Here is a 285,921-nt window from a genome sequence, read left to right on the forward strand (position 1 = left end):
TGGTTTATTTTGCAGATGCAGTTTAATAAACTTCTCCACAAGGGCTCACATCAATTCATAATCCTTCTGGGGTGGGAGACATGGCTCAGTTGGTAGAGCATTAGCCAATGAGCTAAAGCATCATGTACTAAGTTTAAGTTCCATTCTCAGATTTCAAACAATGTTTAATTTTCCTGAAATCCACCTGCTGAGTATCGAGCTTCCAGTCCTGGATCCCCTTCCTCATCAGTCTACTGCCTTCTTCGTACATCAAGAAGATTCTCCAGCACCACCCACAGCCTGCTATAACATCTTGAGCGTCTGTCTCAGCACTAGCCCAAATCCTGTACAGTCATCATCTGAATGTGAAGAAATACGGTGAAGCACCATCCTCCCTACTGCGTTCCCACCACCCACAGCTGCTGTGGACCCCAAGGGGCCATCAAGTCCCCAACCTGAGGACACCGGGCATGTCTGCTTCCTGCTTCAGGTCCTTGACCCATGGCTTCCTCCAGCTCTGGGATCACAGCCTGGCCCAGAGCAGGTCCTGTTCTTCCCAGCTCTTCCCACATTCTAAAGTTGTGTTTGGTACTGATTTCTGGGGAGAGAACCTGGTCATCCGGGAATACGATGGTGCCCAGGGTGGGTGGAGCCAGGGATTCCCATGTCCTCTAGATGGAAGTGGAACTGTGGCTCCACTTATTTTTTGCTCAAGACTAGTGCTCAACCACTTGGAGCCACAGTTCCACTTCCAATAGTTAAGTGGTTAATTGGAGATAAGAGTCTCACAAGGACTTTTCTATCTGGGGTGACTTTGAACCACAATCCTCAGACCTCAGCCTCCTAGATAGCTAGGATTATAGATGTGAGCACCAGGACCAGTCCCAGATACTTATATTCTTCTTGTCTTACTTCTCAAAGGTGAGCCATGCCCCCAATTTGGAGCCTTCGTGGTTAATTGGAGATGGAGTCTGTCAGGTGCTCTATGCAGGCTGGCTTTTGAACTCCGTCATTGAGTTCTCAGCTATTTCAGTTGCTAGGTTTACAGGCTTGAGACTCTAGGGCCTGATCATAGCTAAAGCTCGGTCATGGAGCCCTGGGGCTGTGGAACGGTGCCTGGCCCTTCTCACCTCTGCATTCAAGAAGTGACCTCAGCACTTTGTGTAGGGGAAGGTCTGAAAGAAAAGGACTCCTCTGATCTCAGGCCCCTCACAGACTCCAAAAGCTAGGAGACCATGTGTCCTGGTTTTCCAGCCACCCATTCCATCCTTGCTACCAGTGGAGCTGGCAGCACAGGGCTGGAGTCTGGGCCTCCTGCAGTGTCCTTGTTATGTCTGTGTCCTCTGGACATGAGTCCGAAGCCCTCAGCTACAGGGACAGCTTGTCTGTGACCTCCCGTGGCCTTGGAGTCTGCCACAGTGCTGGCCCTCACTTGGGTTACAGGGTCCCTTCTGCCTATGGAAGAGTCTAGAAAAGAGAACTAAAAATCTCAAATGATCTGCAGATTCCTCAGTCAGTGCAAAAGACCTGGCTGCACAGCTTCTAGAATCTGCCACGTGGTTGGAGTTGGCCTTGCTGTGTTGTCTTAATGATGGCGCAAATGGGAAGCCTGGTGACCGTGGGGACAGTCCACATGCTGCTGCTGACCTGTCTGGTCCTCAGTGGCCATTTTCCTGTCTGGGCTGCCACACGTGATTCTCTCTCTGATCCATCTCGTTTCACTTGGGAATATTTAAACTTCATGCTCCCCCCAGTGGACAAATCTCTTGATTCTTTGATTCAATGCAATGCTGAGCAGAAACTACAGGCTCTGGACTGGCCACACTTTTCTACATCTACCAAAAGGACAGCCCTTCTCAGGGTATCTGTATTTCAGAGATTTCCGGTGTCTTAGCTCTTGAATACCTCCCTCATTTCCGGTTAAACTGATACCTAACAAACAGGTTCAAATCAGATTACTGTGTGGCTGTCGGCGCTGAGGACAACGACATGTTAAGGAAAGCTCCCGGCTATAATGGCCGAAGCCTTGTGGCCTCCTGCGTTCACTGCAACAGCTCCAGCTGTCCTGGGCTGAGGCGGCCCTGCAAATGTGGCTGGCTCCCTATCAGCACTGATCCTACCAAGAGCCTCAAGCTGCAGATATACCCATTTGTTGGAGTGGAATGGTGGGATGTGGATGACACAAAGTCAAATCATAACGAAAAGACCCAGCCATTGGGGATGGAGGGACAGCCTAGTGGTAGGGAGTCTGTCCAAGACACAAAGTCCTGAGTTTGCACTTCAGAACACTCAGTCCCCAACAGAAAAGAGTAGAGAATAATGTCTGACATCTCTAGGAACAAATTCTCCCTTCAGGCAGCCTACCTTGCTAGAGCCCATACCAGGAATGTGTTCATTGTGATTGTGAAAGTGATTGTAACCTGAACCTGTAGGGGGCGCTCGCTGGCTGACGGAGGCTCCCAGGCCTTGGTGCCTAGTCCCTGATGCAAAATAAACGAGTCCTTTAGCCTTGCAGAGTTGTGGTTGTTCTTGTCCATAAGTAGCTCAGCAATTCTGAGCAGGGAAAGTGAGCAGAGGCCAGCAGAGTCCGGAGACCTGGAGGGCACCGTGCGAGGCCTCTGCAGACCTCCTGGGTCTGCACCTGTAACTTGTTCTTTTCTAACATGGCTCCCAGCAAGCGTGCCCTCGTGCTGCAGGTGCTTGCTCCTGGTTCTCTGTCTCTATCTCAGTATCTTTCTCTCTGATTGTATTTGGGTTTGAAATGAAGATTACTCACTCACTTGGTATGTAGGCCCTCTATCAATTGATTCTTGCACCAAGCTTTTTTGATTTTGGTTTGGGTTTTGGTTTTTGTCGGTCATGGGCCTTGAACTCTGGGCCTGGACAATGTACCTGAGCTCTTCAGCTTAAGGTGAGTGCTCTACCACTTGAGCCAGAGGCACTTCCGGTTTTCTGGTGGTTTATTGGAAATAAAAATCATGAACCTTCCTGCTGGGACTGGCTTTGATCTTCATATCTCAGCTTCCTGAATAGCTAGGATTACAGACATGAGCCAAGCTTTTTTGTCTAGCACATTCATTGATTCATCCAATCATCCATCTATCCACCCACCCACCCATCTATGTATTTGCCTATCTATCTATCATCCCTCAGGTATCTATCATCTATCTCTATCTAACCAAACACCCACCTGTTCATTTATTCATTCATTCAATCATTTTTTCTGCCATTAGCACAGCTTGAACTCAGGCCATTCTACAGCTCATCTCTTTGCTCACAGCTGCTTCACTCCAGCCTCGTCTCTCCCCCAGCATCTTGCTGGCTACTTGCAAGAACCAAGAGGCACAAAGGGCACAGAGGTCATCCATAGCCAAAAGCATGATCAAAACATGGTCTGGCCACTCAAGAGTGATGCTCGGCCCTAGAGGAAGCACTGAAGCTTTAAGTACCATACCACACCACCATCGACACCACATGACACCACAGGAAGTTCATGCGACACCCCAGACAAGAGGTTGCCAGGCACTGGAGACTCAGAACAGGGCTCAAGGGTTCCCTTTAGGCCTCACCCCTGAATCCTCCCCGGGCTTGCTCAGTTGTTTTTAATCTAGCAGACGTTCTACCCCTAGAATGAGCCACCCAGCCTTGTTTTTGCTGGTTTGTTTGGAGATGGAGGAATAGAACCAACATGTCTGCCAGGATGGCTTTGAAACACAATCCTTCAGACCTCAGCACCCAGAATTGCAAGTGAGAAACCACCTGTACTCTGTAGGCCCCAGCCTTCTACATAAAGAAGTTTCTAGACAAGATCTTCAGGCAAATAGCCATAATGTTCCCATAAATACTCAGCTTCTGTCTCAGCACTAGCTCCAATCCTCTACAGTCATCATTTGAGTGTGAGGAAACATAGTGAAGCACCATCCTCCCCTCACTGCGTTCCCACCACCCACAGCTGCTGTGGACCCCAAATGGCCCATCAAGTCCCCACCCTGAGGACACTTAGACTGTTTCCTTCCTGCTGCTCCAAGTCAGGTCCCACTGCTTTCCTCCAGGGGGCGCTCTGGGATCACGGCCTGGCCCAGAGCTGATCCTGATCCTCCAAGTACTTCCCACCTTCTGAAGTTATGTGTGGTATTGATTTCCAGGAAGGGAGCCTGGTCATGCCTGACAGTGATAGAACCCAGGGTTGGGGGAACACTCAGGAGTCTCCATGTCCTTTAAGAGAGAGAATTTATGTTCCTGATGTATTTTGCCTTTCCCTGGGGAAATGCTGGGGTTGGCGCTCAGGTCAGGCCTTACATTTCCAGGTAGCCTCCATACCTATACAGCCATGTCTCCAGGGTAGCACCTTGCTGTGTCTTGGGCACACGAGTATGCAGGGGGATTGGGGTGCCCTGGCCCACTTGGAACTGAAGTTCTGCATCTCGGGGTCCTGAGGAGCTAGGACGCAGTGGGGCCACCTGTTCAGGGCTGGCTTTACTGCTTGGGCATCACAGGCAGTGGCCGGTCTCGCTCCCACTCTTCTTTCCGTCTTTCCCTGAGATGGGGGCTCCCTATGCAGCCCACCGAGCCTCAGACTCACATTCTCCTGCCTCAGCCTCCTCACTGCTTGGATTACAGGCGTGAACCACCAGAGCCGCCTGGCCAGCACCGCTGTGACCAGTTTATGGACGAGCTCCTCCCAGCATCCTCCCATGGTGATGCAGGAGCAGACGCTGAGTCGCATGTGGAGAAGACAGCCAGGGCCCAGTGCAGGACAAGCCCTCCACATCTGGAACTGCGGGAGCCCAGCACCGAGAGACAGAGAAGCAAGGTGGACGGGGGCACTGGAGACAATCGGGAGCCAACTTCGCATCAAGCTCAGGAAAGACACAGCAGCAGGGAGATGGAGAATAAGTTCATAAGTTCATCACAACGCAACTTCACTCTTGGGCCCCTGCCTCAAACGTGTGTGTGTGTGTGTGTGTGTGTGTGTGTGTGTGTGTGTGTGTGTGTGTGTGTGTGTGTGTGTGACTTGAACTCTGGGCCTGGCTGCTATCCCTCAGCTCTTCAGCTCCAGGCTAGCACTCTACCACTTGAGCCACAGCATCATTTCCAGTCTTCTCGTGGTTAATTGGAGATAAGAGTCTCATGGACATTCCTGCCCCAGCTGGCTTTGAACCTTGATCTTTAGATCTCGGCCTCCTGAGTAGCTAGGATTATAAGCATGAGCCACCAGCACCTGGCTTCACACTTTCTTAAAGTAGTTTCTACCCATCAAATTTTGTACCCAAACCCAGACCTCCCTCCTCACGCCACACAAGGCCTATGGACTATTGGGGGAGGGGGTTGTTTTTGTTTTTGTTTTTGTTTTTCCTTTTTCCGGTCATGGAGTTTTGACTCCGGGCCTGGGCGCTGTCCCGGAGCCTTTTTTTGCTCAAGGCTAGCACTCTACCACTTTGACCCACAGCTCCACTTCTGGTTTTGTCTAGTGGTTAATTGGAGATAAGAGTCTTTCTGACTTTCCTACCCAGGCTGTCTTTGAACTAGGAATCCTTACATCTCAGTCTACTGGGTATCTGGGATTACAGGGTGGGGGTGGGGGGTGCGGGGAAGAGACACCAGCACCTGGGTACTATGGACTTCCTTTGCAAGCCTTTCTTTGTGATTTCAGCACAGTTTCCCTGCCTTGGTCAGGACTGTAGTCTGCCCACAGCACAATTCTCCAGCTATCTCTCTGCCAGGGAACAGCCCCAGGCACCTTCTCTACCACCTGCAGACACAGGATCTGTGGAAATTTGTTTGTTCCATAGGCCTTTCCCAAGTCAGAGTCCTGCCCCATTCTCCAAAGCCCTTTAAAAGTGTCTCCAGGTCTCAGGTCCAGTGTCCCATTCTTAGAGGACCACAGGAGGCTGCGGAATTCCCGTGTCCAGCCTCAGCCCCAGCCAGCAGGGAAGGCTGCTGTGAAGCAGGACTGCCACACTTCCATCCTGACTCTGCCATCACCTGCTCAGGTAAGCACCTCAGCTCTGTGGGCCTGGGATTCAGGAGGAGAGCACTTCCCACTGTGGGCAGATGCAGTGAGCTCTCGCAGTCAGAGTGGGTGCTTAGCACTGGGTCTGGAAGCAGAGAGCGACTGCTGCTGTGCTTGTCAGCTTTCAATTCCTATTCCTCCTTCAGAACCCTTCTTTCCAGGCTACCATTACCAGGTCTGGATTTCAAACCCACAGATTCTCCAGTCTTGGCCCCAGTTATTATATTATATTATATTATATTATTATAATAATATAATACTTTATGATTTTTTTTGGTCGGTCGTGGGGCTTGAACTCTGGGCCTGGGCGCTGTCCCTCAGCTCTTCAACTCAAGGTGAGCACTCTACCACTTGAGCTACAGCGCCACTTCCGGTTTTCTGGTGGTTTATTGGAGATAGGAGTCTCACAGTCTTTCCTGCCCCGGCTGGCTTTGAACCGTGATCCTCAGATCTCAGCCTCCTGAGTAGCTAGGATTACAGGCGTGAGCCACCAGCGCCCGGCTGTGATTTTTTTTTTTTTTTTTTTGAGGGCATCTCCCATGCAGGTGTGCTAGAATTGAAGGACTTACATTCTCACTGTCTTGTTTTTTGAAATGTGGTGCTCTACCACTTGCTTCACACCTCCGATCTGGTGTTCTCATAATTCAATGGAGACGGAGTCTCCCAGACTTTCTATTCAGGCTGCTTCTGGCTTTTCAACTCCATCCTGGAGCTCTCAGCCATTTCTGTAGCTTGGTTTACAGGCCTGAGTCTCTGGGGCCTGCACATATCTAAAGCTCTGCCATGGAGCTCTGAATGTGCAGTACAGTATCTAGCCCATCACCTCTGCATTCAAGAAGTGCCCCCAGCCACTTACTTTGGGGACAGCCTCAAAGAAAAGGACTCCCCTGAGATCTCAGACCTGCCCTCACCCACAGACTCCAAAAAGATCAAGGAGACCATGGATCCTGGTTTTCCTGCTCCTGCTCCATTCTCTGTAGGAGGTCACAGCCTTCTATCAGTGGAGCTGGCAGCACACGGCTGGAGTCTGGGTCTCCTGCAGTGTCCTTGTTATGTCTGTGTCCTCTGGACATGGCCCGGACGCCCTCAGCCACAGGCACAGCTTGTCTGTGACCTCCCCGTGGCCTCAGAGCCTGCCTCAGTGCTGGACCTCACTTAACTGACAGGGAACCTTCTGCCTGTGGAAGAGTCTGGAAAGGGGAACTGAAAATCCCAAATTGTCTGCAGATTCCGCTCGCAGCAAGTGGAGGTGATCGTGTGGACAGGAAGAGAAGCCATCTCAAATCCCTCTGCTTCAGGGACCAGGACCTTGTCACCTGCTTCTCAGTCCACAGGCCACACAGCTGTAAGGGTGCATTCAGCTGCTCACCCCAACCTGCCCGCCAGGGGTTGCATCCACGTGGACTTACGGACACCAGGGACCATCCCTGTGAGCTGGCATTGACCCCCTGAGCCCTCAGTGTCCTGCTCCCTCCTCGGGACCTGCAGAAAACCTAGCTGCACAGCTTCTGGAATCTGCCACGTGGTTGGAGTTGGCCTTGCTGTGTTGTCCTAATAATGGTGGGAACAGGCCGCCTGGTGACCGTGGGGATGGCCCACGTGCTGCTGCTGCTGTCCTGTCTGGACACCAGTGGCTGTGTTAGTAACAAGGTTGCCACCCGTGATGTTCTCTTTTATCCATCTCATTTTACTTGGCAAGAATCACACTTCACACTCTCCTCAGTGAACACATCTTTCATTCTTAGGTTCAATGAGACCGAGCAGAAATTTCAGGCTCTCAACTGGCCGCAGTCTGTCTTACGCCTGCCAAAAGGAAAGCCCTTCTCGGGGTATCTGTATTTCAGAGATAAAAGTCCCGCAAACGCAGCTGTACAAGTCTTCCCCCATTCGCGGCAAATTCAACACAATGTGATTCTAAAGGACAGTAAGTTAGACTACTGTGTTGCTATCAACATTGACCATACTATGCTAAAGAACGTCCCTGGCTATCAGGATGAAAACCTTGTGAGCCCCTGCATTGAGTGCCACAACTCCAGCTGTCCTGACCTGAAGCAGCACTGCAGCTGTGGCTGGGTCCCCATTGACATCCATCCTACCCAGAGCCGTATACGTAACTACCGCCCATTTGTTGGAGTGGAGTGGTGGAGTGAGGATGACCCGAAGTTAAATCTTATTAAAAAGTCCCAGAAATCATCAGTCGGAAGGCAGATTAAGTATACTGAGTCTTCTGGACAAACACAAAGTCCCGAGTATGAATTTCAGTACCCAGAGCCACTCAAATCCTAACAGAAAGAATAGACATTAATAGCTGACATCTCCACAAAGTACTTCCCCTTTCCTCCAGCCTGCCTTCCTAGTGCCCACACCCCACTGTATCTGGGCCCTGTAGTCATTGATCTTTGTTCTTAGCTGTGAAAGTGATTGTAATCTGGACCTTCCATGAAGGCTCCCAAGCCTTCATGGTGCCTGGTCCTGGTGAAGAATAAATGGATCCTTTGGCCTTACAAGCAGCATTGTGGTGGTTCTTGTCCATGGGTACCTCAGCAATTCTGAGCAGAGAGAGTAAGCAGAGCCCAGTGGTATCCCAAGGCCTGGAGGGCACGGCACCAGGCCTCTGCCCTCCTGTCCCAGGTCTGAACTGGAACTTGCTCTGCCCTAACACGGCTCCCAGCAAGCGCACCCTCATACTGTAGGTGCTCACTCCTGACCACTCCCCCCCTCTTTCTCTGATTGTATTTGGGTGTGAAATAAAGACTATTCGTTGGTATGCAAGCCCTCTACGAATTGATCTCCTGCTCCAAACATTTTTTATGCCACACATTCATTGATTCATCCAGCCATCCACCCATCTACCCATCCATCTATCTACCCACCCCCATCTGCCTATCTATCTATCATCTGTCATCTATCTATCTATCTATCCTCTGTCTATCTCTCTATCCAAATACCCACCCATTTGTTTATGCAATCATGTTTCTGCCATTAGCACAGCTTGAACTCAGGCCATTCTACAGCTCATCATTTTGTTTACAGCTGCCTCACCCCAGCCTCACCTCTCCCCCAGCAGCTTGCTGGCTACTTGCAAGAACCAAGAGGTCATCTACAGCCAAAACCATGAGCAAAACATGGCCTGGCAGGGTGCGGGTGGCTCACACCTGTCATCCTAGCTACTCAGGAGACAGATCTGAGACTCACAGTTCAAAGCCAGCCTGGGCAGGAAAGTCCCTGAGACTCTTATCTCCAATTAACTACCAGAAAACCAGAAGTGGCGCTGTGGCTCAAATGGAAGAGTGCTCGACTTGAGCTGAAGAACCTCAGGGACAGCGCCTAGGCCGAGTTCAAGCCATACAACCAACAACAACAATAAAATAATAATAATAATATGGCCTGGCCACTCAAGAGCAATGCATGGCGCTAAAGGAAGCACTGGGACTCTAAACATGGCACCACACCACCACTGACACCACATGATACCACAGGGAAGCTCTCGAGACACAGCACACGGGAAGTCACCAGGCACTGGAGACTCAGAACAGGGCTCAAAGGGTTTCCTTTAGGCCTCACCCCTGAATCCTCCCCGGGCTTGCTCAGTTGTTTTTAATCTAGCAGACGTTCTACCCCTAGAATGAGCCACCCAGCCTTGTTTTGGCTGGTTTGTTTGGAGATGGAGGAGTAGAACCAACATGTCTGCCAGGATGGCTTTGAACCACAATCCTTCAGACCTCAGCACCCAGAATTGCAATTGAGAAACCACCTGTACTCTGTAGGCTCCAGCCTTCTTACATAAAGAAGTTTCCAGACAAGCTCTTCAGGCAAATAGCCATAATGCTCCCAGAAATACTCAGCTTCTGTCTCAGCACTAGCTCACATCCTGTACAGTCATCATTTGAATGTGAAGAAACGCAGTGAAGCACCATCCTCCCCTGACTGCGTTCCCACCACCCACAGCTGCTGCGGACCCCCAGTGGGCCATCAAGTCCCCACCCTGAGGACATGGTGCTTCAGATTTTTGGCCCATGCTTCCTCCAGAGTCACTCTGTCCTAGAGGTGGCCCTGCCCTTCTCACTTCTAAAGTTATGTGTGGTATTGGTTTCCAGGGAAGGAGCCTGCATACCTGACAGTAATGGAGGCTAGGGGTGGGGGAAGACTCACTCAGGAGTCCTCGAGTCCTTTAATAGGGACTTTATGTTCCTGATGTATTTTGCCTTTCCCTGGGGAAATGCTGGGGTTGGCACTCAGGCCTTACATTTCCAGGTAGCCCATACCTATACAGCCATGTCTCCAGGGTAGCACCTTGCTGTGTCTTGGGCACACGAGTGTGCAGGGGGATTGGGGTGCCCTGGCCCACTTGGAACTGAAGTTCTGCATCTCGGGGTCCTGAGGAGCTAGGACGCAGTGGGGCCACCTGTTCAGGGCTGGCTTTACTGCTTGGGCATCACAGGCAGTGGCCGGTCTCGCTCCCACTCTTCTTTCCGTCTTTCCCTGAGATGGGGGCGCCCTGTGCAGCCCACCGAGCCTCAGACTCACATTCTCCTGCCTCAGCCTCCTCACTGCTTGGATTACAGGCGTGAACCACCAGAGCTGCCTGGCCAGCACCGCTGTGACCAGTTTATGGACGAGCTCCTCCCAGCATCCTCCCATGGTGATGCAGGAGCAGACGCTGAGTCGCATGTGGAGAAGACAGCCAGGGCCCAGTGCAGGACAAGCCCTCCACATCTGGAATTGCGGGAGCCCAGCACCGAGAGACAGAGAAGCAAGGTGGACGGGGGCACTGGAGACAATCGGGAGCCAACTTCGCATCAAGCTCAGGAAAGACACAGCAGCAGGGAGATGGAGAATAAGTTCATCCCAGCTGCACTTCACCATGGCCCCTCACACTTGCTTGAAGTGGATTCCACTCACCCAGTTCTGCACCCGAACTCTGACTTCCATTCACAGCCTCACCCCAGCCCTATGGACTTCTTCCCTTTGCCTGCCTTTCTCTGTGATTCCAGCACAGTTTCCCTGCCCCAGTCAGGACTGCCTTCAGCACAATTCCACAGCTATCTCTCTGCTAGGGAACAGCCTCAGGCCACCTTCTCCACCACCTGTAGACACACATCTGTGCAAGTGTCTGTTTGTCCCACACATCCTCCCCAGTCACTGTCACATCCATGTCTTCCAAGCCCTTTAAAAGTGTCCCCCATTCTCAGGCCCAGTGTCCAATTCTTAGCGGACCACAGGAGGCTGCGGAATTCCCGTGTCCAGCCTCAGACCCAGCCAGCGGGGAAGGCTGTGAAGCAGGACTGCCACGCTCCCATCCTGACTCTGCCATCACCTGCTCAGGTAAGCACCTCAGCTCTGTGGGCCTGGGATTCATGAGGAGAGCACTTCCCACTGTGGGCAGATGCAATGAGCTCTCGCAGTCAGAGTGGGTGCTGAGCACTGGGTCTGGAAGCAGAGAGAGACTGCTGCTGTGCTTTCCAGCTTTCGACTCATAGTCATCTGTTAAAACCCTTCCATGCTAGCACCGCCGTAGTGAGTTTCCAAAACCACGGATTATTCTGCCTTGGCTCTAATGACAATAATAATCTAATGCTCATTTCCTAGGGAATCTGGCAGGTGTGCCAGAGCTTGAGTACTTATATTCTCACTACCTTGCTTTTTGAAATGTGGTGCTTTACTATTGGAGCCATGTCCCTGTCTGGCATAGTCATGGTTCATTTGAGATGGAGTCTCCCCGATCTTCTATTCTGGTTGGCTTCTGGCTTTTCAACTCCATCCTGAGCTCTCAGTCATTTCATTAGCTAGGTTCACAGGCCTGAGACTCTGGAGCATGCTCATGGCTAAAGCTCTGCATGGAGCCCTGGGTCTTCATGACAGTGCCTGGCCCTGTCACCTTTGCATTCTAGAAGTGACCCAGCAAATAGTGTGGAGGAAGACCTCAAAGAAAAGGACTCTCCTTAACTCATCCCCCCCCGCCCCCCCCCGCCCACCACATAGACTCCAACAAGAGCCAGAAGACCATGTGTCCTGGTTTACCTGGCCTGCCCGCCCCTGAACTCCATCCTCTAGGGGAGGAAACAGCCTTCTATCAGTTGAGCCGGCAGCACAGGGCTGGAGTCTGTGCAGTGTCCTTGTTATGTCTGTGTCCTCTGCACATGGGTGGGAAGCCCTCAGTGCAGGAACAGATTGTCTGTGACCTCCCCCATGGCCTTGGAGCCTGATACAGTGCTGGCCCTCACTTGGGTGTCAGGGAACCTTCTGCCTATGGAAATGTTGGGAATGGAAAACTAAAACTCTAACACTGATCCAGGCTCCAGTGGCTCAGATCTATAATCTACTTTCAAGGCTGAGAGCTAAGGATCTCAGTTCAAAGCCAGCCCAGGCATGAAAGTTCATGAAACTCTTATTGTCTCTTAATCACAAGAGAAAAAAAAAAAAGCCAGATGTGGCACTATGGCTCAACTGGTAGAGGGCTGATTTCCAGCTGAAAAGGCTCAGTGACAGCGCCCAAATCTTGTGATCAAGCCTAGGACCAGCGAAAAGATAAAGTAAAAACAAAAATAAAAATCCCACGTTCTCTGCAGATTCCTCTCGCAGCAAGTGGAGGTGATCGTGTGGACAGGAGGAGACCCCACCTCAAACCCCTCCACCTCAGGGACCAGGACCTTATCATCTGCTTCTCACTCCACAGGCCACACAGCTGCAGGGCTGCACTGGAACCCACATTCCTCCCTCTCCCCGCAAACTCCTCTCCTGGGCCCACATCCCAGTGGACTTGAGGACTCCAGGGGACAGCCCTGTTAGCCGGCCCCCTGAGCCCCAGGGCACCGACCCCAATCCCCAGTGTCCTGCTCCCTCCTCAGGATCTGCAGGAGACCTGGCTGCACAGCTTCTAGAATCTGCCACGTGGTTGGAGTTGGCCTTGCCGTGTTGTCCTAATGATGGTACGAACGGGGAGCCTGGTGACCGTGGGGACGGTCCACGTGCTGCTGCTGCTGTTCTGTCTGGACACCAGTGGCTGTGTTAGTATGAACATTGTCAGACGTGAATCTCTCTTTAATCCGTCTCGTTTTATTTGGAAAGACTCAAACATCACACTCCCCCCAGTGAACAAATCTCTCATTCTTTGGTTCAATGAGGCTGAACAGAAATTACTGGCTCTTGACTGGCCACACTCTCTCATACGTCTTCCAAAAGGAGAGCCCTTCTCGGGGTATCTGTATTTCAGAGATACCAACCCAGCAGTCTTAGCTCTTAAATATCTCCCTCATTTACCACTAAAACCAGATACTGTATTTCTAAAGGGCAATAAGTCAGATTACTGCATTGCAATCGATATTGATCTTACTATGCTGAAGAACCTTTCTGGATATAATGATGAAAACCTCATCAGCCCCTGCATTCAGTGCCACAGCAGGAACTGCTCGGCGTGGAATTGGCCCTGCAGGTGCAGCTGGGTCCCCATCGCCATTGATCCCACCAAGATCCATCAGCTGTACAAACGCCCATCTGTTGGCGTCCATTGGTGGGAAGTGGGTGACAGGAAGTCAAATCTTGTCAAAATACCCAAGGTATTTAGGATCCGGAAGCAGCTTGATGGTATGGATTCTGCAAAAGAAGCACAGCGTCCCCAACATCCTAATCGTTCAAACCCCAACAGAAAGAATAGACATTAACAGGTGACATCTCCACTAATTACTAATTACTCCCCCTTTCCTCCAAACTGACTTTATCCTCTGCTGTGAAAGTGATTGTAACCTAGACCTTCCCTGTAGGGGGCGCTCACTCGCTGATTGAGGCTCCCAGCCTTGGTGCCCCGTCCCTGGTGCAGAATAAAAAAGTCCTTTGGCCTTGCAAGCAGAGTTGTGGTTGTTCTTGTCCGTGGGTAGTTCAGCAATTCTGAGCAGAGAGTGAGCAGAGCCCCATGGTGCCCCAAGGCCTTGAGGGCACAGCACCAGGCCCTCCTCGGCCTGGGTCTGCACCTGGAACTTGTTCTGTTCTTCTAACGCAGCTCCCAGCAAGGGTGCCCTCATGCTGTAGGTGTTCACTCCTTGGCATCTGACAGCACTAGTTTACATTCCCAGCAACAGTGTAACAGGATTCACCACCATACCACAGGGATGGGTGGTGTTTGTGTCTTGATGCTGGCCATTCGTACCGGGGGTGAGTCAGAATCTCAGCGTTGTTTTGATTTACATTCCCTTCATGGCTAGGGACATTGAGCATTTCATCCTGCCTCTATTGGCCAGTTTTCTTCTGAGAAGTTTCTCTTAGTTCCTTTGCCCTGCACATGTTAAAATCAAACCCTTGTGTACAACTATTTAAAGATAATAACAACCAAAAACTCACACTTATAATCCTAGCTATTCAGATCTAAGCTATTTGAGATCTGAAGATCCTGGTTCAAAACCAGTCTGGGCAGAAAAATCCCTGAGACTCTTTATTGCCAACAAACCAGCAAAAGCCAGAAGTAGAGGTATGACTCAGATGGTAAAGTACCTGCCTTGGGCAGAAAAAGCCTAGTGTGCATACAATGCCCTGAGTTTAAGCCCCAAGTACTGGCACAGACACACAAAAAGACTCCTGTTTTCCTCTGAATGAGATGGTGTGTCCCTGGAGGGCTTTCCACAGAGTGGAAAGAGAAGTTATAAAGGGTAGTTCTGTGGGAAGTAAGGGTACGGGCTGAATGGACACTACAGAAGACCAAGCTGCACAGATGTACAGAGTCCATGGGAGCTGCTGGAACATTCCAGCTGCAGAAGCCATGCAGGGGATCAGAAAGATCTGGATCTGATGAAAAATTCAGCTGGCAGGGTATGTGCTAGGGCCTGCATAGAATGGCTTTGAGATTCTCTGCCCTGGCTTTGGGGGAGACTGAGCCTGGTGCCAGCCGAGATGGGGCAGGGAGAGGGGCCCTGGAGGAGGAGGGACTATTCGTCATCCAAGAGGAGATGGCATGCCATTGGAGGGGGCAGGGTGGTAGGGGTGGCAGGATGGTGGGGGCGAGGTTTCGTTTGGGGTTCAAATGGCGGCATCATTAGCATCCAGCCATGTGGAAGCTCAGATCAGGGATGAGATCACCCAGGAACTAGCAGTTCAATTCCCAGACAACAAGGTGACAGGAAGGGAAGAAAAGAAAGCCAGAGGCGATTCCAGCACCACCCACCCAATCATCGCTCTGGCAAGATCAAGTTAGCCACCATCAGCCAAGTGCCAGTAGCTCACGCCTGTAATCCTAGCTACTCAGGGGGCTGAAATTTGAAGAACACAGTTCAAAGCCAGCCCAGGCAGGAAAGTCCAGGAAACCTCACGTCCAACTAACCAGCAAAAAGACAGGAGGGGTCTTGTGGCTCAAGTGGTGGAGTGCCAGCATTGCATGAAGATAGCTGTGTCCTCACTGCCCGGCCTGTAGCCCCGTCAGGAGCTTGAATTCCCTCAAGGACCAGGGCTGCAAGGGCTGACTGAGTACTGGGGACAAACCAGGTCTCACATGTGTCTGACCTGGCTGGGGACAGAGCAGATGGAAAAGCCCCAGGCTTCCCAGGGTTGGGCACTTGCGTGCCACTTCCTGCAAAGAACCAAGGCCTGGGGTGGGTTCCTTTGGGGGGAAAAAAAAAAGCCTTTTTCAATAGGAAATGCAAGCACATGGTCAGGGGCGTGACTCAGTGATCTAGTGACTGGCCCAAGCCCAGGTTCCACCCATAGTACTGAACAAAAACAAACAATCAAACAAACAAGTAACCCAATTAGTCTCTTGCCCTCTCCCCACCCCTCATGACCTTCCCGGTACAACAGCTGAACCAATTACAGTTGCCAGAAAGCAAGGTCTGTGTACCCACCCACAACCTAGTAACTTCCTCTCTGTTTTCTGGCATGAAATGCTACACACACACACACACACACACTCTTCCTGGGTATGCATCAGAGAAGACACAAGCAGGAAAACTTTGTTTGGGGAAGGGGACAGGCTTGAGGTGATGCCTGAGGAAGTCTGGGGTGTAGTCTCTAGTCTGGAATGGTCACTCTTAGGATCTGCTGCTCTGGTGATAAAGCTGGCCTGTGCCCCTGGTTGGAAAGCCCAGGAGAGGGACAGGGTGTGGTCATTCACTAGAGAACCAATTTATTAAACCCAAACCCATCAGTCCTTCCACACTCAAAGAGATTCCTCAAAAATCCTGTAGCCATCACAGGATGCTAGTGGCTCATGCCTGTCATCCTAGCTACTCAGGAGGCTGAGATCTGAGGATCACAGTTCAAAGTCAGCCTGGGCAGGAAAGTCCATGAGACTCATTCCTATTAACCACCAGAAAACCAGAAGTGGCACTGTGGCTCAAGTGGTAGAGCACTGTCCTTGAGCTGAAGAGCGCAGGGACAGGCCCCACAACCCACAGAAGAAAAAAAAAAAAAAACTGGGTGTAGTAACATCCATCTGCCATCCTAGCAGGATAGGAAGCATAAATAGGAAGACTGGTCCAGGTTCACCTGGGGAAAAGCCCTGAGTTCTAATCAGCAGCACTAGGAAGAAAGGGAGGGAGAAAAGGAAGGAAGAATGGAGGAAGGAGGACAGATCATAAAACATAAGGAGATCACTCTAGGAAAGGGGACCAGCATGACACCCCCAGGAAGTGGAACTAGCTATTTCCTGACCAAGCACCTGAAAGTCTTTGTGTTCAGACCCAGACAAACCTCAGACACGAGACTCTGCAAAATCAGGGATATACAGGAGGAGTCCAGAACAGAGCTCTGGCGTAGTTCAGTGGTGAGCACAGCCCGGGATTCCATCCCCAGCACCCCTCGCTCCCTCCCCACACCAACCCACCCCTCCAGACAATCCCAAGTACCTGCCTTCTCAGCAAACTCCTACCTGCTCACGTGACTGTCCCATCTCCTTCCTGGGTCCACTTCCTCCCCTAGTCCCGCCCAGCTCTGCTCTTGGCACCTCTGATAAAATGACATCAGATCAGATTCATCCCACCCAGAGGGAAGTGAGAGCTGACTTTGGAAGGGTGGAAATGTTTACAACTCCAGGCAGTCAATCATTTCATTGACAATGGGTGCTTTTGCCAGGTGCTGGTGGCTCCCGCCTGTAATCCTGGCTACCAAGGAGATTGAGATCTGAGGGTAGTAGTTAGGAACCAGCTTGGGAGGGAGTAGGGTAGGGGAGACGGTGAGACTCATCTCTAATTACTATTTTAAAAGCTGGAAGTGTGGGGCTGGGAAGACGGCTCCGTGGTAGAGTGCTTGCCTTGCATACATGAGGCCCTGAGTTCGATTCCTCAGCACCACATAAGCAGAAAAAGTCAGAAGTGGTGCTATGATTCAAGTGGTAGAGCACTAGCCTTCAACCGAAAAGCTCAGGGACAGCACCCAGGCCCTGAGTTCAAGCCCCAGTACCTGCACAAACAAAAAGAAAGGTTAATTTCATGTTACAGGACTTTCATCTCAACACACTTTGTTTTTTAGTGCCAGGGATCACTCCCAAGGCTTTGTATAAGTGGTCTACCACTGATCTACAGCCCCAGTCAATAAACAATAATTAAGAATAACATATTGAGCCAAGCACTGGTGGCTCATGCTTATCAGCCTAGCTACACAGGAGGCTGAGATCTGAGAATTGTGGTTCTAAGCCAGCCCAGGCAGGAAAGTCTGTGAGACTCTTATCTCCAATTAATCACAGAAAAAGTTGGAAATGGAGCTATGACTCAAGCATTAGAGTACTAGCCTTGAGCCAAAGGTGCTCAGAGATAGCAGAGCCCAGGCCCAGAATTCAAGAACATGGACCAGCAGGACAAAAAAAAAAAGATAAGTGTTATTATGATTATTTTTCAGTACTTGTGTTGAACTCAGATCCTGTACTTGTTAGGCCTGCACTCTATCACCCACTCAACTCCCACAGTCATTTTTTGCATTTTGAAGACAGGGTCTTGAGCTGGTGGCTCACGCCTGTAATCCTAGCTACTCAGGAGGCTGAGATCTTAGGATCATGGTTCAAAGCCAGCTTGAGCAAGAAAGTCTGTGAGACTCCAATTGATTATCTCCAATTAATCACCAAAAAGCCAGAAGTGGGGCTGTGGCTCAAATAGTAGAGAACCAGCTTTGAGCACAAAAGCTCAAGGACAGTGCCTGGGCCCTGAACTCAAACTCTCCCACCCCCCCCCCCAAAAAAAAGGAGAGAAAAGAAATGGAAAAATAATTTTATGAACAGAAACCAAAGAACCTCCTTTCCATGAGATGCCTTTCTTTTTTGTCATTGGTGCCTGGTACAATGTGCTTTCTGGCCCCATTCCTTTCTGCCCTGCTCTGTCTCTCCTCATTCCCCAGTGGGAAACCTCTGTTCTTCATTCTGAAACCTCAGGACCCTTGCACTTACCACCCACTCTCCCTGGAATGTCCTTTCCCAGGCCCTCTGTCGCTTCTCTCCTCCCTGCATTCCTAGCCTCCCCTCAAGGGTCACATCTCAACCTCTGTGTTAAATGGTCTGTCCAGGTCTGAGTCACCCTACCTCTGCCCTCTATGCGTTTAAGAGTTTGCTTCCTTTTCTTTTTGTTTTTAGAATTTTAATATATATAATCATTTAAATGTTATTATTATTAAGGTGTCGTACAGAGGGTTAGCATTCCATATGTCCGGTAATGAGTACATTTCTTCTAAGTACCGCGCGTTAACCAATTGTGCAACTGGAGCTCCGAGTACATTTCTTTTTTTGCGCCCTTCCTTCATTTTCCCTCAGTTTCCCCTTCTTATCCCCACACACAGTTGCACAATTCATTTTCCACACAGTGTCTACAGAGTACTGTGGCTGCATTTGTTCACCCTTCCTCTCTCACTTTAGATTTCTTTTTATTATTTCCTGTTGGTCCTGGGGCTTTAACTCAAGGCCTAGGTGCGGTCTCTGAGCTTTTGCACTCAATACTAATGCTCTACCACTTTGAGCACTTCTGGTTTCCTAGTTAATTGGAGATAAGAACTGCTGGGAGGGTGGCTTAGTGGTAGAGTGCTTGCCGCACATGCGTGAAACCCTGGGTTCGATTCCTCAGTACCACATACCCAGAAAAAAACCTGGAAATGGTGCTGTGGCTCAAATGCTAGAGCAAAAGCAGCTCAGGAACAGTGTTCAGGCCCTGACTGTAAGCTCCAGAACTAGAAGGAAAAAAAAAACTGCAATCCGTAGATCTCCTCCTGAGTAGCTAGGATTACAGGCATGAACCCCTGGTACCTGGCTAGATTTAAAAAAAAAAAAAAAAAAACACACAGTAACAAAGTCTGCACAAACACTGTATCATGCAGGCTGTCCTTGAACTCATGGGTCCTCCTGTCTCCGCTTTCCAAATGCTGGGATTACAGGCATGTACCACTGTACTGTCTACTTACCGCTGTTATATATTGGTTGGCTTGTTGACCTTCTACAATTCCTGTATAGTCAGAAGCCCCAGCCCCATCCTCCATACCCACCTATAGCCCCTTGCTTATGTTCCCAGGGAGGGATGCATTTCAACCCATCCAAAATCCTGTCCAAAACTTCTCATGTGGTAGACTACCAGCCTCCAGCAAAAAAAGCCAAGCAAGAACTCAAGGACTTGAGTTCTTGAGTTCAAGCTCTAGTACCACCCCAGACACAACAAACAAACCCAGCTTCTCATTGAACTCTTCATGTTTTCCAAAGTTCTTCACAAAGCTCATAAAACCCGGTGTCAGAGTCAAGAATCAAAGGCAGCCAAACACAGTAGCACAGGCCTGTAATCATGATTACTTGAAAGGCTAACCTGGGCTATGTAGCCTACCGGAGGCCAGTCTGGTCCACTAGTGAGACTGTTTCAAATCAAAGTTAAAACAAGGGCTGGGGAGTCAACAATGGGGGCTCATGTCTATAATCCCAGCTACTCAGGAGGCTGGGATCTGAGTATCATGGTTTTAAGCCAGCCCAGGCAAGAAAGCCCATGAGACTATTATCTCCACTTAACCCCCAGAAAACTGGAAGTAGAGTTGTGGCTCAAAGTGGTAGAGTGCTAGCCTTGAGCAGAAAAGCTCAGGGACAGTGCCCAGGCCCTGAGTTCAAGCCCCATAACTGACAAAGAAGGGGGGGAAAAGGCTAATGATGTAATTCAGTGGTAGAATACTTGCCTAGCAAGAATAAAGCCCAAGGTTCAATTCCCAATACCAAAAAAAAAGTAAAAAGAATTCTACCGGGCACTGGTGGCTCATGCCTGTTAGCCTAGCTACACAAAAGGCTAATATCTAAAGATCACAGTTCCAAGCCAGACTGGACAGGAATGTCTATGAGACTTTTATCTCCAATTAACTAGCAAAAAAAAAAAAAAGCAAAGGCTAGACTGGAGGTATGGCCCAAGTGGTAAGGTGCTGGTCTAGCAAGCAGGAAATCCTGAGTTGGAATCCTGGTACCATCAATATAATAATACACATGTAACGCAGCAAGATGCAAGTGCTGCGCAGAGAACTGAAGCAGGTCTAGGCCGTGGCAGCGCAAGAGCAGCAGCTTTCAGTCCAGCTGTGTCTGCTTGGATACTGTGAGCCCTCCCGGGCTGCCCCGAGGAATTCTGGGACTTCCTGCTGTGTCTGCTTGGATACCATGAGCCCTCCGGGCTGCCCCGAGGAATTCTGGGACTTCCTGCGGAAAGGCGACTGTCTCAGCATCGCGTGGCCCTTCTGTCACGGTTCCTCCTCCACATGAAGAACATTCCTGATAGCACACGCCCAAGGTCCTGGCCCAGGGAGGGAGGCCCAGGCAGGAGGCAGGGTCACTTGAGAAGAGTTTAAGCCCAGAGTAAGTCTGGACAACATAGCCAGACCCCATCTCCTGAAGATCAACAAAAACAGCATGGCCAGGTACGGTGACACACACCTGCCATCCAAACACTGGAGGTGTTTCAGCCAACCAGGACTGCACGGAGGGTAACTGTTCACAGCTGTCATCCCAGCTGCTCAGGAAGCTGAGATCTGAGGACTGTGGTTCAAAGCCAGCCCAGACAAGAAAGTCTGTGAGACTCTTATCTCCAATTAACCACCAGAAAACTGGAAATGAATCTGTGGCTCAAAGGGGTAGAGTGCTAGGCTGGATCGGAAATGCTCAGGGATAGCTCCATTGCTCTGAGTTCAGACCCCCATGACCAAGAAAACAAAAAGAAAATAAAAGAATAAAAAAGATCCCTATCTTAGCTGGGAGCTAGAACAGGCTCATGACTGTCATGTTTGAAGTTAGCAGGGGCTGAAAAGTCCAGGAGACTCAAAAGCCTGAAGTGGAGCTGTGGCTCAAGTGGGAGAGGGCTAGCCTTGAGCACAAAAGATCAGAGACAGTGCTCAGGTCCTGATTTCAGTCTGCAGTGTTGACACAAAAGTCAAGGAAGGAAAAGGAAGGAAACCACTTACACCAGGAAGGAAAAGGAAGGAAACCACCTACACCGAACAATGAAACCATTCCTCGTGCAGGCCTTGTGCTCGGCCCTTCAGCCCCAAAGGGTTTTCTGTCAGTCCAGAGGGCATAACCGTAAGGTTGCCTGACCCTTTGCCCTGCCCGCAGTGCGATGACAGGCCTTCTCTGGCAGAATGAAATCACTGCTCCTCTAAGCTCTGCTGGAAGCAGCTGGTTTAGAGGGAAGTGAGAGGAAGGGTGAATCTTCATGCCTCACTACTGCTGCTCCATGGGGCTGAAAATCCCTCCTCTGTCCTCCCAGAAGAGAATCCCACTGGTGCCAAGGCTGGCCAGGGGACCCTAAGGGACCAGCATACCTCTCCTTAGTGCCCCAAGCTCAAGAAATGGGAACAGCTGGGCACCTGTGGCTCACAGCTGTCATCCCAGCTACTCAGGAGGCTGAGATCTGAGGATCGAGGTTCAAAGCCAGCCTGGGCAGGAAAGTCTGTGAGACTCTTATCTCCAATAAACCACTAGAAAACTGGAAGTGGTACTGTGGCTCAAGCGGTATAGTGCTCGCCTTTAGCTGAAGAGCGCAGGGACAGCGCCCGGGCCCTGAGTTCAAGCCCCACGACCTACCAAAACAAAAAAGAAAAGAAAAAGAAATGTGAACAATGAATAATCCTGGCACTGGTAGCTCACCCCTGAAATCCTATCTATGACTCAGGAGGCTGAGATCAGAGGATCACGGTTCAGCCAGTCCATGTAGGAAACTCTGTGCGATTCTTAGTTCTAATAAACCACCAGAAAAGCCAGAAGTAGAGCTGTGGCTCAAGTGGTAGAGCACAAGCCTTGAGGAAAAAACAGTTCAGGAACAGAGTCCAGGTCCTGAGTTCAAGCCCCACAACCACCACCACCTCCCTCCCCCCCCCCCCCCCACCTCCACCCTCACCCAAGCAGGAACAGAGTCAGCTACAAAAGTACATTGGTACGATGAGGCAGGGCAGGCGGACTCAGTGGTGGCTCAGCGGTGGGCACGTGCCTGGCACACCAGGGCCTAGGCAGAGCAACCCTGCTGGAAGTCAGGGCTCCCTCTGGGGGCACAGGCCAGTGCTGGATTCCTTCCTGGGCAGGGTTCCTACGATTTTTTTTGCCAGTCCTGGGGTTTGAACTCTGGGCCTAGGCGCTGTCCCTCAGCTCTTCAGCTCTACCATTGAGCCACAGCACCACTTCCAGCTTTGTCTGCATATGTGATGCTGAGGAATCGAACCCAGGGCCTCAAGCCTGCAAGGCAAGCGCTCTACCACTGAGCCACCTTCCCAGCCCCCGAAAAAGAAAATCTTATTCAATGTACTGAGGCTCCTCTCTTATCTTCTTTCTGTTCCTTTCTTTTCTCTTCTGTCCTTTATCTTAGTTTTTTCTTTTTCTTTTCTTTTGAGGTCCCCAGGGTTAAAGTGAGAGCTTTGGGTTTTGCTAGGGCTTTTTGACTTCGTGTGTATAAGGGATCTCCCACTTCAACAGTGCTAGATTATTAGACTTTGCCAGAGAACCACGCAGACATCCAGCTACAGAGAACAAAGAAAGTTTGTTGCCAGAGCGGGGCACTGGTGGCTCATGCCTGTAATCCTAGCTACTCAGGAGGCTGAGATCTGAGGATCTCAGATCAAAGCCAGCCCAGGCAGGAAAGTCCATGAAGCTCTTATCTCCAATAAACCACCAGAAAACCGGAAGTGGTGCTGTAGCTCAAGTGGTAGAGCACTAGCCTTCAGCTGAAGAGCTGAGGGACACAACACCCAGGCCCAGAGTTCAAGCACCCCCACCGACAACAACAACAACAAAAAAGTTTATTGCCAGGAAAGGGGGCTGGCAAGACTCCTTCTCACAAGGGAGAAGGAGAAGAAGCACCGGCTATTGTCTGAGGTGACCTATATAACCTAGGAGGCTTAGGAGGGGCTAGAAGGGGCTAGGAGGCGGAGACCCCTGTGTGGACGTGAGGGCCAGGGGCTTCATCATGGCGCACTAGGATTGATGGCTGCTGCCCTAGTAGTAGATCAGGGTCCTGCAGCTGCCCAGACCTGAAGGCCACTCTGGGGCTCCTGTTGCCTTATATGGTGGTAGCTGCCCCAGAGGAGTGCCATCCCAAGGTAGAGGGGGCTGGAGGCTGATTATTTACTATGTGGGCCTGGTGTTGCCTAGGAAGGGAGCATGCTACGCTGTGCAGAGGGGAAGGAGTGGACTAAGCTAAGGGAAGGGAGCTCATTTCACTAAGTCTTCACTTCTGTTTATTCTTTTAGATAAGATCTACAGTTTTTATTTACTTATGCATTTTGTCCTCCTCAGGCTCTAACCACAAACCATGATCCACACACATAGCATTACAGAGTTAAACCACGTGGCTGTTGAGATGGGGTGTTGCTAACTTTTTTCCCAGTCTGGCCTCAAATGGCAATCCTCCTATCACTGCCTCTTGAGCAGCAAGGACTACGTATGCACACGGCCGTGTGTGGCTTCTAAACTGTCTTTTTTCTTTTTCTTTTTTTTTTTTAAGGAAAAGTGATAGGAAAGTTGATTAGGAAAGAGAAAAATAGACTGAAAAGAGGTTGTCTTTAGGGTAAGAATGGCCATACATTTCCTTTTTCTCTTTTTTTTTTTTCTTTTTGCTTATGTGGTGCTGAGGAATCGAACCCAGGGCCTCAGGCATGCAAGGCAAGCGCTCTACCACTGAGCCACCTTCCCAGCCCCTATCACTATATCTTTTTTTTTTTTTGTCGATCGTGGGGCTTGAACTCTGGGCTTGGGCGCTGTCCCTCAGCTCTTCAGCTCAAGGCGAGCGCTCTACCATTTGAGCTACAGCGCCACTTCTGGTTTTCTGGTGGTTTATTGGAGATAGGAGTCTCATGGTCTCTCCTGCCCGGGCTGGCTTTGAACCACGATCCTCAGATCTCAGCCTCCTGAGTAGCTAGGATTACAGGCATGAGCCACCAGCGCCCGGCGGCCATACATTTCTTAAATGTGAAGTCAGCTATGGGTTTCTTTGTTTCTCCATGGTACTTTTGCTGTTCATTGTTCATTTGTTTGTTCATTTGCACATCTATTCATTCATTCACTCATTCATTGCAGGAGTCAGGATGTGCACGCTGAGGATTTGTCTTGCCAGGAACCAGTGGTTTATACCTGTAATCCCAGCTACACAGGAGGCTAAGATCTGAGGATCATGGTTCAAAGCCAGCCTGGGCAGGAAAGTCTGTAAGACTCTTATCTCTAATGAACCACCAAATCACTAGAGCTGGAAGTGGCTGAAGTAGTAGAGTTTCAACTTTGAGTGAAAAAATAAGAGTGCCCAGGGGCTAGGAAGGTGGTTTAGTAGTAGAATGCCTGCCTAGCATGCATGAAGTCCTGGGTTCGGTTCCTCAGAACCACATACACAGAAAAAGCCAGAAGTGGCAATGTGGCTCAAGTGGTAGAGAGCTAGCCTTGAGCAAAAGAAGCCCAGGGAGGGCTGGGAAGGTGGCTCAGTGGTAGAGCGCTTGCCTTGCATGCCTGAGGCCTTGGGTTCGATTCCTCAGCACCATATAAGCAAAAAGAAAAAAGCCAGAAGTGGTGCTGTGGCTCAAGTGGTAGAGCGCTAGCTTTGAGCTGAAGAGCTGAGGGACAGTGCCCAGGCCCAGAGTTCAGGCCCCAGGACAAGACCCAAAAAAAAAAAAAAAAGAAGCCCAGGGATTGTGCCCATACCCTGAGTTCTGAGTTCAAGCCCCAGGACTAACAAGAAAAAAAAAAAAAAGAGTGTCCAGGTCCTGGGTTCAAGACCTAGTACCCACACAAAAGAAAACCAAGAACATTTGTTTGGAAGACCCAGAACCGAACCCTCTTTCAGTGCCTCTCCTCCAGGACTCCTGAAATGGTTATTTAATCATTACTCACAAGAACGCATTTCCTTCCATATGTTGATCTATATTTTCTATTTCTTCTCTGCTGGACCACAAGGAAGCTTTATAAAAGGTGGGTCTGGGCCCACAATTAACTCTAAGCAGAAGAAAAGCTTGGAATCTCTCTCCCTTCTTTTTTTCCTTTCTTTACTTTCTTTTTGTGTGTGTGTGCTGGTCTTGGGGCTTGAACTCAGGGCCTGGGCAGTGTCCCTAAGCAATTTGCTCAAGGCTAGTGTTTTAACACTTGAGTCACAACTCCATTTCCACCTTTTTCAGTGGTTAGTTGGAGATAAGAATCTCATGGACTTTTCTGACCAGTTAGCTTCAAACATTACAGTCATGAGCCTTGCTAGCTCCTCATGAGGCTTGAAGTCAGGGCCTGGGCGCTGTCCCTGATCTTTTCTGCTCAAGGCTAGCACTCAACCACTTGAACCACAACTCCACTTCCAGCTGTTCTGGTAGTTAATTGGAGATGAGTGTCAAAGAGCCAGGAGCCAATAGATAGCTCACACCTGTAACACTAGTTACTTAGGGGGCTGAGATCTGAGGATTGTGGTTCAAAGCCAGCCAGGGCAAGAAAGTCTATGAGACTCTCATCTTCAATAAAACACTCTGAAAAAGCCGGAAGTAGTACTGTGGCTCAAGTGATAGAATGCTAGCCTTGAGTAAAAGAAGCTCAGGTACAGTGCACAGGCCCAGAGCTCAAGCCCCAGGACCACAGCAAGAACAACAACAAAGTCTCATGGCCTTTTCTACCTGGGCTGGCTTGGAACCTCGATCCTCAGATCTCAGCCTCCTGATTAGCTAGGGTTACAGGAGTGAGCCACCAGCGCCTACTGCTGGCTGCCCTTTCATTCCATGTGTCTCAGCTCTCAGCCATCCTCTCTTCAAGTGCTCTAGAGTCCCGGAAGGATGGGGTGGAAAACAGGGCAGCTGGGGAACTCGTTGGTGACTGAAGCCACCACTAAGGAAGGACAAAGCATTCTCAGGAGGGGCTGGGAAGTTGGCTCAGTGGTAGAGCGCTTGCCTTGCATGCCTGAGGCCCTGGGTTCAATTCCTCAGCACCACATAAGCAAAAAGAAAAAAGCCGGAAGTGGCGCTGTGGCTCAAGTGGTAGAGCGCTAGCCTTGAGCTGAAGAGCTGAGGGACAGTGCTCAGGCCCAGAGTTCAGGCCCCACAACCGGACCAAAAAAAAAAAAAAAAAAAAAAGCATTCTCAGGACACACCATCTGCCAAGTTTTCTTATCCTCACCAGAAGGGACAGGTGGCAACTTCTCCAGAACCCCGCCCAAGACAGGGACTGAAATATGGCTCACCAGGCCCTGTGTGACCAGGACTGTGGAGTAACTCTGCATTGCTCCCTGTGCTCTGAAGGCAGCTGGAGACGGGCCTGGGGGCCACTTCCCCTGCGCAGGCCAGGGGATACACCTCCCTTCTAAAAAGCCACAGGGCACAAGGGGGCAGACATGACATGGGGAGCCCTAGGAGGTTGTGGTGAAGAAAATAAAAAAACTTGGGGCTGGGAAGGTGGCTCAGTGGTAGAGTGCTTGCCTTGCATGCATGAGGCTGTGAGTTCGATTCCTTAGTACCACATAAGCAGAAAAAGCTGGAAGTTGGGCTGGGAAGGTTGGTCAGTAGTAGAGCACTTGCCTTGCATGCCTGAGGCCCTGGGTTCGATTCCTCAGCACCACAAAGAAAAAAGCCAGAAGTAGTGCTGTGGCTCAAGGGGTAGAGCACTAGCCTTGAGCTGAAGAGCTGAGGGACAGCGCCCAGGCCCAGATTTCAAGCCCCATGACCAGACCCCCCCCCCCAAAAAAAAAAAAAGAAAGGAAGAAAGAAAGAAGGAAAGAAGGAAGGAAGGAAGGGAAGGAAAGAAAGAAAATGGAAAACTTTTTTTTGTGTGTCAGTCATGGGGCTTGAACTCAGGGCCTGGGCACTGTTCCTCAGCTTTTTCACTCAAGACTAGCATTCTACAACTTTGAGGCATAGTAGCACTTCTGGTTTTCTGGTGGTTCATTGGAGATAAGAATCTCACAGACGTTCCTGGGCAGGCTGGCTTGGAACTGCAATCCTCAGATCTCAGCCTCCTGAGTAGCTAGGATTACAGGCATGAGCCACCGGTTCCCAGCTGGCAATGGAAAGCTTTGGGGTTTTTTGTTTGGTTTTTTTTGTGGTATGTTTTGTTTTGTTGGCCAGTCCTGGGACTTGAACTCAGAGCCTCAGGGACAGTGGTCCCTGAGCTTCTTTTGCTCAAGGCTAGCCCTCTACCACTTTGAGCCACAGCACCACCTCTAGCTTTTTCTGTGTATGTGGTAGTGAGGAATCCAACCCAGGGCTTCATGCATGCTATGCAGGCCTCTACCACTAAGCCACATTCCCAGCCCCTGAACATGGAAAGTTTTAAAGTTGCTCTTCAGAGACTAAGCACAAGCACTCAACACGCCATGGGCCACACCTTTCAGGGAGGAAAGAGAAAAAGGTTTTAATTCCACCTCACTTGACATCAGCTATGATTTGCCCTCACTCATTGCAAGAATGTATGACTGAGTCCCCAGACACAGGACCAACCAACACTCAAGGAGAAAAGAGCACATTGAGCTAATTGCACCAAGTGCTTAATGACACTGGTACCTTCAGAAAGGAGGAGCAAAGGCTCTGGGGCAGCTGTGGTTTTGTGCCAAGAAGTGATGAGGACAAAAGTCACCACAAGGGGTTGGAAATGTGGCTTCACGGTAGAGTGCTTGTCTAGAATGCCTGAAGCCCTGGGTTCGACTCCTCAGAAAAAGCTGGAAGTGGTGCTGTGGCTCAAGCTGTAGAGGGCTAGCCTTGAGCAAAAAGAAGCTCGGGGACAGTGCCTAGGCCCTGAGTTCAAGTCCCAGGACTAGCAAAAAGAAAAATAAAAAGTCACCATGAAGTGGTATGTGTTTACCTGGGGGTTGCAGGCCAGTCAGGTGCTGGCTCTCCTCGGCTTCTGGGTAAAGGCCTGGAATGTTCTGGAATGAGGTCTTACGGCTGCTTCAGAGGAGGAAGGCATGTGTGGAAGGGCATCCCACGTGCCAGGAAATCTATGCCAACATCAGCAGCCAGTCCAGGGCTGGTGCGAAAGCCGTCTGCAGTGGCTGAGAGTTTGCTTTCTGCTGGCACTCCGCGGGGGCTTGTTGGCAGGGGGAACCCACTTTGAGAATCACTGTGCCAAGGTGGGTACCATGAGGATTTGTTTTTCTTCTTCAGGACTGGGGTTTGAAATCAAGACCTCACACTTGCTAGGCAGGTGCTCTACCACTTGAGCCATACTCTAGTCCTTTTTTTGGGGGGGTGTCCGGTCGTGGGGCCTGAACTCTGGGCCTGGGCGCTGTCCCTCAGCTCTTCAGCTCAAGGCTAGCGCTCTACCACTTGAGCCACAGCGCCACTTCCGGCTTTTTTTTCTTTTTGCTTATGTGGTGCTGAGGAATGGAACCCAGGGCCTCAGGCATGCGAGGCAAGCGTTGTACCTCTGAGCCACCTTCCCAGCCCCTCTAGTCCTTTCTTACACTGGTTCTTTTATTGTTCTTTTTTCAGTCTGAGACTGGGACTGGAACTCCGGACCTGATCCTTCCGCTTACTGAATGGCACTCACCCACCCCTGCACTGATTACTTTCAAAGCTGGGCATTGCTTTATGCCAGGCCTGCCTGGGTGGCCATCCCATGCAGCTGAGATCACAAGCGTGGTCTACAGTGCCCAGCCTTTGTGCTTTCTTGTCTCCAGGATGACAGGCGCTCACTAAGATGTCGGCCCTTGGTTGAGATGGAATCTGGTGAAGTTTTCAGCCACCTGGTCTGGATTCCCTGGCCAGAGATTCCCTAATCTCTGTCCCTCAAGTAGCTACGATTACAGGCATGAGCCACAGTGCCCAGGGACAACTGACAATGTGTGATATGGCCACCAGCTCCATTTCCATCCAATCCCTGCTTTGCACAAGCTTGCTTCTCACAGCCTCCCTGCTGCGCCCCAGCTGGGCCCTGATTAGGAGATAACCAAGGCTGGCACAGCAGCTAAGCAGCCAGGGTCCTGGCCGGACCACTCGGTCTTAACTGGAAGCAGGAGGAAACCTGATGTGCAACCGATTTCTTTCCCCCAGGAAACTCCCTGAACAAAAAAACAGTGGGGACATGGCGCCCTCTGGTGGCAGTAGGGGAGCAGTGTCTATCCTGGCCAGGCTCTGAATTCTTGGCTCTCATCAGGAACATGGAAAAATATTACTTAGACCATTCCATCCCCACAGGAAGCCAGGGTGCCGAAAGAAGGTGGGGACCTCAGAGTGGAAGAATGCATCGGAAGGGTGTGGCAGGCCCCCGGGGACCTGAGGCTGGGGTGGCAGAAAGCTCTGCAGAGAGCAATCCTGGCTGTCACCTTTGACCTTGACCATCCTGTGCTGAACTCAGGAGGAACAGGGTTTGGCCAGGTAGTTTTCAGGGCTGGGTGCTGTATGAGTCCTGGGCCGGCTTTGCCAGCTGGGGCATTTGGTCATCTAGCTGCAGGTGTTAAGGGCTTATCATGTGCCAGCCCTGTTCTAGCTGCAGGGGACCTAGAAACAGGACAGTCTGATACTTCTAGAACCTTCCTACTCTATCATGATCCATGAGTGGACAAACGCCTGGAGAAAATAAAGAAGGGGTTGGGTCCTCACTGAGAAGGTGACATTTAGGAAAGCCTGATGGCATAAGTGTAAAGGCCCTGGGGTCAAGACCAAGCGTGCCGGTTTCTTATTGACTGAGGATGGTCCCAGAGTTAGTCCTTGGTCCTCCCCCTCCGTCTTGGCAGTCTGGTTCTGTCAAGTTTTTTATTTGCATGTGGTGCTGGGGATAAAACCCAGAGTCTCCTTCTGCAAGACAAGCAAGTGCTTAACCAATGAGCCTCATATCCCAGCCTCCCCGGGCTCTCTCTCTCCCTCTCCATCCTTCTCCCCCTCCCCCACTTTGTGACAAAGTCTATGGATCCTACACTGGTCTTGAACTTGAGATTTTCCCACCTCTACCTCCCAGATGCTGAGATTACACCTGGCTTGCATGAGGAGCCTGAGAGTAAGGAGTGGTCCAGGCTGTGAGCGGCTTAGGTGGGCTCACACCCCACCCCTCCACCACGCACCCCTGCCACCTCTGCCTCTGCTTCCCCCAGCCCAACAAGCTCCTCCACGCCACTGTCAGAAGGCAGAAAGCCAATCAAGTCCCAAGTCCTCTTCTTAAAACTGACCGTTCTCACTGGGCCCTAGCAGCGCATGCCCATAATCCCAGCTACGAAGGAAGCTGAGCTCTGAAGATCCTGGGTCAAAGCCAACCTGGGGAGGAAAGTCCCTGAGACGCTTACTTCCAATTAAGCATCAAAAGTGGAAGTGGAGCTGTAGCTCAAGGGGTAGAATGCTAGCCTTGGGCAAAAAATACTCAAAGACAGTACCCAGGCCCCGAGTTCAAGCTCAAGGACCCGCACAAAAAATAACAAAAACCCACCTCGCCGTTCCCCTTAGGAGCCACACAGACACCCCTGCTCCCTGCCGGCCCCTGGGCTCCTCCAGACCCTCCCCCTGGCCTCCCACGTCCTCGGCTTTTTCTACCTCCTTTCTGCTCTGAGCCCAAGTCTTGTTTCTGCAAGTTTTCTTCCCAGGCCCCCATGATGGGGTCTCTCTCCCAACATCCGCCGTTGCTTCCCTCTGCCCTGGTTCTCAGCCCGGGGCCTGGGGGCCAGGACATGCCTTGGCCTGTGTGCCCCAGTTGTCCTCAACCCTCCAGGCCTAACAGCAACTTCCTGTACCACCTGGAGCCCACTTCCTCCCCCTGGACAGGCAGCCCGGCTCTTCCCACTTGCCAGGATTCGCCAGAGCTGGTCCAAGCCCTGGAATGAAGACCTGGGGCCGGACGCTGCCACTAGGCCTTGGGAATCTACCTGGCACTGGAATGCTTCTTGCAAGATCACAGACGTGGAGTTGAACTGGACTCTATGCTGCCAGGTTAGGGTAGAGTTCCCCTCCACAGAGAACGGGGTCCCCAGGCCTCAAGAACTCCAGACCCCATCTAGACTGTGTTGTTCTAGGTGTAGTGTTTAGGAATCAGGATAGGAAGCCATGGTCTGGGATGGGGTCACCTAAACTGACCAGGAAAGAGCCAGGTGTGGCCCAGTGGTAGAGCACTTGCCTAGCATGTGAGGCCTGGGTCTGACCTCCAGCACTGTAGGGGAGAGAAGGGGAGCGGGGGAGGAGAGAGGAGTGGTAGAGCAGTAACTAGAGAGATGGCAGCCCACCTTCCCACACAAGCCCATTCCAGAGGTGAGGCGTCAGGGCTACGTGGCAGCTGTTACCTGGCTAGGACCCCGGCACCTTCCATCTCTGGCTCAGCACACTTCCTCCTCAGGGCCCAAGATGGCTGCTGCAGCTCCTGCAGGAAACAAAGACGAAAGGGAAGGTACACTCCTTTCCCGCTAAGGTCGACTTCTGGAGCTGGGGTTTCCTTTCCCGCTAGGGTCGACTTCTGGAGCTGGGGTTGGAATCCAGGGGTCTTGCCCAAGCTAAGCTTCCGTGGTGCAGAAGCTGTACCCCTGCACTTCTACACCTCCATTTAAGGTTTTAGGGTTTTCTGTTTGTTCTGGAAGGAGTGGGGGCAGCGCTGGGGTTTAAACTTGAGACCTCTAGCCTCCTAGGCAGGTGCTATACTCCTTGATCCCTGCCCCCGAGTCCTTTGGGATTTGGTTATTTTTTCAGATAGGGCCTTGTGATTTTTTTGGTGGTGGTGGGATGATGTTCTGGAGCTGGCCTCTAACTTTGATCCTCCCAATCTCTGCCTCCTGAGTAGCTGGGTTCACTGTTCATGGGCTTGACTCAGGAAGTTGCAAGGAAAGCTGGGAAATGCAATCTTTTGTTGGGGGTCCAAGTGCTGCCTTTTGGGGCCAAATCCGAACCGATTTAGGACTTCAAATGGGAATGTTGGGGGGTAGGGGGAGCAGGGGAACTCCCTTTCTCTGGAGGCCTAAGCTGGTGACATTCCCAGGGGGACTCCAGCCCCAACCACTAACAGCACAGGCATGCATTTTCCTACACATGACCTGGGTCACAGAGTTCATTCACATTCTCTCCATTCTGAGGGAGACAGCTTAATCCAGGCTGGCCTGACACTCACTCCTCCTGAGTCATCCTCCTGAGAGCTGGGATTACAGGCATGCACCACCACTCCCGGCTTCGTTCTGTTTGTTTGTTTTAATATCCACTCCCATTTCTTTGGTGGATCTGGGGATTGAGCTCAGAACCTCTTGCTGGCTAGGCAGGCACTTTACCTGTTGAGCCACTCAACCACCCTCTAATCCATTTCTTCTAAGACTTCTTGTATCCAGGCATCACATTTTACCAGCAGCTGTTTCTTATACACAGCCCCTCATCTGTCCCTCTCCCCCAGGGAGGATGAGGCTGGGGCTCAGCATCTATGGGCTCTGAGTACTACAAGGTCACCATCTTCATGGCACTACATGCCCAGCAGGTACACAGGGTGGGAGGGGTGGACCTGGGGGGTCTACAGCCCAAAGGAAGGCATTTCCAGTTTTGTTTTGTTTTTTTTGTCAAGGGGTTTGAACTCGGTCTGGGTGCTATCCCTAATCTCTTCTCCTCAAGGCAAGCACTCTACCACTGGAGCTACAGCGCCACTTCTGGTTTTCTAGTGGTTAGTTGGAGGTAGGAATCTCAAAGACTTTCCTGCCCAGGCTGGCTTTGAACCATGATCCTCAGATCTCAGCCTCTTGAATAGCTAAGATTACAGGCGTGAGCCACCAGCTCCCAGCAGGAAGGCATTTCTTTATTTTTCTCTCTCTCTCTTTTCTTTTTCCTTCCTTCCTTCCTTCCTTCCTCTTTTTTTTGCCAGTCCTGAGCTTGAACTCCAGGCCTGGGCTCCTTTAATTGTTCCAGGCTAGTATTCTACCACTTGAACCACAGCACTACATCTGGCTTTTTCTGTAATCAATTGGAAATGAGAGTCTCATGGACTTTCCTGTCCAGGCTGGCTTAGAACCATGATCCTCAGATCTCAGTCTCTTGAGTAGCTAGCATTCCAGGCGTGAGCCACTGGTGCTCAGCTCTCTGGAGGATTATATTGTGATTGCTTAAAGCTAAACTTCGGTAAACAGCTCCTAGGACAGGGTGATTATGTAAGAGTTTTCCACTGCAGAAGCCTTTTCTGGACCAACAGGGAAGGAAAAGGACCTTCCATGTGACCCGGGTCCCAGCCCTGCAACATCTCTCCTGCTGCCCCACAGTGAGGGCGTGCCGGGCTAGCCAGTCCAGCTTCCCAGAAACCAGCTACTTCGTGACACCATGGCGGTGGCTTGGCCCTGGCCCTAGCTGGAATATTTACACCCAAATTTGGCAAACAACCAATCATGACTTCTTTCCAAGAGCCAGTTGGCAATTACTAGTACACCACTGTTTCCTGCTTTTCCGATCTCTGCTTGCCTCTTGGTCCTCTGTTGGGGACCAGTTCCTGGCGTTTCATCCATCCCCCAGGTCAAAAGTATTTCGTGGTGTCTTCACTCACAGCTCACTGAACCTGTTGACAGAAAAGACCTTATTTCTAGAACATCAAGGCTTTGAAGACAATTTGCTTCGTGTTGGCACTAGTGCCTCATGCCTATAATCACAGCTACTCAGGAGGCAGTGAATGGGAGCTGGCTTAAGGCTAGCCATGAAAATGTTTGCAATCCCCTCCAACTCAACAAATTACAAAGCTGAGCACGGTGGTGAATGCCTGTCACTTGTAAACAAGAGGATTAAAGTCCAGACTGGCCTAGGCCAAAAAAATTTTTTTAATAAAAGACTATATTAAAATAGAGCCCGTGGCGCACGCCTGTCATCCTAGCTACTCAGGAGGCTGAGCTCTAAGGATCGCAGTTCAAAGCCAGCCCAGGCAGGAAAGTCCATGAGACTCTTATCTCTAATTAATCACCAGAAAACCAGAAGTGATGCTGTGGCTCAAGTGGTAGTGTGCTTGCCTTGAGCTGAAGAGCTAAGGGACAGCGCCCAGGACCAGAGTTCAAGCTCTACAAAATAAATAAGCCAACAAAATAAATAACCAGGGGCTAGGAATGTGTCTTAGTGGTAGGGTGCTTGCCTTGCATGCATAAAGCCCTGGGTTCGATTTCTCAGTACCACATAATCATAAAATGCCAGGAGTGGTGCTGTGGCTCAAGTGGTAGAGTGCTAGCCTTGAGCAAAGATAGCAGCTCAGGGACAGTGTCCAGGCCCTGAGTTCAAGCACCAGAACTGGCAAAAAAAAAAAAATTAATTAATTAAGTTAAACTAAAAAATAACCAGAGTATGGGGTGGGGGTGGGGGGTGGGAAGAGATGGGAAGAAAAAAAAATAACCAGAGTAAAAAGTGCTAGAGACATGTCTCAAGTGGCTCAAGTGGTAGAGGGTCCTAAGTACAAACCACCTTCGTCATGACTTGCTCGTTGCTTGCTTTTTTCCCTTTGTTTTTATTGTGTTGTTTTTCAAACAATATCTTACTATGTAGCCTAGGTTGGCCTGAAATTCCTGATCTTCCTGGATCACCTCCCCAGCTCTAGGATTACAAGTGTATTCCACTGTGTCCACCCTATTCATGACATCTGCCTAGGACCTATTGACGTCCTGTTCCAACTCCCTGTTCTCTGTCTTCCTGGGCCTGCTGCCCAGGTCACACATTCTTACATTAGCTCCACATCTCGTATGTAGCCTGTTTTTGTCTTATTTTGGTTTCATTTTGCATTTGTCTGGCATACATCTTGAATCTAGTTTTGTTAAAGGGGTTCTGCTTGTTTGGTATGGGAGTGTAAGTCTAAGGCACTTTTTTTGTGTGATGCTCAGCACATCAGAGCTTTACAAACTAGGCAAATGTCCCACCACTGAGCTAAATCTCCAAAGTCTAAAGTACTTTTACATCTCTGTTTTTAGCACAGGGCCTTGCCATGTATCCTCTGCTGGCCTCAAACTCTTCATCCTCCTGCTTCCAGATTGCTGGGATTACAGGTATGTGCTATCACATCAAGTCTCCATAAAATAGTTTTTCTGAGTGCTTGATGACATTTCTCAAGTTCATATGGCTGGAGAGTAGTGGAGTAGTTATTGGAACTTAGTAATCTCTGATTCCAGGCCTGAGTCCAAGCTATTAATGACTAACAATCACAAAACGATTGGGAGATCTAGGTAGACTGATCATCTCTTAGAAGCATAGTTGGTACAGCTGGTCACCAGTGGCTCACGTCTGAAATCCTAGCTAAGCAGGAGGCTGAGATGTGAGGATTGTGGTTTGAAGGCATGAGACTCTTAGCACCAATTAACCACCAAAAAATTGGAAGTGGAGCTGTGGCTCAAGTGGCAGAGTACAAATGCACAGGCCTCGGGCTGGGAAGGTGGCTCAGTGGTAGAGTGCTTGCCTTGCATGCATGAGGCCCTGGGTTCGATTCCTCAGCACCACATAAGCAAAAAGAAAAAAGCCGGAAGTGGCACTGTGGCTCAAATGGTAGAGTGCTAGCCTTGAGCTGAAGAGCTGAGGGACAGCGCCCAGGCCCAGAGTTCAGGCCCACGACTGGACCCAAAAAAAAAAAAACAAAAACAAAAACAAATGCACAGGCCTGACTTCAAGACCTTGGACAAGAGAGAGAGAGAGAGAGAGTAAAACAAAAGGAAGCATAGTTTGTGAGAGCACTTCCCAAGAATGTTTTGAGCTTTGTATTAGGAAGTTCATTTGGAAGAAATGTAAGTGCAACCTAAACAAACTTAAACAAAACTGTCATGGATTTTGGGCATAGTTGAAACCAGGGGCTCTTCCCTACTCCAAGCTATTGTCCCGCTTAGCAGCACAGCAACCAATGAAAAGAGGGATTACTTTGGACCACAGTACAGGAAAATATCTAAGAAGGGCTCTTATTGGCTCAGTCTCAGTCACCACTAGCCAATCACTGTAGCCAAGGAGATATGATTGGTCAGACTTGGGTCACATGTTCAACTATGGAATCCTGGGCATAGAATCCCTCCAAACACCTGGATTTACGAGCTGGGCAAGGGCTGGAAAACTGGGTAAACATGGTGTGTGTCTGTGCACCTGAAGACAAAGGGCCTGGGGTGGCAATCCCAGCTCTGCCTGGGCACAGTGCAATCCCAGAACTCAAGGGGATGAGGCAGGAAGATGCAGAGTTCCAGATCAGCCTGGGCTGCTTAGTAAGACCCTGTCCTCAAAGCACACAGACAAAAACAACAAACACATCCTCACTGTGGCCGCTGGTAGCCTTGAGCCTGAGTGGCTTGGTTCCAGGTGAGGGTATGGGAGATGTACTTTCAAGTCAGGGTGAGGGCAGAGGAAGTTGGAAACCATGAAGAAGTTAAACAAGATCTGCCCATACCTGGGTACTGTGGCTCAGGCCTGTAATGCTAGATACTCGGGGGGGCTGAGATTGTGGTTCAAAAGCAACCCAGAGAAGTCAGTGAGACTCTTTGGCCCAGAGAAAACTCAGTGAGACTCTTATCTCTAATCACCATAAAAATCTAGAAGTGAAGGAATGTCTCAAGTGGTAAAACACCAGGCTTGAGCCAAAAAAAAAAAAAGCCAAATGAAGCTTTGAGTTCAAGTCCTAGTACCCAATCAGGCCAAGCCAGGGTACACAGTAGTACTCAGAGGTTGCTGGTCCTGCCCACCCTGTCTTTGACCCAGACCAGATCTACACTGTGTCCTTCCTATTCTCCTTGGCTGGGCTGAACTGGAGCTGTTTCCTTCCCCTAAATATCCTTTTCTCTGGACAGGATGTTCCCAGCAGAGGCCACGAGAGCTCGGCTAACTTGACTTCGCTATTTTCAGCCTGAGTTCATTCCTGGGCCAATCAATCCTCTCCAGGTGGGAGATGTCTTGTTAGAGGCACAATGTAATAGGACAGAGAGAATCAGTTTTTCACGAAGCTCTGAGCCTCAAATCCTGAGTACATGTGGGTTAGGAAGCCTTAGCAATCTAGAAAAATCCCTGAGCCACAGGAGGTAAAACCTCCTTTTTTCTTCTTTTTTCTTTCTGACTTTGTGCTGGTCCTGAGACTTGATCTCAGAGCCTAGACTCTGTCCCTAGGCTTTTTTCAGCTCAAAGATAGTACTTTGCTTCCTGCTTTTTGGTGGCTAATTGTTAAGAGTCACAGAGACTTTTCATAGCTAGGATTATAGGCATGAGCCACTGGTGCCTAACCTTTTTCTTTTTATTCAATTTTAGCAAGGATTTATTTTAGTATAGAATTGAGAAAAAGAGAAACACTTCCTGCTTCCTATGCAGGGAATGAGAATTAAAGATATCTCTCTGTGTGTGTCTCTCTCTGTCTGTCTTTCTGTCTCTCTCTCTCTCTCTCTCTCTCTCTCTCTCTCTCTCTCTCTCTCTCTCTCTCTCTCTCTTGTTGGTGGTGGGACTTGAACTCTGGGGATGAGAATTAAAGATCTGTCTGCCTGTCTCTCTGTCTCTGTCTCTGTCTGTCTGTCTCTCTCTCTCTCCCCCTCCCCTCTCTCACTCCCCCCCCTCTCTCTTTCTCTCTCTCTCTGTTGGTGGTGGTGGAGCTTGAACTCTGGGCTTGGGTGCTGTCCCTCAGCTCTTCAGCTCAAGGCTAGCACTCTACGACTTGGTCCTCAGTGCCACTTCCTGTTTTCTGGTGGTTAATTGGAGATAAGAGTCTTACAGACTGGGGCTGGGAAGGTAGCTCAGTGGTAGAACACTTGCCTTGCATGCCTGAGGCCCTGGGTGTGATTCCTCAGCACCACATAAGCAAAAAGAAAAAGACAGAAGTGATGCTATGGCTCAAGTGGTAGAGCGCTAGCCTTGAGCTGAAGAGCTGAGGGACAGCGCCCAGGCCCAGAGTTCAAGCCCCACGACCAGACACCCTCCCCCCACCAAAAAAGAGTCTTACAGACTTTCTGGCCCAGGCTGGCTTTGAACCTCAATCCTCAGATCTCAGACTCCTGAATAGCTAGGATTACAGGCGTGAGCCACTGATACTTGGCTCTTTATTTTTTCTTTCTTTTTCATTTTTTAATGCCAGTCCTGGGGCTTGAACTCAGGGCCTATTCATTGTCCCTGAGATTTCTTTGTTCAAGGCTAATGCTCTACCACCTGGGCCACAGTTCTGCTGCCAAGCTTTTATTTGGTAGTTAATTGAAAATAGGAGTCCCATGGACTTTCAAACTTCCCCGGGGCTGACTTTGAACCTAAATCAAAAACAGACCAAGGATGGAAATGTGGCTTTGTGGTACAGTGCTTGCCTACCATGCATGAAGCCCAGGGTTCAATTCCTCAGTACCACTTAAAAGAAAAAGCCAGAAGTGGTGCTGTGGCTGAAGTGGTAGAATGCTAGCCTTGAACAAAAGAAGCTCAGGGATAGTGCCCAGGCACTGAGATCAAGCCCCAGGACTGGCTTAAAAAAGGTGGCTCAGTGGTAGAGCGCCTGCCTTGCATGCATAAGGCCCTGGGTTCAATTCCTCAGCACCACATAAGCAGAAGAAAAAAAAAAGCCAGAAGTGGCACTGAGGCTCAAGTGGTAGAGCACTAGCCTTGAGCTGAAGAGCTGAGGGACAGCGCCCAGGCCCAGAGTTCAGGCCCACCACCGGACCCAAAAAACAAAAAGCAAAAAAAAAAAAAAACCCCAAAGGGTCTCATGGACTTCCTTACCCATTCTGACTTCCAACCTTGATCCTTAGATCTCAGCTAGGATTATAGGCAGGAGCCACCATCCCCCAGCTTTATTTAATTAGCATACACTAGTAGTCCCAGGGGCCTTCCATTGTGCCATTTCCACACCTGTGTACAACGTGTCCCCATCAGCCTCCCCACCCCTCATCCCTCTCATCTCACTCCTGCTCCAACACCCACCAATCCCAATGCCCCAGCTGTTTCTCCTGAGGCTCACCCCCACCCCTGTCCCAACTCTGCCACTCACCTTATCCCACCCCTGCCCCAGATGTCACCTAAACAACTTCCAGGGCCCCAATCGGCGTTATAAAAATTATCTTTAAAGGCTGGGAAGGTGGCTCAGTGGTAGAGTGCTTGCCTTGCATGCATGAGACCCTGGGTTCAATTCCTCAGGACCACATAAGCAGAAAAAGCCAGAAGTGGTGCTGTGGCTTAAGTGGTAGAGCGCTAGTCTTGAGCTGAAGAGCTGGGGGACAGCGCCCAGACCCAGAGTTCAGGCCCCACGAAGAACCAAAAAAAAAAAAAAATTATCTTTAAGTTGGACTCTGGTGGCTCACAGCTATAATCCTAACTATTCAGGAGGCTGATATCTGAGGATTCCAGTCCAAACCAGCTCTGGTAGACAAATCCAAGAGACTCTTATCTCCAGTTAACCAGCAAAAAGCTAGAAGAGAAGTTGTAGGTTGAGTGGTAGATTAACATCCTTGAGCAAAAGAAGGTGAGCCAGAGCAGAGGGACCCTGAGTTCAAATCCTAGTACCAACAAAAGCCAGCAAATCTCTAGTAACACAAAAGCACTTGTTCAATGTTCCATCCTGGGCTGGGAATATGGCTTAGTGGTAGAGTGCTTGCCTAGCATGCATGAAGACCTGGGTTCAATTCCTCAGTACCACATAAACAGAAAAGACCGGAAGTGGTGCTGAGGCTCAAATGGTATTATGATAGCCTTAAGCAAAAGAAGCTCAGGGACAGTGCCCAGGCCCCGAGTTCAGGCCCCAGACAAAACCCAGGCAAAAGACAAAAACCCAACCAAACGACAGTCCATCCTTCCAGGTCAGGTTTTCAGGCACTGGGCCCTGTCACTTTCACACCACCTTCATACCAGGTGGTCTGCCTGGGGCAGGGGCAGCTGTAGATGGGGGACTTGGGTGGTCACCACTCAGCTCCACAGAGCAACCGTGACCTGGGCTTTGCCTTTGTCTTTGCCTCAGGCTGACAGCAGGATAGGACTAGGTGGGACTTCCTGTAGGAAGGCTATTTCTGGCCTCTTCGTCTTCCTCATCTGCCACCACTGCTTGGTTTAAAGTTACACAACTGAGGAAGTGGAACACAGAAAAAAAGTAAGAGGAGAAAAAAAATAAGGGGAAAAGGTCATGGTGATAAGTGGAAGAAAGTATTTCAGACAAGTAGCTGAGATGTCAAATGATCATTATTACTATTATTATTATTATTATTATACTTAAAAGTGTAAAAGGGGAGAAAATCACCTTAGTTCTAAGAGCAAAAAACTCTCTGTTCTTGAGGTTTGAGGTGGATCACCTGGACCCATCCTGCTCTCGTTCTTTTCTTTTCTTCCTTTCTTGCCTTCTTGTGTGTATGAGTCTGTACAGGGGCTTGAACTCAGGGCCTGTTGTTCTTGCTTAGCTTTTTCAGCTCAAGGCTGGTACTGTGGCACCCCTTAAGCCACAGCTCCCCTTCTGGCTTTTTAGTGGTTAATTGGAGATAAGAGTCTCATGGACTTTCCTGCCCTGGGCTGACTTCAAACTGTGATCCTCAGATCTCAGCCTCCTGAGTAGCTAGGAGTACAGGTGAAAGCCACTGATACTAGCCAGAAAACTAAGTTGTAATCAAAGCATGAAAAGGCGACCAAATTTCTTTCACTGTCATGAACTTCTTATGGTGAGTCATCTGAGTGGTGTACGTGGATGTTAGAGTTCTAACCAGTGTCTTTGGCATATTATGCAAAGGTCCTACCATTGAGCTACACCCCCAGCTATATAGTAATTGTTTTGTTTTGTTTTTGTCACTTGTGGATTGTGGGGCTTGAACTCTGAGCCTGAGCGCTGTCCTTGAGCTCTTCAGCTCAAGGCAAGTGCTCTACCACTTGAGCCACAGCACCACTTCCAGTTTTCTGGAGATCAGAGTCTCACAAGCCAGGCACTGGTGGCACACCCCTGTAATCCTAGCTACTGAGGAGGCTGAGATCTGAGGATCGAGGTTCAAACCCAGCCCAGGCAGAAAAGACCTTGAGACTCTTATCTCCAATTAACCACCAGAAAACGGGAAGTGGCGCTGTAGCTCAAGTGGTAGTACGCTAGCCTTGAGCTGAAGAGCTGAGGGACAGAGCCCAGGCCTAGAGTTCAAGCCCCACAACCTACAAAAAAAAAAAAAAAAAAAAAAGAGTCTCAGACTTTCCTGTCCAGGCTAGTTTTGAACAGTGATCCTCAAATCTCAGCCTCCTGAGTAGCTAGGATTATAGACATGAACCACCAGTACTCAGCTTAACAACACATATCTGAAGGGAAGGAATGCCAGGAAAGCTTTCACCTCACATATTCTGAAGGTAGATGTGATGGTGAACCTTAGGAGGTTGAGGCAGGTAGATCTTCAATTTGAGGCCAACTTGTGTCAAAAAGAAAGGAAGAGCTACAATGAAGAAACTTGTGGGCAGAGATGGCAGGGGGAAACTGGAGGAAAGCAAAGGAAGAGGTAATGCTGTCTAAAAAGAAAAATAGTTATTACCGGGCTTATGAAATGGTAATCCCTCCGTGCAACACCTTAATAATAACAATAGGGGTTTTTGTTGTTGTTGTTTTTTCTGTCAATCGTGGGACCTGAACTCTGGGCCTGGGCACTGTCGCTGACCTCTTCAGCTCAAGGCTAGCGCTCTACCACTTGAGCCACAGTGCCACTTACAACTTTTTCTGCTTATGTGGTGCTGAGGAATTGAACCCAGGGCCTCATGCAAGCCCTCTACCACTGAGCCATCTTCCCAGCCCATAATATATATATATATATATATATATATATATATATATATAATTTTTTTGTCAGTCGTGGGGCTTGAACTGAGCCTGGACACTATCCCTTGTAAGATCCGCTCCTGGATGGCGAGCAGACTCCACCCTCCTCGCAGCGAAGTCTCCACCCAGTACCTGTGTTACCTAGGCAACTGGGACACTGGAAGAGGTCACATCTGAATTTGATGTGGCCACACCTTTCTCCGCCCATACCCTAGATAAGGCCTAACCCAGGCCCAGACGTTCTCTCTCTGCTCTTTTCTAGCTCTTTCTCAGCTTTCCTTCTCTTCTCTTTCCCAGCTCCTTTCTCTTTCCTAGCTCTCTCTTTCCCACCTTTTCCAGATGCTCTCTTTTCTAGCTCTTTTCTAGCTATTTTCTCTCTCTTTCCCAGCTCTCTCTCTCTTTCCCAGTTCTCCCAGCTCTCTTTCCCCACCTCGTGGAGGACCAAGATGGCCTGGTGCTAGCCGGAATGATGAATAAGCCTACCCCTTACCTGGATACCATGAGCATGGTGGTGTTCTGACTCGGCTACCTCTTTTTAAAAACCTAACATCCCTCAGCTCTTCAGCTCAAGGCAAGTGCTCTACCACTTGAGCCACAGCACTACTTTCAGTTTTCTAGTGGTTAATTGGAGATAAGAGTCTCAGGGACATTCCTGCCCAGGCTGGCTTTGAACCTTGATCCTCAGATCTCAGCCTCCTGAGTAGCTAGGATTACAGGTATGAGCCACTGGCATCTGGCTCATAAAATATATGTATGTATATATATATATATATATAAAATAATATATATATGTATATTTTTTAAGAAAAAGAAATAGCTTGGGGCTGGGAAGGTGGCTCAGTGGTAGAGCGCTTGCCTTGCATGCATGAGGCCCTGGGTTCAATTCCTCAGCACCACATAAACAAAAAGAAAAAAGCCAGAAGTGGCACTGTGGCTCAAGTGGTAGAGCGCTAGCCTTGAGCTGAAATGCTGAGGGACAGCACCCAGACCCAGAGTTCAGGCCCCACAACCAGACCCCCCCAAAAAAAAAAGTCGGAAGTGGTGCTGTGGCTCAAGTGGTAGAGCATTCACCTTGAGCTGAAGAGCTGAGGGACAGCGCCCAGGTCCAGAGTTCAGGCCCTGCGACCAGACCCAAAAAAAAAAAAAGGAATAGCCACGAGCCAGTGGCTTATGCCTATAATCCTACTCAGGAATCTGAGGATCACATTTAGAAGCCAACCTGGTCATAAAAGTTGACAGTTAAGTAACCAGCAAAAATCCAGAAGTGAGGCTGTGACTCAAAGTGGTAGAATGTCAGCCTTGAGTGATAAAACCGAGCAAGAGGCCTAGAGTTCATGTCCCAATACCAGGGGAAAATAAAGAAAAAGGAAGGGAGGAGGGGCAGGCTAAGCTTCATTGTCATTTATGGGTTTTAACCCTCATGAGAAACTGCATGCTTTACCTGGTGCAGCCCACATGCGCACTGTGTGCTTGGACTGCATGAGGTCCAGAGTGCGAGCCCCAGCACAGCATAACCCCCACGCCCCTAACCGAAGCACCTGCATTACACTAACATTCACAAGGAATAATCAAATTGTAGGCACTTTTAACAGGGACTTATGAGTTTTATAGCTTATATCACACAGCAATTAAAAAGAAAAGAAAAGAGGAAGAGAAGCAGGAGAAAGAGGAAGAAGAGGAGGAGAAAGAAGAAGAGGAAGTAGTAGGAGGAAGATAGGAACGGAGTGGAGCCACCCTGTTGAGTCAATCAGCCTGCAAGATTTGGGATCACCTTTTAAAAATGGTGTCCGTTTGTCCACTCCAAGCTCCCATTATCCAACATCTAAAGATCATAAAGTTCAAGGACAACCTGGACTACAGAGTGTGATTCTTCCTTAAGAAACAAAACAGTGGGTGGCAGTGACCCACGCCTGTAATCCCAGCTACTCAGCAGGCTGAGATCTGAGGATAAAGGTTCAAAGCTAACCTGGACAGGAAAGTCCATGAGATTCTCTTTTTTTTTTTTTGGGGGGGGGGGGGGGAGGTCCAGTCGTGGGGCCTGAACTCTGGGCCTGGGAGCTGTCCCTCAGCTCTTCAGCTCAAGTATAGCACTCTACCACTTGAGCCACAGCGCCACTTCCAGCTTTTTTCTTTTTGCTTATGTGGTGCTGAGGAATCGAACCCAGGGCCTCATGCATGCAAGGCAAGCACTCTACCACTGAGCCACCTTCCCAGCCCATCCATGAGATTCTTTTTTTTTGGGGGGGGGGTCTGGTCGTGGGGCCTGAACTCTGGGCCTGAGCGCTGTCCCTCAGCTCTTCAGCTCAAGGCTAGCACTCTACCACTTGAGCCACAATGCCACTTCTGTTTTTTTCTTATGTGGTGCTGAGGAATCGAACCCAGGGCCTCGAGCATGCAAGGCAAGTGCTCTACCACTGAGCTACCTTCCCAGCCCATCCATAAGATTCTTTATCTTCAGTAAACTACTTAGAAAAAGCTGGAAGTAGTGGGGTGCCAGTGGCTCATGCCTATAATCCTACTTACTCAGGAGGCTGAGATCTGAGGATCATGGTTCAAAGCCAGCCTGGGGAAGGAAAGTTCGTGAGACTCTTAGAAAACCAGAAGGGTGGCTGTGGCTCAAGTACTAGAGGGCAAAAGAGCTGAGGGACAGCACCCAGGCCCAGCATTGGAGAAGGAAGGAAGGAAGCAAGAAAGGAAGGGAGGAAGGGAGGAATGGAGGGAGGGAGGGAGGGCAAGAAAACAATCTCAGCAAACCAGATTGACCCTAATGAAGAGTTGAAGAGGGATGCCATGGTGTCCTGAGGAGTTAGGAGGCAGCAGGCATGGCGCAATGGTGGCAGGGGTGGAGGGGCCTAAATAAGGTCATGGTTAGGCAGGGAGGGTCACGGGGAGAGTTCAAAGAGTCTGGAGAGTTGCAGGTACAGGTCGGGCAGGTCGGGGAACCTATTGTCTAAGTCCCCGCCCCATCTGCCCGTCACCTGCGGGTGGGGTGTGGGGAAGTGAGTGGCTTCCAAGTGGATTTCACCTCTAGAACTTTCGGAAAGTCCCCGGCCAAAATGTCGAGGTGGACCCAGTATCCATATTTCAACCCAGCAGCCTGCGCAGCTTTTTGACAAGGCGGGGTGACCGTGGCGACCACGTCAAATACAGAGAGCTTCCCAGCCTTCCGAGCGGCCCCCTTGGCGGGCTGTCCCCTCCCGGCGTGTCCTGTGGCCCGTGTCCACGCTGGGTGATTCCTCTGACCTTGGTGAGCTCCCAGGCAACCCCCAGCACCGCATCCTCGTGGGGCCCTGGGAAGCTGTGGGGCCCGTGTAGCCCCGCCCTATCACAGCCAGGCCCCGCCCCGCCCAGCCACGCCCACCATAGCCACGCCCCCGTCTACAGACACGCCCCTGTGGCCTCACCCACCACGGCGGTCACGTCCCCGCCTCAGTCTATCTGGAACCCCTTCTGCCCCAGGGTTCCCTGGGGAAGGGGGAGTCCCCACCGCCACAGCTGCTGTGGTCTCCGGGCTCCTGGGGAGGTTGACTCCCACTTCCAGGTCCAGGAAAAAGCAAATGACTCAGGTCAGTCCCCGAAATTCACCTGTGGCCCTGGGGATTGGCTCAAACACGGACACGTGACCCAAGGTAGTCTGGAGAGGGTTGGTTCTGATGTTTTCTAGAATTACCAAAGAATGGAGCGTGGGATGTAGCTCAGGGGGCAAGTCCTGGGTTCAATCCAGTACCAAAAAAAGAGAGAAAGAAAGGAATCGGGCACTGGTGGCTCATACCTGTAATCCTGGCCACTCAGGAGGCTGAGATCTGAGGATCACAGTTCACAGCCAGCCTGAGCAGGAAAGTCCGTGAGACTCTGATCTCCAATAAACCACTCAGAAAAGCTGAAGTGGTTCTGTGGCTCAAGTGTAGAGCCCTCTCCTTGAGCTGAAGAGCTGAGGGACAGTGCCCAGCCCCAGAGTTCAAGCCCCACAACTGACAAAAAGAGAGAAAGAGAGGAAAGGAAAGGAAGGAAAGGAATCGGGCTCCCGTAGCTCATGCCATAATCCTAGCTACTCAGGGGGCTGAGATCTGAGGATCGCAGTTCAAAAACTCTTATTTCCAATTAACCACCAGAGAATTGGAAGTGGTACTGTGGTTCAAGTGATAGAATGCTAGCCTTGAGCTGAAGAGCTCAGGGACAGCACCCAGGCCCAGAGTTCAGGCCCCACGAGTGACAGAAAAGAAAAGAAAAGGGGCTGGGAAGGTGGCTCAGTGGTAGAACACTTGCCTTGCATGCATGAGACCCTGGGTTCGATTCCTCAGCACCACATAAGAAAAAAGAAGCCAGAAGCGCTGTGGCTCAAGTGGTAGAGCGCTAGCCTTGAGCTGAAGAGCTGAGGGACAGCGCCTAGGCCCAGAGTTCAGGCCCCATGACTGGACCCCCCCCCCAAAAAAAAAAGAAAAAAAGAAAGAAAGAGAGAAAGGAAGGAAGGAAGGAAGGAAGGAAGAGAAAAGACACCCCCCCCCAAAAAAAAAGTAAAGAAAGAAAAAGTGGGCTAGGAGGGTGGCTCAGTGGTAGAGTGCTTGCCTAGCATGCATGAAGCCCTGGGTTCAATTCTCAGTACCACATACACAGAAAAAGCTGGAAGTGGCACTGTGGCTCCAGTGGTAGAGTGCTAGCTTCGAGCAAAAGAAGCTCAGGGACAGTGCTCAGATCCTGGATTCAAGCCCCAGGATTAGCAAAAAAAAAAAAAAAAAGTGTCCTTGCTGTACCTGCTGCTGGCCTCATGAGCTACCTAGTTTAGGTAGAAGAAGCTTTTACTGGTGTGACTTGTACCTGGAATCCCAGCCCTCAGGAGGCAAGGCAGGAGGATCTTCTCTTAAAGCCTGGGCTACCTAAGGAGATGCTAATACAGAACACAGCTAATACAGAAGTCTAAGAGGCAGGAAGAGCACACTGACCTCCCTGAGAGTTTCTGGAGACATCCACACCTGAAGCTGGTACCACACTTACTCTGCAATCATGTGCTTCTGTGAACTCTCTTGATTTTAGTTTCTGCTGCTTGTAGTCAAATGCTGATGGCTCACACCTGTAATCCTAGCTACTCAGGAGGCTGAGATCTAAGAATGGGGGTTCAAAGCAGGAAAAGTCTGTGAGACTCTTATCTCCAATAAACCACTAGAAAACTAGAAGTGGCACTGTGGCTCAAGTGGTAAAACACTAGCCATGAGCACTAAAGCTCAGGGACAATGCCTAGGCTCAGAGTTCAGGCCTCAGGATTGATGCACACGCACGCATGCACACACAGACACACACACAAATAGTCTATCTGCAGGGCAGGTGGTGGAAGGCAGATCAACCCTGACTTTCAGCTTGGTTCACGCATTTCTCTCTGAACTAATGAATGTGTCCAGGGAGTGTAGCAATTGGTCAAATCCAAATTCATACCCATCTCTGGGACCAGGAATGAAATTAGCCTCCAAGCTGGGTGTCAATGGCTCACGCCTGTAAGCCTAGCTATTCAGGGGAATCAGAGGATTGTGGTTCAAAGGCAGCCTGGTCAGAAAAGTCCCCAGGAGGCTCTTATCTCCAATTAACTACTCAAAAACTGGAAGTGACCCTGTGGCTCAAAGTGGTAGAGTGCTCGTCTTGAGCAAAAGAGCTTAGGGACAGTGCCCAGGCCCTGAGTTCAAGCCCCACAACCAACAAGAAAAGAAAAGAAATTAGCCCTCCAAAACACATGGAACTGGGGCAGGAAGGGTAGAATCTATAAGGAAAATAAGCATTTGTTTCCAGAGAAGGAGGAGAATGAGTACTGTCAGGGAAACTCAGTAGACACAGCTATCCTAGGATTTCCCCTGGATTCAGGCACAGCAGAGTCCTGAGATGATAAAACAGATTTGGGGGAACTACTAAAGGATCCGTTCTCTGGTAGGATTAACTGTTCAAGTCAACAACTGTTTTAATTTACTGAGCACCTAATACATCCCAGACCCTATGCTTAATGCTAGAGAGTAATAACTCAGTAGAAAAGTCTATTAATCTTCAAAAGCTTAATGTTTATTCCATGAAAGATCATTCAAGTCCCACAGCTCTGAGATTAAATTACACACCACTAATTAGAATATCCATGATCTTTCTAAATCACTTGTCATTTCAGAGAATTGGTGAATTGCAGGCCAAGCAAAAACAGTCACATGAGTCACATGACTCACCTCCCACCCCACCACCACCACCAGGCTACTGGGATATTTGGCTGAGACTTTGACCTTGACTGGCTCAAGTCAGTACTCCAAGGAAAGAAAGAGCTGGGTGGTTTGCTGCCCAGGGCTGCTTGAGGAGCTGCACCCCGAACTGTCTGCGTCACTCTAAGAGTGTGTCATTGTTCAAAAGGGTAAACATCAACCACAAATTAATGACTTTTACGTAGGATTTTAAAACCAACAAAACCAGCTTTTTAACAGAACACATAAAATGAAATATAAGCCTTTTTCTGTAGGAAATTTTAATCTCTGGGCACTTTTTAAAGTGGTGTTGTTAAATGTTGTTGTTTCTTGTTGAGATAAGGTCTTTCTTTCTTTTTTTTTTTTTTCTTGGGTCTGGTCGTGGGGCCTGAACTCTGGGCCTGGGCGCTGTTCCTCAGCTCTTCAGTTCAAGGCTAGTGCTCTACCACTTGAGCCACAGCGCCGCTTCCGGCTTTTTTCTTTTTTCTTTTTTTATTTGGGGGGGGGGGTCCAGTCATGGGGCTTGAACTCTGGGCTTGGGCACTGTCCCTCAGCTCTTCAGCCTATGGCTAGTGCTCTACCACTTGAGCCACAGCACCACTTCCGGCTTTTTTCTTTTTTCTTATGTGGTGCTGAGGAATGGAACCCAGGGCCTCGAGCATGCAAGGCAAGTGCTCTACCACTGAGCCACCTTCCCAGCCCGAGAGAGATAAGGTCTTTCTAGGCTGCCCAATCTGGCCTCAAATTCCAGATCCTCCTGCCTCAGCCTCCTCCAGAGTGCCGAGATTACAGCATCTACAACCACATCTGGCTTTAAACATTTTTTGTTGTTTCATCAAAAAATACTAGGATTACTCAATACTGTTTGTAAGAGAAGGAGCCACATCATTTTTCTCATACTTCTACTCTGCCACTGTTTCCCTTCCTATATTAGAATTATTGGATATCGGGGCTAGGAAGGAGGCTTAGCGGTAGAGCGCTTGCCTTACATGCATGAGGCCCTGGGTTCGATTCCTCAGCACCACATAAGCAAAAAAGAAAAAAAGCTGGAAGTGGCTCTGTGGCTCAAATGGTAGAGCGCTAGCCTTGAGCTGAAGAGCTGAGGGACAGCACCAACGACCAGAGTTCAGGCACCACGACCGGACCAAAAAAAAAAAAAAAAAGAAAAGAAAGAAAAAAAAAGAAAGAAAGGAAGGAAGGAAGAAAGAAAGAAAAAAGGATTATTTGATATCAACTAGATAAAGACGAGTGAGGTTAACACTTCAGCCAATCTCTGTGCATTAGTGGGCTTGGTACCATGGAAAACATACTATTTTGCAGGATAGTTCAGGATTTAGAACCATTTTCCTTCCTTCCTTCCTTTCTTTCTAGCACTTGAGCTACAGCTCTACTTATGACTTTTTCTTTCTTTTTTCTTTTTCTTTTTCTTTTTTTTTTTTTTTTTTTGGTCAGTCATGAGGCCTGAACTCTGGGCCTGGGTGGTGTCCTTCAGCTCTTCAGCTCAAGGCTAGTGCTCTACCACTTGAGCCACAGTGCCACTTCTGGCTTTTTCTGCTTATGTGGTCTGAGGAATTGAACCCAGGGCCTCATGCATGCAAGGCAAGCACTCTACCACTGAGTCACCTTCCCAGCCCTTACTTCTGATTTTTTTTTGGTAATTAGAGATAAGAATCTCAGAAAATTTCCTGCCCAGGCTGGCTTTGAACCAGGATCCTCAGATCTCAACCTGCTGAGGATTACAGGCTTGACCAGCACTCAGCAGCATTTGTGTTTTAAAATCATATAAATGTCAGGTTCCTCAAAACCTGGATCCAAGGCTGGGAAGGTGGCTCAGTGGTAGAGTGCTTGCCTTGGATGCATGAAGCCCTAGGTTGGATTCCTCAGTACCACATAAACAGAAAAAGCCAGAAGTGGTGTGGTGGCTTAAGTGGTAGAATGCTGGCCTTGAGCAAAAGAAGCTCAAGGACAGTGTCCAAATCTTGAGTTCAAGCCCCAGGACTGGCAAAATAAAATAAAATAAAACAAACCTGGATCCACCCCTCTCTGATGGGAGCGGGTCTAGTGGAGGCCACTGGTGTGCTGAGGACCTGTCCTGCCATGAGGAAATATCTTTTTGTCTTTATCCACTGTTCCTGTGAAAGCCTACACTGCTGAATGTCAAGCTGGTTTTTTGTTTGTTTGTCAGTCATGGGCTTGAACTCTGGGCCTGGGCGCTGTCCCTCAGCTCTTCAGCTCAAGGCTAGCACTCTACCACTTGAGCCACAGCGCCACTTTCAGTTTTCTGGTGGTTGATTGGAGATAAGAGTCTCAGACTTTCCTGCCTGGGCTGGCTTTGAACCACAATCCTCAGATCTCAGCCTCCTGAGTTACTAGGATTACAGGTGTGAGCCACCAGTGCCTGGCAGAGCTGTGGTTTTAATGCTCAGGGAGGGAGGGCTGCACTGGCACACTGTACTGTTGTGTTGAAACGCTGGCAGAGATCAGGTGGACTCATTGCTGGTACCCAGGACAGCTCTTCTCTGGGAGTAACCAGGATCGCTGGAGCGCCCTCAGCTGTGGCCCTGGGGCCACACTTACAAACTAACAGACTTGTTTGGTTCTTTTTTTTCTTAAACCACAGGAGTACAAGTTTTTGCTTCTTCTTTTTGTTCTTTCAAAACATGCCAAGAAAAACAGAGCTGCCTTTAAAACCACCTTGCATCTATCAACCTTTGAAGCACTATGACTTAGCAAAAATAAATAGATAAATAAATAAAAACAACAAAACAAACAGTAAAACAATTTAAAAAAACTCTGCTTTGTGATAAACCAGATCCCCTCTGCTTGTCCAGTGCCGCCCTTTGCCCTTTACCACAAAAGGTGACTGAATGAGGCAATGGGCCTTATTTAATGGTAGAGCCATGCTATCTAATGCCCATGTGTTATCTCATTAGTGGTTCACTGAACCTCTCCCAGGAAGGTGAATGTACCCCGGTCCTCATTATGAAGATGAGGTTTGGAGAGGCTATGTGATTTTTTTCAAGGTCACAAAGCATATACGTGGTGAAATTGAGCTAGAATGAAAATGTGCCTGATTTGGGCTGGGAATGTGGCTCAGTGGTACAGTGCTTGCCTTGCCTGCATGAAGCCCTGGGTTCGATTCCTCAGTACCACATACACAAAAAAAGGTGGAAGTAACACTGTGGCTCAAGTGGTAGAGTGCTAGCCTTGAGCAAAAGAAGCTCAGGGACAGTGCCCAGGCCCTGAGTTCACACCCCAGGACTGCCAAAAATGGGGTGGGGGGGCTGGTTTAGGAGCCCATGCTGCTTCTGTTTCTGTGTGGCTTTCATCTTCTCCAGATTAGGTCAGACTCATTTATTATATGATTTTTTTTTTGATTGGTCATGGGGCTTGAACTCTGGGCCTGGGCGCTGTCCCTCAGTTCTTCAGCTCAAGGCTAGCGCTCTACCACTTGAGCCAGAGTGCCACTTCGGTTTTCTGGTGGTTAATTGGAGGTAAGAATCTCAAAGACTTTCCTGCCTGGGCTGGCTTTGAACTTCTATCCTCAGATCTCAGCCTCCTGAGTAGCTAGGATGACAGGCCTGAGCCACGGGTGCCCGGCTTGTTTCTTTTTGTTTTTGAGATGGAATCTGGCTTGTTCAGGTTGTCCTGAAACTCACTATATAGCTCACTATATAGGCCTTTAACTCCCTATCTTCATGCCTCAGCCTCCCAAGTGCCCAGGTTTGTTTATTTTGTTTTGTTTTGTTTGTTTTTTTGAGGGGAGGGATTAATAAACAGAAAAGGGGGCTGGGAAGTGGCTCAGTGGTAGAGTGCTTGCCTTGCATGCCTGAGGTCCTGGGTTCGATTCCTCAGCACCACATAAGCAGAAAAAGCCGGAAGTGGCACTATGGCTCAAGTGTAGAGCCTTAAGCTGAAGAGCTGAGGGACAGTACCCAAGCCCAGAGTTCAGCCTCATGACTGACAAAAATAAAAATAAACAGGCTGAAGAAAACAGAAACAAAGAACAAAAAGCAGTTGGCCACATCCAGCTTGCTTGCCCATAGGCAGGGTGGGGAGACAGCAGAGTAAGTGGCTGCCCACTATAGTCTGCCATCTTCCTTTGCTGCAGTGGTGGAGGGAGCTGGTGAGCAGGTTAAAACGGGTCTGTGGGGGAAATTCCACTGTTATCTTTTTCCTGACTTCTCAGGAAGTCAGATAAACAATTTAACTTTCAGGTTGCTGACTAGAGTGACTCCATTTTTATTTTTAGCCTGGCCTGTTGTGACCTGGTGCAAGAACTTAAGTCTGAAACCATGACCTTTTTTATTTGTTTCTTTTTGTTTTTGGAGGTACTGGGCTTTGAACTCAGGGCTACATACTTGCTAGGCAGGACCTCTACCACTCAAGCCATGCCCCCAGCTCTTTTGCTTTAGATATTTTCCAAATAGGGTCTCATGGTTTTGCCCAGGCTGACCTTGTACCTGGATCCTCCTACTTTTGTCTCTGTACAATTGGGATTACCCCCTGTAAGCTACCATGTCTAGTCTTTATGTATGTATGTATGTATGTATGTATGTATGTATGTATGTATGTATGTATGTATGAATATATATATTTATATAGTGCCAGTCCTGGAGATTGAACTCAAGGCCTCGCCTGTTCACTGTGCCTTAGCTTGTTCACTTAAAAGTAGTAGTTCTAATGCTTGAGCCACAATTCTACTTCCAGGTTTTTTGTGGTTGATTGGAAGTAACAGTCTTATGGTTTTCCTGCCCAGGCTGGCTTTGAACCATGATCCTCAGATCTCAGCTTTCTTGAATAGGTAGCTATACAGGTAAGAGCCATCAGTGCCTGGCTAGTCTGATTTTTTTGTTTTGTTTTGTTTTGTTTTTTGGGTCCAGTCGTGGGGCCTGAACTCTGGGCCTGGACACTGTCCCTCAGCTCTACAGCTCAAGGCTAGCGCTCTACCACTTGAGCCACAGCACCACTTCCAGCTTTTTTCTTTTTGCTTATGTGGTGCTGAGGAATTGAACTCATGGCCTCAGGCATACAAGGCAAGCGCTCTACCACTGAGCCACCTTCCCAGTCCCTAGTCTGATTTTTTTAAATTGCTTATAACTTAAAATATACTTTCCATGCTCAAATGTCCACAATAATTTGTGTATAACATTGTGCTTTTAAAAAACTCAGGGAGCTGTCAGGGTAGCTCAGTGGTAGAGTGCTTACCTAGCATGCATGAAGCCCTGGGTTCAATTCTTCAGTACCACGTACACAGCAAAAGCTCAAAGTGACTCTGTGGCTCCAGTGGTAGAGTGCTAGCTTCAAGCAAAAGAAGCCCAGGGACTGTGCTCAGGCCCTGAGTTCAAGCCCCAGGACTGGCAAAAAAAAAAAAAAAAATTCAGCACCTGAAATGTGGCTTAGTGCTAGAGTGCTTGCCTTGCATGCATGAAGCCCTGGGTTTGATTCCTCAGTGCCACATAAACAGAAAAAGCGGGAGGTGGTGCTATGAGTTAAGTGGTAGAGTGCTAGCCTTGAGCAAAAGGAGCTCAGGGACAGTGCCCAAGCTCTGAGTTCAAGCTCCAGACTGGCAGAAAAAAAAATCCGTTGTGTCAGACATTAGTGGAACATGTCTCTATTCATAAGTTCTCAGGAAGCTAAAATCAGGAGGACCACAGTTGGAGGCCAGTCCAAGCAAAAAGCTTTCCAGGCTCCATCTCAACAGAAAACTCTGGGTGTGGTGGCACGTACCATCATTGCAACTCTACTGGAAAAAGTAAATAGGAGGATCAGAGTCCAAGCCAGCCTGGATAAAAAGCAAGAGCCTCAAAAATAACTAGAGCAATCCGGGCACTGGTGGCTCACACCTGTAATCCTAGCTACTCAGGAGGCTGAGATCTGAAGATCAAAGCCAGGACTGACAAAAAAAATAAATAACCAGAGCAAAAAGGAGCTGGAGACATAGCTCAAGTGGCAAAGGGCCTGCTTAAAAATCAAAGAAGCATGAGTTCAAATGCTCCCCACATACTTTACTTTGTTGTTGTTGTTGTTATTGGTCATGGGGCTTGAACTCTGGGCCTGAGCTCTTCAGCTCAAGGCTAGCACTCTACAACTTGAGCAACAGTGCCACTTCCAGAATTTCACAGACTTTCCTGCCCGGGCTTGCTTTGAACCAAGATCCTCAGATCTCAGCCTCCTAAGTAGCTAGGGTTACAGGCGTGAGCCACTGGCACCCAGTTACTTTACTTTTGATATAAGCATTGCATACTTGTGCTGGGAAGGAGGCTCAGTGGTAGAGCGCTTGCCTTGCATGCATGAGGCCCTGGGTTCGATTCCTCAGCAGCACATAAGCAAAAAGAAAAAAGCCGGAAGTGGCAGTGTGGCTCAAGTGGTAGAGTGCTCGCCTTGAGCTGAAGAGCTGAGGGACAGTGCCCAGGCCCAGAGTTCAGGCCCCACGACCGGACCGCCAAAAATAAAACAAAAAATAAAGAATTGCATACTCTTCTTAATTGTCATGTTTTCTTGTGTCCATTTAATTTTTATCTAAACCAATTCCTGGCTTTAATCTTTCCTGACAGTGAGTCTTTGTTTTGTTTTGTTTTCCAGTTTATACCAATTCTATCTTGCACTTTGAATTTTCCTGCTTATTTCTACAAGTTTAGGCTTAGTTGAATAGTTTGGGGAAAATAATGCAAAGATAATATGTATGTGTGAATGATTGTTTTCAGAGTCAGGGTCTTTCTGGATAGCATAGGCTGGACTTGAACTTGAAAGCCTTCTGCTTCAGCCTCCTAAGTGCTGGCAGAAAAATGAGTTTGAAGCTTTTACCAGTGGATGGTCTGAAGGAGAGAGTTGACACCACTAAGAGGAACATGACTTTGCCCAAGGTCACATGGCTTTTTAGCTGATGACTCCAGAAACCACTTCTGCCCTCAGCATCCTTCTGTGCCAATGCATCTCTCTGTCACCCCTTTGGTATGCCACTTTTAATTTTGTTTTTGCTGGTGTGTATGTGTGTGTGTGTGTGTGTGTGTGTGTGTGTGTGTGTGTGTGTGTGCGCGCGCCAGTCCTGCGGCTTGAACTCAAGGCCTGGCTGGCACTGTTCCCGAGCTTCTTTTGTTCAAGGCTGGTGCTCTACCACTAGAACCATAGCTCTACTTCTAGCTTTTTCATGGTTAGTTGGAGAGAAGAGACTTTCTTGCCTATGATCCTCAGATCTCAGCCTCCTCAGTAGCTAAGATTAGAAACATGAGCCACCAGGGTCCAGCCCCTTTAACTTTTCTTGGTTTTCTCTTTTTGCTGGGTGGTGAAGGCTGGAAGCGGCTCTTAGAATGGAGAAGATGAGAGACCTCAGCCAGCATTTCCAGGCTTTTGTTGCCAAGAAAGCGTTCAAGCCCACAACACAGGAAAGAACTGGAAGTTTTATCACAGAGCGTAAGTATACACTCCAGTGGCTTTACAAGAGTCCCACTGAAGAATTTTGAGTACTGGTTTACAGGCTTTTTTTTTTTTTTTTTTTTTGCCAGTCCTGGTGCTTGAACTCAGGGCCTGGGCATTGCCCCTGAGCTCCTTTTGCTCAAGGCTAGCACTCTACCACTTGAGCCACAGCACCACTTCCAACTTTTTCTGTTTATGTGGTACTGAGGAATCAAACTCAGGGCTTCATGCAAGCTAGGCAAGCACTCTACCAATAAGCCACATCTCCAGCCCTTACAGGCAAATTTTAATGGAGAGGAGGATTAGTCAAGAAGAAGGGTAAAGCCAGGTACCAGTGTCTCAAGCCTGGAATCCTAGTTACTCTGAGAATCTTACTTCAAAGCCAGCCTGGGGAAGGAAAGTCCATGAGACTCTTACCTCCAGTAAACCACCAGAAAACTGGAAATGGTGCTGTGGCTTAATGGTAGAGTGTTTGCCTTAATCTGAAGAGCTCAGTGACAGGGCCCAGGCCCAGAGTTCAAGCCTCACCACTGGCCAAAACAAAAAAAGGGAGAGGGGGATGGGTCAGAGGTCAATGGCTCACTCCTGTAATCCTAGCCACTCAAAAGGCGGAGATCTGAGGATTGAGGTTCAAGGCCAGTTGGGACAGGAAAGTCCATGAGATTCTTATCCCCAAATACCTCCCCCTTTCAAGCCCCTCCCCCAAGCAAAAAAGCCAGAAGTAGAGCTGTGGCACAAGTGGTAGAACTCTAGCCTTGAGCAAAATAGTTTAGGGACAGGGCCCCAAGCCCCAGGTTTGGTACAAAAATAAATAAATAAATAAATAAATAAATAAATAAATAAATTACAGAGAATAGGTAAGTTTTTTTCCTTGTATGAAGTTATAATCTCTCCAAGAGGACACATATGGAAACCCTGCTAGTCTATAGGAAGAAGTGGTATGCAGAGAGAGTATGGAAAGAAGACTTTCACCCCCAACCATTTGCCCCACAGGAATCTTGACACTCCCTATTACCTAGTCTCAGTAAACAAACAGGGTCCAGTCAGATTTAGTAGATAAACACAGACATTGTGACCTATCGGAAGAGCTACTGATTCCTTTTGTAGCTTTGATCACAAATCTGTAACTCTGGTTGCTTTTGTCTATCAGAGAACTTTTATTATCTGTCTTGCTGCCCAGGAGCAGGTGTGGTTTACCATTCCTTGCCTGGGGATTAATAGAGAGACCCAGCTTGATAAGTGTAACGAATCCTTATTTGTTGAAAGGACTGAGGTAGGGAGGAGTTTTGGATAAAATTACCTGGGAGGGGCTGAGAATGTAGATTAGTGGTAGAGTCCTTGCCTACCATGCGTTAAGCCCTGGTGGGTTCCATTTCTCAGCACCACAGAAAAAGCCAGAAATGGTGCTGTGGTTCAAGTGGTAGAGCACTAGCCTTGAGCAAAACAGAAGCTCAGGGACAGTACCCAGGACTGGCAAAAAATAAATAAAATACAAAATTACCTGGGGTTTTGGAGCTGCACACTGGAGTTCCAGACCTGCTTGCTACTGGAATCTCCGGGTCATCTGGGTCTAAGTACTCTCCAAGTCTGGGCACACTCTGCATCCACCTCCTTTCCTTTGCTTGTGACTACTTGACCTTGAGCCAGTGGGGTGCTGCTGAGTGCCCTGTGAAGAGAGCAAATTGGATCTGGGCTTGGCCAGCTTCAGCCATTCCTGTCCTATCTGCATTCTTTTTTGTCTTTTTTTTTTTTTTTTTTTTTTTGTCTGTCCTGGGGCCTGAACTCTGGGCCTGGGCGCTGAGCCTCGGTTCAAGGCTCAAGGCTAATGCTGTATTACTTGAGCCGCAGTGCCACTTCTGGCACTGTGCTTATGTGATGCTGAGACATCAAACCCAGGGCCTCCTGCATGCAAAGCAAGCGCTCTACCACTGAGACACCTTCCTAGCTCCTGGAATTTTAAAAAAATTGTCCTGAGGTATATACACAATGAAATTCTATGTCTCTATCAGAAAGAATGACATTGCCCCATTTGTTAGGAAATGGAAAGACTTGGAAAAAATTATATTAAGTGAAATAAGCCAGGCCCAAAGAAACATAGGTCCCATGGTTTCCCTTATTTGCAATAACTAGTATATGTCTGAGTCAAGCAGAAAAGGTCAGATAAGTTGATGTTAGAGGAATGAACCCCAAGATAAGTATCCAAATGTTTTTTTTTCTTTCATGCAATTGTTTCTAACATATTTATAAGATGATTTCTATGTTGCTTTGTATGTCCCTCCCTCACGGTATAACCCCTGCTTTCACTGTATTTGATGTTGGTATAATTTGTGGAGGGGAAGGGCAAAAACAAATCATTTAACTAGGGATACAGGTGGACCCATTGCAACAATGAGATGTACAAGTTGTTATGTCGAAAAATGAACTTTACAACTTTGGTGGGGTGGGGGGAGGATGGGAAGGGATGGGAAGGGGAAACAAAGAAGAGGCAACAATGCTTGATAAGAAATATACTCATTATCTTGCCCATGTAACTGTAACTCCTCTGTAAGGTATTCTCACAATTAAAAAAAAATTGTTCTGAGGATGGAGCCCAGACAAGTGTCTACCATTGAGCTCATACTAGGGCTTGAACTCAGGGCCTGGATGCTGTCCCTTAGCTTTTCTGCTCAAGGCTGGTGCTCTACCACCTGAGCCACAGCTTTACTTCTGCTTTTGTTTCCAGTTCCCTTGGTTATATACCAGAAGTGTAATGGCTGGGTCATGCGGGTCTTCCACCGTTTGCTTTTGTCACAGCTAGATTGTTTTCCAAAGCAGCTGCATTGTACTGAGGCTCTTGGGGTTATGGTGGGCCCTATGCTAGTGGGGAGCTTCCAGTGACCAGAGTTGATAACTCACTCAGGGCTTAGGGAAGAGTGGTTCATGCTGGAGGTGTGGAGGATTTCTACCTGTCGCTGAGTCCCTTCTGGGAAGGCAGCAGCAGCTAATCAGCAGCCTCCAAGAAGGAGGAGCTTCACAGGGTGACCTCCTGTCACCTCTATCAGCTTGGCCTTTCTCGAATACTCTTGAGTGTGGTCTTACCTTTAGGCCTTTGCGCATGCTCTGACCACGTTGTTACTGCCTCTCAGGAGTCTGGTGTACTAAGGTATGTCAGCCTCCATTCTGTTGTGTCATCTTGTGTTCCCTCCCCTTCCTCTTCTTCTGCCCTGCTTTCCCCTCCCTTTTTCATCTCTCCTTCCCTTGCTTTCACCTCCCCTGTTCCCTGTCCCTGTCCTTGTCCCTCTCATTTCCAGCTTTGTTTTGCTATGTTAGCCCAGGCTGACCTCAAACTCACAATCCTCCTGCCTCAGCCTCCACACGGCAAGAACTACAGGCTTGTGCCATACCATACCTGGCTTGTAGCATTTCTTTAAAAGCAGTTACCACTTTCTGATAGGATTTATTTATTTGTGCCCTTTGGATTATCTGTCTCCCTTTCCAGTCCCTCCATCTATTAGAATCTGCGAGTGCCAGCTGTCTTGCCACCCATCCATCTCTACCCTAGCATCCATGTCAGGGATTATGCCATGGTTATAAAGGAAATGAAGGTGTTACTGAGGACGTTTGCTGTTTGGTGCTGGGGATAGAACAGGGCCTTGTGCATGCTAGGCAAGAGCCCTCCACCCCATCTGAGAGGATGGTTTTCATGTAAACAGTCCATGGTCTGAGAGTTCAGGGTCCCCCTACCCTTTTTTAGCCTGCTGACCCTCTCCTCCTGTAGGCGGTTCTGTGCTGTGGTTTTAGATAGGATGAACCAAGGCTCCATTTCCTGTCCTTGTGTCTGTCAGCATTTCTACTCAAGTCTCTGGTATCAGTTCATACTTGCTTCCTTGGGTTTTTAGTTTTTGTTTTGTTTTTGGCATATGGGACTGTCCCTTACTTTCTTGTGAACTCTGTTATTCATGCGAAAGGCTTTGTTCTCTTTTCCCCAGAATTTAGATGATTTGGGAGTAGGGACAGGATATTTTAGGTGAACTACTGGGCTGTGTTTGCTGGAAATGGATTGCATTCAGTTTGCTTTTTCTCTACTTTTATTTTTATTGTGAGATACACAGTCTGGCTCTTGCTCCAGAGTTCAGGCTGGCCTGGAGCTTGGATTCTTCTGCCTCAACCTTCTAGGTGCTGGGATTACAAGCACATACCACCACACTGGACATCTGTCTTTTTCTCTATGTGAGTCTAGCTGCTCCTATTCCCTCAGCTTCAAATCCTTTTATGACCCAGCTGACTCATCCCAAATGGACATGAGACAGGTTATGCGAGGTTCCCCTTTGGTCAAATTGTGTGTGTGTGTGTGTGTGTGTGTGTGTGTGTGTGTGGTGTGAAGGGGCTTTAACTCAGGGCCTGGGTACTGCCCATGAGGTTCTTGAGGATTTTTTTTGGGGGGGGGTCTAGTCATGGGGCTTGAACTCTGGGCCTGGGCGCTGTCCCTCAGCTCTTCAGCTCAAGGCTAACACTCTACCACTGAGCCACAGCGCCACTTCCGGCTTTTTTCATTTTGCTTATGTGGTGCTGAGGAATCGAACTCAGGGCCCCATGCAGGCAAGGCAAACACTCTACCACTGAGCCACCTTCCTAGCCCCTTGAGTTTTTTTTTGCTCAAGGCTAGTGCTCTACCACTTAAGTCACAACTCCACTTCCAGCTTTTTGCTGGTTCATTGGAGATAAGAATCTCATAGACTTTCCTGCTTGGGTTGGCTCAGAGCTATGATCCTAAGATCTCAGCCTCCTGAGTAGCTAGGATGACAGGCCTGAGCCACCAGTGCCCCAGCCTTGGTCAGATATTCAGGTATTTTTGTGACAGCTGTCTCACAGAACACGGACCATCTTGCATTGGCTGCCTTTGAGAGACTGCCACCTGTGACCCAACCAGCTGTAGCCTGAGCAGAAGCTGACAAGCACCGGTGGACAGGGGGTATGATTGAGGTGCAGATGTGTAGAGAGGCATGTCAAAAGAAGCTGTCTGAACAATTAATGAATGCTTAAAAATACAATACAATAAAAGTTCGTTAAAACTTCAAGAAGGAAGGAGGCCGGTGGCTCACTCCGTCATCCTAACTACTCAGGAGATTAAGATCTGAGGTTCGTGGTTGGAAGCTAGCCCAGGCAGAAAAGTCTATGAGACTCTTATCTCCAATGAACCAGCAAAAAGCTGGAAGTAGAGCTGTGCCTTAAGTGGTAGAGAAACATTAGATTTGAATAGAAAAATCTAAGGGACAAGGCCCAGACCCTGAGTTCAAGCCCCAGTATGCCACAGAAGAAAAAGGGGAGGAAGAGGAGGAATGGAGGAAGAGGGGAAGGCTGAAGCTCAGGGGGCATGACAGCGACTTCTGCCCTTTTACCTTTTGCCAAAGGCCTGAGGGTAGGGCCGACTCCATGTCTAAAGTACTTGCACTGAGCAGGCTCTGCCAGGCAGCTGATGGGTAGCAGCCAGAGGGCTGTGGGGTTTCTAAGCCGGTCTCAGCGTGGCTCAGGCATTCATCTGGGCATGGACATTTTTTCGTGCCTCCACACGTCCAATCCTCCAAGGCTCCAACTCTGTAATTACTCAATAATTGGAAAAGAGTTTATGCCTTTAAATAAGATCACTGTCATTACTTTAAAAATGCAACTTCATGTTTTTTGGTGTGTGTGTGTGTGTGTGTTTAAAGAAACTCTGTAATTCTAGGACTGGAGTCAGCCAACCTTTAAAAGCCTTGAGACACTCCATGATGGGGAGTCATGTAGTCAGCCAATAGAACATAAGCAAATGGCTCAATAGGGACCAGGATAAAGAGCTGTCTGAAAACTGTGAATGAAAGGGAAAGTAGTATGTGTAGCATGCACATATATGCATAGAGAGAGAGAGAGAGACAGACAGACAGACAGACAAAGACAGAGACTAAGACAGAGAAAAAGAGCTACTAACAGTACCACGATTTGAACTAAGGGTTTCATGTTTTCTTTCTTTTTTTTTTTTTTTTGTCGGTCATGGGGCTTGAACTCTGGGCCTGGGCGCTGTCCCTCAGCTCTTCAGCTCAAGGCAAGCGCTCTACCACTTGAGCTACAGTGCCATTTCCGGTTTTCTGGTGGTTTATTGGAGATAGGAGTCTCAAGGTCTCTCCTGCCCGGGCTGGCTTGAACTGAGATCCTCAGATCTCAGCCTCCTGAGTAGCTAGGATTACAGGCGTGAGCCACCAGCGCCCGGCGAAGGGTTTCATGTTTTCTAAGCAGGTACTCTATACCATCTCAGCAGGCCAATATATATATATATATATATATATGTATGTATGTATATATATATATATATATATGCACACATATATATATATTTATATTTACATTGCCAGTCCTGGGACTTGAACTCAGGGCCTAGGCACTGTCCCTGAGCTTCTTTTGCTCAAAGCTAGCACTCTACCACTTGAGCCACAGTGCCACTCCCAGCTTTTTCTGTTTATGTGGCACTGAGGAATTGAACCCAAGACTTCATGCACGCTAGGCAAGCACTCTCCCACTAAGCCACATTCCCAACCCAGTCAGTGGTTGTGTTCTTAATGTCTGATGTGCTATGGATTAGGTGTATACAACCTATTTTGACTTGAGATAATATTTTTGATAGGTTTATCAGAACATGATTCCATTGTAAGTTGAGAAACTCCTTGTATCTTTTACATACATACTGAAAAATAAAAGGTTATCATTGACACTGGGCATGGTAGTTCATGCCTGTAATCCCAGCATTCCACGAAGCTGAGGCAGGAACATCTTGTAGCAAAAAAGATCCAGAATTGTTTTAAGAGAGCCAGCCCAGGCTCCTTAGCAAAACCTGCCTCAAACAACAACAACAATGGCAATAGATACTGCTTCTGAGAGAGGAAGTGGGTTAGTGAGAACTTTTCTGGCTTTTCTTTGTATAATCTGAAAAGGAATAAAGAGGAAGGGAAGGAAAATCTAAGTATCTCCAAGCCAACCTGGGAAGAATTGCCTGCTCAAGTTGCTCTCCAGAGTGGGGTAAAGATTCTTCTGGTCCTGGTCCTGCCCAGTTGCCACCTGGGCCATCATAAGTCATGGTCTTCCCACAGGTGTGTCTCTTTTTCCACTTGAATTTGCCGTTGAGAGGTAGTAGTTTCTTAGTTCTGGGCTGGCTTGTAGCTCAGTGGTGCATAAAGTGCTTAGATTGTGTGAAACCCTAGGTTTAGTCTTAGAAAATATCATATACAAATAGACATGTAAATACACATATAAATACCAAGGATGAGGGTGTCCAGTATGGTGTTGAACTCCTGTAATCCCAGGCACTCTAGAAGCAGAGTGTTTGCCTACCTACTGCACAGTCCTACGTTCAGACCTCAGTACTGCCAGTATAAATAAATTAAGTAAATAAAATAAGCAAATACCAAGCTTGTCAGGGCCGAGGGCAGGGCTCCGTGAAAAGCACTTGCCTAGCATGCGCAAGGCCCTGGATTTGACACCTCTCAATACTACACACACACAAAAATAAATAAAACAAAATAGTAATTTAAAAAAAGAATGTGGAGGCTGAATGTGTTGCCTTCTTAGCTATGTTGTTAAACCTGTGGCTGTAAATCACAGTGACAAGTAAATTTAACATAGAGATTCTATGTTTACACTTGTAACTCTTTCTATATTTGAGATAAAAATTTTGAGAGGCAATACAAGGACTCTGCAATCCTTGTGAAACAATTATATTATTAAGACAGGAGAAAAAATATATATAACATTATATATACTCTTGTTTGCCTAAGAAGCCACCCACGCACATGTGCATGCACACACACACACACACACACACACACACACACACGGTTGTGTAATGAGATGGTGACAGTGGTTTCCCTGGAAACAGAAGGCTGTGGAATGGTATGGGGAGAGATTGATGTTTCACTGTTTACCTCTCTATACTTTTTGGGTATTTATGTATTTACACTGCTGAGGTTGAACCCAGGGACCCATACACAGTAGGTAAGTGCTCTACTGAGCCACAACCTTTTCTCCCCTTTAAACCTTAACATTTTTGGGTTTCAAGTCTGTTATAGTTCAGATCTTAAAGATGTCCACTGCCAGGTGCTGGTGGCTCACACCTGTAATCCTAGCTACTCAGGAGGCTGAGATCTGAGGATCATGGTTCAAAGCCAGCTCTGGCAGGAAAGTCCGTGAGACTCTTATCTCCAATCAACCACCAGAAAACCAAAAGTAGCACTGTGACTCAAGTGGTAGAGTGCTCACCTTGAGCTGAAGAGCTGATGGAGAGTGCCAGGTCCAGAGTTCAAGCCCCAACAAAAAAAGAAAAAAAAAAAAAGGTGTCCACATTCTACATTCTTGGTTGTGTGCCAGCTGGCCGGTGGGGCCTAATGGTAGGAAGTTGCTGGGGGAGGAGGGGCGCGAGACCTCAGAGTGGTCACATGGAGGGTCATGTCCTCAAAAAGGGGGGAGGGGTCCAAGGAGTGGTTGCTTTTCCTGCTCTGAGATGAAGTTTCTTCTGCCACATGCTTCTTTCCATGATATGCTGCCTGGCCACAGGCCCCAAAGCAATGGTGGTGGTAGTGGTGGAGAGGGTAGAAGTGACCAGCAAGGCTCTGAAACTGGCCCAAAATAAACCTCCTCTCCTTTTTAAGATTTGTTGTTGTTGTTTTCTTTTTGACAGGCAGGGCCTCCCTCTGTGGCTCAGGCTGGCCTGGAAATTGCAATTCTGCTACAGCTTCCTAAATGCTGGAATTACAGATTTACAATGCCATGCCAGTAAAACCCACCCTTTTAAAGTATACACTTCAGTGTTTTTTTGAGGGGGCAGGATTACCCTCACTATTTAAGTTAAAATCATTTCACCACCTCAAACAGTAAACTTCCCCATCCCCCTGTCATTTGGCAATCACTACATCACTAACTTATTTTCTGGTCTTTTTTTTTTTTTTTTTTTTTGCCAGTCCTAGGGCTTGAACTCAGGGCCTATGCTCTGTCTCTGAGCCTCTTTGTGCTCGAGGCTGGCACTGTACCACTTGGGCCACAGAGCCACTTCCAGCATTTTTTAATAGTTTATTGGAGATAAGAGTCTTGGGCTGGGAATGTGGCTTAGTGGTAAAGTGCTTGCCTCGCATGCATAAAACCTAGGTTCAGTTCCTCAGTACCACATACAGAAAAGGCTGGAAGTGGCATTGTGCCTCAAGTGGTAGAGTGCTAGCCTTGAGCAAATAGAAGCTCAGGGACAGTGCCCAGGCCCTGAGTTCAAGCCCTAGAACGGGCAAAAAAAAAAGTCTCTGGTACTTTTCTGCTTGAGCTGGCTTCAAACCACGATCCTCAGATCTCAGCCTCCTGAGTTGCTAGGACTATAGACGTGAGCCACCAGTGCTTGGTCTATTTCTAGCTTTCTTTTTTTTCTTTCTTTCTTTTTTTTTTTTTTGCCAGTCTTGGGGCTTGAAAAAAGGGCCTGGGCACTGTCCCTGAGCTTCTTTTGCTCAAGGATAGCACTCTATTACTTGAACAACAGCACCACTTCTGGACTTTCTGTTTATGTGGTACTGAGGAACTGAACCCAGGGTTTCATGCATGCTACGCAAGCACTCTACCACTAAGCCACATTCCTGCCTGGCCTATTTCTTATGCTGGTTCTTTTTGTTTGTTTTGTTGTCAGTCCTAAGGCTTGAACTCTGGGCCTGGCTGCTGTCACTGATCTCTTCAGCCTGAAGATAGAGTTCTGCCACTTGAGCCACAGCTCCACTTTCAGTTTTCTGGTGGTTTATTGGAGATAAGAGTCTCATGGACTTTCCTGCTGGTGCTAGCTTTGAATCACTATCGTCAGATCTCAGCCTCCTGAGTAGCTAGGATTATAGGCGTGAGCCATAGGCGCCCAGCTTCTGGTTCTTATTTGTGTATTTGATTTTGGTGCTGGGAACTCAGGGCCTCATACAGGTTCTATGGCTAATCTGCCTCCCCGCCCCAAGCAAATTGTCTATTCTGATTATTTGTATAAATCAAGTCATGTAATGTGTGACTGGCTTCTTCTACTTAGCATAATGCTTTGCATTGTGATGCTGTGTATCAGAATTTCTTTCCTTTTTCTGGCCAACTAATATTCCATGGTGTGGAACAGGTAAACCACTGTGTGCAATGGCTCACCAGTTGGGGTTTATTGGGATAATACTTCTGGGCTGTTATGAATGATGATTCTGTGAACATTTCTGCTGGTATTTGTGTAGGCGGTCTTCAGTCCTCCTGGACAATTGCCTGGATCTTAAGGCATCTCTGCATCCAGCTCTTCTCCCAGCTGGCTGTGCTATTTTCCAGTCTCACCCACAATGTATGGAAGTTCTGATTTTTTTCCCCACATCATGCCAACACTTCCCTCCCTCCCCCCATTTATGTGGTACTGAGGAACTGAACCCAGGGCCTCGTGCATGCTAGACAAGCACTGTACCGCTAAGCCACATTCTCAGCCTGTGCCAACACTTTTTATTTGAGCCATCCCACAATGGGTACTCTTGAATTCGGGGCCTGGGTGTTGTCCCTCAGCTCAAGGCGAGTGCTCTACCACTTGATCCACAGTGCCAATTCCGGTTTTCTGAGTGGTTTACTGGAGATAAGAGTCTCACGGCTCAGGCTGGCTTTGGACCTCGATCCACAGATCTCAGCCTCCTGAGTAGCTAGGATTACAGGCATGAGCCACCGGCGCTTGGCTTCACAATGGGTACTTTTTTTTTTTTTTTTTAATACATTTGATAGTAAGCTAATTCCCCTCCCCCATTAGTACATTGAATGTCTCAGAAAACAAACTGGGCACTGGTGCTCATACCTGTAATCCCAGCTACTCAGGAGGCTGAGATCTGAGGATACTGTGTTGAAGCCATCTGGGTCAGGGAAGTCCATGAGACTGTAATTTCTCTCTCTCTCTCTCTCTCTCTCTCTCTCTCTCTCTCTCTCTCTCTGTCTGCCAGTCCTGGGGCTTGAATTCAGGGCATGGGCACTGTCCCTGAGCTTCTTTTGCTCAAAGCTAGCACCACAGCACCACTTCTGACTTTTTCTGTGTATGTCATGCTGAGGAATCGAACCCAGGGCTTTATGCATGCAAGGCAAGCACTGTACCACTGAGCCACCTTCCCAGCACAAGACTGTAATTTCTAATCACCAAAGAGTCAGAAGTGGAGCTATGGTTCAAGTGGTAGAGCACCAGCCTTGAGTGGAAAAAGCAAAGGGGCAATGCCCAGGTCCTGGGTTCAAGGCCCCCCCCCCATTCACACACATACACCCATAGCAAATAAACCAATCAACTAGCAAGGAGTTGGGCTTCAAATTCTTCCATCCATGGAGAGACACTTACAGGTCATAGGGCAGGACAATTCCCCTGCAGCCAATACAAGGGCCAATTCCAGTTGGCTCTGGGAGATCCCTGGCACACACACAAAAAATCCCAGGTTGGCCCAACCCTCATCTGGGTTGAATGAAAGAAGCATGAATAAGGTTACTCTAGGTCAGAAAGGCTGAAAGATGAGCTGTTAATAGGATTCTTCTCAGAGATGTCTTCCTTTTAAGCAAGACAACAAATAAAAAAAGTATTCCTTGACCCCCAATCCCATCCTTCTGCCTGCTACCTGTCTGTCTGTCTGCCTGCCTGCCTGCCTGCCTATCTGTCTGTCTGTTTGTCTGTCTGTCTGTCTGCCTGTCTGTCTGTCTGCCTGCCTGCCTGTCTGTCTGTCTGTCTGTCTGTCTGTCTGTCTACCTGTCTACCTGTCTGTCAGGAGAAGCCTGGACAGAGCCTGAGTGTGGTGTCTTACCTTCAGATTAGGTATCCATTACTAATGGCCACAGGTCACAGGCGTTTGCAGTGTCCAATTTCTACTTTGCAGGGAAACTTCAGACTGAAAGAACCATGTTAAGGCAAAAAATAGGAGGAAAGAGCACACGGACACTGCCTCTTCCTGATTAACCCCGGTATGTCCCATGTTTGGATCTGCTGTATGTTGTCACTATGAACATTGTAGAGCAGGCTCTGAGCCCTGGACAGGGTTCCTCAGGTTTTCAGGACTGGTTTTACTCAGTCCTCGTGATATCCCCATGATTCAGAGGGTGCTGCTGTTGCTGGTTTTATTGCTGTTTTTATTTTAGAAGATGGAGGCACAGAAAGTTCACAAAACTAGCGATTATCACACAGCTTTGTAAGTAGCAGAACAGGCTTAGCAGGTAAAGCACCCAAGTCGTATGCTTTTTTTTTTTTTTTTTTTTTTTTGCATTGTGGGGATTGAACTTAGGGCCTCAGGCACGTTAGGCAGGTTTTCTACAATTTAATTCATGTCCTCAGCCCTTTCTTGCTTTTGAGTTATTTTCTGAATTCTTCTAGGCACCATAGATAAATGCTGCTATACCCAGTTTCTTGATTAAAACAGGGTCTTAATGCCTGGTCTGGCATTGAGATCTTCCTGATGTCCCTTTTTCTCTCCAAGTAGCTGGGGTTCCAGGCAAGAACCACCTCACTTGGCAAAGCTTACATGTATGTGCATGTGGCATGTGTGTGTGTATGTCTATGTGGATGGGGGCTTGAACTCAGGACCTGGATGGTGACTCTTAGCTCAAGGCGGGTCCTCTATCACTTGAGCTGTAGCTTCACTTCTGCCTTTTTTAAAAATTCTGGTTAATTGGAGAGAAGAGTTTCATGGACTCTCCCTGGGCTAGCTTCAAAATATAATCATCATGGTGGGAATGTCGCTCAGAGTGCTTGACTAGCATGCATGAAGCCCTGGGTTCAATTCCTCAGTACCACCTATACAGAAAAGGCTGGACGTAGTGCTGCTGCTAGCCTTGATCTAGCCTTGAGCAAAAGAAGCTCAGGGACAGTGCCCAGGCCCTGAGTTCAAGCCCCAGGACTGGAAAACAAAAATAACTGTGATAACCAAATCTCAGCTTCCTGAATAGCCAGGATAATAGGCATGAACCACCAGCACCTAGCATACCATATGCTCTTTTTGTTTATTGGGTTTTTGTTTTTTTTTTGTCAGTCATGGGGCCTGAACTCTGGGCCTGGGCACTGTCCCTCAGCTCTTCAGCTCAAGGCTAGTGCTCTACCACTTGAGCCACAGTGCCACTTCTGGTTTTTTCTGCTTTATGTGGTGTTGAGGAATCAAACCCAGGGCCTCATGCATGCAAGACAAGTGCTCTACCACTGAGCCACCTTCCCAGCCCCAATCATATACTCTTAACTGCTACTCTGTGCTGTCACATAATAATGAAGCTATGCATGGTACACAGAATGCATGTAATATCAGTTCTCAGGAGACTGAGGCAGAAGAGGATGGAATCTGAGGTCAGCCTGAGCTATATAGCAAGACTCTGACTCAGAAAAGGAAGGTCTGGGGATGTAGCTCAGTGGTAGAACAGCCTGGCACACACAGCTTTCAGTTCAAACCTCAAGGCATAATGTAGGGGGCTGTGAGAACAGCAGAGACTGTAGCAGGGCCCTCAGGCTAGATGAGACACCTGAGAGGCATTCACTGTTCATGTAGTCCAAGGCTGAGCCAGCATGCCTTTATACCCTCCATGTTCCATTGCACCTAGAGATGGTCATGTGGTCCAGTTGCTCCTGTAATGAGAGGTAGGGACATGTGTTGGAGCAGGGAAGAGGATACTTCTGGAAAGGGTTCTACATCTGAAAAATGGTTTGGGGAAGATAAAATAACTTTCTGTATCCATTCATTCTTCTGCTGCCTGCATTTGGACTGGATTGTGATGTAATGTTTCGGCTGCAGCAGCCACTTGGTGGCCATGAAGCTCTCAGTTAACAGAAAGACAGTAGGCTGAAGCTGGCCCTTGAGGAACACACCATGGAATGCTCTCATTTACTCCTTTGTAAAAGGCACAACAGAAGCCCCAGTACCTATGCTGTTGTGAATAAAAGATGTAAAGAATTTGAAAAATGGCCTAGAAAGTATAAGGTTTCTATGATTTCTGGCTAGTATCATATTTTAAAAATTTCTTTCAGCCAGGCGCTGGTGGCTAACATTTGTCATCCTAGCTACTCAGGAGGCTGAGATCTGAGGATTTTGGTTCAAAGCCAGCTGGGGCATGAAAGTCCGTGACTCTTTTTTTTTTGGGGGGGGGTCCAATCATGGGGCCTGAACTCTGGGTCTGGGCGCTGTCCCTCAGCTCTTCAGCTCAAGCCTAGCACTCTACCACTTGAGCCACAGTGCCACTTCTGGCTTTTTTCTTTTTGCATATATGGTGCTGAGGAATCGAACCCAGGGCCTCAGGCATGCAAGGCCAGTGCTCTACCACTGAGCCATCTTCCCAGCTCCAGTCCTGACGCTTATCTCCGGTTAACCACCAGAAAACCAGAAGTGATGCTGTGTTTAAAGTGGTAGAGTGCTAGCTTTGAGCTGAGCTGAAGAGCTGAGGGACAGAGTTCAGGCCCCCTGACTGACCCCCCCCCCTAAAAAAATTCTTTCAGTCTTTTTTTTTTTTTGCCAGTCCTGGGGCTTGAACTCAGGGCTTGGGCATTGTCCCTGAGCTTCTTTTGCTCAAGGCTAGCACTCTATCACTTGAGCCATGGCATCACTTCTGACATTCTCTGTATTTGTGGTACTAAGGAATTGAACCCAGGGCTTCATGCATGCTAGGCAAGCACTCTACCACTACCAGCTACATTACCAGCCCCCAGGTTCTTTTATTTTACTCACACAGAAGGCTTTGCCTGCTGGTTCAATATTATTATCTAATATACTCCACTTAAAATTTACTCCTTGAGTTCCTCTTACTCATCATAGCTCTACCTAAGAGGCTGAGATCTGAAGGTCAAGGTTCTGAGCCAGCCAGGACAGACAAATCCCAGAGACTTATACCTAATTAACTAGTAAAAAAAATCAGAAGTGGAGGTGTGGCTCAAGTTGTAGAGTGCTACCAGGAACAAAAAGGAGAGTGAACAAGAGGCCTTGAGTTAAAGCGCCACCCCCCTCTCCCCCCTACACACCTGAATCCAACTAACCAAAGGAAAAAACGGGGGCAAAAAAGGAAAAAAAAAATATCCTCAACCAAACCTCCGTATTTCACTTGGTTTTCACCTCTTCTCTGTGCGCTGCTATTTGAGTCCAGGCTAGTTGCTGGGAGAAGTCTCACTTCCTGGGTTGGTCTGGTTATTTTTTGTCACGGCTGGACTTGGGTTAGCTATTTTTATGTATTTATTTATTTTTGGCCAGCGCGCAGCAGAGGTGGTGGAGGTAGCGATGTGCTTTCCGCATTGCATCACATCAGCAGACATGTAATGACAGTCTGACCCTCGAAGAGGGGGGTGACACCAAGTCGATCGCTCACTCGACTCGGTTCACGTCGCGTCTGCCAGCTCTCTCCCTGGTAAAGCCTGCTATTCCCGGCAGCACATCAGAAACACCGGGAGAAACCTGAATATTCCCTGGCCGGGTAACCTTCCACCCGCTGACTTAAGGAGGCAGGTTTGGAGGGTCCGTCCCGGGCGTACAATAAATGCTCCCTTAGAAATTGCTAGATGGAGGCGAGCACGGGAGGAGACGGCACCCCGCCTCTGCGGGCCTGCCCAGGGCCGCGGATGCCCGGGGGCGAGGCGGGTCCCGCGTGGCCACGCCCTCGGCCTCCGCTGCCGGTGGGGCGGGGGCGCTGAGACCCAGGGCCAGCCGCGCACGGGCCCCTGGGACCGGTAGTGCTGGGCGTGGCCCGAGGACTACAAATCCCAGCGGTCCCCGCGCCTCGCCTCTGGCGGCTGCCGCCTCAGCCCCCTCACAGCGCCGGCGGCGGCCGCGGCGTACTCAGCGGCGGCGGTGGCGGCTGCGGGCAGAGCGGCGAGTTTCCGATTTAAAGCTGAGCTGCGAGGAAAATGGCGGCTGGCGGTGAGTGGAGATAAAGGAGGAGGCGGCGGCGACGGCGAGCGAGGGGTGGGGTGCAAGGCAGACGGCGGGGAGAGGGCGCGGCGCCCGGGCTGCCCGCCGCGAGCGGCGGCGGCGGCGGCTCCCGCGAGGCGCTGAGGGGCGCGCCGGGAGGGCGGGCGGCGCCGGGATGGAGTTTGGGGTGTCGGGGCCACCGCTTCTCTTCCGTCCCCGGGCAGCCCGCGGGCGGGGAGAGGAGCCCAGGCGGGGCGGCGGCGGGCTTGGGGGCTCGAGCGGAGTCCCGGATAGCAGGGGTTGCCCGGGAGTTCGGGGTGCCCCGGGGCCCCCACTTCCCCCTGCGGCCCCCGAAGTTGCGTCTCCCCCGGCCGCGCTCGGCCCTGGGGTTACCCGGAAGGGCATGGGCGTGCGGCGGAGCCCCCCGCCCGGCCCCGCGGACCCCCGCCCGGCCTCGGGGCCGCGCTGGCACCAGGCTGGCGTTTGTGGCTTTCTTCCCTCCCGCACTGGGGCATTTAACCAACAAACAGCTCCGGACCCGGGTTTCCCGCAGGATTCGCGTGTCGGGTCCCGGAGGCTCTGGGCAGTTCGTCTTGTCGGTGAAAAGGGGGTCGATTGGTCGGGGAGCCCACGGGTCTGGAAGTTTCGGGGTGCCCCGTTCCCACCACCACCGGCGCTTCTCTTCCTCCGTCCGGTCGCCCGTCTACCGCCAGTAGATCGGATCCAGAGTCGCCCGCCGGCGGGGACCGCAGCCCCGGGGTCCGTGCGGGGCGCGGGCAGCTCGAGGGCGTCTGGGGCCGGAAAGTTCAGCCAGAGAGCAGTTCGCGGGGCGGAGCACGGCGAACCCTCCCGAGCCCCGGGTTCACGGGTGCAGCGCTGGGAAGAGGGACGCGCTTCTCCCCGAGACGAAACTTCTTTTTTTTTTCTTTTTCCTCCTCCCCCCCCCCCCCCCATGCAAAGAGTTCCTTTTAGTAGTTTCAGAGCAGCGCTTCAAAGGCAACCTGTTTTGTGATTAAGGGTGAAGAAACCGGGAAGGCGAGGGGCGAGCTGTGTCGCTCCCGCGTGGACGGCAGTGGAGAGAGCGAGCGGAGTGCAGCGGTAGTGGGTTAGTAGCGTTATTCCGTCTCCCCCATCTTGCTCCGGCTGCCGCGTAGCGGCAGGTTGTTTGAGAAATGATGGAAAATCATAGATCCTCAGTGACTGCTGTTTGCACGAAAATGTTCGTGGAAACCGGTATGTTCGGGAACCGTCTTTCTCCACCCCTCCTCCCCCCCCTTAAAATCTATTCTTATACCTGTACTGGGCTTGAACTCAGAGCCTGGGTGCTGTGCTTTTTCCCCTCAAGGCTGCTGCTACTCTACCACCTGAGCCATATATCTCCACTTCTGGCTCTTCGGTGATTAGAGACCACAGTCTCATGGACTTTCTTAACCAGGCTGAAGGATCCTCAGATTTCAGCCTCCTGAGTAGCTAGATTACAGGCATGAGCCACTGGCGATTGGTGAACTGTTTGTTCTTTAAGACATGATTCTTTCGTATAGGATGCCCAATTGAAAAGGTATAAAAGCACTCAAAAATGAATCCACACCCTCCAGTTTCCCCATTGGGGCGATGACAGTTAGTATCTTGTAGAGTATCTCCGACTTTCATTCTAATTGTTTTAATATTTTCTTTGGAAACACACTCCTGTTGGATATACAAAGCAGGGAGAGAAAATGGACAAAAAAGGGGAGATGTGGTGGAAATACCGTTTTTTTTTTTCTGTCTTAAAAAAAGAATAATGATACTCTTAGAAAGGCCCTTTGGAACTTAGCTGCGATTGTTGGTTTAGGCACTAACACTCGTGAAGAAATAACTATCACCAGGCTTCAGGGAGAAGAGCCCTGCGGGGTTCATCGCATGCATGTAAGATGAAGCCTCTGTTTGTAAAATGTAAAATGATATTGAACACCATAGCTCCTGTCACTAGAGGATGCTTTGGGTTTTAAATGTAAATACACAGTAATCTAAATTGCCAGTGATCCTAAATTGCAGGGTATGTTAGATATTGGTAGAAATGACTTAATTGTCCAATCACCACTAAAAAAGAGTGTCAAATGCCAGCTATGGGCGTGTAGTAGATGGGATTTGTGGACTGAGTGCAGGCTGCGTGTTTCTACCGCAGTTGTAGGAAATGTTTCTACCTGAAAATCTCCTTTTAACTACAGAGGCTTTGAAAATACAACATTCATCATCATAAACAAGATTTGCAAAGTAAGTTTAGAATTTTTAGAAACTAGACAGGAAGAGTCTCGATTTGTAGCTCAGGCTGGCCTTGATTGAAATGGAGATCTTAGGTCAGCCTCCCAAGTGCTGGGATTATGGGTGTGGTGGCTAGAATGGTTTAAAAAATTTACTTAAAACAGATCACTAAACCACTTCAGTAGTAGTGCAGGTAGACTATTAGGGATTAGAGATATTTTTCTGTCTGAATATATTTTGAGTGCTGGGGGTTGAATCTAACTAATATGGGCTGTACACTTGAGTCCCCCACACCTCCAGTTTCACTGTATTTTGAAAGTGGTTTGTGCATTTCCCTTTGTGTGAAAATTTTATTGTGCCCGTGACCCCCTAAGTAAATGAGCCTACATATTGTATTGGACCCCGGACCCTGGGAAATGTATTAAAAAATGTTCTTGGCATGACTGCTTACTAATGGCTTGGGGGGGGGGGTGGCGGTGCTGGGGATCTAACTAAGGGTCTCATGCATGCCAAGCAAGCATTTTAATCACTGAGCTATATAAACGTAAGTCAGCTAAAATCTTGTTGACTAGTACTTTGAGAAAGCCTCACTATGTCAGGGCCATCACTCTAAAGAAAAATAATTTATTTAATAATTAAAAAAAAGATTTAGGTTTTGTATATATTACCTGTGTAAGTCTAGAATAGTTCCTTTTAAGCCCAATACTACCATACTTTTGAGAATTTTCTAATATTTTGTAGCCTGGACACTAGGGATAAAAAGCCCACTTTTGTCCTGTTCCTAAATTGATTATTACATAAATGGCTTTAAGGTTTCTTTTTTCTTTTTTCTTTTTTTAGGCTGTATAATTTCAAATCTTGGCCAGAGGATGTAGAATACTTTTTTTTTTTTTTTTTGCTGTCAGTCCTGGGGCTTGAATTCAGGGCCTGCACACTGTCCCTGAGCTTCTTTTGCTCAAGGCTAGCACTGTACCACTTGAGCCACAGCACCACTTCTGGCTTTTCTTCTGTTTATGTTGTACTGAGGAATCGAACCCAGGCAGGGCTTTATGAATGCTTGGCAAGCACTCTACCCCTAAGCCACATTCCCAGCCCCATGAAAACTTTTAATTTGTTGCAAATTTAGGATAAGTATAGCCTCTAGTAGCTACTTGCCTATGTGGCAAATTTGCCACAATTTAATACAGTTACTGTCAGTGCTTTTCTGCTACTAGAAAAACTAGTTGTCTATCATGATTTAAAAGATATTCTAGTTTCTCATACATTGAACTAGAGATTAGTCATACCAGTTTGGTTTGAATTTACTGTACTGAATGGTATAGTCTTTTTCTTGCACCCCCACCCCCCATTATTGAGTAGCTAAAGCTCTAGCAGCAGAAGGTCAGCACTGAACTTTCATATTAGCTTTTTTCTTCTTTTTCATAGTTCTGTAAATTGAAAGGAAAAGGCTGACTGTACATTTAGATTCCAGGGATAGTTTGGGAACTAAGTGTTACAGTAAAATGTTGGCATTGTCTCATTTTTATGAGCGTTTTTTGATTGGGGAGGGAATTACAAAATAGATTTAAGGAGGGAGGAGTGGCTCTTGGAGTTAGGCACATCCACTAGTTTTGTTTTTGTTTTTGTTGTTGTTGTTGCTGTTGTTGGTTGTGGGGCTTGAACTTTGGGCGTGGGCGCTGTCCCTCAGCTCTTTAGCTCAAGTCTAGTACCCTACCACTTGAGCCACAGAGCTATTTCTGGTTTTCTGGTGGTTAATTGGAGATAAGAGTCTTACGAACTTTTCCTGCCTGGGCTGAATTTGAACTATGATCCTCAGATCTCACCCTCCTGAGTAGCTAGGATTACAGGCCTGAGCCACCAGCGCCAGGCTTCATCTACCAGTTAATTTGTTAGGTAAATAAATTTGATTCATAGTTTTTGAGAGGTTTCTATGAGATTATTTTGAGTTATCCACAGCTTAACCTTCCAAATGTAGCATATACCACTCAAATTGACTTGAGTTTAAATGCTTTTCCAACCTTTTTTTTTTTCCACTTTTTTTTTGTCTTTTCTTTTTTGATACTGGGGATCGAATCCAGGATGTTGCACTTGCTAGGCAAACGCTTTGCTACATCCCTGCCCTTTCCAACCTTCTTGTAGAAAGTTGTCAAATGAACAGGAAAGTGATTGGGATACACACAGCATGACTAGAAGAGAAGACCTGGAGAGATTAGGAGGCCAGCCAGGTTAGTCACTAACGAGATAACCTTAGACTACATACTGTCAGTTCCCAATTTTGTCAGGGTTAATCTTGTTTGGTGGGTATTGCTGTCTAGGTGAATTTATAGTGGGGACAGTAATAAAAGTCTATTTAACTATCTATGTAGTAAACTTTGTGGCCTAGAGGACAGGAAGGGAGTTGGATCTGACTGGCAAACAGGTTTTGCTTGTGTGTGCATGTGTGTGTCCGCACCTGGGCGCGCGCGGGCACGTGTGTGTGTGTGTGTGTGTGTGTGTGTGTGTGTGTGTGTGTGTGTGTGTGTGTGTGTGTGTGTGTGTGTGTGTGTGTGTGTGTGTGTGTGTGTGTGTGTGTGTGTGTGTGTGTGTGTTGGTCCTAGGACTTGAACTCAGGTCCTGGGTGCTTTCCTTGAGCTTGTTTTCTTTTTCTTTTTCTTTTTTTCCCAGTCCTAGGGCTTGAACTCAGAACCTGAACTTCTTTTGCTTAAGGTCAGCACTCTACCACTTGAACCACAGGGCCACTTCTGGCTTTTTCTGTTTATGTGTTACTGAGGTATCGAATCCAGGGCTTCAAGCATGCTAGAAAGACTAAGCCACATTCCCAGCCCTCCCTGAACTTTCTTGTTGAAGGGAAAACTATCATTTGAGCCATAGCTCCATTTCTGGCTCTTTGGTGGTTAATTGGAGAAAAAGAGTCGCACAGACTTTTCTTGCTGGGGCTGGCTTTGAACCATGGCCCTCAGATTGAGCCTCCTGAGTAGCTAGTATTGTAAGCATGAACCCCAAGTCCTGGGTGGGTTTTGCTTATTTAAAAAGAATTTTCTGAGAGCAAATGGACCAGTGTCTTTTCTGGTTGGCTCCCTCCCATTTCCTGGCCTGTTTTTATTTTTTGGTTAAGAACATCTCTGCTGTGTCATGCTTTTTTCTTCTTCATTAATTAAAAAAAAAATAGATCTATTTAAGGTATGGCTTTTTTTGTTTCCTGTTCTATAGAGATAATTTTGTTGATAAAATTTTTGTCTACATTTTTTTGTCTATTCTGTGAATTTTGTTTGGTAACCTCCTTGGTTAGAGCTGTTAGCGAAAGTTATAAAAACTCACGTTCTAATTAGAATTCTAAATTTAACTCTTTTATTACCCACATGATGGTGAGAATGAAGTATTGGCCTGGGTACTACAGAGTAATGGATAATCTGCTCCCTGGGGCTTTGCTTTTGGTAGCTATGGCAGCTGAATTGGAGTGCTGGATGGCTAGATGGAGAAGGACTGCAGAAGTCAGTGTAATCCTCAATTAGGATAAGCCTTATGGTTAATTGAATGTTGAGTGTGTAGTTTAAATCCCATTATAATAAACTCCAGGGGACTAGTTAAATTATTTTATTGTATTGGATTATTAGGCTTTATTAAATTTATTTAAAATAAATTAGGTGTTTTTGTTCCAAGTGTTAGAAGTTTTAGAAAATTTCTATTACAGAATTTGAGGCTGGGAATGTTAGTGGTAGAGTGCTTACCTAGCATGCATAAAGCCTTGGGTTCGATTCCTTAGTACCACATAGAAAAAGCCAGAAGTGGACCTGTGGCTCAAGTGTAGAATGTTATCTTTGAGCAAAAGAAGCTCAGGAACAGTGTGCAAGCCCTGAGTTCAAGCCCCGGACTTAGGGCCTCATGCTTCCTAAGCTAGTACTCTGTTACTTGAGCCATACTTTCAGCCTGAACTTTACCATTTTAAATGCTTTTGCCAAAATTCAAGAATCTGTGTGAAGTAGGCAGATAATTTATTCCCTCTTGGGTCTTGAGTAGCTTCATTGGCTTATCTCAACAACCTACCTAATAAGTTCATTAATTATCACATGTGAGAGGAAGAGAGGGAATCTTCAAACCCTCAGGTAACTTAATGCTTAAAATTTCCTGGCAGCAGTGGGGTAGGGAGCTGGGGTCCTGTCATGGGGCCTGAACTCTGGGCCTGGGCACTGTCCCTCAGCTCTTCAGCTCAAGGCTAGTGCTCTACCACTTGAGCCACAGCGCCACTTCCGGCTTTTTTCTTTTTGCTTATGTGGTGCTGAGGAATCGAACCCAGGGCCTCATGCATGCAAGGCAAGCGCTCTACCACTGAGCCACCTTCCCAGCTTGGCAGCTTCTTAATATGCATTTTAGTATAAAATTTTCATTTCATTTTGTGTAAATTACCTGTAGGTAATCTAGTAATAATAGCTCTTTTCAGTTCAATGTACAGGTCAATTCAGTGGCACAGTTTTTTAAAGAAAAGTAATGGTAAAAAAAAAAAAAGACAAGTAATGGTAATAATTTATTTTTTAGAAAGATTTTATTTACACTTATGGAAAAATCAGTATTTTTTGCAATTAAGTTTCCTTTGTGATCTATGTTTTTGATTGGTATTTATCAAACTTCAGGTATTTAAATACCATCTTTATATCTAAGGCTTGCCGTTTTTTAGTTTGTTCAGAGAATTTTGATTGGGTGCAGCAAGACATTTTTGAAGTCATTCTTTTAAATAGATGTTCCATGAAGGAGGGAAAATCTGAAAGAGGGAATTTCAAAGCAGCCCAAGCCAGTGTTTTGAAAGTTCTGTCTTAAGAATGACTGCCTGGTAGGCAGGAAGCCTGCAGTTGTATTGTGGTATTGTTCTCTCTTGCATTTGAGAACTAAAGTACAAAAGAGGAGAAAGAAAGCACGAGGAGAGAAAAGAAAGGGGTTAACAATGAAAAGGGGAGAACGTTTAGAGTAAATATTCTTAGCTCTTCTGCTTAAATAAATCTAAGGCCAAATTATTTTAACTTTGAGAGCAGATGTTTATCATAATCTAAATGTTCTTAACTGATGTTTTTGTTGAAAAGTTAATTGCTATTGGAGAGAGCACGGTCATCTACTCAGTTTCAAAACAACTTAAAATTTACTTATGAAAAATTTTAAATATTTTTTTCCCATTTGGTACTTGATGAAAATAATTTGTTAGTTACTTTGAAAAGAATTTTTAGCAGTGAAGAGTTTACAATACTGTGTAAGCACGGATTGTTAAGTTTGTGCAGATCCATCTTGCCAGGGGAATTTTTAAATTTATAAAATAAAGGAGTGTACTTTAAGTTCTTCAGGTTTTCTTTTCTTTTTTTTTTTTTTTGTCTGTTTTGGGGCTTGAACTCTGGCCTACGTGCTGTCGCTCAGCTCTTCAGCTCAAGGCTAGGGCTCTCTCTACCACTTGAGCCACAGCTCCACTTCCAGTTTTCTGGTGGCTTATTGGTGATAAGAGTCTCATGGACTTTCCTGCCTTTGCTGGCTTTGAACCGTGATCCTCAGATCTCAGCCTCCTGAGTAGCTAGGATTACAGGTGTGAGCTACTGGTGCCCAGTGAATGATTTATTTTTTAAAGTTTTTTTTTGTATGTGTGTGTGTGTTTGGTATTGAGGATTGAACACAGTGCCTCTTTGGTAAGCAAGTGCTCTACCATTTGAACCATGCCTCCAGTGCCATTTTGCATTGGTTATTTTTTTTTTTTTTTTGGGTCCGGTCATGGGGCCTAACTCTGGGCCTGGGCGCTGTCCCTCAGCTCTTCAGCTCAAGGCTAGCGCTCTACCACTTGAGCCACAGCGCCACTTCCAGCTTTTTTCTTTTTGCTTATGTGGTGCTGAGGAATCAAACCCAGGGCCTCATGCATGCAAGGCAAGCACTCTACCACTGAGCCACCTTCCCAGCACTGCATTGGTTATTTTTGAGGTAGGGTCTTGCTTTATTATTCCCAGGGCAGGCATGAGCTGTGATTCTCATACCTGTGTGTCCCTGTGTGACTGAGGATGACAGGCTCATGCCACTGTAGGGGCTCCCTTGCCTATATCCACCTCCCAGGTAGCTAGGATTATAGACTTGAGTTACCATGCCCAGCTTATATTTCAGTTTTGTTGTACGTGAGATTAAATCTGCTAGGCAAACTATAGTTGAGCTTGATCTTACCTTTTGTTTTTGGAGACAGCTATGTTGCTGTATTGACTAGGCTTGCTTAGACTAGTGTTGAACTACCAGTCTTCCTGCTTTGACTTCCTTAGTACTGGAATTACTTGACTATACCATTGTGGCTGGCTTTCTATTACAATTTTATTGATCAAACATCAAGTGAACTAAAGCTCTTTACATTTGATAATGATGTGAAGTCAGATGCAGAATTTAGTGGTGATTCATCGTTAACATTTGAGGAACAGGATGATTTTAAATTGTTGCCTTCACCATTGCATATGCTGTAAGCAGGTTAGATTTGTGCAAGTGAGCAAGAAAAGAGCATTTTCAGGTCCTCCCTCTGATGTAAAAATAGTGATATTCTGTCTACTCTCAGTAAAGCTGTCATCAGTGAAATGGATTCTTTTTTATTTTTTATTCGTTTTTTGCCAGTCCTGGGGCTTAATCTCAGTGCCTGGGCACTATCCCTGAGCTTCTTTTGATCAAGGCTTAGTTCTCTACCACTTGAGTCACAGTGCTACTTCCAGCTTTTTCTGTGTATGTGGTACTGAGGAATCAAACCTAGGACTTCATGCATGTTAGGCAAACATTCTACCAATAAGCTACATTGCCAGCCCTTAAATGGATTATTGAATTTTAAGTCATCCTGGAGAGTAGCTGTATTAGTTTGATTTTTGTTTGCACATTGAAATTTGACAAATATTGAAAATATTTTAATTACCCAGTATTCAAGGATGACCTAGTATTCTCTTCACCAGTTTTTTTTTCCCCTAGACACCTTCTGCTATAAGTTTATCTCTTAACTTTTTTACTTGACTGATTTGTGATTTTTTATTTTTATATTTTTGGGCTGGTCCTAAAGCTTGAATTCAGGGTGTGTGGGTGCTATTACTGAGCCTCCTTGTGCTCAAGGCTAGTGCTCTACCACTTGAGCCATGGCACCACGTCTGGCTTTTTCTGAGTAGTTTATTGGAGATAGAGTCTCATGGACTTTTCTGCCCAGGCAGGCTGGCTTTAAACCATCCTCAGCTCTTAGCCTCCTGAGTAGCTAGGATTACAGGCATGAGCCACCAGCATTTGGTGAAATATATCTTGCTTTCTTCTTTTCTTCTTCCTCCCTCCTCCCCGCTTTTTCTTGGTGCTAGTACTGGAACTTGAGTTCAGGGCCCTGAGATCTCACTTGCTTTTTCACTCAGGGCTGATCTCTGATACATCTCCAATTCAGAGGTTTCCTTCCTTCCTTCCTTCCTTCCTTCCTTCCTTCCTTCCTTCCTTCCTTCCTTCCTTCCTTCCTTCCTTCCTTCCTTCCTTCCTTCCTTCCTTCCTTCCCTCTCTCCCTCCCTTCCCTCCTTTTTTTTTTTTTTTGGGCCCGGTCATGGGGCTTGAACTCTGGGCCTAGGCGCTGTCCCTCAGCTCTTCAGCTCAAGGCTAGTGCTATACCACTTGAGCCACAGCGCCACTTCCGGCTTTTTTCTTTTTGCTTATGTGGTGCTGAGGAATCGAACCCAGGGCCTCATGCATGCAAGGCAAGCACTCTACCACTGAGCCACCTTCCCAGCCCCCTTCCCTCCATTTTTGGGTCCGGTCGTGGGGCCTGAACTCTGGGCCTGGGCACTATCCCTCAGCTCTTTAGCTCAAGGCTAGCGCTCTACCACTTGAGCCACAGCGCCACTTCCGGCTTTTTTCTTTTTTGCTTATGTGGTGCTGAGGAATCGAACCCAGGGCCTCAGACATGCAAGGCAAGCGCTCTTACCACTGAGCCACCTTCCCAGCCCCCCTTCCTTCCTTCCTTCCTTCCTTCCTTCCTTCCTTCCTTCCTTCCTTCCTTCCTTCCCTCTCTCTCTCTTTCTCTCTTTCTCTCTTTCTCTCTTTTTCTCTTTTTCTCTTTCTCTCTTTCTTTCTTGGTCTGGGCCTGAGCACTGTCCCTGTGCTCTACAGCTCAAGGCGAGCGCTCTACCACTTGAACCACAGTGCCACTTCCAATTTTCTGGTGGTTATTGGAGATAAGAGTCTTACAGACTTTCCTGCCTAGGCTGACTTTGAACCTTGATCCTCAGATCTCAGCTTCCTGAGTAGCTAGGATTACAGCCATGAGCCACTAGCACCTGGCTCAGAGGTATGTTTCTTATAGGAAACATATGGTTGGATTGTGTGTGTGCGTGTGTGGGCACACACGTGCGTGAGTGCGTGCGTGTGCATGCATGTGTGCATACTCAGTGCATGCTTGTGCACGTGTGCATTTGTGCTCTGGTACTGGGGCTTGGACTCAAGTCATGATCATAGCCACTTCTTTCTTACTCAAGGCTAGTACTCTACCACTTTAACCATACCTCCTTTGCTGGCTTTTTTGGCTCCATTGCTGGCTTTAACCATAGCTCCATTGCTGGCTTATTTTGGAAATAAGAGTTTCATACACTTTGCTGCCCAGGCTGACTTTTTACCATGATCCTCAGATTTCAGCTTCCTGAATAGAATGTAGATAGGAGGCATTGGTGCCAAGCAGATTTTTTTCTTTTTTTTTTTTTGGGGGGGGGTCCAAGTTTGTCATTCTACTTTTTAAATTAGAGAGTTAACATTTTCAGTTAGTATCCAAAGGTATGCTTTATTTACTGTCATTACTTCTTTCCTCTTCCTGCTTTGCTAATCTAGTCTTCTAGTAGGGTTTATTCTTTACTGTAGTTTTCTGTTCTTAACTTCTTCTTTCTCTGGATAGTATTCCCTTAGGTATCTTTTTTTCTTTTTTGGTAAGTTGTGGGCTTGAACTCTGGGCCTGGGCACTGTCCCTGCGCTCTTTAGCTCAAGGTGAGCGCTCTATCGCTTGAGCCACAGCACCACTTCTGGTTTTCAAGTGGTTTACTGGAGATAAGAGTCTCACGGACTTCCTGCCCGGGCTGGCTTTGACCCGCAATCCTTATATCTCACCTCCTGAGTAGCTAGGATTACAGGCGTGAGCCACCAGCGCCCAGCTTCCCCTAGGTATCTTTTGCAGAGTTGGGTTAGTAGTTGGAAATTCCTTCAGGTTTTGTTTATCCTGGAAGGTTTTTATTTCTCCTTCAATTATGAAGGACAGCTTCACTGGATATAGTAGATTGATAATTGCCTTTCCAGGCTTAATTTATGCCTTTCCATGCTTTTCTTGCCTTTAGTAGCTGTGTTAAGAAATTTTTTTTTTAATGGGCTTGTGATTATATATTGATTGCTGCTCTTCTTTTGTAGCCTCCAACATTCTTACTTTGTGTATTTAGTATTCAGTATAATATGACTCCTAGTTTTTGTTCTCTGATCCTTCTGTTTGGAGTTCTATAGTGTCTCTATCACATGGTTGACACTCTTAAATTTGGGGAAGAAGTTTTTTTTTTTGCTATTTCATTGAATAGGTTAGCTATACCTCTATTTGCTACAGTATTGCTTTTCTTTTGTACCAGGGGTGTGGAACCTCTGGCCAGAAGGCTATATATAAGGTCATCTAAATGAGTTGGTGCATTATGAGATAGACAGTCTTTTTTTTTTTTGTCAGTTGTGTGCTTCTTGCTAGGTGCCTAAGGTTGTCTACTTATATTGATAGTTTTGCGTGGTCTACAAATGATATTCTAAATATCCAAATGGCACTTGACAGAAAAAAGGTTCCATACCTATGATTTGTAGTTTTGCTCTTGTCCCAGAGGTCTTGCAAATCCCATGTGTACTTTCTTGGGTTTGAGAAGTATCTTTGATTGATTGACCTAATTATTATTATTATTATTATTTAAGTTGGTCCTGGGGCTTGAACTCTGGGCCTGGGTGTTGTCCCTCAGCTCTTGAGCTTAAGGTGAGCTCTCTACCACTTGAACCACAGAGCTACTTCCAGTTTTCTGGTGGTTTATTGGAGATAAGGGTCTCATGGACTTTCCTGCTGGGTCTGGCTTTGAACCATGATCCTCAGATCTCAGCCTCCTGAGTCCCTAGGATTACAGGCATGAGCCACCAGTGCCATAGTTGAGCTCTTCATTTCTAAGTTCAAGTTGATGTTAAAGAGGAGATTTTTATCTCCTCTTTAAAAAAAAAAAAATGGTACTGGTCCTGGGGCTTGAACTCAGTCCCTAAGGTTTTTTGTTTCATGCTGGTACTGTACCACTTAAACAACAGCTCTGATTCTAGCTTTTTGGTGTTTAGGAGATAAAAGTCTCATGGACTTTCTTGCCTGTGCTGGACTTGAACTGTGATCTTCAGATATCAGACTCATGAGTAGCTAGGATTACAGGAATAAGCCACCGTTGCTGGCTTATTGCCTGATCTTGGTAATATAGTGTCTCCCTGCTTCCCAAGACCTCAGGATAGTTGGGACTCCTTTTTACTTTTCTTCTGTTGGCTTGATTGCTCTGGTTTTGTGCCTTCCTGCCACTTACCTTAGTTATTATCTTGGTTCTAAAGAACTTATCTTAAAGGAACTCATCTTAGTTCTTTTTTCTTTCTGTCTTCAGGATATCAGAATATAGTCTTTTCTGTGTCACTAGTCTCCTTCTGGGGTATGATTCTTCTAATCTGCTTCCTTTTTATTTTTTGGAGACTGGGTTTCCATAAAGTCCAGAATGGCCTTGAACTGGAAATTCTCTTGCCTCTGAAGAACTAGGATTATAGATGTATGCCACTATTCCTGCTTAGTATATTTAACTACTAAAAGTCATTTTTGAGGTTAAACTGTCTGAAAGTTAATTTTATCTTTTTTTTGTTCGTCATGGGGCTTGAACTCTGGGCCTGAACACTGTCCCTCAGCTCTTCAGCTCTACCACTTCAGCCACTGAGACACTTTGGGTTTTCTGAGTGATTTATTGGAGATAAGAGTCTCACAGACTTTCCTGCCCGGGCTGGCTTTGAACCTCGATCCTCAAGTCTCAACCTCCTGAGTAGCAAGGATTACAGTCATGAGCCACCGGTGCCTAGCTAATTTTACCATTTTTAATAAAATGAATCAGTAAATCATTGTCTGTTTCCTCATTTATTAGAACAAATTAAAATGAAAGTATCCAATATGTTGGTCTGATGTCATCCTAATGAAAAAGTGATAAAAAAAAAAAAACCTACCTAAAAACACTGGGTATGAGGGCTGGGAAGGTGGCTCAGTGGTAGAGCGCTTGCCTTGCATGCCTGAGGCCCTGGGTTCGATTCCTCAGCACCACATAAGCAAAAAGAAAAAAGCTGGAAGTGGGGCTCTGGCTCAAGTGGTAGAGCGCTAGCCTTGAGCTGAGGAGCTGAGGGACAGTGCCCAGGCCCAGAGTTCAGGCCCCACAACCGGGCCCCCCCAAAAAAACAAAACAAAACAACAACAACAGGTATGAGTATATATAGCTCAGTGTGTTAGAGTGCTTGTCTAGCATGTGCTAAGGCATGGTTTGATTCTCTAGCACCCTAAAAAGAGTAAGAACATAGATTCATGCCTTTGAGGTTTTGTTATTACTTTTTTTCTAACCATCACTAAAATTTTTTTTTCCCCCTTCAATACTTGGGATCAAACCCAGGGTCTTACACATGCTAGGAAATTGATCTGAAAATCTCAGTCTATATGAATTAACCCACTGGTATGGAATGCATTAAAAGACAGACAGACAGATGCACACATACTCTCTTCCTTATTCAGATAATCAGCATCACAACATGCTATGTTAAGTTATTGTAACTTTAAATCTCTTAAGTGTTTCCCTAGATACACTGTTCAAAAGGCATTACATGCATCTTAATTAACCAGTTCCTTAATTTAAAGATAAATTTTAATTCTTTTCTATCTGAATTATTTCTGTTACAGTGAAATTTTGAAAGGTTTAAAAAGATAGTTTTTAAAGAAAAGAGTGGAAATTTCCAGCTTAAAAAAAGTCAGACTACTGGTCTAATAGCTGCTTTGCAGGAAAAAAGAAATATGAAAAAGAACCGCAGACGTTCTGGATGTCAGCCTGTGAAATTTTCCACTATTTCCCATAATGACATGCAGTCTTGCTTATACTCTTGTACTTGGTACAACTGCATTTGCACTCAGCCTGGAATTTGAAGTTACCATGTCAGTGATAAGATGACATCTGGCTAGCTTATAGTGGATAGTGGATAAATTCACACACACAAGGTACTGTTTATTTGCTTTATCTTTTCCTTAATGTAGTTGTAAGCACTGAACTTGGAAAATTACTTAAAACTCTTCTAATTTCAAAGTTCCTACTTGTTGTAAAAGATTTTTTATAATAGATTTATCATGCATCTAAACAGCTAATGTAATCATTCCTTTGCTGTGCAAATAAAAATTTTCTAGGATTTTATACTCTGTAGAATACTCAAAAGTAAAACAAAATTTTACAATTATTTTTAATAAAGATTTTTATAAGCTCAATATTCATTAGGTGTGATTCAAGAAATATTTAACATTTTATATATGATTTTAGGTTCCTCAAAATATTGGAAGTCTGTGTATTAAAACTGTATTGTACCTTTTGCTTGGTTCTTCAGAAGTTTAAAAACAATATTATCCCATATTCTCAGCAGTGGAAGTGCAGGTTGCCAGCTCTATAAGTTGGCAGATTAGAACATTGAGTACATCACAACCACACTGTAAAATACCTGCCTTATTTGTCTCTTAGGTGGCAGATAGCTTATCAGTGGTATTAAGGAATGAGAGGGAAATTCAGGTTTTGAGTTAACTTGTGTGTGTGTGTGTGTGTGTGTGTGTGTGTGTGTGTGTGTGTGTGTGTGTGTGTGTGTGTGTGTGTGTGTCTGTCTGTCTGTGTGTGTGTCTGTGTGTGTGTCTGTGTGTCTGTCTGTGTGTCTGTGAGTCTGTGTGTGTCTGTGTCCTGGGGCTTGAACTCAGGGTCTGAGCATGGTTTCTGAGCTTCTTTTGCTCAGGGTTAGCATTCTGTCACTTTGGCCACAGCTCTGTTTCTAGCATTTTTATAGTTTATTGTAGATAAGAGTTTCATGGACTTTTCTGCTTGGGATGGCTTTGAACCACAATCCTCAGGTCTCAGCCTCCTGAGTAGCTAGAATTAAGGGCATGAGCTACTGGTGTTCAGCTAACCTTTTTTTTTTTTTTTTTTTTTTTTGTCAGTCTTGGGGCATGAACTCAGAAGGTTGGGCACTGTTCCTGAGCTTCTTTTGCTCAAGACTAGCTCTCTACCACTTGAGCCACAGTGCCACTTCTGGCTTTTTTTCTTTTTGCTTATGTGGTGCTGAGGAATCGAACCCAGGGCCTCAGGCATGCAAGGCAAGCACTCTACCACTGAGCCACCTTCCCAGCCCTGTTTTTTTTTTTTTGTCACATGGTTTTTTTTTTTTTTTTTTTTTTTGGGTCCGGTTGTGGGGCCTGAACTCTGGGCCTGGGCGCTGTCCCTGAGCTCTTCAGCTCAAGGCTAGCGCTCTACCACTTGAGCCACAGCGCCACTTCCGGCTTTTTTCTTTTTGCTTATGTGGTGCTGAGGAATCGAACCCAGGGCCTCATGCATGCAAGGCAAGCACTCTACCACTGGGCCACCTTCCCAGCCCCATTGTCACATGGTTTTGCACAAACTCTTGCTTCAGCCACATGAATGCTGGGATTACAGGTGTTCATTTTTTTGTTTGTTTGTTTTTGGGTCCAGTCGTGGGGCCTAAACTCTGGGCCTGGACGCTGTCCCTCAGCTCTTTAGCTCAAGGCTAGTGCTCTAGCACTTGAGCCACAGAGCCACTTCCAGCTTTTTTCTTTTTGCTTATGTGGTGCTGAGGAATCGAACCTAGGGCCTCAGGCATGCAAGGCAAGTGTTCTACCACTGAGCCACCTTCCCAGCCCCATGTTGTTCTATTTTAAACAAGAGTTACCAGATGCTGTCTGGATATCTGGATTTTTTCCCATTTTTCTGTGGGCTGGGATTGAGCGTTGTACACAAATGCACATTGTTACTGAATTACATCCCTAGGCCCAATTAACTACTCCATTAAAAAAAAAAAATCAAAAAACAACCCTGGAGTTTGAACGTGGGGTTCTGTGCTTGTTTGATAAGCCCTTAACCACTGGACCTTGACCTCTAGCCTTCCCATTTAACTTCTTTACTTGAATTGTGGCCATCAACTTAGTTTTGTATGGACCATCATTTTTCCTTGGTAATGGATCATCATCATCATCATCATTATTATTTTGGTAGTTTGGGGGCTTGAACTCAAGACGTGGGCACTGTCCTTGAGCTTTCTGTTTATGTGGTACTGAGGAATTGAACCCAGGACTTCAATACATGCTAAGCAAACACTCTACCACTAAGCCACACTCCTAGCTGGTAATGGCTTATTTTTCTTTAAAAAGGTTACAGAATGTAATTTGTGCTATATTTTCATGATAGTCAAGCTAGTTCAACAAGTGACTATATATGAAAAACAAGAGGATTTAAATATTCTATTTAGGTGACCTCTAGTTGATTTGACACAAGTCTTTGGGTCTGAGAATGAAATAGTAATTCATGATGTGATTTTTAGGCATGCTTTTAGAAATAAAATATGTAATATTAATTTGTTTGAGTTGGAGGGCAGTAGTAAACCTGAGCTCTACCAATGTTCTTTCCAGGAGAGCTTGATGTTCAACTCTTTAACTACAATTATAAGACCTTTGTAAAAATGATTTGTGCACACATATTGTAAGATGATTTAAAAATATAACTATAATTTGCTCTGCCTCTTGAGAGTTTGTATTTCATAAATAACCCAAATTATTCTTCTCTTGAAATGAGAATGTATGTTTTGTTTTTAGAAACTAAAGGTAACTTTCCACTTATTTGTGCCCCCCCTTTTGCCTTTTTTCAGCATTTATTGCCTTTTTCCTTAAACTATTTTCCTCTTCTCCTCCTCCTCCTCCTCCTCCTCCTCCTCCTCCTCCTCCTCCTCCTCCTCCTCCTCCTCCTCCTCCTCCTCTTCTTCTTCTTCTTCTTCTTCTTCTTCTTCTTCTTCTCCTTCTTCCTCTCTTTCTTCCTCTCCTTCTTCTCCTTCTCCTTCCTTCTTCCTCCTTTTTTTTTAAGCACCCATCCTGAGGGTTGGACTAAGGTCTTGGGCATGTCTCTGAGCTTTTGTGCTCTAGGTGAACGCTCTCCTATTTGAGCCACAACTTTACTTCCAGCTTTTTACTGGTTAATTGGAAATAAGAGTTTCTTGCCTGGGGTGGTGTTGAACTGTGATCTTTGAATCTCAGCCTTTCCCTACACTTTTTTTTTTTGTGGGGGGGCTGTCCTGGGGCTTGAACTCAGGGCCTGGGCACTGTCCCTGAGCTGCTTCTGCTCTAGGCTAGCACTCTATCACTTGAGCCTTAGTGCCGCTTCTGGCTTTTTTGTTTATGTGGTACTGAGGAATGGAGCCCAGGGCTGTTCATGCTGGGCAAGCACTCTACACTAAGCCACATTCCTAGCCCTCCCTAAACTTTTATTGTTAAAAGAAAGCTTGGGTAGAGCTGGGAAGGTGGCTCAGTGGTAGAGCGCTTGCCTTGCATGCCTGAGGCCCTGGGTTCGATTCCTCAGCGCCACATAAGCAAAAAGAAAAAAGCCGGAAGTGGCGCTGTGGCTCAAGTGGTATAGCACTAGCCTTGAGCTGAAGAGCTGAGGGACAGTGCCCAGGCCCAGAGTTCAGGCCTCACGACTGGACCCCAAAAAAAAAAAAAAAAGAAAGCTTGGGTGCCCAGCTTTGACTTTGCTGTTTCATAAGGTTTTCCCTAATGGCATGCCTAGATTGCTATTTTTTTGGGGGGGGGGGTCTGGTCGTGGGGTCTGAACTCTGGGCCTGGACACTGTCCCTCAGCTCTTCAGCTCAAGGCTAGCGCTCTACCATTTGAGCCACCGTGCCACTTCCGGCTTTTTTCATTTAGCTTATGTGGTGCTGAGGAATCGAATCCAGGGCCTCATGCATGCAAGGCAAGGGCACTACCACTGAGCCACCTTCCCAGCCCCCTAGATTGCTATTTATTTTTATTTATTTATTTTTCTGGTCCTGAGGCTTGAACTCTGGGCCTGTGTAGTGTCCTAGGCTTGAACTATGGGCCTGAGCTCCTTTTACTCAAGGCTAGCACTCTACCACTTGAGCCACAGTGCTACTTCTGGCTTTTTCTGTGATTTAATTGTAGACAAGTGTCTCATGGACTTTCTTGCCCAGGCTGGCTTCAACCAAGATCTTCAGATCTCAGCCTCCTTAGTAGCTTAGATTACAGGCATGAGTCACTGGCACCTGGCTAGATTGTTATATTTTAATCTTTCTTGGATTGCTTAATTTTTTTTATTAGCACACATTAGTTATTCATGGGGAGTTTAAAATTTCCATGTATACAGTGTATCCCAACCAATTTTACTTCCTATCACCTTTCTTCTCCCCTTCCTAAAACAATTTTGGCAGGTTTCATTGTTCTATTTTCATATATGCAACAGAGTGGCTTTTTTGTTAAACTGTTTCTTCTCCTACTTCCTCCTCCCCCTTCTCCTCTCCCTCCCCCTCTCCCTCCCCCTCCCCCTCCTCCTCCTCCTCCTCCTCCTCCTCCTCCTCCTCCTCCTCTTCCTCCTCCTCCTCTTTTTTTTGGTACCCATCCTGGTCAAACAGACTACTTTGACCATATTCATCATCCTTCACCTCCTTGTCAGCCCAACCCCCTCCCAACAGCTCCTTCGTGGGCTGCTTAGTTTTTATAATGTTTGAGACAATCTGCTGACTCACCTTTGATCTTTCTTCTGCTGTAGAAGTTGTATGGCTAAGAGAACAAGAACTCCTGAGTGCTGTTAGTTTGTATACTGCTGTGCCTTTGGTATTTAGGATGGTGTAAGGTGCTGAATGAGTTGTCAGATATTTGTTGAATAAATTCAGAGTAACTGTATCAACAGTTGCTATTTATTGAGCATGTACATATAGGGCAAAATGCTAAGCACTTTGGATGTGAAGTGAATTACAGCGAATGAGTTGTTTCCTGACCATATGCCAGGACTTATTTAAGGTTGGAAGATTTGTTGAGATGCTGCTAGCTACTACTAAATTCCATTGTAAGAGAAGCCATCAGTTATCAAATGCATAACTGTTGTATGTACTACTAGGAAAGCAAGTGTAAAATGGCCAGTTAAACTATTAGATATTGTCTAATAGCTTGTGTATTAATTCTGGTTTCAAGGACATGAAAAAAACCCCAAGAATCTCTAAAATAAAGAATGCTAATAATTTTAGATTGTCTCATTTGTCAACCATGAACTTTCTAAAGGTAGATAGTCTCATTTTAGAGTTGAATAAATTGAAACTCAATTTGGGCACCAGTGGTTCACACCTGTCATCCTACTATACAGGAGGCTGAGATCTGAAGAGCAGGGTTCAAAGCCAGCCCAGGCAGGAAAGTCTGTGTTATCTCCAATTAATCACCAGAAAACTGGGAATGGTGCTGTGACTTGAAGAGGTAGAGCACTAACCTTAAGTGAAAAAGCTCAGGGGCAGTGCCCCAGGCTCTGAGTTCAAGCCCCAGGACTGACAAAAGCCAAAAAAAAAAAATTAAACTCATCGATTAAATGTACAAGCTGTCAAGGTGGGAGATCCAAATGGAGTTCTCAAGTTTTCAATGCCAGGTTCTTGTTATTATCTACCCCCACAGCCTTAGTGATTAAAAATAGGTTAAAATATGCATGTGCCTGTCAACTCTGACTTGAAAATTATTAATTATTGTGGCTTTAAACATTTCTTTTTTGTTATTTAAATTAACCCATTTGTTGTAGGTTAAGGATATCTGAAGTGGTAAAGTCCCTACTGGTCTCTCAAATCTTTCCCTCTTGTGAGGTAGACTTGATTGTTGAGACAGAAGTGGTGTTGAAGGTCCAGCACAACTAGCCACTGTTATGTGCAGGAAAACTGTGCCAGATTCCAATAGCCCGATTACTCACCTTGATTTTGCCACAGAAGGAACCAGGTGTACTTGATGTGCTGGCTGATTTCAATTTTCTTTGCCAACTTCTGGAGGAAGGCACCATCATAGGTATCATATTTATGGGCAATTTAGACTTCCTTGGCCATATCACTATGACCTAAGCTGTGCTCAGACAAAAACATTTTCCTAATTTATTTTTCCTTTTTAAAATCTAAATAAATATTTCCTTTACTGTGTACTAGCTACTTTATATATCTGCATAAATATAGCCTTAGCACACAATTTAGGGGAGATTAGAAATATGAAAATAATGTCAATTAGAGATTTCAATAACATCTCATGAGCTAATGAAAGAAATTTAACAAGTCAATGAAGGATTAATTGCCAAATAAATTGAACAAAAATTGCTTTTGGAGTTCAGAGGAAGTAAATATCACTTGAGGCTAGTCTAGAGAAAGATATAAGTGAATTCCTTGGAGATGTGTACAGTTAGTGATACTATTTACTCTACTTTTAAATCAGATTACTGTTAGACAAGAAACAGTGAACTGAACACAAAGAATTTTTGTATCTTAATATTTTTATATCTGGGAACACTTGAACTAAAATAATAGAAAAGTAGAAATCATTGTACATTTACATCAATTAGATGGAGAGATAATGTACTTTTAGAAGAAAGTACATTTCACATTGGGTGAAAGAAAGGATTCTCTTTGATGCCTCCAGGGCCTTGCCACATTAATTGCCAGTTGTAGGTTTTGTGCCATTGCCAACGGTAATGGTATTCATGATAAACTACTAAAGTTGGAAAGAAGCACTAGCCCTTTTTATATTATGAATGTACAGGAAAAGATGCACAGCAAAGAATGGGTCCAGTGTTTCACACTACAGTTCTGAAACAGACTTATAACAGTGAACATTAGGATTTAAAGTAGGTTACATGTTTCACAGACCAGTAAGTACTAAAAGCTGGGCAAGTGGGAGAAATGCACTTTGGGTTTAGGGCTAATTTGAGGCATTTTAGTTAACCATGTGGAGATAATCTGAGTGAGGCACAACTTAGGGTTTTTTTTTTTTTCCTTTTTCTTCTTTTTTTTCCTCCCTGTGCATTGCTGAGAATTGAATCATGGGGTCCTACACATGCTAGGCAACTGCCCTACATCTAATATTATTTTTGAGACAGGATCTTGCTACATGTCAGGCTGGCCTTGAACTCAAGATCTACCTTGTCATTTCCTCAAGTTTGATTCTCTGTTTCCTCCGGAAATGTGTTTTGCATTTTTGTGGTTGTGTTTTGCGATTTTACTGTGTTTGAGAAGTTGGTATGCACTTTTCATGTTTCGGAGCTGGTTTGTCAAACTTAAAAATTAATTAATCGGTTGTGGGTCTGGAACTCTGGGTCTGGATGCTGTCCCTCAGCTCTTCAGCTCACGGCTAGCACTCTACCACTTGAGCCACAGCACCACTTCTGGTTTTCTGGTGGTTAATTGGAGGTAAAGTCTCATAGGGTTTCTTGCCCGGGCTGGCTTTAAAGGAACCATGATCCTCAGATCTCAGCCTCTTGAGTAGCTAGGATTACAGGTGTGAACCAAGAGCGCTCGGCATGCATCTATTTTTCTGAAAGAGTGATTTAGCCTTTTTTTTTTTTTTTTTTTGGTAGGTGGTGGGGCTTGAACTCTGGGCTTGGGCACTGTCCCTGCGCTCTTCAGCTCAAGGCGAGCACGCTACTGCTTGAGCCACAGCCCCACTTCTGGTTTTCTAGTGGTTTATTGGAGATAAGAGTCTCACAGACTTTTCTGCCTGGGCTGGCTTTGAACCTCGGTCCTCAGATCTTAGCCTCCTGAGTAGCTAGGATTATAGGCGTGAGCCACCGGTGCCCGGTGACTTAGCCTTTTTGTCTTTGGCTAGATACAGAAAAGTTTTGGGTTTTTTTTTTTTTTTTTTTTGGTCTTAAATCGATTTAGGCATTTGTGTGTTTAGCTGATTTTTCCGTAGGCATGCATTGAGTCCTTACAGTGTGTGCTTTCAAGGTTATTGGTTTTTGGGTGCTTGCTTTTTCTCTTTTTTTCATTGCCTTGATTCTCTTCCCCTCTCCCCCTTTTTGGGACTCCTGCAGTATATCTGTTAGATCTTCTTTGCATATTGTGTGTGTGAAATAAACTTCCCAATGATTCCCTGTCTACATAGCCAACTCTCTTCTCAACCTTGCCATTTGGAGTTAGAATTTGACATCTCATACTCACCATTTCTAAAACTGAGCTCCTGGTCTTTTCCCCTGTTCTTTACCAGAAACTTCCTTTTTATTTGTTGGTAACTTTGGCTTCTACGTGCTCAGGTAAAAATCCTGATTCCTTTCCTCCACATCTGTATATTGCATGTATCTAGAATCCAGTTATGTCTCAACTTTTCCACTGAGCCACCGTGGTCTGTGAGTTACTCTAATCACTGGGCTAGATCTCCTTGTGTTTTTTTGTTTTTGTTTTTTGTTTGTCAGTCCTAGGGCTTGAACTCAGGGCCTGGGCACTGTCCTTGAGGCAAGTACTCTACCACTTGAGCCACAGCGCCACTTCTGGCTTACTCTGTTTACGTAGTACTGAGGAATCAAATCCAGAGCTTCATGTATGCTAGGCAAACACTTTACTACTAAGCCACGTTCCCAGCCTGATGCTCCCTGTGTTTTACCCTTGGCTCTGCATAGTCTCAGTAACAACTGTTGGAGGGATCTTGCTTGTTTGCTTCCCCTAACGATTCTGCTGGGGTTCCCCATTTCACTCTCTGAAAACCAGAATCCATATTACAGTCCTGTGTGGTTTGCTCCTGAAACCTTTGCTTGCTTCTTTCATTCTGCTCACTTATTTTTTGAGAGAAAGTTCTCACTATAGTAGTAGACTACAGTATGCTATCATGATCCTCATGATCATCCTGCCTCAGTCTTCCCAGTGCTGGGATTTGGGGCATCTGCCACCATGCCTGGCTTTCTTGTTTTACTGTTTTTTTTTTTTTTTTCACATCCTGGGGCCTAAATCCAGAGCCTGGGTGCTGTTCTTGAATTTTATTTTTTTAATTTATTTATTTATTTTTGGGTCTGGTCGTGGGGCCTGCTCTGGGCCTGGGCGCTGTCCCTCAGCTTTTCAGCTCAAGGCTAGCGCTCTACCACTTGAGCCACAGCACCACTTCTGGCTTTTTTCTTTTTGCTTATGTGGTGCTGAGGAATCAAACCCAGGGCCTCATGCATGCAAGGCAAGCGCTCTACCACTGAGCCATCTTCCCAGCCCCCATTTTTTTTTTTTTTTTGCTCAAGGTTAGCACTTTGCCCACCTGAGTCACAGCCCCACTTCTGGCTTTTGGTAGTTAGTTGGAGATAAAGAGTTGCAGGGATTTTTCTGCCCTGGGCTGGGTTTGAACCAGTGATTCTCAGATCTTAGTCCTGAATAGCTAGGATTACAGGTGTGAGCCATCGGCATCTGGCTCTTGCTCCACTTTTGATCCAGTGTTCTTCATTCACTATAGGCATACCCCTGCATTTGGGTGTGCCCTTTCAGGGGTTGCTCTTTCTGTCTTATATAGGACTAATTTTACCTCAAATCTTACCTTCTCAGTCAAGCCCACTCATAATCTTACTACTGGAAACCTCTGGTTGGCTTCTAGTAGGCCAGTAATTTACTTACTGTATTATTGAAGGATAGGAGGAGTCTTAGTTCCTTTGGTTTGATGATATACAATACTTAAATAGGTCTGGCACATGGTAGATGTTGTTGTTGTTGTTCTTCTTCTCTTCCTCCTCCTCCTCCTCCTCCTCCTCCTCCTCCTCCTCCTCCTCCTCCTCCTCCTCCTCCTCCTCCTCCTCCTCCTCCTCCTCCTCCTTCTTCCTTCTTCCTTCTTCCTTCTTCTTTCTTCCTTCTTTTTTCTTTTTTCTTTTCTTCTTGTGCTGGGGCTTCAATTCAGGGCCTGTGTACTGTTCCTGAGCTTCTTTTGCTCAAGACTAGCACTTTACCACTTGAGCCACAGCGCCACTTCCAGCTTTTTCTGTTTATGTGGTACTGAGGAATTGAACCCAGGGCTTCACATGCTAGGCAAGCACTCTACTACTGAGCCACATTCCCAGTCCTTACAGGCCCTTACTTCCTTGGCAGAGCCATTTCTACCCTGATCTATGGCATTAAGGTGTTTTTAAGCATACAAGTCCTTAAGTCCTTGTGTTCAATCCCCAGTTACCCCATCTTCCATACATCTTTTTCTGTGTTGCAAAATATCTTTCATCATCAAATAATGTAGAGGATATATTAAGTTCCTGGACTTCATTGGTTTTATATTGGCTCCTGATCTTTTTTTTTCCCCTACCTCGGTCATGAGCCTTGAACTCTGGGCCTGTGCTCTGTCCCTCAGCTCTTCAGCACTTGGCAAGTGCTCTACTTCGTGAGCCACAGCAATACTTCTGGTTTTCTGGTGGTTTATTGGAGATAAGAATCTCATGGATGGGCTGAGAAGGTGGCTCAGTGGTACAGTGCTTGCCTTGCATGCCTGAGGCCCTGGGTTCGATTCCTCAGCACCACATAAGCAAAAAAGAAAAAAGCCGGAAGTGGCACTGCGGCTCAAGTGGTAGAGCGCTAGCCTTGAGCTGAAGAGCTGAGGGACAGCGCCCAGGCCCAGAGTTCAGGCCCCATGACCGGACGCGCCCCCCCCCCCCCCCCAAAAGAAAAGAAGAATCTCATGGACTTTCTGCCTGGGCTGGCTTTGCACCGTGATCCTCAGATCTCAGCCTCCTGAGTAACTAGGATTACAGGTGTGAGCCACGAGCACCTGGCTTACCTCCTGATCTTTTTAGACTGGAATTGTTTGTAGAAATCCAGTTAAAAAGAAAAGCACGGTGCTAGGTGAGTCTGGCTTGTAAACCTAGCAACTCAGGAGGCCGAGACCTGAAGATCACAATTCAAAGCCAGCCCAGACAGTAAAGTCCACGAGACTCTCATCTCCAATTAACCATCAAAAAGCCGAAGGTAGGGTTGTTGCTCAAATAGTAAGTAGAGCACCAGCTTTGAGTGAAAAAGCTAAGGGGTAGTGTCTAAATTCTGCAGTCAAACACCAGTATCAGTACAACAAAAAGAAAAGAGAAAGGAAATAACAGCGAAGATGGACGTGTACCTAAAATTGGTTAAAGATAGGGAGGAATTTAGAGTAGTATTATATCTATTACACGCAAGGGAAATCCTTTTCTATTTTCTTGTTATGAAAAGCCAGTCATAATAGTTTTTTTTTAATGCATTTGTTTTTATTGCATTTTCAATGGCAGTTTGAGAAGGAGGGCGGAATTATGAGTCATCTTCCTCAGATACAGGCTGGAAAATAAATGTTATTTACCAACATAAATGTTTGCTTGAAAATAGGGTCTCAATATGTAGGCTGGCCTTAACTCACCATCTTCTTGTCTCACAGTACTGAAATTACAGCCACGCTTCGCCACACCCAGCCAGTGTTTGTTTCATTTTTACAGTTATTAAAAGATTACAACAATGCTGATTCTATTGAAACATTTTATATGTACATTTTTTTATAAGTAAAAAATTATTATTTGTTTGTATTTTAGCAATTTAGTTTGCCTATTTAGGAAACACAAAGGAAAATAATTTTTGCACAGCTTGATTTTTTTTTTTTACCATGAAGATAATGATTATGTCCCTGTCCATCTAGAATAAATAGGAAGGTTAAAATAGAAGGGCAGAATGAACATTGTTAACACTTTTTCTTGATGGGTTGTGGGAATCTTGAAGGGAGGTCTGTTTCTCTTGGTTTTAAAAATTCTGATGCACTAGGTTGGTCCTTTCCTGAGGATGAGGCACTTTTGTGGTAGTGTTGCCATGGCGACTGTCTTCCCAGTGCTGCCTCAAGGTCACTCATCACTCATAGTACGGAATACTTGGATTTCTTTAAAGAAAAATGTCAACACTCAGTAGATAAAATGAAGTTATTACATTGTATCACTCAAGCAGTGCTAAAAATTATGAACAATATATTGTTAACAGTATTGATAAATTATATTTTAATATTAAAATTTAACCTGCAAGATTAGAAAAAGAATGGTAAATTCATAAAATAACTAAGCCATGTATTCTAATACTTGGATTTTAAAAGTCACAAAATAAAATCAAGCTACTTTTTTTTGTATTCAGGATGTCTACACATAGCTCCCTTAGTATTTATTTTTTCATAGGAAAACAGGAGCAAAGATTCCTCAGCATTTCTTTTTTTTTTTTTTTTTTGTAAACTTAGCTTGAAGTTGCCAGTTGTTTCAGCAGTTGTTCATGAGAGCAGATCTTTATATTGCAAACTTCATTTTAGAAGTCTATTGTCTATCTGGCTTTCATGTACTCATTGCATACTGGTATTAATTTTTTATTGCCCTTATTTGCTGAATTTTTATCTGTATAAATATAGGTGTTATGCCAGCAAAGCTGTTCTCAAAGGATTGTATGTACGTTTGTTATCAAGTGGCTTGCCAGAGAAGTAAAATGTGAAAAGAAATGCCTCATTGCCTTAGTTTTTATTCTGTCTTGTTCTATGGAGAGAAAAGTCAGAGCTACATGCTTCCATTAGGTTGGAAGGTGACTTTGAAATTGGAGATGGGAAAGCATTATTGTAAAAAGGAAAGTACTACTGAAACAAACAAGCAAAAAAGCTGTTAAAACATACCTGGCTGGAAAATGTGATCTTTTAGCTAATGAGAACCTGACTAGTTGGCTGCACTTTCAGGAGAGGTGGATAATTGGTTCCCGTAAAGCATTTCATCTCTGCTCCTGCAGAGCATACCTTTGCAGTGTCTCATCAAGATATTTTTACATGCTTGAAATTTCATTGAAGGAAGATCTATAGATAGTATTGTAAATATGCCAGGTAGTATAGTATAGTTTCATGTGTGCAGATTTGTGGAGTAAAGTGTTATCTGAGAGTGTTTTTTTTACTGATTTATTTGGTAAATGGAGCTAATTTAAAACTATGTGAGCTATGCTATAAAGCAACAGGATCTAAAACATTATTAGCCTGAGAGACCAGTGTCCTGTACTGATCCTATCTGTATTTTACTCTCTGAATGTATTCATAGAGTTCTGTGTTGCTTTTTTTGGGGGGGGGGTTGTGGGGCCTGAACTCTGGGCCTTGGCACTGTCCCTCAGCTCTTCAGCTCAAGGCTAGTGCCATACCATTTGAGCCACAGTGCCACTTCTGGCTTTTTTCTGCTTATGTGGTATTGAGGAATCAAACCAAGGGCCTCATGCATGCGAGGCAAGCACTCTACAACTGAATCAACTTCCCAGCTCCTTCCTTCCTTCTGTTTGTCTGTCGTGGGCTTGAACTCTTGGCCAGGGTGCTGTCCCTCAAGCTCTTCAGCTCGAGGCTAGTGCTCTACCACTTGAGCCATGGGGTCACTTCGGTTTTTTTTTTTTTTTTTTCCTTGGTGGTTTATTGGAGATAAGAGTCTCAGGGCCTTTCCTGCCTGAGCTGGCTTTGAACCATGATCCTCAGATCTCAGCCTCCTGAGTAGCTAGGATTATAGGTGTAAGCCACCAATGTCTGGCTTGTGTTGCATTTTGTCTATAAACCAAGGTGAAGTGCTTTAGTTCAAGTGGTAGAGCACAAGGGAGGCCCTATTCAATTCCCAGTACTGCTAAACAAACAAGGGAGAGCAAGCAAGCCAGCCAGCAACAAAACCTCATAAAATAAGGTGGTTCCATTCCCGTTGTGGCCTTCAGGGTCACTATTTCTTAGTGTAGTAAAATTTGGATTATTATTATTATTGCCATTCATACGAATCTATAATGCTGAATCTTTCAAACTGATTTGTTTGACTTGGATTCCAATTAATTTTACTTTTCCCCAGGTAGTTATGGAGCGATTTTTGTATTCCAGGCACATATTTAACTCTGATGCTTTGAGAGGAGAGGAGGAAGAGTGAGAGTGGTTGGTTATGTGGCAATAATTATCAATTAAAAAACATTTTGTGATTAACTCTGGCAGGTTAGAATTGACTACAGAAATAGAAATTGAAGGTTTTTGTAATGTTCTTTTTTTCTTTCTTTGTCAGTCATGGGGCTTGAACTCTGGGCCCTAACACTGTCCTTCAGCTCTTCAGCTCAAGACGAGTGCTCTACCACTTCAGCCACTGTGCCACTTCCAGTTTTCTGAATGGTTTATTATTTCTGTCTGGGCTGGCTTTGAACCATGAGCCTCAGATCTCAGCCTCCTGAGTAGCTAGGATCACCGGGGTGAGCCACCAGCACCCAGCTGAAGGTTATTTTTGGTGGGGGGGGCAAGGGGGGGTTCGGTCGTGGGGCTTGAACTCTGGGCCTGGGCACTGTCCCTGAGCTCTTCAGCTCAAGGCTAGCACTCTACCACTTGAGCCACAGTGCCACTTCCGGCTTTTTTCTTTTTTCTTATGTGGTGCTGAGGAATCAAACCCAGGGCCTCATACATGCAAGGCAAGCGCTCTACCACTGAGCCACCTTCCCAGCCCTCAGCTGAAGGTTTCTTTAACTGTAGTGTATGAAATCCTTGGCTTCAAAAGCTGGTGCTTTGCACAAGTGTTTTTTTGGTTAAGAATGTCATTTTTTTGTTAAAAGTATTTACAAAATTTTATTCCTTCCCTTCTGCCCTTTCCCATTTCTTCCCTTCTTCCCTCCTCTCCTCTCTTTCTTTCTTTCTTTTTCTCTCTTTTTCTCTCTTCTTTCTCTCTCTTTCTTTCTTTTCTTTCTTTCTTTCTTTCTTTCTTTCTTTCTTTCTTTCTTTTCTTTCTTTCTTTCTTTCTTTCTTTCTTTCTTTCTTTCTTTCTTTCTTTCTTTCTTTCTTTCTTTCTTTCTTTCTTTCTTTCTTCTTGTTTCAGTACTGGTGCTTGAACTCAGGGCCTCTTGCTCTTCCTTGACTTTTTTTTTTTTTTTTTGGTCAGTCATAGGGCTTGAACTCTAGGCTTGGGATCTATCCCTCAGCTCTTCAGCTCAAGACTAGCACTCTACCACTTGAGCCACAGCACCACTTCCGGTTTTCTAGTCGTTTATTGGAGATAAGAGTCTCACAGACTTTCCTGTCTGGGCTGGCTTTGAACCACGATCTTCAGATCTCAGTCTCCTGAGTAGCTAGGATTACAGATGTGAGCCACCAGTGCCCAGCTTCCTTGACTTTTTTTGCTCAAGGCTTTTTTGCAGAAGGCTGGCATTCTACCACTTCAGCCACATGTCAACTTCTGGCTTTTTGCTGGTTAATTGAATATATGAGACCTTGTAGACTTTTCTGCGGAGCTGGCTTTAAACCACAAGCCTCAGATCCTGAGTAACTAGGATTATAGTTGTGAGCTATGGTTACCCAACTATTAAAACATTATTTTCTTTTGTCCATTGTGGGGCTTGAACTTAGGGCCTGAATGTTGTTCCTGAGCTCTTGTTGTTCAAGATTGTGCTCTACCACAGTGCTACTTCTGTTTTGCTGGTGGTTAATTGAAGATAAGAGTCTCAGAAACTTTCCTGCCAGGACTGGCTGGGATTATAGGCATGAACCACAGGTGCCTGGCTACTATTAAAATTTTTATTGAAAAAATTTGAAGTTTTCACAAGAGAAATATAAGGGAAATGTGAAAGCTATTTTTGTAGAATTGCCCTTGTTTACCCATTTCTGTGTATACGTTTATACCATTGATTTTGTTGGGTTGATCTTTTGTGCTTATTCTGTGAATAAATATTTGATAGAACATAATAAATATAGTGACAAATATGGATTTGCTATAGCCTAATGAAAAGAAACTCCTGGTTGAAGCAATGCTCAAAGAGTTTTCTCTCATCTCTACCTACTTGTGAAAATATTTCCATAGAACAGATTCAGTCAAATTTCTAGATCTGTGAATGTCTAAAGGATATCTTTTATGTTTGGATAAATATTTAGAAATTGCCTTCCTGAAAGCTTTAAAAGTTCATATGATACTTTATTGTACGTTTTCTTTGGATGATGGTCTTATTATACTTTTTTTTTTTTTTGATAGGTCGTGGGACTTGAACTCTGGGCCTGGGTGCTGTCTCTGAGCTCTTCAGCTGAAGGTGAGCACTCTACCACTTGAGCCACAGCGGCACGTCTGGTTTTCTGGTAATTAATTTTCCTGCCCAGGCTGGGGCTGGCTTTGAACTGGGATCCTCAGATCTCAGTCTCCTGAGTAGCTAGGATTATAGGGGTGAGCCATCAGCACCCCTGCTACTTTTTTTGTTTTGTTTTTTTTTTTGTTTATTTTGGTCCTCTTGGGACAACTCAGGGCCTGGGTGCTATCCCTGAACTCTTTTTGCTCAAGGCTAATTCTCTACCATATTGAGCCTCACTCCACTTCTGGTTTTCTGGTGAGTAATTGGAGATAAGAGTTCTCACAGACTTTCCTGCCCAAGCTGGCTTTGCACTGCGATCCTCAGATCTCAGCCTCCTGAATAGCTAGGATTACAGGTGTGAGCCACCGCCGCCCAGCTTCCCCATTGTCATTTTATGAGAGTTCTCTACCATATTGTACATGGTTTCTTCTTTGTTGGACTGGGTGGTTCCTGTACTGCAAACATGGAGAAGTCAGTTTTTTCTTTTCCTCTGCATTTGGCAGAAATCCAAGTACCATTCCTGGAAGAGAGCTGAAGACATTTGGTGTTTTATAGCATGACATTAATTCATAAGTATGTGTGTGTGTATTTTAAATTCCAGAAAACTGTAGTAGCAATGTTGACATCTTTTAACTATATTTTAACCTCTGGTGTCTAGAGATTTATATTGCCATTACAAATTGTTATTGTTGTTGTTATTATTTCTTGTAGTGCTAGAGATTGAACCTAAGGTCTTGCACATACCTAGGTAAATTAAGCCACATCCCTAGCCCTCTACAAATTATTTGATGGCACTTACTCCTTTCAAGGCTAGCACTCTGCAGTTCAAGCACCACATTTCCACTTCTGGATTTGTGTTGATCAAATAGAAATGAGAGTCTCATTGACTTTCTTGCCTGAATGAGCCTCATTCTTCAATCCTCAGATCTCAGCCTCTTGAGTAGGTAGGATTATAGACCTGAACTACATGTGTCCAGCCTTAATGCTTAATTCTGTGCTTTGTTCTGTGTTGCCTTTGGAATAATTAACATGGTCAAGAGAAATTGAGAAAAAAATCCATTTCCCCTTCACTGCCCTACAGCTGTCTTGAGAAATGTATGAATGTCTTTCCCTATCTTTTGCAGTGTCCCATTTCAAAGGCATGTGTATTAGCCAGCTTTTGGTTACTTTAACAGTTACTTGAGCTGGGCACTGATGGTTCACAACTATAATCCTAGCTACTTAGGAGGCTGAGATTTGAGGATCTTGATTCAAAACCAGCCCAAGCAGGAAAGACCTATAAGACTCTTTTATCTCTAGTGAACCACTAGAGTACCCACAGTGGTAGTGCTACCTTAAGCAAAAGAGCTCAGGGACAGCGCCTAGGCCCTGAGTTCAAGTCCTACGACTGACCAAAAACCATCAACAATAACAACCAACCAACCAACCAACAACAAACCAGTTTCCTGATCTAATCTTTTCTTTCTTTTTTTTTTTTTCTGGTAGTGGGGCTTGAACTCTGGGCCTGGGCGCTGTCCCTGAGCTCTTCAGCTCAAGGCTAGCACTCTGCCACTTGAACACAGTGCCACTTCCGGTTTTCTAGTGGTTTATTGGAGATAAGAGTCTCAGGGCCTTTCCTGCCTGGGCTGGCTTTGAACCATGATCCTCAGATCTCAGCCTCCTGAGTAGCTAGGATTACAGGTGTGAGCCACCAGCGCCTGGCTCATAATCAGCTTTTAAAGCGAATAGATTTATTTTTCTTCACAGTTTTTAGAGTCTTCGTCCATCTTCATTGGTTTAGTCTAGCCAGTATATCATAATGGGAGCATACAGTAGAATAACCTAAATCATGCTTAGAAAGGAGACAAGGAGGAGGTCCCTTACCCCCAATGACTTTAAGACCTTCCTTTAGGACCCACTCACATCTTTCAAAGTTTCATCACCTTCCAAAAGTGGGCCACTGAAGACCAAGGCTTTATTATACATACTTTGGGGGGCACTTATGATACAGAAATTTCATTAGCTATGCACTAGGTTCACTGAATTTGAGATATTCCCACAGTATGTTTGAGGTCAGCTTCCATTATGGCTCGGTTCCAGGCTGATCTAGAACTCCTTGCAATGTAGCTCAGGATGGCCTTTGATTAATTAATGATCTTCCTGCCTCTCCTAAGTGCTGGGACTATAGACACATATCAGCATGCCTAGCTTCCTAACAGGATTTTAAAAACTCTGTTAGCTTTGTACAACAGCTTACCTTAGCTACCTAGGAGACTGAGATCAGGAGGATTCTAGTTCAAAGCCAGCTCAAGCAGGAAAGTCATTGAGAGACTCCCATCTTTAAACAGCAAAAAGCTGGACTGGGGATGTGACTCAACTAGTAGAGCACCAACTGAGCAGGCTTAGAGCTATGAGTTCTAACCTTTATCCAACCCCCTTTCCCCTTTGTTGAAGTTATTGGAGTAAGTTTCACTTCCAGAAAAGGTTAGGAAGCACAGGAGTAAACAACTCTAAACTTACATAAAAAATAAAAATAATGTCAATGAATATATCAATCATTTAAAAAGAGGTATATATGTCTATATATTCATTAAAAAGCACAAGATGGGCATGGTGGCACACATACCTGCAATCCTAAAACAAAGAAGAATGAACAAAGCAAAATAAACTATGGTGGCATTGGGGATGTACCTCTGTGGTAGGACTTTGTTTGTTTGTTTTAATGTAGTGTGTCTTGCTGTATAGCCCAGGCAGACTACATACTTCTGCCAAGTGTTGAGATTACAGTGTGCACTGCCCTGACTACATTGTGGTAGGCATTTACTTAGTTGTTTTGGAAGTGTTTTCCACAGGATGGAAAAAACTTAAAACAAAAGCCACAGTGAATTATTTGTTAAATGTCCCTGGAATATCATGGTTTGAGTGTAATTCTCACTTGGTAGCTAGGACACCAAAATCAATTCATTTGTTCAAGGCTATATGCAAAAATATTATAAGCAGTATATAGATTTCCTGACTAGTAGTTTATCCAGTTTGTTCAGAGGTGTATAGGACTTTGCTTTAGCAAAGCTATCAAGTTTTGAACCTTGATACTCCTGCTTCTATCATCTTAGTAGCTGGCATTATAAAGCACGTACTACCATGTGTGGCTTTAATTTTTTAGGGAGAAGATTTTTTTCTGTGTGTGTGTGTGTGTGTGTGTGTGTGTGTGTGTGTGTGTGTGTGTGTGTGTGTGTGTGTGTGTGTGTGTGTGTGTGTGTGTGTGTTTGAATACAGAAGCAAAATGGCATTTGTATTAATGTTGGTAAGATAATTCAACTGAATTTCAGGACAAATCTTTACCACGTATTTCCAATAATAGTTTAGATTTCTGCCTTCATGACTTTAAGGTCACACGTGGTTTTAGATACAGGAAATCTGAATATGACTCTTTTCTTTAAGGGCTTTATATCTTTGTTGGTGCTTTGCATAGTAAGTACAGGTCTTACTGTGTTGAATGTTAAGTGTACTTCAGTGTCTGGCTTTGTAGTTTTTAAGTAAAATGTTTTGCACATTCTATCAGGATATTTCTGAATCAAAGCTTATATATGTACATCATGTACATTTTTAAATATTAAGGAACGGAAATATCTTAATCTTAATATGCCAGGAACTCTGGGATCTTCCTTGCTAACCCCTCCCCCAATATAGCTGTCTGTGGAAATGGAATCCTGAGTGCTAATAGATGGCATTGCCTATTCCCTTCCCCCAGCTCTAGGGCCTTGTTTGCCTGCAGCTGCAGTGGTAGGCATCTTTCAGGAAGTGACCTTGGTTTGTATTAATCAAATTCAGAACACAAAAAAGCTGCTTGCTAACATGCTGACTTGATGTAAAATTTTATCACATCCATTTTCTTTCAAAATGAGGCCATCTTGTAAAAAGATATAGGAGACTCCTGATTTAATGTATCTATATACATCTTCTGCAAGCCATGTTAAAATAACAACCAGTTCTATTTTAAAATTAAAGACTTTTTATTGCCAAATATGCATAAACTTAAATTATGAGTGTTGGAAAGTTTTTACTAGAAAATTACTTGTTTAATGCAAAGAAATGTAATATCAGCATTAATTTATTTTCTATCTAAACAATTGACATTTTATTGCTATACAAACTTTACACTAGAAAGAATAGTGTATACTATACTTAAAACCCTTTAGGAGTTAGTCAGTAAGGTACTTTTTTTTTTTTTTTTTTTGGGTCCAGTCATGGGGCCTGAACTCTGGGCCTGGGCGTTGTCCCTCAGCTCTTCAGCTCAAGGCTAGTGCTCTACCACTTGAGCCACAGCACCATTTCCGGCTTTTTACTTTTTGCTTATGTGGTGCTGAGGAATCGAACTCAGGGCCTCAGGCATGCAAGGCAAGCGCTCTACCACTGAGCCACCTTCCCAGCCCCACAGTAAGTGTACTTTTATATTTTGCCTTCTGGTTTTCAGAAATAACTATCATATCTTAATTTGCTTATTTGGATAAGAACTAATATCCTTCATGCAATCATTTTCTTAGGGATTTCTGAATATAAGCCTAAATTTTAGTAAGACTGCTAAAACTCAGCTATTATGTCAATAAGAGAAATATAATGTTGACCACACATGCACTGTATGCTAAATTAAGATTTAATTAATTGATTATTTTGACAGGACAGGTATATTTTACTGTAGTATTTTTGTAGTGCTTTGAAGGAATCTAATTTTTAGATGTACTATAAGTTTATGTGGCAGTGTCTTTATTTTTATTTATTTTGTGTTGACTCTGGGGCTTGAACTGAAGGTCTGAGCACTATCCCTGAGCTTCTTTTGCTCAAGGCTGGTGCTCTACTACTTCAGCTACAGCTCTGCTTCTTCTGGCTTTTTGGTGCTTAATTGGAGATAAGAGTCTCATGGACTTTTCTGCCCGGGCTGGCTTCCAACCACAATCCTCAGATCTTAGCCTCCTGAGTATTTAGGATTACAGGCATGAGCCACCTGTGTCCTACTTTATTTTTGAGTTGAGGTCTTCCTGTGTTATACTGCCTGGCCTGTTTCTGGGTTCAAACATCTTTCTTCTCACCCTTCCCAACTGCTGCTCAATGTAAAGTTCAGAATGTGGACAACTGTGTTTAGTGGATTAGTATATTGATTTCTGCATTTGAAGAGATTTACATAAAACATTAATTAGGGGAGCAGTTGTATCTTGCCAAAAAGGCTTCATTCCTGTTTGTTTAGAGGATTCTCCTATGTACTGAAGTGTGTGGAAAGCAGGAGTACAGAAGGACATTTAAGCCTAAGGAGTTTTATCTATACTTCTGTAGGTTCAGCCCGTGTAAAGGTTAGGCACATTTCACACTTAAATTAATGACAGGATTATACAATAAAATTTCAGTGTAAGTAATTCAATGTCTTCATTAGCTGAGTTACTTTGAAGTATTTACTTTAAATGCATGCAGCATTATTCTTAGAACAGAGGTAAATCTGTCTCCTTAACCACTTAAATTCATTCTTTGTCTTGATACTGGTATAATAATTGGCTTATTAGATACTCCAGGATAAAGTAATTTCAAGGAGGAGGATAATTACTTGATCATTTCTTCCCTTAAACACTTGTTTAAAATAAAAATTGTCACCTTGAACTTAAAATGTTCTTTGCCTTCTCCACTTTTTTCCTGCTCTTATAAAAGGAAAAAGAAACACGACTAGAAATATGTGCAATCCTGGTAGCCAATGAGTTAATGTTCATTTGCTGCCTGAGGGGTCAGCGGTGCAGCCTCTATTTCCTGATTGGCTGCTAAAAGGTGAAATTGAAACCACTGTAAACTTTTGACCCTGTAGCAATTCTTGTGGAACGCCTTCCACTGGTGGAGCCCAGTGCTTTGCTCACCTCCCCACCCAGCCCTCCCACCCTTTTTCCTGTATTTATTTTGTGTGATCTTGCAGCACTGCAGGCAGCTTTTTCAAGATTGGGGAGAAGGAGGATGAGCAAGCACCAGCAAGCTGTTTGCTGGTGTGTCTGTTTGAAAGACGTGGGGTCTTTAGTAAATTGGTGTGACGATGGGCGATTTTAGTTTTCCCCTTAATTACAAGATAATTTTTAAGACTATTTTAATACCATTGTTTATTATCTGTTGTGTGAGCAAAATGTATAGTTTAAGCTTCTGGATATGTTAAATTAAGAATATTTTTAAGTTTCAGCTTCCTGTATCCCGTATACTGTTTTACATAGAAGGTCAGTAGTTTACAAAGTGGTTCTTCCCCTCCCCCCCCCCCCCCACCGCCCCCTTTATCTTTTTTCTTTTTCCTTCTGTTTTTGAGACCAAATTTTGATCTGTAGCCCACACTGGTCTTGCACTTACCATCCTCAACTCCCCAAGTGCTGGAATTACAGATGAGTGCTCCTGTGCCTGGCTCTTCTTTTTCTTTTGTTATAAAGAAACTCATATAGTTTCTGTTACAATCCTGGGTAGTCCTTGCACAAATTACAAATTCTTACTTCATTAATAGGCCCCTCCCCCCAGTAGTTTTTGGGGTTGTCTTGATTTCACATCTGCTCTATAGTTACCACAACAATCCTATGAAAAAGGCTGGTTAGCTTCCTCTTTCATTAGTATACTTAGGGTGGGGTTCTTTGTGACAGCTCACAAGTAAACAGTATATAAAACTCCCCACACTCCTCCATCTCTTTCCAGACAATTTCAACAGGTTTCATTATTCTATTCTTATATAGGCTTATAAACCATTTCTGCCATGTTCATCCTCCTTTACTTTCTTGCTTATCTATCCTCCCCACTCTTGCTTGGTGACCCCTGGGCCTGTCATCTCTTTCTTCTCTTTTGTAATACTGTTATAGGAATTTGCTTTCTACCTTTGGTTTTCTGACCCAGGACTATAGCTCACTGTAGCCTGTTGGTGTTCAATAAGTGCTTACTGGCTGGATGTTTTCATTTCAGGAACTTGATTCATTTCATTTGCCATATTCTCTTTTCCTACTTAATTAATGGCAGGCACCATGATTTGTTTATGTTTCTAAGTTCCAGTGCAGAGCCTGGCATGTAATAGACACACAATAAGCATTAAATTAAATTAAATGTGTTACCCAAGGTCATTCCAAGGAGCTGGATTTTACAAAACCTAGGTTTCCTAAAGGCAAGTCTTCTGTTTTAATGACTCCCCTACAACTAAACATGTATTATAATTTATTAATGAATGTGCAGAATAAATTATTGCTATTATTATTACTTTATTATTATTGCTAGTTCTGGGACTTGAATTCAGGACCTGGTTGTTGTCACTGACTTTTTTTTCCTCTAGGCTAGCATTCTACTTCTTGAGCCTACAGTTCTACTTCCAGTGTTTTGGTGGTTAATTGGAGATGTCTCACAGACTTTCCTGCCTGGGCTGGCTTTGAACCGTGATTCTCAGATCTCAGCCTACTGAGTAGCTAGGATTATGACATGAATCACTGGCACTGTGCTTAAAATAAATTATTTTAAGTAAGCTTGATCCTTTTTAGTATATCATAGGATAAGTAAATTGTAATACATAACAACTTTTTGAACATTATTCTTAATTTACTATATAATAACAATTCATTCTCTTCTGCCCTTAACAAAGTGGTAATAGTATTTTTAAAAGTTGTGGTCAGTATCTCACCAGTTTTCTCCTGCGTACTAAAAGCATTTTAACTGATTTGAGCATAGTAGTGGCTAAGAGATAGTTTTAAAAAGGTTTTACTAGCCCAGATAGCTCACACCTGTAATCCTAGCTACTCAGGAGGCTAAGATCTGAGGGGATCACAGTTTTAGGCCAGCCCAGGCAGGAAAGTCTGTGAGACTTTTTTTTTTTTTGTCAGTCTGGGGCTTGAACTCTGGGCTTGGGTGCTAACCCTGTGCTCTTCAGCTCAAGGCAAGCACTCTACTGCTTGAGCCACAGCACCACTTCTGTGTGAGACTCTTATCTCCAGTTAACCACCAGAAAATCAGAAGTGGTGCTGTGGCTCCAAGTGATAGAATGTTATCCTAAAGTGAAAAAGCTCAAGGATAGCACCTAAGCCCTGAAGGTTCAAGCCTCATGACTGACACCCCCCCCCATTTTTTTAAAATGAGTATGTCTTTACCTCAGAAACATCCATCTTATATAATTTTAAACTGTCACATGAGTTCAATGCATTCTATTTTCCCCCGTAGTACAGCTACAGATCAGTTGATTGCTAGAAATGAAATCAGTTGTTATAGTTATAGCAAAGGATTTATTTGTCACTTGGTTAATAATTCCAACTACAAAAGAATATTAAATTTAACAGTGATGTGACACAACTTTCAAAAAACCTAAAAACTGGCAAACCAGTTTATCCTGTAATGATTTGAAAATCAGCAATAGTTGATTGTCCTCTGGAGGTTGAAGCTGCCATTTCTAGGATTTAAGAAGTGAGGAGTCTGTTGGGCTGGGAAGGTGGCTCAGTGGTAGAGCACTTGCCTTGCATGCATGAGGCCCTGGGTTCGATTCCTCAGCACCACATAAGCAGAAAAAAAAAGCCGGAAGTGGCACTGTGGCTCAAGTGGTAGAGTACTAGCCTTGAGCTGAAGAGCTGAGGGACAGCGCTCAGGCCCAGAGTTCAGGCCCCACGACTGGACCAAAAAAAAAGAAGTGAGGAGTCTGAGTAATGACAGCGGTAGCCAATAGTTTGTAGGTTAATAGCAGAGTCCTTGCCTCTTCCATGTTTAGCAACCCTCCCTCCGCCTCCTTTTTTTTTTGGGTTGTTGTTGTGGTTGGTTGAACTGTGGGCCTGGGTGTTGTCCCTGAGCCTCTCTGTGCTCAAGATTACCGACCTATCACTTGAACTACAGAGACACTTCTGGTTTTTGAGTAGTTAATTGGAGATAAGAGTCTCACAGGGACTTTTTCTGCCCAGGCTGGCTTTGAACTGTGGTCCTTAGATCTCAGCCTCCTAAGTAGCTAGAATTACAGGTGTGAGCCACCAGCCTCTGCTCCCTACCACATGTTTATTATATTTGATGGCCACTTTTTGTCTTGTTGGTGTTCTCAAGTAGCACTGTAGAGTGGATTTCCTTTTCTCTTTTCCAGTTTGATTCTTTGTTCTGTCCTTCAGGCATGTCTTCACAGGCTAGCTATTAACCGAGCTTGGTTTGATTTCTTTTTTTTCCCTTCTCCATTAGCTTCTGGTGAAACAGGTTTGTTGTTGTTTTTTTTTTTTTTTGGGGTCCGGTCGTGGGGCCTGAACTCTGGGCCTGGGCGCTGTCCCTCAGCTCTTCAGCTCAAGGCTAGCACTCTACCACTTGAGCTACAGTGCCACTTCCGGTTTTCTAGTGGTTTATTGGAGATAGGAGTCTCACAGTCTTTCCTGGTCTTTCCTGCCCGGGCTGGCTTTGAACCGTGATTCTCAGATCTCAGCCTCCTGAGTAGCTAGGATTACAGGCGTGAGCCACTGGTGCCCGGCTTAAACTTATTTTTTGATAAAGCCAATATATCCAACAAATCTTGGCTCCAGACAGTTTTTAACTCACCAACATTTTTTAAAACAGCTTTAGAGGACTGTTGAATATAGTACTTTTCAAGACTATTTACCCCCAAGTTCCCAGGAAACAAGCCAGTCATTGATCTTTGACTATCCAGGAATCTCTGGAGGTTAGCTATTTGCTTTCCAGGATTTTGTATTTTGTAGACAGTGTGTCTTTATCCTGAGTGTACAGATTGGTAGGGGTTAACATTCCTTCCAGAGTGTGAAAACCAGCTTTACAGTAGTTGAATATTAGCTTAGGTAGTTTGTTACCAACTTTCCACACTAGGTAGTGGTACTTAGATATTTTCTGACTTGAGTTCCTTCTCATACCCCACTATACTTACTTCTTAGATGTACTCATCCCATAGTCCACCATAAAAAAGGAACAGTAACAGCCAAAGAACCTGAGGCAAAGTCCTGAAGTGAAACCTGATTTAAAACAAGGGCCAAGAAAACCTGAATTTTTCTGCCTACCTTTCTCCTCTCCATTTTTATCTAATTGAATAAGACCACAAGATTAACATTAAAAAATACTGAAATCATTTAAAAATAAAAACAAGTATGTTTACTATTTTTAGTTTAGTGTGCTTGGAAATTCTTTTTTTTTGGGAGGGGGGCGAGTCTTGAGATTTGAACTCAGGACCCAGACACTCTCCCTGTGCTTTTTTTTTGCTCAAGGCTAGCACTCTACCACTTGAGCCACATCGCCACTTCCGGCTTTTTCTGTTCATGTGGTACTGAGGAATGGAACCCAGGGCTTCATGCATGTTAGGCAAGCACTCTACCAGTAAGCCACATTTCCAGCCCTGGAACTTCTTCAGTTATATTATTTGTTAAATAGTCTTGGGTTAGCCGGGCGCTGGTGGCTCACGCCTGTAATCCTAGCTACTCAGGAGGCTGAGATCTGAGGATCGCGGTTCAAAGCCAGCCAGGGCAGGAGAGACCGTGAGACTCCTATCTCCAATAAACCACCAGAAAACCGGAAGTGGCGCTGTAGCTCAAGTGGTAGAGCGCTCGCCTTGAGCTGAAGAGCTGAGGGACAGCGCCCAGGCCCAGAGTTCAAGCCCCACGACCGACAAAAAAAAATAGTCTTGGGTTGTAAAAGTTTAATTTTTGAGCTTTATATGCTAGTTACCAATAAATATTGATAAATTTTCATTTAATGCTCACAAAAGCCTTATGATATATCTGTATATGTGTGCACATATGTATGTATGTATCCACTTCTATCTTTATATATTAATTTCTATATGTATATGTATGTATATATATATATGTCTATGTACCTATATAGCTCTAAAGAGTCTTAGTCTGAACCAGGTGCCTACCAAGTAAGGGAAAAAACTGGCAATCTACATCTAACCTACTGTATCCGTTTAATGCTAACAACTAGTTGTATTATTAATTATAGATGCATTTCAAGTTAAAAATACAAAAGCTTCTTTTTGGTACCTATCTCAGTTATAACCCTGTAACTGTACTCTGATTATATGTAGACATGTAATTACGCAGCATTGTTACTATTACCTGGATTTTCTCCTTTTCTTTTGCTAACTATATATGCTGTGCCTCTCCCTCCATTTTCTCCCCTTTTGTATTCAAAGTGTAGTGCCATTCATACAAGGTGGATAGATGATGGTTTGCTTTCCCTATGTGCTTTATCAGTTGGCTATAGCTATAATATGCTTGGTTCTCGGAATTTATGAATGTATTTTCTTACCCCTTTCCAAAGGCCTGTCAATGCCAGCATGAATGTTATTAACTTTAGGGCATATTGTAGTTATGGTTGTTGTCTTGATAAAGATGCCACTAGAATCATTGACAGATTGTTGTTTCATTGTACATTTGGAAATTCATAGGGGAGGTGAATGTTTTTACTTGCTCCTCATTTCTACTTGTGCAAAAGTCTGTTTCTTTGTTCATATTTGTTATTGCATATTATTGTAATTATTGTCTCTAGATTCCCCATTTATAATATTTCTCTATTGGTGATTCAAACACATCCTTTATAGCGAGTGAGAAAACATCCCCCTCCTTTCCCTGTATGCTGCTTGTTGTAGTCCTTCATCTGTTCCTTTATGTGGGTATTGATCTTGTTTGAACTGCGAGTATTTAAGAATTAGCTTCTACCAGGGTCTTAATGTAATTCATTTCTGTTGAGCTTTCATTTTGGACATATGAGGGGGATCTACAAATTCAGAGCATCCATCTGTTCAGATTACTTATTAGTATTTACAGCTGGTCTCCTTCATTCCCACTTTACTTATCCATATTTACAAACAGTGACAGAGTATATTGTGTATACCATACATTAAAAAAAGGGAAAAGGCAGAAGTATTGATACATGGGAAAATAAGGCATTTACTCAAATTCCTAGGAAGAGGCATTGTACTTGATAGCTTTTATTTGTTTTTGTTTTAAGTTGAAGGAAGGAAGAGAATGGAACAATGAATTTATGTTTGACTGATACTAATGTTTATTTGAAGAAAGGGCAATAAAATTCAACCCTTCCTCCTTTTTTTGTTCTCAGGCTCAAAATACTTGCTGAACAGTGGACTCAGAGACCATTAAATATAAACTCGTACTTGACCAGCATTTGATTAGCCAGGTAATTTATTCATTTTATTTTAACTTGATCCATTGTAATTTTATTTCAACTTTTTAATTACTACCCTTTCCTTTCATTTATGGTTTAATTTATACTTATTTTATACGTGATGCTTTTCTCTTTAATGTTAATTCTAGTTGAAAGAATGGGCATGGGATATTCACTCTAATATATACTCATTTATGTTCATTTACATGTATGTGAATGGGTAAACAAACATAACCTTGGGAAGGGAGAAAACATCCCTCTGCCTCCCATGACTAAACATTTTAAGGACACTTAATCTGAATGAACCCTAGCCCATGTTTACCATTTTACCTGGTGAAGATGCATTTTCCCAGATTGTGCTGGCAAATAGAATTTCAAATAGCCGGGCTGGGAAGTTGGCTCAGTGGTAGAGCGCTTGCCTTGCAAGCATGAGGCCCTGGGTTCGATTCCTCAGCACCACATAAGCAAAAAGAAAAAAGCCGGAAGTGGCGCTGTGGCTCAAGTGGTAGGGCACTAGCCTTGAGTTGAAGAGCTGAGGGAAAGTGCTCAGGCCCAGAGTTCAGGCCCCACAACCGGACCAAAAAAATAAAAAAAAAAAAAAAAAAAAGAATTTCAAATTGCCTCATTCTTAACCTTGAATGTTGCACCAGAATAAGAAAAAACAAGAATAGAGAGTTGTCTAATATCCAAGAAAGCAGTTATGCTTTGCCTAGTTACATGTCTTTTGTTAGTAAAACCATCATTCTCTTAGACTTCTGCAGTTTTGAATCCCATTTCCTTTGATGTGTTTAGCAAACAGGCTTTATCTAGTTTGCTCTTTTTCCCTTTCTCTTGTTGTGTTTGTTCTACTTTCTGTTTCTAATTTTAGCTTCCTTTAGACCAAGACTCCATAATTTCATGCTTCTATTTCTACTTCTTTATCCATTTGTAATTTTATTCATTTGTAATTTTGCTAGAATTTTCAAAAAAAAATACAACTTTTTTTCTTTTTTGTCGGTAATGGGGCTTGAACTCTGGGCTTGGGTGCTGTCCCTGCGCTCTTCAGCTCAAGGCAAGTGCTAACTTTTTTTCTTAAATATTTTTCCTTGGCTTTCAAGAAAAGGTACAAGAGCGGGGTGCCTGTGGCTCATGCCTGTAATCCTAGCTACTCAGGAGGCTGAGATCTGAGGATCATGATTCAAAGCCAGCCTGGCAGGAAAGTCCATGAGACTCTTCTCCAGTTAACCACCAGAAAACTGGAAGTGGTGCTGTGGTAGAGTGCTAATCTTGAGCTGAAGAACTCAGGTACAGCACTCAGGCCCAGAGTTCAAGACCTAATGGGGAGTGGGGAATGAAAAAGGCTGAGGTAGATAGAGTACCTGCTCTACAGCAGTGTGTGTGTGGGAGGAAGTGGGGAGGGAAAGAAAGAGGGAGGAAAGGAGATAGAGAAAGATTTGAAATAGCTTTTTTTTTTTCCCCTGGAAATTTAAGTTACCAGCCTTTAGCTTTTGTACTTTGCCTAACTTGCATTGATTTTTCTTCTCTTCCTTCTCTCCTCCTCCTCCTCCTGCTCCTCCTCATCCTCCTGCTGCTGGGAACAAAAGATTTTTATTAATCTTCATGGCTATTTTTAGCATTAGACTTAAATGTTACCCTTTCAAAAAAGCACTAAGACCATAATAGTTGAAAAACAAGTCCTTGCTGAAGATGTATTCTGTGAGTTTGATCACAAATGCCTTGGAGAAGGATACAAACTGTAGATGGTAGAAATTTAGAATAGCCATGTTTACAGCTTTGCAGAAATAATGTAGTAATTATTTCCATTGCACATGACATTTTAAGGATAATAATTATGATTAGCAGCATTACACTGGCACCATCAAGCTCTTGTATAGGAGCAAAGGTATACAAAACTGTTAAAAATAGGCTAGAATCACTAACAGGTTTTATTTACAGGTCACTAGCTTGATAAAGTGTCTTGCTATGCTTGGCATTTAGATGGCTTACTTGGGGAACTCATTTAATATACAATAACTACCATTGGCATCATAGTTACAGATTGCACAAATATCTATTAATATATAGTTTATAATCTGGGGCTTGAACCTCAGGGCCTGGAAGATGTCACTGAGCACTTTTGTTCAGGGCTAGTGGTCTACCACTTTTTTTTTTGCTGGTCCTGAGACTTGAACTCTGGGCCTGGGTGCTGTCCCTGAGCTTCTTTCACTCAAGGTAAGCATTCTACCACTTGAGCTATGGTGCCATTTCTGGCTCTTTTGAGTTTATTGGAGATAAGAGTCTCATGGACTTTCCTGCCCCGGCTGGCTTCGAACCACAGTCCTCAGATCTCAGACAACTGAGTAGCTAGGATTACACTGAGCCATCTCTTTCTCACTTTTTTTACACACACACACACACACACACACACACACACACACACATTTTTTTCAGTCCTCAGATCTCAGACAACTGAGTAGCTAGGATTACACTGAGCCATCTCTTTCTCACTTTTTTTACACACACACACACACACACACACACTTTTTTTTGTTTTTGCTTTTGTTTTGGTCAGTTGTTAGGCTTGAACTCAAGCCCTGGGCTTTGAACTTGCCCTGGACCTAGGTACTGTCTTTGAGATTTTTCACTCAGGGCTAGCACTCTACCACTTTGAGCCACAGAGTACCGCTTCTAGTTTTCTGGGGATTAATATGAGATAAGAGTCTTATGAACTTTCCTGCCAATCTAGTTTCAAATCCTGAGTAGCTAGAATTACAAGTGTAAGCCACTGGCACCTGGCCCTTTAACCTTTTTTCCCCCCAAATTATAGCCTTACAACTTTTTATATCTTTCTAACTTGAGAAAAGATCTCTTGTATGAGATGATTTTTAAAAAATAGTTCTCCATCCTTTGTGGTTTAATTTGAAATGATTAAAAAATTTAATTTAAACAAAAATTTTAACATGAAATACTTCTAGTTCATCTTATTATTCTAGTGAAGTTAAAGAAGAAAACAATCCCAGGTTACCTTCTTACATAACAATTCACACAATTTTTAATTTATTCCCAAAGTAATCAAAATATTTCTGCCCAAGAGTATAGTGGGACATTTTTGAAAAGCAAGAAATCTTTAAGAGGAAATAAAAATTCATCCCGCAGATCCATCAACATCAGTTACTATGCAGTTCTGTTCAGAAAGAGATCAGGGAGCCGGGCGCTGGTGGCTCACGCCTGTAATCCTAGCTACTCAGGAGGCTGAGATCTGAGGATCACGGTTCAAAGCCAGCCCGGGCAAGAAAGACCGTGAGACTCCTATCTCCAATAAACCACCAGAAAACCGGAAGTGGCGCTGTAGCTCAAGTGGTAGAGCGCTCACCTTGAGCTGAAGAGCTGAGGGACAACGCCCAGGCCCAGAGTTCAAGCCCCACGACCAACCCAAAAAAAAAAAAAAAAAAAGAAAGAGATCAGGGAATCCAATTAAGGCAGAATACTGATCCCTATTATCTATTAAAAATCTTCTAACTAACTCAAGAGATACCTGGGGTTCCCAAGGATATTGAAGAGTTGACTTGTTGGGCTCGAATAGTGGGAACCTTTAATTCTCAAAAACTGCCAGTTTGGAGATGGGAAACCCTTTCTCCAGTCCTTTTTCTAGTGTTAACTCTCACAGCAGAGGGGGTGCTGGATATAGTGGCCCCTTCTTAGGACATTTGGCTTTCCAGTGTTCTTTTTTCCACATTTATGACATTTCCCCTTTAAGTTGCTTGCATCAGCATGCTATTTAGAGTTGCCCTGAGTTATTCCTTGGGGAGGCATTCCTTTAGAGGGAAATTTTCTGTTGATAATCATAGGTAGTATTTGACCTTGCATTTCAGCATATAATTGGGCTTGCCTCTCTTGCTGGTAATTTACCTCTCTTAATACTTCTTTGTTATACCATTAAATCCTAATTGTTGAAACCTGTTAAAAAGGCTCGTTTACTAATGTTTGTCCTATTGAATCTGGGCTGGTATTAGTACAGATTCCAGGTGTCTCTGTTAACAATCCTTTTCCTGAGTTATACTTTGTCATAATTAATCATGCAGTTAAAAAGTTCTACATTGGTATTCCCAATTCAGTAGCTCCAGTTGGCTTCATCATTGGGAATGATGAGATTTCCCATTGATTTTACTTTATCCCTGACATGGACCTCATTATCATAACCTTGAGCTGCTGCTGTCCAATGGTATTCTTCTCTCCCTGAGTGCAACAGACTGAGAATAGAACATCAAAGTCCTTCTAGTTTAGTCACCAGTAGTAGTTATAATCTTAAATTGATCTAAGATTTTTTCAGTGTTCTTAGAAACGTGTGTGTGTGTGTGTGTGTGTGTGTGTGTGTGTGTGTGTGTGTGTGTGTGTGTGTGTGTGTGTGTGTACACGTGTACGTATAGTGAGATATTTCTGCCATCCAAAAAAACTGTACGTAAAGAGAATTTCAGACAATTTACTCTTGTCGTTTCTCAAAATGAAAATAAGCAGGAATATTGTATTAAAGTAAGTGTGTCCATTTACAGGGCAAGATTTTCCATTATCTAATTAATTAGGTAGGGCTTGAATTCAAGACCTGGGCGCTATCCCTGAGCTCTTTTGCTCAAGGCTCTACCACTTTGAGCCACAGCTCTACTTCTGGTTTTTGAGTGGTTAATTGGAGTCATGGGGACTTTTCTCTGAGCTGGCTTTGAACCATGCTCCTCAGAGCTCAGCCTCCTGAGTAGCTAGGATTACAGGTGTGAGCCACTGGCACCTGGCCCATTATCTAATTTATAATGAGGATGGATAGATAGATAGATAGATATACCACACATACACACATTATAATAATAAAGCTTTTTTTTCCTTCTGGCTGTGAGGCACTTGAATTCAGGACCTGGGCACTGTCCCTGAGCTAAAGTTTTGCTCAAGTGTAGCACTCTACCATTTGAGCCACAACTCCACTTCCAGTCCAGTCTTTTGGTGGTTAATTGGAGATAAGAGTATTGGACTTTCTTGGCTGGGCTGGCTTTGAACCGCAATCCCCAGATCTGAGCCTACTGAGTAGGATTACAGGTATGAGACACCAATTCCTGGCTAATCTCTCTTCTTTAAAGTCATAGTTCTTTAGAATACACACCAATTGATAATTGCTAGAAATGTTAGCTATTGTTCCCATTTTTGTTTTCTGTGTCTTATGGGAATTAACTTCTGGCTGGCTCGCCAATTTCTGTCACAACATACATGATGGGTGGATGGGTGGAGTGCGTGGATGGATGGATGGATGGATGGATGGATGGATGGATGGATGGATGGATGGATGAGGGGGTTCCATCAGCTTTAGAATTTTCACAAAATTGCAGGTCCTTAAGTCTTTCATGGTGTCTTACAAAAAGGAGAGTCCCACAAGGTGAAAATTACAGAAAGGGCCTATTTTTTAATGTAACAAGAGGAATAGGAAAAAGAAACTTCCTTTGCTCCTCATGCAGGAAATGAGTGTTAAGGATTTGAAACTGATGGGACTCAGAAGGTGGCTCAGTGGTAGAGTGCTTGCCTTGCATGCTTGAGGCCCTGGGTTCGATTCCTCAGCACCACATAAGCAAAAAGAAAAAAAGCCAGAAGTGGTGCTGTGGCTCAAGTGGTAGAGTGCTAGCCTTAAGCTGAAGAGCTAAGACCCCTGCCCCCCCCAAAAAAAAAAATATTTGAAACTGATTTGATTCTTGGGTTCCTGCTTTTTCCTCTTCTTTCTCTTTTCCTTGTTTCTCACTTTCCCTTCTTTCTCTTTCAGTTCCTCCTTTCTACACTCCCATTTCCCAACCTCCTTGAGGGTAAGTTACATTTGTTGTATATCTTTTCTCTAACATTTCATGGTATTTATGAAGAATAGGATAATTCTCTTATATAACCATAGTAAACTAACAACTTCATAAATAGGCATTCATATAAACATATTGTCCAATTCCAATCTTAACCAAATGCCTTAATGAAATCTCTTAGAACATTTTTCCTACTACCAGTATAGAATTTATTCTGGCATCAGATACTATACTTAATTACTATACTTAACCCTCCTTTTTCCCACAGTTGTGGGCCACTACATTTAGCATTTTAAAAAATTGGTTGAGATAGGGTGTTGTTTAGTTGTTTTTTGTTGTTGTTGTTTATAAAAATATAATGAAGGTAGTGTGCTGGCCTTTTAAGCTTAATGATTGCAAGATTGGACTGTTACTATAAAATTTTTTTTACTACATTGTATTCTTTTGTCTGGCTTTATTAGAATTCATTTTTCAGGGAGTAAGTGTGCTGTTACTACACATCTGTGAGCCTAGAACTTGGAAGGCGGAGATCAAGAGCATTGTGGTTTGAGTCCAACCCAGGCAAAAATTGGGTTAGCTATGTTGCATGCTTGCATTCCAGTTATGGGGGAAAGATACGGAGATTTCAGTCCAAAGTAGGCCCAGCAAAATCAATAAACCCTATCCAAAATGGGTGAAAGGTGTATCTCAAATCCCACAACTCTCCCCACCCCCCAAAAAAGAAATGCATTTTCTAAATGTAGGACTGATCAATAGTTCCTTCTGGCCTTTGATCAATGTTACAAACACCCTCCCTCCTTCTTGTGAAACAGGGTCTTGCTATATTGCTTAGGAAGGTTTGGAATTCAGCTGTGTAGCTCAGGCTACCCTCAAACTTGTGAACCTTCTGCCTCAGCCTCCCACTTGCTGGTTTATACCTTTTTTTTTTTGTAAAATATTTTTATTGGCCTGAAGTTGTAAACATAATCACTGGTATAACAAATTTTCTTCTTTTTTTTTTTTGGCTGGTCGTGGGGCCTGAACTCTGGGCATGGGCATTGTCCCTCAGCTCTTCAGCTCAAGGCCAGCGTCCTACCACTTGAGCCACAGCGCCACTTCCAGCTCTCTCTGCTTATGTGGTGCTAAGGAATTGAACCCAGGGCCTCATGCATGCAAGGCAAGCACTCTACCACTGAGCCACCTTCCCAGCCCCGTAGTATAACAAATTTTCTTTCCACACAGTAGCACTCCTTTAGAAAAGTATACTTTCTTTTAGGATAACTGTTATATTACTTTGTTTTATTTCATACCACTTATTATTTATGCAAAGATTAGCAGTAAGCACTGCCATTTTTAAACTTTTAGTTACTTAAAAATGGTGGCACATGCCTATAATCCTAGCTACTCAGGAGGCTGAGATCTGAGAATCATGGTTCAAGGAGACTATAACCTCCAATAAATCACTAGAAAACTGGAAGTGGCCCTGTGGCTCAAGTAGATCGCTCGCCTTGAATGAGGGATAGCCCAAGCCCTGAGTTCAAACCCACGTAAGACCAAAAAAAAAAAAAAAACCACTGTGAAAGTAAAGTTTACATATAACATTTAGCCTTCTTAGGTTTACAGATTATTAAGATTAACACATATAACCACCACTACAATCATGATATAAAACAGATCCATAAAGTTCCTTTGTGTGCCTTTGCATTTACTGTAGTCCCCTCTACTGGTCCTTGACCATCACAGGGGCCTTCCATCCAGCTCATTTGCTGTATGTCACTAGTTTTGCACTTTTTATGGTTTTGTGTTAGTGGCCTTGTCAGTGTGTGCATTATTATCTTTTGTGGTTGTGGTACTATTCTTAGGTTTTCTTTTTCTGCTTGTATTTCTGTCTTGAAAGTTTGTATCACTACATCTTTTTTTTTTTTTTTTTTTTTGGTCAGTCGTAGGGCTTGAACTCTGGGCCTGCGTGCTGTCCCTCAGCTCTTCAGCTGAAGGCTAGCACTCTATCACTTGAGCCTCAGCCCCACTTCCGGCTTTTTCTGCTTATGTGGTACTGAGGAATCAAACCCAGGGCCTCATGCTTGCAAGGCAAGCACTCTACCACTGAGCCACCTTCCCAGCCCCTATCACTATATCTTTAAACTTCACTGATTCTTCCTCTATACCACTCATCTCCATTCTTCCGATGTCCCTCAAAGGCATTCTGTATTTTTGTTACAGTCTATCTAGTTGCTAATATTTCCTTTTCATTCTTTCTTACAGTTTCCCATCTTTCTTCTGTAATACTGTCTTTTCTTGCATATCATCTATTTTCCTCTTTAGAATGCTTTGTATATTAATCATAGTTAACATTGCACTATTGAATCCTAAGTGGTATTTGTTTTCTCCTTTTTTTTTAATGGTGGTAATTGACTCAGGGCCTTCTGTGTGCTAGGCAAGTGCTCTAACAGTTGAACTCTTTTTGTTTTTGTTTTGTTTTTGAGAGAGGTCTTGATACCTTTGCCTAGCTAGGTTTTGAATTTGAGATCCTCTTACACATCTGCCTTCTGAGTAGCAGGGAGCCCAGAAAAGTGGTGAGAAGAATTGTTTTTGAGAAACTTGGCTTTATTACAGCAAACTTTGGAGGCATTTTGCATGTATCAGCAAACCCTGTTTTTAGTGCATTGACTTCTCAATTAAGAATGTAGATGATTACACAAAATATTGTACATAAATGTTCATAGCAACAGCATCCATAATAGTAAAAAAAAAAAACCAACTCTCAGTGCCAAGTTCTTACTACAGATTGACTTCCTCAGCATTTGCCACAATTTTTAAAAACTTTAATTTTTATTATAGAACCTGTGGTTGTAGGGTCACCGTTAATTCCAGCAATCTAACATTTCCATATGTCAAGAAAGTTACTATCAAATATATTCTTAAAATAGGGGAGAACAAAGGAAGAAGTCACATTGTCCAAGAAGCATTGTACTCATAATCTGACTTACAGAATTGTAAACCCTTTGTACAACTACTTCACAATAATATTTTATTAAAAGGAGAGAAATCCCTCCCCTATTTGTAAATTAAATGGTTGTGAGATGCACATAGCTGTATGTCAGGTACCTCCAGAAATCAGTTGTTACTCACAAAGACATTACTGTAATTAAACTTGCCATAATTTTGGTGAATCTTTTATTATTAAGTGCTGTGGTCACAAATAGAAAAGCTACAGCTATTTTGCTTAAAATGATCTGACTTTTTTTCTCATCTTCTTTTAGTTAATTTATTTTATTTTATTTTATTATTTTTGCTGGTGCTGGGACTTGATCTCAGGGCCTGGATGCTGTCCCTGAGCTTCTTTTACCCAAGGCTAGCATTCTACCTCTTGAGCCAAAGCTCCACTTTCAGCTTTTCGTTGTTGCTGTAATTTATTGGAGAAGAGTATCATGGACTTTCCTGCCCTGGCTGGCATCAAACAGGGATCCTCAGATCTCAGCCTCCTGAGGAGCTAGAATTACATACATGAACCACCACTACATGACTAGTTAATTTACTTTTAATTAATCAATTTTAATGAATTACTTTTAACTTTTTTTTGGTCATGGAGCTTGAACTCAGGACCTGGCCACTGTCCCTGAACTTTTTTTCTTAAGGCTAGCACTCTACAACTTTGAGCCACTGTGTTGCTTCCAGTTTTATAGAAGCTAATTGGAGAAAAGAGTCTCACAGACTTTTTTGCCTAGGCTGGCTTCAAACTGCAATCCTCCTATTTTAGCCTCCTGAGTAGCTAGGGTTATAGGTGTGAGCTATCAGCACCCAGCTTTACTTTTTTTTTTTTTTTTTTTTTTTGGTGGTCCTGGGGCTTGAACTCTGGGCCTGGTTGCTGTCCCTTAGCTCTTCAGCTCAAGGCTAGCACTCTACCACTTGAGCCACAGCGCCACTTCCGGCTTTTTTTCTTTTTGTTTATGTAGTGCTGAGGAATCGAATCAAGGGCCTCGTGCATGCAAGGCAAGCACTCTACCACTGAGCCACCTTCCCAGGCCCCTGTTTTATTCTAAAGGATATTTATGTGTTTTCTGATGATCCTAGGGTTTGAACTCTGGGTCTCAACATTTTTGTTAGCAGCTGGCCTCAGACCAAGACCCTCCTATCTATGGTCTCCTGAGTGTGTCAACCATCATGCCCACTTCTTTAATCTTGCTAACTTTTTACCTCAATTGTGCCAAACCAGGCTCCCCCCCTCTTTCTTTCTCTCTCTCTCTCTCCCCCTCTCCCTCCCCCCTCCTCCCCCCCCCCCCCCCCCCGGTCATGGGGCTTGAACTCAGGGCCTGGGTTCTGTCCTTGAGCTCTTTTTGCTCAAGGCTAGCCCTCTACCACTTGAGCCACAGTGCCACTTTTCTGTTTATGTGGTACTGAGGAATCGAACCCAGGGCTTCATGCATGCTAGGTAAGCATTCTACCACTAAGCCCCTTGTAGAACTTTATTTTGCAACTTAATTAAGGAATATAATTGGCCTAAATATCAGCTCAACAATCTGAAAGGTGAACTTCTCTGTGAATAGTCTAGTGTATAACTCTTAAAATGCTGTTTTTAAATGTATCTTCTCTTACTTTTTTCTGATTTGGCTTTGTTTCTAAAAACTATTTTGATAAGTTTATCTCTTCCAATCTATAATACTTAAGATATACTTAAGCCTGTGTTACTTAGAGGTTGGTGTTGAAATTTCTGACCTTGAATAAGAATTTACTATGTACATCCGTTGTTACATAGATGGTGGATTAAAAGTTGTCTTTTCTGGGTCTATGCTTTGTGAAAAAGAGTATATATTGGACATGAGTGTGTGACAGCCAACATTTATCACAAGGTAACAGGTGTCTCATTCCTTTTCATGTCTTAAAGATTTGAAAGCTTTGCACATGCACACATGCTCAACATATGTTTCTAAGCTGCAAATATTTTCCATCATGTGTCCTTTGTCATTAATACAAGAAAAATTCTAAGTAATTCTTGATGAGCTTCACATCCAAAACACTCTGAGTACACAGCATCTGAAGACTACAGAGCAAGATACTGTCTTTCACAGTTTTAAAGCTAATATAAGGAAAAATGTAATGTGTTCCAGACAACATACAACTTAATTTTTTTTAAATTTCCCTGCCTAATTTGTCCCTAGGATAGAAAGTAGACCTATACAATTAATTCCCCTCAACATAATCTATTACTGGTGTACTGCTATTGTTTGAAAAATTAATTAATTGGCAGTACTGTGGTTTGAACTCTGGTTTCTCTTACTAGGTAGGTACTTTTCTGTTTGAGCAATACCTCATCTGGTACTCTACCACTTTTGTCATGCTTCTAATCTAGCTTTTTTACTAGTTATTTTGGAGATGGACTTTTCTGCTTGGACTGGTTTTATACCATGATTTTCTAGATCTCAGCCTCCTGCGCAGCTAGAATTATAGGTGTGAACCAGTGGAGCATTGGTGCTATAGTTTTTTTTCTTTCTTTCTTTCTTTCTTTTTTTTTTTGTTCTGGTCGTGGGGTCTGAACTCTGGGCCTGGGCTCTGTCCCTCAGCTCTTCAGCTCAAGGCTAGTGCTCTACCACTTGAGCCGTAGTGCCACTTCCGGCTTTTTTCTTTTTGCTTATGTGGTGCTGAGGAATCGAACCCAGGGCCTCATGCATGCAAGGCAAGTGCTCTACCACTGAGCCCCCTTCCCAACCCCGGTGCTATAGTTTTCTTTCTATGTGTATGATGGTTCTAGGGCTTGAACTCAGGGCCAGGGAACTGTCCCTGAGCTTTTGTGCTCAAAGCTAGTGCTTTACCACTTGAACCACAGCTCCACTTCCAGCATTTTTGGTGTTTAATTGGCAGTAAGAGTGTCATGAACTCTTGGGCTGTCTTTGAACCATGATCCTCAGATCTTAGCCTCTTGAGTAGCTAGGATTATAGGTATAAACCACTGGTGCCCAATCCTGTGTTCTTTTTTATCTCAAACATGGCTTGCTTGCATAGGCTTTTGTACATGATACAGGTATATATTACACAAACATGCAGTGTCAGAGAAGACCAAACAGGTTTCAGAGTGTGGTTCATGGACTCCTGGGGAGACCTAAGAACCTATTGAGAGGCCACATGGCTAAAATTGTTTCCATAGCAATGCTAATGTTATTTGCCATCCTCCCCCTGTTGATGTTTACACTGATAGTACAGAAGGAACTATATGTAAAACTGGGGGTGCCTTACCTGAATCCAGGTGGGGGTGCTGGACTTCACTAATCCTTTCTTCTCTCTCTCTCTCTCTCTCTTTTTTTTTTTTTTTTTTTTTTTGGGTCCAGTCGTGGGGCCTGAACTCTGGGCCTAGGCGCTGTCCCTCAGCTCTTCAGCTCAAGGCTAGCACTCTTACCACTTGAGCCACAGCGCCACTTCCAGCTTTTTTCTTTTTTCTTATGTGGTGCTGAGGAATCGAACCCAGGGTCTCATGCATGCAAGGCAAGTGCTCTACCACTGAGCCACCTTCCCAGCCCCCTAAATTCTTTCTTCTCTATACCAGTTTGCTACTTAAGCTTGTCTTGGATAAAGCAGCTAACTTGTTCATCCCCTCCCTGCTTTGCCCCCCCCCCCCCCCCCCATGTTCCAGCCCGTTTTGCTTTGGTTATTTTTAGATAGGGTTTTGCTTTTTTCCCCAGTCTTGAACCTTAGTCTTGAACCATAATCCTAACTTCATCTCCTATGGTAGCTAGGATTAAGGTGAGTATCACTACCCCCACCTTATTCCTTTCTTTCAATCTCAATTCTTCTTGAGTCACTTTTTAAAAAAAGATATATACTTTTGTGTTATGAAGAGAAAATGTTGCATGAACCAATTCTGCCTATCAAAAGTATGATAATTTGCTTGAGGGAAAACACTTTTGCCATTTGGGTGTGAACTGAACTAGCCATTTTGTTTTCATAGAGTACTATTTTACTTGAAAGAACAACCAACAATCAATAGGTTTTGAAACTTGGATATTTGGCAGGAAATGGCTTGAACCAGTCACTCCAGGGAAACATCTGATGGCATTGGCTGTCAAGTTATAAAATTTGAGCTTCATATAAAAAGCAGAATTTTGTGCACTTGAACCTTTGACCATGAGTATCACCATTTCCTTATTTCAAATTCTTCTGAGATGTGATAGGTGATGATATTAATTAATATGGATTTTTTTAAAAAAAGATTGTGTAATGAAATGTAGCAATATGTGAAATACTTGGTTTGCCTACTGTGACTCAGTATTGCCCAAATGACCAGTGCTTGGTGTTTGATGTTACAGAATTGTGCCTGGGGAAAGGGTCTGTAAGAGTGCAAGTTAGGTAAGTGTGTTTTAGTGTAACCGCATGGTCATCCATTAATAGGCTTTTAGATTTCATTTTGCACCTGTAGGAAACCAGAATGTGCTCCCATGCTTGCCTGAAGGTATTTCCATCATGCTTAGAAGACACTCCAATGCTCTCTTATAATTAAATGGAAAAATGGATTCTGTTAGATAGTTTATACCTTTTTGTCCTTGTAAACACAAACAGTTATTACTCACAAAAGTAGAGTGCCAGTTTATTTATTATTATTGTTTTTGGAGATAGTCTTGCTTTGTAGTTGGGCTTTTTTCTAAATCCTGCTTTCAGAGTGCTGAGATTATTGGCATGTACCACCATTCCCAATGGCTGACAGCTTGTTTATATCTTATTTTTTTTGTGTGCTTCTTTTGTTGTTGCTGTCCGTGAGCTTTTCAGCTGATGGCCAGCACTCTACCACTTGAGCCACAGCACCACTTCTGGTTTTTTTGCTGATTAATTGAAGATAAGAGTCTCATGGACTTTCCTGCCTGGGCTGGCTTTGAACTGTGATCCTCAGATCTCAGCCTCCTGAGGAGCTAGGACTACAGGTGTGAGCCACCAGCGCCTGGCTATATCTTTTCCTTCCTTCCTTCCTTCCCTCCTTCCTTCCTTCCTTCCTTCCTTCCTTCCTTCCTTCCTTCCTTCCTTCCTTCCTTCCTTCCTTCCTTCCTTCCTTCCTTCTTTCCCCTCCCTCCCTCCCTCCCTCCCTCCCTCCCTCCCTCCCTCCCTCCCTCCCTCCCTCGTCTGTCTGTCTGTCTGTCTCTCTCTCTCTTTCCTTTCTTTCTTTCTTTCTTTCTTTCTTTCTTTCTTTCTTTCTTTCCTTTCTTTCTTTCTTTCTTTCTTTCCTTTCTTTCTTTCTTTCTTTCTTTCTTTCTTTCTTTCTTTCTTTCTTTTCTTTCTTTCTTTCTTTCTTTCTTTCTTTCTTTCTTTCTTTCTTTCTTTCTTTCGTCAGTCTTGGGGGCTGACCTCTGGGCCTAGGCGCTGTCCCTCAGCTCTTCAGCTCAAAGCTAGCACCCTACCACTTGAGCCACAGCCGCCACTTCCAGCACTGTGGTACTGAGGAATTGAACCCAGGGCCTTATGCTTGCAAGGCAAGCACTACCACTGAGCCAACTTCCCAGCCCCTCTAATATTTTTTTCTTTATTACCTTGTACCTGTAATCTCAGCTACTTAGAGGCAGAGGCAGAAGGATTATGAGTTCAAGGCCAGCCTTGGCAGTTAACTAGACCTTGTCTCAAAAGAAAATAAAAGGACTGAAAGGTGTAGCTCAAGTGGAAGATCAGTTGTCTAGCATGCATGATGCTTCTACTTCAGGTCCCCAGTGCTGCAGCAAACAATCAAATTCTAAAACATGACTTTTATCCTTCTTATTATGGCTCTAAGGAACTGTAAAGCCAGAATATTTTATATGAAGAATCACCCAGATGACAAGAAAGTTTTCATCATGGGCTTAGTGTTTCTGGAGTTGCTTCTTCCTTTTGTCTCTCTCTGCTCATTAAGCAGGCACAGGTAATATTTCTCTTCACTTCTTCCCACCAGGATGCCAGTTCTTTGAAAACTCTATTTTATCAGTAACAATGTAGACAATGGCCTGATGAAAATGTTTAAATTTGGTCCTTTAGGATTGTGTGTCTAGATGAGTGGTGGTTATTTAGCAAACATTTTCTTGGAAATGAACAGGGTGACTCAATTGCTTCAAAGTATCAACACCTGATGGTATATATATATATATATATATATATATATATATATATATATATATATATATATATTTTTTTTTTTTTTTTTTTTTTTTTTTTTTTTGAGGTTAAGTGATAACAAATTTCACAAAATTCACAGTATTGTGGGATAGTGATACCTAAAGTCACAAACACATTTTAACCTTCACGAGGCACATTGTCCTTATTATGTTCTTTTTTTGGGTCCGGTTGTGGGGCCTGAACTCTGGGCCTGGGCACTGCCCCTCAGCTCTTCAGCTCAAGGCTAGCGCTCTACCACTTGAGCCACAGCGCCACTTCCGGCTTTTTTCTTTTTGCTTATGTGGTGCTGAGGAATCAAACCAAGGGCCTCATTCATGCAAGGCAAGCGCTCTACCACTGAGCCACCTTCCCAGCCTGTCGTTATCATGTTCTACAAGGCTTATGGTCACTACAAACTTTGACACTACAACTATTTTTTCCAAATTGGGTGATACTTACATTTCTTTGGTTTTACTTAGAGTAAGCTGTTCCTCCTTTCTTGCTCATTCCCTCCCTCCCATCGCTGCTCCTGAGTTGTTTAGTTCACTTTCATCAATGTCCAGTGCAGCTGATGGGCCCCTCTGTTGTATTTTTCCACCCGTTTCCATCTGATTTTGTGTCCTTTCCTATCTTCTTTCAGATGTGCACATATATATATATATATACCATATATGAGGTCATGGACATGGGGTCATCTAGAAATGATATGACAAGTTAAGAAGAGGGAGGACCCTTTATTTTTATTAAATACTTTTTTCTCTAAATGACTTGAGAAGTCTTAGCTTTTGCATATTGCTTCAAGCAGTTTTCAATAAATCAACTCAGATCCACAGCTATTATTTGAAAAATTACCTTAAGTTACTGTGATTCACAAGAGACACCCCAAAAACTCTGTAATTAGAGTACTTAATCATACCTCATCTAAGTCAGGCAAACAAGACTGATGGAAAACTAAATTGCTTCTGGGGTAGTCAAAATTCTCCATCCCAGCTTGTAATCTTAGCAAACCCAAGAATAAAAATACTCGACAAGCCATTTTAAGGTACAGTTTTTGCTTTTCTGATCTCAAATTTTCTTGTTGCTGATCATGTACTAGCTGCTGCTTATTTACCCGATGAAATAGAATTGTGGGTAATGGGAGGACATTATACCACTTCAGAATTCAGTTCAGCCAGTGAGAGCAAAAGTTGGGTTTAGGGGCTAAAGAGGAACAGCTTTAGTGCCTACTGAGCTTGAGAAACCCCTTGCCTGTGACTTTTAAACTGTGGATGTTACAAGTTTTTAGTTCTTACCAGTGAGCTGAGAACAGTGAGATTAAGTGCTACAAATGGTTTATTTTGGTGGGGGGATAAAATGCCCTAGAAAAATTAGATACTTTTGTTGTTTATGAACAAATAGGTATAGCTCTGCCACTTTATATCTATGTGTCATCTAGTTTTTGTTTTTTGCTGGCTCTGGGGCTTGAACTCAGGGCCTGGGTGCTGCCCTTGAGCAAGCACTCTACCACTTGAAAACAGCACCATTTCCAGCTTTTTTTGAGTAGTTTATTGGAGATAGGAGACTTGCGGCCCTTTCTGCCTGGGCTGGCTTCAAACTGTGATCCTCCGATCTCAGCCTCCTGAGTAGCTAGGATTACAGGCATGTGCTGCCGCTGCCTACCCCCCAGTGAAATATTAATTACCCATTTCTCTATCTATTAACTGGGGATAATAATGGAAACCTTGCAGGGTCATTATGAGTAAATCACCCAGTGTGTGTAAGAAGCCCAGCATTGTGCTGCCCCTACAGCAATCTCTTCCTCCTTACTAATCTAGAAAAAGAAAAATACTTAGTTGGCTTCTGCCAGTTTATTGGGTAGCTGATCTCCTCCCATTTGGGTATGATATGGCTTTCTATATGTTTCCAAACTAACTTGCTCAGACTGAACACTGGTATTATTGCTGTTCCTTCTCTGTTTTTGCAGAAGTACTTCCTGTATATATATCTACTTTTCTAATTCCTTCCTCCTCCTCCTCCTCCTCCTCCTTCCTCCTCCTCCTCCTCCTCCTCCTTCCTCCTCCCTCCTCCTCCTCCTCCTCCTCCTTCCTCCTCCTCCTCCCTCCTCCTCCTCCTCCTCCTCCTCCTCCTCCTCCTCCTCCTCCTCCTCCTCCTCCTTCCTTCTTCCTTCTTCCTTCTTCCTTCTTCCTTCTTTATTCTTCTTGTCCTGGGGCTTGAACTCAGGGCCTGGCCACTGTCCCTGAGTTGTTTTTGCTCAATGCTAGCGCTCTACCACTTGAGCCACAGAGCCACTTCCAGCCTTTCCTGTTTATGTGGTACTGAAGAGTCGAACCCAGGGCTTCATGCATGCTAGGCAAGTACTCTACCACTAAGCCACATTCCCAACACTCATAATAAATTTCTTGATGAATATATGTTCTGACTTTTCTGAATAACATAGAAATAGATACTATTGGAGTTTTGATAACACTGAAAAGGATTCTAAATTGCTATTCTATATTTGAGGAAATAGTATAGAATATCTTGCTTAGTTGTACTCTTAAAGAATGCATTAATTGGGGCCAGGAAGGTGGCTCAGTGGTAGAGCGCTTGCCTTGCATGCCTGAGGCCCTGGGTTTGATTCCCCAGCACCACGTAAGCAAAAAAAAAGAAAAAGAAAAAAAAGCCGGAAGCGGCGCTGTGGCTCAAGTGGGTAGAGCGCTAGCCTTGAGCCGAAGAGCTGAGGGACAGCGCCCAGGCCCAGAGTTCAGGCCCCATGACCTGACCCAAAAACAAAAAACAAAAACAAACAAGAATGCATTAATTGTCTTAATACAGTCAACTATTATAAAATAGAATTCTTCAGTAGAAACATTTCATACAGGCTGGGAATGTGGCTTAGTAGTAGGTAGAGTGCTTGCCTAGCATGCGTGAAACCCTGGGTTCGATTCCTCAGTACCACATAAACAGCAAAAGCTGGAAGTGACTCTGTGGCTCAAGTGGTAGAATGCTATCCTGAGCAAAAAGAAGCTCAGGGACAGTGCCCAGGCCCTGAGTTTAAGCCCCAGGACAGGCAAAAAAAAAAAGTAAAAATGTAAAGAGTTTTAAAGTAATAATATTGTATTGAATAAGATTAGTGAAGGAACATATACAATATGGCTTAATAGGGTAACCCTTCCTTCCTTCCTTCCTTCCTTCCTTCCTTCCTTCCTTCCTTCCTTCCTTCCTTCCTTCCTTCCTTCCTTCCTTCCTTCCTTCCTTCCTTCCTTCCTTCCTTCCTTCCTTTCTTTCTTTCTTTCTTTCTTTCTTTCTTTCTTTCTTTCTTTCTTTCTTTCTTTCTTTCTTTCTTTCTTTCTTTCTTTCTTTCTTTCCGGTCGTGGGGCCTGAACTCTGGGCCTGGGCACTGTCCCTCAGCTCTTTGCCTCAAGGCTAGCGCTCTACCACTTGAGCCATAGCACCGCTTCTGGCTTTTTTTTCATTTTCTTTTTTTTGCTTATGTGGTGCTGGGGAATCGAACCCAGGGCCTCAGCCATGCAAGGCAAGCGCTCTACCACTGAGCCACCTTCCCAGCCTGGGTAACTGTTTCTTTATTATTTTTTCAGTACTTATGACCACCTATTGTATTAAAAACTTAGCACTTAGATTTTTTGCTACTCAGTGTAAAAGTAACCCTTGCATGAACCTATTGATAATGTAGCTAGCTGTACTGAACCTACTTTTGTACTGAAGTAATGCTCCCTGTTCCCTACCTCTGCAGTACTTGGTTAACTGGCATACACCATTATATTACACCTAGCCAAACTTTATCTTTGACTGTTGATAAAGATAAAGTTGACATTTTCTTTGACAGTTATTTAAATTATTTTGTGGTGCTGGTGGATGGTCATACCTAAGGCACATACTAGGCATGACATTGGTATTTTTGAGAATGTAATCCTGAGGTTGTGAGTATACTTAAAATCTCTCTCTCTCTCTCTCTCTCTCTCTCTCTCTCTCTCTCTCTCTCTCTCTCTCTCTCTCTCTCTCCCTCTCTCTCTCCCTCCCTCCCTCCCTCCCTCCCTCCCTCCCTCCTTCCTTCCTCTCGGCTTGAACTCTGGGCCTGGGCGCTGTCCCTCAGCCCAAGGCTAGCGCTCTACCACTTGAGCCATAGTGCCACTTTTGGTTTTCTAGTGGTTTATTGGAGATAAGAGTCTCAGGGACTTTCCTGCCTGGGCTGGCTTTGAACTGTGATCCTCAGATCTCAGCCTCCTGAGTAGCTAGGATTACAGGTGTGAGCCACCCATGCCCTGCCAAATATCGTAATTTTTGAGACACTGTTAAGCAAAGTTATTTTAAATTCCTTTTCTATAAACTTATGTCTGGCGGAAGAATCCTCCAGAAAATCTTTCTTTCTTTCTTTCTTTCTTTTTTTTATTTTTGGTCGGTTATGGGGCTTGAACTCTGGGCCTGGGTGCTATCCTTCAGCTCTTCAGCTCAAGGTGAGCATTCTACCACTTGAGCCATAGCCCCACTTCCTGTTTTCTGGTGGTGAGATCAGAGTCTCACAGACTTTTCTGCCTGGGCTGGCTTTGTTCAAAACCAGTGCCTGGCTAGAAAATCTTTTAAAACATCTCACCTTGTGAACTTTTGCATTTTACTACTAAAATGGTAAAATGAATTTTGTCTCTATTTCTAGTTGATACCTATATACCTGTAGAGATAATGCTGTAACCTGGGATTCCTAATTAATTTTGATGACTTTTAAAAAGCTATCTAACCCGGTGCTGATAGCTCATGCCTGTAATCCTAGTTACTTTAGAGGCTGAGATTTGAGGATCTTGGCTTGAAGCTAGCCAGGACAGGAAAGTCCCTTTGTGAGACTCTTTATCTCTACTTAACTATCAGAAGACTGTAAATGGCACTGTGATAGAGCACTAGCCTTGAATAAAAAAGCTTTAGGATAGTGCCCAGCTCTCCCCCCCCCCCCCCCCCCAGTTTAAGCTCCATGACTGACTAGAAAACAAGCTATGTATTTCAAGTTTGAGTTGCAAATTGTGTTGTTTTATCATTTGTGTTAGTCTTTCCTAACAGAATTGTGCCACCTAGTGGAATTTGTGTCCTTCAGGCTGTGAACTAGCTAGAATGTCAGGTGCATTTTTGCATCAAAAATGTTCATTAAAAATGTGTAAGTCTTCTAAGTAAGAGTTTAGCACTGGGGCTGGGAAGGTGGCTCAGTGGTAGAGTGCTTGCCTTGCATGCATGAGGCCCTGGGTTCGATTCCTCAGCACCACATAAGCAGAAAAAGCTGGAAGTGGTACTGTGGCTGAAGTGGTAGAGCACTAGCCTTGAAGAGCTGAAGGACAGTGCCCAGGCCCAGAGTTCAGGCCCACGACCGACAAAAACAAAACAAAACAGAGTTTAGCACTATGAAATATTTAGTAAACAAGGACTTACTAGCTACCAAGAATTAAAATCTGCTTTTCTTTATTATTAAGAAGAAACATCCTGTGTTTACCTTGTTTTGGGGCTAGCGGGGGGGGGGGGGGGTGGTGGTGGTCCGGTTGTGGGGCCTGAACTCTGGGCCTGGGCGCTGTCCCTCAGCTCTTCAACTCAAGGCTAGCGCTCTACCACTTGAGCCACAGCACCACTTCCGGCTTTTTTTTCTTTTTTCTTATGTGGTGCTGAGGAATCGAACCCAGGGCCTCATGCATGCAAGGCAAGCGCTTTACCACTGAGCCACCTTCCCAGCCCGTGTTTACCTTCTTTATCAATGAAACTTTCTATTGGTCAATATTAAAGTAATAGCTGTTGTAGGGCTTAGTGTCAACTGTGGCTCTCCTACAGTTGCTTTCTAAGCAGATTGCTGGGGTGCTTTATAATGTCATTTACACAGTGTGGGGATAGTTTTTACATAATAGAAGTAAAACACATTAGATGACAGGTAGTAATGAAATGGTTCATAGAGAAAAGTGCTACAATTTGAGACTTCTTACCAAATCACAGGTAAGATTTATTTGTGTAGATATAAAATTCAGAGTTTATCAATATTAGGAACTTGACAACATGATGGTCTCTAATGTGTTATTAAATATGAAGATAATGTCTTATTATTTTAGGAGATAATCAGTATGCACATTTGCAGTAGGACCTGAAAACCTTTCTTTCTTGAGCTTGGATATATTATATAATTAAAGTGGAACATGGTCTTTGAGGTTTTTAGTACTGAGAGAGTACTTCTAAATTATAGAATGCATTCTATCATGTAATGTGTTCACAGAGACATGCGTGTTCTCTGATGACTTTTATCTTGTTTATTCTTTCTTAGTTGCTGATGTATTTTCAAGATGAGTGGACTAGGAGAAAACTCCTTGGATCTGTTATCCACAGATTCACGAAAACGCAAACTGCCATGTGATACTCCAGGACAGGGGTAGGTGATTTATTTCCAGATGTGTCACCCTTGGCCCTTTTTTCCTTGTTTTGTTTTGTGTAATTTTCCCCCCCAGTAGTAGGGATTCAACTCAGTGCCTTGTGTCTGCTAGGCAAGTGCTTTACCACTTGAGTCATACCACGAGTCTTGGTTTTGTGATATTTAAAGATAACATCTCAGTTTCCTATTTGCATTCTCTCATTACACTAAAAATGTTTCCACTAAATAATGTTCGGCTTTGTCGTAATGCAGAGGTACTAAAGCCTTTTGATATAGTTTGGTTGTTGCTGATTTAGACACAAGGTAGAATATTCTTGTAATGGTCTAATACTTTGAAGAATTTCTGAATAAAGTGTTTAGGAATAAGTGGCCAGTATTAGTACAAGTAAGAAGTTTGATACCCTTTAAAAATACAAGTTTGTATTTTGGCGTTGTGAGGTTTCACCATTCTTACCCTGAATAAAATTAGAAATCAGAAACAAAATGCTGTCATTCTATAGTACTACTCAGTTTAAGTATTTGCCAAGGTCATTGGCATTGAATTTGAACGTATTACTGTAATACTAAGCTCATAGAACTTAATAATTAATCCATGGTATTATTGTTGTTATTTGTAAGGAATATTCTTTACCTCCTAGGTAAAAACTATTTTCCAGGTGAAGTAACAGGTTAACTTTTTTCCCAGGACTCTTGGCTAATAGAAAGGTGGAATTCGTTTCAGGCTTACTTTTTTTTTTTTTTTAACCCTGGTCATTCTTCTCTCTTAACCACAATTGTTAGCTTCTATTGACTGAGTTAGTTTATTACCCAGGAATGTTAGTGTTGCATAGGGGAGGTTCTGCTAAGCTTTGTATGGTAGGTGTATCATGGCTTTTCTCCCTCTTTTTAGTCTTACTTGCAGTGGTGAAAAGTGGAGACGAGAGCAAGAGAGCAAATATATTGAAGAATTGGCTGAACTGATATCTGCAAACCTTAGTGATATTGACAATTTCAATGTCAAACCAGATAAATGTGTGATTTTAAAGGAAACAGTAAGACAGATACGACAAATAAAAGAGCAAGGTAATAGAAAGTAAGAAAAACACTCAAGTCTTTCTAAAGGAACTTGTTACTCCCCCTTCCCCCTTCCTTTTTCCTCCCTCTTGGTTTTTTTTTTTTGTTTGTTTGTTTGTTTGTTTTTGTTTGTTTGTTTTTAATTGTTGGTGTTGCTGCTGAGGATTCAAACCAGGGGCTTAACTCATGCTAAATACATGCATCTACCACTGAACTATGCTCCAAGCTCCTAATTGCCTTTTTGTTTCTTTTTCGGTTGGTCAGTCATGGGGCTTGAATTCAGGGCCTAGGTGCTGTCCATGCACTTTTCCCCTTAAGTCTAGTATTCTATCACTTTGAGCCACAGTGCCACTTCCAGTTTTCTGGTGGTTTATTGGAGAAAATAGTCTCACAGACTTTCTTGCTGAGCTGGCTTCAAACCATGGTCCTCAGATCTCAGTCTCCTGAGTAGCTAGGATTGCAGGCATGAGCCACTGGCACCTAACCTAATTGCCTTATGGTAACTTGTTTAGGTAGAGACTACAATTGAGGCTAGAGTTAACTCTCTTGACTATGACATTTTTAAGATTTTTTTTTTTTTGGGTCCGGTCGTGGGGCCTGAACTCTGGGCCTAGGCGCTGTCCCTCAGCTCTTCAGCTCAAGGCTAGCGCTCTACCACTTGAGCCACAGCGCCACTTCCGGCTTTTTTCTTTTTGCTTATGTGGTGCTGAGGAATCGAACCCAGGGCCTCAGGCATGCAAGGCAAGCGTTCTACCACTGAGCCACCTTCCCAGCCCACATTTTTAAGATTTTAAACTGTTGTGGCATCATTTTCAGGAACTGTGTGTGTTGTGTATTTTTCTGTATTTATATCTGTTTTGGGGGTTACTTGGACTTAATCTGTAGTGAGTGTATGTGGTTTTCATTGGCTCACCTTCTGATTCTTCAGGAAAAGCAATCTCAAATGATGATGATGTTCAGAAAGCTGATGTGTCATCTACAGGACAGGGGGTTATTGACAAAGACTCTTTAGGACCACTTTTACTTCAGGTAAGTATAAAGATTATTACTGTTAAAAGTATACCACTGTTCTGTGGTATTGTAGTGATAAAATACTTTTTTGGTTGGGTCTGAGAACTAAAACAAAACATCGTTCTGTGAGACAGTGAACTCAATATTCTAAGCACAATGATAAAATGTCTTTTTAGTCTTACTTGCAGTATGTGTGTGTTATACATATATATTTTCAATATATAACTTAAGGGGCCCTGCCCCTGATAAAAACAAACCAAGAAAGCACACATACAAAAGTATGAAAATAAAGGAGCAAGAACGGGAGGGTAATTCATAATTCCACACAGGTAACTCAGTATTTCATAGAGGTGATATTTAGGTATATTTTAGCATAGACCTTTTTTTGTGAAATTTTATGATCATAGTGCAAATGTGAACTTTTTTTTTTTTTTTTTAACTAGTCTTGGGGTCTGAACTCAGGGCCTGAGCACTGTCTCTTAGCTTCTTTTGCTCAAGGCTAGCACTCTTATCTCTGAAGCCACAGCACCACTTCTGGCTTTTTCTGTTTATGTGGCACTGAGGAATCAAACCCAGGGCTTCATGCATGCTAGGCAAGCACTCTGCCACTAAGCCACATTCCCAACTCCAAATGTGAACTTTTTAATTTTAGTTTTATATGTTGTTGTACCCAGGAATCAAACCCAGTGCTTTGTGTGTGCTAAATACATGTTCTATCTCTGAGTTGTATTCTATCTCTGAGCTACCCTACCTCCCCATTCCATTTTCTTTGTGGGAATTTTTTTTGCTGGAATTGAACATGGGACATTGAAAAGATAGACAAGTATGCTACCACTGAGTTGTACTGAGACTGATCCTGGGGCATTGAACATGGTAGACAAGGTCCTAGGAATTTTTTTTGTGTGTGTCAGTCATGGGGCTTGAATTCTGGACCTGGGCACTGTCCCTCAGCTCTTCAGCTTAAGGCTAGTGCTCTACCATTTGAGCTACAGCACCACTTCTGGCCTTTTCTGTTTATGTGGTGCTAAGGAATCGAATCTAGGGCCTCATTCATGCAAGGCAAGCACTCTACCACTGAGCCACCTTCTCAGCCAATCCTAGGAATTTTTAACAGGTACCATATATATATGGCAAAAAAAATAATAAGTTTCACTCGAAGACAGCGGTGGAAACTCTTTATGTAGTTAAACTTGTTCTTGTTTCAGCTAGGTTATTTCTGTTGCTTTTTTTTTCTTCCTTCTTCCAGTCCTGGAGCTTGAACTCAGAGCCTAGACACTGTCTCTGATCTTTTTGCTCAAGACTAGCACTCTACCACTTGAGCTACAGTGCCACTTTTGGCCTTTTCTGTTCATGTGGTACTGAGGAATCAAACCCAGGGCTTCATGCATGCTAGGCAAGCACTCTACCACTAAGCCACATTCCCAGCCCTCCTGTTACTTTTTAACTGGTAAAGTTTTATATTACTTTGTACAGTTTGATTAAGAAATGGTACTGGCTGGCTACTTACCACTTGGAATTATAAGGCAGGAAGATTTGGGGTTTGTGGTCAGCCTTGGCTACATAGCAAGACTTTGTCTCAGAAAAATAAAAAAATCTAAGCGTGGTAACACATGCCCAAAATCCTAACCCTTGGGAAGTAGAGTCAGAATGATGTTTTCACTCATGTCTGGCATTCTACCATCTTCACTTAGGACTTTTGTGTAGCTAATTAGACACGAATCTCCCAGTCTTGTGTGTCTGAGCTGCTTTTCACCACAATTTTCTGATCTCAGCCTCTTTAAGTAGATAGGATTATAGGTGTGAACCACCAACTCTGGCTAAGATTTTTTTCCTTATGTTTTCTTTACCTATATTAGTATTGTTTTAATTTTATTTCTTAAAATCTTTTTTTTAAAAATTCTTACCATTACATAGTTTATGTGCTGTTCTTGGTGCAGTTTTTTAAACTCCTGCATCTTCTCATCATCTTCACTTTTCTCCCTCTTTACTAGACTTTACTACACTTCATTTTTCCAATGCACCTTCTATTAGTGTTGTCACTTTTATCTTACTTAGACACTACACATTTTTTTTTGCTGTTTTCTCTTTCACAGGTATTGTAGTAGTTCTGGCTTCTTTTGGTGTTGTTACTATTATGATAGTTTTTGTTTTCTCTTCTCTGAGTGGCACTGACAATTGAGCCTCAAGAGAAGGCTGTTCACAGCCCCAAGTAAAACTGCAAGACAACATGAGTCTTCCAAAGGTTCAGAACTCTTTGATAGCTCAATCCAGAGATACTGAACTGATTGAAATGTCAATTCAAATATCTAGTTTTAAAAATGATCAGTGACCTCAAAAGGATTCAGATACAGCCAGGTGCCATAGCTTACTCCTTTAATCCTAGCTATTCAAGAGGTTGAGATATGAGGTTCTAAGCCAGCCCCAGTAGGAAAGTTCTTGAGACTCTTACCTCCAATAAACTACTCAAAAAAGCCAGAAGTGGTGCTGTGGCTCAGGTGGTAGAGCACTAGCCTTGAGCAAAAGAGCTCAGGGACAGTGCCCAGGCCCAGAGTTGAAGCCTCAGGACCAGCCAGGGGGGAAAAAAAAAGTTTATTTAAGACCAAGAAATTTGGGGCTGGGAAGGTGGCTCAGTGGTAGAGTGCTTGCCTTGCATGCCTGAGGCCTGGGTTCGATTCCTCAGCACCACATAAGCAAAAACAAAAAAGCCAGAAGTGGCTCTGTGGCTCAAGTGGTAGAGCGCTAGCCTTGAGCTGAAGAGCTGAGGGACAGCGCCCAGGCCCAGAGTTCAGGCCCCACGACCGCCCTCCCCCCCACCCCCCCCCCAAAAAAAAAAAAAAGACCAAGAAATTTAACAAACTGAGAAATTCATCAAGGATAGAAATTCTAAAGGCGGGGGGAGGGGGGGGGAGATGAAGAAATACAGGGAATTAGTTGCTCAGTAAATCAAATAAAAACTCAATAGACCAGGCAGAATAATGACTATCAAGGGTTAGACGCAGGTTGAGGAATTATTACATTCAGATAGCAATAAGTAAAATAAAAATAAAAGCAAGCATGACCACAGCATCCAAGACCTTGGTGATACAATTAAGAGATGAAATCTTTGAATCTGTGGTATAGATTTGAGAGCCAAGATACTGACTAAAAGCATGTGAAGCTTATTCAATGAAGTTATAAAAATAGAAAAGGAATTATAGCAGAAATGAAATTATAGTAAAAAAGAAATGGACATGAAAGTATATGAGACACTTAAATACACATGACCAGAGAAGAGCTACTTTTTTAAAATTAAATTTTATTTTATTTTTGTTGGTCATGGGGCTGGAACTGTGGGCTTGGGCACTGTCCCTGCACTCTTCAGCTCAAGCTTCTACTGCTTGAGCCACAGCGGCACTTTCAGTTTCCTAGTGGTTTATTGGAGATAATTTCCTTCCTGGGCTGGCTTTGAACCATGATCCTCAGATCTCAGTCTCCTGAGTAGCTAGGATGACAGGTGTGAGCCACCAGCACCCAGCTCTACTGTTTTATTTTAAAGTGCCTAGAGTACAGAACCAAGAAGCAATATTGAAAGATGCAAGAGAGAAAACACCAAATTACTTATAAAGACAAAACTATCATAACAATAGACATCAAACAGAAATCCTGAAAGCCACAGGAGCATGGACTGATGTCTTTAAAGCTCTGAAACAGAATGATTTCCACCCAAGACAGCTACGTTCTTTAAGAATCAGATCTTCCAATCAAGTAAGCATTGTAGAACACACATAAAAGAATACTACACACAGAAAATAATACACAAGATGAGAGGTTAGGAAAGAATAAATCTCACTAGGATAATAGATAAATGAGAAGTAGGAAAGTATCAAACATTAACTTAGTAAGCCAACAAAGCCCTAAGATGAAAAAAATAGTACATACCTAAAATATAAATGGAAAGATACAGACTTAAGCTGGGCACCAGTGCCTTTCACCTATTTTCCTATCTACTCAGGAGACTGAGATTCAGAGTGATCACACAAATTCTAATACAGCTGGGCAGAAATGTTTGAGACGTTGTCTCAGAACCAGCAAAAAGCCAGCCTGGAGGCGTGGCTCCGCTGATAGAATGCCTGCCATCTGGGCAAGCAAGCCTGGTGAGCCACTGCATTGGCATTCACCTCTCAAAGAAACAAAACAGAACAAAAGGACAACAAAAAACCAGAGAAGCTTCTTTCTGGTTCCTGTAATACTGGAATGTGCCAGGTGAAGGGCCTAATGGGTTGGAGGTGGAGTCTATTATAGTTCTCAGTGTTTAGTCTGGTGGTGTAGGGAGACCAAAGGGGCCAAGAGTCAGGTGAGTAGGGTCAGTCCATTTCATGTCTGCATTCACTTTAGAAGTTGGGTATTGAGAACTGCTTGTGGCCCCAATAAGTAGTCTGTTTGTTCCCATTTTGTGTACTCTTGGTTGGCATATGTTCAAGTCTATGGCTGTTCCTGCAGTGTGGGAGAGTAGGGGTGGCAAACAGCACTGAGCTGTGCACTGGAGGGAGGAAGCCTGCATGCGGCAGGCAGGAGGCTGGAGAACTCAGGGACCCACCAGACTGGGATAGGGGACAGAATGTTGTACCCTATCCCACTGTAGAGGAAGAGTAATTTACCAGCCACAAGTTTGGAACTGTTTCTGCAGGTGATGAGGCTCACTCCTTTTTTGCGTCACCATACCTCCACAGCTCAGGCTCCTTGCTCAATTTCTTGCTCCTCAAACTTCTTAGCTCCAGTGGGTTTGTGTACAGCCCTCCTCACAACTGGCTCTCTCCCACCTAGATAGCCTGTCTCCAGGGTCCTTGAGTTGTGATAGTTCCTTGTTTCCAGAACTTCTGAGTAGCTCATTCCTAAACCACAGATGGTGCTAACCATAGTACTCTGAAGTATAGGGAATGACAAAATGGGTACAGGGCTGCACACACGGAGTCAAGTCACTGTACACCAAATTCCCCTGCTACATTGAAGATTGTGAGAGCTTTGGGCTTATCTTGTGTGTAGATTTTGCCCCCAGCCACTTGTCATTATGGCTACCTGGCTTGCCTGGTGTTCTGTCTTTGTGACTCCACCTCTCCTCTTGGAATGGAGCTGTATTTGTTCCTTAATTTTCTTTGTGTAGCCTTTGTTTCTCCATGCTCTTCAGCCCTGCTTGGTCACCATGTTTGTGACTCTGATACTCTCCTTTCTCTATCTGAAATTGAGTCTGCCTTAGTTCCTCTGACTCTTCTCGTTTATGAAGGCTCCTGGAAGAAGCTTCTGATCTGCCACCTTACTCCTCTTCTTTACTTCACCTGGGATCGAACCTAGGATCTTGTGCTTATTTATTGGGCAAGTGTTTTACTACTTAGTCTTGGCTCTAACCTTCCTTCTCCACTCCCCTCCCATTATTTAAAAGCTCCTATGAATCTGTAATGACCAAAAAGTAGTCTAGACATTGTGCCTTTTCTATATTCTGTAGTAATGATGTTAATATGAATAGAATGGTGGTGGTAGTGATTGTAAGTCAGCAGTAATGTTTCCCAGTTTATGTATTTACTAAGGCTATTGTTATTAGTCAGGTAAGCCTCCCTAACAAGATCAAGGTGTTGGCAGGATTGGTTTCTCCCAAGTTCTCTGTTGTGGTTTGTCACTGTCTTTTTATTGGGGGGGGGGGGTTTGTTGGTTGTGGGGCCTGAACTCTGGGCCTAGGCACTGTCCCTCAGCTCTTCAGCTCAAGGTTAGCCCTCTACCACTTGAGCCACAGCACCACTTCTGGCTTTTTCTGCTTATGTGGTGCTGAAGAATCGAACCCAGGGCCTCATGCATGCAAGGCAAGCGCTCTACCACTGAGCCACCTTCCCAGCCCTGTCACCGTCTTTTTTAATGGGCTTTTCAAAAATGTGCATTCCTGGTGCCTTTTTAGTCTCTCCTTGTAAGGATACCAGTTATATTGGATAAGGTTCCTACTCTATGATCTCTGTTGTTCCTAATTACCTCCTTAAAGGCCCTACCTCCAAGTACAAGTTACATTGAAGGGGAGGTGCTACAGTCATGTGCATTTGGGGGAGGAGCTGCAGTTTGGTCCATATCAGCTTCCATTTATGTATCCCGTTTTAGGCATTGGATGGTTTCTTGTTTGTGGTAAATCGGGATGGAAACATTGTATTTGTGTCAGAAAATGTTACCCAGTATCTGCAATATAAGCAAGAGGACCTGGTTAACACAAGTGTCTACAATATCTTACATGAAGAAGACAGAAAGGATTTTCTTAAAAATTTACCAAAATCTACAGGTAAATTTTTTCTTTTCTTTTGTGTTTGTTTATTTGTTTGTTGTTTTGAGACAGGTCTCACGCTATGCCTAGGCTGGCCTCGAACTCCTGATCTCCTGCATCTGCCTCTCAATTGCAGGGATAGCAGGTGTATACATGCCCAGCTACAGTTAGGCTTTTAGAGTGTGCTTTCCAAACATATTTTATAAATTTCCTTGATTTATTTAATTAATTTATTTTTTTGTCGATCATGGTGCTTGAACTCTGGGCCTTGGTGCTGTCCCTCAGCTCTCCAGCTCAAGGCAAGCACTCTACCACTTGAGCCACAGCCCCACTTATGGTTTTCTGGTAGTTAATTTGTAGATAAGAGTCTCATGGACGTTCTGCTGGCTTTGAACTGCGATCCTCAGATCTCAGCCTCCTGAGTAGCTAGGATTATAGGTGTGAGCCACCAGCACCCCACTGATTATTTCTTAAAAACTTGAATGTACATTTTAGGAAGACCTGGAAACCAATTTCTATGAAAAAGGAAGTGATTAATAGCAAGATTTTCAAATATGTTCTCATTTAACTGAAAATATGGTATGCATTTTAGTGTACCAAACACACAACAAAATTCTGCTAAAAAGTTAAAATTATTTAAATTTTTGTATATTGCCATTCTGAAATGTTAGTATAGGTATTATGATAAACTTAATTAATGAGAAAGTTTAGCTTCAGTTCTCTTTCATTCATTTCTATGACAGGATTCTTGCCCTGTTGTCCAGGCTGGTCTTTAGCTCCATGGTCCAAACAGTCTTTTCTCCAGCCTCCTGAGTAGCTATGACCACAGACATGTAGCTTGAATTATTTTTATGTATTTTAAATGTGGAGTACTTCATTAATTTGCATGTCATTCCTGGACAGGAGATGTATTAATCTTCATCATTTCAGTTTTAGTACATATGTGCCAAAATGACTATATTATTACCTTGAATTCTTGATGATAGATTGGAGTTACCATATTTATAAAAAGTCATTTCAATTTGTTTTCCAAAGTTAATGGAGTTTCCTGGACAAATGAGACCCAGAGACAAAAAAGCCATACATTTAATTGTCGTATGTTAATGAAAACACATGATATTTTGGAAGACATGAACACCAACCCTGAAATGCGGCAGCGATATGAAACCATGCAGTGCTTTGCCCTGTCTCAGCCACGCGCTATGATGGAGGAAGGGGAGGGTAAGAGCATCATGTTTGCAAATCTGTGTTGCCCCAGCAGCCATACTTGGAGTTTTGTGACTTCACTGTTATAACTTCCTTACTGACATTTGTGTCCTGGCCTGTTTGTTGAATACCTATATCCAAAAGTAAATAGAGCCATTATCTGGCTGAATTTTGTATTGTAGACTTGCAATCCTGTATGATCTGTGTGGCCCGACGCATTACTACAGGCGAACGAGCGTTTCCATCAAATCCTGAGAGCTTTATCACCAGACATGATCTTTCAGGTAAAAACGGGGTGTGTATGTGTGTTCATTTTCACTCTTTAAGTTACACAGTTCAAATAATTGTGACTATTTTACATAATAATATACTCAAAATTCTCCAAGTTAAAAAAAATTATAAAGGTACCACAACTTTTCTCCAAGTAGTGTTTTGCATCACAATTTAATATTTTTACTTTAACTTCTAATCTGTTATAAAGAAAAAAGGTTTGAAAAAGCAGGTAACTTACTGACAACTTCTGAGTAATTTTTTTTTTTTTTTTGGTTTGGTTACTCGTGGGACCAGTTCTCTACCACTTTGAGCCACAGTGCCACTTTGGGTTTTGTGGTGGTTAATTGGAGATAAGAGTCTTAAGGAGTTCCTTGACCAGGCTGGTATTGAACTGGGATCCTCAGATCTCAGCCTCCTGAATCGCTAGGATTATACGTGTGAGCCACCAGCACTAAGCTTCTGAGAGTTAGTTCTTGATATCATCATGAACTTCATTCTTGGTCTGCCACTTTTTGTGACCACAGAAATCAAGAATTAAAGACATCATAGTTGACCTGAACATGGTGGTGCATACCTGTAATTTTGGCTCCAAGAGGCTGAGACAGGAGGACTGTGACTTTCAGGCTGTCCTGGGCTACTTAGTAAAAGTGTCTTAAAACAAGCATGCAAAAACAAAGAAGAGGGGCTGGGAAGGTGGCTCAGTGGTAGAGCACTTGCCTTGCATGCATGAGGCCCAGGGTTCGATTCCTCAGCACCACATAAACAGAAGAAGAAAAAAAGCCAGAAGTGGCACTGTGGCTCAAGTGGTAAGAGTGCTAGCCTTGAGGTGAAGAGCTGAGGGACAGTGCCCAGGCCCAGAGTTCAGGCCCACGACTGGAACCCCCCCCCCCCCCCCAAAAAAAAAAAAAAGAGACATCTAGTTGATAAGGCACATTGGCGATGTTAAACAGGATGACAGTGTTACCCATACTCACCATCAAGTTTACTAGTGGTGATACCAAGGGCCTGTCACATATGTTCTATGTCAGACATGAGAAAACCCAGGCTTGGGGACAGTGAGGCCTGGCTATTTTCTAACATCATGACTGATAAGAGCTTGCAGCTGATCTGCTTGACTTAAAGCCTATATTCTTGGCTTTATGTAACACTGACTTACCCACAGAGTGAACCCTTGATAAGTAACTTGATAAAATGGAGTAGTTTTAAACCAAGAAAACATTTCTATAGCTATTATAGGTTGTGTGTGTGTGTGTGTGTGTGTGTGTGTAGGACATAGGTAACATACATATATTGTGTTTTGTAACAAATAGCTATTTTCATGCTATCCATCCTTGTATGTCATCTTCAGTTAATGGTCTTGAGGCTGCTTGAGATAAATTTTCACAAATGAAAAAAATAGCAGAAAAGGAGTTTTGTATTTTGAATTGCCAATCTCTTTACACTGATGGATATTACTTTATATTGACTAAATTTCTCTGTATTTACTTGCCTTCTGATAATGGTGACAGGAATTGTAAGTGTCATATTTCCAGAATGGATCTCTCTGTACCTCTTAATATTTTTTTTTCTGGTCCTGGTCCTTGAACTCAGGGCCTGGTTGCTATTCCTGAGTCTTTTTGTGCTCAAAGCTAGCACTCTTAACACTCTGAACCACAGTGCCACTTCTGGCTTTTTCTGAGTACAAGTCTCTCAGACTTTTCTGCCCAGGCTGGCTTCAAACTGCTATCCTCAGATCTTAGCCTCCAGAGTAGCTAGAATTACAGTCTTAATTTTTATCTAAATAACTGTTATGTATTTGCTACTGAAAATACTTTCACCTAAGCAGTTTTATATATATATATATATATATATATATATATATATATATATATATTATATAATGTATATATATATTGAGTCCAGTCATGGGCCTGAACTCTGGGCCTGGGCACTGTCCTTCAGCTCAAGGCTAGCGCTCTACCACTTGAGCCACAGTGCCACTTCCAGCTTTTTGCTTTTTGCATATGTGTTGCTGAGGAATTGAACCCACAGCCTCAAGCCTGCAAGGCAAGTGCTCTACAACTGAGCCACCTTCCCAGCCTTACCTAAGCAGTTTAATGACTGGCATCTTCAAAAATCATCTCATCCATTACTTAATTACAAAAGCAATACCTGTTTACTATAAAAGGAGTTACTGAACTAGAAAAACTTTTTTTTTCTTTTTCTGGTTAACTTCATTTAAGAATGAGAGCCATCTTACCAAAGAGTTGGTAGAGTTGGTGGCATCTAGCTATCTGTTTCACAGGTTTGGTGCACACAGCAGTACTTCCTTTGGCTGCTAGAGAAACTTTATCCTCTGTCCTTCATGTGTTTCATTCAGTATACTTTTCCTAATCATCTGGTTTATTTTGACATGTGGCCTACCACTAAGCTCAGAGAAGGTGGTTGAGGACATACCTTTCCTAATCTCTGTTGTAGTGCCCAGTATTTTCTCTTTCCTGTCCTGCATTAGTTCCTTTTCCCTACTTTTTTCTCCATTAATGATTTTAAAACGTTAATCACTAGTATAACTCTGGATTTTTGTATGTAGTTCAATTCTAGAGCTGGCTTAGCAAGTATAAGCCCCAGGTTCTATTTTTAGTATTGCAAAATGTCTGACTTGACAACAACTTCTTCAGACTTGAGGCTCATCTCTGTTAGAGCATCTACATTTGTCCTTCCTCATTGTACACGTGGTTCACTTTCCCCTTCTGCCATGCTGGGGATGGAATCCAGGGCAGTGCACATTCTAGGCAAAAGCACTCTAACACTGAGCCATAGCCTCAGCCTCCTTCTTCACCGCCAGTAGCTTCTATAGAACTACTACTTAGTTGAAGAAGATCATGAGTTTTTTTAAGTTTCCAAACTCAGTTTTCTTAAGCATTTACTCTGTTTTAATGAACATATTATAGAGGTTGAATGAATTGGTCTTTCCTAATTTGAACGAAATCAATTATATTGTTGATTACTTCTTTCAAGTCATTTGTGGCCTCATGAGTCATGAGTTTCATCATCTTCAGGACTTAATAGCACTGTTAGCACTGAATGAAAGAGGTTTTTTGGTTTTTGAGTACTACTGCATTTTTTACTAAAACCTGGACAGAAAAGACAGGTAACTACTGGTAGTTGGTTTTTTTTTTTCCCCCTGTCAGTCATGGGGCTTGATCTCTGGTTGTGGGCGCTGTCCCTTGTGCTCTTCAGCTCAAGGCAAGCGCTCTACCGCTTGAGCCACAGCACCACTTCCGGTTTTCTAGTGGTTTATTGGAGATAAGAGTCTCACAGACTTTCCTGTCTGGGCTGCCATTGAACCACGATCCTCAGATTTCAGTCTCCTGAGTAGCTAGGATTACAGGCGTGAGCCACTGGTGCTCAGCAACTACTAGTAGTTGTGATACTAATATGAGCTTCAATTAAAAATGACCAGTTTCTGACTGAGGAACACATTTTATCCTAAGTACTATCTATATCATGTAAGTTGATCAGTTTTTGGCCTGGACATCTAAATGCAAGCCAACGAGGTCCACTTCAAAAACATAAATCCCCTGGAACGATGCCCCTTTCAGGCATGTATCCTTTCCAGTCCGTTGATGTGGCCACCAGCCTTGAGGCTCACTGAATTCTTTTCTTCAAGCTTCCTTCCTGAGTGGACAGAGGGCTAAAATTATGAATCCTCTAGTCACTTAGGCTTTCTGGTGACCAGCTCCACCTTGTGGCAAGGATTCTTTTGAGCCACTAAGATACTCATATTAGGAAATCCCAGGATCTAGGGGATCTAGAGGGACAGATACATTACTATACCAAAGCAGAACATGTCACTGTGAGAGCTTCCTGCAGGACTGTGTCCTTAAGAAAAGGCAAACGGAAATTTGCAGAAGTGCTAACTCATGGGTGTGCAGCAGTAAATACTTGACAGGCTTTGAATCTTTTATTTTCTATATAATAGGAAAGGTTGTCAATATAGATACAAATTCTCTGAGATCTTCCATGAGGCCTGGCTTTGAAGATATAATCCGAAGGTGCATCCAGAGGTTTTTTAGTCTGAATGATGGGCAGTCATGGTCCCAGAAACGTCACTACCAAGAAGGTAAAGACATTTGGGGTTTGACCCTTGGTCTTGATTACTGTTGGTTGTATGTGCTCCAATAACTGTATGCATGACATTTGTGTATATAATTCTTGAGCCTACCTACTTTTTTGCTGCATATCTAATCTTTCACATGGCTTAAAAAATTTTATACTTGAAATATGATTTCTTTCTCCTCTCTATATGTATTTGTTTTGCCAATTGTTGATATTAGTAAGTAATAGTGTGTTTTCCCACAGCTTACATTCATGGCCATGCAGAAACCCCTGTGTATCGATTCTCCCTGGCTGATGGAACTATAGTGACTGCACAAACAAAAAGCAAACTCTTCCGAAACCCTGTAACAAATGATCGCCACGGCTTTGTCTCAACACACTTTCTTCACAGGTAGAGAGGTTACATTTGTGTTAAGTGCATCCATTATTATTAGTGTAAAAAGGCAAACAATAAGAGAGAAAGCAAGATGGATGGATTTTGGTGATGTGATTTTAGATATCTAGATTGTTTTCTTTAAGGTTATATTTTTATGTAAAAATATTTATTCACTAAATAATTCCTGGGAGATGGGAAGGCTAATGGATAAAAAAGTATATGAATAATTACTTAGGTGGTCACAAAGTGATTACTTTTTTTTTTTTTTTTTGGGGGGGTCCGGTCGTGGGGCCTGAACTCTGGGCCTGGGTGCTGTCCCTAAGCTCTTCAGCTCAAGGATAGTGCTCTACCACTTGAGCCACAGTGCAACTTCCTGCTCTTTTTCTTTTTGCTTATGTGGTGCTGGGGAATCGAACCCAGGGCCTCATGCATGCAAGGCAAGCGCTCTACCACTGAGCCACCTTCCCAGCCCCAAAGTGATTACTTTTGTGTTACCTTTTATTTCTAGTGATTTTAGGGACTCAATTGAAAATACACTTAATAACTAACAAAAGAAAGCACCAGCTGGGTGCTGGTGGTTCATAACTGTAATCCTAGCTACTCAGGAGACTGAGATCTGAGGATCATGGTTCAAAGCCATCCCAGGCAGGAAAGTCTGTAAGACTCTTATCTCCAGTAAACCATGAGAAGTGGTGCTGTGACTCAAGTGGTAAAGTGCTTTCCTGGAGCTGAAGAGCTCAAGGACAGTGCCCAGGCCCAGAGTTCAAGCCCCGTGACTCCCCCCACCCTCACCCCTCCCCCCCCCCAAAAAAAAAAGCATCTACTGGTGCTGGCAATGATAAAGAACATGTGAAGGAGAGTGTTTATCTTTTGATTATCTTGAATATTTTCCAGATACTTGCAGGGTAAGCTAGATATGCAGCAAAGATTCAGGTAACATGGCTATGTTGGTCCTGTGCAGTACTGTGGTGGTACTGATTATTTGTAATTCCCAGCTTATTAAAAAGTATTATTATGTTAATTTAGTGATCAGTACTTAAATTGGACTTATCACTAGGTATTAGAATGGCACCTAATAGAAATTATTTCCCCAATTAGTTTATACTTCGTCTTCTCTTTTCACTTCCCTTGTTCCCTCAATAATCCAATCTCCTTTCCTCCGATTCTCTCCCCTCCATTTTGTATTCTTCTCCCAAGTCTGAGTCACTGCTTTAATGCCTGTAATTTTTTAGTAAAAGTTTTATGTTGTGTTTCTTTGCAGAGAACAGAATGGGTATAGACCAAACCCAAATCCTGTAGGACAAAGCATTAGACCTTCTGCAGCTGGATGCGGCAGTTCGGTAGGCAGCATGAGCATGTCGCCAAACCACAGCTTACAGATGCTGAGTGGCAGGGCCTATGGCTTGGCAGAGCCCAGCACCACAGGGCAGATGAGTGCTGCTAGGTATGGGGCTTCCAGTAACATAGCTTCACTGACCCCTGGGCCAGGCATGCAGTCACCGTCTTCCTACCAGAACAACAACTATGGGCTGAACATGAGTAGCCCCCCACATGGCAGTCCTGGTCTTGGCTCCAACCAGCAGAATATCATGATCTCTCCTCGTAATCGTGGGAGCCCAAAGATGGCCTCACACCAGTTTTCTCCTGTTCCAGGTATTCTTGTTAGCATTTCCTTTTATTTTTTTTCTTTTCATACCACTGTACTTCTGAGTAAATCAGTTTTATGAAAGACACTTTGAAGTGTCTTTTTTTTTTTTTTTAAATGTCTGATAGTGCAATTCTCTTACTCTTCTCCACATCTAGGTATGCACTCCCCTATGGGATCTTCTGGCAGTACCTCAAGCCACAGCTTTTCCAGCAGCTCTCTCAGTGCCCTGCAAGCCATCAGTGAGGGGGTGGGGACGTCTCTCTTATCCACTCTGTCTTCACCAGGCCCCAAATTGGATAATTCTCCCAACATGAATATGACTCAGCCAAGTAAAGGGAGCAGTAGTCAGGATTCAAAGAGTCCCCTAGGCTTGTACTGTGACCAGAATCCAGTGGAGAGTTCAGGGTGTCAGTCAAATAGCAGAGATCACCTCAATGACAAAGAAAGTAAGGAGAGTGGTGGAGAAGGATCTGAAAATCCAAGGGGGCCTTTGGAAAGCAAAGGCCATAAGAAGTTACTGCAGTTACTTACCTGCTCCTCTGACGACCGAGGCCATTCCTCCTTGACCAACTCCCCTTTGGATTCAAGTTGTAAAGATACTTCTGCTAATGTTACCAGCCCCTCTGGAGTCTCATCCTCGACACCAGGAGGTGTGTCCTCCACATCCAATGTGCACGGGTCACTATTACAAGAGAAGCATCGTATTTTGCACAAGTTGTTGCAGAATGGAAATTCACCGGCCGAAGTAGCCAAGATTACTGCAGAAGCCACGGGGAAAGACACTACCAGTGTCACCACCTGTGGCGAGGGAGATGTCAAGCAGGAGCAACTAAGTCCAAAGAAGAAGGAGAACAACGCTCTTCTGAGGTACCTGTTGGACAGGGACGATCCTAGTGACACACTCTCTAAAGAGTTACAGCCCTCTGTGGAAGGGATCGATAATAAAGTGACTCAGAGTAGCAGTTCTACCATTCCCAGCTCCAGCCAAGAGAAAGACTCAAAGATTAAGACAGAAGCAAGTGAAGAGGTAATTTATTTTCTCTATGCCATCTCGGGTTGCATTTCATTATTTCTGTGTTAGTTGGATAACTTGGTATAAATTACGTGTGTGTGGGGGGGGGGGGGAGGGTACCGAGTTTGAATTTGGGCCACCTGATTAGTCAAGTATTGTACCACTTGAGATACACTCTCAGCCTTTTTCCTCCTCCCCCTCCCCCCCCCCCCCCCCCCATAGGTCTTGCACTTTTATCCAGGCCAGCCTTGGACAGAGATCCTCCTACTTCTGCCACAGTCCTGTGTGGCTGGAATTACAGGTGTGAATCATCATGCCAGGCTTGTTTTTTGGGCTAGTCTTGCTAACTTTTTTGCCCAGGTTGGCCTTGAACCTACTATTGCAGCCTTCCAAGTAGCTACATCATAGGTGTGGGCCACTGTACTAGCAAAGTTAGTTGTTCTTGACTTTCAGTTTTTTAGTAATTTTTTTTTGGGGTGTTAGAAAAGTGTTATCATGCAATTTAGAAATGTGTATTTTCTAAAATGTGAGTATAATTTTTTTTTTGAGACGGTCTCACTATGAAATAGCCCAAGTTGGCCTCAAACTTGCAATCCGCCTATCACAGGTGTGTACCACACCTAGCTAAACAATTTTTTTTTTTAATGGTATTTAGAGTTGAATCTAGGGTCTTGTGCTTTCTAGGAAAGTACTCTAGCTCTGGAGCTATGCTCCACTCTACAGCTAACAGCTCTTTTTTATTAAGGTGTTCATTGTTGGAATGAGAAGGTGGGCTTATTAAGGGCTTGGTAGAATGTGGATTTAGCACCATCATTTTGATTTTTGCCTAGTGATCCAGTTCAGGTTATAACCACACTGTATGCAAGCATTTCTAAACTGCTTGAGGAACTATATTTTAGGAGGTATAAATATTCACCTGAGCAAATGAAAGGCTTGGAGAAGTCTTCTTGGATTTAACTTCACTAAACCTAGTGTTTGTCAGATTTCTATATTAGGCTTACTTTATTGCTACTTAGGAATGTCTTTTTAAGCACCAGCCTGTCACTCACTATTAATCATGCTGTTTATAGAAGGTATGAGTAGAGGCAGATTTTTTTTTTTGCCAACTTATTAGGACTCCTTTGGTGCAGATTGTTAGCTGAAAAATAACCTACAGTTTGAGAATTAAATGTTTAGGGCAAATAGAAAAAAGTGGCCCATTTGAAAGCACCAAATGCAGTGAGTGATTTTACCAGTGGCTCAAGGAAAATGAAGAGTGGGCTCATAAGAAACCAACCTTCAATGAGACATTTTATCTCAGGCGGCTGCTGTGTCATCTCATGTGTTTCACTTCTACAGCTACACTCAGCAGCGTCTCAAAGGAGCGCATGTGGGCTAATCTTTAACATTTTACTTTCAGGGATCTGGAGACTTGGATAATCTAGATGCCATTCTTGGTGACCTGACGAGTTCTGACTTTTACAGTAATAATCCCATATCCTCAAATGGCAGTCATCTGGGAACCAAGCAACACATGTTTCAGGGAGCTAATTCTTTGGGTAATTCAGAACTAGATTTTGATTTTTTTTGTGTGTGTACTGTATGTATGTGTATAATTATACTAAGACCAGGTATTATAACTAGGGTTTATAACCAGAACAAATGCCCTAACTCTAATATACTAACTGCTACTTAGTAACACACGTGGGTTTTTTTGTTTTGTTTTACCAGTCCCTGTGCTTGAACTCAGGGCCTGGCCACTGTCCCTGAGCTTTTTTGTTCAAGGATAGCACTCTTCCACTTGAGCCACAGCACCACTTCCAGCCTTTTCTGTATATGTGGTACTGAGGAATTGAACCGAGGGCTTCATGCATGCTAGGCAAGCACTCTACCACTAAAGCCACATTCAAGCCGGTAACATACTTGTTTTTGAAAGCTTTTTGGATATTCCCCCTCCACCCCCCCTTTTTTTTCTTTAAATTCCCATTTTTCAGTAATATTCTAGTAGCCATGACACTGAGAATCCATGTGAGTAGTAGGTGCTAGAGCATGTGCTTTGTTCAACCACAGAGAATTTGATTAAGACCTAAATGATACATATGGCAGAACCACGAGGAATTTGGAACATAAGGACTTTTCTTTCTCTCCCCTTTTTGGCTATTTATTTGCTGGAGAGAGTGTCCCCTCCCTTCACTTCTACCCCCCTTTCCCTTTATTTTCTCATGGGAGTTGGGGACCAAACTCAGGACCTTCTGCATGCTTAATTTCCTCTGACACTGAGCCACTCCCACCAGCTTGGTGGATATTTCAGTATGAAACAAAGAGTGCCCAAGCAGGTCAGCCAACACTACAGTCATTTATCTTGTGTTTGTTTTTGTGAGAATGGCATTCTTGTGTGGGTAATAGTGGTATTTGTGTCTGGTACTTGATTATTTTCAAGTATTGAAACAAGAGACATTTATGCATTGTGCTTCTGTGTTTTCAACAGGTTTGAGAAGTCCACAGTCTGTGCAATCCATTCGTCCTCCATATCACCGCGCAGTGTCTCTAGATAGCCCTGTTTCTGTTGGCTCAAGTCCTCCAGTCAAAAATATCAATGCTTTCCCCATGTTACCAAAGCCACCCATATTGGGTGGGAATCCACGAGTGGTAGATAGTCAGGAAAATTATGGCTCAAATATTGGTAGGTCACTTCTAATATGTACAAATGATTAAAAGTTGCTTTGGGAAATACTTAAAACCACTTAAATGCTTGAGTTTAAGTTACAAGTTTTTTTTATATCATTCACATAATATCATTAATATAATGTTTCCTTCATGACTGTCCTTCATTTATTCTTTGTCTTGGTTATTTAAAGTCTGAAATCTTCTGATTTTTAGGACATTTTTCTAACCTGTGATGAGTATGTGGGAAGAGGGCCTATTGAAACCATCTTCAGAGTTCACCAGTCCAGTTCTTAGGACGACAAAGTGTTTTGTCACAGCCACAGTTGTTGTGTGTGTATAATAGCTGTATCTGTGTGATAATGGAAGAATTTTTATTATGTATGGAAAAGACTAAGTTCTTTTTTTTTGTTCTAGGTGGACCAAACAGAAATGTGACTGTGAACCAGACACCATCCTCAGGAGACTGGGGCTTACCAAACCCCAAAGCCAGTAGAATGGAAGCCATGAGTTCAAACTCCATGGGAAGACCTGGAGGTGATTACAATGCTTCCATACCCAGACCTGCAATTGGGGGCTCTATGCCCACCTTGCCTCTTCGGTCTAATAGTATACCAGGTGCAAGACCAATGTTGCAGCAGCAGCAGCAGCAGCAGCAACAACAACAGATGCTTCAAATGAGTAAGTATACCTTTTATAAAAGAAGAGAAAAAGAAAGTGAGATGTGTTAAGACTAATTGTTACTATTGACTCGTTTGAAAATTTAAACTTTCCTTATCTTCCCCCAGGGCCCACTGAGATTCCCATGGGAATGGGAGTCAATCCCTATGGCCAAGCAGCACCATCTACTCAAACAGCTTCCTGGCCAGATAGCATGTTGTCCATGGAACAAGGCCCTCAAGGGACACAAAACAGGTGGGACTGCAGAAAATGTAAGCAGTAGATTTAGAAGAGTCAGAATAGGAACAATCCTGAAAGAGAACATAGTAAGTTCTTTATGATTGAGGTGCTTGGCTACTGGCTGCTGAGGCTTCCACAGGGGAGGAGCGAGACAGAACTGTACTGTTCAGCTTCAAGATACTGCTATTGCAGGAGAGATGACTTCTTTCCTAAAACCATGAGGAGGATAAGGTGCAAGCATTTGACAAATAAATGCATATTCTTACCATTTTTCTAAATACTGTTCAGAGGGTATGCCTCAGGTTTTCTGAGAAATTTTAAGGATTGAATTTATTTCCTAAAATCATTTAAAACATTTCAGGGATGTAAAGCCAGGATTATCGTCTGTATAGTCTGTATTTTATTTTATCTATTTAGTGTTTTATTTACACCATCTGGAGCCACCATCTGAGCCAATTACAACAAAAAACTCTATTGGCAGTCCACCATACTGTGTTCTTTGATAGCAATATTTCTGTCCTTTCTTCTGTTCTTCTGAGGACTCCCCAACTTTAAAGTGTGCTAACAAGTATTCTTTTATTGAAAGTGGCACCTTCTCCCACCTTTCCCATTCCCAGTCTCTGCTATCCCCAAACACCTAGGATCTGGCATTTGTAGTTTTGGCATTGGGGATATTAGCTAGGTACAGTGGTGCTCTAAGATAGCCTGGTGAGGTTTAAAAATAATGAGTCTTCACAGTAAATTTGCCATTTACTGTTCACTGCTAGCAGGTTTATTAATATCTTTAGTATGTGTAGTATGTATGTATGTATGTAGTATGCTTAGTATCTGTAGTATTATTGAACACTAAAAATATTGTGCATGGTTATTGTGATCTATTTCTTTTTTCAAAAAAGCTCTGATTTTTCTTTCCTTTGTGGTTCTAGGGATCAAACTCAGGGACAGGTGAATGTTAGGCAACAACCCCAGCCCCTAACACTATTAAAATTGATCACAAGCTTCTCTCCAGGCCTCTTCTTAGGAATTCCCTGGATGAGCTTCTTGGACCACCTTCTAATCTGGAAGGCCAGAGTGATGAGAGAGCATTGTTGGACCAATTGCACACACTCTTGAGCAATACGGATGCCACAGGTCTGGAGGAAATTGACAGAGCTTTGGGCATCCCTGAGCTTGTAAACCAGGTGAGTTGGATTAACATGGAGATGGAGTGTGTATGAGTGTACCATAAGCGTGCATGTTTGTATGTCCAGGAAAACAGGCAAAGGAATGCCTGTACCAGTGTCTTTCCTAGACTTAGAGTACCAGCCTTAAGCAAAAAAAAAAAAAAAAAGCTAAGAGACAGTGCCCAGGCCCTGAGTTTAAGCCTCACTACCAGCACCAATAAAATCCCCAAAACAAACAAACCCCAAAACCCCAAGACCAAAAAGCTATGTAAAGAAAGTTTCTGAAGAGATACGGCAAACTAAGAAGTCCTTAGACAGGAGAGAAGTTGGGGTTCTGGAAAGCAAGCAAAAGTCAGCAAGATCAGATGGAGAATGGTAAAAAGAGGTTTATTTTGGGGAGCAGTTGTTACTGGAGATTGAACTCAGGGGCCTTGCCCCAGGCCTTCAGATTTTTATCCTCCCCACCTTTCCCCCCCAGATAGGCTCAGGAGTTTTTTGTTTTTTGGGTTTTTTTTTAGTTTACCCTTATTACAAAAAAATGACTTCATGTGAACCTTGAAAATCATGTCTACAAATTACATAAAACTTCATTGATCACAATGAAGTGTGTGTGTGTGTGTGTGTGTGTGTGTGTGTGTGTGCATGCGTGTGCGTGCGCGCGTGTGTGTGCGCGCGTGTGTGAGCTTATGGGTGTGTGCATGCTGGTCCTGGAGCTAGAACTCCTGAACTTTTGTGCTCAAAGCTAGTGCTCTACCTGTTGAGCCACAGCTCCACTTCTGGTGTTTTGGTTATTAATTGAAGATAAAGAAGCTCATGGACTTTTCTGCCTGGGTTGGCATTGAACCATGATCCTCAGATCTCAGCCTCCTGAGTGGCTAGGATTACAGGTGTGAGCCACTGGCACCCAGCAGGAAGGCATTTCTTTCCTTTTTATTTCCTCCCTCCCATTATACATTTTAATTGGTTTAGTTTCTATATGGACTTTGGAAGTCCATGTTCATTAATTACAGAAATCTGATTTGGAGCAAATAACATCTTTTTCTTCAGACATTTTGATATGAGATTCAATGCTAGGCACTAGGATACAATTCTGAACAGAAACTTCAGATAATAAACTTGTTGATTTTGCTTTTGGAATTCTAACGCATTTGTTCACATATATTGGCTTTATCACCTTCTTTAAAATGTTTGCTTTGGGTTGTTTTTGCAGATGTACTAACTATTGTTCATTGATGTATTTGATGTCCAGGGACAGGCTTTGGAGCCCAAACAGGATGCTTTCCAAGGCCAAGAAGCAGCAGTGATGATGGATCAAAAGGCAGCATTATATGGACAGACATACCCAACCCAGGGGCTACCAATGCAGGGGGGCTTTAATCTTCAGGGACAATCACCATCATTTAACTCGATGATGAATCAGATGAACCAGCAAGGCACTTTTCCTCTCCAAGGAATGCACCCTCGGGCCAATATCATGAGACCTCGCACGAACACCCCAAAGCAGCTTAGAATGCAACTTCAGCAGAGGCTTCAGGGCCAGCAGGTAACCAGCCAGCCAGTCTGGTGCTTGGCTATTGCTCCTTGGTTCCACTTTGCTTGTTTCATTGGTCTTCAGACTACATTCCTCAGCTGTCTACCTGCACCAACTAGAGAAATTCATTTTGTTCTCATTCCTGTATAAGATTTCATTTGTACAAATGGTTCCTTGTTAAGGAGTGTTTGTGATAGAATTAACACCTTTATATCTTACAGGTTAAAAATGCCAGAAAGGATTATTGTTCTGGGGGGAAAATTGTTTGTTGATAACTTTTTAGTCTGAAATATACTTTTCAAGTCCTTAATACTAACAACCAAATAAAACTATCTTGATTGTAGTCTGTGTGCCTGCCCAACCCCCCCCACCCCCCTTTTTTTTTTTTGTTTTAGACTGGATCTTAGGTAGCCTATACTAACGGCCAGCTCACAGTTCTCATGCCTCAGCCTCCTGCCTGCTGGGATTAGAGGTGTGTTTCACTACAGCTGACAATTTCCACATATATATATATTTTTTAAACAAGTTATTTTCTAGATGTTTTGCAAACATCTAGATGTTTTATAAAACTAGACCCTTCCCCCTGAATGTTTCAAGATAGAATTTGTTTTACCCATTAGTTCCTTAATCCCCAACTAGTGTTTTAAAATACAATTACTTGTGTGTTTTGTGTCTTTAAGTATGTGGAATTAAGGGATGAAACTAAACCTTATACATAGAAGAGTGACTGGAATTTAGGATCCAGGAAGCCAGAGACTCTAGTTCATAAGTGTTTTTGTTGGGTTTTTGTTTGTTTTTGGTTTTGGTTTTTTTGGGGGGTCCGGTCGTGGGGCCTGAACTCTGGGCCTGGGCGCTTGTCCCTCAGCTCTTCAGCTCAAGGCTAGCGCTCTACCACTTGAGCCACAGTGCCACTTCTGGCTGTTTTTCTTTTTGCTTATGTGATGCTGAGGAATCGAACCCAGGGCTTCATGCATGCAAGGCAAACGCTCTACCACTGAGCCACCTTCCCAGCCCCTGTTTTTTTGTTTTTTGCTAGTCCTGTGACTCAGGGCCTCTGCACTGTCCCCGAGCCTCTCTGTGCTCTACCACTTGAGCACAGTGCCACTTCTAGCTTTTTCTGTTTATGTGCTACTGAGGAATCAAACCCAGGGCTTCATGCATGCAAGGCAAGCACTCTTACCACTGAGCCACATTCCCAGCCCCTCATGAATGTTCTTTTTTTTTTTTTTTTTGTCCAGTCGTGGGGCCTGAACTCTGGGCCTGGGTGCTGTCCCTCAGCTCTTCAGCTCAAGGCTAGCACTCTACCACTTGAGCTACAGCGCCACCTCCGGCTTTTTTCTTTTTGCTTATGTGGTGCTGAGGAATCGAACCCAGGGCCTCAGGCATGCAAGGCAAGCGCTCTACCACTGAGCCATCTTCCCAGCCCTCATGAATGTTCTTAAGCGTCAGTTTAGGACTCAAGAAAGCTATGTTCATGTATCATCATCTTGTTTATATAATTTCACTGAAAGTCACTTAGGAAAGGATAACAGATGAGCACTTTATTCAACATTACTCTCATCAAGTAGAAGCTATTTCTTCAAGTGCCTGAGCAATCTCAGGAGGAAACTTTAAATTTGTATTTCCACTAATGTATTCTTTAAGCCATACAGTTGGTTATTACCACAACCTCCCTGGGTGGTGCTGAGAGTTTGCAATGCTGTTTGGGTTCATTAATGCACTGCACCTGCTTACTAACCATCCTGTCTCCCTCCAGTTTTTGAATCAGAGCCGGCAGGCACTTGAAATGAAAATGGAAACCCCCAATGCTACTGCTGCTGCTGTGATGAGACCCATGATGCAGCCCCAGGTGAGCTCCCAGGTGAGTGCAGGCCCCTCCCATCACTGCCACTCCTACTGCAGGCTCCTGCTTGGCTCTCAGTTCTTGCTGTCTGAAAAATCAGAGTCATTCTGAATTTTTTACATAAGAATCTGTTCCATTGCACATTGCCTTCATCCATTCTTAGTCTTTCTTAGTAAGTGATTGGAGAGATGGAGAGGAGTGAATGTAAAAGCCACCAGTGAATGGGTTTACTTTATCTTACTTCCCTTATGATCACAAACTGTTGCTTAGCTTCTTAGGAATTTAAACTAGCAACACTGAATGTTTCTGTTCCTGGATTATGAAGCCACATGCCTACTGGGTAAAAAGCAGATATAAAGAAGGGAAAGATAGATACTAGATAATCTGATCCTCAGTGACAGCCTATGAGACCACCTGTTTCTTCTAGTGTGAGAGTCTGGGACAGCTCTTCACCCCAGCTAGGGTGGAGGTCACGTGGAGGTGGTTTCTCAGTGTTCAAGAGACAAGTAACCATGTGGCACACTTCTCTATTGTGCTTGAAAATACTGTCATGATTGTTTCAAAACAGCTGTGAAGTGCCTGGCTTCCACTAACTTATGCCTATTTCAAATTACTAAATGCTGTTTTATTCCTTCTTCCTTATCCTACATTCATTCATTCATTCATTCATTCATTCATTCATTCACTGGACCTGATGTTTGAATTCAGTGCCTTGCACTTGCTAGGCAGGCACTGTACCACTTGAGCTGCACCATTAGTCTTTTTTTAGCTTGTTACTTTTCAAATAGTCTTTCATTTACACTTGGGCCAGTCTGGACAGCAGTTCTTCTATTTATGCTTCCCATAAAGCTGGGATGACAAAACATGTAGCATTATGCCCAGCTGCTTGCTGGTTGAGAAGTGTTCTCACAGACCTGTGGCCAGGGCTTGCATTGGACTGTGTATCTCAGCTTCTTGAGTAGATAGATTACAAATGTGAACCACTGCACTTGGCATGGTTTCTTAATCATCACCATCCTGTTTTAAGCTTTATGCCTTCCAAATTGATGATAAAAGTTTGCTTGATGATCTTCCTGTTTGGTAAGCTCAAGTCAGTATGTTTTTAGTCATTGATCATGCTACTGCCAGACACTAGTCATACCACCTTAACTCTCAGACAGCTTTGTTCTTTCCTTTCAAGAGATTTAAGAATCACCAGATCTTTTGAGGTCCTTGTTTATCTGAGTATAACCCCATTTTTTTTTTTTTTTTTTTTTTTGGTCAGTGTGGGGCTTGAACTCTGGGCCTGAGCACTGTCCCTCAGCTCTTCAGCTCAAGGATACCAATCTACTACTTGAGCCACAGTGCCACTTCTGGCCTTTTCTGTTTAAGTGCTGCTGAGGAATCGAACCCAGGGCCTCATGCTGAGAGGCAAGCACTCCACCACTGAGCCACCTTCCTAGCCTCCCCCACCTTTTTTTAAGGGGGGAGGTGGGTGTGTCCCCTTCCTTCTACCCCAACAGATTCTTAGTGCTATCCTTGTTCTCTTTACAAGAGTTTCACTGATGCCCAGGCTGGCCTTAAACTCCTGGGCATAGTCAATCCCCATTGCTCCTCCTAGCCTCCCAAGTGCTGGGACGGGGTGCGTGTCAGCATGCTGGGCTCAGACAGCCTTTATCATAAAAGATCGTACATTTCCTTTTTCTCATAATTAGTACAAAAGGCTTCTGGAGTGTTGTGGGCACTGCTGGCATGGAACTGGTTGTTCTCACTCTACACATGTAACTGTGTTCTTTCTTGGGTATTAGCAGGGTTTTCTAAATGCCCAGATGGTCGCTCAGCGCAGCAGAGAGCTGCTGAGTCATCACTTCCGACAACAGAGGGTAGCAATGATGATGACGCAGCAGCAGCAACAGCAGCAGCAACAGCAACAGCAGCAGCAGCAGCAAAGCCAGGCCTTTAGTCCACCTCCGAATGTCACTGCCTCCCCCAGCATGGATGGAGTTTTGACAGGATCTGCAATGCCACAAGTGCCGCCCCAGCAGTTTCCATATCCACCAAATTATGGTAAATTAGACAGTATGCCTTCCTCCAAGTTCCATTACTAAGGGTGTATCTTCACCAGGCCTCATGTATGTGAAAAATTGAACACTATTCACTTCATCTTGTTGCTTCACAAGAGAACTAAAATTAATCACCAGTGATGGAAAACAAAGAGGTTTGCTACAGTGCCCAGGAAATTGAGGCAAACGTACTCTATTATAGTTATTTTTTCAGACAGGCCTTATTATTTTAGGTAACTATCTCTTCATTTATGAGAAAGATTACAGAGTTCTTCCTCATCCCTTCTTACATGTTCCCAGTATGGTGAGTCTGTGAAAATTTAAGTCAGTGAGAGTAATATAGTGTGGGCTTTTAAATGCATTTCAGCTCAGCCTTTGAGAGGTTCCAGGGACATGGTAGGGATTAGGATGTCATGGTTCATCCCAGCCCTCAGGAGCAGTGGCTTCTGCCTTCTCCAGAGAGTCAGTAATAGGAAGTGCTTTCATGTGCAGTGGTCATGAAAGCAAATTACCTAGACAGGGTAGCATTCTGTGTAAGTAACTACAGAGTAAGTAACTAGGAGACAGCTTTGATACCACTTCTTTTCTTGTCGATTGTGGGGCTTAAACTCAGGGTCTGGCCACTGTCCCTGAGCTCTTTTGCTCAAGGCTAGTGTTCTTTCTGCCACTTTGGGCCACAGGACCACTTCTGGTTTTTGGAGTTCATTGGAATTTCATGGATTTTCCTGCCTAAGCTGGCTTTGAACCACGATTCTTAGATCTTAGCCTCCTAAGTAGCTAGGATTTCAAGAGTGAGCTACCAGCACTCGGATTTGCTACTACTTTATATTCTGTACTTAATACTTCCTCCCACCCTTTTTCCAGAAAAGAGCAGAAGGTTGCTATGGAAACCTGGAGGTTCCAAGTTGCTAGTGTCTGAGCATTGCAATTTCTTATTCTTGCTTTCTTCAAGGAATGGGTCAACAACCAGATCCAGCCTTTGGTCGAGTGTCTAGTCCCCCTAATGCAATGATGTCATCAAGGATGGCTCCCTCCCAGAACCCCATGATGCAGCACCCTCAGACTGCACCCATGTACCAGTCCTCAGAAATGAAGGGGTGGCCATCAGCAAACCTGGCCAGGAACAGGTAAAGATGACTGACATCCTAATGCAGAAACCCAGAATACACTGCATTTCCAGTCATACTAGCTGCATGGAGAGATCACACGGTCTGAGTTCCTATTGGAAGTGGGATGTGTGGCATGATGTGTGGCAAGTGCTTTAGACTGTATGCACATGTTGGTTAAAATGTGCACTGAAGAGTAGCTATGAAGAGTAGAAGCACAAGTTTTCTCTCTGTTTCTGCTTAAGGATGGGGACAGAATTGTGCCAGGTCCTGTGTGTGCTGTTCTCACATGCTTCTCTCTTCTCAGCACCTTTCCGCAGCAGCAGTTTGCTCACCAGGGTGGTGCTGCTGCATATAGCATGGTGCATATGAACGGCAGCAGTGGCCACTTGGGACAGATGACCATGAGCTCCATGCCTATGTCCGGCATGCCCACGGGGCCTGACCAGGTATGGAGTTTGTTCCTTTGTTCCTTCCTTAAGACTCTTGTCTTCCTCTGCAGAGAACCAGAGCCCCCATTATAATCTAAAGGTCTTAGGCAGGACCATTCACCTTGGGTCTAGAACTATACTGAAAAAAATAGTTTTGAGGTCCTGAGCCATGAGGATACTTATGTGTATTACCTGGCAAATCTTGTGCTAGATATAGGCTTTCTTTATTGTGTTGAGCATATTTTACCCAGGTTTTCTTGTTTTAACAGAAGTACTGCTGACCTCTCTATACTGGGACCGCTAAGGAAACCACTGCCCAAAGGATACTGCATAGGGTCATCAGGAGGTGATGCATCCAGCTTGGAAGCACCAACCAGCCTTGAGCTTCATCACAGTCTTCCAAGTAATGCCATTGGATCAGGACTGGATGAGGACTGGACCTGAAGCTGAAGTGCAGTATCTACCTGTTTCCTTACTTGTGTGCTCCATCGTGTTCCAAACCAGTGTTTTCAGCCTTCTGCTTCATAGCAGTGTTGATTCTGGAGAGAAGGAGGGGTTCCTGATGACAACAGTCACAAGGGTTTCTCTACAGCAGTCTGACATAGAGTATAGGCCTGGCCCTTAGTGTTTTGGTTTCTATCAAGTAGGTCTGCGTTTGCCCTTTTATGTGGTGGCGTTGGCATTTCCATATTCATGTCCTTTATTGATGGTGTTGAGTGCTGTCTCTCGCTGTTGTCCTAGGTTTCCTCCCCATAAAGATTTGCATTAAGCCCTGATGCCCTGAAACACCCCAGGACTTGTCATTGAAGTCAAATAGCTTTGCAGAAGGGAAAATGAGATGACAGTGTTTAATTGCAGCAGTGGCAAATTTTTCATATGCTAACGTGCAGCTGAGTGCACTTTATTAAAAAAAAATAATGGATAAAATGCAATATTCCTGAGGTCTTGAGGAATGGTGAGCCACATTCTTGGTTTTTGTCAACTTATTTGTTGGACAGGAGCCATGATTTAAAACATTAAAAAAGTACTGGTGTCACCCTTTGCCTATATGGTAGAGCAATAATGCTTTTTAAAAATAAACTGAAAACCCAAGGCCAGGTACTGCATTCTGAATCAGAATTTCGCAGTGTTTCTGTGAATATTTTTTGTAAATATGACCTTTAAGATATTGTATTATGTAAAATATGTATATACCTTTTTTGTAGGTCACATCAGCTCATTTTTACAGAGTTCATGAAGCTTAAGTATTTAACTTTTGTCAATTTCGGTAAGCCCCGTGTGCTGAGGCTGCAACAGAAGCAATGCTCCTCGATCTCCTGGCTGGGAGAGGCATGGCGTCCACAGCTTTTCCTCTCCCAGCCTTGGCCTCACTCTTACCAATCTCTTGATCTAAATGCGTTTTTTTTTGTTTGTCTGTTTTGGGTTTTTTTTGGGGGGGGGGTCGGTCAGTTGTGGGGCTTAAACTCAGGGCCTGGGCGCTGTCTCTGAACCTCTTTGTGCTCAAGGCTAGTGCTCTACCACTTGAGCCACAGTGCCACTTCTGGTTTTGGGGTGGTTGGGGATGAGTCTCACAGGGATTTTTATTTCTACCTGGGCTCGCTTTAAATCACAATCCTCAGATCTCAGCCTCCTGAGTTAGGATTACAGGTGTGAGCCACCAGCACCTAAATGATTTTTTTTAGAGATCATTTGTTTAGATGAAAGCATTTAAAATTCTTAAAATTCCTCTCCCAGAGAATGAAGCACTTTGTTACTTTTGGGAAAGAATAGATATGGGGAAATGAGCTTAAAAATAAAAAAAAAAAAAACCCAGGAATTAAGGAAATAAGCAATTCGATTTCAAAACAAATCTTTCGGGTTTCAAGCAGTCCCTAAGTTACTCACTTTCCATCCAGTTGAGTGAGATCTTGTTTGTGTTGAAGTCAGGTAGAATCCACCCACTGTCTTGTCACTCTGCTTATGTGGTGTTCAGTTGTCCAAATACAGTGTCGTGTTGTTTCTTCCGGGGCTCAGAACCCAGAGCTGCCAATTCTGACCTGAGCGCTTTTGCACTTCTCCTCTACCCCTCCATTTCCTCTTTGCCTTCCTGCCATCCATTCTAGCGGCTTGCAGTGGGGGAACCTTTATCTGGGTAATTAGATTCAAACAGTTGAATTAAGCTGGGCTTTTAGGATATATCTGTAAATATCAAGTCTCTCATAGCATTGGTGCCATTTTCTAGTGAGAACCAAGAGCTAGTTAAACTTTTAAAAATTTGACGATTTATCCAGTCTTTCTTCTAGATGTCTCAGAATGTAAGCTCATTTAATTTCTTTGATAAGCTTAAGAACAAGTGAAGTCCATATTTCCAGAATCACCACTAGAGTGGATTTTATTTATCTATCAGTGTGTGCAATATCGTGAGTTTGTACCACTGCCCCAGCTTCAGTAGATCTCCCATGGTAGATCCGGAACTGCTCTTGTGCTGGTCTGTGCTTTTCTGACTATGCCTTCTGTTCTGTTGGAGGCAGGCGGGACACAGCCCAGCCGAGCCTTCCTCCCTCTACCTGTGTGCGTGGAGAGGGGGAGGGTGCATCTGCCTTTCTTAGTCACCAAAAAACCTGCAATTCTTCCTCAGTCTTAACTCCAGGTCAATTGGAAGGCAACAGCACCCACTTTTTTTGTATGGGGGAAATGAAGTTTATTATAAGTTTTTATATTTTCTACTTGTTGATTTTACTGGTGCAAGCTCAAGATTTTTATTTTCTTTAATAGATGCGGTCTGTGGCTAACTTGTTTTTACTTGGAGCCCGTTCCTTTTGTTTGGGTAAATTTCTCTGTACTCCTGCCCGTCTCTCCTCACTTCTACCCCGGTATAAATGGAGGTTATCTGTTGGGTGAACAGTATAAGTAATCTTTTCATCTGCTTTTAGAATGTGGGATATTTCCAGTACCTACTTTTTCTTTGCTGAATCCAAAGATATATAAATAAAAAATATATTTTATGAAGATCAGAATGATATTAAGGAGCTACATGTTTCTGCTCATTGTGGGTGTGCAGTCAATGCGACCAGGCATGTGGATCGAAAGGAGTGCATACCAGAACCCAGTCCCACCTTAGATAGTGTTAGCTACCTAAGAGGGCAGAGACTATGGAAGGTAGCTGTTCGATGTTTGAAGTTCTCTCATCCAGAGTTGGTGCAGCTGGAAAGTAAAGAGAAGGACTGCCAGTTGTCCATGTGTGTCCATGCGCCGGTGGGTTTCCTTTCATGTGTACAAGCTGGGCGTTTTGTTCCTAAGCAGCAAATGCTGTAGGAAGGGGAAGCATCCCTACAGCAGAAGAACAAAGAGCTGTGTAGCTCCACAGCAAGCTCTTCACAAACAGGCAGGTGTTGTCTTCTTTCTTCCCTCTTTTCTCTCTTCCTTTCTAATACATTGTGTCTAAAGAAGATGGAAATGTCATTCTGAGCAATATTTAAATTCTCAGGAATTAACTTAGACTATTAAGAATGAATTTGGGTTCAATCAAGTGTACATTAAGTGTTGCTTAAAATGGAAGTCATTCTTCACACTGCAAAGAACCTAGGCCATGCGGGATGACTGATGAGATGGGGGAGCAAGCTGTGACTGCTTTTCTGACCATTTTGGATGTCCTTGTAAATAAAGGTTTCTATTTAACAGTGGAGCCCAAGAGCATGATTTTTCTTCTTCCTCCTCACTTTTGGCTTAAAGGTAAAAGGGGAGGCTAAAGAGGCCTATTTTAAATTGCAGCAGCCGTTCTGTGATACTAAAACCATTTTTCTCCCTAGGGGCTAGGTATGTTTGGGGCACTGCTACCTGAGCATGGGAACCTGAGAACCTCGGCTGAGAGATCTCCTGAACTACTGGTGAACGATACAGACCTCCTCTTTTAGAACCCTCACAACTGCTATGCCAGGTTAAAACTACCCCCTACGCAAAATGAAGTCTCAAACCTGGTCTGGCTAGAGCCTCACCTGTGAGGTTGTATGGCAAATGTATAACCATCTGTTCATCTTTAAACATCCTCCACACTGAAGGCATCTCCTTCAAAAAGGTGATGACTGTTAGTTTCTTGACTGCTTAAAAAAAAGGCAAAGACAGCAAAAACTCCCAAGAATGGCCTTTTACAAAATCCCACTTTTTCTTCATACCGACGGCTGGTCATCGGCTGGGATTCTGAACATCATACGACAGTACTTACACTACAAAATTGATTTACAAATACAATGTCATTAAAACGTGGGACATACATCGACTTGGTTTCCTTCCAGTACCTTACAAAAATGTCAGTTCTGGGCTGGACACAGGATGAGTGCTGGGTGGTGTCCGCAGGAACAGAGTGTGCACAGCACCAGGGTCTTCCCCCCACCTTGGCACAGAGCACTCACAGACTGACACCACCTGTCTGGAAACTTGGGAACTGTTAGGGGGATCTAGTAGGAAATCCCATGTTGGTCCCATGTAAATAGTCACATATATACAGTGAAGGCAGCTTCCTTGGAGGCAGCCAGGGCATTGGGACTAGGTAAATGTCACTTTTCTTGTGCTCTTCATTCATCACCAAGCTCCACATGCTGCTTTCAGCATCTGTGAGCTGCCCATCTGCTTTTCAGTTCCTTTTCTTGTGATGAAATACAACAGGGGGATGAGTTGAACAGGGCTGTCTTGCCCTAGGATTTGGATTCCATGACTTTTCACCCCCTGGCGAAAGCCTCACTGAACATCTCTCTCTGTTCTTTTTCCCTATGAGCCTTGCAGAGAGGGCTAGTGGTGACTTTGATATGAAAATTCATTGTGCAGCTGCTGAGGTATAATCCAAAGCAAAGCCCAGGCAGAATGGACTTCCTGAAGTCTCTGCTCCTGACAGTGGTCCTCCAGGATTCTCACACTGACGGAAGCAGGCTGTCTCTTAGGCCTTGGGGCCTCAAGCCCAGGTCTGCTGCGAATTGCATGGGTTTCATGGCCTGTCCAGTTAGGTAAGGCCTCTGGTCTTGGAGGTCCATCTCTTTGCTTCTTAGCCTTCCCAGCCTTCCCACAGTTGTCCCCTGTAAAACAGAACAGACATCTCAGCCTTTGGTTGTCATGCTACTTAGGGTTTTGTTTGTCTGTCCTGGGCTTTGAACTCAGGGCCTGGGTACTGTCCCTGAGCTTCTTTGCTTCTTTGCTCAGCTCTGCTTCTGGCTTTTGTGTTGGTTTATTGGGAGATAAGAGTCTCATGGACTTTCCTGCCTGGGCTGGCTTTGAACCACCATCTGCAGATCTCAGCCTTCTGAGTAGCTAGGACTACAGGTGTGAGCCACTGGCACCCAGCTGTGCTTAGGATTTCTTAATCAGTTCTAGAGCTATGTTGGCATGGCTCCTGAAAAAGGTGTATTTGTAGGTCACTCAGAACAGAGTTGCTTCCCTAATGGACTCAATTTTCAATTCTTACCTGCTTACCTGCCCCTTAGTGGCTGGTGAAGATGGCAGTTAAGAATTTGGATAGAGCTGGGTGTCAGTGGCTCATGAACGCCTGTAATTCTAGCTACTCAGGAGGCTGAGATCTGAGCCAGCCGGGGCAGAAAAGACCATGAGACTCTTCTCTCCAATAAACCACCAGAAAGCCATAAGTGGCGCTGGTGGCTCAAGTGGTAGAGACTAGACTTGAGCTGAAGAACTCAGGGACAGCGCCCAAGCCCAGAGTTCAAACCCCACGACCGACCCAAAAAAAAAAAAAATGGATAGAAGAGTGCCTGAGAAGGATGTGATGTAAATTTGGAAACACCAAAGAAATACTTAGCTGGCCCGTTGGTACTGTCCTGTTAGCCACCTGGGTTTTATGCATGAAAAGAAGGAAATAAGTAGACCATAGGTGTCAGCTCCCCAAGGGGAGTTTGACACGATGTCACATTAGTTGCATTCTTAGGCTGGAGGTGTGGCTCAGGTGATAGAGTACCTACCTAGCAGGCAGGAGATGAGGCCCAGCATTCAAACACCCAGTTCCCACATAAATCTACATTTTTGGATTTCTTTGATGAATTAGAAGACCTAGCACCTTGTACCTCCCACTCATGTAGGGAACAGATCACTGCTCTCTTCAGGAGTGAGGCGAACTTCCCAGGTGGCTGGAAGCCTCTTCCCAGCCCGGAGAGATGGTGCTTAGTGCAGGCATTTTGGAAACAACACAAGGAGGGCACGCTTCTGCTAACAGCATGCGTCACCACGTTTGCAGCGGCAGCCTTCCAGATGACTGACGACTAATATCTAAGTCTCAGTTCAGATGTAGGAAGCATGGATTGTTAGGGAAAACAGCAATGTGTTGGACAAAGTATTAATCTAAAATATAAACTGCGTCCACACAGTATCTGATAGGATACTGATAGCTTTGTGTCTCCCTGTTGTCATGGGAGCAGAGGGGTAGTGAGAAGTACAAATTGCCCTGGAAGAAGCAAGTCAAAGATCTGTACACGGGTTCCTCTACTCACAGTGACTTGGAAGAAGGTCTCTTCATTTCTGGCCATTTTCGACGCTGAAACTGCCTGGATATCAAAAGGAGAATTAAGATTAACCATTACCCGAAAGAAAGTGACCCTCGAGAAGCACACAGGAAGGTGATACATGGTGGGCCATGCAGACGGAGGAAGGGCAGTTTCTCAAAGCCTCACAGACACGAGATAAGCCCTCAGGCTTCAGTAACAGATAATACCTGTACTGCTCGTAGCTTCCTCCATCTTTAAGTCCTAGAGGAGAGGAGAAATGAACAAATTAGCAACAGCTAGAATATGGTAAAGGGACAAACTTTGCAACAGCCTTCTAGGAGGTACTGGTAATTGGCTTCACACTTGCTCCCTCAGCTGGTGCTCTACCACATGAGCCATACCTCTAGTCCTTATTTTGCCAGTCTTGGAGCTTGAACTCAGCCTGGGTACTGTCCCTTGAGCTTTTGCTCAGGGTTAGTGCTCTACCACTTTGAGCCACAGCACCACTTCTGGCTTTTTCTATCTGGTATTGAGGAACCGAACCCAGGGCTTCATGCATGCTAGGTAAGCACTCTACCACTGAGCCACATTCCCAGCCCTAGTCCGTTTTTTGAGTCTTTTTGCCCAAACGACTTGTACCACAATCCTGAGTAGCTCAAGATTATAGGCGTGAGCTACCAGTGCCCTGATGTGCCTGCCTGTGACCTTTCCACATGGTCTACTTTGAATTGTGTCTCCTCCACATATAACTCCAGGGGCTGGGGGCACACTCAAGGCACGTATGACCCCTAGGGACTCCCTGTGGTCGCTCAGTGCTCTGCAGGGGCACACCGAGGCAACTCACCCAGGTCCATGCTCCGGGTCCGAGGGTTGCATTGCTTGTACCCCTTGCAGCTCCGCAGCTCCATGAGCTGCACGTGCAGCTGATTGAGGACTCCCCTGTCCAGCGTGTCCACCGCATTCATCAGCTGCTTGGCAAAAGACAGGCCATCAACCAAGTGTCTATAACCAGCAAAAAAGTCACCAGTATCGGTATCAAGAGACAAACACTCATTTGCAGACATGGTGGACTGCTAAGCCATTGCTCAGGAGACGCAGAGCATGGAGAGAAAAGGCCTTCAAAGCCGGAGGTTCATGTCTGTCATCCCAACTACTCAAGAGGCTGAGATCTGAGTATGGTGGTTCAGAGCCAGCCTGGGCAGGAAACTCTATGAGACTCTTACCTCCAATTAACCACCAGAAAACTGCAAGTGGCTCTGTGGCTCAAGTGGTAGAGCACTAGCCGTGAGCTGAAGAGCTGAGGGACAGCGCCCAAGCTCTGGGTTCAAGCCCCATGATCAACCAAAAATAGAAAAAAAAGGAAAGGTCTTCAAGCCTTGGGCCATCGGCGGCCTTTGTTCACAGCCCTGTGGACCCCTCTTGTTGAGAAATCAGCCTTTGGTGACGGGTGGGGGGAGCTGGGGGAGCTGCTACACAGGCCTGCCTCAGCGCCCTGCTTTGGGTTATGGCCTCTGCTCCCTGCTTGGGTAAAATGCAGGCTGAGGCTGGCTGAAGAATGGCCGGCTGCCTCTGGGATGCCCCAGCCGAGATCCGCTGATGTCTGAGCCACATTTCACGTTTCAGCTTTTCCAAATGACTGGCTCCGTTCCAGGGTCACAGAGGCCGCAGGCGGGCACACAGGGACTGCCCTGGCCAGGGTGCAGTGCCAAGTACGGGTGCCCTGGTGAGGGACACTCTGGTGCTTATGCCACTTCAATCTGTTTATCGAGGTCACCTTTTTCCGGGGAGGGAGGATACGGGGTTCCCACTCAGGTCATGTGGGTTAGGCAGGTGCTATGCCACGTGAACCACGCCCCAGTATGGAGTGGTGTGCAGAGCCCGATGAGCAGCGTCACTCGAATCACTGCAGGGTCCCCGCAGGCCTGCTGTGCGCCCCGGCCTGGGGTCCCCGTGGTGGCTCCCAGAAGTGGACAGAGGCCAAGGGGGGCGGCAGGACCGTGCCACACAGACGTGGGACGGCTGGGGCTGACTGCTTCACAACTCCCTTCCTGTCTTGGGGACCCAGGAGCGGGGGGGGGGGTCTCACCAGCAGCCCTATTTCTCCATGGGTGGTGTGTGTACCTGGTAGGGGTCAGTGTTGAGGTCGAAGTACTCCAGGAAGCCGGTTGCGAACTCACAGAAGAGGAAGTTGTGGGTCTCGTTGATGGTCCTCAGGCACCAGTAGGTGTTGTTGTTGGCGCTGGTGCACGCGCAGAAAGGCCCCACTGCCAAGGGAAGAGAGAGCAGGCCTGAGGGTGCCTGCAGGAAGAAGCCGCGGTGCCTGCCACCCGCGTCTGAGCTCCGGCAGAGATGCCCCAGCACACGAGCGCGGGGGCTTCTCCCCGTCCGGCCTGTGCCCGCCCGCGCCCCTGCTCACGGGTCCAGAGGGGTGCGGTCTGCCAGTGCTGGTTGTCGTGGGTGAAGCACGTGAGGCCCGGCATGCTGCAGGTGTCATTGTTCTGCAGCCGCTTCAGCAGCTTGCGCAGCTTCTTCTTCCGCTTCTGCTCCCGTAGCAGCCACACCTTGTCCTTCTCCTGCAGCCCCTTCCTGCGGGCACCCAGAGCCACGCGTGACCCCCAGCTTTGGCTCCTGCTGTCCCCCCCAGGGCGGGGCCTCAAGTCCAGGGCAGAGCTGGAAGCAGAAGCCAGGCCTCCTCTCTCCAGGCAGCCCTGAGGCAGCAGCCCCGGGGAGGGGCTGGCAAATCACGTCCGCCCCAGGCCCGCCTCCGGGTGCCCTGCTGGATGAGGCTGCAGCACCCCAAGGGGCCCCCCTCTGTTCCCCTGCCCATGTGCTTCAGTTTACAGGAGGGGCCTCCTGGGCACTGCCCTTACCGGAAAGGATGCAGGCTGGAGCCTTTGTGCTTGAGGCGGCCTTTGTGCTGCGCGTGGTAACTGCAACATAAGCCCCCCCGCCCCCTGCGTGTCAGGAGTGTGCAGGGCCGGCTGGCAGGTCCCGCTCCTGTCTCTGCTCTGTGGGGCAGTGGCAGTGCCTGGTGCGAGCCCCTGGCCAAAGGCCAGACTCAGCCACACCAGAAGCTGGCCTGTACTGGACCTGAGTTTTGCAAACCCTTCATACACAGCGGTGTTGTCCAGCCCAGCAGCCTCAGGCCACGTGTGAGCTGTAGTTTAAATCCTAGCTCGTTCTTAGCCATGTGGGCTGATGTCCACTGGACATCAGCACAGAGAGCCTGCCAGGGGCCCCTGAGCCACAAGGCCCAGCAATTTCCCAGGGCAGCGTGCAGAGGTGCCTCTCCCGGCCTGGATCCCCCCTCCCCCCTCACCCCCCTTCCTCACCCATGACCTGTCTCCAGTCAGTGCTGCTTCCCAGCCACCCGAGGGGTGTCCCGGGGCTCAGCTGGCTGACAGGAGGGAGGACTGCCATTCCTGTTTCTTTGGTGACCCCAGGGGTGCATCCCCAGGGTTCTGGGGCCCTCTGCCCTCTCTGCACCTGATCCTGTGGCAGTCGCACTCTTCCGGCCGCTTCCTCTTCAGGTGACCGCGGACTTCCCTCAGGTTCTTGATTTTGTTTTGCAGGGTCTCGATCTAAGGGAGGAATGCGAGAGCAGGCTGGGGGACCCCTGGGCATGATGACCCTGTGGATATTGAGGGGGGGCCCGTTTCCCCCTGCAGAAGGTGTACTCCCTCCTCCTCCAGCCCTGGCCTTGAACCAGCCAAGCCCTCCGAGCACCCACACAGCTCCCAGGCTGGCGGAAGTCTAGCTGTAGTGCGGCTGCCATGAAGGTAGAGGGTGGGCGTGACCCGACCAAGCTGTCTAGTGGGCGCCTGCTGGCCCTGGCGCCTGTCCCTGGGCTGTGGGTTGGGTGGGGGCCCTGGCCTCCAGCCTGGCCCTGCCGACTGGCGCACCTCGTGGTCGATGTGCAACTTGTGGTCTTTCCAGGCCTGCAGGGACTTGTACAGGTCCAGGTCGCACTGGACTGTGTCGTTCTCAAGGATGTAACACCTGCTCAAGAGAAGGAAGGATCCAGAGGCCAGTTCCGGGGCCCAGCCCCGCACCTCCCGTCTGCCCTGTATGCTCACCGATGGGTCACTTTAATGGGGTTGGGGGCTGTGTAGTCTGGGAGGCCTCCAGTGCCACTGAAGCCCCCAGCCTCCTTGTCCTCTTGGTCCTCCGGAGCGGCTGGCCAGTGCCGCTTGGTCAGGTTGCGGGGCGGAAGCGCGTCATCCAGGCCCACGTGGTACACCGTGCCTCCCACCTCGATGGCCACCGAGCGGATGGAGCGATTCCGGGTGTAGCTGGCCTTGTACTCTGTGGGTGTCAGGAAGGGCAGCTGGGTTGGGGGGGGCAGGGAAGGGCTGCCCACGTCCTGGGCCCTGGGATTCCAAGGGGAAGCTATTGCCCAGGGGTTCGTGTGGTGCGTGGCTAGACCAGCCAGCGGCGATGGTCTGCTGAGCGGTACTTACTCTTCTTGAAGAACTTCTTCCGACGTCCGGCCAGGCCCAGCTGGTCCTCCCCGCTGTCACACGTGCACGCCTCGCTGCTCGGCCCGTAGTACTTGGGCACCACGTTGGAGAGGGCGCTGCCGCCGCCCGGCCTCACGGGACCCTTACACTTGTGCAGCTTTAGTCTCCCCGAGGCGTCCTCCACGCACTGCCACTTCTGCAAGCACACTGGGCCTCAGGAGCCAGGGCCCGGCCGCCCCGCCCCGCCCACCCCTCTCCCCGGCCTCGGCTGGCAGCCCAACTGCAGCTGTCTCCAGCAAGATGCCCACGGCACCTCCCGTCCCTGCTTTAGCTGCTCATCTGCATCTAAAATCCACGTGCAGCCCAGTTGGGCTGCTCCCACTTAAAACCTTCTTGACTGCCTTCTGGAACCCAAGCTTCTGTGCACACTCCAGCTTCACCCTTCCCCTGGGACCTCATCAGCACCTGCTCTTCCTGCCCAACCTCTTCCAAAGCCCAAGCATGTGGCCACCACCTGGCCTCTGCACTCACTGTTCTTCTTGGGCTTGTCTAGAATGCTTCTTATGCCTTTTCTACCTCAGCTGGAAACAGGAACTGCCATTGGTGGGTATCACGGGGCACAGCTGGCAGCGCCCGGAGAACCAAAGCACCAGCCAGTGCCTCACCTGCCCCAGCTGCTCGCAGGCCGTCTGGTACTCGGCGCGCTGGCACAGGTCCTTCACACGCTGGTACTTGGGCAGGAAGTTCTCCTCTTGCGCGTCCACCTTGTCCCCATCCCTCCTGTGCAGCAGCTTGCTGTGGGAGACGCAGGGCCGGCTAAGCTGGCCAGGAGTCCTGGGCAGTGTGCACTGGCCGGGGCAGGACCCCCTGGCTCATGCCTAGCCTCCCTGTGGGGAACGTGGGTATGCTGCCCAGAGCTCATGGTTTTGGGTAGACCCAGGCAGTTTGAATTTTTTTTTGTCAGTTGTAGGAGCTTGAACTCTGGGCCTGGGCGCTGTCCCTCAGCTCTGCAGCTCAAGGCTAGCGCTCTACCACTTGAGCTACAGCGCCACTTCTAGTTTTCTGGTGGTTCATTGGTGATAAGAGTCTCACGGACTTTCCTGCCCAGGCTGGCTTTGAACTGCAATCGTCAGATCCTCAGATCTCAGCTTCCTGAGATTAGCTAGGATTATAGGTGTGAACCACCAGTGCCTGGCAGCTTGTTTATAGGAGCCTGGGGAGTGCAGACACGACGTGCCCCATCCGGCTTGTCTGAGGGGGTTGAGCGCCTGCAGAGATGAGCTCCGCATCTCCCTGCGTGTGTTCAGCTCCATCTCCCTCCTGTGGGCCCCCGGGCTGGCACCACCCTCAGGCTGGCACTTACCCTCTCTCGACCAGGAAGGAGTCCCTCCAGACCCGCAGCTTCTTCTTCAAGTGGAACCTGGGGAACACACAGCTTTGCAGTTTCTGACCTAGAGGCTTCTGTGTCCTACACTGCCAGGGCCGGAGCCCTGAGCTGCCTGGCCCAGTCAGTCCGCCCGAGCTGGGTGGGCACTGCCAGTCGCCAGGCCAGGCTCTGGGCAGAGCTGTTTCTTCAGACTCAGAGCCATGGGTCTATGCTGCCCTAAGTTACACCAGTGTGTAGTGCGTATGCATACACATAGACACGTGTGTATGCACACACACACGGCTCCCAGGAGGTGGGAAATCAGCAGGCTGTAGTTCTAGATGTCTCTGTGGGCTGCATTTGGGTGAGCCACACTGTTTTGTGGGCTTCCCAGCTCCCTTCTTTCTCCTATACTTGGGCTCCCGTAACAGGAATGTTTCACGCAATGACACAGTCTTTTCCACTTTGCAGGTGGCGACACTGAACCCAGAGGGGGCCTTTCCACCCGACACCCCTACTCCCAGATGTGTTGGCATCTAAGCCAATGTCCCCCAGTGATCCCAGCTGGAGGAAGGGCTCAGAGCAAGCCCAAGGTCACAATGACACCTGGAAGACCATTGCTGGTTGCAGTTCCAATGCCGGCCACCAGGGGCCGCTCCTGTTCTTTCTGGTCCCTGCCTGTATTTTTTCCGCCCCTTTCTCTTGCCATTATGCCACTTTGCCCTTCACGTCATTCAAGCTACAGTGTGAGTGGAAAAGTCACCAGACTCTCTGGGCTTCACGTTCCCTGATGGTAAGATGGGATTACGAGGCTGCCCTCCCTTCCCGCTCCATCCTTACCTGTTCCCTGGCCGCTCGGTGTCCAGCAGCTTCAGGATGGACTTTCCATCCATGTCTGCGGGGATGTCCAGGCCGGCAATCTCCAGGATGGTGGGGGCCAGGTCAATGTTGAGGACAATGTGGGGGTTCCTAGGGGCAGGGAGAATAGGGACTTGGCCGTGGAGAAGGTGATGCCCGGGCTTGGCTTGAGAGCGGGGCTGCTGGGGGCAGAGGTGCCACCTTCACCCTCAGCAGCTCCACTGTGGACCCAATGCAGGTGACAGCACCCCTGCTGCGTCACACACGCCACAGCATTGTCCCCATCTGCAAAGCCTTCCAGGTCTTCTGGGCCAACTCCAGTCCCTTCCACAGTGTGGCCCTGTCCTAGCCAGCTCTGGTCCCTGGAAGGTCCCTCAGCTTGAAGCCCTTGGGTCGGCAATTACCGGTGGGGCGGGGGCCCCCGGCCTGGGACATCTGAGGGGTTGTCACCGAATGGCCCGTTTGGTGAGGCTGGCCTTGCCATTCCTGAGGTGGCGTGGTGGGGTGTTGCACCCCGACTCACTGGCATTCTTGCCTTTTCCCACTTTCCACTGGCCCGCTGTGAAGCGGCCGGGCCACCGAGGCCAGCCCAGCCTGGGGGAGGTCCCAGGCTTCCGAGTGACCTGACCATGCCAGCCTGGGCTTCTGATGTACGCACTGCGGGCGCACCGTGGCGAGTTTGTGGTGCCCACAAACACCAGGGCAGGGTGTCGGCGGACTGCTTCGCATTTAATGTACCTCACCCCTGCCATGTCCCGCTCCTGCTGGGGGGGAAGGTGGGCGGCAGCCGTGTAAACGAGGGGCCAGAAGGCCTCTGCGTGGAGTTGGAGACTGGGTGGACGGGCAGGGTGGGGTGGTGGTGTCCGCCACTCCCAGCCACAGCTCATGCTTGGAGCTGTGGCAATAGCTTACAGGCCAGGCTTTCCATCCACCCGTGGTTATCTTAATTGATTTGCCTTATCTGGGGTAAAGGTCATTTCCACTTGCAGCACAAGAGTTTCGGCTGACAGGTGAAATGTGTGTCTTCATGTCCAAGGTGCAGCCTGGAACAGCACGCGGCCCTCTGCAGGGCGCGGGGCTCAGGGCCACGTGCAGGGCCTGGGAGCCTCAAACAAGACGCGGGGAGCATTGTCTCCCACTCAGGCTGATCCAAGGACATTGTCACCAGGGTCCCCTGACTTATCTCTGACCTCTCTGTCTCACAGACCTCTGCCTGCTGGAGATTGGGTCACCTCAAAGGATAAGCCAAGGAGAATGGCTGGCTGAGGGAAGAGGGGTCCACTTGGCTGTCAGGAGCTGCTGAGCCTGGGATGGAAGCGGAAGCTGGGGACCCCTCTGCTGCAGGGGACCCCTCTGCTGCAGGGGACTCCTCTGCTGCAGACCCTGTGTGATGCCATGGCTGCTGCACTGGCTCTGAGGGTCCCGTGCGCCCCCGGGGGGGGGCTGGCACCAGGGGCAGCAGGGAAGGGGGTGGGGCGGGGTACTCACACAGAGCCGGCCTCCACGTTGGGGCCCCGTATGTAGAATGGGACCCTGATGTCGAACTCATAGGGCATGGACTTGCCCTTCACCAGGCCAAACTGGCCGATGTGGTAGCCGTGGTCGGCGGTATACACGATGTAGGTGTTGTCCAGCTCGCCCGTCTCCACCAGCATGTTGTAAATCTACAGCACAAACCCAGAGCTGAGGAGGCGGAGACGAGGCCCCCACCGCCCAAGGTGCCGGAGACCCAGACCCAGGTCCAGGCCCAGGTCCAGGCCCAGACCCAGGCCCAGACCCAGGCCCAGGCCCAGACCCAGACCCAGGCCCAGACCCAGGCCCAGACCCAGGCCCAAGCCCAGGCCCAGGCCCAGGCAAGGCCCATGCCCCACCCTAGGACTGTCCATGAGCAACTACAGCCCTTCCCTCCCTCCGCAGGGACCCCACACCTCTTTTTCTCACTCTGTGCCAATACTGGGGCTCGAACTCAAGAGCGTCAAGCTCTCACTTGACTTGTTTGCCCACAGTGGCTGCCTACCACTTGAGCCACGCCTTAGCCTTTTAATGGCTAATCTGAGATGGGAGTCTGGCAGACTTTCCTCCCTGGGCTGGCTTTAGACCTCCATCCTCACATCTCAGCCTCCTAAATCGCTGGGATTACAGACATGAGCCACTGGCTCATCTTATCTCCTTCATTTCCCTGTGGATGCCCCCAAAAGGGCAGGACATGCCTGTCATTTTGTTCTCTGACTCTCTCCGTAAATGTTGAATGAATGAATGCAAGAAGCTGGATGTAACCGGCAGTGGCTACTGACTGGCACCTCATGACTGAGGCTCCTTCTGGATGGCTCTGTTGTCTCCCTAGATGGACAGGGACCCTGGATCTCCAAGGGCCACTGCTAAGTTCCCTGGGCTGAGCCCTGCAGGATGTGGATTGTCTTGGGCGTGGTCTCACAGGGGCGTGGCCTCACAGGGGCATGGCTCCTGGGTGCGTGGCCTACCGTCTCCATGGAGTCATCCACTGATAAGAGCGTCTGCAGACGCTTGCGCTGAAGCATGTTGGTGAACTCCATGTGGATGGGCTTCATGGGCCCCGTGTAGCGCATGATCCAGTGCTTGTCCGGGTTGGGTGCGTAGTTGTAGCTGGGCGTGCTGGCAGCAAACACAGGGTGATCAGGCCAGAGCAGGGGATGGAGGGACCCAGGGATTGGCCCTCCTGCCCACCCCACCACCCCATGTCCTGCACGCACGGTCTGCACGCGTGCGCGGGTGGCACTGAGGCCCACATCTGGGACATGCCGCGTTCTTTAACCATCACCGTCATTCTAACATCACTTGTAGGTTTTGTGTTCTGTTTCTTGCTCTGTAGCCCAGGCTGGCTTTGAACTTGTGACTGTCATGGCCTCACATGGTCACCCCAGGACCCTGGCTGCCAGGGAGTGTGGTTTAATCTCATTTCCTAAGGAAATGGAGGACCAGAGAAGGGCAGATTTGCCCCGGGTCTCCGGCTGCGTGGTAGCAGTGCGCCTGCTCGTGGGTTCCTCACGCTGCATCCTCCCCGGGAGAGAAGAGGGGGGACAGAGGCCCAAGGTAGCCCTGGGACTCCACCGCCAGTGGCTGAGATGGCCACCATACCTCCTGGACACCTGTGTGAGGGCCCCTCGATCACGGGAGCCCCAGCAGAACTTCCGCCACGATAAGCCCACAGAAGCTGAGGGTTCCTGGGGTGGGAAATACCCTGTAACCTCTGACCCCCTCCCCAAACCCAGGGCGCCTCCCAACTCCTGAGCTCAGGCTGGGCCCCCAGACAGAGCTCGGCTACCCAGACCCCACCACCACGCAGGCTCTGGCGGGCAGGGGGTTCTGCCACCGTGTGCAGCCCCCTTCCCAAAGGACGGAATCCCAGCATTCCACAGGGGAGGCCATTCCGGCCCTCACAGTGACTGTCCCCTCAAACACAAACAAAACACAACAGCGATCAGGGCACAGCAGGGGACTCCCACTGCCCCCCGGGTCCCTCAGATCCTACCCTTACCCCGGTCTGAGCTAAAAATAAGGGTGAACGTCCACCCCTGAAGACAAAGGGATTCTTGGCAGGAGGGCTGAGACCCGGGCCAGGGGAGGGAAGGTGGAGTGGGCTCCGGAACCAGAGCTCTGCCTTGACCATCAGCAGGTCTGGGGTAGGAATAGCACAGTCACAGCTGACCATGGCAGAGCCTGCTGCTGCGGGCAGGGAAGGAAGCCGCAGCCTCCATCCTCCTGGACCTCCCTGGCTGATCCTCCACCTCCTGCTGCTAAATCCTGCCTGGGGCCAGGCATCCTTGATTCCGTAAACTGCTGCTGCTGTCCCCTGCGGCTGGCCAGGCCTGACCTCAGTACAGGCTGCCTCCCCTCCATGCCCAGACTGGGGTAGCTGTGCGGGGCTGCTGGGCCCGGGGCCCGGCTGGGGACTGGGGGCAAAGGGAAGTGGGGGAAACGTGTGCTTCCTGGCCATCCCAGACTGGGGAGTGGCCGCTGTGATCCAGAGAACGGAGGGGCCCGCCGCTGCCCGGCCGGTCCTGCGGGGGCGCACAGGCCGGCAGCATGGACTCCTGCGCTGGGCTGAGCTCTCTGGGGTGTTGGAGCAAGGTGTGAAGCCCTCACCTCCCAAGCACTGCCGGCTGCCCGCGTGCCCGTGTCCCCGAAGTCTAGAGGACATCCCCTCCCTGCTGCTGGAGGGGACAGCAAGGGCACATCAAGGTGGCCCCCCTGTGGTGCACCTGCCACCCCAGGCTGTCACCCGGGCCCCTGTGTCACCACAGGGGGGGAGGGAAGCCTGGACCGGCAGACACGGAACCTGGAAGGAGGGCAGCCCAGGGTTCTCAGAGGGGTGCACCTTGTGCATTCTGCTGTACGTCTGCCTGTGGCCTGTGTCTGTCTGTGTGCCTGGCTGTGTTCTTCAGGGTGTATCTGTCCGCTTGTGTTGATCTGTGTGTGCTCTGTGTGTGTGCCGTGTGGGTGGAGGGGGTGGCCAGGGGATGGGGCAGCCCATTAGGCTTGGCACAAGCACAGGCGCAGGGCAGGGCGGGGCGGGGCGGGGTGGGGCGGGGTAGGGCAGGCCTGCTTGGTGAAGCAGATCCAGAGCCAGCCCAGCAGCCGTCCACACACATGCTCTCCCTTCCCCGAGTGTCACAGTTAAAAGTCCTAGCTGTAGACTATTGCTGTCTTTAGTTTTGCTTTGGGAATGATTGCACCCCAGAGATGGGGCTTCCTCCCCCCCAAATCAAGGCAGAGAGGAGGCTGTGCTGCTCCTGCTCACGTTCATTCTCTGTCATTTCCATCTCAAAGGGGCAATAAAGGCGCAGGCAGTGTCAAACAGCCCAGCGGCAGACAGACAGGGCCCTCGGGGCTGGAGGGGTCACGGGCCCTTAGCAGGGGAGGGGGAGGCTCCCTGTGTGTATGGAGGGGGGCCAGGCCGCAGAGCCCACAGTGCAGCTCATCATCTTCTGTCGCTCCTCCTCCCAGAAGAGCAGGGACGGGAGGGTCAGCGCCCGGCCTTAGCCTCCCCTGAGCCATCAAGAAGTAATTACAGCAGGGAGTCCACGGCGACGGCTGCTGACCGGAATGGAAATTAGACACCCCGAATACTCGGGCAGATTCCAAATCGCCCTGTCCTGTGTCCCCTAGAGTGTCACAGGGTCGACGCTTGGCAGGGGGCAGCCTGAGGCAGGGAGATTTCCAGAAAGATTCATCCCCGCTGGGTGGAGGATGGAGGGAGGCAAGTGTGTAGGAGGCTAGGTTTGAACCCCAGCTCTGCCGCTGAGCAGCGGGGCCGCCTCAGGAACCTGTGTGTCACTTCTCGGTGTGACCACGTGGGAAACTGAACGCACAAACCCACAAAGGAAAAGAAGCCGCGCGTGCGGAGGCTGTGGGCCTCCAGGTGGAGGCCGTGGACCCCGGCCTCCGTCCCCTGTCTGTGTCTGGCCGAGGCTCAGCACTGTGCCAGCACTATGGCCGATGGCCAGGGTGCCTCAAGTCCTCAGCCAGGAGCTCCAGAGAAGACGCAGCCAGGCACTAGGTGACGGTGGTGAAAAGCCCCGCCCCCTCCGCCGCCCCGCCCCCTCCGCCGCCCCCGCCCCCTCCGCCGCCCCGCCCCCTCCGCCGCCCCGCCCCTCCCGCCGCCCCGCCCCTCCCGCCGCCCCGCCCCTCCCGCCGCCCCACCCTGGCCCCCTCCCACCGCCCCGCCCCCTCCCGCCGCCCCGCCCCCTCCCGCCGCCCCGCCCCCTCCCGCAGCCCGGCCTCCTCCCGCCGCCCCGCCCCCTCCCACCGCCCCGCCCCCTCCCACCGCCCCGCCCCCTCCCGCCGCCCCGCCCCTCCCACAGCCCCGCCCCTCCCACAGCCCCGCCCCGCCCCTCCCGCCGCCCCGCCCCCTCCCGCAGCCCCGCCCCTCCCGAAGCCCCGCCCAGCAGCCCGAGACTCACATGTGCTGGGACGCGTTAGGGAAGAGGTGCGAGTACTGGGGCGCGGAGTCCTCGGGGCCGTGGGGGGCGGCGTGGCTGATGACCAGGAGGACGGGCCGGTGCGGGTACATCTTCTTGGAGGCGCGGAAGAAGCTCACGCTGTCGTTGGTGATGAGGTCTGTGAGGTAATCCTGGAGGGAGACGGGAGGAGGTGAGGGGCGGTGGACTCGCACCCGGGTCATGGCCTGGCCGTGATGACTGTCAAGGGCAGACAGACAATAAACAAGAGAGTGCAGAATACAGAGCGGTGAAGCTCGCTCCTTCACTGAGCGCCTGGGCTGTGCCAAGAACTCTTCTGCTTCTTTTTAGGTCCGAGACCAGGCCTCGAACTCAGTACCGGATGCTTTTGCCCAGTGGCTGGTGCTTTACCAATTGAGCCACACCTCCAACCCCTCAAAAACACTCCTGAATTCACTTGTTTCATAATCCTAGAAAGTGGGACTCCTGGCAATCCCTATCTTTCACAGCAGGAAATTCAGTCACAGAGATGTTAAGTGAGTTGTCTAATGTCACACAGCCGGCAAGTGCTGGAGCCAGGACTTGGGAGTTTTGGTTTCTATTCAGTGTGGTAGTTATAAGCCCCGTGTCACCAGAGGCCTTGAGGCCTGAGGTGGGGGGAGGGGAGATGGGAAGCAGGAAGGAGAGAAACCAAAATGCTAACGTCATGTTTGCATACTGAGGAAAAAAATGTAGGATTCATGCAAATTGAGACGACACAAGGGCATTTGTTACTTCTATGCTTGTTCTCTTGATTGTATGAGTGTGTGTGCATGTGTGAGAGAGAGACAGAGAGACAGAGACAGAGGGCATGAGAGAGAGAGAGCAAGCACCTTTACTGGGGCTTGAATTCAGGGCCTGGTCGCTGTCTCTGAGCTCTTCAGCTCAAGGCTAGTGCTCTACCATTTGAGCCACAGCGCCACTTCTGATTTTCTGGTGGCTAATTGGAGATAAGGGTCTCATGGATTTTTCTGCCCAGGCTGGTTTCAAACCACGATCCTCATATCTCAGTCTCCTGAGTAGCTAGCTAGGATTACAGGTGAGCTACCAGGTGCCCGGCTGCCTTTTGAGTTTCTTTGCTCAAGGCTAGCATGCCACCACTCGAGCCATAGCACCACTTCTGGGTTTGGGGGAAGTTAATTGGAGAGAAGAGTCTGTCAGACTTTTCTGCCCAGGTTGGCTTCAAACCTCAATTCTCAGAGTCCAGTCTCTTGAGGATTACAGGCTTGAGCCACTGGGGCCTAGCAAGACCGCTGCCAGGCCCTCCCTCCTGGGTGGTCTTAGTGGGGATACTAATCCCACCCCCACCATGGGTGGTCACCCCTCGGGCCATGGCACTGGAGCCAAGTTCAGAGACAGAGGACAGGCTGGGGGAATGGGCAGTGCAGGGAGCAGGGAGGGACCCGGCAGGGCCCGGCCACTGCCTGGATCGTGGGTGCGGGGCGGGGATGGACAGCAAGCCACTCCTTGCTGGCTTCTGGTTTGGGAAACTGGGGGCAGGGCAGAGAGAAGGGTCCCCAGAGGAAGCAGAAAGAGCCCAGGAAGAGGCGGAGTTCAGCCCTGGACAAGCTCAGCTTGAGGTGGGCCGTGAGGGAGGACTTGGGGATTTGGAGCATGAATCACGGTGGGAAGCCAAGCCGGGAACCCAGCACCCGGCAGGGGGAGCGCTCAGTGGCCGAGAGGTAGTGAGGTAAGGGCCTCAGTGTGTGCCAGGTCATTCACCGATGGGCTTCCTGTCCCAGCAGGACGCAGGCGCACAGGGGCAGCCTGGCTCCCGCGGCCCCAGGGCTCGGGGCGGCCTGGGCAGGGCTCTCACCTCCGCGTGGACTTCAGAGTCCCTTGGGGGCCCCAGCGTGTGTTTTAGCTGATGAAACCATCTTGACGCAGTCACGTAACCAGGGTGGCAGGTGGCTGAGCCTGGGCCCCGTGCAGGGCTGGGGATGGGCAGTGGGGCCTCCCCCCCAGTCCCCCAACCCCAGTGCTCCCACCTAGGCAGGGGTGGGAGGTGAATGGGGAAAGAACAAGAGGAAAGGCCAGTCCTAAGGCCAGAATCATCCTGGGTTATTACTGTCAGTCAGGCGCGGGGCTGGTGGCAGCGAGGACAAAGCAAAAGCAAGAGGGACGGATGTCACAGACAGCATGGCGGAGCGCCACAGCTGTGGAGTGCCAGAGTTGGCGCTGAGATGCATTCATTTCTATGTATTACAGTTTTAAACGGAGGTTGGGAGAGACATCAATGCCGGTTTTTTTTCTCCTGTCCTTACCATTATCACCACCAGGGGTCAGCAAACAACAGCCCAGGGTCAATCAGGACAAATAAAGTGTCCCTGGAACACAGGCCCCACAGTTAGGATGGGGAATGTTACTCACAGGTCAGGTCCCAGCCTGAGCCCCTCCTGGGAGGTATGAAACCATCAAGGGATGGGTGGAGCTTTGTGTTAGGAAGCTAGGCCGTGGGGGCGTGGCCATACAAAGAGGCGTGGTCATGCCAGGGGTGTGGCCTGAGGAGATATCACTTCCTGGCCACCACAAGAACAGCCCTCTTCACCAGGATGTGCTGCCTGGTGTCACAGGCCCAAAGCAGCGAGGACAAATGACGGTGGATGGCAACCTCAGAAGCCATGAGCCACGCACACCTTCCCCTTACCGAGTGGATCATCTCGGGCTGCTCCTTCCTGTGGCATCTATGGCTGCACCTGACTGGCCAGACAGCCAGAAGCCCTGACTTGGCTGGCCTGGCCTCCGCTACGGGGTCTTGCATATTTGTTACATGCACAGGGCTCACTGGATCCTTAGAAAACCTGTGTAAAACCACGGAACGATACCACGAGTAGTTCTCATCAGAGGAATGAGAAGCCAGTGTACGTACGCCTCGGTTCTGGCCAGGAGGGAACATCGGCCTGACCGCTTGCTGGGGCGGGGTCCCCACGAGTCTACCTGGGTGGATCTCGGGAGAGATGGAGGCAGAGGTCCACCAAGAGCCACAGGGGAGGGTTACCCCAGCCACACGACTCAGCCTAGGTTCCTAGAGTCCACAGAAGTGTCCTGCCAGGTGTCACTTGTCTGTCCACACGGTGGAATGTGACGCGGAGACAAGCGCTAACTACAGGTGCACATCACACACTGGTGTCCCACGACACAGTGCTGAGCCACAGGAAGGGGCTCTGGTACCCCAGCCACCTCCTTGCATCTGCGCCCACCGGCAGGCAAAGCGGCCCATGGGTGAAGTCAGACAGTGCTCATTTCTAGGAGCCCGTGTAGGTGACTGGGGAAGACAGACACACACGTGTGTGGAGACCAGCAAGCTGTCCTCCTGCGCTACTTGCCTCTGTTGGTCAATCTGCTGTTGGAGGTAGTTGACTATAGCCAGGAGCAAGCGCTCCGGCACCTGCTCAGACAACCACCCCCGCCCTCCAAACATGCCCCATGCCACACTACCCAGCAGCTCCGCTCTGAGCCGGGCATCTGTAACCACAAGTACCTGCGTTCACCTATTCTCTGCAACTCTGTTCAGAATAGCTCCAAACTGGAAACCCCTTGAATGCCTAGTAACAATGAAATGAATGAATGAATGAATGAATGAATGAATGAATGAATGGAAGCGCCTTTCAAGAATCTAACGGTATGTAAAATCCCAATACAAAGTGAGGCACAGGAGCTACCTACAGAGCCAATCCACAGTGCCAGCCGCTGCCGGCAGGGCTTCAGTGGGGGGGATCACACAGGGGACTTCAGGGGTGCTGGTGAGGACACTCTGCTTGTCCCTCTGGGTGCTGGGTACACGTCCTGCTCTGTGTGTGAAAATCTACTTACTTGGCCCCCCTCCTCCACCTGTACTTTCTAGTCAGCTCCAGTGCAGGTTAATGGCCAGATTCTCAGAATAAGGGATTATTTGAGAGATGAAAAAACCAAGCCTCGGAGGGTGTTTGTGGACGGCTTAAGGTCAGGCATTTAAGCAGGTGTCACAGGGGAACCGGAGCCTCAGAGACGGGCCATGACCTGCAGGGCCTCCGGAGCCGGGGAGGGCACAGCTCACCTTGGAGTAGTCGAAGCCGTGTTTCTCCTTCACCCCGTTCCGGCACAGCGAGTAGTTGTAGAAGCGAGAGTTTTTAAGGAGGCCGACCCACGCCTTCCAGCCAGGCGGCACATAGGAGCCGTTGTACTCATTGAGGTATTTCCCGAAGAAGGCTGGAGGGAACAGAACCAGGAGGCCACGTGAGAACACAGAGAGAGAAGGCTTCCTCGGCACGGCCCGCTGAGCTTGGCAGTACTGTGTGCCCGCCGCCCAAAATCACACACACACATGCCAGGGAGCAGGCTGGCTATCAGTGAAGCCACACGCCCCAATTCACCTGTGGTTACATCACAACTGTGGCGCAGGGTAAAGCAAACGAGTGCAAAATTCAGGCATCAGAATAATCGGAAGCATTTGCAACAGAGTCACGAGTCTTAAAAATTTACATCTCAAAACAAGACCTTGACAGGTGCTGGTGGTCCACACCTGTAATCCCAGCTACTCAGGAGGCTGAGATCTGAGGATCGCCGTTCAAGGCCAGCCTGGGCAGGAAAGTCTGTGAGACTCTTATCTCCAATGAACCACTCAGAAAACTGGAAGTGGCTCTGGGGCTCCAAGTGGTAAAGTGCAAGCCTTGAGCGAAAGAGCTCAGAGATACCGCCCAGGTCCTGAGTTCAAGTCCCACGACTGACCAAAAACAAAAAAAGAAACAAGAAAACAAGACCTCAGAAGAAAGATGATTTCCAAGCAGAAATGAGTGAGAATGTCTGTTTTTGCTGTAGTTCCAACAACGGGGATATTAAGCAGACTGAACTTGCACTGACATTCAATTTATGCTGATAGACTATGGCTTGTGACCCTTGTTCATAATGGAAGCCAAAAGTTAAGTCTCAGCCCTAGTGTGTGACAAATAAAAACTTCCCCAGTTCAGGCTGTGGGTGTTGCAGATTCTATGCAGAACAGAACACCCAACATTATCAAGTGTTGGTGGGCACAGGGAGCCCTGGAAGTCCTGCACTACTCAGGGCCGTGTCCCAACAGATCCCCTATGGTGGAGGATGCTGTGGCCACATCTACCAAGCTCAAATGCGTTACTTCTACCCAGTGATTTGCATCTTGGGTTATTTACCTATCACAACAGCGTTTACATGTTCACCCACTGTCAGACGCTCACCGCCACCCATTCAAGCGGAAACAGCCAGAGACAGACACAGCACTCAGACCCAATGTGGGATGGGCCAGAGGCACGTCTGCGCATTTACCTAGTTCCTGCCTTCAGGAACACAGGTGCTTCTCAACAACATAGCGATGCCAGGTACTGCTGTCAGTAACACAGGATACCCCATGTTTTGGTGACCCCGATCATATGAAGTTCACAAATGGGTGGAGGGCATCCATGGTGTTGGAAGGGAGGAGGAGGATGAGTGGGAGGGGCCTGGGGGCTTGCTGGGTGGGTGAAGGTCTTCTACTTCTGGTCTTGTTTTTAGATCCAGTGCGAGTCTACACGAGTCCCCCTCATCTGGCAGTAGTCAACTTCCCCGCTTCGTATGGACAATGCTTACTTAAAATGCAAACCCCGTGTCACAAACAGACAGACAAGGCGGGTGGTCTTGGCAATCCTTTTTTTCTTTCTTTTTTTCTTCTTGTCAGTCGAGGGCTTGAACTCTGGGCCTGGGCACTGTCCTTGAGCTCTTCAGCTCAAGGTGAACATTCTACCACCCGAGCCACAGCACCACTTCCAGTTTTCTGGTGGTTCACTGGAAATAAAAGTCTCATAGACTTTCCTGCCTCGGCTGACTTTGAACCCCGATCCTCAGATCTTAGCCTCCGCAAGGGTTACAGGCGTGAGCCACTGGCGCCCGGCTTGGCGATCCTTTTCTAGGGCAGTGAGCAAGTACCCGCTTCATGATTATGGGCTGTGAAGCCAGGGGAGAGACATGGGGCTATTTGTGAGCCTTCTCCCGCTGACACAGGTCCTCGTCCAGCCCACCCTTTCCCCATAAGGACACGGGGGTCCCGCGTCACTCTGTGGTGACAGGGATTGCACAGGCTTTATGACCAAGGTAAGGAGATTGTGTGCGCTCAGCCCTGCATGTGGTGGCCACAACACCCCGGGGGTGCAGGGACAAGATGACATGGGGAGGTGGGGGGGGAGGAGAGAGGAGGAATGCCACAGGGAGGAGGGTACTGGCCTCCATTGGCCCAGTGGACTGCCGAGAGGCGCTGGGGAGGGCTTTCCTGGAGGCCTGCCTGGCGGCAGGCAGTACCCAGGAGATAAGGCCCCTCAGGAAGAGGAGCCCAGTCCCCCATATCCAGGCCCCACAGGGCCTGCTGGGGGCAGCTGCAGGCGCAGCCGGGGGACAAGGAGCCTCCTGAGTGGGAGGCGGGCGAGGGTAAACAGCCTGGCATCCGGAGGAGGCAGGCCAGTGCTGGGCAGCTGCCAGTATCTCCAACGAGACGGCATTAGGCCGTGGCACCTCATTAACCAGCACTGAGTGGCCCTGGCCGGGTGTTGAGTCACGGACTGAGATCACGGGTGCCGGAGAGGAGCGAACCCACGCGGTGAGGCCACGGCCAGTCACGACACTCCATGTCAGCCAACTCTGCCCGGTCCACTTCTGGCCCTGGCAGAGTGAGGGCCCTAGCAAAGCAGGGGCGTGGGGGGGAGGGCATGGTAACTTCCGGTAGTGTCGCAGCTCTGGGGGCTGGGGGCAGCTAGGGGTGTTGGCCAGGGACTCTGTTAACTGTCCTACAATGCCCCTGGCAACCCTTTGCCACAGAGAACAACCCAGAACGAAATAGCAAAGTGGAGGGCAGTCACTCAGAGCTTCTCTAAAACCACCATCTATCGCGTGGGCCTCCAGCGTGTCTCCTCTCAGTTTAGAACCAGAAAAGGCCCTTAGAGACGGAGCCTGGCCAGAGAAACAAGATCAAATCAACCTACAACTTGCCACAGCCTCCCCTGCTCTGGGAAGCCCTCCCCCACCCCTGCTCCCTCACCTCTGCTCCCCCTCCCACCACACTCCACACAGGTACCCGGCATAACAGGCCAGGTGGTGTCTGTGACAGCGACCCAACTCTGTCTGTCTCCGTGGGAGACAGACCCAGAAGAAACCAAAGGAAGACTGGCACTGGTGGCTCACGCCACACCTACAAGCCTAGCTACTCAGGAGGCTGAGAACTGGAGATCGTAATTTGAAGCCAGCTCCAGCAGGAAAGCCTGTGACTCGTACCTCCAACAAACCACTCAGAAAAAGCCGGAAGTGGTGCTGTGGCTTAAGTGGTAGAGCACTAGCCTTGAGAAAAAGAATCTCAGGGACAGCACGCAGGTCTTGAGTTCAAGTCCTGGGACCAGCACTAAATAAATAAATAAGCAAACAAACAAACCTAATGGAAAACGGTGCCGTTCCAATAAAACTACAAGCTTGTTGGGGGGCGGGGGGGAGGGCTGGTGGCTCTCCCTGATAATCCTGTCTGAGATTTGAGGTCAGGAAGCAGCCCAACTCGCAGATTATCTCCAATTAACCAGCAAAATGGTGGGTGGGTGGCTCAAGTGTTGGAGTGCCAGCTTCGAGGGAAAAAGACAAACAAGAGCTTTAGGCCCTGAGTTCAAGCCCAGGACTGGTGGTACACACACACACATACGTGCATCCATACACACGCACACACATGTACACACACAGAGCGGATGGAGGGCTGAGTGTGGTCCACAGTCCCTGGGTAACTGCTGGTCTGCAGGGACAGGGAAGCTGGCGTGTCAGCCTGCTTTGGGAGGGAGCTGGGTGGGGAAAGCTGGGCTTCCAGGAGTGCCCTGGGGGAGGGCAGATGCTCACTGGCCCACATGGTATGGGAACCGGGAACCACTCCTGATCTTTGTTTATTCCTTGGCCAGCTCAGAACCTCCAGGAGGAAGAATGCGGAAGGTGACCCCTCACCCCACACTTCCCGCCCACCGCCAATCACGTGGCGGCAGTGGTAAAGTTTCTGTTGGACATTGGTTAAGGTCAATGACAGATGGACGTGCCTGGGTGGGTTAGACATCAGTTTGGGGTTTGGGTCACAGAGCCTCACGGTGCCTACAGCTATGACAGCCACCAGCTGCTCCTGGCACGGTGACACTGCGGTCACCCTGGGGCCTCACCTATGACAAAAGATGCCTGGCAGGCAAAAACTACGTGGGTTTGGGTAAGTACAGACTCTGCATGCTCGCTGCTCAAGGATTAAACACGAATGAGGCATTGCTTAGAATGCACACAGCCCTGCCCCATAAAACACCTACTGGATGCCGGAGCCAGGCACGGTGCTGGAAGACCACAAATGAAGATGAAAATGATACAGGTAGTGGTGATGGGGGTGGCGGGCATGAGAACCCCACGGGGGGGGGCGGGGCGGTGGGACGTCACGGGGAAGATCGGATCTCGCTAGTCCTAGAGGCCACCTAAGGACAGGCTTTGGGAAGCAGTCTGGCAGGCACATGCCATGTATGTGCACACATGTGTGCACACGTGTGTGCACAACACACATGCCTGGAACCCCCCCCCCCCCCCCAGAGTTCACATTTCCTAAGCATTTTGCTGGGAACAGGCAGGACCCTAGAATCACCCAGCCATTGGAGAAGTAGGACCTTCACCCCACAGTTGATGGAAGAGAAGGGTCCACGGGACCCCAGTGGGACTGGTCTTGCCCAGACCTTCTAGGTTCTGGCTGGTGATCCGATTCCTGGTCACCTGTCTCTGAAGAGCTGGCCCAGGAGTGGTGGCAGGCTGCAGCGGGGCTGGCAGGAGGGGCATCTCGTGGTGTGGGTGGATGGGGTCCTTCTGCCTTTGGACCCCCATCTGTGACACCCGACGCCATGGCTGTCAGGATCCCGGGCCATCTCCTCCACACGGCCTCCTCCTGTCACCTCTCTCCTCCCTCCAGCCCACCCCTTACAGAACCCAGAGCAAGTTTATTATCTGGGCTGTTCGAGGCCCTAGAAAACCTGCTGTGCTCGGAGGCTTTTAGTGCCAAATTAGATTTTGCTCTCATTTGATTAGATTTCCCCAAGACAGTTTTTAAAATGGTTATTCTGGCACCAGTAAAGATGGGAGAAGCATATTAGCATGGGCCCAGGGGGCAGTGGAGAGGCTGGGAGACAGGGCCAAGAGAATGAGCTAGAATTAGGACCAGGAGGAAAAGTGCAGCCCAGATTGTGGCTGGAGCAGAGGAGCTTGGGCTCCGGGGCTGGGTGGGGTGGGAGGAAGGAGGGCAGGGCTGGGGCCCCCAGACAGGGCTGGGGTGGAGCAGCCTGGCCGCAGATGAGGGTCCGGATGGGGCTTGGAGGGGCCCCTCTGTGAGCAGGTCCCAGCAGAGCCCTGTGGTCTTTTGTTGACTTTTTAAAACACCTGGATCAGACACAGGTGGATGGATTTCAGCCACAGAACCGCAGCCCCTCCCCAGTGCACTTCGGCGTCACCGTGGTGGCCTGCAGCCGTGCCCCCAGCTCTTTGGCGCACAGATCTGTACGGGTGACAGAAGAGGCAGTGGGAGAATGGATAGAGACCACAGTGCGACGCTGCAACCTGAAGGGGGCGGAGCCACAGCAGCCGGCAGGGTTCCTGCTGCTCCCAGAGGCTGCCCGTGACCAGGAAGAGCTAGCTGACAGCGACATAAGTAGAGGAGGAGCATGGTGGAGATGAGAAAGGAGGATCATGGCTGAGAGGAAGTGGCATTCCCCCAAGACTTCCTTCACATCCCAGAGCCTGGAGAAGTCGATATCAAAAGCCAGCCACGTGTCCTGGTGTGCCCCTAGCAGGCCTTTCACTCCTCTTTCAGATCAGGTCGTGCTAAGGAGGACAGGCCTAGCCTCAAATTCACAATCCTCCAGGTTCTGCTTTCTCAGTGCTGGGATTACAGGTTTACCCAACCACGCCAGGCTCCTTCAATCTCTTGGTACCTCCGTCTCTCCATCTGTGATGGAGATAGTGAGTGTCTAATCAAGGTTACTAACACAGCCGTCCCTGGGTATGTCAAAGCCACTGGCTCCAGGACTCTTGGACACAAAAACACATGGATGCCCAAGTCCTTTCAGATAAAATGGCACCGCATTTGCATCTTACCTACAACGTGGTCCTGTATGCTTTAGTCGTGACTGTTACTTAACATAAATACTATGCAAATAGTGCTACAGAGGAAGAATTCTGTACATGTTCCGCACCAAATTTTTTTTCTGAGTTCTCCTGATCTTCGTGTTAAATCTGCAGATGTGGAGGGAAAACTGTCTATGTCTCCTTCTTACAACTGGCACCCAGCAAGCATGTGTCCACCAAGAGGGACAGTCCCATGATCACAAGTGAAGCAGAGGCCCCACACCTGCGCCCCACACCCCACGTGCACCCCTGGTCTGAGATAAATGCTGTCACAATCGCGTTTGTGCCGTGTCTTCCTGTGAGATGCACAGATGGCGATGCCCGGTGCAGGTGGGCACAGGAGGCATCACCTTGGCACCTCCAGAGCCAGAGGCCAGAGGGAAGCAGAGGGAGACCAAGGTCAGCCAGCAAAAGGAACACCTGTTCAAAACTGCAGCAACAGCTCTTCTTCTCCCTGGTGATACAGGGGGCAAGTATCCCCACAGCCTGACTGATCCACCCTGCACGTGCCCCTCCCACAGCCTGATTGCTCCACCCTGCACGTGCCCCTCCCACAGCCTGACTGATCCACCCTGCACGTGCCCCTCCCACAGCCTGACTGCTTATTCCCTGCATGCTGACAGCAGCCCCTTCCGGAGCGCCTGGGTGGAGCCATCAAGCAGGGCTGTTGTAAGGGCATTGGTGACTTTCCACACGCCTTCATCTCACACCTTCTTCATCTTCACATTCAATTCAATTCATATTCAATAACCGATAGACATCAAATACTCAATGATCAGTGAACAACTATGAGAGCTTCTTAGTTCCTGATGTGACTCACCGAATCACACCAGGCTGCCTTGGGGTTGACAATGCATTAATTAAATATCTGGTTTCTGGCAATGCTGGGATTTGAACTCAGGACATCATGCTTGCTAGGCTGCTACTGTGACACTTGAGCTATGTCTCCAGCCCATTTTTGCGTGATTATTTTTCTGAGTAGAGCCCTATCCTTTCCCGTGACCCTCCTACGTCTCCCTCCCACATAGCTGCAATCAAAGCACATGAAGGGTCCAGGGCACCAAAACCTTGTCTGGGCCCAGTGGCCCCAGCCCAGCACCTGCCAGTGGGCAGCAGAGAACAGCAGCCGTGGGACAGTAGGTCAGTGGACCTGGATCAGGGCCTGGGGCATGCTGCACCTCCTCCCAGGCGAGGGCCGGGCAGCTGGGTTTTATCCCAAGTGGTGGTTTCTGTTTCAGCGTGCCCAGGAGGGCACTGCCTGATGGGAAAAGGGCTCAGCCTCTGGACTCGGGCGCAACCAGCGTGAACGGGGCCAGCAGGGCGATCCTGCCTCCTGGGGGACAGTGGGTGAAACTGCAACCGGAAACAGTCACAGCCAGGTGCTGGGAGAGGTGCTGGGATTTCTGGATGCAGGTGCGTGTGCACACGCGTGCATGCGCATGTGTGTGTGTGTGTATACATGCACCCATGCGCACGCACCACACCCTCCAGTATACAGAATGACCCCACACCAGTCAGACGTGTGCCTGGGGACACGCCAGTGCGGTGTATGGTGTCGCACATGGCATGCGGTAACAAACGGGAGGGAGGGAGGGTGCTGGGTGGCTCTGAAGATCTGGGTCTCCCCCGTCAGAGGCCAGAGGCCGGCCCTGCCTCCTCAGCTCACTGGAAAGTGGGAACGGCCACACACAGGCCCCCAGCCAGGCTGGAGGAGGCGCTGCAGGAGCCCTGCACGGTGAAGGCCGCACAATTGAGAGTGCTTGTTAGAAACCAGAGGTGGCCTGGGCCCAGGCCTCTGAGACCCCAGCTCACACAGGTGGGCTACGGGAGCAGCACCAAGCATACACACGGCGTGACCCACATCGGAGAGGGAGCGGAGCCGGTGACAGTAAGTGATGATGGTCAAGGCAGTCTGGAAAGGTCAGCAACAGATGAAATGGGAAATTGCAAGTCTGGCCTGCCCGGCACACGGCTCTGCCTCAGGGAGCCAGAGAAACCAGGCATCTTGCCCTGCCAGGCAGTGTCTGATTCCCCCTCCCGGGGCCTCGGCACACGCGTTGCCGCGATGTGTTCACCATCTGGGCTGTTACTGACTTAATACCCTCTCCTGATCGATTCCTTTGGCATCACCAGGCTCTTCAGCGCAAGTGGCCACCGGCTCCTCACCCAGGCGGGCACACGCCAGGGGCTGCAATGTCTCCTGCCGCCCTCTGACCCCATTCTCCCCCACTGGGCCCGGGGCCCACTCTCTTCAGCCCCAATGGGCCCTTGTCTTTCTAGCTAGACCCACCCGGCTCCTTCCTGCCAGGGCCTGTGCCCTTGCCTCGCTCTCTTGGAAAGGACTCTTCTTCAGGAAGCCTGCACAGGGCTTTACCAGGCATTTATTCGAAGGCTGCCTTGTTGGGTCACAGCTCTAACCATCCCTCTCCCTGCCTTTGTTTCCCTATAGCGTTGATCACTGCTTAGCAAATTTGTCCTCTGTTATTTTCACCATCTACTTCCTCCAACGAGAGGGTCAGCCTGTGATGGCGGGGGCTGTGGGTGCCTCTCGTCCGCCGAGTCCGTGTGTCTGGAAGAGCCCAGTGAACACCAAGCCCTCCATAAACACGCGGGGGTACGTGAGCCATGGAAGACCCCACAGCCACCAGCTTCTGGGAGGCACGAGGGAGCTGCAGGTTCTGGCTGCCCAGTCACCATCTTTCTACCCGGTTTTGGGGGGTGTCTGGTACTGCTCTAGAAGGTAGAGCCACCAGAGGGGCTGGATTGGGGGGTGGTTGGAAGGAGGTCAGACATGCTGACCTCGAGGTATTCATCAGAAGCCTGGAAGAACAAGGCACAGGTAGAAATGTGGGAGTCGTGGTAACATTTCCATGGTGTGGGACTGGAGCAGAGCTCCTGAGGAAGGAGGTGTGCACCTGTAGACAAGGCCTCAGGCAAGGCCTGGACACGGACAATAAAAGCAGCTTCTAGTCCTTAACCTCTAACCAGGGCCCTCTCCAAGGAGGTGTGAAGGCAACACAGCACAAATCCAACTGAAGCAGGAGAGACCAGGGGAAAGCGAAGCCGGTCCACTTACAGCAAATACAGGAGCTACTCATTCATCTACTTCCCTTAAGATTAGGGAACAAAGTGGTTTAGGGAGCAATGAGACCTAGTGCCAATCAAGTGCGATCCCTGCTTCAAACAGAGACAACAGGATGCATTCCTTCCTGAGGGATGCATTTCTCGCCCCATGAATTAACATTTGTCTGACAGGATGTATGCCTTCCTGAGAGAAATGCCCCCACCCCAAATTAAGCAGCCTCCTACCCAAAATGCAGACAACAGGGCACTTTCCTTACCTCAATGATAAGGATCAGTTTCAGGACACACCCGCAGGATGCATTCTTACCTAGAAAGAATGCCCCAAACATCCAGAAACTCAGAGAGTAACACCAGGAGTGATAGAGCAAAGATAAGACACCTATCTTCACGTAACTTTAAAGCCAGAACCCCTGCCGTTACCATATACATACCCCTAGCAGCCAAGGAGCTGAGTGTCTCTTTCTCTCCCTTGGAGAGCATCCACACTCTGTTAGAATGTCCCCCTGCCTTTCTGTTAGTCTGTTTATCTGCTTGCCTGCTTGCTTGCTTACTTGCTCAATAAAGCTCTTCCATAGTGACCAGTCCAGAAAGCATCCCTACTTTTGAAGGAAACTTCACATACCCTCTCCTGCATCCGGTGACACAATGGTATCACACATTCCTTCTATCACCCTCGTCACCAGAATCCCTGAAATACCGTCTAGGCCGGGCCCCTTCACAGGCATGGGAACTACCAGGCCTGTCTGTTACCAAACACTACTGCAAGTTCTTCTGGGTAAAGAACTGTCCCAGCACAGATGGTAAAGTACTCTAAGCATCAGTATAATTAGAGTCCTTTGTAATTCTATATAGTAGTTCTTTTTTTATTTTTATTTTTTTATTTCTTTGTGCTGTTCCTAGGCCTTCAATTCAGGGCCTGGGTGCTATCTATTCAGGGCCTGGGTGCTATCCTTTAACTTTTTTGCTCGGGCTGGTGCTCTACCACTTGAGCCATACCTCCACTTTGTCTTTTTGGTTGATTGGAGATCATCTCCTGGATTTTTTTTGCTGCCTAGGAGAGCTTCAAACTGCAATCCTGGGATCTCAGCCTCCTGAGTAGCTAGTCATTTAGTGTATTTTCTTCTCTCTCCCGTTCTGACCCCATAGGAAGTGGGCATGGCCTTCCAGCTCTCCCACTTCCTGCTGCCTAGCCATGGGACTAGTGGGGAGCCATCCTGGGTAATGGTTCCTCCTAACAAATATTTGCGGGTGTGACACAAAACCAGGTTATAGTCACCTAGTGGGGTTCAGGACACACCCACAGAAAGCCAGGCTGTACATATTTCCAGTCTTACAGCCACAGGGTATCTGGTGACGATCAACCCTACCGGGTTCTTAAGGTCCAGGGTGTGGCTGTGTCCCAATAAAACTTTATTAACAAAAGCAAGAATCAACTCCTATGGGTTGTAGTTTATTGACTCCTACTACATACAGTTAATATTGGCAAAACTGCCCTCATTTTTCATTTCTTTGAAGAAACATTTGAATTGGGGGTGGGGGGAAGGGTACAATTCTCCAATTTAAAAAAGTACCTTGTAATAGAAACAGCATGTGTGGAGTGGAAGTGTAGACCCTTGCTGTCAGCTACCATTTTGCAATGTCCAAATTTGGTCCCAAGGGTTCCGTGCAATACAGAAGTCGAGCTGGCCTAGGACAGGTTCGATCCCGCCCCTGCCACCAGCAGACCATCCCTGTGATCGTTCCTGGTCTGGGCAACAAGAAGCAATCCTACTAACTTAGAAGAGAAGCAGCATTGCTGCAGATTCGAGAACACTATAAATATTAAATGCGAAATGCCACAGGCCTGAAATCTTTTGTTTCTTTGGCAGACAAATTGGCTAAGGAGGCAGGGTTGGGAAGAAATTCAATAAATAACCCAGAGCCCCGCAGCCCAGCGGGCACTTCTGAAGGTCTGTAACAGGATCCTTTTCCCTCTGTCCTGCAAGGTCACCCACCACCAGCTTCTTCTGCTTTTGAGAAGACTTGGTTGCAAGCTGTGCATGCGGTGATAAATCAATGCTGTGGACGTACTGGAGGTGGGAGACAGGATCTTGCTGAGTGGAGACTTGGAGGCACGCCGTGCGGGAAGAGGGGAGCTGAGGGACCCAGAGGGGCCCTTCTATCTGGCCCCCTAACGGGGGCTGCAGCTGGCCTACACATCTGCTTCATTCATCTGCCCAGCACCCAGTCTCCTGGCCTTAGTTCCTGTGCTTTTCCTTGCCTTCAGCCTTCAAAATTCTCTCCAGATTGTTTCCAGATCCTTCCATCTGCACCTGGCCAATCAGATGGTCTCATCTCCTCCAGCCTCTTTGGTTGGACAAGGGAGAAACATGTGATCCTCGCTGAGCCAATGAGTGCCTCCCTCAGGCTTTGCAGCTACTCTGCAAAGAGGCCTCCTTTTCAGCAGGGGTCTCTCACCTTCTGGGCCATGTGGTCCCTGTGAGGGCCGCCCTGCCACCACACCCAGGGGTGGGGGTGCGGGGGGGCGGGGCTCCCTAGGAATAAAGCCAACCCAAAGGAAAGTCTCCAAGAAGCAGACAGACGGAGTTGGGAGCCAGCAGCAAACTTGGCTTCAATCAATTTCGACTCTTTTTTCATGACAGTACTGAAGTTTGAACTCAGGACCTTTGGCCAGGTTAAGCAATACTTTCCCACTGATGTCACACCCCGAGGCCCATCCAGATCGTCGCGGAGTGGCTGTACCTGCCACCGTTTACTGAGGAGTAGCAAGTAAAATAGGATAACTTCAAGAGAGAGAAAAGTCAGAGGACCAAACTGAGTACATGGCAGAGAACAGGGTGGGTTGGGCTGTTCAGGGAAGGGGGGGGTCATGGATCACGGAAGTTCTTAAGCGAGCAGTCGGAGTTACATGCAGAGGCAATGACCTTGGAAGGCTTAAAGAACAGCAGCGAGGCTGGGCTTGTGGTCTCCGTGTTGCCAGGCAGGAAAGGAGACAGGAAATGTGGAGCTCGAGGTGAACAGGCCAGGCCAAGGGCTGTGGGCTCATTTGAAGAGCAGAAAGCAGGCAGTGGAGGGTTTATCCAAGTTCTGTCTTCTGGAAGGCTTGGAAAAATGATGAGCCGCTAGGGAGAAGCAGGGACAAGCAAGTAGCCAGCACGGTGGCTGTTTCCTGACTTGTGGGTGGGTGTTGCCACTGAGACCCACCCAGGCCCCACAGGTCCACTGACTGGTTTCAGCAAGCCCGTGCTGGGCATGCCGAAGCTGAGGATGGCAGGGAGGGCAGCTGCCCGGGCCTGAAACTGAAGCCAGGCCTCAATGCCAGAGTCACCCACCCAGCAGGTGAGGTCCCTCATTCTGGAAAAGTGAACCAGCAGACAGCGGTCTCCTGATGCCAGCTCCAGCGTGAGTGTCGTGCGTCTGCTGTGCCATCGAGATGAGCTCTGTCTTACACTTCTTTCTGCCCCACATCCCTTTTCGATACTGGGGGCTTGAGCGCAAAGCTTAGGCGCTGTCCTTGAGCTTTTTCAGTGGAGGCTGGCTGGCTCTCTACCACTTGAGTCACAGTGCTACTTCTGGCTTTTGGGTGGTTCGTTGGAGATAAGAATCTCATGGACTTTCCCACCTGGGCTGGTTTCAAACCACCACCACCCTCAGATCTCAGCCTCCTGAGAAGCTAGGATTGCAGATGTGAGGTACAGGTACCTGGCATCTGCCCCCTTTTAAGTGTTTTTACCCAGAAGGCTGGGACGGGGGTGGGAAGGAAACTCACCCAGGATTCTCAGAACAATGTCCATGGACATTTGATCATCACCTTGGAGAGGGCCCCACTGAGCTGACTCTGAAGAGTTGCTCTTCCTGCCATCTCACCCATGTCCCTTCTTCTGGGACAAACATTTTGTGAAGTCTCCTGATTATTCTGGCAAGGCAACTGAGTGGTAATGAAAACTACCTCTGCCCACGGCTGCCAGAGCCGGCAGCGTGCTCTAACTGCGCTCTACAAGTACAAGAAGAGGAAAGGCGATATATAACGAAGGAAAATTTCAACGCGAGATTTCGGCGGCACATCCATCAAGGAGACAAGCCCTCGCGTCAGAGGCTGGCGTGGGGAGACGGATTCGGGAGGGCGACAGTTACAAATGGGGCAGGGTGGGCGGCGGCATTTGCAATTCAAATGCCTCGGATGTCACTGCAGCAAGAAACAGGGCTTTTCAGAGATAAAGAACAACTCTTGGGGAAGTTTGTTATGTGATTATAATATTCCTTCCATTCCTGAGAAATTCTGGGTATATATAAACCGTCGAACCCTTCCATATTTATATGCAAAAGACTTAGGTTCAAGGCGCAGCTAAAAATAAACACGCGAAAAATGTTGGAAAAGACTAAAACCTCGTGGGCTCTGCAGAGCAAGCTGTGCACATCCACCTCAAGCCCACAACCCGCATGACCATCAGAAACACACTCGTGGATATTAACCCACAGGGGGCGCCATCCGCCCCCTCCAGGCTAGGAAAAAGAAAACTTGTAAACTGTTTGCCTAGGTCTAGCTCACGCTGTGAGTATGCCTGGTGTTTAGTTCCTTGTTTTTTATTTTAGTTTGATTTGAACTCAGAGCCTGAGCACTGTCCATTAGGGTTTTTGTTGTGGTTGTTGTTGTTGTTGTTCAAGGCTAGCGCTCTACCACTTGAGCCACAGTTCCACTTGTGGCTTTTGGCTGGTTAACTGGAGATAAGGTTCTTACTGACTCCTGCCTAGGCTGGCTTCAAACCAAGATCCTCAGATCTCAGCTTCTGGAGTAGCTAGGTTCACAGGTGTGAGCCACCAGCTCCAGGCTTGCTCCTTCTTCTTTTTTTTTTTTTTTGGGGGGGGGTCCGGTTGTGGGGCCTGAGTGCTGTCCCTCAGCTCTTCAGCTCAAGGCTAGTGCTCTTGAGCCACAGCGCCACTTCGGGCTTTTTTCTTTTTGCTTATGTGGTGCTGAGGAATCGAACCCAGGGTCTCAGGCATGCAAGGCAAGCACTCTACCACTGAGCCACCTTCCCAGCCCCAAGTACTTCCTTCTTCTTGTCTTAAAGCAGAGCTCAAACTCCACCTTTGAGGCCTAGCCCCCTGCCCCGCTAGCCCACACAGCTGATTCACACTCTTGCTCCGGTCCCCCTCGGCATCCAGCTTTGGCAGCCCCCGGTTCATGGGGGAACAGAGACAGGCTTCTCCTCGGCCTGGGGGGGAGGCAGGGAGGAGGGTGCTGGGACCCCTTGCCCCTGCGCCTCTCCTCGCCTCCAGTCCCGCTGCATAGGTGGAACCACACAGCCTGCTGTGAGCTGGCTCTAACTGGAGGGGCAGGGTGGATGGTGGTGGCTGAGGGCATGGGTGAGCAGATCGACCTGGTAGAACGAAGCCAGCCACGGCCAGCACTCGGCAGGAGGGTGGCCGGTGGGCCCTGTGCCCTCGATGGCCATGCGATGGCCTCGGCTGGACCGCAGGCTTCACTGTCTCCGCGGAGGTGGACTGGGCTGAGCTATGAACCCTGCTCCCCACCCAGGTTCACACTCAGGCCTTCACGCTGGGGTCTGGAACCTCACCCCGGGGGCTGGGCCCTCACCCCAGGGACTGGGACGTCACCAACAGTGGCTTGTGTGAAGGTGAGTCACACCACACCAGGAACAAGAGCATGAGAAGGCAGAAGCGATGGCTGGAGCAACACGGCCACTAGCCAAGGACAGCTGGGCACCCGGCAGAGGCGGGGGGGGGGGGGGGATTCTCCCTAGAGCCTGGGGACTTCGGGTAGATTTCCAGCTTGTGTGGTATGGAAGGTGGACATCTCTTGTTTGTAGGCACTCAGTGAGTCTACTTGGTGCACCCAGTCTGGAAACTGACCGCCACCAGGGACAAGGGCTTCCTCTCCCATCCAGGGCCCCCCTCTCCTTCCAGGTCTGGGGATGCCAGCCACGCCACCGCCACTGGGTAACTCCCACCGATGTGGCCACAGTGTTGTACAGAGGAGAAAGCAAGACTGAGGGAGCCAGGGAGCGAGCCTCGCTTTCTGGCCCCTGTGCTTGGCTTGTTTTGAAACCCGAAGGTGCTGGAGCCCGGGAGCAGGCATCAGAGATGAAGGACATCGAGCTGAGGATGTGATGGGTGAGAAACACAGAGGGAAAAACCCAGCCCTGGCCTCTGGTCGCCGCCCTGGCCAGCTGGGTCCCTGGCGGGGCTGTGGGCCTCTAGCTGAGGCTCAGACCTCCATGGGAGGGGGAGGCCAGGCCCCGGGTACAGGGAGGGCCAGGAAGCCCCTGCCACCAAGAAGCTCACCTTCCAGGGTAGACAGGGACATCCTGTCACACCACCAGGCCACAGCAGTGGTGGGTGGACAAGGGGCAGCTGGGCCGAGGGAAAAAGGGAACTGTGTATGCACTGTGCGTGCCCTGTGTACTCGAAGGGAGAGGAAGAGAGCCGGGAGTCACAGCAGGACGGAAGCCAAGGGGCCAGAGAAGGCTGCCATTGTAAAGGCAGGGACAGCTGGGCCAGGGGCCCAGAGAGGGCGGCCGGGCATCTGTGAGGCCCCTCTTCTCTGTGAACAGCAGGGGGGAGGAAGAAGAGAGGCCAGGGTGGGCAGGGGGTGACGGGGAGGAAGGAGGAAGGTGAAGGGATGGCGTGGCTGCAGGCCCTGGATGGAGGGCGCATCCATCTGCTCTGAGCACCTGCTATGGGGTGAGCACCTTGGAGAGACACGGAGCTGGCAATCTAGAAGTGACACCACCATGCACAGCCATGGCAGCCACATCCAGGAAGTAAGACCAGGACAAGGGGCACAGGAAGGGGACCCGGATCATAGACAAACCCATAAATGCATATTAAAGGACATCAAGCACCTGACAGGAAAAGAAAGCAAGTAAGGAGACAGAGTGGGCACGGAGAAAGTCAAGGAAGGCTTTTGGGAGGAGGCACCGGGTGGATGGGGTGGAGGCGAGCAGACCATGCATGCGATGGGGAGGGAAGGGTAAGTGCAAAGGCCCTGAGGTGGGTGCCAGTCTCCTGGGAGATCCCTGAGCCTTCTGATGAAATCATAGCACTCTCATTCGATGACTTGTTGAGTGCACTTGCAGCTGGGTTGCTGCGCTTGGATTGCAGTCAGTCTACGGTCCCTGAGCATCCACCACGAGCAAGCAGAGCAGCCAAGGGACACCCTTGCCTCGGGCTCACACGGCACCACAGTCTCCCCAGAGCGGAGGGCACCCAGCCAGAGCGGAATTGCTGAATGGGACAAGGCATGCATTTTCAGCACACTGTCCTAGCAGGTGCAGGGGCTCATTTGCATCTATGCAAAGCCAGAGTTCCCCGCATGCATCCGGTGTGGCGGGCCTGCTGGTGTCTGCTCTGGTGAGTGGGGCGGCTGGCTGAGCACCTGAGAGGCTCAGTGCGTGCTCTTGGGTTTGCCTCCACCCCCAGCTCACTGGCCGAGGCGGCCAGAGTGATGCCGTATCCCTGGGAGAATGGCTGTCATATCGCGCTCCCCACATGCTGCCCGGGAGCCGGCCACTACTGTACCCCCCGTCTGGCTTTGTGACATCCAGGAGCTCGGTGACATTGTTAGCCATGTCCGGGCAACCAAGGACAGCTCACACAGGCAGGCGGTGGCAGAGCTGGGACGCACATCTTCACAGCCCATGCCGAGATGCCTTGTGCAGAGTTTGGAGGTCTCGTCGCGGGACCCCTGCACCACAGTGGCTAGGGGCCCATCCACGCACAGCCAAGCAGGGACTACAGAGATGGGCAGAAGCAATCATTCCTGGGCCCAGCCACCTGGCCTCTTTTGGTCGGGGCTGCCGCCGGATTGCGACCCAGCCTGTCCCTTCTCCGTCCCCCTGCACCTCCCATGACACCCTGGCCTCCAATCACCCGTTAGCCTGGCCTGGCAGAGGTCAGAAACCAAGGGGGCTGCTGGGGCTGGGGCTCAGGTGGTAAAGTGTGTGCCTAGCAAAGACAAGGCTCTGGGTTCAAGCCCCAGCCGAAAGAAATCGAGTCACGTGTCTATAGAACAGACAGCTGAACAGCCCAAGCAAGGTGCAGGCCTCCCCGCACCTCCCCCCGCACCCCCCAGCCCACGCCGTTCTGCAGTGGGATGAGCATGTGGGTCTCCTGGTGGGGTCTCACCCTGCCTCGGTCCCCCTATCCAAACACACACTCCACATACATGCATCTCCCCAGATGGCTCGACCATCTGAGCCACCGCATCAACACCTAGACCATGATGTCAGCATCTGAGCCACCGCATCAACACCTAGACCATGATGTCAGCATCTGAGCCACGGTATCTGCTTTCACCCACTGCCTTGGCTCTATTCATTTTAATTCAAGCGAGTCCAATTGATGGGAGTCTGGAGGACTTTGCACCGGGCTGGACTGCCTCCACGGGACATTGTGGAGCCCAGGGAACCTGCAAAGAGCCACACTCCCTGGATGCTGGGGGTCACTGCCCGCAGGTGACGCTGGCCGGGCCAGTGGGGACAAAGGTCACTTCCATGCTCAATGATGCCTTCCAGATTACAACCACTAGAGCGGAAGTCCCGCCTCTCCTCCTCTCCACCCCTAGCCTTAATGTTCTGGCACCTTCCTTCATGCTGAAAGTCCAAGTCAACCAAAGTCCTCGTCACTTACTAAGAAGACACAACTTGCGGCTGGGTGGCTGGCCTGGGATCCAGTTCCTACTTCCAATAGAATTCCTCTTCTTCTATTTTAAATCACTACTGATGGCAAACCGTCTTGTCCTCATTTTCTGCACTCAAAAATAAACACAGAGCCGGGCGCTGGTAGATCATGCCTGTAAACTTAGCTACTCAGGAGACTGGGATCTGAGGATCACGGTTTGAAGCCAGCCGGGACAGAAAAGTCCCCGCGTGACTCTTATCCTCATCTAATCACTCAAAAGCCCGAAGTGGCGCTGTGGCTCAAGTGGTAGAGCACTAGCCTTGAGCACCAAGAGGTTCGGGGACGGTGCCCAGGCCCCGAGTTCAAGCCCCACTATCGACAACCACCACGAGAGTAAATCAACATGGGGCTTGGAGGGCCCGTATAGCCCGGATGACGCCGGTACCCCTGCCTCCGGAGCCCGCCCCCGCTGCCCGCCACTCACCCGTGCGGTAGCCGGTGTTGTTGAGGTACACGGCGAACGTGCGGCCCTCATGCTGTGCCTGCCAGGACGGCGAGGAGCAGTTCTCGTTGTTGGTGTAGGTGTTGTGGTTGTGCACGTACTTGCCGGTGAGGATGGACGAGCGGGATGGGCAGCACATGGGCGTGGTCACGAAGGCGTTCACGAAGTGCGCGCCCCCCTGCTCCATGATCCGCCTCGTCTTGTTCATTACCTGCATGGAACCTGAAAGCACAGGGAGGTGTGAGCGGGCCACGGGGGGGGGGGGGGGGGGAGGGAGGGGGAGGGGCCCGGCTGTGGGGAGCTGCCCTGGGCGAGAGGAGCACCTAACTCATCCACCCCACACCTGCAGATGCACTCATGGACAGACTCCAGGGTGGACCTGCATCTGGTACTGGTCAGCACGCACACAGAGGGGCAACTGTTTTATGTATAAACAGTGTCTGCTCTGCGGGGTATTAATCTATACAGAGGAATTTTTTTTCTTTTTAAGGCAAACCATGGTGTGAGCTGGGGGAGGATTAGACTCTGTTTTATTTGGAATGCTCCCAAGAATGGCTCACTCTTGCTGAAACCTGGTCCCACCAACCCCGGCCCAACCTTGCCGAGGATTTCCCAACCTATGGACCCAGCATGGGCCACTTCTTAGTTCACGCCGTATCTGCCCCCAAAGCCATGCCTGCTGCTGGCCACACTGCATCTGGAGAGCTCCTGGGTGTGCACCAGCCAGGGCCGCGTGCAGAGGTGCGTGCCAGCCGGAGTCCCCTCCCGAGGCTTGGCTTTAACACCACGCTGATCCCAAGCCCTCCAGGGCTCCAGCCTCCAGGCTGGAGGACAGCGGGGCCTGTCCACTAGATCCGTACGATTTCCTGTGCCCAGCAGGAAGTCACCACGGGCGTCCCGGCAGCAGGCCATGCGCAGCCTCCCAGGGGACAGGGACCTTTGTCACTGAAGGCCTGCCACAGGCCCCACAGGTCCACGCATGACGTCATCCCCTGGCCTGGCCAGTGCTGACAGCCCAAAGGGAAGAAATTTAAAAAGGTGGTTTTCCCGGTGTGCATGAAGCTATGCTTACTCGATCAACACACATCTAGGGGCATGGACACTAAAACAGAACCAACTTTCCCTCTGAGGGTCAGGGGTGAGGCCACTGTGACTCAGACGGCCCCTAACTACCCGACCATTGGACACTGGACGGCTGTGTGTGTGTGTGTGTCCTGGGGTGGTGCCTTGGCACTGTCCCTTAGCTTTTTCACTCAAGATTAGCACTTTACCACCTGAGACACACCTCTACTTCTGGCTTTTTGCTGGTTTGTTGGAGAGAAGAGGCTCATAGAGCCAGCCACTGGTAGTTCATGCCTATACACCTAGTTCCTCAGGAGGCTGAGATCTGAGGATCTGGTTTGAAGCCAGCCTGGGCAGGAAAGTCGTGAGACTCTTATCTCCAATGAACCACTCAAAACCCAAGTGGTTTTTGCTCAAGTGGTAGAGCACTAGCTTTAAGCAAAAGAAGCGCAGGGGCAGTGCCCAGGCTCTGAGTTCAAGTCCCAGGACTGGCAAAAAAAAACGCTTTCTGTGCTTTGCTGCCCGGGCTGGTTTTGAACTGCGATCCTCAGCTCTCAGCCTTGTGAGTAGCTAGGATGACATGGGAGGTACTACAGCCACGCTTCTCATGGGCTGTTTTTCTTGACTGGTGTGAGTGAAGGAGGGAAATTTCCTTAGGACCCACACACAGATGGAGGCTGACACCTGGGGTAAGAGGGGTGCTCAGCTTTGCTCTGGATTATCTGACGGTTTTCAGGAGAGACAGACACGGATCGCGGGCGCTGACCTTGCTGTGGCCATCTGACCTCCACGGTTTATCTGGGCAACAGATAGCATAGCAGAGAGTGTTCCAGCGCCCTCGGGCCCGGTCCCTTGGCAGAGACCACAGCACCTTGGAACACAGGAGGATGTCTCCGTCTCAGGCTGCAGCTGGGCCTGCCCCGGGGGCAGGGGCGGGGGGGGGGGGGGAGGCTGTGTGTTCTGGCCCCTTCCTTGTCTGTGCTTTCCAAACAGGGACATTTATTCTGGGGTGGTGCGGAGACCGGTGAGGGGAGATGCCATCCTTATGCTCTTGGGCTCCTTTCTCCATGAAAAAATTAACACGTATCTGTACGCTCAGAGTTATCTACCCAGACTGGCGTTGAATCGCAGTCCTGGGATCTCAGCCTCCCGGGCAGTTAGGATGACAGGCGTGAGCCACCGGCGCCAGCTAGTTCTGACCTTTAACAGCAGGGAATGCTGGTGAAGGTATTAGGCGAGTGTTGGGCATGGAGAACGCGTGTGAGCCGCCCTGGATCCCAAACCCTCTGCAGGGTGCCGCGGCTTGCTCAGGAGCGAGGGGACACACCACGCACTGACACGCACCGGCTGGCGACTCTTGGCTGCCTAAATAGTCCCAAGGGGACATTTCAGGGCGCTGAGACCCGGCGCTGAGACCCGGCCGCCCCCCCCCCCCCCCCCCCCGCTGAGGCCGCCTGCGCCCCTCCCCCCCCGCCCCCCAGGCTCCCGACACTCGGCAATCTCCATCCCCTGTGCACCAAGGTCAGCTTGCGGGCAGAGGGCAGCCGCTTCTGATGGCACCTGATTATCTAAGGCCACTGCAGGGGCTGCAAAGGCGCAGGCAGGCTCGGTCCCCAGCCAGGCGTGAGAAGGAGGCCTGGGGACAAAGGGCAGAGGCAGGGGAGTCAATGCCGCACTGTCATGCCCTCGCCCGTCCCTCGGCCCCCTGGCCCTGGCCTTGTCCTCTCTGCCCCCATCTCTCATCTCTGCCCTCTTTACTCCCAAGTCTGGCTGCCTGGTGAGTCTGCTCCTGCCACAGGGCCCTTGCACTTTCTACCCTCCTGCCTGCAAGACTCCTCCACTCTCTGTCCTGTGCTGCGGACCGAGGTCACCGATGCTGTGTCGGCTGGCCCTGTCTGTCTGCAGGGTTGATCAAAGGCTTGTTCTCTTCTTCCCCTCGGCCCGGAGGTGTGGATGATCTGCAACGACTTGTGCCTTGCTCACACCCTAGCAAGAAATAGGCAAGCTTTTCTGGAATAATCCAAATTTGTGTGCCCGCCATCACCCTTACTGGGATCACGAGCAAGTTCTGACCACATTGCCACGATTTTTTTTCCTGCCCTTCCCCAACTTCCTCCTCCAACTCCTGTTTGCCTAGAGCGGGGCTGTGATAGCTGGAGCTCCAGCAGCCATTCTGAAGCACAAGCACCTGGAATATAGATGCTGCGGGGTGGAAGTTTGTGACCCATGCCAACCCGGGTCCACCAACCTGCAGACATTTTTATGTGAGCAAGAAGCTCACTCCATCCCCCATAAAGAACTCCCATCTTCTTTCACAGGTGGTCAGACACTCGTGACTGATCTCTGCTTCCAGAATTCAGACAGTGCCCCAAGGGGGGGCTGGACGGAGGAAATGTCCTGCAGGAACGTGCTGGCGGGGCGGAGTGGAGCGGAGCAGCAGGCTGGGCCCCAAGGAGCCGCTCTCCTGAGATCCCGAGACCATCTCCCACACTGTCGGAGATTTCCTACAGGTTCCATGCCTTACGTGCTGTGTATTCTTTTTTCTTTTTTGCCGGTCGTGGGGCCTGAACTCTGGGCCTGGGTGCTGTCCCTCAGCTCTTCAGCTCAAGGCTAGCGCTCTACCACTTGAGCCACAGCGCCACTTCCAGCTTTTTTCTTTCTGCTTATGTGGTGCTGAGGAATCGAGCCCAGGGCCTCAAGCATGCAAGGCAAGCACTCTACCACTGACCCACCTTCCCAGCCCTTTCCCCCTGTTTTCTATACTCAAACCCATTCCCCGTGCTCTACCACCGAGCCACCTTCCCAGCCCCCCACCCTATATTCTATACATCCTGCCCTAGGAGCTTCCGGCACACAGTAGGTGTGCAACCAACACTCGAGTGAGTGAGCAAGGTCCAAAGCGAGCGTCCTGCTGCAAGGTGGCCCTGCAGACGTGCCTGTCGGCATGGCACGCAGCCTCCACGCCACCTTCCCTCCTGTGTCAGCGCCCCCTCCCCCGCCACACTGCGCTTCCCCTCCCCGCAAGGCTCCCAGCCCACCGGCCGGCCCGGGCGAGGCCACAGAGAGGTCAGTCACTGTCCCAAGGCCACACCATCTGGCAGAATGACTCCAGCTGGCCAGTGCTGTCTGTCTGTCTGTCTTAGACAGTGCTGCCCAGTACAGCATTTCCGTGTAAAATGTACATGTATCTCGGGGTTCATACCATTTGGCAATCCACGGGAGCCCCTGCCAGGCACCTCATTCCCTCCTGGCATGTTAACACTCCCATTCCTGAGGATCTGGGGCTCAGGGTCCAGTAACCCCCCTAGCTCTTGACTACACAGGAACCACGTCAGCAGCCCCCACATTCAAAGCCCCTGCCGGAAACCCCTCCACTCCTTCAGCACTCCAAGGCCACGCTCAAAACCATCCAGAACCTTCCCAAGGGGCCCAGGTGGGAGGCCCCACCTTGCTGAAGTCTGAACCTGTGTTCAGTGTCCGGCCGGGCGGCGACTCTCAAGTGCAGGGTGCTGGGTTTCCATTTACAGCCGCAGTTCCCAGCTTCTTTTTAAGCCAAGAATGAAACGTTTAAGTGAGGTAAAGAGAGCAGGCCAGGACTCCAGAGCTGGGGGGGGGGGGGGAGGTAGGGGGGAGGGAGAGAGGGCGGGCCCAGGCTGCCCATTCTGGGGCTCTGCCTGCGCCCCTCATTAGCCACAGGGATCGGCACCCAGCTAAACCAATGACTGGGCCCATGGCCTCCCTGAGCCTGGGACCCGGGCGTCCACGTGCGTGCGTGGCCCGCTGTGGCTGGTGGGGGATGGGCCATCCCATGCTCCCCAGGGCCATCAGAGCCCAGGGCTTCCCCAGCCATGCCGGAGGCAGACAGTAACTCAGGCTACTCCCTGGGGGATGAATCTGTCCCCTGCAGCTCCCCTGGGTCCCGGTACTTGCAAGTGACAGCTTGCACCAACACAGCCAAGGCGAGGAAGAGGAACAGAGTGCCGCCCTCCCCCACCTGCCATCCCCAAACAGGCCGAGCCCCCTCTTTGCTGCGACCCCATCTCTCAGCCAGCCTCTAATGAGGACGGACGGCTGCCTCCACGCGGGGACTGGAAGGAAGCCTGAGCGCGTCTCCGGCGAGAACCTCCAGCCCCGATCTGCCGCATGGATGAGCAGAAAATAGCAGGTGATAAATTTTTTAGGACCACCCTCTGCCTGGCAGTTGTAGCAGACTGTGAGCTAATGTGCTGGGTTTTTTTGGAGCGTGCATTATTGATCTGGGTCTGTCTCGTGGTTTATAAAAAGCACAGCAGCCCTCTGATTCCTTCCTTCCCATCTCTCACCTGGCAGAGAGAGGCTGGCTTGCCTCAAAAGCCAGGTGGAGGGGGAGGTGGGAGACCGGACGCAGTAGCTCCCACCTGTAAGCCCAGCTACTTTGGAGGCAAAGGCTGGAAGAAAGGTGGTGTAAAGCCAGCAGAGGCAAAACGTTCGTGGGGGCCCCATCTCAACCACAAAGAAAGTAGCACGTTGGCGCAGGCTTGTAATCTCAGCTACATGGAGGCAGAGGAAAAACACAAGACCCCACCTGAAAAAGTAAACTAAAAAAATCCCCCAAACAACCCCCAAAAAGGCCGAGGAGGTGACGGGTGCTCCAGTCCTGCCGAAGCCAAGGGTGGGCCGCTGCGGGGGGGGGGGGGGGGGGGGGGGGGGGAGGGAGGTGTGGCCGGTGCGCAACAGAGCGGACACTGAGCACACGCGCTCACACCCTGACACATCCACACCCTGACACACGCACTCACACCCTGCCACATCCACACCCTGACACACAGCTCACACCCTGCCACATCCACAGCCTGACACACAGCTCACACCCTGCCACATCCACAGCCTGACACACGTGTTCACACCCTGCCACATCCACACCCTGACACACGCACTCACACCCTGACACATCCACACCCTGACACACAGCTCACACCCTGCCACATCCACACCCTGACACACGCACTCACACCCTGACACATCCACACCCTGACACACAGCTCACACCCTGCCACATCCACACCCTGACACACAGCTCACACCCTGCCACATCCACAGCCTGACACACGTGTTCACACCCTGCCACATCCACACCTTGACACACGCACTCACACCCTGACACATCCACAGCCTGACACACGCACTCACACCCTGCCACATCCACACCCTGACACACACGCTCACACCCTGCCACATCCACAGCCTGAAACACACGCTCACACCCTGACACATCCATGGCCTGACACACAGCTCACACCCTGACACATCCACACCCTGACACACGCACTCACACCCTGCCACATCCACACCCTGACACACAGCTCACACCCTGCCACATCCACAGCCTGACACACGTGTTCACACCCTGCCACATCCACACCCTGACACACGCACTCACACCCTGCCACATCCACACCCTGACACACGCACTCACACCCTGCCACATCCACACCCTGACACACAGCTCACACCCTGCCACATCCACAGCCTGACACACGCACTCACACCCTGACACATCCACACCCTGACACACAGCTCACACCCTGCCACATCCACACCCTGACACACGCACTCACACCCTGCCACATCCACACCCTGACACACAGCTCACACCCTGCCACATCCACAGCCTGACACACAGCTCACACCCTGCCACATCCACAGCCTGACACACGTGTTCACACCCTGCCACATCCACACCCTGACACACGCACTCACACCCTGACACATCCACACCCTGACACACAGCTCACACCCTGCCACATCCACAGCCTGACACACGCACTCACACCCTGACACATCCACACCCTGACACACAGCTCACACCCTGCCACATCCACACCCTGACACACGCACTCACACCCTGCCACATCCACACCCTGACACACAGCTCACACCCTGCCACATCCACAGCCTGACACACGTGTTCACACCCTGCCACATCCACACCCTGACACACAGCTCACACCCTGCCACATCCACACCCTGACACACGCACTCACACCCTGACACATCCACACCCTGACACACAGCTCACACCCTGCCACATCCACACCCTGACACACGCGCTCACACCCTGCCACATCCACACCCTGACACACGCACTCACACCCTGCCACATCCACACCCTGACACACAGCTCACACCCTGCCACATCCACACCCTGACACACGCGCTCACACCCTGACACATCCACACCCTGACACACAGCTCACACCCTGCCACATCCACAGCCTGACACACGTGTTCACACCCTGCCACATCCACACCCTGACACACGCACTCACACCCTGCCACATCCACACCCTGACACACGCACTCACACCCTGCCACATCCACACCCTGACACACACGCTCACACCCTGCCACATCCACACCCTGACACACAGCTCACACCCTGCCACATCCACAGCCTGACACACGCACTCACACCCTGACACATCCACACCCTGACACACGCACTCACACCCTGCCACATCCACACCCTGACACACAGCTCACACCCTGCCACATCCACAGCCTGACACACGCACTCACACCCTGACACATCCACAGCCTGACATATACAGCTCACACCCTGACACATCCACACCCTGACACACGCACTCACACCCTGACACATCCACACTCTGACACACGCGCTCACACCCTGACACATCCACACCCTGACACACGCACTCACACCCTGCCACATCCACACCCTGACACACAGCTCACACCCTGCCACATCCACAGCCTGACACACGTGTTCACACCCTGCCACATCCACACCCTGACACACGCACTCACACCCTGCCACATCCACACCCTGACACACGCGCTCACACCTTGCCACATCCACACCCTGACACACGCGCTCACACCCTGACACATCCACACCCTGACACACGCACTCACACCCTGACACATCCACACGCTGACACACGCACTCACACCCTGCCACATCCACAACCTGACACACGCGCTCACACCCTGCCACATCCACACCCTGACACACAGCTCACACCCTGCCACATCCACACCCTGACACACAGCTCACACCCTGCCACATCCACAGCCTGACACACGCGCTCACACCCTGACACATCCACACCCTGACACACGCACTCACACCCTGCCACATCCACACCCTGACACACAGCTCACACCCTGCCACATCCACACCCTGACACACGCACTCACACCCTGCCACATCCACACCCTGACACACGCGCTCACACCCTGACACATCCACACCCTGACACACGCGCTCACACCCTGACACATCCACACCCTGACACACGCACTCACACCCTGCCACATCCACACCCTGACACACAGCTCACACCCTGACACATCCACACCCTGACACACGTGTTCACACCCTGACACATCCACACCCTGACACACAGCTCACACCCTGACACATCCACACCCTGACACACGCACTCACACCCTGACACATCCACACCCTGACACACGCGCTCACACCCTGCCACATCCACACCCTGACACACGCGCTCACACCCTGACACATCCACACGCTGACACACGCGCTCACACCCTGCCACATCCACACCCTGACACACGCACTCACACCCTGACACATCCACAGCCTGACACACAGCTCACACCCTGCCACATCCACAGCCTGACACACGCACTCACACCCTGCCACATCCACACCCTGACACACACGCTCACACCCTGCCACATCCACACCCTGACACACACGCTCACACCCTGACACATCCATGGCCTGACACACAGCTCACACCTGGCCACATCCACAGCCTGATACACGCGCTCACACCCTGCCACATCCACACCCTGACACACGCACTCACACCCTGCCACATCCACACCCTGACACACGTGTTCACACCCTGCCACATCCACACCCTGACACACAGCTCACACCCTGACACATCCACACCCTGACACACAGCTCACACCCTGCCACATCCACAGCCTGACACACGTGTTCACACCCTGCCACATCCACACCCTGACACACAGCTCACACCCTGCCACATCCACAGCCTGAAACACAGCTCACACCCTGCCACATCCACACCCTGACACACAGCTCACACCCTGCCACATCCACAGCCTGACACACGTGTTCACACCCTGCCACATCCACACCCTGACACACGCACTCACACCCTGACACATCCACAGCCTGACACACGCACTCACACCCTGCCACATCCACACCCTGACACACAGCTCACACCCTGCCACATCCACACCCTGACACACGCACTCACACCCTGCCACATCCACACCCTGACACACAGCTCACACCCTGCCACATCCACAGCCTGACACACGTGTTCACACCCTGCCACATCCACACCCTGACACACGCTCACACCCTGACACATCCACAGCCTGACACACGCACTCACACCCTGCCACATCCACACCCTGACACACAGCTCACACCCTGACACATCCACACCCTGACACACACACTCACACCCTGCCACATCCACACCCTGACACACAGCTCACACCCTGACACATCCACAGCCTGACACACGCACTCACACCCTGCCACATCCACACCCTGACACACGCACTCACACCCTGACACATCCACAGCCTGACACACGCACTCACACCCTGCCACATCCACACCCTGACACACGCTCACACCCTGCCACATCCACAGCCTGACACACGCACTCACACCCTGACACATCCACAGCCTGACACACGCACTCACACCCTGCCACATCCACACCCTGACACACACGCTCACACCCTGACACATCCATGGCCTGACACACACGCTCACACCCTGACACATCCATGGCCTGACACGCAGCTCACACCTGGCCACATCCACAGCCTGATACACGCGCTCACACCCTGCCACATCCACACCCTGACACACAAGCTCACACCCTGCTACATCCACAGCCTGACACACGTGCTCACACCCTGACACATCCACACCCTGACACACACAGCTCACACCCTGCTACATCCACAGCTTGACACACACAGCTCACACCCTGCCACATCCACACCCTGACACACACGCTCACACCCTGCCACATCCACAGCCTGACATATACAGCTCACACCCTGCCACATCCACAGCCTGACACACGCTCACACCCTGCCACATCCACACCCTGACACGCGCTCACACCCTGACACATCCACAGCCTGACACACACAGCTCACACCCTGACACATCCACACCCTGACACACGCGCTCACACCCTGACACATCCACAGACTGACACACACAGCTCACACCCTGACACATCCACACCCTGACACACACACTCACACCCTGACACATCCACACCCTGACACACGCACTCATACCCTGACACATCCACACCCTGACACACACAGCTCACACCCTGCCACATCCACACCCTGACACACACAGCTCACACCCTGCCACATCCACACCCTGACACACACAGCTCACACCCTGCCACATCCACACCCTGACACACGCGCTCACACCCTGACACATCCACAGCCTGACACACACAGCTCACACTCTGCCACATCCACACCCTGACACACACAGCTCACACCCTGCCACATCCACAGCCTGACCCACACAGCTCACACCCTGCCACATCCACACCCTGACACACACAGCTCACACCCTGCCACATCCACACCCTGACACACGCACTCACACCCTGACACATCCACACCCTGACACACACAGCTCACACCCGGCCACATCCACAGCCTGACCCACACAGCTCACACCCTGCCACACTTGCTAGGCACCAGTGGCTCACGCCTGTAATCCTAGCTACTCGGGAGGCTGAGATCTGAGCATCATGGTTCAAAGCCAACCTGGGCAAAGTCCCTGAGACTCTTCTCTCCCATGAACCATCGGAAACTGGAAGTGGTGCTATGGCTCAAGTGGTAGAGCGCTCGCCTTGAGCTGAAGAACTCAGGGACAGCACCCAGACCCATAGCTCAAGCCCCATGATCAGCAAAAACAAAAACAAACAAAAAACAAACAAGAAAAGAATACTTAAAGCCAGGTGTGCCGGCATACACCTGTCATCCCCGCACTCAGGAGGCTGAGGCTAAAGGATCAGGTCAGTTCTAGGCCTTGGCTACTTGACAAGACCCTGTCATTCATTCCTTCCTTCATTCATTCAAACACTTGAGTGGCCACCAGGCACTGCCTCACTCGGCCCCAGCCGCTGCAGGCCTCCCTCCACCATCAGCCCGTCCCCTCCCCCAGCTCCCCAGCTCCTGGCACGGTGCACTGCCTGGAGCAGATGCCCCGTAAAAGTGTGCCGGGTGAGCCGACGGATGTCCAGACGCACGAGTCCCCACACACACAAAGTGAGAGGGGCCAAGCCCAGGGGCAACGCAGCTCCCCCTCCTCCCCCAGACAGCCGCATCTGCGTCTCTGACTCCTCAATTATCAGACTCCGCCGGGGGAGATGGGTGCTAGGTGTCAAGCTGTCAATGAAGCTCTGGGCTCTGATTGCTTCCTGGCTGAAATTCTCTTTGCACTGATAAACTCCCTATGAAAAATCTATACTAGTGATCTTTAGCACACGTCGTTGCGAGGAGCAACGGGGCTTCACATAAACCATCTCCTTTCCCTGGGTGGCTAAAGGACTGATTTACTAGGTAAACCTTCCGATTTGCTGCCGCCAATAATCCTCTCTTGTCCTTTGCCAGTGGACAGAGGCGGAGGGCCCCCCTCACCTGATCGATGAGTGGCAGTCTCCCTGCTACAACTCGCTGGAGCCTCAGATCTGACCCCCTCACTCCAGCCTCAACCTCCACCTTCCTTCCTCGGGCACTGCCTGGCATGGTTGTCTTGTGGCTACTGAGTCCCCAGAGGTGCTGGTCCTACGGGGGACCTGCTCTGGGTATAAAGACACAGCAAGGGCCTGCGAGTCCTCAGGCGGGCAGCACATTTCACAGCCAGTCCCTTAGGTTGGCAATAGCAGAGAATGCTGGGAACACAGTGAATTACACAAAACCTCCTTGCAGCTAAAAATTTTACTAGTTTCTATTTTGCTTTTACATATATACATACATAGGTATATGTACGTATCTATAAAAAGACATAGCTACTAGGAAATGTAAAATGACATTTGAATTTGGGGTTCTCATTTTCCATCACCCCGCAGTATCCACAGGGGATGGATTCCAGGGGCCCTTGGAAGCCCCAGTATGACTGAGCGCAGAATCTGCACAGAACCAGTACTCTCTCCAACTCTAGATGCCTCACTGAGTGCAACACAACACACGCACCCCGTGAATGCCTGTCACGTGTTCCGTACAGATGCGATTTCCCAAGATCCTTTTGGCCGGACTTCTAGACTCAGAGTCATAGGCACAGGTACATCTAAGGGGGGTGTTGGCCAGGGTGGATGGTTCCATGGAAGGAGACCCAAGTCAGGAGGAAGGGGGTTCAGTCAGGGGAGACCTTCACAGGTGAGTGAGAAACAGCAGGTGGAGCTCAACCCACGTCTAAACACAGTTTATGTGAAACCACATTGCTCCTCGCAACCATGTGTGCAACAGGGGAGCTGGCATGGGCCTTGTGGTGGCCCCAAGAGTGGGGATCTCTTCCTCGTGTTCATGGAAACGTAGCAAAGGGCCTCCTGCAGGAGACCTCAGCACAGGTAGTGGGGCCTGTGGCCTGGCTTTGTGGGGAGCCACGGGGTGGCTCAGATGATGGTCCAGGGTGCAGCCATGGTGGCTCCTGCATGGACAATAATGAGCTGGAGGAATGGGGACCAGAGATGGTGGACACCTCAAGGACCAGCCACTCGGGCTGCCCGGCCCATGGTGGGCAGACCTGGAGCTGCCTGGCCCCCGCGGCCTCCTGGGGCCCAGATGCTCACCCAGTTCCACGTCCTGGTCATCGGTCAGCACCAGCACGATGTTGGGCCGGATATTCCGGCGGTCCCTCTGGAAGCGGCCCTTCAGTCGGTGATGGGACAGGAAGGCCATGCTCCCGCCCAGCAGGGAGAAGAGGGCGGCCGACAGCAGCCAGCGCGCCAGGCCCGGCGGCGCCATCCCGGTCTCCCGCGGACCCCACGCTTTGGGGAAGTTTTGCCTCGCAGGTGGTTCTCCCTGTCCTCCTGCCGGGGATCTGGAGAAGAACAAGACTCAGGTCAGCACTGCCACTGGGGTCTCCCCACCAGTTGCAGAGGGGCAGCCTGGGACCAGGGCCTGACACAGGCTGATCTCCCCCCAACCCTCCCTCCCTGCCCATCTCCTCCGCTCTCCCTCCCCACACAGGTGGGGGGATGGAGACAGCTGGAGGCCATGTCCCACCAGGGATGGACAGAGGGGCTCAGGCAGCCCAGGCAGGAGGGGCGCCTGGTTGCTTCGGGCTGTGCACTCCTGACCTAGACCTGCTTCTCCATAAGCACACGAGGGAGGAGCCTCCGTTTCCCCATGTACATCGTTAGAACCCAGAACCATGGGAAGGGAGGAGCTGCCCCTTGTCAAGGGACCCTACAGCCAGGTAGCAGGACTCACTTCCATTTTAAGTGGAAGAACACAGAAGATAACAAAGGAGGATGCGGAGGGCTAAAGGTGGAAGACTGTCACACATTCCACCATGGCCCCAGCCAATCAGAGGCTGCTATGGGGAAGGCCGGGACAGGACCCCAGCAGCACCCTCTGTGGTAGTCAGCTCTTTGTCCCCTTCCTGAGGAAATGAGCTTTGAGTCTTGGCCAGTCTCATCGAGAGAGAGAGAGAGAGAGAGAGAGAGAGAGAGACAGACAGACAGACAGACAGACAGACAGACAGACAGACAGAGACAGAGAAACAGAGAGACAGAGACAGAGAGAGACAGAGACAGAGAGAGAGAGAGAGAGAGAGAGAGAGAGAGAGGGAGGGAGGGAGGGAGGGAAGAAGAGAGGGAGGGAGGGAGGGAGGGAGGGAGGGAGGGAGGAGGAGACCAAGTACCACCGAGGCAGGATGCACCACCCTGGCACCCCAAAGCTCTGCCTGGGGACCTTGGCAGGACCCCTGGTCCCCTGGGCTGGGCGGTGGCAGCTGCACCTAAGGGATCCCCTCCCCCTCCCCCCTCCAGTCCCTGGCAGCTGAAGGACGTCCTAAGGTGAGTCAGCCCTGACTCCGCACGCAGGGCCTGGCTCTCAGGACCTCGTGCAGGGGGCGCTGGTTCCTGGGTGGCAGCCGATGGCCGGTCCCCGCTGCCATCCTAGGTGTGACCCTCTTGTCCGCTCCCCAAGCTTTGTGTCACCTTGGTCTCTGTGGGGAGGTGACCAGGGGCTTCCTCACCTGCAGCCCTGGCTGCACCCTAGCGCTGGGAGCAGCGGTCCAGGGGTCTGGGAACAGAGTGTAACACTGCTAAAACCCACGTCTCACGCCAGCCTGAGCTGCTGCTCTGGGACGTCTTGGAACACCCAGTGTATTCTCTTGGGTGACTTTTTGAGTGACATCAGGCTTGGAACTGCCTATCTGTGCCTCAGTTTCTCCTTTGCCAACTAGGAACCAGGAACTAAGCAAGCTCACTGCCACACGGTCACCGTTACACCGTCACCACGGCCACCCTGCCTCTGCCGCCCCCCCAAACACACTTTACAGCTGAGGAAACTGAGGCTAGTCACGGTCCCCCAGACACCAGCTCCCCCAGCTGCCAGCATCCTCTGCTCTAACAGCGGCGTCCAGACTCCCGCCCCCTCCAACCCATATTTACTTAACAAGTTTCTTGAAATGGCCTCATTTTCAAAACAAAAACACACATATGCATTCGTGGGGAATAAAAAAACAAAACATTCTTCTAGCCTAAGTGAAAGGGGGGGCCTTCCTGTCAGGCTGACATCTCAGAATCAGGAGCTAGAAGGAGGTCACCCCACGAGCACAGCTCTTCCCACACAAGGCCAGCCCAGCCCGGGGCTTGCCCCTTGGGAGCTCTTGTCTCTGGAAAGGGACAGGAAGGCTGGGGAAGGGGTGAAGGGAGGCCCAGCCTCCAGCTTCTACAGCGTCTATCAATGGCCTATGGCCTCCTTGGGACACATGGTAGAAGCTCTAGGTTTACACTAGGAGCTGAGTGTGCATCTACCAAGCCAGCCTGACTTGCCACGCCGCCCTGCAGTACCCAGCCATGGAGATGAGTGACAGAATGCCCCGGGGACGTCTACATCAGCAGTGGCCCTATCACCCAGAGCCAATGACAGCCATGCCCCCGGGGGGCCACGTCCGCCAGCATGCAAGCTGCCCACCTCAGGATCTGGAGAGCAAGGAAGGAAGACTTCACTCATTTCCCCAAGATCATTTGGCACAGGAGTGGTTCAAAGCCAGGCTGGCCAGGTCTGACACAAGCCCCTGCAGCAAGTTCCCCAGCTTCTCCCAGCCTCCGTTTCTCTCTGAGTGCCACCGTGATGCGGCGGAGTGGGGACAGAACACTGCTGTTCTGGGTGGGGACTGAGCTGGGCTGAGGTCCCCAGCAGCTAGTCCTGGCTCCAGGCTGGTCTTAGAGCCCCGCTCATGCAGGCCGGGCAGGGCAGGGGCCGCCTGCCACCAGGGCACCTGCTCTCCCTTCCGAGGATGCAGCGGGAGCTCCGAGGCCATGGGGTAATAGGAGCTAATTATCCCATCAGCCCAAGTCATGGGCACGTCTGCTTCTGATGAATTCCCCGGGCTCAGACTCCTCCTGGCCTCGTGCCAGCCTCTCTCTGGTGCCCAAGAAATCAATTAGAAATGACACAAGGGATTCTATTCTGCCTCTTTTTCCCTTCTTGGTAAATACTCAGAGCGGCTGAACTGACAGTCTTGGTGAATCTGTGCCGTGCCACCCCCCACGTCCTTCTGCCTACACTGAACAGCGCTCCTCCCAGTCCCCTCTTCACTGTGCCCCCCCCCCAGGCCTTGGCAACGCCATCCGGTCCCAGCTGGAGGCTCGAAATGTCCCACACACGTGCAGACATGGCCCAATCTCAGGAACCAAATGTCAAGGGCGGGTGTCAGGGTGACTGGAGACTGGTCCCGTGCTTTACAGCTGTGGGGAACCCTTAGGGCCCTGTGCAGGGGAGCTGGGAAAACCCGGATGGGCTACTTTCCTCTAAGGGCCCCCCGAGTCCCACCAGGGGGGCAGAGAGGTCTGTGGAGAGTCAGGAAGGAAGGCCATGGTGACTATGGGTGTCAAGGAGGCTGGAGCTCAGCCTGGTGACCCAGGCCCATGCCTAGATGCCACGAGACTTCGTCCAAGTCCCCTCCAGGCCCTGCTCTGTGCCGTGTCCCCACCCTTAGGGACCCTAAACTCCAGCCGCTCAACTAAGGGATGAAAGACTACTTCCAGGCCAGATAAGAAGGCAGAAGGAACAGGACGAGAAATAAAGTCAACCTCTGGTGACCTGTGGATCACCTGGAGCGCTCAGAATCCGGAACGGATCTCAGCTTCAGAAGCTGAGCATCGCGTTAACGCTGCAGGATGCGCAGAGGCTGCGGAACTCACACTAGGGTCTCAACGCTGGCTCTGGGCCATGGCTGCTTCAGGTCCAGTAAAAACGATTCCAGACAAAACCCTGTGCCCTGGTGGGGCTGGTGGAGCAGAGGAAGGCAGCAAACACATGACGTGCTCCCGAGGGAATGGGGGGACCACGGCAGGCAGATGGGGTCTGGAGCCTGGATGCATGGGTGTGGGTCTCACTTCCTGGATGAGGGGCAAGTGACAGAAGTTCAGAGCAGACTGTATACAGAAAGTGCCCAATCCATGTTGCCCAGTGTTGCTAGCTGGGTGTGGGCCATCCAGCATTCTCTCACCCTAATTTCTCTCACTCCTAATTTTCTTTTTTCTGATGGTCATGGGGCTTGAACTCTGGGCCTGGACACTGTCCCTCAGCTCTTCAGCTCAAGGCGAATGCTCTACCAGTTGAGCCACAGTGCCACTTGCAGTTTTCTGGTGGTTCATTGGAGATAAGACTCTCATGGACTTTCCTGCCCAGGCTGGCTTTGAACCATGATCCTCAGATCTCTGCCTCCTGAGTAACTAGGATTACAGGCGTGAGCCTCCAGCACCCGGCTTTCACTCCTAGTTTTCATTTGAAGATTCTTTTCTCTCCATCCCTGGTGCACAGGTACCAGCCTCAGAGGGCTAAGGCTAGTCTACACTCTCAGACCTAAACCAATCAGAGCTGCTCATTCCCAGGCCTCAGTGATTGGCCAGGGTAATCCAGGTTGCTCTGGTGTGACTGGTCCATACATAAGCCTACTTTTTCTAATTGGCTGACTGGGTTCATTGGTTCCAATAAGGATGAGGAAGGTCCTGCTGCCCTCCAGCACACAGAAGAGAGGCATTGTGGGAGATGGGCCAGTGGGTATATGGGTATATATACCATCTGAGGCCTGGATTCTGCTAAGTCTGAAGCAGGATTTCTTTCTGAGTTTGCTGTCCCAGGCCCAATCCATTCTTCTTTCTGTTTCACCATCTTCATGCTCTGAGGACACAAGCCTGACTCCTCCCTTGCTTGGGTCATTCTGAATTGCTGTCCCAAGCCCACAGAGGAAGGAGGGGGCGGGGGACAGCAGAAGCAGAGAGTTGACTCAGGAACATCAGGTGACCCCCCCACAGCTGGGCCTGCGGCCTCGGTGGGGTCACCTGGGCCTATGTCCAGAGTTCTACCCCATCTCATTACCGCTAGGGGGCAGTGTGTGAGACAGTACAGGGTGAATGAATGAATGTGGCCCCCTCTCATCCTGGCTTGGGGCTCCGGTTCCTCATCTGCCAAGGAGGGAAGACCAATCCTTGGGCATGGGAGGCCAGGCTCTGACGCCCCCACCCCCACCCCTGGCCCTGGCTCACCTGCTCTTCACAGCCCTCACCCAGCTTGTGGTACCCTTCCTTATTCTCTGGCTGTTTTTCCTTTTTGGGGGGGGTAGGGTGGGGGGTCCGGTCGTGGGGCCTGAACTCTGGGCCTAGGCGCTGTCCCTCAGCTCTTCAGCTCTACCACTTGAGCCACAGCGCCACTTCCGGCTTTTCTTTTTTCTGCTTATGTGGTGCTGAGGAATCGAACCCAGGGCCTCAGGCATGCAAGGCAAGCACTCTACCACTGAGCCACCTTCCCAGCCCCCTTTACCTTGTGGGGGTCCTGGTTGTCTCCACACAGGTGGGGGTGGGGACGGAGATGGGACTGGTTCTCTTGCTGCTAATTGTCACCAGGTAGCTCTTGAGCACCAGGCCCCAGGGCATGGAGTTCTATACGGATCAGACTCCAAAATAAATGACATGGCCTTCCTTCCTTCTTTTCTTTCTGGCACTGGGGACTGAACTCGGGTCCTTACATTTCCTAAGCAGGTGCTCTAGTGCGGGAGCCAAGTCCCTATCCCAGAGGTGATCCAAGAAGGACTCCTTGGGAGATGCCCTGTCTCAGATCTCCCACAAAGGGAGGGCTGTGCCTAGTGGATTTTCAGGGTAACAGCAACTATAGATGTCCTGAGGCGGAACATGCCAGGGGGTTTGAGGAGCATAAAAAAATGGCCAGGATGGCTGGCTGTGAGTACAAGAAGGCAGAGAGATGACGGCTGTGGTCCAGGTGGCACGTGGAGCAGGTAAGTGGCACCCAGGCCTGGCCATGGCCCAATGAACGGATGAGTCACCTATTCTTTTTTTTTTCCCTCTGGTCGGGCGTGGGGCTTGAACTCTGGGCCTGGGCAATGTGCCTCAACTCTTCAGCTCAAGGCAAGCACTCTACCACTTGAACCACAACACCACTTCCGGTTTTCTGGTGGTTTATTGGAGATAAGAGTCTCAAGGCCTTTTTCCTGCCCAGGCTGGCTTTGAACCGAGATCCTCAGATCTCAGCCTCCTGAGTAGCTAGGATGACAGCCCTGCTCACATTTAAGGCAGGGAGACAGATCACTGCAGGGGTGGAGTGGGGTGGAAAAGGGGCTCTTCCTGGAAAGACAGCATCCCTGCCAGCTGAGAGATCACACACACACACACACACACACACACACACACACACACACACACACACACACACACACACACACACACACACACACACACACCACCAGATAGCCCAAGCTGAGAGCCACTGTATGGATGGACACACAAAACACTGAGCACCAAGGTGGGAACTCAAAGACTCGGTGGTCAAGTCCCTGCTTATAAGTAACAAACGTAGAGGAATTTTAGCTTGTCCAGTCAGCTTTAAAGGAAACTGTCAGAGACAGGTTAGAGCAAAGGGGGGAGGGGGAGGAGGCTTCTCATACTTGAGCTGAGTCCAAAGGACAGGTGAGAAGCCAGTTATAGCTGAAATGTTTTCTGAGCCAAGGAAAACACACATGCAAAGGCCCTGTGGTGGGAATGAGAATAAAGACAAGGCTGGCAGAAGCAGGGAGGGAGAGTAGCAAGGTGGCACAGACGGGGTGGACACAGTTTTATCCGGGCCCACACCTTGTGGGCAGGCCACACCCACTGTCCTTCCCGGTTGTTTCGAGGAAACAGACTCAGACACAGAAATTCCCACCTCTGTGCTTTGTTTCTTTGTCTGGATGAGGACAAAGCTTTCTTGGCAGGGAGTTACAATGTTATTTTTGCAAAAGGCCTTTGGCCAAAAGCAATAAAGTTGGGCTCGAACAGAGTCATTATTCATGCCTAATTGTGGGGCTGGTTCTCTGGTGGGGACAGCGAGGGGCTGACAATTCCAGCCTCCACCCTGCCCCCTCCTCAGTTTTAACCCCACACTTTCCCAGCTGCAGCTGACTCTTAGAACACGTGTTTTTGCCTGCAAGATCCACACATCTTTTGGGAGGGTAACAGGATATTTTGACTGGGCGGCACTGATAATCCCATTATCTCCTGAGCTCTGGGTGGATGACTGCGCTCCAGGCTCACCTTGGAAGTGGCCAGTGACTGGTTGAGCGCAGCTCCGGCCAGGAGCCCATGGGTGGGGTGTGGGGGGAGGGGCTGCTGAGCGAGAGACTTTGTGCAAATCACAGCTGTCTCTGGGCCTGTGAGTGCACGCCAGCCCCGGTCCCACCTGTAGGCTTGCACCATCTAATTAGCAGCTGGGCACAGGCCACACAAAGGAGGAGGCCACGGCCCAGGGGCTGTGTGTGCCGGAATCAGGCTCACGCTGCTAGGGGCCCGTTGGGAGTCACCACCAGTGAGGATGCATGTGAATGAATGTGTCCAGTATGGTGGCCACTCCTCATTAATGCCGTGCTGTCCCCAACGGGAGCTGGTGCCAGTTGCCCCCGTCCTCTGGATTGGGACACGGAGGCCCTGCAGGGAGGCGGGAGCTGGTTTTGCCCACCAAGAGAAAAGGGCCTCCGTGTCCCAAGCAGCATGTACTGATGGGGACCCCCAGCCAGGGAGAGCAGCATGTACTGATGGGGACCCCCGGCCAGGGAGAGCAGCATGTACTGATGGGGACCCCCGGCCAGGGAGAGCAGCCCAAGGAGAGGCAAGCCCGCCCTACTAGGGACCACCCAGAGATTCCTAACATTTCTTGTCTATCCAGCAACTGGTCTCTCCATTTTGGGGGGAAGTGCCTCAGTTTCTCCATCTGCCAGTGGAACGGATAGAATCTAATACTTCTCTGAATTCTAGTGCACTCACAAGAGCCCAGCTACCAGCTGCAGAGAGCTCAGAGGAGCGGTGAGGAGGCTGGCCTTCCCCGAATCAGACACCAGCCTCGAAGATGAATTTCCACACCCAAGGGGGGGGGGCGGAGAGCAAGAACAGCCTGCTGGCCCCGCTGTGGCCGTGGAGAAACGGGGGGGGGGGGGCAGGCGAGCATGCGCCTCCAGTCATTCCCACCCCCTGCTTTCTGCAGGTGACAAATCGGTTCTGACTTCCTTGCTGGGAGCAGTCACCTTCAGGCAAGGACACCTGCCAGCTGGGCGATCTCCCAGACCCAGCCTTCCAGTTCCTCCAAGCACCACCCCTCCCGCTACCTGCAGGAGCTGGGACCCAGCAGAAGACAGAAGTACAGCAACACCGGGCTTTCTTTTAGTGAGGAGGGAGCAGACAAACGTCCAACAAGCCAGACACCCTGGCTCACGCCTGCAATGCCAGCTAGGCAGGAAGCTGAGACCTGAGAACTGAGCTTTAGAGCCAGCCCCAGCAGACTGACAGACTCATTTCCAATTATCCAGCAAAAAGCCAGAAGTGGAGGTATGACTCAAGTGGTAGTACACTAGCCTTGAGTGAAAAAAAAAAAAAAGCCAAGTAAGAGCTCATGGTCCTGAGTTCCAGCCCAGGACCGGCACACACACAAGAAAGATAAATAAGCGAATAAGTAAACAGAGTTGTACGCGCTGAGAACACAAGCAGAGTCACCCTAGACGTTCCAGGCTGACCTGGGAGCTGATGTCTGAAGGGTTCGAGGGAGCCCGACATGGAGAGTTACGGAGGGTAGCAGCCCAGGCTGAGGGCACAGAGAAGAGGCTGCGGTGACTGGGGTGGGAGGAGGTGACACTTGGGGGGAGGTGGCATGAAGTGGGGAGAGGCTGGACAAGAAGATGGGGTCTGGCGAGGGCTTTGCTCAGCAGCCCCCTCCTGAGTCAGCTCTCCCTTGGTGGCCACACCTGGGGCACTGGTGTCACTGGCAGGTGTGGCCCAGCACAGGTTGCTAAGAGGCACAGTGGGCATGGCAAGAATTCCCACTACGTTCTGCCCACGCACAGGGGACAGTCGCCTGTGGGGAGGCGGAGGAGAGGCAGCAAGGGTGGGTGCTTTCAGAGTTGCCAGGTTTGCTTTACTTGATTGACAAGGGCCTCTCGGGAGACATCAGCGGGGTTGTGTGTGACATGGGGTGACAGGGGACCACAAGGCCCCCTGGGCGCCACAGCAGCGCACCAGCAGCGCCTCCATGGGAGCCCCCCCCCCCACCAAAGCGGGTCTGGGGGGTGTCCCCGCTTGTGGTGTTCCCTTGGACGTAGCTGGGTACGGGGGCGTTGGGTGGGGAGGACCAGCTCCCAGCACCCCGCAGACATCCACCCAGGTGGGAAAGGACGACAGATTCCTGAACCAAGACAGGAAGGGTTTGACAGCGCCCCAGGAAGCCAGAGACAGCCACATTTGGAAACTGTTGCTGACCTATTGCTACTGTGGACAATGACTGTTTACAGCCATACTGCTCTTCCTATGTGAGCTCCCAACGCCCACCGGCACCTGTAGCTCTCAGGTGTTTGACCCTCTTTACAGCTTGTGCTGAGGTGTGTCACTGCAGCACATGCATTTAGTTCTGATCCAGCTTCTTTTAGGGTGTGTGTGTGTGTGTGTGTGTGTGTGTGTGTGTGTGTGTGTGTGTGTGTGTGTGTGTGTGTGTGTGTGTGTGTGTGTGTGTGTGTGTGTGTGTGTCACTGCAGCACATGCATTTAGTTCTGATCCAGCTTCTTTTAGGGTGTGTGTGTGTGTGTGTGTGTGTGTGTGTGTGTGTGTGTGTGTGTGTGTGTGTGTGTGTGTGTGTGTGTGTGTGTGTGTGTGTCTTAGAGCTTGAACTCAGGGCCTGGGTCCTGTCCCTGAACTGTTGTACACAAGGCTAGCACTCTACTACAAGAGCCACATCTCCATTTCTGGATATTTTTGGTAATAAATTGTAGCTATAAAGCCCCAAGGACTTTTCCTGCCCAGGCTGGTTTTGAACCACAACACTCAAAAGATCTCAGCCCTTTGAGTAGGATTACAGGTGTGGAATCACCAGTGCCCACTTTAGTTTTACTTGGAGTCAAGGTAGTTCATGGATGAGTACGTGTGGACAGGTAAAGCTGGCAAAAACATCTACAAAAACAAGAGGGTCTCTGGCTGCTGCTTTAGGGACCACCAAGCTAAGTCAAACAGCAAAAGCTCACTCATTTCTCATTTCTCTCACTCATTCTCCCCTTCTTTGGGTTGGAAATAAGTACAAACTCAACCTGTGGCCAATGAGAAATAAAGCAAAGTCAGCCCCAGGGTGGGTGTCTGTAGAACGATTTCCTCCTCTGATTAAAAGAGAGACAGCAGGGGCTGGGAAGGTGGCTCAGTGGTAGAGTACTTGCCTTGCATGCATGAGGCCCTGGGTTCGATTCCTCAGCACCACATAAGCAAAAAGATAAAAGCCGGAAGTGGCGCTGTGGCTCAAGTGGTAGAGCGCTAGCCTTGAGCTGAAGAGCTGAGGGACAGCGTCCAGGCCCAGAGTTCAGACCCCACAACCGAACCAAAAAAAAAAAAAAAAAGAGAGACAGCAATGGGTCCTGTCCTATATTTCCAATTTTCAGGAGGGCTTGATGTTTGGAGCAGTGGCAGCCACATTGAAATCAAGAATCAACAAAGGGGGCTGGGAAGGTGGCTCAGTGGTAGAGTACTTGCCTTGCATGCCTGAGGCCCTGGGTTCGATTCCTCAGCACCACATAAGCAAAAAGTAAAAAGCCAGAAGTGGCACTGTGGCTCAAGTGGTAGAGTGCTAGCCTTGAGCTGAAGAATTGAGGGACAGTGCCCAGGCCCCGAGTTCAGGCCCCACGACCAGACCCCCCCCCCAAAAAAAAAAAAAAAAAAAGAAGAAGCAACAAAGCCAAAGACCCAGAAAGGACATTTTGACATTTTGTCATGTGAGAAATAAACACCACTCAACACCAGGACCTCTGCTCTGTTCTTGAGTAAGGACCCTGGCTTCAGGAAGGTCCCACCCAGTCCACTTTCCTGCTCTCTAAACTATTCAGATCAGGGGCCTGCTTTCTGAAGTCTGTGGGCAGCGCCTCTCTCCAGAGTGGGCCAGAAATGCCAGTTTAGTATCAGGCTCAAAGTGCCCCCTGAACTCCTCCAGGCTGATGGTTTGTTCAAACAAAGCTGCATCCTCCCTCTAGCTGTGGAGGCGGGTCAAGCCCGCTGGGGTGCACACCTCCAGCCAATAAGAAAAGCTGTCAGCAACATTCCTTCCCTGCACATCTGGAGTCCACCTGGCCAAACACACACAGCTCAGGCCCAGCCCAGGCCTAACTTGGGCCTTGGGGGTTGGGGGGTGGCCTTACCCCCCACCCCTCATCCCCCAGCCCCCAGCCCCCGGCCCCCAGCCCGCTTTAGGACTCTGAGTGAGGGAGAGGCCCAGGTTGTCCACGACGTGAGGCCAGGGACACTGGGCTGAGCTTTAGAATCCTACTGGGAGGTGGCAGAGTTGAAAACACTCTGGCTGGAGAGGATTCCAGCAAGTAGAGGTCTGGGCTGGAGATGGTCTTGAGACCAGGCTAACTGCAGCTCTGCCGGGGGCCACCTGCCCCTGGGGCCCAGACCCCACATAAGCTAGCACTGCCCCTGGGGCTCTGTGGCTGGTCTGTGCAGCCCCTAGCAGTGGGGAGACATCTCCAGATACTCACCACAGCCACACCCGACCCGCCTGGGGGAGGGGAGGGGGTAGGACAGGGGCAGCGGGGAATCAGGCGCCTTCTCCCTAAAGAGCCGGTCCAGTCTTCTGACTTGTGACCTCATAGCCACCACCTTGGTCATCCAGTGCGACAGTCACAGAAACACCTCTAGCCACCACTGCAAGTCCCCTGGGTGGGAAATCACTCTAGTTTGAGAACTGAGGCCTTTGCTTATTCAGAATGCCAGAGGCTCAAGCCTGTAATCCCAGCTACTCAGGAAGATGAGATCTGAGGATCAAGGTTCAAAGCCAACCCCAGACAGGAAAGTCTGTGAGATTCTTACCTCCAATTAAGCCCAGAAAAGCTAGAAGCAGAGGTGTGACTTAAGTGGTAGAGCACTAGCCTTAAGGGACAAAGCTAAGGGACAGCACCCAAGCCAAGTTCATTCAGCCCCAGTACAGACATACAGACAAAAGAAACAAAACTACTCCATCCACCACAGCCCTGGATTCACTCCTCCACCAGGCCCAGCCCTCCAGGCCTCACCAGGCTGCCTGCTTAATAGCCCAGCTTCCACTTACCAGAGCACTCTTTTTTTTTTTTTGGTCAGTTATGGGGCTGGAACTCTGGCCTTGGGCGCTGTCCCTCAGCTCTTCAGCTCAAGGCGAGCTCTCTACCACTTGAGCCTCAGCGCCACTTCTAGTGGTTTATTAGAGATAAGAGTCTCACGGACTTTCCTGCCCAGGCTGGCTTTGAACCGTGATCCTCAGAGCTCATCCTGAGTAGCTAGGATTACAGGTGTAAGCCACCGGCGCCCAGCCTGAGAACACCCTTCTTGAAGCTGCTATGAAAGCCATGCAATTCCCTGACTCTCAGGAATGTCTCACTTCTGATCCCGCTCACCCCCAGCTTACTCCCGACCCACCACCTCACTGGACTTCTAGGTCTTGAACAAACGTCTCAGATAGACCTGCTGTCTACCTCCGGGCCTTTGCACTGGTGATTCCTGACATCTGGAATCCTCCTAAGGCCAGGTCCTCCCTAAGCTTCTGGCCACAGCTGGAAGGTCAGTGCTCAGAGAGGCCTCTGGCCCCACACCTGACATTGTCCCCACTTACACAGTCACCTCTCGTTGCATAGGATGTGTTTGCACTATTCAGCTTTCTTGGAACAGCCTCAGTCATGGCTGTGTTCACTGTGTGTGGCCAGCTCGGCCCTCAGGGGAGAAAGAACAGGGTGCTTTCTCCACATCCCTGGAACAGGCCCACTTGTATGCACCAACGAGGCCCTCAGCACGCTCTTAACCTGCACAGAGGACTGACTTTGAAGCCAGCCAAGTCGGAGACATCCTCATTTACAGTTAAACCCCCCCCCCCAACCCCACACAAAGCCCGACGTGGAAGTGTGACTCAAGTGGTAGTGTGTCAGCCTTGAGTGTAAAAAGGAAGGGACAGTACCCTGGCCGTGAGTTCAAGCCCCAGTACTGACAGGTATTTTAAAAGAAAATGAAAGCACAGATATACAGAACGCACTGCTGGAGAGAGGGGGAGAGCGGTCTCCGGGCAGGCGCGTGTATTGCCATTGAAAGAAAAGGCACAAAAGTGTATGCGCCGTGGGTATCCACTTTATACATTATGTAGACAGTACCTGTGTGGTCTACACACTATTTGATATTGAAGATCCAGACTAAGAACAAAAAAGTTTGGTTTCAACTGAAATCAAAATGCATTTTCTAATCAAGAGAAAATGAGCTGTTCACGTTCTGCTTTGTTACATTTGCTGAAATTTCCCCTGTAGCTAGTACACAATCAAGGCTCATAAATACTTCATCTTGTCCTACTTTCCAATACCATGTTATAGATTTTTATCTAAAAATAAAATTAAGAAGTAATTTTTTGAGCCATCCCTGAAGCCCTTTTGGCTTCTGTGTGTTTTTCAGAGTCAAGTGATTTCAGCCAAGGGCTGGTGTGGGTCTGTGATCCCCTTAACTCTGCCTTCCATGTAGCTGGGTTTTAGGGTTTTTTTGGGGGGGGTTGTTTGTTTTGGTTAGTCGTGGGGCTAGAACTCTAGGCCTGGGTGCTGTCCCTCAGCTCTTCAGCTCAAGGTGAGCACTCTACCGCTTGAGTCACAGTACCACTTCTGCTCTTTTCTGTTTATGTGATGCTGAGGAATCAAACCCAGGGCTTCATGCATGGGAGGCAAGCACTCTATCACTGAGCCACCTTCTCAGCCTCTGCCTTCCATGTAGCTGGGACAACAAGAGTAAACCACCCTACCCAGCTTACTCGTTGAGATACAGCCTCTCTAATGTTTTCTGCCAAGGCTGACGTCAAATTGTGATCCTCCCAATCTCTGCCTACCTCATACCTGGATGACAAGCTCCAGCGACTGTGCTTAGCCTAGGAGTCTTGCGTTCACTAAAGAAATACTTTAGGATGACTTTCATAGTGTGGGGGATGGGCAAAGTTGGGCAATCCTGAACCCCAGAAAGTACAGGGTCCACCTGCACCCTACATGCTGATGCTTGCTGACACCAACGGAGAGGGGAGGAAGATGTTCCTGTGGTCCCCTCATCAGCCAAGATGGAGACAGGTCCCTAGGAGAATGCTACTCACACTAGTCATTCCTGTCCAAGGAACCCAGCTGTGTTCTTTTGGGGTAGGGGTACTGCAAGTCCAGCCTAAGCCAATAACAAGTAGTTCCTCATTCCTAGAGCCTGGTGTGCAGTAAGCATAGGATAGGAGTCCCAGGAGAGGGCAGCCTGGGGCTCAGACGGCTTGGCGCTCTCTGCCAAGCTCCCATGACCAACTGACAAGGATGGACGGGAGGGGGGAGGCGGGGCGCCATCAGCATCGGACACCTCCGTCCCTCCCCATGACAGCTGGCCAGTCCTCATGCCAGACCTGGGCAGCCTTAGGAAGCACCTGTCTGTCGGTAATGGGCTCATTCCTCCCTTTTCCACAAGCCAGGGGGCAGGCGCAAGGACCGGTGTTCCTTGTGGAATGAGAACTCGGAGCCACAGACAGGTTGAGTCACACACTCCCACATCAGGGCTGGGCAGGAGGCCAGGCAGGCTGGCTGCCCCAACTGCCGAGCCCGTGGACGCAGAGCTGGGGAAGGAAGGAGACGGTTGCCACCGGAGGCAGAGCAGAGCTGGAGGAAAAAACGGAATCTGAGCTCCCTACCAACTCCTAGGCTCGGAACGCCGTTAAGCCTTGGAGCTGACTTGGGCTTTTTAAGGTGCTGTGGCTTCCAAGAGTCCAGGGTGTCCTGGTCACTCTGTGTGGGGCAGGGAAAACAGCCCAGCCAGGCTCCATTGCAGCAGCCCCTCTAGGCAAGCAGTGGGGGAACCCATCCTGACTTCCTGAGTCTGTCCATCAACTGCCGGGTCTGTAACCCCAGCGCTTGACCCTGGCCAGCCCAGCACCTCTTCCCCTCTAGGCTCCAGGCACAGACTAGTTCCCTAGCAACCACCCCAATTAGGCAATCACGCCATTTATCAGGATGCCAATTAATTATAATGATCTTAATAATCTCCCAATTAGATAGCGCCATGAGGCTGGCTGCTGGGGGAGGGGTGGCAGGCCTCTTCCACCTGCAGGTCACCATGGAGAGAGAGCCCGGCACACCCATCCTCTGCTGAATAGGGCCCAGCCTGACCCTGAAGTCCCTGCCCCCACTCTTATCACCCACAGGAGAGCCCCATCTTCAGGAGACTGGCCATCCCCCACCTGCGCTAAAACCCTTCTCCCAGATTCTATCGCTCCTGCCTGACATCTTACTTTGTGTCCAACCAGGGGTGCCTGTGTGTGACACCCTGGGAGAAGGGAAAGGCAAGAAGCAATTTTTCCTCAGGGCAAACAAACAAAAAAAAATCCCCAAATACAAACCAAAGGAACCCTGCCTCTCCCTGCAAACAGAGGAGGAGGGAAGCAATGCCAAAGCGTGCAAAGTTTTATCTAACTGAACACGTGGGTTTTTCTACATTTAGAAACAAGGTCAGGGCTGCTATGAAGTTCGGGCTCCGTGGTTTGGAAGAACCCTGGAGTGCCATGGCTAAACCATAGTCAAGGAGTCACAGCACTCCTGGCCTCAGTTTCCCCACTGTCAGCATGGTGGCAAGCACAGGTCCTGCCTTCCAGGACTGTGGGCTGTACCGGCCCCGCGCCACACCACCTGAGTGGTGTCTGTGTGTGGCATATAGAGAAAACCTCCTTTTAACCACAGGCTGGTCACAAAAGCTGGGCTGAGTGACCACGGACTGGTTGGCCCATGAGACCAGCTGCTGCCCCCTTGAGGCAGGCCCAGGCAAAGCTACAAAGCCAGAAAAAGGAGAAACACAAGACCCCCAAATCAAAACTGTGTAGTGTCAGGGCTGATTCAGCACACTGACCTCTCCTGGGCCCTTGGGTTGTCGCTGCTCTGAGCTGCTGGGTGGGACACACACACACACACACACACACACACACACACACACACACACACACACACACACACACACACACACACACACACACACACACACACACACCACACCACACCCCCCCTCCACCAAGCCATCTTTTCATCATTCCAACTCTTACATATGACAACTTAACATGTTATTAGGGGTTTCAGGAAAAGCCATAAATTCAAATTAAAAAACCCAAGACAAACAAAGCCCGCAGCCACACCAACCCTCAGTCCCTGGGGTGATGCCAGCACCGGCCTCCCAACATCGCCCCGCAAGGGTCTCCGCACAGCACTGCCCAGTGTGCCATCAGCCAAGCCTGCGCCCGGCCATGGGGGGCCAGGCTGGCCCAGCATTCCTGCCCCAGGCCCTGTGCACGCCTTGCCAGGCAGTGGTCCTCAGCGCCCCCACCCCATCCTGTCTTTAAAGAATGGCTTTAACTGACTTACAGCCCCCTTGAATGGAGTGCAGTCACTGCCAGGAATGCCCTTTCCCCTGAGCTGCCTGAGCAACAATTCTGAGAAGACAATCAGGGTATGGGGGGGGGGTACCTACTTCCTCTCACCCTAGACCTGGCATCCGAGGGGTGAAAGGGAGGAATCCCCACATGTACTGATGACCAAGGACCCCGATTCAAACGTAGGCTGAATGTAATTACTTGGTTAATTAAATATTGACTTTTATCTCAAAAAGTGATTAAAACAGGCTGCAGGAAAGCCAGGCCAGAAAGGGGGTGGAGGTGGGCGTGGGAGCAGACCAGAACTTTCGAAAAGCAGGAGGCAGGGGTGGTCACAGCGAAGATGACTGGCGCTGCCCTACAGTGGGCAGGGACCTACTGTGTGCGGGGTCCTACAGTGTGCGGGGGGCCTATGTGGGGGGCTCCGGGCGCCTGGGACTTGCACACCGCCCCCCCGCCCCCCCGCCCCGTCTCTCCAGCCGCCCTCCAGTGGCCGGGCAGCCCCTGGGGCCGAACCCGGTCCCGTGCGGGCGGGCAGAGCCGGGCGAGGGGCTCCCCCAAGGCGGGGGGGTACGAACGCGCGGGCCCCGCGGGCTTCCGCGGACCGGGCGCCCGGCTGGACCTCGCGGCCCGGGCAGGCGGGGCGGCCCCGACTCCGGGGAAGTTTGCCTCGGCGGCCCCCGGGATCCTTCGGCGCCCGGCCGCTTCTCCGCCAGCCCGCGGACCCGGGCGGAGGCTCCCGGGGCCTGAGCGGCCCCACGTGGGCGCCTCCGGCCGGGGCTCCGGGGCTCCACCCGCGGGGCCGCCGGGAACCCCGGCGCCCTCCCCGGCCGGGATTGGCCGGGGCGCAGCCCAGCCCGACGCTCCGGCCCCGGCTCACCTGGGCGGCGCTCGCGGCCACGCTCGCCGGGGCGAGGCGAGGACCCGCTGCGGGGAGCCCCGCGCAGCCCGGCGCCCGCGGCCCCAGCCCGGCCCGCGCCCCACTCACCACGCGCGCGGCCCCGGCAGCCTCACCCGGCGCGGGGCGCCGCCGCCTCTGCCGCAGCCCTGCCGGGCCGCGGGGCGCAGGGGACTCCGCGCCGCTGCTGCCGCCGCCGCCGCCGCCGCCGCCGCCGCCGCCGCTGCATCCCGGGCGGGCGCCGCGCTCCTCCTCCGGCGCTGCCCGCCCCGGCCCCGCCCCGGCCCCGAGCACCGCCCCGGCCCCCGCCCCCCGGCCCGCCCCGGCCCCCGGCTCCGCCCCGCCCGCCCGCCGCCCTCGGGACCCGGTGGCCCCAGCCAGCCCCGGGCACCCTGCGCCCGGGCCCCGCCTGCCGGCCGCCGGCCGCCGGCTCGGGCGAGGGAGCGCCGGGCCGGGGCGGTGCGCGGCGGGGACCCTGGGCACCGGGGACCCCGCGGGCAGCGCTGTACCTCCGGCGTGGGGGCGCACCGCCCGGGCGCTCGGTGCCGGCCCCGGAGTCCGGCCTCGGACGGGGCAGCGGGCGGAGAGCTGGGTCCCGGCCTCCGGTGGCTCCGAACCCCGCCGGCCGGCCGCGCTCCCGGCGCCGAGCGCGCACCCTCGCCGGGACCCGGCGCTCACTCGGCCCGCACTCGCGCCCGCGCCCTGGGCGGGGATTCGCCCGGAGCGGCCCACGGGGGGAGGGACGCGGGCCCAGGCCGCGTGGCGCTCGCGGGTGCGTGTCAGTGTGTGCGCCTGTGTGAGCGTGCGTGTTCGTGTGGGCGTGTTCGTGTGCACGCGTGAGCACGTGGGCGTGTTCGTGTGTGCACATTAGTGTCTGTGTTGCGCGCGTGTGAATGTGCGTACATGTGTGCGTGCGCGTGGTATGGGTGTTTAGTGTGAGTATGCGCACACACGTGTGCACAGACCTGGGGCATTGCTAGTAAAGCCGGGGTCCTCGCGCCCTCCCCCGTTCTCCTCCTCCCCTCACCCCCCCCCCCCCCCGCTCTCCTTTCCTCCCTCGGAGCGGCGAGGCGCACAGCCACCCGGGCCGGGCGCCCCCTCCCCGAAGCGGCGCGCCCGCGGGTGCGTCCTCGCGCCCGTCTCCCGGGGCTCCCCGGGCCGCGTGCTCGGAGCCCGGCGCTCGCCTCGAGCCCCGCGCGGCTGGCTGCAGCCCAGCTCCCGGCTGGACCGCGGGAGAACTGCCCGCGCCTGCCGCCCTTCGAACCAACGCGATCCCAAGTGGAGACGGCGGCGTGGTCCGGAGGAGGCCGGGGAATGGACCGGGGAGAAGGGAGGGGAAGCCGGCTGCCTGGGAGAGGGGGCCGTCGGACTCCAGGTGGTGCTGTCTGCCCGACTGCGCTGGCCCGGAGGGGACCGGCCGGCCCGGGCGGGGAAGGCGCTGGGGTGGCGGACGCGCACCTGTGCGCGGTAGTGACTTCTTCCCCAGCCACCATCAGAACTGGCCCGTGGGCCCCACAAATGCAAACTAGCTCTAGGCCCTGGAGTTCTTCTTCTGCCTTCCCTCTCCCTGTCCGGTTTTTCTTGTTTCTTGTGAGTTAGCCTGGTGAGATTTAGTAAAGAAAACTGCAGGGCTGTGGAGGTAACTTAGTCTAAGTCGTTCTTTGTTCTTGATCTGAAACTCCCAGCCAGGCTTCTGCTCAGGTTGGAGTGGGGTCCTAGTCCCCTCTTGATGGTCCCTCCCCTTTGCCACCCCAATCCACTCAGAATTCTAAAACACCTCCAACTTCCTCTTGCTATTCAGGTGTCCACTGTGTCCCCTGCTATGCCTGGGAACAGAAGTCAGGCTTGCTTCTTTGTCTTTATGGACCCCAAAATATGGGGGATCCCTCCTCTCCCATCTTATTTCTGCAAAACGGGGGTCAGGATTCCCCTTGGGCTGTTCAGTAGATATATGTAGCAGGATGTGTATGTAATTAATTTTTTTGTGTGTGTCATTAGGGTAAAAAAAGAAGCAGGTGAAATTAGTTTGAATACAGTCAGCTTAACCATCATATCCCTCCCTTTTTTTTTTGTCGGTGGTGGGGCTTGATCTCTGGGCCTGGGCACTGTCCCTCAGCTCTTCAGCGCAAGGTAAGCACCCTACCACTTGAAACACAGCACCACTTCCCTAAAATTTTTGAACATGTATTCAGTTTAGAAAAATATGATGTATTTTTACTTTCTTTTTCCTTACTCTATATGGCGGGGAGGGGAGTAGAGTAGGGGGCAAGGCTGGGGTTTTGAACTCAGGGCCTAAAGATCTGTACCACTTGAGCTACAACTTCAGGCCTTTTTGCTTTAAGTGAGCTTTCAGATGCTTTTGCCTGGCCTTGGACTATGATCCTCCTATCTCTGCCCCACAAATAGCTGGGATTACAGGCACACACCACCATACCCTATTCTTTGTGTCTTTTATACCTGCAGTGTAACTCAGTTTGGACCAGCCACATACTTCTTGTGGGACTTGAACCCATTGGAGGCTGTGCCTGGCTCTGGGACATGACTGTCCCTGCAGCAGTAATTTTGAGGGGGTAGATGGGTGAAGGCGGGAGGCCAGGGCAGGCTCCGTGTCTTGTTTGCTCTTGGGTGCTGGAGAAGTTTGAGGGGGTAGAGGGATTCCCATGCTCCCAAAATCCAAAAGCACGCTTCTTCCCCTCTGCCTTCCGGACGTCAGTTGAGTGACCCTGGCTCTATCCCAGAGTCAGTGGACAGTTTTCACCAGGAAACCTCAGTACCTGTCCACGGGGCTGTGTGCCCACCTGTGATGATGTCATTTGCTGACTTTTGCACATGCTTTCTTTCTACTGCTACTATTTCAAGCTCACTAGATCTATGTGTGAAGACTTGTGTGTATGTGTATGTGCAGGTGTGTTCACTACAGGCAGGGTGTTTCACCTTGAGACTCACACACTGGCTTGGAGGGTCCTCGGGGTGCTCTCTGGACCTGTTTTCCCATGATTCCCAGTGAACTCCACCATCCTCCTGGCCTCAGCCTCCATCTGCTCCCCTGGGGCAGGAGGGGGGGAGACAGCTGGGCCCACTAGGGGCTCCATGTCCGTAGGGACGTGAGGGGCTCAGCTGGGGAAATCACCTAATCGTGCCTCAGCAGGCTGGGTGGGCTCTGTGGAATCTGGGGACCCTCATGGCCTCCTGAGTCTCCTCCCTCTTGTTGCCCCCAACTGTACCATCTAGGACAGCCTTTCTCCTTCCTGTCCCTTGTGTACCCAACAACATCTGTCACTGTGATCATTGTCTGGACAGTCCAGTCCAGCCTTTCCAGCTCCTCAGGTCTGTCCACCATTGTTGACTGAACCTCAAGGGGCCTCTTTGTCTCACTTCTGTGAGCTCCCAGTGGCCCATGGTACAGGACGGCAGTCTCCCAACCCCCACCCCGCCACCTGGCGGCGCCAGTCACTCCGGTACTTCTCTGGCCCCCATGTGACAACAGAAATAAACAAACAAAATACCTTCTTGCTGTTTCTGCCTCTTGGTTCAGAGGCTGAAACTAATCTAATCGTCGGGGTCTGCTGGCTAAATCTAAGTCGGAGTGGTTTATGAGGCTCATAAAATGCAACCTTTTAACATGTCTCAAACAAATTGATGTGTAAAATTAAACTTAGGGCCATGGCTGCAGAAGAGAGGGGGGCTCGCACAGACAAGCTAAGCCCCAGAGCTGGGACACAGGTGGCTTTAATGACGCTCATACATTTGGCTTGGACTTCTCCCCTCTTGTCTGCCTCCCCCCGCCCCCCATCACGCTTGAGGGGCAACAAGGGGGAGCTGGAGATGAAACTTCCCAGCTCCTAAGCGGAGACAGTTTTGGCATGGTGCTCTCCAATAACAAATTCCAGTATGATGCATGACAACATTAACTGGTGGCTTAATTCTGCAGAATTTTCAGTTAGACCCAAGCTGTCTTGTCGGTAGAAAAACTGTTTATGTGTCGAGATATTGCGATAATGAGAAACAGCTCCGTGAACCCCATTAAATCAGAAGAACACTAATTGTATTTCACGCGGCCCTCTCTGGGCCAGCACACAGACGCAGGCGCAGATTGCTTTAACGAAACACAGCTAATCTTTGCAGTGCGGACCCATTTTCCCCTTTAATTACATGTAATTGTACAGTCTTAATTTATTCTAACGCCTGACGCCTAAAAGTGCACATTTAGGAATCAAGGGTTAGTTTGGCAGGGAGGAGAATTATACAGGAGTATAATTGCAGTCTCCTGAGGGCTGCTTTGGGTGTGATCTCAAACGGCAATATTTATGCTGAATTCTTATAGGGACAGAACACAGGGGGCTGTCTCCAGGGAAGCCATTGTTCAGAGACAACAGTAACAATTTGTCTGGTTCCTTCTTTTGGATAAACAGGCTAGAGAGTTGAAAGGTGTCAGTTTGGCATCCTGGGGCCAGGTGTGGAATTGCACAGAGCAGTGTGTCTGAGTATTACAATTAGTAGCAAGGTCCTAGACTGCAGCACAGACCAAGCAGAGATCACAGATCTGTTTTCTTAAGGAGAAAAGCAGGATGCATTTGAGCATCCGTGCAATTCAATTTAGATCTCTCTTCTGGGACAGCATATCTAGTTTTACAACTTCATTCCAGAAGGGGAAAAATATCACTACTGAGCCTTGCTTATAACTCATTGATGGTGATTACTGAGGATGGTGAGGTGGTAGGATGAGACGGGAGCTTGGTGCAGCTCCAGGACCAGTTTAACCCACCTGGGCTCTGCCTGAACCAACAGGGGCCCCCTTAACTGCCCTCAATTTCCTCCTTTAAGTATGGGGAGAAGATGAAGAACCTTGAAGACTCATGAGCTCGGCGAAGCTAATGGAGATGAAATGCGTACGCTGAGCGCCGGGTTCAGGGGAAGGTCCACAAGCAGGTTTCAGTACATCAGCATCAAAAACATGCTATCACAGGCCCACGAGGCTACTATATAATGGCCTGGCCTGAGAGACTGGACCGTGAAAACCCAGGCAGCTGTGGGCACAATTGGCTCTGTGAACAGCCCTGTCTACCTCCATCTTCTTCCGTTCCCTTCCTCCCTTTTTAGATGGTACTGTCACATGGACCTTGTTAAGAGGACCAATCCACAGTTGTTTGTGTTTTGCTGGGTACTTTGAAAGGAGATCAGGGGCATGATGACACATCTCCCCTTCCCCTCCCCCAGGACTGGGGCAGGCATTGCCTAAGAATGTTGTCTTCCCAGATTGCATCTCCATCATTATCTCATCCAAGGAAATTAACAGTAATTCCATAACCACTCCCAGCTTGCTCCCAGTAACAGAACCACAGAGCTCCTTTTCACTTTGTTCTTCAAGCCTTTTCCTGACTCAGGGCCTTTGCACTTTCCATGCACTCTCTCCATGATTTTCTTTCTTCAGGCTTTGCCTTACCAGCTCAAATTTCAAATCATGTGTCACCTCCCTATGTTTGTACTAATCATGTTTCGTAATTAGTTGTCCATCCTCTCCTCAGTTTACCATCTTCCTGTAATGCCAATTTTGGAGAGTCCATGTTTATTTTGTGTCTATTTTCCCCTCCCCAGTTTTCACCCTACACTAGCTGCAGGACAGGACAGTCTGACTGTCACCATAATAGCTTTAATGTCCAGTACGCTCTCTAGCATGCAATCAGAATTCCATAGATACTTGCTAAAGGAATGAATAAATATCCTGTTTGTGACATGTTCAAACATAAGAGGGGGTAAAATACATTGCTTTGGACCCCGATGTTTAGAGAAAAATCTCACTTGCTATGGACCTCTAACCCTTAAAATATCTTACCAAGGGGGATGATATTACATTCTCTGCCTCCTAGGGATGCGGCACGTTCTTAATGAATTTAGACACAACATGCTCAGCAGAGCCCAGTGCACAGACCCAACTCCTGTGAGCACTTCTCATGGCTGTGGAGTCTTTGGCCAGAGCCATTGCTTCTAAGCACTATTGGCTGGCTTACAGGCTGGCACCAAACCTGTCTCCAAGCAGACACCCCTGGGGGAGCTTTTTGGCAAGGCTGTGGCAGACTCTGGGCCCCACACTGCCCGGTGAGACACAGCCAGGTCAACATTTGGCTGGGAAGGGGCTCTCATTGTTTACAGCAGGCCTCTGGGATGGGGGTCAGAGCCTGTGGTTCAGTGTTTTCACTCTCACACAGAGCAGAGGCTGCCAGGAGGGCACCGAGGAGTGCACAGACAGACCCTCTCCTTGTGGGACAAGAAGGCACCCAGTGACATGGATTCTGACCCAGCCCCCTGGTTTGTTCTGGCAGGCAGACTGATGTGAAGTTCACCTCTTTCCTGTGTATTTGGGCAAAGGATCTGCAGTACTGGACATCCACATGCCCAGGCATACACAGATAAAGACCGTTATTGGCTAAAGTTGCAACAAAAACGAGTTAGGAAAGCCAGAGCTATGTTGGAAGTTCGGACACAAAAATTGCATTTCACCCGACGCTCAACCCTGGAGCCGAACCCTGGAAGACCTTTGACCCTGTGATGGAATGTTGAACGTCCACTTGGATTGAGAGGCACTTAGGAAATGAGAAAAGCACCCTTGGGGGGATGCCTGGGGGTGTCCAGAGAGGGAGAGCTGCCAGGGATCACATAAAAGGGAAAAGAAGAAAGCCAGGAGTGCAGGCATGTTCTCTTGTCTTCATCTGTCTGTCTGTCTCCCTCTCTCCCTCTCCCTTGCCCCGCTCTCTGGCCGCCAAGAAGTGAGCTGCTTTGCTCCTCTACCAGGCCCTCCCGGCCATCACGAACGGGAACCTGTGAAACCGGAAGTCTCTTCGCTGTGCTCTCAGAGGTGCGGACACAGCCTTGACCTACTCACCCAGGCCCCGCCCCTGAGCCCCCGTTCCCATCTGTGATTGGTCCGGCCCGGGGGGCGCGGTCCGTCCCCAGCCAATGGGAATCCGGCCTAGGAGTCTCGCTTTCTTCTCCTGGTCGCAGGAGGCTCTGCCCGCGCCCCTGGAGGAGGGGTCCCGGAGAGGAAGCGGAGGCGCATGCTCGGGGCGCCGCCCAGAGGTGGGGTCCCTGAGGTGTTCCCCCAGCTTCCCGGGGCCCAGGCTCCTTCCCGGGGGTGGAGAGGCACTGTGCACGCACCCGGTTCGCTCCTGGGGTGAAGGCGGCCAGGAGGACTTGGAAGATGTGGTTAAGGCCCCTGGGCAGCCAACTCAGAGCTTGGCGCTCCTGGTGGGCCGGGGATCAGTCAGAGCCCCGGAGCGGCTGGACTCTTCTAGAAACCGGCTCTCTGCTGACCTTAAGGGCAGAGGAGAAGCCCTTTGAGGGTGAAGGCTACTCGGCAGGCGGGAGGGCCTCTGCCCAATAGAAGCATGGCAGAATCTTAATCCTAACACCACTAGGAGCCGGGCTCTTCCTGTGGCCCGGGTATGTGGGAACGTAGCCTGCCCCTTGGACACTTTTGGCCAGGGCCTCAATTTCAGCCCGTAGAGAGACTAAGCAGAGGGTCCGGCAAACCCATAGGGAAGGAACTGTGGGGGAGAAAGGTTCTTTGGTTAATGCTGCCAACTTTGTGGTAACTTACTTTATACAACACTAGAAAATGAATACATGTCTGCACACCTAGATCAAGCTGGACCTGAAGCCTAGCCAGGTAATACTAGGATTGTCAATGACATGAACCAATAAATCTGTGCCCCCCTTTTTTTCTCCTAAGCTTGTTTTATGTATTTACTTCTCAGCAGAAATCCAAGAGTGTGTCCCATTACCTATCCTGTTTCAGGGACCTATGCCACAACCCTTATCAAAGCCTGGGGATGTGTCACAGGGTGCTGGCACCAGCTCTATCTGGTCATGAGCCTGAGTTGTGAGCTGCAGGCGGTGTGATTTTTCCCTGTGTGTCTCATGGTCTGGGCTCTGAGAATACAGACTTCTGTCTACAGCTCCTGAATTCTTCCTAGGGTCTTTCTTAGGAACCTTTTGGGTTCAGGGTTCGAGAAGCAGTGAAGTGCTATGGTTTGGGAGAGAGATTGGTAAGCATTCTCTCTAAAGGGAGAGTTAAGAAAAATTCCAGGTCCCCTCCTCTTCCTCTTCTTCTTCCTAACAACCTTTAAAAATGGAAAATCCATTCTTAGCTCATGGACTGTGTAGAATCAGTCGGGTGGGTTGGATCCGGTTGTGGGTGGCAGTTCGCTGTGCTCTGGCTTGAGGCTCAGAATGGAGGCAGATTCATGAGACTAAGCCTCTGCCCTTCTCCTCTGCCATCTGGGCAAGACTCTTCTGGAAAGGGGGATAATGAGAGTTCTCACCTGCACAGCTGATGTGGAATCAAAGGCATTGGTCCTGTGTGTTGTTCTTTTTTAGGGATGATCTAAGACCATTACTCACCTTGTAATCTCACAGCCAGGTGAGATACAGCCTGGTCAAGATCAACAACCAGCTTTTTTTTTTTTTTCCTCTTGGTGAGTCTAGATCAGATAATAGGACCTGACTTTCCAGCCTCTCTAGATCTCTGCTCCTGTCTAGGATGGATGTCCCCTGGGGTGCCTTCAGAGGTGACACAATCTAGACAATGGGCAGAGGCTCTCCACCTCTCACACCTACACTTCTGTGGTGGCACTTGGAGGGCAGGTGGTCTGGATTCTGACACAGGCCCAATGACTCAAGAAGAGCAAGAGGAAAGGCCACGCCTGGTAGTGGGCGTGGTCTGCCTTAGGAAGATTATACCGCAGGGCCCATCTGTGCTGGTGGAATAGTGGGCCCCCGCATTCATGCTGGTCTAGAAACTCAGAACGTGGCCTTATTTGGAAGAAGGGTCTTTGCAGATGTAAGTAATGAAGACCGGTTTTAGATTCAAGGTGGGCCCTAATCCAGTGACTGGTGTCCTTATATGAAGAAAGAGTGAAGGCTCCAAGAGACAGCCAGGGAAGAAGGCCACAGGAAGATGGAGGCAGAGACAAGAGTCACACAGCCACATACCACAGGGCGCCTAGGGTTCTTGCAGCCTCAGGAAGTGGGAAGAGGCTAGAAGGATCTAGACCTGGAGGCTTCCGGGGCAGCTTGATACTTCTAGCCTCCAGAACCTGGAGAGGACAGGATTTTGTTGTTTGGGCCACCTGACTTGTTTGGACATGAATGCATACCCATGGAAAGAAACGTCCCCAGAAAGATCGCCACAGTCTGGTCTTACTACCTTTCTGTCAGGCAAGGACGTGTCCTGTTGTCAGGAGGGGCCCGGACTGACCAGATGCAGCTGAAGTACACAGGCAACTTACATGCAAATGAGCATCAGGGGGATGGTTTGGGTTTGTTGGGAGCCCAGACTGGGCCTAAAGGAGCCAGGTTGGCCACCGTATACATTTGCACCCGGAAAAGGAACCCGGGCAGAGCCCGGTTCACCATCTTACCTGCTCGGAGATGGGGATCTGGGGTTGGCATGGGGAGTCAGAAGGCATTGAGGGGACCCAGCATCACTGCCTGCAAGGCCCAGGGCCAGACACTCAGAAGTCATTTTCCAGAAGAGGTCACTCACCACCTGTGACAACACCAGGGGATCCAGGACCCCTCTCTTCCCAGTAGGCGAGGGGCCTGGACAGAGACTGCAGCCTGCACCAGCCGGCTCGGTGTCCTCAGGGCTCCCTCCTTGCTTCCTCCCAGCAGCACCTTGCTTTGCCCGTGGCTCCAGCCGGCCTGGTGCCCTAGCCATGACTTGGCCCCCAGGCCGGCCTCGCTCTGCCGGTGCTGCGGTGACTCATTTGCTTTTCTACCCCATCAGCTCTGGCTCTGGCAGGCACTGATGTCTACAAGGGCTGGGCTGTCAACTAGCAGAGCAGCCAAAGCCCTTGGGTGAGGCAGACTCATCTCACTGCTCCTGTCACCTGGAAGAGAATGACATGAATGACACCACACAGACCAGCAGACCTGCCTTGGCTGGCTAAAGCAAGGGATACTGAGTTGTTCCCCATCTCTGGATGGTCAGGGCCAGGCAGTGACTGTGCAGACAGAGTCTGTGGCCGCATGGCAGGAGGTCACAAGCATTGTGTCCGCCCAGAGAAGTTGGGTGGGCTGCTGAACGCCCCACCCCAGAGGCCCTGGAAGAGCCAGAGCCTCACCAGGCTGCTGTCTAGAAGGTCAGGGTCCCTGGGGCACAGCTGTCACTTTGCAGGGCTCCATTCCTGGCAGGTCTGATGGGCAGAACCTAGGCCAGGATCTAGGTGACTAGAGCTCCTGCCCTTGGCCTGGAAAGATGAGAGTCAATCTGAAGACTCACTGGTGTCTGATATCAGAACCCACGTGAGCTAGTAGATCCAAGGAGGGGCTCAAGCCCCTGCCCAACTCTTTTCATGGCTTCTATGCTTATCTGCTCTTGGGGAGCCCACGTATCAGCCCCACTTTGTTTGTAAAGAAAAGAGACCTCCACATAGTTGTTCAGTCAGGAGAGGGTTTATGAGCAGAACCCAGTTGGTGGCCCACACGAGATTGTAGAGTGCAGAGAAGGAAGTCATGGCAGGGAGAAAGGTTACTTAGGGAGAAGGCGGGGAGGAAGTGTGGCCACAGCAGATGCAGACGTGACCTCAGAGCCTGGGGGACTTTCCACTGCCCCTGGGTGTGCCTGTTACCTGGGTTACAAGTGTTGGGTGGAGACTTCTAGAGAGATTCGCGGTGTGCAAGGAGGGAGAACAAAGGGGAAGGGGCCATTTTCCCCAGTTGGACCTATTACATACCCACTCAGAAGGGAGGGGCTTTGCTTCCGGTGGGGCCCCTGTGTCAGGGGCAGCTCCTGGCTCAGATGGTTACGTTGACAAGTGGGCCAGCGCAGCCTCTGCCTGTCACTGTCACCCTAGCATGGAGCAGCACCTGTGCCCGGTAGGACTGTCTGCAGAATGACCGTCACCCTAGACTTGCCTCCTATGCCGTCTTCTGAACCCTCTTCTCCTCCTGGTATCTGGTCTTCTGGGTGAATCTGAGGCCCATGCACCTATCCGTGTCCTGCTGTAACAGCCATTCGCAGCCTCAGGGCCAAGGCTTCCACTGTGGGCAGCTCACAATGCCCGTGGGCCAGCGGCCCCTCCATGGCTCTCAGGAAAACCTGTTCCCGCACAGCCAGACAGGGCTCTGAGAGTCTGGGCATGGTCGCCTCCTGCTTGTGCTAAAAACAGCACCATTTCCTCAGGGCTGCACCTGTGGAGATGAGCAGGAGACATATTTTTAGCAGGTGGCAGACTGTGCTGTGCAGTCTGTCATTAGCACTTCCTCTGAAGGCTGGCGTTTCCTGTCGAGCACAGAGTGGCTGCCAGGGTTCCCTCACCTCACACCTGTCTCAGGTGTACAGAGCAGGACCCTGGGGGTACCCTGGACATCCCAGGTGTGGCCGAGGTCTTTGTGACTTGTGTCCCCATTGCCTCCGTGACCTGTCCTGACTGGCATGTCCATGTGCACACGGCTGGGTCCTGCCTAGGGTCAAGAGCTGTCTTCCTGAGCAGATGACTGGGCCAGTGTGATAACCAGGCCTAGTCATGTTAGTGTGGGGCTGGCAGTCACCTGTCCCGCACTCATAGCTGCCTCATGGAGGTCAGGGCATGACTGTGGGGTGACTGTCTGTCTGTCTGTCTGTGTCGCTATCATCTTCTCTATTTTGTAGTTCTGGAGATCAAACCTAAGGCCTTACTTAGATACACTAGGTAAACTCTACCACTGAGCTACAGCCCCAGCAAACTCCCCTTCCCCGCTATCTTTAAGTAGGAGAGAAATTTTACTTGTGTTCTCTGGTTTCTGTAAAGTAGGATTCTTTCATCTGTTCAAAGGCGGAAAAGTTAACTGCTTCAGGAGCCAGTGCATGTATTGTCTTACAGGTGGTTCAGAAGAGGCCGACTCAGACGGGCTTGTCTGTCCAGGGCCTGGGGAGCAGCTGCGCTCACCCATGCCTGCTCTTTTCACTTGTGTTTGTTCAGGTCACTAGGGGTTTGGGAGTGAAAGGACTTCCAGATCTCCCTGTAACCCATGTGTTCTGTCCCCCATCTACAGGACACTCCGAGCTGTCCTGAGATTTCTGCCACTTCAGTGCTGCTGCCCTCCTGCTCCTCCATGCTCATTTCTAGCCCTGTCTTGTTGACTCTTCTGGGCTCTGCAGGATTCCATTCCCCACCCCGGCCCCCCAGTGTGCTGGGCTGTCCCTGCAACATGCTAGCAGTGTGCTGGTCTTCTCTCCCATTTTCAGCTCCCTGGGGCAGCTGGAAAAGACATGTTTCACTAGTGATTCTGGAGCCACCCCAGGGGTGGCGTTCATGGTGTGGTTCCAGGGCCATGCATCCAACTCCAGTATCAGGGTCTGTTGTGTTGCCTAGCAACCCCATCCCCTCTCCTCTGCCAGACCTCACCTCCACCTCCCAGCCATCTGAGCAGCATTGCTCCTTGGGCTTCTTCACTTTCTAGGCCCAGGATCTTCTCCTGGGTTGCAAAGCTTCCTCTCCTCTTGCAGCTGCATCCCAGGTGTGCATGTGGCTTTCTTCCTACCCTCCTGACCCCTAATCCTAGTGGCCGCTTCCTGGCTGACTGCTCGGTGCTGGGACGAGGCTTGAGCATGTAATGCATGACCTCATTGTCCCTCACTCTGCTCAGGGGCCTTGAGTGGGGCCTGTTTCCTATTGAACATCCAGAAGAGAACTCATGGTAAGTCTTGGGTGCAGGGATGTTGAGCTGGGATGTCTGGGTGCTGCCACTCCTGGGGTGGACCCCAGCTCCCAATCACAGCTGCTCCCCAATATAATGTCAGTCATTCCAAAGCCACCATCTCCTCTTTCCCCAAGGCCACTCACCCTCTGGATGGTCCTTTGTTCAATATTTTTTTTTTTTTGCCAAAAGGAAAATATCACCAGAGCAAATGAAAAAATGAAAAACCAGTGGAGCTCCCTTCTATGGTAACCATAGAAATAAAAACAATCGGCCCCAATAGAGGGGCTAAGCCCGTGCTTGTTCCGCCGATGTTCATGAAGATGATCACTGGGATTTACACAGGGGCCAAAAACATATGAGCACCAAACCAAGATGTTTTCTTTGAGATAATTGGGAGAAGTGGAGAAGAAGGCTCACAGTAGGATTCAGTGATCGCAAAGTGCTGGTCTATTTGCCTGGGCCAATGCTCTCATGTGTGATTCTTGGGACACCAGGATTCTGGGGATGGAGTAGAGATGGGGCAGTCGGGGACCTGGTGGGGAGGGGGTCGAGGAGAAGAGCCTTCCCAGCATCACGCAGGATCCAGGGGACCTGGAGGCCAAGATCCACAGAAGAAGCTAGAAGTGGCTGCATTGCGGGGCGTAGGGAAGCAGGCAGGCGGGGCTGCTTGGGTTTTGCCTGGGCTGGAAACCAGGGTATGGCCAGGCCAAGTGAGCTCTATTCAAGTCCAGGAACCCCAGGATGAGAAGAACTGATAGGAAATAGTCACCAGGCAGGACAGTGTCCCGATCACAGGCACTGTGGAGTGATAGGTGCCCATACCTTGCTCCTTGCTCCTTCAGAGGCTGAGCTTGTGGATAAGTGGACAGAGGGGTCTCTTGTTTGCTGACTGTGCCCTTGGCAGGGACCCCTGGCCAGCACAAGGACGCTCTGATAGGCAGCAGCTGCTGCTGAGTCCCCTGGGAAGTGCCCTGGATTGGATTTGCATGGCCTTGTCAGCTCTGAGAGCTGAAGCATTCACCTGGCCAGGGACCTCTCTCTGCCAGCCTTGACCAAGTCGATACTCCCTGTCTGTCAACACGTTCCCGGAAGCCCCACGGAGGTGATGCTTTCAATGATTTGCTTATTTTAGACCACCAGGTCATGGTAGGAAGGCCAATCAGTGCAGGTTGGATTTCCCCTTAATTATTCAGGCTCTGTAAAGAACGCTCTGGAACATTCTGCTATGAATTGAGCAGAGGTGGAGATGAGGCTAGAGACATGGGGCTGGTCCTCCAAGCCACCTGTCCATCCGTGAGGCCCAGGGCTTGAGATGGTATGTGTAACTCAAATCACTTTACAGTGCCAGGGATCCAGAGGAGAAAAGATGTCGGCTCTCGGGAAACTCAGCCTGCTGGGGGGCTTGGCCTGTGAGGAGAGGCCTGGCCACACGGCAGCCCTGCCAGTGCTGCCAGGGGAGGGCTGGGTGGGCATGTAGGCGTGCAGGGTACCTAGGGGTGCTGTGCTCAGAGGGTGCAGTAGGCCGGCTGGGGTATAGGATGTATACCAGAGAGAATAGTTTATTTGTTTTTTTTGGGGGGGGGTCCGGTCGTGGGGCCTGAACTCTGGGCCTGGGCGCTGTCCCTCAGCTCTTCAGCTCAAGGCTAGCATTCTACCACTTGAGCCACAGCGCCACTTCCGGCTTTTTTCTTATGTGGTGCTGAGGAATCGAACCCAGGGCTTCAGGCATGCAAGGCAAGCACTCTACCACTGAGCCACCTTCCCAGTCCAGAGAGAGAATAGTTTATACCTTAACAAATAGTTGTAAGTCACAAACAAAACGCTCCTTTGTTCAAAAGAAATCATCAAAAATTTAAAAGAAACTGTGGCTTTCATGCTGACCATGCAAATGACATTGACATAAGTAACAAAAAGGCAAGTGTGCTACAAGTATTCTGTGTGTTGACTGGGTGATTGCTCATCTGCGTGGACGTGTTTGTCAACTCATTTCACTGGGCACCTAAGTGGGTGCATTTGTTTCATTTATGTTGGGGGGGGGTTCTGGACAAGCCTGGCTCGTCTGCTACTCTGCCTGGGCTGGAGTGTTTCTTCTCCTTTCTACACTGACAGAGCATCTGCTTGGATGTTGTCTGCAGAGGTCAGGGCAAAGCTGAGACAGTTTCCCAGAGTAATAACCTGGGGAGCAGCGGGCAGAGGGGATGCTGGGGTGGGTGAGGCTGCCCTCATTGGGGATCCTTGGAGGCCTGGGTAGGGGCAAGATCAGGCAGGAAGGCAGGAGGAGAGCCAGAAGAGGAGCAGTGGAGGCTGGGGCCAAGCCCTGTGGGAAAGGGCTGGGAGTGCGTGCTCCAGGGTGGCTTGCCTTTTGAAGATTGTTTCTCAGCCAAAATATCATCAGGAGTAAACAAAGTATTGGTGTGCAATACGCATGATAAAAAGTTCTAGGATGCTAAGGATGCGTGGTATTTGAGTGAGTCCTCTCCTGGTAGGCATATCTGGGCCTCAGTCTTACAGCTGTGCCGTTGGAGTATTCCATGCACGTGGTTTTATGAGCTAGACTTCTTGAAATGGGACACGCTCGTGTTTTTAGGTTTTAATTTAGTCTTGATTCTCCTCTGCTGGGTAAGAAACCTCCAAATCCCATCCCAGACTGTAATGCCAGAAATCTGGGAAAAGAGATCATTCGTGTGTGTGTGTGTGTGTACATATGCCATCAGAAGAAAAGCCAGCTGGGGGCTTGGCTAGCAGATCTGTGAGTCAGAGAGATTGGGGTCACTGGCCTCAGGATGGGACAGGGGCTGGGCGTTGCTACTTTGAGAGAACTCTGATGGGGAGCTGTGTACAGGGGCCAGCCAGAGCTCAGGGACAGGCCTAGACTTGTTTCTAAAATATTTATCTATGCTGGAGAAACTCTCATTTCCACATCAAGGGTGAATATTTCCCATCCTTCCCGGTGTCTGCTCCCCACCCCTTCCTCTTTCTCCCTGGGTTGCTTGTGCCTCAGTAAGAAAATACCTGTGGTTTCTGAGGGAAACTGTTTTCTCTTCCTCCCCCTTGAGCTGCAAAGAATTAATTTAGATTTTTGTAATACCAGGGCCTTTCTTCCTAAATGAATCCCACTGTCTCTTGGAGGCCTCGATAAATTCATGTAATGATCTCTCCCATTCATCAAAAATAGCCTTGTGTGTCATTTGCCTTGAGCTACCCCAGTGCCACTGCAGCTTAGGATTTACGTGTTTATTTATTTTTTATTTTTTTTGTACTGCAGCTTGAACTCAGAGCCTTGCACTTTCCCTCCGTTTTTATGCTCAAGGCTAGCATTCTGCCACTTGAGCCACAATTCCACTTCCAGCTGTTCTGCTAATGAATTGGAGATGAGAGCCTTCTAGACTTTCTTGCTTGGGCTGGCTTTAACAGTGAGCCTCAGATCGCTGCCTCCTGAGTAGCTAGGATTACCTTCAGTGCCCTGCTGGCTTTAGGGTTCTCCTCAGGGGTCCTGATGGGAAGCAGACTGAGCTGAGAATGACTTTCCTGAGCAATCTGCAAAATCCAAATCGGGAGAGGGCTTCAGTTTCTCCAGGTTGACCGCACAGGATGACCTCATTGCCTTTCCAGCCCCTGCAGACTGTGCCTTGTGTATGTGCATGCTGCTTTCCTGCGTGGTGCGCCCCATTCCCAGGAAAGCCATGTGGCAATGGCACTGGGGAAGGCTGGACTTTGGAGGGCCTGGGGTCTGGTTTGGGAAGCCTTTCCCCCCACTGGGCCTGGCGTTGCCTGGGGGCGGAGGGTGGGCAGGCTGTGGTGGGCCTGGTTCTTGCCACGTTCTTGCTCTGCGATGGGCAATCATGATTCAGGCGCCATGCTTGTTCTCTCTTGCTGCGCAAGGCTTTTGTTGGGACCCTTCAAAATGCAGTAGCCAGAAAGGACAGCAATTCCCTCTCCAGGTTACTGAGGGTCAGAGGCTAAGGCAGCTTGGCTGGGTGGATCTGGCTGGGAGTCTGTGTGAAGAGTCCACTGTGGGACAGGAGGGAAGAGATGGCCTCCAGGCCCACTCCTGGGGCTATTGGTGAAGGCTTCTGCTCCTCAGGACATGAGAGAGAGAGACAGAGACAGAGACAGGCAGACAGACAGACAGACATGGGGCGGGGGGGGGGGGAAGAGAGACAGACAGACAATAACAGAGGAGGGAGGCGTGGGAAGGACTGGGTCAGGGTGGCCTCCCGACCTGCTCTTGTGGCTATTGGTGGAGGCTTCTGCTCCTCAGGACATGAGAGAGAGACAGAGGCAGACAGAGAGACTGACAGAGGGGGAAAGGAGGGAGAGAGACAGAGACAGAGGAGGGAGGAGGGAGTGACAGAGGGACAGAGAGGACAGAAAGACAGAGACAGAGGAGTGGGGGGAGAGAGAGGAAGAGAAAGGCCAGGGTGGCAAGTTGGACCCCACGACCTTTCTGACCTTCATTGGAAGGGCCAGGTCACTGCTCTTACTGAATGCCAGCAAAAGAGGAAGCGGTAGGAGGGAGGGAGGGGGAGGGGGCTGGCTTCCACAGCTAGGTACCTGCTGTCTTAGATTGGTGGAATATTTCCTCAGCCCCTGCCGAGACCAGGTCTCCCCAGGACACTCTGGGAACCCTGCAGGAACAGGGAGGGGAGCAGTGTGGTCGTCCTGCCCCGACCCCACGCCCAGCAGGAGGTGGACACAGGCCGGGGGCCCTGAGTGCACAGGTTCTAGAATGATTTCTCCATCTTCCTCATCTCAGAAAGGGTCACACATCTCGAAGTGGTGTCGTGTCATAGCACATTTGGTGATGTTTTTCATTCCTTCGCTTCGGGGCAGACACGGAAGCCTCATTAAGAAGATTGATTGAAGAGAGTTAATGAAGAGATTGTTAAGTGGTGGGGAGGGGAGAAGGCAGGGGGAGACACCCAGGGGCCTGGAGGGAGGGGGGAGGGGGGCAGCTCCAGGGGTGCTGGGTGGACCTCAGCCTGGAGTTCCACGCCACCCTGGCTGGAGCTGCAGGTGTCACCAACCCTGAGGTCAGGGGGTACATGAGTACCATCCCCGGCTTGGGACAATCCTGGCTGCTGCTAGAACTGTCTGGGCCCAGCCCTGGGGACTTGGGGAGTCATATGGAGTTGGCGAAACAAAGTCTCCAGCCTCCATGATAAAGGAGTTAAAGGTCAGGAAAGGTCACTCTGTAAGGTCACATCTATAAGTTCTAGGGACACTGCAAGGACAGGGTTCAGGCAAGGCCATGCCCTGATCAGGCACCAGCCTCGGGGCAGAGAGGGTGTCACAGAGGAGCCTGCAAAGCGGGGCTGGGCAGGGAGGAGGAAGGCCAGGCAGGCGTGGGCTCAGAGAGTTGATTTGGAATTGACTCAGGTTTGAAGTTAGTGGCTAGGGACTGAAGGGCAGAGAAGGGACTTGAACCTCCAAAGGGACGGGAGCCTGAATGGCTGGGAGGATGGAGATCAGGGCAGTGGTAGGGCCTCTACTGGACTCCACCACGTGGTCCGGCAGGCCAGAGATGTCCCATGTCCACAAAGTCCAGAGAGGCTTCTATAGGAAATCTGTGTTTTCACTGTCTGCTCATTGGACAAATCCAGTGGTCAGATGGAAGCTGCTGTAGGTGGGTTTAAGTTGGCCAGGGTGTCCGTAGCCTACTACCACAGATTGGGTGGGAAGAGCTTAAATCACAGAAATGTATTGTCTCATATCCTGGGGGCTAGAAGTCCAAGATCTTGAAGAGCTTAAATCACAGAAATGTATTGTCTCATATCCTAGGGGCTAGAAGTCCAAGATCTTAGGGTCCACCGGGCGAAGCGTCTTGAGGACGGTGGGGAAGACCTGATCCAGCCGTGGGCTCTTCCCTCTACCACCTTCCCCCTATTCAAGTCGAGATCTCCCACTGTTCTGCCTATAAGGATGCTAGTCTTAGTCTTCTGGCACTCACTGTAAAAATCTCATGTTAAACAGCTCTGTACAGACCTGTTGGACAGGTATGAAGGAGTTAAGATGTTTATGCAGGAATTTTTGAGAGCAGCTCAATTCAGCCCATGGCAATGAGAATCAAGTACACGGGGGCCCCTGGTTCATAGCTGATGTAGTCTGCGGTGCTAAAGACGGGCCAGTGAGGCTGGGCATGGTAGTGCATGCCTATAATCTCAGCTATATGGAAGATGGAGGCAGGATGATTTCAGTATGAGGTTGGCTGGGGCGAAGAAAGGGCAAACTCTTAATCAGTAAGTAAGTAAATAAATAAATAAATTAGTTGGGTGCTGGTGGCTCAACGCCTGTAATCCTAGCTACTCAGGAGGCTGAGATCTGAGGAGCGTGGTTCAAAGCCAGCCTGGGCAGGAACGTCTGTGAGATTCATGTCTCCAATCAACCGCTAGGAAACTGAAGTGGTGCTGTGGCTTAATGTGGTAGACTGCTAGCCTTGAGCAGAAGAGCTTAGACCCTGAGATCAAGCCCCATGACTGTCAAAAAAAAAAAAAAAAATTAAAGCAAAAGTAGTGGGATATAGTTGAAGTGGTAGAGTGCCTGGCCGTCAGCTTCCAGTGTCTAGGCATGGCTCCTTCCTTCAACAATTAAGAGTTTGATGATAAGTACCTATTTCCCTGCCGGGCATGCCCTACTCTTCACACCGGGACACAGCAGAGAGGGAAGTGCAGCTCGGGACCTCATGGAGCTGACGTGGCCGGTGGGGGAGAAAGTCACAGAACCAGTCGGATGGACGGCCGCCCCCTTTCACTGGGCCCCCACGGATCGTGGGGAAGGTCAGGATGTGTTCTGGAACTTGGGAGGCATTCATCATGCCCTGGCTGGCACTGGCTCCCGGCCAGACTCACATGATGGGAGAACCATCCACATCATGGCACCTCTGGGACCCTCCTCTTCTCTCATCCATGAGCTGGCGAGTTTTGGGGTCCTCTGCAGATGGTGGGTCAGAGGGGTCCACTCTGCAGAGCCTGGGGTGTCTCTGGCTGGTGAGCCCGGCAGATCCCTGAGCAGCCTGGCCCAGCATCACCCCGCAAGGGGACACAGGGCTTTTCCCACGGCCCTTCTCCAACCTGCAGAGGGGGACCCCGCGCTCAGCCTGGGGGAGATGGATGGTGTCATTATCTGTGGCACGCGGCGATAAATCTCCAGTTGCAGCGAACGAAGCTCTTTCTCCACGCTGCGTCTTCCCGGAGCTGCGATTCATCATGTTTAATCTTTCGTTGACTTCCCAAGTGCGGGCGGGTGGCAGGGAGGAGCAGCCCACGGTGGCCTGGGCTGCTGTCACTCCTCAGAGGCTGAGGCAGGGGACAGCCAGCGTGGGAAGGGCCTGCTGGGGTGGGAGGGGCTTAAGGTGGGCTGGAGCAATGGCAGCCTCAATGGGCCAGAGAAGGAGCCATGAAGGGATGAGACCCGTTCAGCCCTGGGGGTGGGGGTGGGGGAGTTCCACTCCTGGCTTCTTCGCCAAAATGTCTCCCAGGGAAGAGGGCAGACTGGACTCCAAGCACAAAAGAAACACCAGAGTGTTCGGTGCCAAGGGAGTGTGGAAGGGTTTAATTCAAGATGAAACGGGGTGTTGTTTGTGTACGGTTAATTTTCCTCTCAAATGAGGGGGTTGTCTCTCACTGCAGGGATTCAATAGCAAGCGGGTAATTAAGGTAGCATGTGTGTCTCCCAGCAAAGGGGCTGTTGGGTGTTAACGTGGTGGGAAAATAAACATTGCTTGGATTGGTTCCTGGGTCTAACAAGGGAAAAATAGAGAGAAACAACACAAAGAATGGAGTTAAATACTTCTAAATAGAGACTTGGCCCTAGGAGCGATGACATCATTGGAAAAGTGGGAGCAAGCTGGACCCAAGGACCAGGAGTGCCCGGACTCCTGGACCCCACGATGGAGAACACTTAGAAAACCCAGAAATTCTGCAAAGGGAAATCGCCGGTTCAGAGAGGAGCCAGGAGCCAGGCGGTGTGGATGTGGCAGATGGACTGTATTTTTCAACATAAGTGCCTTTTGTTTGCATTGTGATCCACAGGCCAAATTCCATCAACTTCCAATGCCATCAAAGACTTCTTCAGTTTTATATAGGTTTTTGAAACTATGAATCTCTTAATTGAACACTCCCTCACGTGTTTCTCGCTCAGGATCACATGACTGTACCAGGTTGTGTGTGCCAACCTTTCTAATGGCTCAACCAAAAGAGGAAGTAGAACACACATCCGCATTCTACATCATAGAATAAGGCCCAGTGCTGCCCCTGTGGGCGGAGAGGAAGCAACAGGATGCGCCGGTGTCCAGCGCAGCACTCCTCGCTGCAAGCTGGCTCTGGAGCTTTGATTTTTATAAAAAAAATAACAGACGGAGGGAAAAATAGTCAAATGCCTCAGACAGGAAAGAGGCACTATGGTGGGGCAAAGCCTGTGGAGACTTCTCCTACTGAGAGAGGTAGGGATCAGTATAGCGGAACAAAAAGGCAAATACGCACAGAGTCCTCCACCTGTTACCCATTCCAGATGCAGTTCCAAAGGGCTTCACAGGCCTTCACAACCAGAGTCCCTTCGACTGGGGTTTGGTAGAGTTACACAAAGGACAAAGAAAAGCTGACAGCTGACTGAAGAAAACATTTACTAAGCCCTCCAGCTTCAGGTGCTTTTGTGAAAAATAAAGATCCATTCTTTATTTTTAAATTCTTTTAATATGTGTATTTTAAATTTTCTTTCTTTCTTTCTTTCTTTCTTTCTTTCTTTCTTTCTTTCTTGCTTGCTTGCTTGCTTGCTTGCTTGCTTGCTTGCTTGCCTTGAATCTAGGGCCTAGGTGCTGTCCTTGTAGCTCTTTTTGGCTCAAGGCTACTTGCCACTCTACCACTTTGATCCACAGCGTCACTTCTGGTTTTTGAGTAGTTGATTAGCAGTAAGAGTCTTATGGGATTTTTCTGCCCAGGCTGCCTTGGAACCGCAATCCTTGGATCTCAGCCTCCTGAGTAACTAGGCTTACAGGTGTGAGCCACCCATGCCCAGTCCCTTGGCAGGTATGGGAAGCTCACACACTGACTGTCCACTGTGTGTGGTTTTCTTCTCCATCCAGAAAGCAGGAAGAATCACACTCTCATTTTGTCCGACCTGTGTGGTGTGTGGGATCACACACACCTTATTGAGGTGATTTGTCCTTGACCTACAATGATGAAGGTCACAAGAGGCAACCTGGGACAGAAGAGCCTTCACTCTTATTCTTTTTCTTTTTTGGTCCAAGACCAGGACTTGAACTCACTATCTGATGCTTGCTTTTGCTCATTGGCTGGCATTTTATTCCCTCAGCCACACCCCTAGCCCAGACCTTCAACTAGATAGATAGATAGATAGATAGATAGATAGATAGATAGATAGATAGATAGATAGATAGATAGATAGATAGATATAGATATATAACCTTGTGGTCCTCCATCCCAGTGCTTGAGATCCAGCCACTGGCTGATGGGTAGAAGTGATGTTTTATGATTCTCAAGGTGGAGGAGCATGACCAGGCTTTTGGGTGCCAAGCTCTCTGGGTGAAATGGATCCCACATTCTGAGTCCTTTCCAGACCCACTAGTTTAGGACTTAGAATGACCTCTGGGCCTTGGGAAGGGTGGCTGGTAGAGACTGGGGGTGTGTAGCCCATGAGCCTGGTGCTACCAGGGCCTTGGTGCTGCATGCCAGCAAAGGGTGACAGAAGGGCCCTGAGAAATCCCTGCTCAGAACAAGGCTCAGCAGGCCTGAAGGTGAGAGGCCCTGCAGAGACAGTAGTAATCAGACAGGTGACATCATTGCCCAGGCCATGCATCCCCCCGGGCACAGGCCGTGAGTGATCCGGCCCTGATTTCATCCAGCTGAAGAGCAATTTCAGGGCTGGCCATGGTAGAACAGACGGCTCAGCCAAGTGACCAGAGGCAACTGTTTCCATGGGACCTGCTCATAGCACTCTGAAAACACAGAGCCCTGTGCTGGAGATGCCCATGGGGCCCCAAATGCGCAGGTGACCCCTCAGCCCGCGCTTTTGTTAGCGCCTGTTGGAACCTGTAGAGGCTCCGTTTTCCAAGTGGATAATAACATTCATTATAAGAGAAATAAATATACTGAAAACATAAGTAATCCCATGAGTACACTTATGTGACAATGCAGCTAGAATTTAGAGACTGGGAGATGGCACAAACCTGCCTTTTCACACAAAGCCTTATCTCTGTGCCCTGGCCCTCTTCCTCTTCCTCCTCCTCCTCCTCCTTTTCTTGTCGGTTATGGAGTTTGAACTCTGGGCCTGGTGCTGTCCCTGCGCTCTTCAGCTCAAGGTGAGTGCTCTACCATTTGAGCCACAGTGCCACTTCGGGTTTTCTGGTGGTTTATTGGAGAGTAGAGTCTCACGGACTTCCCTGCCCCGGCTGGCTTTGAACCATAATCCCCTCAGATCTCAGCCTCCTTTGTAGTGAGGATTACAGGCTTGAGCCACTGGCATCGGGCCTGGCCCACCTCTTCTAGGTTCTTTGTGGTCTTATCCATACACAGAGGCAGTAGACACCACCATCCTCAAGGTGACCCCAATGACCCCTGTGCTCAGGGACTGTGTGGACAGCAGCTGCTCTGTGTCAGGCCCATCACCCATCCCTGCCAGCTCCAGGGTGGCGTTCTCTGTTCTGGGGTGCCCAGGTGGCAGGTGGGAAGGGGCCCCAGGCACCCCAGATTCATTCCACACCCTCCCAAGTGTGGGGATCCTCAGACCCAGGCTGCTTCTGCTGTGTGCTGTCACCGCAGCACCTCGGGGTCCCCCCAGCTCCTGACACCTCGTCTGCCCGTCTCTGCGCCAAGCCTCACAGCTGCTCTGCCTGGAGCCCGGCCAGGGCCTATTTCACGGCCCATTCCAGGGGCAGGCCAGGAGGCCGCCTTCATTTCCCGAGTTAAACGGTTTGCTCCCCGAGGGACTCGGTGCCGCCTGGGCCTGTGTTGGTGGCAGTGGGCTGTTCTGATGGCGGCCCCCACCCATCCATTTGCAGTGGGGACCTGCGGGATCAGGAGGGCAGAGGAGCCTGGGGCGGCCCTGGCTTCTCTCAGGAGCCAGATGTGTGGTGATACTGCAAAGCGGGGCTGCCCTCTCCCCTGAGAGAATGCCCACCTGTGAGAATCCAGGAAGCACAGGCATCCCAGGGCAGGAGAGGGACATGGGGTGCAGTATAGGGGGAAGTGCGAGGGGACAGAATCTAAGCCAGGAGAGCCCGCAGTCAAAGGGCCAGGGCTGGCAGATGCCTGGTCATTTGGTCTACATCCTGTAAGTGCCCGGGAGCCCTGCCCCCAAGGGACTTTGCTCTGGATGCTTCCAGAGCCCCTGGAGTCCTTAGAAATGCTTGGTCACCCCCATATCTGGGAAGGCCCCTCTGTCCTGGACACCGGCCTCAGGTTCTGAGTCTCAGGTGACAGATCCATGTTCTCTCTGGAGGCAGAGACAGGCCAGGCGACCAGCAACCTGGGGGAGCAGGGGCCCTGGATCTTCTTTGGAGGAGAGAATCAGCTCCCCCCCCCCCCGCTCTCACCCGGGGCTCCAGGAGGCAGGTTCCAGTGGAATGAGCATGAGCTGGGTGAGCCAGGTGACTTGGAGTGCGGGACCCACCGTCCCGTCTGTGTCACAGGTGTAACAGCTCTCAGAGTGGCTGCTGACAGCCACCCCCAGCACCCGCGTGGCAGCTTGGGGACCTGCTCTTCCTGGCCCCTCATTTATGACACTTCTCATGTCTGCCTCTCTGAAGTCTGGGTTTCTGAGCCTCATTACACCTGGTGTGGAGAAAGAAGTGGAGAAAATGGCTCACAGAGCATCTTTGTAAAGGTTAATGGTCATTGTTGCAGGAAGAAAGGGCCACCAAACATGGGAGGCTCCTTGAAGACAGGATGTTCAATTGAGTGAGAATAAAGAGAAAGACCTCCTCCCAGGCCCCTGACCCAGCTGCCAAGATGCCAAGGAGCCTGGGGGTCTGAAGCTGGACCCCTGCCCTGCTGAGTGCCTTTGCCTGGGGAGGGGCAGAGAGGCAGGATGCAGGCGAGGCCAGAGTGGTCCACACATGAGCTTCCTTTTCTCTTCTATAAGCTGGTCCTGGTGTGTGTGTGTGTGTGTGTGTGTGTGTGTGTGTGTGTGTGTGTGTGTGTGTGTGTGTGTGTAGGGGTGGGGGAGGCCCAAATGGCCCCCAATCCTGAAAAACTAGGATCACTACCCATCCAACTATCAATATTATCTTGAATGCATTGAGATGCTTTTCCTTTAGGCTTCTCCCTAGTTCAAAATCCACGTTGAAAACGAGTGACTTTCATTGTTAACAAAACAGAATTGAAGTAATTGGGGGAAAACTCCCTACCTCCTTTATCTGGCCAGCTAGGACCAATTTGGGATGCCTTTGTCGACTTTCTTTGCCTTTATCACACTGTGACCCGGCAGAGCTGTGCCAGAAGCCAGCTGTGTGTCTCCATCCCAGACTCTACCTGGAGATTCCACAGATGCAGGGGTGCGCGGCCATCTAGTGCTGCTCAGAGCTCAGGGGGGCTGTGCAGAGGGACAGTACCTCCTCCACTGCCTGTCATCTCAGCCAGCAGGGACAGCTTGAGCACCACCTCCAGAATGCTACAAGGTGGGACTTCCAATGTTGTACGCTCTCTCTCTCTCTCTCTCTCTCTCTCTCTCTCTCTCTCTCTCTCTCTCTCTCTCTCTCTCTTAAACTGGTGTGTTAGGAATCACGGAAGTACCAAGTCTAGCTTATGCACAACCACAAACCCAGTGTCACACTGGGAAACAGGGGACCAAGTTCACGACGATGAGGGTGGGGGTCTTTCACCCCACCCCCAACCTGCCAAGCAGAGGATTTGGTTGAAACCATTTGGAAGATGGTCAGTTTAAGACAAAACCTTGATTTCAGATCACAATAAAACACAATGTACTTTAAACAGAGGCAACTTGGCATCAAATGCTCTAGGTTCTATGCCATATGAATTCTTGACTGAGGATCAAGGTGGTCCAGCTTCTATGGTGTTTCTCCGATACTAGGAGCGGTCAAAGAATTGAACGCGTGTGATGTGAGCTCACTGGACATGCGCACAAAGGATGCACGCATGTGGCGATGTGTGCTCGATGGCCATGCACACACATGCTTCCTGCTCTGGACCATCCAGGAGGAGGATGTTGGCCTGTCTCTGCGGTGGGTCTGAGCAGTGATGGCTGGCCAGGAGAACAGCAGTTAGGCTGAGCCAGGTCCCCGTCTCTAAACATGGCATACGGGAGAAGGGTTAGAGAAGGCGGGAGTGGAGATCCGGGGACATAGCCTGTTGTCTGGGCACTGCTCTGGTTGCTGCCATTCACCAGGTAGTCATGTCCCCATCTGGGCAGCTATGGGCTCCTAGAGGCCGCCACCAGTGCTGCGAAGGAGGGAGACGCCGGCCGTGGCAGCGTCATGAAGGAACAGAGCACACGCCACTGACAGTGACTTTGGTGCAGGCCGCTTGCACAGGGCAATGGGAATGCCCCTCTGAGGGAGGGGGTGACATCTGGGCTGAGGCCTAAAGGATCAGAAGGGAAGAGCCGTGAAAGGGGCTGGATGGAGCTCCACTGCAGAATTTTAAAGCGATTTGGTTTGCATCAGTTGCCAGCATTTGCATATTAATTTGAAACATGTGCATTTCTGGCTTCCTTGGAGAATGGAATGTGTGGCTAGGGGGCCCCAGATTCTGCTGGACCTGACTCCTAGCATGTGCGGGTATTTATGGTAGCCTCTCCAGGGTCCCCCCAGTACAGTGGGCTGGGGACACTGGGTTTGGGGAGGGGGACTTTGAAGGCCAGATCTATGCAGCCAGGCACCCACCCCAGAGTGGTTGTGTCTTTGCTTCTCCTTTTGCTTGAGAGTCCTTTCCAGACACCACCCCCCCGCCCCCCCCCCCCGCCCCAGGCTGCTGCATTGAAGGAAACCTGCCTTTTAGGTGAAATCAGTCTGTGAATGTGTTCATGGGACACCAAAAAAAGTGTGTCACAAATGCAGCCAGGAAGACTGTCACCACAGTGGCACAGAGTGACAAAGACAGGGACAGCATGCATCATGAGACAATCAGATGAGCAGATGTCACAAAGGCGGCAGGGGACAGAGGCAGGGGTATCATCCCCGCAGAGCAATGATGAAGAGGGGTTCAAACCCATCCCCATCCTGAGCATGCACGTTCGGTCTAGCCCTAAGGGAGCCCTGCAGACGGGGGTGGTGGGGCCGGCCTGAGCATGGACAGGCCTTGCTAGCTCTGTCACACAGCAGGCTGGGATGCACTAGTGGGCCCTGAGGTCAGCGGGGAGGGTGGAGCTGGACACCTAAAACCTGACATGACCAGAATAGACCAGGTCTGGAGATAGCTGAGCCACAGAGGGGAGGCAGAGATGCTGTTGGGAGGATGTGTTCTGTGTCTGCATGAACAGATGAGTGTGTGTGTGCGTGTGTGCGTGTGCGTGCGTGCGTGCGTGCGCGTGCGTGCTTGTGCAGATTCTGGGCGGCAGAGGCCTGTGGTCTGAGCATCTGTCTGGTGGCCCTTGAACACTGCTGGACACAGATGCAGCTGGATATGGTGGGACATTCAGGTTTCACCCTGTACACGTGGGGCCTGGGCATGTGTGCAACCTGCCCACACATGCTCACACACACAGCTGGCAGAAGGCACACTCACACACACAGATGTAAATGCACTTGTACACATATAATCACACTCATACCATGCACACATACACATGTACACTTACACAGTCACACAATATTCTGTCATACTTGCACATGTATACAGACATACACACATATGTTCACACACAAACCACTCACATTCACACAAACATGTTCAAACAATGCATATATTTATATGCATGCATACTGATGTGCATGCACACACTCATACAAACACACACACACACATAGCCGAGCATGTGCACAGACAATACACAGGGTCACACGTGTACATCCATGCAGATACACTTGCACTTACAGAACACACATATTCACACACCTGCACACTCCACTCATGCAGCACACTTTTGTAAACATACCCTTTTGCATGTGGATACACTACTGAAATACACAATGTACACACACTCTTACACACTTGTGTAGTATTCTCACAAACGGATTGCTCACACATGTGCACACAGGCACACATCTCATACATGCACACATACATAAACCCTGCACCCACACATATTCTCCCCTACACAATGCTCATGTGTGCACATAAATATGCAGGTTCACACATGCACACTCATACAATGCACATAAGTACATACAACTCACACATACAGGCAGGCAAATCACATGTCATTGAAACGCCAGTCATGCCAGCCTTCTCCCGGAGCCCCTGGGGACCTGCCCTTCAGAAGAGCCTCTAGCCCTGGAGGGCTCCTGGGGACCCTTCACTGGCTCTCCATGGCAACCAGCCTCACACCTGTGTCAGGTTAAAAGCCCCAGGCTGACAACATCCCTTGGGAGCAGCTGCTTACCCTCAGCCCTGCTCTGCTCTGCCAGGCTGTGGGCGGAGCTCATGAGGGGCATCTGCTGCATGTGTGTGTGTGAGAGAAAGTCTGCGTGCATGTGTGAATGTGTGCACAGCTGTGCATGTGTACACTGAACATGTGTGTGCGAGTATATGTGTGTGAATGTGTGTACTACGTGCATGTGTGTGTACACAGGAACATAGCGAGTTCTGTGTATTCAGGATGTGGTGGGGGAGAGGTGAGGAATGCAGCCAGTGGTGACTGCCTGCTATTGGCTGCTGTCAAAGAACTCAGCGTGAGTGCAAATGCCAGCACACACCACACCAGGGCCTTCGGCAGCATCTCAGTCTCCCTGGAAGAATGAGGGATGAAAGAGAGAGAGGCAGGCAGACCCCTACCATGGAGGCCAGGGCCGGAGGCCCCAGCATGGAGGCCATGTCTGGAGGCTCCCTCCCCTTCCTCCCCTCCCTCCACTCCATACCCCCTACCAGGACCTCAGAGTGCACAAAAGATGATTGCTTTGGTCCCCACGGAGCCTCAGATGCTAAAATCTGGCGCCTGCCACCTGGCATTCTTAGGAAGTGACCCTTTAAGGAGAGACGCCACTGTGAGCGAGACGGCTCAGCTGTATGGTTCCCTAAAAGCCCCAAGAACGAACAAGGTGAGTCTACTGGCTGATTGGGGCCACATGTCCACAGTGGGAGCTCTGAGTCGCATTCTTCTAGATCATCATGAGTAACCAGGGTATACACGTGGAGGGCTGAGGGGTGGGACTGACCATGAAGGAGAGGAGGACATTTTCCTCCAAGCACTGAGCCCTGCCTCAGCTGACCAGCCCAGGGTGACCTGTGGAGCTCGGGCTGCTCTGGCTGAGAAGTGGGGGGAGGCCCAGCTCTCACCCTGTGGGGCCCAGGATGGAGTGAGCAGTGAAATCTATTTTCCCGGCATCATCCCGGATGCTGGAGTTCGGGCACTGTGGGTCTGGATTTTACATGACCACAGGTGGGAGACCCCGTCCCTGACCCACCGCAGGTTGGAGGCATCTCCACCCTTAGCCCACCTGGCAGGCACAGGGCAGGTTCAGGATCCTCTCCGCTGGGCAGAGCTGTCTCCCGGAGGCCGGGATGGAAGCCCGCAGTGCCGTCTCGCTCACAGTGGCGTCTCTCCTTAAAGGGTCACTTCCTAAGAATGCCAGGTGGCAGGCGCCAGATTTTGGCATCTGAGGCTCCGTGGGGACCAAAGCAATCATCTTTTGTGCGCTCTGATGGGGAACAACTGGCCTCTGTCCTTTAATTAGGAGGACAGGCTAAGCTCCGGCTTCCCGCTGGCTCCGTAAGCATCCGTGAAATCGGCCTGTGGTCTCCGGCTGGGCACAGACTGCCAGGGTATTGTGGGAGGGAGGGTCCCTTCCCCTGTCTGGCTCCAGACCCCAGAACAAACTCCAGTCCCCAAACAACGCAGTTCGCAGCATTCAACCACTTCAGCCAATGATTTCTTCATCGGTCCTTTGTCGGCTGGACAGGGAAGGACAGCGCGTGCAGGTGTCCCACCCACTCTGCAGAGTGAGGCCTCCTGGGGACACGTGGGATGCGACTCTGGTGCTTTGGGGACCGCCCAGCGGCCTCTCCTGTGCCACCACAGGGCCCGGCGTCCAGCAGGACTGGAGCCCTGCAGTGGCCTGCAGAATCAGGTCGTGTCACGACCTCCCAGGGCCTGTGCATCCTCCGAAGCATGCAGGGACAGGACCGGGAGACGCAGATGGTGTGGCCGTGCCAGGGATCGTTGACGATCCCTGGTGGAGACAGGAGGTGGAAGAAAGCTGGGGCTGATGTCCAGGACCCCATGGCAAGTACTGCTGCCCACACCCCACAGAAGCCAGGCCGTCACTCCCTGTCCCCAGGCTCTTTGAGACCTCAGGGGAGCGCCTGCTTCAGAAGAGCGCGCATGGGTGTGTTCAGACCTTCACTTCCTTCAGTCTCCACCAAGGCGGTGCACTCAGCCCCACAGGGCCAGGCCGCCGCTCCTGCCCTTCCTCTCAGCTCTCTGTTTGCGGCACCTGTGTGGTTTTGACAGCCAGCTCACTCTCAGGAACAGCTCCCCTGAAGGGTGCTCTCCTCACCGGCCTTGCCCCTAGGCAGAGATGGCCAGCCTAGGGGGAAGGGATGGAGGAACTGTCATCTTGACTCGTTCCTGTGGCCCCGAACCCTGGCACTCTCTGGCGGTGTCTGTTGTCAGAAGCCTGGATTACTTTCCACCTCTGCACTTGTTGCTTCAGCCTGGCCACCGAGGCCCAGGCAGCCCTGCTCAGCTCCGCTGGCTCTGCCCCTCACTTCTCCACTGGGGTCCCCGCAGGGCTGGTTCCTGTTGGCACAGGGATCCAATTTCATCTTACCTGGCACTGCTGCTCTGCTCTCCGCGGTGGGAGGTAGGGGCCTGCTGGAAACTTCTCTGATGGCCCAGATGAGAGAGAACCCTGGTTTGGACCAGTTCCCATGCGCCCCCCCCACCCCCAGCCCCAGCCCAGGACCCAGCTGAGACCCTCCCCCGGGAAATGCCTCTGTTCCACAGGAGCTGCGTGAGCACCCATTTGCCCAGCATGGAATATGGGCAGGAAGTGCCAGCTCATGACTCTGTCCATCCCATTGAACTGGGCCCACGTCAGCCCATCTCAGCCCGAGACCCAGGTTGCACGAATCTCAGGGTCTTGCCTAGACTGCGTGCGGTTCAGGAAAAGCCGAATGCTTGCTTATTTTGGCCGTGACTCTGTGTCCATTAATGATTTGTTGTAAAATGAATCTCAAACTTCCGGGTGAAGTCCTAACAATTTTCCTATCTTGGCTAGAGAAAGTGTCCCTGTGTAGTTTATTATCCAGCCTGAACAGGTGACTGAGCATGTGACAGATCACGTGACTAAACACATGACGTTCTTTTGTGACATCTGGGCCTCATCTCTTCCTGAGCCAGCACCAGTCCGATGCAAACAGCACTCCCTGGTGTGGGGAGGATGGGCAGCGTAATAAATGCACTTAATAACACTGACTGGGTGCCGGGGCCACAGCTGCCAGGCTAGTGCCTGCGCCCAGCGGGGAACACGTCTTTCCCTCCATTTGCTCAAGGTTGCAATCTGCGAGGATGAGTCAGATAAACAAGTGGATGGATCACTGCAGGTGGCACTAGACACAGGGAAAGAAGCCAATGGGTGCTGGCATTAAGGGTCCAGGGGTGGGGTGGGGCTGACTTGTTTCAGGTGGTCTTGGGGCTCCCCTGAGGAGGGGACATATGGGCTGAGTCCTGAAGGACTCTGCATGGGATCCTTGAGGGAACAGTGTTCCTGGAGAGGGAACAGCAGGTGCGAAGCTTCAGAGGAGGAAACAGGCCCAGAGAGCCGAGGACCCAGAGAGAAGGCTGGTGTGGCTCCGGGGTAGGGAACATGGTGGGAGATGGAGTCGTCGATGGAAACTGCAGACTCTTGCATGAGCACAAAAGAGAAGGGAATACAGACATTATTTTATTGCCATTACGGATGTTACTTTGTCGTTTGGTTGTTTTTAGTTCTGGTGCTACTGGGTTTTGCACTCAGGGCCTTGCACTTCCTAGGCCAGCTCTCTATCATTTGAACCATGCCACAGGCCCTTTTTGGTTAGAATATTGCTCAGATAGTGTCTTGTGTTTCTCCCCCAGCTGGTCTGACTCCAGCCCTCCTACCTCTAAGCTGGGCTCACTCTGTGTGTGTGTGTGGGTGGGTGGGTGTGTGGGTGTGTGGGTGTGTGCGCGCGTGTGCGCGCGCGCCACCATACTTTGCTTATTTGTTGAGATGGGGTATTGCTAGCTTTTGGCCCATGCTGATCTGGAACTGTGATCCTGAGTAGCTGGGCTTATATATATGGGTGACAGTGACAGTTCTCTTCCTTCCTTCCTTCCTTCCTTCCTTCCTTCCTTCCTTCCTTCCTTCCTTCCTTCCTTCCCCCCTCCCTCCCTCTTTCTTTCCTTCCTTCCTTCTTTTCTTCTTTTGTTTTTTTTTTGCTGGTCCTGAGAACTCTGGGCCTGGGCACTGTCCCTCAGCTCTTCAGCTCAAGGCTAACACTCTACCACTTGAGCCACAGCACCACTTCTGGCTTTTTCTGCTTATGTAGTGCTGAGGAATTGAACCCAGGGGTCTCATGCATGTAAGGCAAGCACTCTACCACTGAGCCACCTTCCCAGCCCCCTTCCTTCTTTCTTTCTTTCTTTCTTTCTTCCTTTCTTCCTTTCTTTCTTCCTTCCTTCCTTCCTTCCTTCCTTCCTTCCTTTCTTTCTTTCTTTCTTTCTTTCTTTCTTTCTTTCTTTCTTTCTTTCTTTCTTTCTTTCTTTCTTTCTTTCTTTCTTTCTTTCTTTCCTGTTAGTGAAATGAACTCCCTTCCCATAGCTTAGTCCACTCCTTCCCCTCTCCATAGCCTAGCATGCTCCCTTCCTAGGCAACACTAGGCCCATGTGGTAAAGGCAGTAAATAATCAGCCTCCAACCCCTTCTACCTTGGGATGGCACTCCTTTGGGGCAGCTACCACCATATAAGGCAACAGGAGCCCCAGAGTGGCCTTCAGGTCTGTACAGATGCAGGGCCCCATATCTTCTACTTGGTCAGCAGCCATCAATCCTAATCCACCATGATGAAGCCCCTGGACCACACGTCCACACCAGGGTCTCTACCTCCTAGCCCCTTCTAGCCCCTCCTAAACCCCCTAGGTATATAGGTCACCTCAGACAATAGCCGGTGCTTCTTCTCACTTCTCTCTTACGAGCAGGAGTCTTGTCAGTCCCTTTACCAGCAATAAGCCTTTGCTTTGGTCTTTGAACCTGGATGTCTGCATGGTTTTCTGGCAAAGACCAATATACTCTCACAGCATCTCTCCCTTTGAGTCCAGCCTTTTGCTCATGAGACAGGGAGCCCGGCCTGGATTCAACTCTGGGTGGGTTCTAATTGTCTCTCTGCCTTCATCACCCGGGGTGGGCGCACAGGGACGTGGCGGGCTGCCGCGCGGCTGGGTGTTGATCAGGCACATTGAGATGAGTCACCGGGCCAGCGTGGGATGGAGGAGCGGGAGCTCTGAGTCACTGCGCTGCCGGTCCGTCCCCGGGTGCTATTTCCTCCCCTTCATCAGGGGGTCAAGGCAGAAACTTTCATCTTTAAACACAGGTAAATAAAACGTGAGCTCTCTATGGAAACGGGACACTGCGGGAAACATGTGGTTAAGAGTTCCAGCATCTGGGGCTAGAATTTCCACACTCCCTTCACTTTGTATAACGTGTTACACTTTCCAGAAATCCCTCTCAGGCGTTAGCCCCTTTGAACTGGCGGAGCGAGTAAAAGGTATTTATGTGTTGTCCAGATTTACAATTTGCTTCCCAGCCAAACAGGGAACGGAGAAGTGAGAGGTTTTGCCTGCTTTCTGGGGGCCAGAGAGCCCTGGCACGGGCATTCTTCCCTTGACTTCTGGGGCACACCCTCCTCTCTCCCCAGATGTGCGCTGAGCAGTGTGAGGCGGTGTTCTGGCCTCTTCAGCCCTAAACAAGTGGCGGGCATGCCTACCTCTGTCCGCCAGCATCCTTTCCACCTTCGTCTGCCTCCATTGTCCTGATTGCATTCCAGGAAAACGATCTCTCCCCTCTGCCATCCATGCAGATAACTGGCCCTGGGGTCAGCCGTGAAGATCACCAGGGCCTCTCCCCCTTACCCCAACAAGCTGGGGTGTGTGTGTGTGTGTGTGTGTGTGTGTGTGTGTGTGTGTGTGTGTGTGTGTGTGTGTGTGTGAGGCCTTTTACTTTTTGCTTAGCTTTTGTGCTCAAGACTAGCACTCTACCACTTGAGCCACACTTCCATTTCTGGCTTTTTTTTTTGCTAGTTAATTAACATAAAAGAATCTCACAGACTTTTCTGCCTAGGCTGGTTGTAAGCCATGATCCTCAGATCTCAGCCTCTTGAGCAGTCAGCAGCTCAAGCATGGATGCAAGCTGATTTTGACCTCCAGGCACACGAAACTGGATGGCCAGGCTTGATCTGATGGACCAGAAAGAACATGTCTCTGATGGTGGACTTATTTCTGTGAATTCGTCACAGAGCAGAGTGAGGCCAATGCAGAGGAAAAAGCGCCCCCCCCCCCAAAAGAAGCAAACAAACAACATAAATGGAGCCTTGTAGACATGAGTTGACTCCTGGATCCAGCCATGCCTGAAGCCTTCAGACAGTGGTCTGCACAGTTCTTCCTGGTGGGAGCTGACCTGCAAACTGTCCCAGTTTAACAGGTGCCAGATCGCCTGCTAGATGCTGGTGGCACCTCACCCACCCACCTCCATCACAGCAAGTAAAACCATCTCCAGAGGTCAAATCTTCTGGGTGGGGTAGGCAGGGAGCAGCATGGTCTCTGTGAAGAACCACTGAGTTAGTGACTCACAAGCTATGTGGCTCATCAGTGCTCATTTCCATTCTGTTTAAGTTTCTATTCTCACTTGTCTCCAAGGGACTGTCTGCCCCAAGGGGAACTGCGCCTTTAGGATGGAAGAAAAAGTCTGCATGTGGACCAGGTCCGTGGGGAGAAGAATGGAGTGGGGGACAAGGCCAGAGAGCACTTGGATGGATGAAACTGCCCAGCCAGAAGAGGACAGGACCCGAGAGGGGCCTCTGGCCCTGGCACAGGGAAGGGCTGTCTGGAGGAGGCAAATGGGATCTTTTCAGGTATTTTGTGGGGATGCAGCAGACAAAAGAACTCCAAGAGTTGATTGATGTGGCAGGGACTTCGTGTGTGTGTGTGTGTGTGTGTGTGTGTGTGTATGTGTGTGTGTATGTGTGTGTGTGTGACTTGATTTCTATAGTTATGTAAGTTCAAGAGAGCTGAGAACCTGGTTCAGATGCAGCCTCTCAAACCCTCCAGGGTTTAACACACCATCTTTAGTGAAAGAAAGTTTGGGGATCCCCAAGCTCCTCTTCTCAGCTGGGATCCCCTACACTCACCATTTCCTTGAGCGTGAAAGATGTTCTGGGCTGGGACTAAGGGGAGCCCAGAGATGCTCTGACCTTGGGCACAAAATTTGGGAGTGGAGGATCAAAACTCTTAGTACTCATGAGGAATATTTAGGGCAATAACTTCAAAATCAAAAATCAATGAAGGGAAACCCACAAAGAACGGAGAGCCAGACTTTTGAATAAAGACAAGGGCCATCATTTTAGCAGGAGTTAATATCTGAGCAAATGCCTCTAATTTCCTGAAATTGCTGAATCCATGCTATTTTTATATGTACTATGATGAGACTAAAAGCGTGTTAAAACAAAAAACCCAAAACAAGCCAATTTATATTAGAACCATGCCTGTGGGTTTTTTGTTTTTTGGTGTGTGTGTGTGTGTGTGTGTGTGTGTGTGTGTATTTCCTCTGTAGCAACTGAAGCAGACATTGGCAATCTAGTACCATCTGATTAGATACTGCTGTCTAACTTGCCGATGGTGACCCAAGTCAGCTGACTAAAGGAATGATGGAATCCCCTTTCAAACTCTTTTGGGGTCTATAAATCCGACCCACAGAATTCTCACAAATCGTCCTTGAGATGGAGCCAGATGCCTGTCAACTCCATGGCTCTCGGCCACTCTTTGTTGGGTCCCGAAGGACTCCACCAGCGTCCCGGATCACGTTCCAGGAGCGCAGCCCTGCTCAGGTCTGCGGGAGCCTACAGCAGCACTGTTACTCTGGGATCTGCGGGGAGACAAGGAGACGAGGTGCCGATCTTGGCAGCACCTTCCAGCTGCATTCCACTCATCCCAGAAGCTTCCAGCACCTCCGTGTGCTCAAGAACTCAGAGCAGAGGGAAGGAAAAATGCAGAATATGTGAAGGATTCATTTTGATTTTTAAAAAAAGTGCAATCCTGCCAAAGAAGGCTTGGGAGTGGTCTAACGAATAAAAGCTTTTCTGTTTGCAAAGCCAAGACAGTAAAGTGAATCTTAAGGAACAGAATATTGCATTTTGGTGTGTGTGTGTGTGTGTGTGTGTGTGTGTGTGTGTGTGTGTGTGTGTGTGCGCGCGCACACACGGGCCAGTTATAAGACTTGAACTCAGGGCCTGGGCAGAGCTCCACTTGCAGCTTTTTAGTGCCTCATTGGAGATAAGAGTCTCATGGACTTTCCTGCCTAGGCTGGCTTCAAACCATGATCCTCAGAACTCAGCCTGCCGAGTAGCTAGAATTACAGGTGTGATTTATAGGTGTGAGCCAGTGGCACTCAGTTCCACTGGTATTTTTTTTGGCCAAGGAAGAAATGATGCCAGAAGAGGGAGCGGGAAGGGGAAAGAAAGCATGTATTAAAACAAAGCTAGGCTGTCTGCAGCTCTGCCCTGTACTGAAATTAGCCCTGTTGGTGGATTTCACAGGCCAATTATGGTGTAACAACAGTGGGTGTGTAGCAGCTTCTCTGCCAAGCCCCACCCACTTGCTGTCAGTGTTCATACAAAGCACAGATAATCCTGAGTGTCTAGAGGCTTTGTCCTATGGATGGAGTCCAGCCCCTCTCCTTCCTTTCCATGTTCGAGTCCAGGGAGAGTGTTAGGGAGAAGCACTGAGCACCCAACATGCACCAAAGTCATGTTTTTCTATCAAAAGCAAGCAAACCATCTGTGTGGATGACACTCGGTGGAGATGTTGGAAAATGTATTGGAAACTGGGATACAGTTTGAATGTTAAACCTTAAAGCAGTTCCACAATCAAAAGGGATTTCCGTGTCAGCTCTGAAAGAATAAGCGATCATGTTCACAGTCTTAATTCTGGATTGTTGGTTTGGAGAAGCTCCGGGGAAGAGAGAGAGAACTATAAGGAAGAATAAAGTGAGAGGAACAGAGGTCTGTCTCTGTCTCCGCCATGGTCACAGTTGGCAACCAAAGAGAAGTATAATTATTACTGGCCACACATGGATCCTGGCTTAGTTGGCAGGCTGGACAGATCGGAGTCCTTTAGGGAAGGATCCTCTTCAGGAATTCTGATCATTGGTCATAATCCAAGAGTGAATCCAGCCGCCAGAGGCAAAGAATTAGTTCCGCTTCTCTTCTTTTGAAGTACCTTTTCACTTTGTTTTATTGGTTCACTTTGGGAATATTATGTATTTCAAAACATATTTGTATGTTTTTGGTGGAATTCTTAGTGAGCAACTGGAACGGAACATGAGATCACTGATCTAACGTCACGTTCACCTTATTAAATAGGTAACTTCCAGGAGGAGAACGCAGATTAGCTGGGCAAAAGAGCAGTCATCTTGATTGACAGGTCCTCACAATTCAGTTCAATGGGGAAAAGCGTTGCTCCTCTAAAGAGAACTGAGCTTGGGCTGGGAAGGTGGCTCAGTGGTAGAGTGCTTGCCTTGCATGCATGAGGCCCTGGGTTCAATTCCTCAGCACCACATAAGCAGAAAAAAGCTGGAAGTGGCGCTGTGGCTCAAGTGGTAGAGCACTAGCCTTGAGCTGAAGAGCTGAGGGACAGTGCCCAGGCCCAGAGTTCGGGCCCCACGACTGGCAAAAAAAAAAAAAAGAATAAAAAAAAAAAGAGAACTGAGCTGGAGAAAGCAAACACCTGATGGTGCGTTTCTCGGGAAAGTGGTTCTCAATCCTGCCAGCCTAGCTTCCCACCCACCTTCATTCAGCACAATATTGTTGGAAGTAAACTGCATAATTAATAGGACCTACCATACACAAAAATAAGAAATCCAGGCTATTATACTTGCCATAATATCGAGGAGAAATAAAAGGAAGTCACTGTAGAATATTGCTTATAATAATGATGACAGAAGCGTATGAACATATAATAACCACGAGCCTGCAGGCAGCTGTGGGGGGGGGGGGCGAGAGGGGGTGCGGGTGACACGTGCTCCAGCTGCTGCTGAATAAGCCTGGATTCAAAAGCAAGACAGAAGCCATCGGGGAAATGAAGGATCTATGCAGGGTGAACTGGAGCAAGGCATATCCACAGACATCAAAAGGTAATGATGGAGCCAGGGACTGGTGCTCTTGCCTGTAATCCTAGCGGTTTAGGAGGCTGAGATTTGAAGATGGAGGTTTGAAGCCAGTCCAGGCAGGAAAGTCCATGAGACTCTTGTCTCCAATAAACCACTGGAAAACCAGAAGTGGAGCTGTGGCTCAAAGTGGTAGAGTGCTAATCTTAAGCAAAAGAGCTCAGGGATAGCGCCCAGGCCCTGTGTTCAAGCCCCCCCACCACCACCACAACCAACAACAAAAGTAATGGTGGATAATTTGTGTCAGGTGGGAGGCTTATTCACCAGAGTTTTTCTCTGCAGGACCTCCAGGAGGCCAGGGTGAGGAAGGAGTCATCTGTGTGCCACTGCCTTGTAAATGGTGGTGTTAGGGAGTCTGGGCTCCTGTAAGGAAAAAGAGGAAAGATTTTGGAATGTGGATGTGTGTTGACTGACTTGTGAACCCAGATAACCTTTGCCCTTCATTGTGTCTAACTGTTTTACCGTCTTGCAGATTTGTAGTAGTCCTATAATAATGCAGCTGACCCCTGACCCCGCAATTCAGGCTGGGTGAGGTGGCAGGGGACCTCATTTCTTCCTTATGGAAGAAGCCAGTTTCTCACCCATTAATCAAATTCATGCCAGCGTTCCTAGCAGCCTGTGAACATGTCTGATCTTTGGATTTCCCTTTGGTCTTAAAATCTTTCTGGTTTCTTCATTCATTACAGAGTTAAATAAATTCTTACGTGGTTGTCATGATCCAGCCTTTAATCAATCTGAACACGGTGTCACTTGAAATGAACTCGTTCAACTTTTCAACAGAGAATACAGTACTGCACAAATAGCATAAGCAGTTTGAAAGCACAGCTCCCCCCCAATATGCACACTCACACCTGTGCACAGACATGCATACAAGCACACATGCACATGCGCTCGTGGACATGTGCATGCATGCATACACACATGCACATGCACAGAAATCATCAGCCTGAAGAAATGTAATTTATTTGCTCTTTTCTCCACTCCATGGTTGGCTGAACGCTTGGGAAAGTCCTTCTTCGGTTTTTTGAAGGCTGGAAATCACAACCTAAAGGTGGTGTTTTTGAGATCACACTTATTCGTGGACATTTTTTGTTTTTGTTTTTGTCGGTCGTGGGGCTTGAACTCTGGGCCTGGGCGTTGTCCCTTAGCTCTTCAGCTCAAGGCGAGCGCTCTACCACTTGAGCTACAGCGCCACTTCCGGTTTTCTGGTGGTTTTATTGGAGATAGGAGTCTCACGGTCTCTCCTGCCAGGGCTTGCTTTGAACCGCGATCCTCAGATCTCAGCCTCCTGAGTAGCTAGGATTACAGGCGTGAGCCACCAGCGCCCGGCTCATTCGTGGACATTTTTATTTTGCCAATAATCTTGACAACCTCCTCTACCTTTTGGCTCTTGAAAGGAACATAACATTACATTTTTCTAGAGATGAACCCTGCCTTCCATGAGACCATGAAAAGAAGTTCTCACTTTATGTAATCTAAATCTTTTCAGCCATGGTTGTTTCTTTGGTGTTGTGGGAGATTTTTAGGCATCAAAAGGTAAATCACCCAAAGAGACCACCTCTAAGTCTGAAATCCTGTTAAATCCCACACAAAGCTAAACCCAGCAGACCTAGACACAACAAGCTGGTGAGCGAAATGCCCTGGTCTTGGAGACCAGAGCCTGCCGGGCCTTTGTGAGCATGGTGGGCTGGTCTGAGGGCAGGGGTGGGGAGTGGTCCCTCCTGCCAGGTATCTGACCCGCTGCTTGCAGTGGACCAGGCGTGCTTTCATCTTTGGACTTGGTGATGCTTTTCATTGCTCTGGCTTCTGTGAGAGGCAGAGACAGAAGCTCTGGCCAGGACAGGACAGGCAGGGCTTGGATGTTTTTGGTGCTCTGCAATTTACAGTTGGCATCTTGACGAATGAGGGTTTTCCCAGTAAGTCAAGAGGTCAGGGAGTGAGGAGATTTCCTTCTGAAACCCTTTGGCGCTAATCAATCGGAGATGTATTTCCAATAGAGAGAACAGAGGCTCCCCAAGGCATTTTTCTGCAGGGGTTTATGATATCAGGATATCAATACTTGCGGTCAAGTCCCCAGAAACATTCAGAAACACCTGCCTCGGGGAACCAATGTTCTCAAAGGGAAATGGACATTAAAGTTGTGCCTTGGGCCAAGGTGGCACCTAGTCCTACTTAATTTCCTCCCTTCCCTCCCCGCCTCCCTCCGTCTGTCCATCCCTCCCTCCCTCCCTCTCCTCCTTCCCTCCCTCCCTCCCTCCTTCCTTCCTTCCTTCCTTCCTTCCTTCCTTCCTTCCTTCCTTCCTTCCTTCCTTCCTTCGTACCAGGGTTTGAACTCAGGGCTTTGCTCTTGTATACTATTTGAGCCATGCCTCAGCCTGTTTTTGCTTTAGTTATTTTTTTTTTCAGGTAGAATTTTGTGCTTTAGTCCAGGACCAACCTCAGACTATGATCCTTCTACTTTCACCTCAAGAGTTGCTGGGATTACAGGTATGAGCCATTGTGCCTGGTTGTAATTAGTTTCATCATTTGCTCAAATGATTTCTGATGATATGTGGGGCTTAGCAGTAGGATAGGTTGGACTGTGTGGGAATGAGAAAATGAGGGGACATCAGAGAAGCAGTAGAAATAGAGAGATAACTAGCGGTCCACAGGAAGACGGGGAAAGCCATCCAGGCAGAGGGAGCAGCCACATGAAGGTCAAAGAGGAGAGCCTGCTGCTCTGCATATGCTAAAAGTAACTGAACTTTCTGGATGAAGACTCAGCACTTTGTACAAGCTGATGCCATGTAACCCAACTTAACCCAACCCAGTGCAGCTCCATCCAGCCCTAGCTGGTCCAGGCCAGTCTTGGGCTATCAATGAAGAACCAGCCAAGTATAGAGCTTCAGGGTGGACAATGGCAGGGGGAGAGCTCTGTGGCCCCAGTTAGGCCTGCCTGAGACCTGTGGGCGGAAGTCGGAGCACGGGGAGCAGCAGGTGCCATGTGGATTGCAGCAGGAGAGGCAGGCAGTACCCTGGGTCAGGACCACGTGGAGGTAAAGGGCCCTCATTTTCAACTCCCTTCTGGGAAGGGCGCAATCCCTTTCTGCCTTCTGATAGGAAGAAAGCGCTGACAACCTCCACAGCAAGGACAATAAGTGAATGAACGATGGATGATGTGTTGGAAAGGGATAGCCTGAGGTGGCATCTCAGGCTGTGGGAAGAGGCCAGGAGCCAGCAGCCACGCTGAGCCCTGGGGGCAGGGAGGGGTCATGAGAACAACATCCCCACACAAGAAAATGCCAGGAGGGACCGGAGGATGCACGGCCTGAGCGCCAAAGGGAGTTCTGGTTGTGTTTAAGCACAGTGGGAAATGAACAGAGGGATAAGTAACAAACTCTCTATCACTTGAGCCATGTCTGCAGCTCTATTTTGCTTGGTTTATTATTGGTGTGTGTGTGTGTGTGTGTGTGTGTGTGTGCGCGCGCACGCGCGCACGCATGTGCACTGCTTCTGGCTCTTTGGCTCAAAGATAGTGCTGTACCACTTGAGCCACAGCTCTGCTTCCAGCATTTTGTAGTTCATTGGAGATAAGAGTCTCATGGACTTTCCTGCCTATTTTGCCTTTGAACCACAATCTTCAGATCTCAACCTCCTGAGTAACTAGGATGGCAGGCATGAGCCACCAGTGTCTAGCTATTATTATAAAAAGAGATGTATAGAGGGGTCATGGTTTTATAAGTCAGGCAATGAGTATATTTCTTTTTGGACATGTCATCCCTTCCTTCATTTTCCCAGTTGAAGCCCTTCCCCCTCCCCTTTTTTTTAAGTTGTGGGGCTTGAACTCAGGACTCAGGTACTATCCCTGAGCTCTATTTTGCTCAAGGCCATTACTCTACCACGTTGAGCCACAACTCCACTTCTGGGATTTTTGGTGAATAAATTGGAGATAAGAGTCTTATAGGGCTTTCCTGCCTAGGCTAACTTCGAACCATGATCCTCAGATCCCAGCCTCCTGAGTAGCTAGGATGACATGCATAAGCCACCAGTGCCTGGCTGTAGCCTTGTTATCTTGGTGGTTGTATTTGATGTAGGGTCTCACAAACTTTTCTTCTGGGGCTGGCCTTGAAATATGATCCTCATCTCTCAGCCTCCGGGGTAGCTAGGGTTGGAAGTGTGAACTGCCAGCACTTGGCTTGGTTTGCTTCTTGACTGTGCATTAGGTCAGGTTGCTGGGAGGCAGAGCCTGTGCCAAGAAGCCCAGAGCTGCTGATTTATTTAGAAGCAGCTCCTAGGATAAGGGACAATGGTGCAGCATAGCGAAGGAGGAAGATGTCACTCAAGCAAGGAGATCATTTTGGTACTTTCATCTCTCTGGTCATGTGGAAAGCTCTGGGGCATGCCCCCCCACCGGAAACAAAGGGCTACACTGTCTGTGTTAGACACTGGCTGTAGGCTGGCACAGGCCTGAGACTAGTCCCCGTTGGCAGTACTCCAAAGAGGGGAAACCTGGGGACCGTTACCAGCTGCCACTGGAAGCAGATGGGTGATTGTGGCAGAACCCCATTAGCACCCGCCCCTCTCCTGGTGATCCACTAGTGGATGGTGGGCCCCCTCAGGTTCAAGTTCAGGTTCAAGACCAGAGATGCTGTCCTTGGGGCTGCAGCATCTGCTAAGGGGATGTAGCCAGAAAAGGAGTTAGCTTGGCACAGAGTTAGAATCCCAAGCTTTCACTGATACACAGCCCTCTCCAGCGGGGATTCAGGCGTCTGAGCACACATCAGGGCAGTGTTGTCTCTCAGGGTGCCCTGAATCCCTATCCTGGTTCTTATCCTGCACTGACTGTCACCTATATCTCAGTCCTAGATCTGATTAGGCCAGCCAAGCCAGAGCAATCGCGTGCTGGAATATGTTTTATTTCATTATAAAGTCTTTCATCTCCCCTTTCTACTAGAGTGGGGATATTACATTGATGAAGAATACACATGTGGGTCGGTTAGAGGATCTATGAATTTCATTCCAGCCGAGTAAAGAGGGAAATTATAAAATATTTGTCTGGAAAGCCAGGCTTCGGCTTGCATGGGTCCAAGAGCCTGTATGCAAAGGATCAAAAACACCAGATCTTCCCTTGGGGCCTCTGCCCTGCAGAGAGCACCACTGGGCTCTGGGTTACCTGGAGGTGAAGTCTTGCTGCCCTTCTCTCGAGTCTAGCTCTGCTCTGCAGGAAGCCAGTCCAAGCGGGAAAGTCCACGAGACCCTTACCTACAGGTAACCACCAGAAAATCTGAAGTAGCACTGTGGCTCAAATTGGCAGAGCACTAGCCTTCAGCAAAAGAGCTCAGAGACAGCTCCCAGGCCCTGGACATACATAAACAAAAATCAAACAACAACAACACAACAAAGTAAAGTAAGAGAAAGTGTAGGGGGCTCACAGTCCACCACAGCATATGGAGACTTCACAACCAGAGGCGGGTGGCTCTGGTGGAATTTCTGGAAAAAAGATCAGGAAGACATTTGGGGACAAGTTGAGGACACCTGAGCAGTAGAGCCCTTTGGGACGGTGCGGCTGAGTTTGAAGATACCCACCAAACTCTGGGCCCTGCTTTAGAATAAGCCTCAGGGACAGAGCAGGAGGCTGGGGCAGCCTGGGTGGTGAGTGTGGGCCGTTCCCCACGCTCTGGTTGAAGCACACACAGGAAGAGTCCCGTCACGCTCAGTTGTCTCCCAGGATTTCCGAGGACCCCAGGAAGGACCAGGAGACGCTGGGAGGCGGACGCCGGGTCCCGTCCTGCAGCTTTGGCTCACCTGCTGTCACTCTCAGGAGCAGGCCCTCCATGTGGGCCTGACATGGACTGTCTGTGTCACCGCTTCCAAGGCCAGGGCTGTCCTGTCACTCCAGCCAAGTCCTCCACGGGGAGGATTTTATGTGTGTGCCATCTGAAGCCACATCTGGACTCCACGCAGGGCTGGGCACACCGCCGGGGACTGTCAGCTCAGCTTCCAGCCAGGGGCATTTTCAAGCAGAAATAATGGCTTCCGAGCTTCTCCTTTTTTTTTTTTTTGTCAGTCGTGGGGCCTAAATGCTGTCCCTGCGCTCTTCAGCTCAAGGCTAGCACTCTACCACTTGAGCTACAGTGTCACTTCCAGTTTTCTAGTGGTTTATTGGAGATAGGAGTCTCACAGTCTTTCCTGCCCGGGCTGGCTTTGAACCACGATCCTCAGATCTCAGCCTCCTGAGTAGCTAGGATTACAGGCATGAGCCACCGGTGCCCGGCAGCCACCAAGCTTCTAAAGAGCCATGACTGATCCCCGGGACCCCATCTGGACTGCTGGGGACAGAGACAGGCCCTGGACCAGCAAGAAGCTGAGACCCCCCCCCCCCCAGCTAGCCTGCGGACAGCGCCTGCTGAGCCCATGATCGGACACCAGGTCATCAGGGGAATCCAAAACAGAATCCACACGTCACAGAGCTTCTGCACCAACCACCACGTAGAACTCGGTGGATGGAAACATTTTTTCCAGTGGTGGTCCATTTGCATGTAGAATGTCAATCTAGAATATTCTAAGGATCGATGTTACAGACATGGTAAACATTTATTGAACATCTTCCTGGGCAGAGCACACCCTGCTGGGTGCACAACTTTGCTTGTGAGTGGGAGGGGGTGAGGGACCGAGGAGGAGAGCCTCAGTCTCTAGGCCAGCAAGGAACCTAGGGGTGGCAACGCCAAACCTCAGCCAAGGCTGAGGCCCCCATCTGGCCTTTGTCACGTGGTTGGGGGGGCTGTCTAGAATGAGGAGCTGAGTGCGATCATCACAGGCAAACACCTGTTGGCTGGTCTCCTAACCCAGACGAGGGTCTGGGTCTGTCCCTGCAAGTGAGGTTGAATCGATATTTGAGCAGGCCTCCTTCTCCCTTTTCATCTCCTGCTGGCTCGGTCCACAGGAAGCTGGCTGTTTGCCTGACAGTCCTTTTCTCTATTTGGCTTTTATACTGTCCAAATAAGATGTTAAGGCCAGACATATGCATAATGTGTAATGAGAACACTTGCATTGGTTTAACTTCATCACCACCGATTCTCATGTTTCTTGCAATTAAAGGCCCCTGGTACAACACAGCAGGCTCTGGGAGAGTGACAGGACAGCTACCCACAGGGATGGAAGGCATTTGAAGTTCACATGTGTGCTGGGCACCAGTGCTCACACCTGTAATCCTAGCTACTTTTGGAGGCTAAGATCTGAGGACTATGGTTCAAAGCCAGCCTGGGCAGGAAAGTTTTTGAGACTCTACTCTCCAATTAATTACCAAAAATGTCAGAAGTAGAGCTGTGGCTCAAGTGGTAAAGGGACAACATCTAGGCCCTGAGTTTTCAAGTCCCAGTACCCCCACAAAAATTTAAAAAACAAACAAACATTAAGAGCTGGGGATGTGGCTCAGTGGTAGAGTGCTTGCCTAGCATGCATGAAGCCCTGGGTTGGATTCCTCAGTACCACATAAACAGAAAAGGCTGGAAATGGCGCTGTGGCTCAAGTGTTAGGGAGCTAGCCTTGAGCAAAAGAAGCTCAGGGACAGTGCCCAGGCCCTGAGTTCAAGCCCCAGGACTGGCAAAACACAAACAAACATTAAGTTTGTGTGTATGTGTGTGCTTGAATTAACCAGATCTTCTGTTCTCTATATTCTGGTTTAGTGGCTTCTAAAGGTCTCACTGGTCCCGGGACCCTGCTCCTTCCACGTCGCACACATGGGAAACGGCTCACCTGAAGAGCACCGTTCTGTGTAAACCAAAGCCAGCTCAGGACCCACACCCCCACTGCCCCCCTTTCTGGGCTGGCACACTCCAGGTCACTGTCACCTGCCCTAACCACACCAGGAGGGAAAGCCCTATGCCCATGGCATGCTGGAGTTCTGGGCCTGTCCACCGGGCCTGGCTCTGCCTCCTCCCAAGCCCTCTGCTCCCCTCGGGGGCCCTGCACAGTGGCTGTGCTTCTGTCTCCAGTGATCTGTGAGTGACAAGGCTTCCTTCAGGAGTCATCTCTAGGCCCACGTGGCTGGCCATCTCTAGAACCCATGTCCCTCTGTGTGTCCCATTCTGCTGGCCACAGGACCTCACAGGCTCCCGGCCCCTCCCGTGTGTAACACTTGTAACTCAGCCTCCCGCACACCACCCCCTGATGTCAGGGGCTCCACGAATCAGAACACACAGCAAGCCTGGTTTCTAAGAGATGCCCGCTAAGTCACGGTCCCCGCTGTGGGAACACAGGCCCAGTTCCCTCTGGATTGACCCACATTGAGTGGGTTCCATCGGGAATGACCCTCACTGAGCCCCGCAGCTAAGCACCAGTTAACCTCAGGCTGATTTCCTGGGAACCGGGGGTGTTTACTCCGGCTGGGAAGAAGCTTCCTGAATGTGCCAGAGTGTGCTGGCTGCTGTGGGCCAGTGTTTTCACAGAAACCGCCTGGCTGCAGGGTTGAGGGGGGAGGGGGCGCTGCTGGGGCTGCGGATGGGAAATGAGGTCCTTTCTTCCCGTGCTCCTCTGCCCTGATTTGCTTGACGAGGCTTTTATGTTTGTTTGTTTGTTTGTTTTCAAAAAAGAGAAGTGTTTGTTTATTTCTTAATTGTTGCTTGGCCTCCCATAGAGGAACAAATTACTTGCTCACCAAGAAAATCTGGCAGGGGTCCAGGTCTGCTCCAGAGGCCAACAGGGAGCCAGATAGCCACACTCTCCTTGTGGTAAACCATTCAGGAGCCAAGAGTAGTGTGTGTGGGGAGGGGTGGGGGGCATGGTATACATGACTCTGTGGAACCCCAGGGACTCCCAGAGAAGGAGTGTGATCCTGCAGATCACAACCTCTTGAGCAGCTAGGCTTACAGGCAGGAGCCACTGGCACTTTCTCTTAGTTTGTAGGTGCCGGGGAGGGGGTGTAGGGGGAGGCCCCACATCCTGGAACCTCTTCATTTCTCCCACCAGCAAAGGCTGCAGATGCCCCCGGCCACTGTAGGAAGGGTGCTGGTTCCAGCCAGAGCAACCACAGGGGCGTTGGAACTCAGGAACTTCAGGTGGAACTTCAGGTGGCAGCTTAGGGAGCCTGGGGGAGATTTTCTGGTCACCATGGAACTGTTAAAGCCCCATTCATCCCAGGCCTCAACCATCTTGCTCCTGCCAGCTCTGCTCAGTCACATTCCTGAGCTGCCCTGCTCATCCCAGGTGAGATGTAGATGAGGTCCACACCGGGGAGAGCCCTTGGAATACAGACGGAAGGAAGGGGGCAGGTGTCTGCTCCACACAGGTCCCACGGGCTTCAAGCATGGGAAAAGATGCAAAAGATTCTCATTCTTTTTGCAGAAACACTGTGCTAGGCTCTGCTGTGGATGGCAGCTGATTAAAACCCAGCCCTGGATGGCCCTGACCTTCCCCCCTTCACAGATGGTGACACAGAGGCTCTGGGAAGACAAATTGGCTCAAGGTCTCCTGTACTGCAGAGCCAGGGTCAGCCTGGAACCACGGTGCCAGTCCTGGGCCTCCATCCGCTCTGGCCAGCGGCCAGCAAGCACCTGTGCTGACACGGCCATCTCACAAGTCCATGAACTCCAGTCAACCCCACCTCCCCTGTGTGGACCCAGCTTTCTCCCAGCTGGCTCTGCTAAGCCACACCCTGCCTTGCCCGTCTCCCTGAGCTGCCCTTCCTCTCCTCCTTCCCTACCCTCAGCCTCCTCCTCCCTCTTCCTTGCCTTGTCCAGCTTTGGCCTGCCCCACTCTTCTACCCAAGTTGGCCTGACTAGAACCTTCCCAGTGGTCAATGCTACCTAGTTTTTCTCTCTCTTCCCATCTAAGGCAGACTCCACTCCCTTCTCTTGCTCCCCAAGTTTATGTCCTGTGGAGCAGCTTCAAGTACTTTATAAATCTTGGTATTTCTTCGCTTGCTTAGAGCATCTGCTTTGCAGGAATGGCCTCCTGGACCGGCCTGTCTGCTCCCATCCAGAACTCCAGTCTGAACTCATCCTGGCTGTGAGACTTACCTGGGTGATTCTTTTACACATGTGTCTTGAAGCCCAATTTCCCATCATCTTTTCATTACAGGTTGCCTGCTAATCTTAATGAAAAGATGAAGAAAACTTGTTTGTAAGATGAATTCTCCTCCAGGGATCCTTGTGCACTGTGCCTACAGGCTGAGTATGAAATGCCTGTTTAAACAAGGGAGCAAGCAAACGGCAGAGGCTCCGTGAGGAGGGAGAGGAAGCATCCATCACGTGACAATTGCCATCAACAGCTCGGTGGAAACCAGGGAAGACTTCACAGGGACCGAAAATTGAAGCAATTTCACTTTAACAGCTCAACACAGAGCCGTTGCTGAGAGCGCAACATGGGTGTCTGCTGGTCCCTGAGAAGGTTTCTGTGAGGAAGATACTCAGAACCTGTCCAGACTCAAAGAACGGACCCGGAGACAAAACTTGCGTGAAGGTGAGACTTCAGGGGTGGTCTTGCAAGATCAGGTGTCTGTGAGGTGTGCTCACTCACCGGGGTGGACGTAACAAGCGATTTCTCCCTAGTGGGCAGGAAAGTCCCTCCCTGCCCCTCCCAGGCTGGGTAAGATGAGCTAGAAGTCGGTGTATGTTTTAGTATTTCCTTATCCTGTTTCCTTCCCAGTTTATGTTTCTTTACCATGATGGTTGCTTGCCCTTTCCAAACATCCAGTTTGCCCCGGGGGACAGGGAGACAGGATTTTCCAGGTGCGTGGACTGTGAGTTGCCACATTAGTTTCTTGTTGTTGGTCCTGGGGCTTGAACTCAGGGCCTAGGTGCTGTCCTTGAGCTTTTGTGTGCAAGGTGAGAGCTCTACCGCTTAAGCCACAGCTCCACTACTAGCTTTCCGGTGGTTGTTTGGAGATTCTTGAGTCTCACAGATTCTCCTGCCCTGGCTGGCTTTGAGCCATGATCCTCAGATTTCAGCCTGGGTAGCTAGGATTACAGATTACATTAGTTCTTTAGCAAGTTTTTTGTAGTCTTCTATTCTAGGGTCAGATAACAAGTTTAGAAAACGGACCATCAATAATCATTGCTCACAGCTTGCAACCTGGTGCAGAATTCTCACCTGCACAGACATCTATCCATCAAATAAAGAGACATATGGAGGGCAGTAGAGACACTGTAATGACGTGTCATGGATAGCTATAGGAAGATGGCACTAAGCCATCCTTAGTATCTTGAGTATAGACATGAGATATAGGTGTAAGTAGACAAAGGATTAGGAGTGTGTGTGTGTGTGTGTGTGTGTGTGTGTGTGTGTGTGTGTGTGTGTGTGTGTGTGTGTGTGTGTGTGTGTTAGGCATAATTAAAACAGTTTGAGCCACAGTGGCCAGAGGTGTCTTGTGGGGTGTTCTGACAATCCATTGTCTCAGGACTGGTCAGCTGAGGCCTTGCTAAGGTGAGAGTCAATGACACCAGGCAGGTGGCTCTTGCCTGCTCCTTCCTGTCTCCCCATATGGAAGGGACTGCAAGAGAACAATGCCTTGGGACAAAGGACAAAGGTACACAATGGAGGCTGGGGGCGCCAGGCTTTTATCCTGTACTTTCATGATGGGCCCAAGGAAAGAGCCATTGTTCCTCAGCAAAAGAAGCTTTCTTTGACGCACCTCTTACTGAACCAATCACAGTCCCAGAGGGGGAGTGGATGGAGCCAATCACAGCCACTCATGAGCCAGGGGGTGGGGCCAGTCCCAGTGTTGATAAGGTTAGGGTTCGGGCCCCCAGCAGCACAGTGGACAGGAAGGCCCCATGTGTGGGGGTGCTGCCTGTGGGATGGATGACAGAAGACCAAACGAGAAGCCACGCTGTCAGCTGACAGCACGGCTCCACAGGGACAAAGAGGGTTCTGGAGTGTGACAAGGGGCAAGGCTGTGGGTGGAAGATGTCTGAGCAGGCATACCGACGGCCCTGAACATTGCACAGGGGATCCCTGGCAGTCAAATTTTGTGGGGAGGGGAGAGTAAGAAAGAAACCTACCTGTGTCTGTCCTCAGGTGAAGAAACATGGAATTTGAGAGAAATCAGTGAAATTACAGCCTGCCTCCCACATCTAGCTGGGGGTGGAAGACAGATTGAATATGTAAAAGCATGTAAAACAGCCACAGTCATTTTTTTCCTGGTGTGAAAAGAATCAAAGCAAAGCCTCATTTGCTTTGAGGAAACATTTTTTTTCCCCTCCTGCTCAGGGACAGACTTACAAAGGATGATATTTACATTTTCTGGAAGCCTCTAATTTTCTCATTTCTCATT

The 285,921-nt window shown here is 49.0% G+C and overlaps 2 protein-coding genes across 10 annotated transcripts; one reads left to right on the top strand and one right to left on the bottom strand.

Annotated features, from left to right (window-relative positions):
• Positions 1-71,392: 71,392 nt before the first annotated feature.
• Positions 71,393-167,487, top strand: Ncoa3 (nuclear receptor coactivator 3). Of its 9 annotated transcripts, XM_069989949.1 has the most exons (26): positions 71,393-71,481; positions 101,757-101,811; positions 113,887-113,964; positions 119,726-119,765; positions 127,028-127,067; positions 135,109-135,213; positions 136,103-136,275; positions 137,195-137,295; positions 143,395-143,569; positions 144,587-144,772; positions 144,940-145,041; positions 148,992-149,132; positions 149,372-149,519; positions 150,766-151,157; positions 151,308-152,179; positions 153,564-153,702; positions 154,632-154,826; positions 155,225-155,488; positions 155,596-155,722; positions 156,717-156,888; positions 158,120-158,413; positions 160,158-160,262; positions 162,032-162,290; positions 163,239-163,413; positions 163,700-163,841; positions 164,093-167,487. In XM_069989949.1, the coding sequence occupies exons 6-26, from the start codon at positions 135,128-135,130 to the stop codon at positions 164,102-164,104; spliced, it is 4,260 nt and encodes a 1,419-aa protein (XP_069846050.1). In that variant the 5' UTR covers positions 71,393-71,481; positions 101,757-101,811; positions 113,887-113,964; positions 119,726-119,765; positions 127,028-127,067; positions 135,109-135,127; the 3' UTR covers positions 164,105-167,487. The 9 variants fall into 9 exon arrangements, with proteins under 9 accessions (XP_069846050.1, XP_069846051.1, XP_069846045.1 ...); XM_069989950.1 differs by lacking the exon at positions 127,028-127,067; XM_069989945.1 differs by lacking the exons at positions 119,726-119,765; positions 127,028-127,067 and adding an exon at positions 72,490-72,577 and having other exon boundaries at positions 71,413-71,481.
• A 444-nt stretch (positions 167,488-167,931) lies between these two features.
• Positions 167,932-235,641, bottom strand: Sulf2 (sulfatase 2). Its single transcript, XM_069989954.1, has 21 exons — positions 235,557-235,641; positions 218,242-218,492; positions 205,292-205,531; positions 186,977-187,128; positions 182,905-183,074; positions 179,446-179,596; positions 178,454-178,629; positions 176,948-177,076; positions 176,105-176,161; positions 175,407-175,536; positions 174,742-174,937; positions 174,358-174,586; positions 174,184-174,280; positions 173,768-173,862; positions 173,152-173,211; positions 172,698-172,867; positions 172,403-172,545; positions 171,126-171,249; positions 170,509-170,542; positions 170,288-170,341; positions 167,932-168,868 (listed from the first exon to the last, which is right to left on the bottom strand). The coding sequence occupies exons 2-21, from the start codon at positions 218,414-218,416 to the stop codon at positions 168,838-168,840; spliced, it is 2,613 nt and encodes an 870-aa protein (XP_069846055.1). The 5' UTR covers positions 218,417-218,492; positions 235,557-235,641; the 3' UTR covers positions 167,932-168,837.
• Between the last annotated feature and the right edge of the window lie 50,280 nt (positions 235,642-285,921).

Source organism: Dipodomys merriami, unplaced genomic scaffold (genome assembly GCF_024711535.1).
Source record: "Dipodomys merriami isolate MVZ:Mamm:240054 unplaced genomic scaffold, mDipMer1.0.p SCAF_39, whole genome shotgun sequence".
NCBI classification, from domain to species: Eukaryota; Metazoa; Chordata; class Mammalia; order Rodentia; family Heteromyidae; genus Dipodomys; species Dipodomys merriami.

Bases quoted from the DNA above. Each gene is read 5' to 3' on its own strand.
- Ncoa3 (XM_069989949.1), top strand. From the start codon at position 135,128: ATGAGTGGACTAGGAGAAAACTCCTTGGATCTGTTATCCACAGATTCA. The intron at 149,520-150,765 runs GTAGAGAGGTTA...GTTTCTTTGCAG, and splicing joins TCAACACACTTTCTTCACAG to AGAACAGAATGGGTATAGAC. The intron at 155,723-156,716 runs GTGGGACTGCAG...GCTTCTCTCCAG, and splicing joins CCTCAAGGGACACAAAACAG to GCCTCTTCTTAGGAATTCCC.
- Sulf2 (XM_069989954.1), bottom strand. From the start codon at position 218,416: ATGGCGCCGCCGGGCCTGGCGCGCTGGCTGCTGTCGGCCGCCCTCTTC. The intron at 174,281-174,357 runs GTGAGCATACAG...TCTCTTGAGCAG, and splicing joins CCCATTAAAGTGACCCATCG to GTGTTACATCCTTGAGAACG. The intron at 168,869-170,287 runs GTGAGTAGAGGA...TCTGTTTTACAG, and splicing joins AGACCTTCTTCCAAGTCACT to GGGACAACTGTGGGAAGGCT.